General features: G+C 32.4%; 12 protein-coding genes across 22 annotated transcripts in view; 6 read left to right on the top strand and 6 right to left on the bottom strand.

Annotated features, from left to right (window-relative positions):
• The window catches only part of LOC130452868 (vascular endothelial growth factor receptor 1-like), a 47,356-nt gene extending 7,908 nt beyond the window's left edge, over positions 1 to 39,448 (bottom strand). The window contains exons 1-21 of one of the 2 annotated variants that reach the window (XM_056792350.1): positions 39,301 to 39,448; positions 31,519 to 31,649; positions 27,773 to 27,971; positions 25,582 to 25,721; positions 21,647 to 21,812; positions 18,379 to 18,527; positions 16,650 to 16,797; positions 15,667 to 15,793; positions 15,380 to 15,588; positions 14,314 to 14,459; positions 13,438 to 13,579; positions 11,129 to 11,305; positions 10,918 to 11,070; positions 9,955 to 10,079; positions 9,570 to 9,732; positions 9,406 to 9,512; positions 7,399 to 7,549; positions 6,501 to 6,725; positions 4,977 to 5,145; positions 2,914 to 3,050; positions 527 to 687 (exon numbers count right to left, since the gene is read on the bottom strand). In XM_056792350.1, coding sequence (XP_056648328.1) covers positions 527 to 687; positions 2,914 to 3,050; positions 4,977 to 5,145; positions 6,501 to 6,725; positions 7,399 to 7,549; positions 9,406 to 9,512; positions 9,570 to 9,732; positions 9,955 to 10,079; positions 10,918 to 11,070; positions 11,129 to 11,305; positions 13,438 to 13,579; positions 14,314 to 14,459; positions 15,380 to 15,588; positions 15,667 to 15,793; positions 16,650 to 16,797; positions 18,379 to 18,527; positions 21,647 to 21,812; positions 25,582 to 25,721; positions 27,773 to 27,971; positions 31,519 to 31,649; positions 39,301 to 39,367 — 3,192 coding nt within the window. In that variant the 5' untranslated portion in view covers positions 39,368 to 39,448. Of the gene's footprint in view, positions 1 to 526; positions 688 to 2,913; positions 3,051 to 4,976; positions 5,146 to 6,500; positions 6,726 to 7,398; positions 7,550 to 9,405; positions 9,513 to 9,569; positions 9,733 to 9,954; positions 10,080 to 10,917; positions 11,071 to 11,128; positions 11,306 to 13,437; positions 13,580 to 14,313; positions 14,460 to 15,379; positions 15,589 to 15,666; positions 15,794 to 16,649; positions 16,798 to 18,378; positions 18,528 to 20,925; positions 21,068 to 21,646; positions 21,813 to 25,581; positions 25,722 to 27,772; positions 27,972 to 31,518; positions 31,650 to 39,300 lie in introns of both variants that reach the window. The other variant, XM_056792351.1, reaches the window with a different exon arrangement.
• A 4,487-nt stretch (positions 39,449 to 43,935) lies between these two features.
• LOC130453105 (adenylate kinase 8) lies at positions 43,936 to 52,874 on the top strand. The gene is made up of 6 exons (XM_056792704.1): positions 43,936 to 44,272; positions 45,137 to 45,318; positions 45,770 to 45,959; positions 48,133 to 48,418; positions 51,048 to 51,302; positions 52,706 to 52,874. Exons 1-6 carry the CDS (start codon positions 43,936 to 43,938, stop codon positions 52,872 to 52,874), a joined length of 1,419 nt encoding a protein of 472 aa, XP_056648682.1.
• Positions 52,875 to 54,412: 1,538 nt separating this feature from the next.
• LOC130452867 (cystathionine beta-synthase-like) lies at positions 54,413 to 76,088 on the top strand. 2 transcript variants are annotated; one of them, XM_056792348.1, is made up of 10 exons: positions 54,413 to 54,571; positions 59,194 to 59,303; positions 60,398 to 60,565; positions 61,476 to 61,657; positions 67,008 to 67,094; positions 69,203 to 69,488; positions 69,544 to 69,727; positions 69,788 to 69,922; positions 71,513 to 71,700; positions 75,805 to 76,088. In XM_056792348.1, exons 1-10 carry the CDS (start codon positions 54,450 to 54,452, stop codon positions 75,885 to 75,887), a joined length of 1,545 nt encoding a protein of 514 aa, XP_056648326.1. In that variant the 5' UTR covers positions 54,413 to 54,449; the 3' UTR covers positions 75,888 to 76,088. The 2 variants fall into 2 exon arrangements, with proteins under 2 accessions (XP_056648326.1, XP_056648327.1); XM_056792349.1 differs by lacking the exon at positions 75,805 to 76,088 and adding an exon at positions 72,644 to 74,348 and having other exon boundaries at positions 54,421 to 54,571.
• A 580-nt stretch (positions 76,089 to 76,668) lies between these two features.
• On the bottom strand, positions 76,669 to 86,821 carry LOC130453216 (odorant receptor 49b-like). The gene is made up of 7 exons (XM_056792843.1): positions 86,696 to 86,821; positions 84,316 to 84,516; positions 83,425 to 83,655; positions 81,385 to 81,484; positions 81,216 to 81,320; positions 78,658 to 78,813; positions 76,669 to 76,757 (listed from the first exon to the last, which is right to left on the bottom strand). Exons 2-7 carry the CDS (start codon positions 84,405 to 84,407, stop codon positions 76,698 to 76,700), a joined length of 744 nt encoding a protein of 247 aa, XP_056648821.1. The 5' UTR covers positions 84,408 to 84,516; positions 86,696 to 86,821; the 3' UTR covers positions 76,669 to 76,697.
• A 5,627-nt stretch (positions 86,822 to 92,448) lies between these two features.
• Positions 92,449 to 94,850, top strand: LOC130453104 (uncharacterized). The gene is made up of 2 exons (XM_056792702.1): positions 92,449 to 92,842; positions 94,648 to 94,850. The coding sequence occupies exons 1-2, from the start codon at positions 92,449 to 92,451 to the stop codon at positions 94,848 to 94,850; spliced, it is 597 nt and encodes a 198-aa protein (XP_056648680.1).
• Positions 94,851 to 96,222: 1,372 nt separating this feature from the next.
• On the bottom strand, positions 96,223 to 129,274 carry LOC130453242 (putative fatty acyl-CoA reductase CG5065). 3 transcript variants are annotated; one of them, XM_056792870.1, is made up of 9 exons: positions 128,875 to 129,274; positions 112,061 to 112,270; positions 110,040 to 110,288; positions 109,795 to 109,949; positions 106,961 to 107,070; positions 103,537 to 103,729; positions 101,715 to 101,957; positions 99,398 to 99,655; positions 96,223 to 97,827 (listed from the first exon to the last, which is right to left on the bottom strand). In XM_056792870.1, exons 2-9 carry the CDS (start codon positions 112,256 to 112,258, stop codon positions 97,737 to 97,739), a joined length of 1,497 nt encoding a protein of 498 aa, XP_056648848.1. In that variant the 5' UTR covers positions 112,259 to 112,270; positions 128,875 to 129,274; the 3' UTR covers positions 96,223 to 97,736. The 3 variants fall into 3 exon arrangements, with proteins under 3 accessions (XP_056648848.1, XP_056648847.1, XP_056648846.1); XM_056792869.1 differs by lacking the exon at positions 128,875 to 129,274 and adding an exon at positions 121,034 to 121,224; XM_056792868.1 differs by lacking the exon at positions 128,875 to 129,274 and adding an exon at positions 113,252 to 113,375.
• A 23,223-nt stretch (positions 129,275 to 152,497) lies between these two features.
• LOC130440430 (4-hydroxyphenylpyruvate dioxygenase) lies at positions 152,498 to 168,300 on the top strand. Its single transcript, XM_056773547.1, has 11 exons — positions 152,498 to 152,744; positions 154,764 to 154,790; positions 156,095 to 156,157; positions 158,073 to 158,177; positions 159,156 to 159,281; positions 160,494 to 160,583; positions 160,655 to 160,755; positions 162,902 to 163,094; positions 166,034 to 166,153; positions 166,810 to 167,049; positions 167,997 to 168,300. Exons 1-11 carry the CDS (start codon positions 152,742 to 152,744, stop codon positions 168,069 to 168,071), a joined length of 1,143 nt encoding a protein of 380 aa, XP_056629525.1. The 5' UTR covers positions 152,498 to 152,741; the 3' UTR covers positions 168,072 to 168,300.
• A 714-nt stretch (positions 168,301 to 169,014) lies between these two features.
• Positions 169,015 to 179,447, bottom strand: LOC130453474 (probable cytochrome P450 6a14). Of its 5 annotated transcripts, none has more exons than XM_056773545.1 (8): positions 179,325 to 179,447; positions 175,604 to 175,851; positions 174,946 to 175,089; positions 173,219 to 173,404; positions 171,622 to 171,948; positions 169,744 to 169,977; positions 169,431 to 169,682; positions 169,015 to 169,286 (listed from the first exon to the last, which is right to left on the bottom strand). In XM_056773545.1, the coding sequence occupies exons 2-8, from the start codon at positions 175,827 to 175,829 to the stop codon at positions 169,123 to 169,125; spliced, it is 1,533 nt and encodes a 510-aa protein (XP_056629523.1). In that variant the 5' UTR covers positions 175,830 to 175,851; positions 179,325 to 179,447; the 3' UTR covers positions 169,015 to 169,122. The 5 variants fall into 5 exon arrangements, with proteins under 5 accessions (XP_056629523.1, XP_056649231.1, XP_056629522.1 ...); XM_056793253.1 differs by having other exon boundaries at positions 178,077 to 179,444; XM_056773544.1 differs by lacking the exon at positions 179,325 to 179,447 and adding an exon at positions 178,073 to 178,232.
• Positions 179,448 to 180,445: 998 nt separating this feature from the next.
• LOC130453473 (alpha-N-acetylglucosaminidase) lies at positions 180,446 to 213,617 on the top strand. Of its 2 annotated transcripts, none has more exons than XM_056793251.1 (17): positions 180,446 to 180,605; positions 181,247 to 181,407; positions 184,075 to 184,250; positions 186,723 to 186,941; positions 189,629 to 189,790; positions 192,850 to 192,979; positions 195,607 to 195,752; positions 197,255 to 197,339; positions 200,110 to 200,259; positions 200,570 to 200,785; positions 202,568 to 202,654; positions 204,242 to 204,432; positions 205,779 to 205,899; positions 206,447 to 206,540; positions 207,384 to 207,554; positions 211,491 to 211,587; positions 213,300 to 213,617. In XM_056793251.1, exons 1-17 carry the CDS (start codon positions 180,530 to 180,532, stop codon positions 213,349 to 213,351), a joined length of 2,334 nt encoding a protein of 777 aa, XP_056649229.1. In that variant the 5' UTR covers positions 180,446 to 180,529; the 3' UTR covers positions 213,352 to 213,617. The 2 variants fall into 2 exon arrangements, with proteins under 2 accessions (XP_056649229.1, XP_056649230.1); XM_056793252.1 differs by lacking the exon at positions 197,255 to 197,339 and adding an exon at positions 197,132 to 197,216 and having other exon boundaries at positions 180,476 to 180,605.
• Positions 213,618 to 225,130: 11,513 nt separating this feature from the next.
• Positions 225,131 to 264,986, top strand: LOC130440447 (uncharacterized). The gene is made up of 13 exons (XM_056773590.1): positions 225,131 to 225,292; positions 250,747 to 250,900; positions 251,140 to 251,402; positions 251,577 to 251,672; positions 253,469 to 253,651; positions 254,501 to 254,711; positions 256,403 to 256,660; positions 257,560 to 257,716; positions 258,658 to 258,822; positions 260,919 to 261,088; positions 261,154 to 261,321; positions 261,387 to 261,596; positions 263,213 to 264,986. The coding sequence occupies exons 2-13, from the start codon at positions 250,834 to 250,836 to the stop codon at positions 263,290 to 263,292; spliced, it is 2,028 nt and encodes a 675-aa protein (XP_056629568.1). The 5' UTR covers positions 225,131 to 225,292; positions 250,747 to 250,833; the 3' UTR covers positions 263,293 to 264,986.
• Positions 264,987 to 265,684: 698 nt separating this feature from the next.
• Positions 265,685 to 278,696, bottom strand: LOC130453346 (transcriptional regulator ATRX-like). Of its 2 annotated transcripts, none has more exons than XM_056793027.1 (14): positions 278,302 to 278,696; positions 278,171 to 278,245; positions 278,054 to 278,110; positions 277,960 to 277,998; positions 275,160 to 276,077; positions 274,446 to 274,544; positions 273,789 to 273,884; positions 273,672 to 273,728; positions 273,070 to 273,317; positions 272,678 to 272,826; positions 272,278 to 272,600; positions 271,058 to 271,390; positions 268,381 to 268,868; positions 265,685 to 268,056 (listed from the first exon to the last, which is right to left on the bottom strand). In XM_056793027.1, exons 1-14 carry the CDS (start codon positions 278,309 to 278,311, stop codon positions 267,763 to 267,765), a joined length of 3,186 nt encoding a protein of 1,061 aa, XP_056649005.1. In that variant the 5' UTR covers positions 278,312 to 278,696; the 3' UTR covers positions 265,685 to 267,762. The 2 variants fall into 2 exon arrangements, with proteins under 2 accessions (XP_056649005.1, XP_056649006.1); XM_056793028.1 differs by having other exon boundaries at positions 277,960 to 277,995; positions 278,302 to 278,664.
• A 764-nt stretch (positions 278,697 to 279,460) lies between these two features.
• On the bottom strand, positions 279,461 to 288,091 carry LOC130453100 (odorant receptor Or1-like). The gene is made up of 7 exons (XM_056792697.1): positions 287,935 to 288,091; positions 285,836 to 286,132; positions 284,847 to 285,015; positions 283,398 to 283,497; positions 281,777 to 281,881; positions 280,639 to 280,794; positions 279,461 to 279,517 (listed from the first exon to the last, which is right to left on the bottom strand). Exons 1-7 carry the CDS (start codon positions 288,089 to 288,091, stop codon positions 279,461 to 279,463), a joined length of 1,041 nt encoding a protein of 346 aa, XP_056648675.1.
• Between the last annotated feature and the right edge of the window lie 267 nt (positions 288,092 to 288,358).

The raw sequence follows: 288,358 nt of genomic DNA, 5'->3' as shown, positions 1-288,358 counted from the left end.
CATTAAATGAATTTATACTTGATTGGAAATAAATAATTAGGCAAAAAATATTTAAATATAATGTAATTGTTGATAAAAAACATAAATTATTTATTTAGCAATGATTTACAAACTTTATAAGAGATTATTTTGATCCGGACTAGTTGATTTCAAACGGGTTTCTAGCCGCCATAAATAGCGTAAAACTCATGGGAAACGAGTTATTTGCAAAAAATGTTTTGAGTAGAGTTTTAGGATGTCAAATGAACAATTTTAAACGACTTTATAGTATCTCCGAAATTTATGCCTAAATTTACCTAAAATGAATGGACTTTACACCTGTTTGCACTATGGCTAGTTGTACCTATTTTTTATATTATTTTTGTAATGGTAAATACGGTTGACTTTTAATTACTTATAATTTCTACTTAATAATTTACTTTATACTATAGCTTATCAAAAATTTCAGTTCAAACATCATGATTTGAATAAATTAAACATCTTGGAATATCCATATTGGCTGCATATACCTTATATACATAAATACCTTTCGTGAAGCCAAATATTCCATGCCACTGGCAACTTGGAAGGCATAGGCTATAAGGTCCTTTGTACTAATCGGGTTGACATTTCCTTTATAGTCACCTCTATAATTTGAGCGCCATTCGGGCTGTGTACTATTATTACTTAGTGTCAAGCTTTCATCACCTGTTAGAACAAATAAAATACTAATTACGACAATTATGAATACATCAATGAATCGTTTAAAAGTGAAGATGTTTAAGCAGACGGTTCGCAGATGTTATTATTTAGTTCAAACAATTTTTGAGACACTAATTTTATTCCTACGAATTCTTCTATGTATCCTTCTGCTACGTTGAAAGCACGTATATTTTCAGAGCCAGCTTTCCACCAATATGATTCCCGAAGCCCATGTTAAAGATTTTTTAATTTCAGGTATTTTGCAACAAGTTTCTAGGCAGCGCTGATGGGATGACTTCCAACATGTTGGATTTCAGTTTGCAACAAATAATCATCTGCTAATCATATATTTAGGCCGTAGATGTGCATATTTACGATCTTCTCCTACATCGTCTAAACAAAAACGGATTAAATCCTCTCTACGTCATGCGCCAAAGATTCCAAGCATTAAAATCACTTTCAACAGTAAATCTTGTTCACCTGAATCTTCTCATAAAAATGTGGTTCCTGTTCTGTCCTTAGTACCCTGGAGTTTGGTTTATAGCATACACAGCCTGACGCTCCAAAAAAGTTTTTAGATATTTTGTGTTTTCAGCAAGTATTTAGCATTGAAAGCCGACTCCATGACCCGGAAGATTTCTTTTACTTAGCTTTTTAAACGAAATAACCTAAATGAAAAACTGGCCATTCCATAAAAAGTTTATAATGTACTGGAACATGTTCTAAATGTAATTATCATCTTTTTTTGCGTTGTATCGTTCATTATACGTCCAGAAATTGATCTTTTCATGCTTGCATGACGTTCTGGATTCGGTTTCGCCTCAGACGAGAATTTGACACGCGCGCAGGAAAAAATCCTCTTTACCAAACTCATAATTGAATATTTCTCATTAAATTTCATTTATTGAATCAGTCTATTATTAAGTTTCCATGTTGTCAAATCATTTAAAAAAAAATTCCGTATCAGAAATTGAAATCGAAAAGAAGAGAAAACATTATGAAATGGTGATGCTTGCGATTGAGGATGTCTCTGTAGATTGTAGTGTTTTGGAAGACCTGCTTTGATAGCAGATCTCGAATGCTTCCATTTCTCCAAAAAAGGAGGCCTGATCCATAATAATAATCATAGAAAACGTTCAGGGTGGTCACGAAGAACCCAAACCCTCTGAAGATAAAAGTATTGTTTGACGACTCAGAGATAGCAGCTCATATCAATGAATTTAAGGATCCGCTTTGTATCTTCAGGCTAACCAATAATCGTTGACCATATTTTTTAATATTGAAACTACTTTGTAAAAAACTATTTATCATGCGAGAAAATAATTCATTAAACTTGGTTTCAATAATTCGACTACGGTACTCGACGAATGCCAAACTATCAAGTAATTATGTGATTTGATACGATAATAAACTTCAAATGACTAAGGGACACTTGAAATCGCTTAACTACGACGTTGGTTTCTGTTAGGAGTGGTTAACGTACAATAAAACTCAACAAATCCAATAATAAATTGAAGATAAGTAAATTTATGATTATGCAGTCATTAATAAAAGTCAAAATTTAAGTGAGTTGAATAAGATCCCAATAGCTCCCAACAAAAGAGGTTTTATCTCTGTCTGTGCCGCCCAATTTTGAATAAGAAATTTTTATGCCAGAACCGGATCTGCTTTTGAGAGGAAATTGAGAGAAACTGGCCTTTTTGGAAGAGTAGCTGTAAAAAAACCTGTTTTAAGACGTCAGAGTAGAGGTTGTAAGAGTGAAAGAAAATAAAAATTGGAAGTATAAAGAGTGATAACTCAAAGTTTGAGGTTACTGAGTCTAAGAGAATAGTGTGCGCAAGTCAAAGAAAGAACGGATGTTATATCAATGTGAAATACCGACTGCAAAAAAGGCAAAGACTTGGTGATGGTTTGGGTATGTTTGCAACTGGAGAACTGGTAATAATTGGAGGGATTTCGAACCCAGAGGGCTAAAAAAATAAAAAAATGTAGAACGCCTTCGTCAGTCGCCTAATAAATGAAATAAATAATGGATTTGCTAGGGATTTTCCCAATTTTCACTCATCAAATAATGAATTACTGGACACGCTGTTTGTAATTGTAAAACAATTCATTATACACGAACCGGTCAGATTTAGTTCCAAATATTTGTAGCAACAAGAAATTACAAAATTTTCTTGTTTATTTATATTTATAATAGTAAAAATGAAGTACAAAAATTATATGATTTACCTTGCGTTAATGCCGTCATATCAGTGTTTTCTGAATGAGGATCAGCTCTATAATCAACCATGGCATTAGGGCATGGAACAGTAGACGAATCCGAAAAGGACAAAGTTGCATACTTCATTGAAGAATAGTTTGTGTTACTAAAACAAAATATAAGTTTCTTTAATTTTCCATTTCTCCGACCTTCTCATAGCTTGGACGAAAAATCTGAACGAAAAACAACATCAACAAGAAAACTCGATGAATTCAAAGGATTGAGATATGGCAATGCTGTAGTTTGTCAATCAAATTACTTCGACTTTTAGTGATGAAACACTTATCTCGAGCCATCGGGTTTCACTGGTTTTCCGAAATCAATCGTGATGGCACTTCGCTACAGGATGAATTTCGTATGCCAAAAAACATCAATGCTGAACGTAAACTAATATTGAAATGTCGTCATGTGACATACTATAAGATTTAGGCATATTTAGGCATCAGTTCAACTCGCATACATCCAATATTGCATGAACATTTGGCTATTAAAAGGATTGCTCTCGTTGGATACGCTTAATTTGACAAACGCTCAAACAAACTCGTGTCGATTGGTGCAAAGAAATGATGAAATGAATCAATAGCAGTGCTAAAAAGACGTCTATAACATCGTAATAGGCGACGAATTATATATCTAAGCATATGAAGCTCAAACTGAAAAATGATCGACTGTATGCATGCAAATCCAACAAAAGTTGTTCGCGCATAAACCATTTCGAAGTAAATGGTCACCGGTTTTTTCTAAATAACTGGACATGTACTATAGAGCAATGAGCCTCTCCAAAATACCTGAAGATTATTGCTACAAAGAATTAACTCAAACCATGCGACAGAAGCGGCTTTCTTGGATTTAAGTCAAGCCTCTGACAAGGCTTCGTATGCCAGACACAGAGAATTTCGAACAAGAGAGAATGAAAGATTTTGGAATAAAATCTGTTGTCCTTTAATGCAGTTAATATTATTATTCTTGCATCTCACGAAATGCCAGTAGCAGCGTCTAACATTCTTCAGATGTTCAGCCAAGATTACACATGTTGAAATTTAGAATGAACGATTTGAAACTTGCCCGAGTAAGCTTCGCGTTGGCAAAGGACTCATTTCTTCGAAAGAAACTAACTAGCTGATATGAGAAACGATTTAATGGGCCATATTATTGGCCCATATCACGTCAAGAAGCAGTTGATAAACCAGTACGTGTTCAAACTAGTCACTACCTGTTTGAATAGATGAAATTATAAGACGTAGATGTAGTTTGAGGAATTGACTGCCAATTCCATAGATTTGACTCGACACCACCTGATGAGGAAGGTGAAGGATGCCTTAGGTAGTGGAGGCATTTCTTGACAACAAAACTCTTTTATAAGTTATGTGACACTGAACATTGCTAGTTGTGTCTTTTGTATACGCCATAATAGTTTAGTATCTAGGAATTGTGGTATGTTTTATAAACCTACCAGATCTTCCGCTTTTGGACCTTATGAAAGCAGTAACAATATGTTTAAGATGGACTGCAAAAAGAACCCAAATGAATTGGTGAGTGAAGGATGCAAGGTACGGATCGTATAGATACCAAGAGCTGATTCATTGTAATGTTCTAGAGTTGTAGCTAAGAAGTGTACTCTCAAGATAGTCCCTACTGGGATGAATAGAAACACTTGGCTTGAGAGACAACAATCAACAACTATGCTTAAGCAGATACGATATACGATTAGTGCCTGATCTTTGAAATCGACACAGAAATCGCAGGCCAAGTCATCGGTGTTAGCTCTAATATACACATTTCTGAGTCTAATTTTCTGTCTAGTGACGTTTAGTGGTTTCATCCAAGATGTCTGGTAGTTTTTCCAATGAAATGCGCGTTTGGTAATTATGAGGGAGGCACGACAGATCTATAAAGATGCCTATATGCGTAAAATTCATTGAATTTGAACATTGAACAGAAAATCATGCAATTTAATATACAAATATGATCGATTTCTATTAGAAATACTTCAGAATACAGCGAAATTGATATTATAGTTTAATATGCTTACCTTTTACTACTCGATATAGAAGAAGTTCTGTCTAGAAGTTCTTGGCCAATATGGTAGTTAACTTCACCAGTTTGGGGATCGATTTGATTTATAAAGTCGTAACGATGTTTCAGTAAATAGTTTTGTAAATTTCCGAATCGACAGTATTCGACAATCACCAGTAATTCTCCTGAAAATAGGAACAGATTTATTTCTAGATGTCTCTGCGCTAGATATCTAGAAATATTCACTTTAGTTCATATAAAATCGTCAATAAAACGTCAATTGTCTCGTAATATCGAGTGAAAAATAAAATGGAATGGAGTCTAGGTAGTAGAACATACCTAGAGACTTTTCCTGGTACTCAACGTTTTGAGATTTACAACTTTATGAAATTTATAGAATGCTACTTCATACGTTGCTAATAAAATTTTAATTATAAGTGAATTATCTGAGAACTAACCAATGGAATCATTTTTTTTTTATGTGAAAAAACATTTGAAGATAACGTAACGATTGAAGGAGATGTTTGATTTCATTCATTATACAGGAACTCTTAAGGTTGCAAAAATTAATATGCGAAATTAACATCAGAAATTATTAATGATGACAATAAAAATTGTTATTTTTCTGTATTTAACAGACATTTATAGCTCAACATACATCTAAATTTAACGGAGAAGTCAGAGATGTGTAAATTCAATTGACCTTGTTGAGAGCACTTCAAACAAAAAGGTTCAGCAAGCATGCTGTTGATAGTACCAGGCTTGGTAAAATCACTGTAGAATAACTACAAGAAAGATTTAGTCTTCTCGCTAACCAAAGATAAAGCTGAAGCATGTAATCAATCGACTGTCTGTGAACACAAAATATCTACTTTTTTCAGCATTCATATTCGGATTCGATCTTCTTTCTAATCGTCAGGTAAAGCTAGAGAAACAAACTTTGCAACAACCCTTTTCAGTCCCAAATTGTAATTTGAAATTCTTTAAAGAGAGTTAGCACTACCCACTGGCTGGTGATCAATTATCAATAGATGTTCTGTGAATACAAGGTCTGCAGTTTTTCATTTCATGGGCTTATCATCAATCGAGAGGTAATGATATTTGACAAAAAATACGCGATATTTGGATGTTTTTTGCGAAGGAAGGCATATTTGGACTCATCTTCTTTCTAATCGTCAGGAAAAGCTAGAGAAACAAACTTCGTAACAACTCTTTTCAGTCCCAAATTGTAATTGGAAATTCTTTAAGGAGAGTTAGCACTCCCCCTTGCTGGTGATCAATTATCAATCGATGGTCTCCAATTTTTCATTTCATGGGTTTATCATCAACGATCCCACTACTATTTTTACAAAGTTGAAATCGAAATTTCACAGCTGCACGTTGTAGACTTAAAGGGAACAAGAAAAAAGAAGCAACAAATCAGGTCGATATTACAGGCAGCATTGATTTGGTGATCATATTTTGGTTATTATCACTACAAAAGCATCCATTTATGAAATATAGAGCTACAAAAGATAAAACAAAAGAGTAAATCACTTACTTTTTGCGACATTTTTTGTACAAGCTCCCAGTAGATTGACAACATTCAGATGCTTTCCAAGGTGAACCATAATTTTCAATTCGGAAGCTAGTGCCTTGATATAACTGTTGTCTGCATTTTTCTTCACCATTTTCACTGCAACTGTTGTTATTGGTTCGCCATCGATGATATGCTTAGCTTCTCCTTTCAAAACTATCCCAAATGCTCCTGAACCTAACTGCTTACCTATAAGATAGATAAATGCTTACCTAGATATTTTTAGAATATTTCACTACTTATAAATTAAAGGAGGCTTCTCCACAACTGATATGATTTTCTAAATATTCCACAGTTTATTTATATATTGACTACATATTCATATTTTTTGAAGAAAACCGAAGGGATTTTAACCTGAGAGCGGTTGCGTTGTTAAAAAAAATCGAACTTTTCATAATTATCCTAAATATTCCTTCAAAAAATTTTGCAATATTGCTCTGCCGCAGTAAGACCAGTACTGAAAGGCTGAAAAAAATACTAGGCGTACGAGCGGCTGTGGGATTGATCCATGCTACGACGATCGTACACTAAACAGGTAAGGTAAGGCAATAATTTCGATGTTGGACCTCGGAATTGTCTGTAATTGACTTATTAACCTGACAGGGTGTTGATAAAGTATAAAATAAAGCAGTTTCCACGCTGCGATCTGAAACTCTTGACGGTTGACTATTCGTCTTGTCGATTAGACGAGACTCCTCATTCAAACTTTCTGTTTTTGATTTTACAAATAAAAACAACTTATTAGTTGAAAAAAGTGTATTAAAACTCGAAAAAAACTTTCAAAACTAGTAACCACCTTTCAATTAAATTTTAAGAAACCTTAATAGTAATTTGCAAGTTATTAATAAAATAATATACTTACCTAATTTTAATCGTTCTATGGGAAACTCCCATTTTTTATCATAGGGCAAAAGTTCTGCTTGGTCGTCGATTCCTAATTCGGGATTGATATTTTCAACAGCTCCTTTTTCAAAATTGGCCAAACCTAATAGCTGCATTTCCCTCTTGAGTCTCTATGGAAAATAACACCAAAATAATTATAATCTCATCGTTCATATTCTAGTTGAAATCCAGAATTTAACAATCACTCCAATTTCGAGATAGGTGGCGCCTAATTTGAAATAGTTATTTAACTTCCCATTTATGTGCTGCCATGTCGTGAAATTAGTGAGAACTATATTGATAAAAACACGATAATATTTGACAAGTAGTGCCTATAAAATGATGCATTAAATTATTTTCTGAACAAAAACGTTCCTAAACTTTTTGTTAGGAACTGGGAATAGCCTTGCGAAAACTATTTGACTCTTCATTGAGCTTCACGACACAAATGTGGAACCACCATATTACTAGATGGTCCTAATCAACATGTAATCATCGATTAAGGATACTACCTGCTGGGAACCAGAGATTCTATTGAGCAAATAGAGCAGTTATTCTATTGAATGTCAATAAAACTAATCAACTGTTTGCATTGTAAATTCTTGTAGTCTAGTTTTTTTTGTGAATAAACTTATCAGTTGCACCAAGCTGTGTGTTCACATCTGTCATACTTTTCATCAGTTTCAAGTCTGTAGTTTGAGATCCAGTCCAGAAGTTTTAGATCATAAAATCAAAACTAGATTTGGTCGCATAGTTGAAAAACCGGACAAACTAAACTTATCGGAAGAGATATATTATATAGATCATCAATTGTGTATTTTTTCAATATAATAGCTGTGTAGCCACCTATGTATGAGACAACTAACAATTCATAAGTTACAACTAGTTGGCTTAACAGGCATGGGGGGTTGAGGCCAGTGTTTGTATCATAAGAGATGAAGAGCCTAATCTGGTAGTTTTGTGAACATGTAGAATAAATACACGTGGTGTAATAGATCAAAATCGCTCGGATTCTGATATCATACATTGTGTTTATGGAAACTGTAATTATTTGGAAGTGAAGTATTCGACAAGAGTTATGTCTTCAAATACATTTAAAGATTTGTTACAAAAGTAAACAATGGACTATTGTCGTTGTTTGAAACGTAACCTGCTGAATTTGACCCTAAAATGAAGACCTGTGATCAATATGAGTTGAAGTTGCACACCATAAATACCGAATTGAGTCCTACATACAACCTGACTCAATTGTCGTCTGCAATGAAGATTTAGAGAATAAAAACTTCAAATAAAGTTGTATTGGTTCTTGTTGCGGCCCTATAATGGTAATTCCCTAGTGAATTGTATTTTGGTCACAGTCTTCTAGTGAAACTAAAATGAAAATCTCTTTAACGTGGATAAGTTTCAATACTAGATTCAAGCAACGGCTTCCAGTGGAGCTCCAGTAGGTAGTAAGCTCAAAAAACTCGTGCTAATATATTTTCGATTCCTTCTTAAATAACCTTTCAAAATCTATGGCTAATTTTTTTCTGTCTGGATTACACTGTGGGTGCCGCCTTTTAACTATGAGTTAAGGTGAAAGGGATGCAGGTTTAACAGCGCTTTAAAGGCTGTATGTTGACAATTCTCGCGTAATACTTAACCAGATCAATGTTAGATTGTCTCCAACTGTTGTCTGTCCAGTTTTTGACTACCATACAAGAAATGCGTGTGATTATGGGTTTAGTATACCATGCTAGGATTAAGTTATCAAAAATTGATAAAACCGCATTGGTTTTTGGGGGTAACTTTGTTTAAATGATTGTACGTAAGTGTTTTATCCAGGATGCTTCCGCGTTAGTTTTTAATTGTATTTGAAGTCATTTACATCCTGAATGAGCTTTTACCTTCACTATCCTAATTGTATTTGAATAAATCAATAGTTTTAATGCATAAAAAATAGTTTTTGTTATATTCTTAGTCGATAACTGAAGAAAATTTTTCTCACCCTTTCTTTTTTCACTCTCACGCACAAGTATATCATTAAGAAAAGAAGAGCTATCAAAAGTAACGCAATGATATAGAGATACCAAGTTTGCATACGTCCGGGAGCATCTGAAATATAATGAATATTATTCCATTTTTTTATTAATATTGATATATCGTTCATACTTCTAAATCGTAGTTTAACTTCTTTGGAATCGTGATCGTTTTTATAGACAGCTTCACATCTATATACTCCAGCATCTTCGGGAGCTGTTTCGTTAAAAACAAGAACTTGTCTGCCTTCTTCAAGACGCATCCTAGATTTAGCTGGCTCGAAAATGATACCATCCTAAAATAAATCAGAGACGTTTCAATCAAAATAAAACAGAAATTTTATTACAATGATGTTTAGGTTCTATATCATCCGTATGGAAACTATAGTTAACACCTAACCACTTCTAAATAACTTCAAATAGAATAATTGAATGTTGTCAAATCATATAAAATATCATGAATACTTCGATTTTTATGGTGTATTATATAGGACTAGTTGTCATAGGTAAATAATTACCTTATACCATGTAATTTTGGGCTTTGGTAATCCATCAACTAGGCATAGTATTGTAACTGGCTTAGGAAAATCCTCAACAATTTCGTCATCCATATTTGTTTTAACAATTTTAGGTTTCACAGGATCTAAAAGAAAACAAATTAATCAATTGATGTACAGTAATGAACCTCAAAGTTTTGTTTGTTTCTTTCTCTGATTCATGTCTTAAAATAAAGTTGATAGTGACTTCCGGTGACTTGTCGAAAGCTTTCGAGTAAGTCATATGATCCATTTTGATAATCATATTTTAAACGACATATTTAGATAAGATTATAGTAGCAGAGGACCCGTAGGGCACAAATTATACCTAACTTATCAAAATGACTGGCAACACTGTACAGCCGCCAAGGTCTCCAATTTTAAATACCTTGGATGCTACATCACCAAGCAAATGTAGCAGGATAAGGAAATTAGATACAGTATTAAATCGCCCAAGAAAATGAGATCACTGTTTTTAAACTGTAAATTGAAACTGGGACAACGAATACTAAACTACAAAATATTATATTTGGTATATCCTATAGAAGCATTTTCAATGTGGTTACATGCAGGATTGCTAAGAATATCTGTGCATGAAGATAAAACAGTCTTAAGTAGGGCAAATATCATGTACTTTGATGAAATCTTTACTGGATTCTACAACTTATAATGAAGGGTACAATAGAGGGTCACAGGTGTAGAGGACAAAAACAAAGCTCTTGCATAACATCAAACAAAAGTTTGAATACCCGACTTAAGGTCTTGGATCTTGTTTACTTTGTTTTTTTTTTCATTCACTCGTAGACCAAGATCACAATCTTGTTCCTTGAACCACTGAATACCAACAGAATAAGAAAATAGCTGTTTCTAATCTCGATTATTGAAACTTATGTCTTGGAAATATCACATTGAATATTAAGCTCACTTTAATTAACAAAATATTACCTTTTATCTGAAGATTAACGGATCTAGTCTCTTCCATTCCACTAGGAGTAAATGCTCGACAAACATACGTTCCAGAATCATCTCGATTACTATTAATAATTGTTAATATTGTACTCTTGGAATAAATCGTTCTGGCTACATCCAATTTAATTCCTGAAACAACATGAAAATCAATTACTGAGAAGTGAGTTACCGTGTTAAGTATGATTACTCTTATTTGATTGGACTTGATTTGAGCCAAGTAACCAAGTGACTTGACTGTAATTTGATGCAGCAACTGAACACTTGATCGAAACATTTTCACCTAAGGCATAAGAAGCTGTCCCTAGATTGGGATCAACAATTGCTGTATCTGCAAATCCAGTTATGGCGAACCCACCAGGAACGTCTGAAAAATAATATTAAAATTAAAAACATAGTCAATACGATACACACAGGTTTCGTATTGAGCTTTAGTAGGATAAGAAGATATTTGAGATTTTAACGTTGACAACGACGTTTCTTTTGATAATTTCGTCAACAAAGTTCACCTGTTCCCCAAGGTGGCGTTTTGCAATTTTAACGTTGACAATGACATCCCTTTTGATAATTTCGTCAACGAAGTGGAATGATCAACAGACATCAATTAGCCATATTTTTAACCATTGTTGTACCCTGTAGATATTTGCTTGAAGGGTGTAGGAGGTTTAGTAGCGGGCCCAAAACGCTATCTTGGGGAACACCTGCGTTGATTGAATGTATCATTGAATATGTGTTTTGATACTTAACTATTGAATACCAATCTTCAAGGTAGAATACGGAAATAGTTCATGGGAATAGAAGGCATTTTCTGATTTTATTAAGTAGTACGACCTTATCAAATTCCTCACTTACATCGAGGAATATGCTGGAGCAGTACTTTCCATCTTCCAGAAACTACATGATCTCATTTATTATTCTTTAAACTTGTTCTGTAGTAGTAGCTTTCTCCTCTTGGTATCCAAATTTATGTTACTTGGTTTTTATTAAGAATTAGTAACTATTTCAGTTTCCAATGGTATCTCTAAAAGTTTATTCAGTATTGGAAGTAAACTGATTGGTCTTAGTAACTTCTTCAGTCGAATTTCCAGGTTAAGGTACGAATATTATTTGAGATAATTTTCATTGAATTGAAAAAATAACTAATTCTAAATATTGCTCCATTATTGTTATTAAAATGTCAACAAGTTCTAAATTGGTTATTGATGATTATAGATTATCAAAATATTGACGTGTGCAACCCTATAATTTTGCTGCTTGAATTAATAAAGGACTTAATGGTTTAAGGGTCAAAGCAATTGATATTTTTGCGGAAATGAATCAATAATAAAAAATTTACAAGCGAAAACAGCGTCACTTAACGAAAATCAATGAAAAAAATGTTCACCCCTCGTTAAGGGCTGCAACCACGGGGTTTGCTGCTTGAGGCATAGGAAGTCTACTATTTAGTGCTTAGTAATAAATTATTGCGAGAGAAAATTCTAGATCGCAAGATAAACTAGTGCCCCGCTAACTTAACGTTTAAGCTCGCGAGGCAAGGGGTTAATTGGTTAGGGGTTAGGGTGATATATGCACATTGTGGTGCTTTGGTCTCATCTCATTTTTTCTAATCAATAAAGTTTCATTTTAGTTTTAAAATAGCGTTCATATAAAACTTACTCTTCTTCACCAGCTTCGGCGAGAAAACAATTAATGTCAGATTCCAAAAATTTTTACGGGAAATCTTGAATATTTCGAAATATCAATGTACATTCAAGCAAACTTTCGAATATGTGGAGGAAAACTTTGAATTATTTCACATTCGACTTGTCAACAAATGAAAAATGAAAACTTAGTTTGTTTATCAGTGTACCACCTAATTATATCTACTATAATTTTCCTAGGATAATTTTCAAACAACTTCTTTATTTGAAATGAAAAATAGGGGAAAATTCTCTATCTGATCATTTCGAGAATAATTTTTTGTCGTATCCTTGAATTCTCAATCTATAGATTAGATTTAATCTACGCTTATCTACACCAAAAGTTCTTGAACTTTTTTTACCCCGTAAACCACTTTCAAAATATTTATAACTAATTTTAGCTCTTCTAAAAAACACAAGAGTACCTTGATAAAGGAAGTGCTTTTCTATCAGGACAACGGACTTTCCAATATCTCGTTGATTTCTAAAATAAACGAATTGCCTTTCTTATTATCACCAATATTGTCACCAGATCTAGCCCCTATTGACTTTCTCTGTTTGATTACAGTCGAAAGATTTTGCATTTGATGACAAAGTTATCGCATAGTTAGATGAAAATTTTGAGGGGAAAAACTATAAAAAATTTTGTGAAAATTTAGAGAAAAATTACACTGGAAAAGTGTATAGACTTGATATGTCCAAGATATTTCAGACAATCTTAATATATTAAAGTTCATGTTGTGGCTATACAGTATATGTAGATTAAGATATGATTTATATTATTTTTTGTTTGTTTTTTTTTTCTCTATTAACTACTCACCCGAAACATGATAAGCAGCGACATCTATTTCAGAGCCCACGGCATTGCTCACGATACATTTCACGAGACCTGCCTCAGTTGTGTTAATTTTTATTTCAGAAGTTATTCGAAAACCTTCACGTTCTATTATTTCACCATCCATCTGAAATAAAAGTAGATTCCCAATTATCAATCTTAGATAAGAACGTAAATTTGTGTTTTTACGAAATCGTGGAATAGTGCAACGAAGTTTTGATGGATACAAAGAGCCCATGACCTAAAGCTAAACATCACTGTATCTAAAGTGAAAAAAATCTTGTAGCTGCGTAAATTTCAGGAATTTTCAGGACATTTCCTTTGACCACTACTTTTGATCGGTTATCATAAGATAATTGACACTTCAAAACATTCCAGTCCTGGAAACCCGTGATAATGCTGTCAATGTTGTACTATATTGTCCGTGGACTAAACACCTCAGTAAAAATGTGTAATAGAATAAAAGACAGGCTCTGAAATGTGATAAATATCTAAATATTTCAGGACAAAAATGTTGTGAACTAGAGCCTTCATTACACGAATTTTGGCCAGCCTTTTGGCGTTTTCACCAACTGTGGACCTCCGGGTCACGTTTAGTTATATTGTGACTGTTGGTATGTCTGTTGTAACTCTTATTAACCAGGAAAGGAGTTGGCAACCCCTGATAGTGGTAGTTGGTACCGATATGAGATTTTTTCTATAACATAATTCCATTGGAAAATTGCACTTTTTGCCGCTTATGACGAAATTGAAGAAATAAATTTATACGTTGCGCAGAATTAGGCTTCAGGTATAAACCACGACTTCGTACAAACCGAGTTTTAATATTTTTATTGCAAAATTAATCAATTGAATACTTACAGTTACGTATTTACATTCTGGTCTCAGACAAGGTTTATATTCCCAACGGAATTGGGGAGTAGGATTCCCAGCAGCAATACATTGTACTATACCCTCTTCACCTACTAGATGGAATGGATCTGTCCTTATTATTACTGAAGGTTTATCTAAAGAAATATTTCACACTTAAAAGTAGTCATACGAACATGGATGATGCTAAATGTTCGAAAACGTCATTTACAGTAATTAGTCCAGAAATTTTAGCTGATGGAATTAATAGTTCAACCGAAGAAGTATCCATATTTTGTATGAGACATTACATATGAAGAGCACAAGAGAAAAGTATAAAGGTCTGAAAATAAAACTAGACGGATATGAATACAACAAGAACTCGAGCAAATACGATTTTAGTTTTCCAGTTTAAGATTAGGAAACCGTAAATATCGATCTTAACCCTCAATTAGCGTCCTTGGCTCCCTTCATCTTTAAACTTTCAACACCATCACTCATCAAGTTTTTCCCATACAAACGATTCATTCTTCGATGGATGTTTGCAGAACCCATCCTGTAGAAAACGAATCACACTTCGCAATTCACACTTGGCTGGAGCATCAATAATGGCGACCGTGTTTACGTAGCTGTAACACTACGCCGACTGACGCCTGAATGTCCACAATGGTGGGGTATGTAGTGTGTTTGCACAGAGGTTGAAAAAAAATGGTCCTCGTATTAGGAGCAATAAAAATACGGGGGATAGAGAAGAGATAACGAATCCTACAATCAGTTTTTTGACATAGAACGTGGCAAAAATTCGGCAATACAACGCAGGAAGTTATATGATTGGCCAAACGTTTAAACAACTCCAAAAGGAACTTGATAACAGAAAACTGGTTCTTATTAATCGAGTTAACAGACCAAAAAAATAAGTTGCACTTGAAACAATGATAGAAAAAATCCTATCGAAACAAACGTTGCAAGGTGGGTTAACCACTCTAGTTTTCTCAAAACATTAGCTGGTCTCAAAACACAGGTTCCTAGGGAAAAACTATGAACTACTTATGATGTGATTCCAAATTTCAATTCTTACCAGTCACATTCACAAAAAACGTGAGAGTTTCCTCTGTATATCCGTTCCTTCCAACTAAAGTGTAATTCCCGAAATCTTTAATGTCGATATTATTGATTTTCAAAGTTATATTTTCTTGCTTATTGATGCTACCATATATTGGTTGGGCGTATATAACCTCATATTTTTTTCCTTTTCCTAATGGAATGGTGTGATTCATGTTATCGAGCCTGAAAATATAATGGTTCAATTTAGAGTCTTATGAATCATGATAATTATGAAGACTCGAACAGTTTTATCAAACTTACCAAGTGAAATTAGGTTGGGGGTGACCCCAAACATCAGCTTTTATTTCTACGTAGGAATCTCCAGCTATCGCTTCCTGATAGTAATCGTTATCTATGTTTCTCATTATGATTTCATGCTCACCTCGATCTTGAAAATTATTCAGAATGTTAACAAAGTAGAATCTTTACAAAAATAATGGATTTTTTCGCTTATTTCGCCGCGTTCTTTATAATACTTTGTAAATATCAAAAACGAAGATCCACAATAAAATAAAGAGAAAATTGTACATTAAGAAACTGATAATTAGATTGAAACAGGCACATTTACCAAATCCAAATGATATGCTAACAAAAGAAGTAGAAGATATTTCCTGAAATTAACTATAAATAATTAAACATGTCAATTGCGCTTTACCAGCATATGAATTCCATCACGCCGCATCGCCTGTTTTTAAAGTACCAATCAAACTTCACCGTTAGCTATATGTTTATGTATCGAACATATCGAAGAGCTCATTGGGTGATCAATTTTCATCAATAATGATCTAATTGAGCTATGAGTTCCTGAACGGATAGCAATTTTCATGTTTTCTTGCATATCAAAAGAGTTTTATCATTTCGGTGACGGTTTTTGTAGTGACGAAGAGCTGAAGACGTCTGTGACATGGTGGTGAAGATGTTGAAAACTAGCTCAAACTCACTTTCAGTATGTGGTTTTCAACAGAAAAAAGAAGATGTGACTCGAGAAAAAAATAAGAAAGGGAAAGCTTCGTAAGATATAAAAATCTTCACAAAGACTAAAAAGAATTGAAACTTTGAATACAAAAGAACTTGGAATTCTCGAATTTCTTTTTCATCATGATAGTGTTTGTATTATTATTCATACTAATTATATTATGACCTTCGTTAGTAAAATATTCCTTAGAACAGATACTTCAATATTGAAACATACCAAGAAATTAAGAAGCTTATTCTTATACCGATGTGATCGTGGAACAACTTACCAAAAATATTAACTGTGATGTTTTCGGAATGCACGTGACCTTGATGATCCGAGACAGTGCAAGTATAAACTCCCATGTCATCCAATGTGACGTTACGAACTATTAATATCGAATCATTTGGTGAGTCTCTATGAATCATTCTATTTGGCTATGAAAATAAAAACCAATATAAAAGGGAATTCATCCAATTGTAGTTTCACGAGACTATGGACATTCAATTTCAACAATTAATGAGGTAATGTTGTATTGTTCTTATTATTTATTAAACTGGAACAAACGATTCTAGTTTTGAAAGAACAAAAGCATTAACAAGTAGAGATACGGTTTTGAAAGCCTACAGTTTCTTAGTACGAAATTGAAGTTCCTAAAGACTCCACCAAAAATAATTAGTTTAGTGGTTCTTAGTAAGAAATTGTGGTTCCTAAAGGCTCCACCAAGAATAATAGTCTAGATTTTCTGAGTAAGAAATTGAGGTTCCTAAAGGCTCCACCAAAGATAATAATCTAGAGTTTCTTAGTACGAAATTAAAGTTCCTAAAGGCTCCACCAAGGATAATAGTCTAGAGTTTTTAATAAGAAAATGAGGTCTTAGTAAGAAATTGAGGTTCCTAAGGGCTCCACCAAGAATAATAGTCTAGAGTTTCTTAGTAAGAAATTGAGGTTCCTAAAGGCTCCACAAAGGATAGTAGTCTATAGTTTCTTAGTAAGAAATTGAGGTTCCTAAGGGCTCCACAAAGGATAGTAGTCTATAGTTTCTTAGTAAGGAATTGAGGTTCCTAAAGGCTCCACCAAGGATAATAGTCTAGAGTTTTTTTTATAAGAAATTGAGGTTCTTATAGGCTCCATCAAAAATAATAGCCTAGAGTTTTTTTATAAGAAATTAAGATTCTCAAAGGCTCCTCTCAGGATAATAGCCTAGAGATTTTTTATAAGAAATTTAATTCTTTATTATTCAAAACCAAGATCCTTGAATGTTACAGACGTTATAAGCACATTATTAGAAATGCGATAATTGAAATTGAGAGGGTTAAGTTTTCTTGTGAATCGAACCAATACTAAATTTCATCTATATCAGATTGAAATAAGTGCCAGTCATCAATGAAACAGCTTCTGATCATCGGCGAAAAGGAGAACTTTAGAATTTAATTTATCCGTGAGGTATGACATAAAAAAGTTGGTGAATGAGTCAGTTGAACCAATATTGGATAGCTTGATCAGAAGAAAGCCATGATCCAAGCGATTAAAATCTGTATGGATGACATCTCCCAAGATAAAAACCTGTTCATTACATAGGGATAGTTTCACATGGTGGGAATGAACTTCGTGAAGCAAAGTGCAGGGAAATCAGATTCCTCAGGACTTTGGAGTTATAAAAGCCTCATCTAAGTTTTTGGGAAACTAATGTCTTATTTTTGCTGATCTCTGATAAATCATTTTCTTAATTCTTCTTCTATATATTACAGACGAAGATTGGAACGAAGTTTTTCAAAAATAAAAGATTCATTCTTTTCCGCAAACAAATAACTTCTACATATTTTCTATTTTATACCTCCGAAGCTGAGAGAAACTGAGAAACTAGAATTGATAAAAATATATTTTTGAAAACAGTCATCAAATGTAGTAAGCAACAACTAAATTCTTCGGAAACTAGTTTAATTTTTGGTTTGGAATTACAAATTATCATTCTTATCTGAAAAACTTTTTATTTTATATTTAAGCTAATTACTTACATCAAATGGTCCAGTGGGTGTTGTCCAAGAAAACTGAACACTACTTTTAGTATATCGTAGACTACAATTTAACTTTATATCACCACCCACAACTGTATGACCTTTACTTTCATCAGCAATATTGGGAGTTGGAAGATAGGACGTTGCAGCTAAAAAATTAAGTAATAGTTTGGAAACATTGGGTATTTGGATGAAATAAGCGAAATTTTAGAAAAAAAAATATGTGAGAATTTGATCTCCAGTATAGTGTACTCATAATTATTGACCAAAATATTCTACTTTGGAGCAAATTGATTTTTTTGGTATTTATTTGCTACTTTATGCTCAGACATTTTTTTTCTAAAATTATAAAAAAGTATGTCGATAGAAGTGAATCTATCTAAAAAAATACTCATTACATGTTTTGGAATTCAAAATTATGACTTAATTATCACAATTTGCGTAAATATAATAAACAATAAATAGTTCATCATAACAAGTATTTTTTTAATCACCATTTACACTTATTCTATATGGATATGAAACAAAAAACAGACATAAGCGTGTTAGTAGAAGAGATAATTCAAAACATGCTGCTACTATTCTAGGTAAGTTTGGAGTACTGAAAGAGTTTAGAAAGTACCCACGATTCCTGGAAAAATCCTTGTGCTTTTATTAACATGTTATTAAGAAAAACATTATTAAAAAAAATTTTCTAATTCCTGCTATATTAAAAAAGAACGATAGTTTATGAGTTTCCATGGGTTCCAAGGGCTGATATAGATGAAAATCCAACGGAAAATCATCAATTTTCTGGGATTTTTCGACTTTTATTGTGAAATTTAATGTAAACTATAGTTTTTTATATATGACTGTAATAAGAAACCCTCAGCAAAACATACTTTTGTTTTTTTTCTCAGAAAAATGCCAATCGGAACTCAAGGACTTTTCCAAGAATCTTATGTTAACTAGTGAAGATATTTGATTTATGGCTTGCTCAAAGTGTTTTCTGTATGATAATAACTGCATATCGTAGCTTTCATTTCTCAAATAACTTAGAAAATCCTTTCTGACATTTTTTCCTATTAGTACAAATACTTTGCGCTTGATTGTCAAATGCTTAATCATGATGTATTAGTATTTCGATCCACCTTGTATTAAATTCAATGTATATTAACGATATAAAATAATTTTCATGAATTTTTACTACTCTTGAAACGCTTTCCTCGTGAGAGTGGAAGATTCTTCGGTACATCTACGGCCCAATCCAACCCCAAGGAAAATGACGCATCCTTATAAACGTTAAGATTCACTCCATATATGGAGAGTTCAATCTGGTAGCAGAGATCAAGAGTGCAAGTCTTTGATGACTTGGTGGTCACGTCGAATGGATGTCGGAGAGATGAGGTGTTGAACTTTCATACCCTCAGAACTCGGAAGACCACAAACTACCAGAAAATGGCAGGGAAGATTAAATAAACAAACTAATAAAGTGCAATGGACGAAATGTCTCATTGGGAACGCAAGGAAGTGAATAAACTGTAAACAAAGGGCAACCTCGTCACGCAGATTCTCATGGCACATGATTCATTCGGTACCTTCACCAAATGAATACAAAAGACAAAAAATGATCTATGCGTCACGTATGATCCGGTCTATGTCCTGTATAACTGTAAGAGATGGGATCAAGAAATAAACGTCATAGAAAAGAGATTGTAGAATAGATGGTGAGCTCCGAAGAAAACTGGCAAAACACCTCAAAATACATGACGGTGAGGTTAGGTTAGGTTAGGTTAATATAGGCTAGGTTAGGTTAGGGTATTGAATTTGTCGTAAAGCATATCGCAACCCTAAATTATTGTAATGAAGAAGTCAAGCTGATTCCAAATATGCAATGAACTATAGGGTGTTCCATTTGAAAAAATGTAACTGGCGCAGCATTTTGGAATACAAAATTGTAGATTATAATTCTTATAATCATCCAAAATTTCGATTTGCTATCGCAAAGGATAAAAGAGGCATTGAGTTTTATTACAATAATCAATCCTTTTGTATTTTGATATAGATTACATTTGCAGAGATCGAATATTTTCTGTAGATCTTCATTCATATTCAAATTTAGTACAAAATCGCACGTTTGATAAACTCTGCACTCTTTGTTATTACGAGCTATTAGATAAAACAAAATTTGTTAAAGAGATATCAACTGGAATTAAATAAATTGTGTCGTTTCTTAATGTTTTTGAAAATATTGTTTAAAAAAAAATGCGAAGTTATATCATCTCCTATTATCAACTATTTTGATGAAATTTTCACATATTTACAATATTTTTGTAAAATATAGTACGTATTGGTTCCAAAATTGCTCATTATTTTGAAAATTGTCTACCGAATTTCTAAGAATGAGTTTAATCATGAGTATACATTTATGAATGGAAAAATGAAAAATTAGTAAGATTGTGAAAATAAAAAGCAAAATCAATATCAACACATAAATACGCATAGTTTTATGAAAATACAGAAAAATTAAGCCCAACAGCAACACCACTACTTCTTGTGCTCACTTACGATCAGTAAAATCATCGATTTCTAGATAATACAAATATTCTAATGAGAGATTTTTTCGAGAATAAACGCACTTAAATCCTCCGCCTGAACCGAAGTCTAAGACAGGAAATGTGAATCCTATTTTATCACTGAATGTTGCTTCCTGAAAGTACAAAGTCAAATTTTCATAAGTAATACAATCCACAAGGTTTTATAATTTTGAACTTTGGAATACAAATATTTTCTGTAAAAGTGTTTGTACCTCTCCTTTGGATTAAGAACAAATAGATTAATAAAAAATAAAAAATTCGTTGGACAGAGGATTCGAATCTCCGAACTCCGCGTTAGAAATTAAGCACTTCGACAACCTTACCAACTATACCGACACGGCTCGACACAAGTTTCGACGAGATGTAGGTATATAAGCAGCAAGATAGTGCGCGCGTTTCAGTATTTGTCGTAAAAATCGATCGGATATTTGAAGTTCGTAGTGTAGATTGGTTCGGCTCCTCAACTAAAACTAGCTCCACTGTCTCCATATTTTCGTTAGTTGTTACAGACCTCAAACTGGTCGATTCACACGCTTATCAAATAAAAAACATAAAAATTTAAATTCTTGATTTCCAAATTATAATTTCCTATGAATACAGGAAAAATTATTGTTTTAAATATTAAAAGAAAAACCGTAAAACTCTGTTTATTATGCCTGTTTTTTGACTCACTTAAAAAAATTCGTACATACTTTCAATAGTTAAAAATACCATCACTTGTTTTGTCAAATTCCCCTTGAAGTAATCACAGCGAAATAAAGTTTCCTTTTCGTTGTTTGTATCGTTCGTGAAAATGCCGTAAAAAGGATGATATCTATAAATAGTGTTATCTCCTTCTCCAAGGACATTTAATGGTACCTTGGAAGTAATTTTAAATTGAGATATATCAATTATAATTATTATTAAAAGGTCTACAAACGACCATTTTTATGGCGTTGTCAATTTTATGTTTAAAGTCACGCGAAAGTGTAAAAATACTCAAACCACGTAATTTTTATAATTGAAGAAACACTGCTCAACAATTGATAGGAGTCTATGTAATCTTATATCTCAGTCAAAATAATACAAATATTGATATGTAAAATAAAAAATAAACAAGGCCGTACGAAGACCAGCCTCACAATGGACCACTAAATGAGGTGAAGACTCCAGATATGTTGAAGAAAATCAACAAAGCGGTACTTGATGATCGTTGTCTAATAGTTTAGTTAGCATTTCAAAAAGTGCGTTACATCGCATATTAACTGAAATTATGGTGCTGATTGCTTAACAAAGGACACGTGTCAGAATTGGTATAAAAAATTCAGTTCCGAAGATTTTTCCCTCAAATATGAGCAACTTTCTGGTCGGCCTACTGAAGTTGGAAATTATTCTTTCCAACTAGTGATGACAAATGGGTTCTGTATAGTAACATAGTTTGAAAATGATCATGGAGCAAATACAATGAACCAGCACAAACCACATCTAAAGCTGAAAAATAACAAAAAAAGTTCATGATGGCAGTTTGGTGGGATTCCAAAGGTGTTGGGTTTTCCGAGATGCTTCGTAGGAACCAAAAAATCAACTCATATGTTTACTGTCATCAAAAACACGCCCAAAATTGTTGAATCAAAAAGATTTAGTGTTCCATAATGATAATGCAAGGCCTCATACATCTTTGGCAACTCGTGGGAAACTATTGAAGCTTGGCATACGGCCCTGATTTGACAGCAATAGACTATCATTTATTTCGAAGTTTGCAGAGCTTTTTAAATGGTCAAACTTCCACAAAAGACGACACATTTTAATCACACCTGGTTCAGTTTTTTGCAAAAGGTCATCGAGCAAAAAGAAAAATATATAATTAATATTAAAAAAGTGTTGTCTGCGAAGACATTTGAGAAAATTTCTTAGCGAAACACAAATAAAACCATCAAGATTTTAAAATTATGGAAGACAGGTACGAAAGTTGATGTACCTAAATATACACGACCGGTAAAAAGTTTTTCCCACCCCATAATCCACTCATTAAATTTCGGAATAATACACCAACAATGTCTTACAATTAGAAAATTGACTTTATAAGAACGCGTGATAATATTTTATAGGTAAGTACCTGAAAATTCAAAAGTACCGGCTAATTTGTACTTTATTCTCTAACTGTGAATTATATCACATGTATTTATGATTGTTGTTTAGGTTAGGTAGTTAGTATTCAAACTTGTAGGTTTTCAAATCAAGAATCTATCGGTTGCAACTCGTGCATTAATTGTAGTCTGAGCGAAAGTAACCGTACGTGAAAGATATGCGTACATCAGGAGCTTTAGCGATAGAAAACGATCAAGGGTAACCTCGTCACGAAGATTCTCACGGGACATGATTCATTCGGTACCTTTACCAAATGATTACAAAAGACAAAAAATGATCTATGCGTCACGTATGATCCGGTCCATGTCTTGTATGACTGTAAAAGATGGGATCAAGAAATAAACGTAATAGAAAAGAGATCGTAGAGATAGAGGTGAGCTCCGAAGAAAACTGGCAAAACACCTCAAAATACATGACGGTGAGGTTAGGTTAGGTTAGGTTAGGTTAGGTTAGGTTAGGTTAGGTTAGGTTAGGTTAGGTTAGGTTAGGTTAGGTTAGGTTAGGTTAGGTTAGGTTAGGTTAGGTTAGGTTAATATAGGCTAGGTTAGGTTAGGGTATTGAATTTGTCGTAAAGCATATCGCAACCCTAAATTATTGTAATGAAGATGTCAAGCTGATTCTAAATATGCAATGAACTATAAGGTGTTCCATTTGAAAAAAATGTAACTGGCGCAGCATTTTGGAATACAAAATTGTAGATTATAATCCTTATAATCATCCAAAATTTCGATTTGCTATCGCAAAGGATAAAAGAGGCTATGAGTTTTATTACATTAATCAATCATTTTGTATTTTGGTATGGATTACATTTGCAGAGATCGAATATTTTCTTTAGATCTTTATTCATATTCAAATTTAGTACAAAATCGCACGTTTGATAAACTCTGCACTCTTTGTTATTACGAGCTATTAGATAAAACGAAACTTTTTAAAAGTTTTTAAAGAGATATCAACTGGAATTAAATAAATTGTGTTGTTTCTTAATATTTTTAAAAATATTTTTTTTAGAAAAAATATATCATCTCCTATTATCAACTATTTTGATGAAATTTTCACAAATTTTTGTAGAATCTAGTGACATATTGGCTCCAAAATTGCTTATTATTTTGATAATTGTCCACCGAATTTCTAGGAATGAGTTTAATCATGAGTAAACATTTATGAATGGAAAAATGAAAAAATTAGTGAGATTGTGCAAATAAAAAGCAAAATCAACATCAATACATAAATACACAAAGTTTTATGAAAATACAGAAAATGATTCATTCCTTTAGGACCAAGACATCTTTTTGTGAAATTCGTATTCAAACTTGTAGGTTTTCAAATCAAGAACCTATCGGTTGAAACTCATGCATTAATTGTAGTCTAAGCAAAAGTAACCGTACGTGAAAAAATATGCGTCCACAAGGCACCACCTTGGCGATAGAAAACGATCAAGACCCCCTCTAAAAACCGAAACCGTTTAATATTATTGTATTGATCAGTAAACGTGATCTACGTCTTACGAGCCCGAAGATCACATCAATTAATTTAAGATGTGTCTTTAAGTACTTTTACAGTTAAAAATATGTTGAGAGATCTGGCCTTTTTGGAATGAAGAAGAAACCTCTTTTAGTAGACGTCAAAGTAAAATTATGAGGTTGCAGTGGTCTAAAGACCCATAAAGATTTTTAGGAGGTAACGAGTCAATTTAAGAGATTTCTAGCTCTAAGAGTGTATACGCGCAGGTCGAAAGAGAAAATTAATTTTAGATCTATCTGTAGCCCTGACTGTAAAACACGGCGAAGACTGATTGATGGATTGAGAATGTTTTGGAGAAACAGACCATGTGAAAATTGGGTTTTTAAGAAATTTAGTACGTTCTGGCCAGTATCTGATCGACCAAAATTCATCTTTCAGAATAAAAACGATCACAAGCAATCTTTGAAACTGCGCAAAGAGTATTTGAAAGAATTTAAATCGATGCATATACAAAAAGTAATGATTTGGCGGTCACAGTGGCCAAATCAAAGTTGTTGTGGGACAAGTTGGACATGAAAGTCAGAAAACAGTGTTTTTTTCCACTTCACATCTTTGTAATATTCTGCAAAACAATTATTTGTCGAAATTTTAACAAAAAGTCCTAAAATTTGTTCAACAAAATAATGAAATCAAAACGAGTTTACCTCGATGAATCAAATATCAAAATATTTAACTGTTACAGACTGTAATTTTTTTATTATTATATTCTTGTATTGTTGCGTATTACACAAACTATAGGGAGGGCAAAAACTTTTGACCGTTTGTCATATTACAACTGGAGTGTTTCACAGGAATGTTCTGATGATGTTAATAGTAGAAAATATTGAAAAAAAGAAGCTTCCATCTTGAAATAATGAGATTATAATTTGAAAACATATTTTAAAAATATTTATATCAGTTTTTGGATATACTTAGTAATAAATATTAGTATTGACAACACCAAAGTCATTGTAGACCTCTATTCTTAATATGAACTTACTTCTCCGTATTCCGAATCAACTGTGACAAGTTTGACTTTAACGTCAGGTGAAGTTGGTCGACATGGGATAACAGCGGTATCACCTTTTCTCACGTAAACGTAATTGAAATTATTATTGTCAACTGCCAAATGATCATGATCTGAAACAAAACATTAACGTTCTTATCTGACAATAAGTAAAAACACTTCTTTAACCGGTTTAGTATATTACTCACGAGTGTATAAAGAAGGTTATAACTGAATACAACGTTTACATCACCAACATTCACGATAAACATTTCACCTTCAGTCTCTGAATACGATAACTTGGTTATCGAAACGCTTAGTAAAGTTTACTGTCACGAGTGGTAGTGAGTACCATAAATCACCGAATGAATAATAACTCATTTATTACTCACTACTGTGATATATGTGTATTATTAAGGTTTTAACATTACGTAAGTACGTGGACGAAGCCCTAATCACAACAAATTACGGATTTTAATGTATCTGGTGAAGTGATTAGGAGGCAATAACATCTAAAGACATAATCGGCTCGTACTTTTTTGAAAATGCGTGAGTCAGTATCTGTTTAAGCTGCAGAATATGTGGTTGTTTAAACAATAATTGAATTATTTTAATAGTTACAATAGTCGAACACGGGTACAAGAAGATGGTGCAACTTGTCATGAATTCAATTTTTAATGAAATGTTTCCTAACAGTTTGTTCTGTATAAAGATTTTCCGTGCAGCTGATTTCTTTTCATGGGTGAAACACGAAGAGCGAAAATAAGCGAGAATCAAAAAAACAAGAAGAAAAATGAAAAATACCTATATTATCCTAAGGAAAGACCTGAGGAAACACGACATACGAATAAAACCGGGAGAAAAAACTATAAAAAGAAACAGACGATTATCGAAATAGGGACAGGAGAAATCAGAAGAAAAATAACAAGTCAAGGTTGATTCTTTGGTCTTAATAGCTGCCTGTATATTAATGTCTATTCATTAATCGCTTAGGTCGGCTTTCGGATGTTGAGATGAATGAGTGGGATTCAATTCCGGAATTTTCAACTCGTTAACCATTATCAGTTTCCCTTTCGAATGAACTGAGTTCTTGGCCGAAATTTTCATGATAATCTAGTAGAAACATAAATTTTTATCCAAAATTATGAATTTACCAAATAAATGAATAAGTTCCTACACTGATGTGAATATGTCAAATATGATATTATTAATGGTGAACTGATTCAGAACGTGCTGTCATACCAGTGTCATTTGAGTTGTTTTAAGATACTTGAAACATTTATCTTGGTCATAAAATGGTATTGAACATCATTTTGAACTAGATGAATTCCATGAAGGTCATCCAAAAACGGTTCTTGTTCCAAGAAATATCGATGCTGTGCGAAAAATGAACTTGGAAATGCTGAAAAAATTTTCTCCATGGGCTTCTAAAGATGTCTAGAAGATCGTGACAGGCCAGGAATCATGGATCTATCCATATCAACCCAGGTCTTTCAAGACGACCCAAATCCAACAAGAGTTGTTAGTTTACTATTTGAAGCAAATAGTCGCCTATTTTTTAGAGCAACGTATAACGATAAATTCTGAAAACGAATCATCATCACAACGAGCTCTTAGACATCAATTCAAACAAAGACGTTTTGGAATAGTCAAAATATTGAATTGATGGGTCATTCCAATTAGGTGCCACACTGCTACACAGTGTGGCCTCAACGGACACCTGAAGACGTTAGACTTAGCAGATAATGCAGCCTACAGTTCTGTTGCACTGAGAACGAAACCTCTATCAAAAATTTCTTATGTATGTTTTGTTACTTTTTCTAATGTAATAAAAAACTGTCGTTTGTCTCATTGAACTTTTTTGAAAAATAACAACTATTGGATTTTACAATTTGAGTTTGAAGTATGCCGCCAGAAGCTGAAATAAAACTGTTATTTCATCTATGTTTAATAATGCTCATGAACCAAGAGATGGCGCTGAAATGAGAACTCCAGTTGGCTATCTAGAATACTAGTCAAAGCTACTCATTCAATAGCTGTAGAATGTGGTATTTTACATTAGGATTCATCTGATTTATCCAGGCGAATTACCATGCAATAAACAGTTGAATTAATTGCAATCACCTGCAGGTGTCTGGAATACCATTTCACAGTAGAACCAAAATAACGTGCTATTTCAACTTACCGTCAACGAATAAATATATTCTATCATTTGTATTGTTAATGTCACTGATATCTTCAGCGTCGTTGAAATGACAATTGTAAAAACCTACGAATGAATAAGACATATTCGTTATATACAACCGGAGTCCGTATTTGAACTGTTTATTGTTTGGAACTTCGTCCTCCGTTGTGAACGATGTCCATGATTTGACATCTCCATCCTGTAACAAAGAAATAACGTATAAGAAGCGAAGTTATTCGGTGTAGATATACGCTGAACAGTTGCACACTTAGATTTGGAATTTATTTCACTCAATGAAAAATCTCGGATTGATGAAGCTATTTGTGACTGCTTTAAATATATTCCAAAAGCATTCCCCCGCATTACCTTAGAAAAAAATCAAGGGGGAATTTCTGTGGGATCGCAAATCTGAATTTTGATGGAAGATACAAATTTTGAAAAAAGTATTGAATCAGAAAGTAAAACTAGCTTGTATGAGATTCAAAAAAGTTGTGTGCGTTTTTCTGGATAATAATCGAGATTAGGATGGATGGCGAAGACGCCCAATAGATCTGTAGCAAATCAAAATAAAGTAAATCTGAGAGATTCCTTGTAGGAATTTAATGAATGAGACCTGATGAAGAATAATTTATTTTCATTCTAATGCGCTTCTAGCGTAGATCTCGTCAGATGATAATGAGGTTAATTTTGTTTCAACTTGATAAGAATATTATGATGTTTCAAGGAAATGAGGGAAAACTTCTAGTTGAGTAGTGTGAAGAATTGTTTTAAGGAAACGAAAAAGAAATTATAGCACAGACAGGCATTCCCAAAACAAGTGATATACAAGAGCATTTAGATAAGACAAGTAAGTAAACGTGGGTGCTTCTAATTCTCAGCGTGGTGCCAAAACAGCATTGAGTAGAATATTGTGAGTAATTTTTAGAGGATTGCCGCTATGACCAAGAAAGTGTATTCCAATCAAATAGTAATGAGTGGTGAAACCATGTACTATGATCTGACATACAAAAGAGATTCCATGGAGTATCATCGGGAAGGAGAGTCCGGAAAGCACCAAAAAGTGATAGCTACAATATTTTAGGACTATGAAGGTATCCTTTTCTATGAAGGTATCCTTTTAATTGTATTTAAGAAATCAACTACATCAATGAACATGGTATATTACTCTAACTTATTAAGGCAGTTGCATCAATAATTTATCCTGAAAAGGCGCGGCAAAATCAGCTGAGGTTTGCGCTTGCTTCGTGACAATGCTCCTGTCCACAATGTACCGATTTCCGAGGCTAATGTACACAAATGTAGTTTACTTTCTATGCTGAATTGAGAACTACATACTTTCATTATGATTGAAAATTAACAGCCTTTTCTAGCAAATTGCGGGCCTTTGATGAAGTTGAAACAAGCCACACTTGATAACTTAACACGACGTCGTAAATGTCTTGGTTTGTGTCTACAATTAATTAAAAAAGCAGACAGAAATATTGGAATATCGTGAAGGAATAGAATTTTATATATTATGAATCACTTTGTGTTTGATTAGGTTAGGTTATATTAGGTTAGGTTAGGTTAGGTTAGATTAAGTTAGGTTAGGTTAAGTTGGTATAAATCACTTTGGATTTGAAAACCTCAGATTATTGATCGTAGCTTTACATTGATTTGCGGGGTTGGAAGTTAATTAACGGAAAGGCATTTCTGGGCCCTCGTTTTTTTTTCATTAGATGATGAAATTTGAGATTATGTCCAGTGTAAATCAATAATGACGAATATAAATCGCTAATGTATTAAGGATTTTTTCGCGTCCCATTAGGACCTGCGAGAGGTTCACCTCTTCCCGGAAAGAGCTGTAAGATCCACAGTAAAAGGAGCCTTTCTTCAAATAATTTAAATCTGATGTTTCGTATGACAAATCACCCTATAAATTAATATAGAAGAGGAGTTAACACTCACAAGTTTCTTAAGACTCACCCTGTATGAACTTACAAAAATAAGGAAGGAATACCGGAGTGGAGCTGGACTTGAGATGTGGATCTGGCAGAAGAAAAATGAAAAATAAAAGGGAAGGAAATGAAACAAAAGAAACTGCTGTGGGGAAACGAATCGAATAACACAACTTTAACAAGCTTTATACATAACAAGGTACAAAAACATCAAGATTAAGTCAAATTAGATCGACGAAAATGGATTATTTTCTTCGTATAATTCCATTTTTATTATAATGTTGAAAGATTTCTATTTTTTTGTATACGTTTAAAGCATTAAGTCTAATTACAGTGACTAATGGGGAATTGATCTTTAATAAAACTTGTAATAAAATTGGATGTATTCTGTTAATTTGTTCATTAAGCTACATGTTGAAGCACTAAAAAAAGTATGAAATTTTTTTAATGGATTATATAACCACAGTTTTCCGTAGACATGGAATCACACTTTGATAATTAAATGTACACACATTGTTCATAAGAACAGAATAATAACCACAAAATTGTGAACTGCGACTTGTTTTATACGATTGGAAATAAAACAATTTCCTCCAACCTTGATTAAATGAGAAATAGAAACGAGGTCACATTCAACAGAGATAAATTACAGGATAAAACAGGTTGAAGTCGATATTATAATTAGGACGAAACTCCCCAAACAATATCACTATATGCAAATTTCATTAAAATTTTCTCTTAGTTTCACTTGTACATTTTCACGATTGTAAATTACTTTCTGGCCTCGCTTTTTACCTACTTCAAGATATAATAAGACAGGTTTGAAATTACAAACTAAACTGAAACGAATAAAATAAACTGAAAGCTGGGTACTAATGAACAGAGCAAAAAATGGAAAACAATCTGCTGCTCAATAAGGAAAACGTAGAACTTTCAATTCTAATACACCTGCATTTGTTTGCCAGTAATATTTCAAAAAATGAGGGAAACCAATTGAAGAAGACGAATCATTCTCCATCAAGACTTTGCGAGTTCACAAATCATTTCAAACGTTTCTGAACAGTTGAAACATCGAATTGATATGTTTTATCCAGCTTAAGACCCAATGAATTTTTCTTATACTCACAGATTGGCAATAAATTACTAGGTCAACGGTTTTCTACACTTGAAGAGGCGATTGATTTGTTTAAATCACATGATATGGAGGTTCCTCAATTAAATCGGAAGGATTTGAAAAAATGCTTCGAAAGTGTATCGATTTTAATGGCGATTATAATGATAAATGGTAGTCCACAGCAATTTGGTGCAAAATGATAAAGATTGCAGAGAGTTTATTCTTAGAAAGAGAAAATAGAAGGATCTCAGCCCTATCCTTCGGATGGATAGGGCTAAAGCTGAAACTTCAGTTTTCGAACTGTGAAATCTATCTCAAAATAATATTACTTCCAATTGCTCCTTCATCCACCGTATACTTCAGATTTGGCCTACAGTGACTATTATCTATTCGCTGATCTCAAAATATTCTGGCCGGTGAGAAATTCAGCTTAAATGAAGAAGCAATTGATGAAACTGAAGCTTATTTTGAGAAAAAGACAAATTCTTTAACAAGCACGGCATCGGGAATTTGGAAAATAATTGAAGGAGATTGAATTGAATCGACTTTTTGTAAAAAAAATGTTTTTCTTGGACAATTTTCATCTGTTTTTAACTCCTATCAAAATAGACCTTAAATAAGGACGATTTATTCAGAAAAACATATGAAAAAGTATAAGGAGTAGGAAGTTCAAAACATTTATTTACATATCTCACCTTTTCTATCGAAGGAATTGTCCAATTAAGTGGTCTGTTTCCTTGGCAAAAAATTGTGTAATTCGTATTTGGTTCGATAATATCTTCAACTCCTTCACTAAGAATATGCGGTTTTGAGTAGAAGTTATTGGCTGCAATGAAAAAAAAAATATTAAAAAAATGTTATTCAGGGTGTCCAAAAAAAAAATGTTTTAAAAAATTTGTAATGGAAAAAAACTATTTGTTCCCTTATTATATACATGGATTGGATCGAAGTCTCTGCCAACTAGATTATGAGGGTTTTCGTAGTGGGATTGTGGAACTGACTTTGATATCGTAACCGATATCACCTTTAAATGTGAATTTATACAATTTTATCTTACTTATTTATAAACCTTCACCATATATAAGTTAATTTTAAACTTTTTGGAATCTATATACAACACAATATCAAGCCTACAATCAACCTCTCACAAAAACGATATCAAATTATATCTTGGCGGGTGTTCATTAGCGAGACATATATAACATGAGGGACATAAATTAAGAATCTGCCAAAGTTTGTACAACTTAGAAATGCGGCTATTTTTAGAAACAACATATATTGCCCAAAATTATCAATGCATTAAAAAGAAAACTGATTTAAGAACCTTAGTTCAATCTACTCATATTTTTTAGATTTAGAAAAAAAAAGAACTTCTATGGAAGAAATTCAGCACCATCGATAACTAATTAACCTTCCATAATCTATGAAATTCAATTCACTCATAACGACCTAACCCATAAAATTTAATGTCATTACATATACATCAATAACGAGATAGCCTTTTGAAACTTAATGTCATTTATTAAATGACCAATCGATGTCATCATTAACAACAACCTAGTCCAATTCTAACCTATAAATATTTAATATCAAGTATAATCTAACCAATAAAAATCAACATCGATTTCTATGATAACCATAATCAATAATCTTGATATTACTATCAAGTGTCGATGTTTGAAATCGAAGAATTTAATGTTTTTTTTTAAACAAACAACAAAATTTGAAATGCTGCAATTCTTAACTTATTAATATATCAGACGATGACTACATACGTTTTTGATTGTTTGAAGATATATTAGATTTAGTACACTTTGGTATTTGATTTATGGTAAATGAGGTGTGTGAAATATATCAAAATGAATAATTTCTACTGTTTCCCTCTGGAAGAATTTCGAAATTGAATATTTCGTAAATATATTCTGCCGTTCTTCAAAGAAGAACACAACTACTTCCCTTGCTAATGCCTCGACGAATATTGCATTACATCTTCTCTGAAAGCGTGATGTCAATCGACAAGGTCTCTAATGAGACGTAATAATGTCGAAACTAGTCAGTGGCTACAAAACTTTCCTTGCAACTGCGAGCCATTAGGGATGTTCATATAGACATAAAGGTCGTTTGACATCACGCTTTTCAGTGGAGATGTAATGCAATATTCTTCGAGTTCTTAGCGAAGGAAGTAGTTGTGTTCTCCTCTTTGATAGTAGCAATAAAACCATAAAACATATGTCAAACTACATTTGGAACTGACATGTTTCTATGGACAAAAAAAACGAAGCAATAGAAAGAGAGATTTCACCCAATCATTGACATACAACTTGTGAATATTCTGCAGAAACAGGCATTCAACTTGACAGTATTTTCTTTTTTGATACCACAAATGAACTTTTCTATTGAAGAATTTTCTACCGTTTACAACGACATGGTTCTGCATAATCTAAAAGTTTCTTCGTTGTTTGGTGAAAAATATTTCACACTTCTCGCGTGGTTTAAGTCATACCTCACCAACTGAAGTCAGCTTGTAAAGGTTGAGTCATCGATGTCTTGCAAGCCAATGTCCCGACTCTAATGGCCAAAAAAATTGGTTTGCGTAAATTTTTTCTAGAAGAAATTGAAATTTTCTATCGAATACACTTCAGGCAAACCATTTCATACCATAAGAACGAAACATATATCGATTTTCCTGGCCTTGCAAATCCACGCAAAACTCACATTTGCAAAGTCCTATAAACAAATCTAACAATTTTTATAAAAAAATTACATACACTTTTAAGATTTATAGCTCCTGGACTATAATTTCATAGAATTTATTTCCTATTAGTCACAAATGGACATTGTTAATTGAAGATATATATTTTTAAACAAATGTTTAATTTGTAGTTATATATGATTAGTTTATTATTATAAAAGGATGTACCATTGCAACGTATCAGTTCGTGTGGGAGACATCCTGTTATAATCTATTCAAAATTATATGAGAGCGAAGTGTTTTTAGATAATAGTTTCATTTAACAACAGATTTGAGAACACTACATGCTCTGTGAAATATTTACAGTCCAAATTGTGAAATGGATCAAATATTTCTCTTTTCCATCTACTCATTCTGAATTTTGTGCATCAAGTCCCGGAACACCCTGTAAATAGGAATTGAACATATACCCTTAAGATATTTCTATTTATTTATTTATTATAAAAAATCACTCAATTATTTCCTTTTACACTAATATAAATCTTGCCATGTGATTCAGTTGTTGAAAGAGTCAGTTCTATGAAAATGTCTCCATAATAATTTTCTTTTATATTCGTGAGTGGCCATTTTTCTTGTACTTACGTTGTCACATTATGGAACTCTTCATCTGGTAGATAGATCCACCGATAGTTTGTGGAAAGTTTTGGTTTGACCAGCGGCGCAGCAAGCTGTTGGTACCTTGAAAGCGGACTTATGCAAAATCCAGCTAAGGAGAAAATTACAGCCTAGTAGAGATTTCATAATAGATACTTAACAATGTAACCATCCATAAAACGCATCATTACTGTTGACGGAACCTGGACTTCATAATAGATGTCAAAACTGCCCACCAATCTATCCCATGGTGCTCTAATAATCGAAAAAACTGACTCAAATTTGATCACAAGATAATGATCATGTTTCCTTCGATTACTGTGAAGTGTGAAGTTTGGCAATCACGCCATGTACCACAACTTTGTCAACAAAACAATAATCCTTGCATTCCTGGCCGATATCTGGCCAACATTTCAAGTAACCTTCTTGTCCTCTTAAATTTATCAGATACTGTTTTTAGGATAAACCAATATGATTGTTTTATTCTACCTACTCATTGTTCAACTACGCTGTTTCCAGAGATTCGGCTCGTGCGACGTAGTTTAATCTTTCGTTGTATATATTTTTGGGTATTTTGTTTTGTTGATGTTTATATAGTAAGCTAAGTTATCGAACTTCGTTTAATATGCTACCCCGGAATAGTAGCATCCATAAATCCATTTCGGAGGCGTAAAAGATCAAAAGGAAATGAGACTTATCCGTTTCGAGGCGTCTACGTGGAAGAATGATCGGATTATTGGAAAGACATTCTACCATGAAAATAATCTGTCAAATTCCAGCATGATTGTGACTTTTTTGTACCAACTCAAAACAACAAAACAAAGGTATCGTTCAGACAACTTAATAGTCAGATTTGGCTCCTCGCTTGAGGAACTAATTGCGATCTTAGTAGAGGCTTATAACAAGTGTATGAAAAATTAGATTAAGAAGATTCGATTGAAATATCTAAAGATATTGGAATGTTATCATAGTTTTATTTTCTCCCAATTTAAGTGATATGAAGTATAATATATTTCTGTACAGCTACATTACTGTGAATTTCAACTTTCTCTCATAAATGACTCAGAGTTTGCAGGTTTGGATAAGCACGAAACCATTAATTTACTGTTATCCAAAATTATTATGTTAGTTTTACAGACCACTATCATTTTCCTTTATATTATCATGGTTTTACTATTAATTATTATTAATTATAACGTTTTAAAAATGATTAACATAATACGTGTATTGAAATCTGAAATTAATCAGATATCTCTTCCGTTTGATTGTTGAGCATATTTTGTCATCTTTTGAAGCATATTTCATGTAATAATTTGAATATCAATTCGCTCTTAAGTGATTATGAATGATCATACCCCAGTGAATGTCTTTTTTGTAGTATAAACATCTTATTGTTTAAAATTACCATCATTCACTCTTGACAATAACCGAGGCGATTTTGGTATTCTCCTACATTTTATATGACCTCAGGGCTTATTTTGTTAATTTCTTCTGTAAATTTGATAATTTATTCGCTTTCTCATTCTCTTTATTTGGAGAACGAGAGGAGACTTCGAGTTCAAATTTGAAAATATACGCAGGTTTACTGAAAGAATCTTTCATGCTGTATATTTCGTATGAGGAATTGGTAATTAACTGTTTCGGTAAAAAATAGCATCTCCAAGACTTTTGAATGGAAATTGATGTAATATATTCAGATTAAATCACTTTGAATCACTCCAGTCAACTCGGCAGATATTGGAAGAATATTTTTGAATTATGTTAATATATTGTCGGATGAAAAGCAACATTCTGTACATAAAGAAATTTCTCGATTTTTCTTAGAATAATATACAAATATCCCATTTGCAAGTATATCTGCAGCTTTATTATAAGTAAATGTATTCTATTTTTGCAGATTTTGAGCATATTGTGTCATCTTTTAAGGCATATTTTATCTAATTATTTGCATATAAATTCGTTCTTAAATGATTATGGATGATCACATTCCAGCGAATGTTTTTTTGTGGTATAAACATTTTATTATGACCTTAGGGGTTGTTTTGTTATTTCTTCTGTAAATTTAATAATGTGTGCGCTTTCTCATTGTAATATCAATCTACGGGACGTTTTTCTGACCACAGTTTCAGATATAAAACAGATAAAATTGTCGTTTATTCCAGTCAGTCAATTTATTTTTGGTATTAATTGAGTACTGTATACAAATATGAGTTTTTATCGCATTGTTTCCAGAATATTATCTGAATAGCCACAGAAAGGAAATGTGTATCGCAAAAATACGAAAGATAGATAAAAATTTTTACGATTAAGCAATACTGAATTTGTACGGTATATAATATTGAAACAACATTTCTAGTCGATTTTTTAATAAAAAATTCCGATCGAGAGTCGGATATATCCCAAATATACTTCTAGTTAAGAGTTTTAAGTAACATCTTTGAAAAATTAAGAGAAGTCAAGAATTTTTCCAATAATTCCAACTTTTTCTTTGACTAATCTATCTAAGATCTCAGATAACGTGGAAAGGAGTGCACTTGGGAAATTCGATGCTTGATTTTCATCTCCACCTTCATATAGAGGTCTTAAGGCAATTGGGAAAAGTGCCATTTTGAAATGAAGCTTCAACAATATAAGTAGAAAGTCTAGATCCTATTTGTGGAAAATCACAAATCAAAGTGAGGCATTGACTGTTCAAAATATGACAATGAACGAAAAAAAATCAATTACGACATTCGCTACTTCAAGAAAACCCAAATAATTCTAGGAACTACTTGAAAGTCTGCAAACTGAGTAGTAAAATCTAGATTTAACGATTGAATGTACTAAATCTTAATTACTTGTTATTAACTCTGCGTGGTTGATACGAAGACTGTATAATAATCGAAAAATTTCAATTTTGCGTTCAGATTCCTTACTGGAAAGGATTTAGACACTTTCCAAATATCTCCAGTCGAGATGATTTAAAAATAATTTTCCTCAAGTTTGTGCAAAATCTTTTAATGTTAAAAATATACTTTCTCATAAAATTGGTACACTGTGTATATGTAAATCTATTATTCATTTTATGACTTATCACCTTCGTCAATTACCGTAGCTAAATTCCACGACTCAACTGAATAATAACCATTCGTATTGTTTATTAGTATTCGGTAATATTATATATTTGTTTTTTTCGAGCGGGATTTCTTCTTATTTTGTATGATTAATGCGAACGTTTTACATACAAATGAAACGATTTCAAGGTAAACACGACTTTCGTTTCTTCATAGTAACTGCCCAGAGCGTTTGGTGACTAAAAGAATACAAAATGTGTTATGATTCAATCCACGGGCGTGTTTTCGTTATTTGTGAATATTCACTGTCTTGGAGTGGAGTAAAATCACAGTTCATCTATGAGTTTTAGTCATTCGGAGGTATAATCAAAGAAAACTTGTAAAGGATATTCTAGGGAAAAAAATCGAATTCCATCACTTTTTTCAATAGGAACGAACTTTGGAAATACCCCTTAAATTTCACTGAGCCCAGATGAGAAAAATGGAATTTTTCTTATTATAAACCGCTGTATTATTTTACAATATAAATTTCTAATTTTTGGTACACTTGTACTAAAATTAGATGAAAAACGATTTCATTAACATACAGGACAAGATTTTAAGCAAAAATTGTTCCTAGCATTTTTTTTAATTAATAGTTTTTCAGTTATGCCCGTTCGAAAATTTTTCTTGGAAAAAACTACGTTTTTTATCAATTTTTCATGAATAACTCAAAAACTTTTGATTTCATCAATAAATGTGTGGGAAGCAAAAATTAAGCTTATACAAAAACAAAAATATTGGTGCTTTTTAATTAGTTGTTGGCCTGATACAAACAGTGTTATAATTTATTGAATACGTTAGTCGAGCGAAAACTACACAGAGTTGCTGGAACAATCATTCCAATGCTAAAGAAGCATTGGAATGATTATTTTTTCTTATTTAGTCACACGACTCAATGTTTGATGTTATACCTTGGAAGAAATTACATACAAATATAAAAATTTGTTCCAAATTATGTTTTAAATTTGATATTTTCACTGAAAATTTAGCGCGACGTTCGGAAACTGTGATCTGAATCTCTTCAGGGGCAATGTTGATCATTTTATATCTAATTCAATTTGGGATTGGTACGTGAATAGTATTCATAATCACTTTATTGGCTGTTTTCTGATATGAGGACCTAAATTTGATTTTCAAAAATTATCATAAGACTTGGTATAGACCAAAACTGATTTTACAAATTTCATACTCGGTGAGAGACGTTGTATCGGTACAAATATCACGACACTTTCTTCTTATTCTTTCAATACATATCCATGGATGTTTTCTTCATCTTGCGGTGTGTATTAAGAATTGTACATCGTGTAGTCCTGTCCACTGCCTGATGTTTCGCAGCTAAAATATTTTCTTACATCCGATCGTTAGGTATCTTTCCTTCAATTTCACCTTCGATCAGTAGGTACAAAAATTGATATTTGTTGTTGTAATAATGTGCCCTAGGTATACCGGATTTTCTCTTTTTAATTATTTCAAATAATTCAGGTTGTTTGCCGATGCGTCTCAGAATTTCTTCGTTTTTCAATCCAGCCTTCCAAGGCACCTTGAGGATTCTGCGGTGCAGCCACATCTCAAAAGCCTTCAACTTGTTAACGCAGTCGTCTTCATTGTCGTAGAGAACCACCGATCAAACGTAGCACGAAATTTAGTCGTAGGCTGAGATCAAAATTAAGACAAGCACTCCTCGAAATATCAAAAATGCCTGTTGAATTTTTTGATATAAATTCAATTATTACTATTTTCCGGAATTTTGAACTGTTTTTTTCACAAAATATGAAATTTAGGTTGAGCAAAAATATAAAGAGAATTATCATAAATAACGTAGAATATTCACTTTCAATAATGTGTTAAAAAAATTCAAAATATTCTCCTAGTTAATATATGAAATGTATTTTTCATTCTACACTATGAAAACATTGATACCTCAATGGAATATTAAATATATTTGTCACACGTATTTGTTACAATCAGCATCAAAGTTGAAAACTAATTCTATTAGAAACTATCATTTAAAACCAGCTTCAAATATTGAAACTCACCGAATGATGTGATGACTAAATCACTTGTAACTATCACTAAAAACACAATTTTATTATTAGAATTCATTATTACAGCACAGAGTTTTCAAACAAACATTTTACTTTAGTTAAATATCATTCGCGCGACGAATTCAACAATACTGGTTATGACACACGCTAGGAGGCGTGATACAGTCAATGTTTTAGAAAGTGAAGATAAAGGCTCTTCCTGTAAAGTATAGGCAACCAGTTATACAGAATGAGTTTTATGTATGGAACGCCTCAATTATCTCGGAATACAATTTTTATAAGTTTTTGTGTACAAAAGTCTTGTGAAGCATGAGGTATTATGGTAGAATTTACATTGTTGTTGGATGTTTCTTTTTTACGGAAAAATAATGAATTTTGCTATTTTAAATGGATCACCTTGTATATTTTTTATGTTTCGGAATCTTTATTACTTTATATCTAATGTTCCTTATTTATATCCTAACCGAAATCGGTTTCACGGTCACCTGGTTTTTTGGCTCTAGAAAATCGAAAAATGGATGGATTTTAATGATCTTGGTCTCAAAATGTTCCATTTTACGGCGGATTTATAAAAAAAATAGTAGAAATAGCTGGAATGAAAATTTCTCATAGTTTTACTGTTTTAAATCGTGAAAAAAACGGTTTTGCAAAATAATCCTTTACAAAAAATTATGGTAATTATACACTTTATAATTTATAATTACCCAAAAGGTAATTATACACTTTCGCGGTCACCTGGTTTTTTGGTTAGGCTAGGTTAGGTTAGGTTAGGTTGGCTCTAGAAAATCGAAAAATGGATGGATTTTAATGATCTTGGTCTCAAAATGTTCCATTTTACAAAATGGATATTTTGAAAAAAAAAGTTTTTCTACTATTTAAGGTTTAAAACTATTAAAAACTGTAAATTCAGCCACTACCCCCGTGTTTTTCATAAATTCGTCGTAAAATGGAACATTTTGGGACCAAAATTATAAAATTTATCTATTTTTCGATTTTTAATGGTCCAAAAACTATTAAAATTGAAGAATATAGTACGAAACTATTCACGAAAATTGATTGTTTTTCATCGATTTAATTTTAAGCTATAAAAACTAAAAAAATCATTCTTTTTTGGATTTTTTTCAATTGTTTATTAATTTATGTAGAATACAAAATAATATAAGAACTTTATCTGATAATGAGATAATTTTTTGTAAAGGATTATTTTGCAAAACCGTTTATTTTACGATTTAAAACAGTAAAACTATGAGAAATTTTCATTCCAGCTATTTCTACTAATTACCCCGAAATCCCATAACAAGATCTACTGATAATGAATGGGTAAAAAAAGTTTAACGAAACTGGTTTGGTGAAAAATTTATTCAAATCAGGGCGAAGGAGAACTGCATCAACTGAAAACATCTGAGTACTGGACAAATATCCAGGGAACATAATATTTCGCCATCATGATTTGGATAAAAATTTTAGTGCACCAGTTTCGTTAAACTTCAAAATTCTCACTTCAAAATGGGTTTATACAGTTAAAAATATATTGAATCGCGAAGAGCAGGAAAACTATGAAGAATTAGGAAAAATTGCCATGACAAAAAATATAGAATGCAAAATTCTTCACAAAAAAGACTAACTTAACTTCAAAATTATCACTTCAAAATGGGTTTATACAGTTAAAAATATTTTGAGTCGTGAATAACTCGAATACTACGAGGAGTTCGAACAAAAGTGCTGGAGCAAAAAATGTACTGTACAAAATTCTCTGCAAAAAAGTATCCAAGCAAATTATAATTTTCGCTTTTCGATAATTATTTTTAAAAAATTTATTTTACATAAAATTACAATATTTTTATGTAGTTGAATGAATATGATTAATCTCAAGAGCGATCTAACTATAAACATTGTTAAGTTGTTTACAATAAGTCTTATTTATAATAAAATAAATGCTGATAAAGTATTTACGATATTTGATACAATTGCGTTTTTATAAAATGTCCTTCAAGAATTTTCTACATCTAACTAGCACAATGTTTTTCAACCCTCCGTCGGTCACAAACTTATTCTATTAAAAAGCTGTCGCAATGTATCAAATCCATAATTCATTTCGCTCATACTTTTTTTTGTTTGTTTAAGTTGTGATCACAAAAAAAAATTATTTCTGTTAATCCCCGGAGACGTGATGTGTTTTTTACATTCATTTTTATAATTTATTTTTTTAGTATGTTTTGGAATATTTATGTTGGTAACTTAGACAGAAATATAACCTAAGTAGGTAGGTACTCATATGACTCGACTTTTCACTCCAGTCTTCTTTTTTTTTGCAATCTTGAGTGACACGGTATTGTGTAAAATATATTTTACTTCTGCCCCACTTTCCTCAATATCAGATTTACCATCTCTTTCTTCCGCTGGCTGATCGCCCGCATCTGTGTCTGGTTTATCCTCGAAGTCTTCCATTTGGTTAAGGAGATCTTCATATTCATCATCTTGTAAAATACACTTTTGAAGATATTCTACATCATTTGGATTATTGAGATTGTATAATTACTTTAAATATATTATATTGAAAATTGAAATATTTAAAATATAAAATAACACTAAGATGAAAGTAAAACAAAAACAATTTAAAATGAGAGAAATCTAAAATATAATGTGCGCCACCAAGGCATGTTTGTACTGAAAAGGTGATGAAAAAGTTTGAGAACCTCTGTCCTAGAGTGTCCTGTACATATGAAATAAGTTCCGTTTAGTTATATCTTCGGATCACCAACACCCAGTAAACAATGAGTTAGTTCGTAGAATTGTTTTCATGAAAGGTATTTTCATATTTTGTAAACATTGATAATAATATAGAGATGAATGGTATTGTAGATAAAAATATTTTATCAGTATTTTGTGGAGAAACAAACACTTCCTCTAAAAGAAACGATGTGATTAAACAGTTTTAAAAGCTGAAAAAATAATTCAACCGATAATTATGAAGTTAAGTTCCATTTTTCATATGAAATGGGATAAAAGAGTATTTCGTTCATATATCAATTGTGGAACTGAATCTTGTTCGTTCTAATGCAAATTTCACTTTATGAATCGAATAGAAATCACACGGTACTATATCCAGTAAATGTGGCGGATAATACTCATAGAAGCTGCTAAAAATTTTTGACAGACAATGTGTCTTGGAGAATAATCTAAGACTTGTCTTTCCGCAGTTTGGATCATGTTTTTAGCAGAAATATAAATTTGATCATCAGAAACGTCTACAATATACCCCAAATGCCAAAAAATACTCTTGTCTTGATTTGCTCATACGTATTTTTCTGTGTCTTTAGAAGATACGTTCTTCAATATTATATATTAATATATAACTACTTTTTCGCACACAGTTCTTACATGCTGAAGCTGAAATACAGTGAAAAAATTAGCAGTAACAGTTGTCTATAACTTTCTATAATTTCAGCAATTCAAAATTACTTTTTGACGTCTTATTCGCCATTTTCAGCATCTGCAAATCTCTAAAATACACATTTACGTTATAAAATTCCATTTTGTCGGGAATTTATGCTACGGCTTCACAGATTTGTTCACAGTAGTAGAAATTACTGTGTTTGTAACAAGTTTTTCGATACTTTGGAAGGCAAAGTCTTAACTATGAACAAAAAATTTACAATGAATCATAATATGAAATGTTTGGAAAGTTATCGGAATATAGTTTACTGTAGTTAAGATAACAAATGACTTCATTTTTCATATCAAATCTTCAAAAAGTAATTTTTTGTCATTATTTTTGCAGAGGGGCTGGTTTTAAGGGTTACACAAAGGGTTGTAAACATCAAATATACAATAAAATACGTTAGAAAGAATCTTACCAGTGAAATAATAAGAACTTGAATTTTGAATAGAGCCTTGCAGGGAACGATGGTTCTTCTTATGTTTGCGAAATCATCTGCTCTATCAATTCAATATGAGGGTGTACTGGTATTCAGCTAATTCGAATTGTTGCCGATGAAAATTATAAAGCAGTTCCTTAATTTTAAGATTGAAGGTATTGGAAAATGAAGACAAGGATGTTTCAGATATATAATTAATTGCGTTCTAAAACTCTAAGACTAAAGATTATAGCATTGAAGGTATTGTAAATTATGATTTTTTGTAAATCTGATAACATAACATCAGTAAAAAATAGGGTCAAAGAAATTAATACATTCCAACTTGAAGTAAATGATTTAATTACAGTGAATTTCTGTCCAGCTCTAGCAAATTGATTTTATTAATTTGGGATTCGTATGAGGAAAAATGAGAAGGAAATTCGTTACATGATACGATTAGATACAAGTATTTGGAAACAGATTGGAAAGCCCATATGACATAGGGAGTGTTTTTATTTCCATTCAATTTCGATAGTTGACATATAGGAAAAATCGATTTTTCAAAAATTAAATTGTATTTTTAATGAAGCGAATATAAGATCCTTACAGTTTGACTTCAGTCGTAAATAGAATAGGAGGAGTTAACTGTATGATTTAAGAGATAGATAAGAAAACACACTATCAATAACGTGTTTTATATTATATAGAAGTCTGTAGAGTAGTTAAATGTCATTGTCAAAAGACGTTAAACAAAAAATTTCAACGAAAAATGTCGTCGCAAGAACGTGAAAAACTTCCTATGAGATTTCCATTATGGCATGTACCGTATTTGGAAAAACACCGAATATTCAATCTGTTCCACGAAATTGCTAGAGAACTCGTGATCAATAAACCAAGCGATCACCTACTTTTCACCAAACAGATAATATTAAACGCTGCAAAAAGTAGAGAGATACCAAGAATTCTTTTCCTTCCATCACCAAAAATTAACTTACTGGAATTGGCCACAGAAGTGAGTAAACTCACCAAACAAGTTGTAATATCCCGCGAAAAACTCATTGGGTGCTTAAACAAAGATTTCGATGAAGTTAGACCAGAAGTTTTAGGTTAGTTCAGAATTATTAGATTTGTTGATTTAGAAAAAATGTTTCCAGTGGTATCGTAGATAATTCACACTCAGAAATTATATGTTGAAGTGAAAAATATTGAAATTTTTATTTCGACAATATTAAGTTGCCTTATACAGAGAGTTACCGCAATATTAATCTATAAGATAGAAAAACAGTATTAGTAGTTGCAATGACCTCAATTTACCGCTGTTTAAAATTAAAAATCTATCAAATTTTTTATTTTCCTAAAAATTTTTCAAAAACCAGCCCCTTGGTATGTCTTTAATTCAGTATATTTGCTTTGGACTAAATTAATCGAGACATTATTCATTAGAATCAATCGAATTATTGTATTACTAGATCAATATTGTTTAATGATAAAAAATACTAATTCAATTCACAATTTAAGAAAAATAGATTGAACATTGTCTTCGCAAATTGTATGCAATATCTTGCCATTGCATCATGGCTGTCACCAACAAAAAAGTGAATTAAATAATACCTAACCTAAAATTTGATTCAATTCAAACGTAATTAGATTTTTCCCTAGAATTGCAGCTTACACGCTATAAAAAAAGCACTTTCAGTCGATATTAAATTTTAAGCAACTACCGCCATCTCAAGGTCAAACCAGGTACTTCTGGGATCATTTTCGGATACAATATTCAATGTTTTCATATCTTACCATAACGTTATAATAAATTGGGTTAGAATTTTGTAACTATTGAGTATAAAGGAAGATGTGGAGTTAGACCCAACGTGGATTTATTTGTTATTATCTTATTTAAAAACAGTATTTAAGTTAATATCAACAGTTCCGTAGATATTTGGACATAATTATGATATTTTATTATATTTTAGCCAAAGGTTTGGCATATTTGGTTCGCCAGGAAAATTGCTATTCAAAAGGATGGATCATGGTTGATTGCTTGAGAAATGAAGCAGACGCTAAGCACTTATTGCAATTGGGTATTATCCCAACGCATACATTCCATCTTATAGCTCCGTTCCATCCCAACATAAACGATATACTATACTGCAAGGTATTTTGATTTCAAATTTAGCAATTTCTTGGGCAAACTTGTTAGAAATCGATGTTAACAACTTTATATTTGATGTATAAATGGTTCAATATCTAACAACAGAATTGATGATCATCAAAACGAATTATTCTCAAATTGATAGCTTTGGACAGTCAATAATAGAGGATGATGGTTTCTGCTTCTATGGTACATTTATTTAGCACATTCAGTAATTTTTTTCAGATTGGAATCAATGATAATAAGGTTGATTTCAACTATTTATTACCGTTAGAAAAAACAGTTTGATTATTCTTTGATTAGATCGTTAGATTGAAAACAATGAAACGTCACTATAGATGGCGGAATGTTATTCCTTTCTTCTAAACCTTGGACACAATTGTTAAACTGGAAAAGTCTTTAAAGATGAAAACGAATATCGACTGTATGTCTTCAAACGTATTTAATTTTTGAGGTACCACCACATTGGCCTGAACAAAGACGATTACTAGTTGCTCTTAGGAATATTTTCAAAAATTCATTACGAGAAGTTCATCTCAAACATAGACACATTGCTGAAATAATTGCAGAAATAATTGATACGGCTAAAATAAGAAAACTTTTACGACCAATTAAACCTAGAGTTCTCCTTCTGGGTCCTAGAGGTAAGTCAGATTTAACAGACACATTTAAAGTACGAATATATGTTTCACATTTCTTATTGGTATCGAAATATTCCATCAGTTATCTATTAGCGTGATCTAGTGGTCATTCTCTGAATACAACAATGAGGTTCTCAATATTATTGGTCAATTCTGTAGCGCGCTCTATTGACTAATTTCCCATTCACACTGTAGAATATCGATAAAAATTGAAATACCAATCAAATATTAGATGGCAGCACAAAAAAATCCTGTGATTGTATATAATATTCTGTAAGATTATACAATATTGAAAGATTTTGGACTTTGTAGTTAAATACAGTGCAACTTCGATATATTAAATCGGTAAAATTTTAGTTATATCAACTAATTAGTTAAATTCAAGTTTGTTATGTTGAGGTAATGCTATTCTAAAGAGGTAAAAAAATAGTTTCATTCACCTCAACATCACGTACTGTCTTTGTTAGATAAAACAACTTCTAGTAATAAATGATAACACAGTTTTATCAAATAACTATGTATATTCTAATCAAAAACCGTTAGATAAGTGACTTAATCTCGGCTTTTGTACGATCATAACATTAACTTGTGAATCAACTGACAAAATTCTTCCTTCAATACATTCTGAAGCTTTGAATAAGATCTCTTGGATCTCCGCGTGGATCATCTGCTAGGTTAAGTTCATTGTAGTTGTAAGTCTCCCTGCTATCTATAGAATCATTAATATCAACGAAGTTTCCCAGTTAATGAAAATAGCTTTCCAATTTCCAGCTATGAAAGTAATTTCAGTAAGTCCATAGCGCACTTACCTGTACAATTTAAACCAAATCCGTGTGCTGAATGTGAAGCTGCCGTATAAATTTTGGAAGAAAAAGTGGACCTGGAGTATCCTCTTTGGTTGAAGTTGCTGGTTGGCTCTTGACTCATTTATGTGAGCTGCCGATTTAGGAAATGTAGTTGATGATTTTCTTGTCATCATCAAAATAACTTGACTAGCATTTTGTATTTCAATTTGAAGCATTAAGTTTAATATTAACAAAGTTTCTTATGTTGTAATAGAACTAATCGTTGCCCCTGCATTTCGTTCCTGCTATGATCTCAACCTTGGTTGTGCTCTTTCAAGTTACTGGTTGGTTCTTGATTCATTTCTTCAAGTTTTAGTCAATGCCCCAAACTCTGTACATTACCAGATTTTGTTTTATTGATTTACCAATTTCTGTACAATCTGCGGAATCATTGTATGCTTTAAATTGTTTTAAAAGTAAACTGAAATCATTTTTCTTGGTAAATACTCTAATATACATTAATCATTGATGAATTTCACATAAAACTTCAATCGACTGCAATGATAATGAATCTCTTAACAAAGTTTTGACAACGATTTCCCTATTTTCACTTTCAGAATCTACTAGATCATAATCCTCATAATGATTAATGATTTTTATCACCTATAGTTAATTTCAAATTATATACTACAAAAACCAGCAACAAATATAACCAAACAAGCCTTAAATTATGATAGAATACGTAAAAGAACTTAGACCACTACGAACATGGAGAGTAACGAACCGCCACAGATAAATTTATCATGGAAAGACGCTACAGAAATAGGCAAACACAAATGAACCCACCAAACGACCCATGAAGATTGGGGCCTCATTGTGTATCTTAGAGCCACTGAAACTCCAATAGGTTCTACTGCGAGCTATATTATATATGATATGGTGGCAAAGTTTCTTATGTTGTATTATGACTAATCGCTGCCCCTTCATTACTGGTATTCGTTACTATTATCAGATTGAGCTTCTTGATAATATGATCTAGATTTTTTCCGTGTGCACAAAGGGGCAACCGTCTTCATTGTATTATTTCAACCTTCGTTAAACTATAATCCACAATACTCTAATATTAAGTTGCCTGATTTATAGCTTCAGATTATTTCTTATTCACATATGATTTCACGCCAATTTTACTTTATCTTCCTCTTTTATTTTCACTGCTACTAAACTCCACATTTTTCATTCTTTTCATGTCATTTTGAATTAGTATTCGCAACTTTTCTGTTTTTAAGTTTTCTATTTATGGTGTACGGTTTGGATTGATAGAACTTCGTTCTTTTCAATATTTCAATATTAATCAAAATTATTTTTATTTCTTCCTTTTTTAAATATTATAGGTTCGGGTAGAAAAACTCAAGCTGTCCTATTATCTCATAATCTTAACATCGTATTCATAGATTTTGAATATTTGTTATGTCAGGCATGGATATCGCCTACGGAATTAGGCAAAAAGCTCAGAGAATGTCAAAATGAAGTTTGTTTTCATTCCGATTTACTAGCACAAGTAGTTAATCAACGAATTCTTCAAGATGATTGCCTCACGAACGGTTATGTTCTAGTCGGATTTCCATACACCGACACAGACTTCAAATATTTTGATTCACTGGATACTCCACCCAACAGGTAAACGAATAATCGTTTATAATGTTTTTTTTTCACGGCCTGTGTTTCAAGAATAATTGTTTCCCGTTTTATTCTAATACATAATCGGGGGAGATTGCAATCTGTACTACATTTTCAACATGCAACCATCTGCAGTAACCTCCACTTCCAAAAATATAATTCCGGTCAACAAATAACGAAAATGTCTTCACAAAAAGAGATAAGAGACGCCTCACTGCGAACTGAATAGTAAACAATTTGTCCAGGTCACAGAGAGAGGCCAAATAATTGAAAAGATACTCAGATTTTAACTGTTTCTAACCGATTTTATGATTTTTCGAAAAATTTTTTAAAAATTAAACCTGACAGGTTAATTTGAATATGCAAAACAATCTATAATATGTCTGCATCAAACATTCTTAAAGGTATTCTTGTAGAACTGAACCTTTCCTTGATGAACAAGGTTAGAGTTATAAAATAGTTGATGAACTGTACAAACGAATATAGAACAATGGGGTATGATAATAGGTATGAAACAAAAAAATTTGGTGAGTGAAGCATTATTTCTAAGTCAGAAGTATGTAGATTATCACTAGAATATTGAGTGAATCTTGGTTTGAAGGAAAACTGGTACCAGCACTACATGCAAACAGTGTGATTGTATTTGATTACGCCTCGTATCATCTAAGACGAATTTGTGACATTCCTACTAAATATTTTTCCAAAGAAATCATACAGGAGTATCTATTTGGAGACCATTGGAGGCTCAAAAAACAAAAATAGTTACCAAAGAATGTACTGGAGACGAAATGATCAACAACAATTGTCATTTCTTTTGAGATTACCTTCTCTAGTGTGTTTTGAATCCAATCTAATTGATGTAAAATCACCAATTGTTGACACTATAAGAAGACATTATAAGAATAGAAATCATTCGACTCCGCGTTTTACAAAAATGTTCAAAAAAATAAAACTTCTAGGTAGTTATCATGAATTGTGAGTTCTTTGTGAACAATTTGCACATATTAGACTTACAAAAATATTTTTTTATATTTTCACGAACGATTTTTCTCGTAAATATCTTTTTGCACCCAATATTGACACATTTGATTTCGAAAATTCCATATGTTGACATTTGAAGTTGACACCAATTTAAATATTGACTTTTTGTTAATCAAGGTCTAAATGAACAAAAGATATACAGCACATGTTGAAATATATTTCAGAAAAGAGATCTACAGAATTTTGGCAACCAGGCAAACGCATTCCGTTTCACATTTGGGATCCACTTCTCTGATTCACATGATCGGCCGCAATTTCTAAATCTTTTAGCTTTTCTTTCTTCTTCACTTCTTTATCTGTAGTTCTTTCTCTCTGTTCTGGAGTTGTTGGGACCTATCTTCTACCTTCTTCACACGTTCCCAAGACTTCTCAATCTTGGTAGCTTCTGCTTCAATCTTTTTCTTCTCTTTTCTATCGTGATAATCTCGAGAACTATCCGATGCTACAACGCTTGGTACCTTCTCCTGCAGTCGTTTCTGCAATTTTTACCAAAGTAAACAGTTCTTGGAAGGACTTGTACTTTGAGCATGTGAATGACCATTCTCAGGAGTTTCAGAACTTCGTCGTGCACCACCTCGCTCGGGTTCAATGAATCAAAACTTTCAAAACTCATACAAAGAGGAATCTTCAATGGATCACAAAATATTTCATATCTTCCTTCACCAATTATTTATTATAATTATTATAAAAGTGATACTCCGTTGATGTCAATTTCAAGAACCGAATGTCAAGATTGGGATCAGAACTCAAGGTTCCACTTCGTTGATTTGAAACGTTTGAGCGTCTTGATGCACTACGAAATTATTCAAATCCAAATGTCACCTTAGCAATCAAATCAACCGTTTCTCCTAATATTCAAACAGGTGGCAACAATTTTGTGAAACCTAATGATGATTCCAAACCTAACCATGATTTTCTATTGAAATTTAGGGACTAACTCTTGTGGCACTCTTTCTTATGGTATTCATAGATCAGAGGATGTGAAATGGCGATTTTCACTCACAATATTTCACTTAAAAAGTTGACTTAGATGCAGGACAAGGTTTTAATATCAGCCAGATGATTTATATCTGATGTGATAACTATTGGAGGGGGCCTAATACTTTATTTTTATATTTTGAAATTGAGGTGTCAACATTTGGATGAGTGTCAATAATTGGTGTTTTTATCCTAGCATGGAACTGATAATGAAAGAATTTTTGAACCAATATATCAAAAAGCTATCAGCTCTTTCAATGTCTTAAGCGCCACTGAATTTTTGAGGCCGTGAAATTCACAAACCAGATTATGTGATGATTTTCTGGAATGGTATCCAGAATGATTGTAAAAGAAATTGAATAAATTTGAACAGTTTAGAAATATTTGGAACTTAAGTAGTAACAAAAAATGTATAATAAAATATAAGCTATCAAATTACAGTTGTAGAGAAGTGAATTTACAATATAAAGATCGCTTTAATTTGAAATTTAAACGTTTGTCCTATTTCTAAGACATATATTGAGTTACAACAACGATACGGGAACGAAATCTGGCGCATATGATGGTTGGTAGACGGATACTTTTCTGTCTCAATTATTATAATTTTTAGGGTCATATTTATCGAATGTGATTTGAATGTATGTAGAGAAAGGATCCGTTATAGAAGACTTAACACAATCACTGGTTCTCTTGTGAATATAAAAGAAAATCCAACCGCTGAAAAAGAGAAGGAATTAGTCCTTCATCCAAAAGATGATATACACATGATTAATGCAGAATTGAATTATTATTGTCAAAACTACGGATCTTTGAGAAAATATTGTGGTCCTACAGCAAAAATTGTTAATGGGGATTTGAGTATACGGTAAGCAAATATCTTCAGCTCTTGAGGAGATGGATAAGTTTAGTTCCTTGAACTGACTTCAGCGTTTTTTCTAATTCTCAATGCTGGTCGAATAAAAATGGATTGTCTCATGTTCAAAATTTCTCAAGAAGGCAATATAAATATCATCCAGTTTTTCAAATTTTTCACTGTCATAGAATAACGTCTGTCGATAATCACCGGATATTTGTCCACTTAAAAGTTTTTTTTGTCAAATCTTAATACATCTGTTATTGGGTGTGGTTTTTTAACTTTTTCACTACTAGTACTACTTTTTAGATAAATCTAATTCCATTAGAATGCGTTTATGGGACTATTTTAATCAGTTGAAGCAGTCAGGTGATGAAAATCTTGCCCCCCGACTTTAGGGATTATCCGCATGGGCAAAACATTCGTCTGGACTTACTATAATGGAGCAAAGCCGGGAAAGTTTAACTGGCATGTCTATAGAATCGAGTGAAAATTACTTGTGAAGAAAATTAACCTATGATCTTCACTAACTTTCTTTTATCTATCACCTAAGCATTTATGAATTTGATATCCGTGTTCACAATTTTTTGGCCAATTCTATTAAGTGGATGAAATACCATCAAAATTCTAATAGCGTCCACTGAATAAAACACAAAATGAAAACCCTAAATAATTACGATTATGAGACGTGAGGATTAGTTTCTTTTTACATTCCATTGCAAAATTTTTTCTCTTCTTTGGTCTACCTCTGTTTCTAGCTCTTGCTGTCCTGGCTTCTAGTATTCTTCTTCAATCCTTTCTTTACTTATTTTCTTCACATGTCCGAACCATCTTCGTTAACTTATCTCTGAGTATTGTTGTGCAGGTTTTGTATTTAATATATGTCTGTAAGCATCGTTTTTGATATGATCTAATATAGTCTAGTTCTCAATTTTTATCTAATTTCCATTTCCTGTTTGTTTCACAATATCTTGCTCGATTCAGAGCCATCAATAGCCTTCCATAACTATCCATTCTTATTTTCTTGAGTGTTTACTAGAAAAAACGTTTCTTCACATTAAATTGTTGCCATCTTTTGCTTTCATTAAGACGAGGAATTTGAGGTGTTCCATTTCCTATTTTGGTGTCGAGTATCTTTAATTCTGTGCTTATTGTCATAGTCTTGGTTTCATGTATGTTTATACTTCTAATTTTTTCATTTCTTTTCTTAGCTCTTTTTCTTTGTGACTGACAATTTTTTATATCTCAGGTTCCCATTCCTCAAGACATTATATGTTTCCTTATCACTTTCGTCTTCAGTATCTTCTTTTCCATTGCCTGTTTCGTAGCCTAAAAAGTTGGAATCGTATTTTTATATCCTTTCCCAAAATTTCGATGCTTTTTGCTTTAGAAATATTAACAATTTATGTTTCCAGAGCTGTAAATGAAACTATAACTGCAATAATATTGAGAGCATCGACAGCATTCCCACCAAGAAAAGGTATGTCTGCTGAAGATACCAAGTCGATGACATCTTCGGATGATTCGTGTGGGTGTCCTGTAGTATCTTCAAAAATCGTAGATTGTTTCATTAAACAACTATAATATTTTGTAAATACAATTGAATAAAATATTTCAAGACAATGTCTCAAAATGGTAGTTTCTAACCGTATCCAACTATTTGGGTAGTAAAAAGAAAGAAAATCATTTATTTATTTTTATTTATACAAACCCACAGCTTAAGAACCAATTAATGGATGAAAAAACATTCATAGAAATTTATACAATCGGAGAAAAAGAAGAAGATTCAATTCAGAAGCAATATTACCAGAAGTTACGAAGATTTGGCGACCGGAACGACGTCCAGTTGACGAACTGCACCTGAAAAGAACACGCATAACATGGTCAAGGATGTACTAGATCACGAACAGCAGTGAAGAAGTACAACAAAAAAGGAAGAAGAGATACAAGCCCATTTAAATAACTACTGGTCCATATATTAGGTGAATGTTTCTGAAAGCTTTATTAGCTTACACTGCCAATCAGTGTGCAGCTCGCATCCACTTAATCCCAATTCCACTCATGTCTCCCGCGAGCACGTATTCTGCTGATGCTGAAGGTTGAGAATGGCCTATCTTCTTCTCCAACTTCGTCGTAGTTCGTCAGGTCGTTTTTTCCTCACCACATCATCCAGCCATCTTCTGGACAGACTTGACGTCGACACTACTTTTATCTGCGTTAAGTGAGGACGCCCGAATCTCTTACGGTCTTATGCATTAATATAAGGAGCTTGTAAGACTGGTAATTCGCATCGTGTGATACTTCCCGTTACTCCAGAAGGTTATATTATGGTGAAGGTTGTCGTTGTATTCCATTTCGCTTAAAAGCAAAATCTAAGGTGTGATGCCTTGATCAAGCTTGCATTTCAGCTCATGAATATTTCAAATCTTGGGCTTCCAAAGAAGACTTGCTTTGTGATTCTGTCTATTGCGGTACCATAGTACTTGTATTTCTACAGTTGTACAGGTAACCATTCCAAGACAGTATCTGAGTAGGTATTAATCTTGCGTTATGTCTACTCTAATTTTCTATTCTACATCATATGATATGCATCAATATTAGATTTATTGACCAAAATTTCAAAGACTTTATTCTGGACCAAGAAGATAATCGATAAAACTCTATACTTTATATCGTATTCTGAATATTCTGATTTGAAACTTTTGAAGTGGTACCAGATATAAAAACAAATTTATTGGATGTTTTATCTTTATCATGAATACGGATGTCGTTTTAAAAATTTTTGACTGAACAAACCTCAAACATTTTTCTGTTTTCTCTCTATTCTAGAGATGGTGTCACCTTTTTTTTATTTTGTAATATATTCACGTAGTATATCTACATTTTTATCCAAAAAGTTTTGCAAATTTGTTGATGCTAATGATATAAATAAAAAACAATTCGTAAAAGGCTCAACTGTTATTAATAACGATTATTTCCATTGAAATTTTGATTTAATCATGATAGTAGGACAGTAAATTTGAAAATAATTATTTGTTTTCCACTCTGTAATCGAATAAATAAAACTGGTACTCGCGTGACGTCCAACTGCTGATTATAAAGCTTGTGAGGTCAAACCGACTGATTTTTCAGTAGTTTTAAGACAACTTCTTATACGAGATGAGCAAATACGTTTATAGATCACCATTGAACAACGCTTGTTGCGTTCCAAATAAAGAACAAAAATGCCCATGGAATTCGAAAATCGATAGAAGTACAACCGTTCATACTACTAAAGTTTGGTAAGAGGTTTTTTTCGAGTAAAATTTTTATAATATTCAAATCCACATCGAATATATTGAGTAGTAAATCCGAAATTATCATTACGTTTTGTTTTCTTACATATGCTATTAAGATAAGAATGTTTATAATGAATTTATTGCATTCGAATGGGTACAAATGTTGATTGTTGTACAGGAGTGATTCAATTATTAGTAAATAGTTGTTCAAAATGATTGAAAATATGAATTACTGCAGCTAAATTATTAGATCTTGGATCTATTGGAAGCAAATGATTATTTTATTTTTACTTTCAATCAATCCAGAGACCTACATTATGTTTCTTTCATTGTAATCTCACAAGATTTTTCTATAGAACCCATTATTGTGTAGTGTGTTATTTCTTTCAACAAGATGGTTGATCCTACTTTATCGAATCACATCCATCACCCATTGATATTGACGATGAATTTCTGTTTTCTAATTTTTTCAAAGAAATTCGTACAATCGCTCGTATAGAAAATATTTGACTGGTTTCACTGTTGAATAATCAATAAGAAGGTTCACATGGTTCACGTGATACAAATGTCCATATCCATATAAGTTCAGTTTGCCGACGTTTCGAGCTTTATTTTAGTGGAACAGCTTCTTTCCTGTTCTTGACTTGATGATTTTAGAAACAGAAAAAGCACTAAGGCACATTCAGGTATATTCAAACAGTAGAGAAAATTTGACAGGTGACATGGTAAAGAATCACCGATGGCGTCAATCCAATATTCTGACTTTGAGGTCTTCCTTTATTATATCTCATAATCTCATAAAGTCAGAAAACTTAAAAAAGTATGCCTATTAGGACCATAAAATGGGAATTATTCCCTTCAACTCTTTCCTATTTTTTACTTTCGTTTTCCAGTCTTTAATTCCTCTTTTTATTAGGTTTTTCATTATTTCTCCTCGTTCTATATCCACCATTTTTTATTGCTCCAAAATTTGGCATTCTCTATATGTGACCCAGCTAATTTTTTTAGAAAAAATGGAATTTTTTCCGAAATAAAAAAAATTATGGGACTCGAATCAATAAAAATAACAATATTTGATCAAAATAACTAAAACAAAAATCTAAATTCAAAAATTTTCCCATTTGAATTAGTCTAGTAAATAAAAAAAAAATGGAAGATATTGAAATTGATATTTTGCTTTAAAAACCAACGTTATTTTAATACGAACATCATAAAATCCTTTCCTAGCAAAATCCGGATTATAGATATTTCCGTATTTTTAATCATACAAACATTTCAATGCAATCATGATCTATCGTGCGAGAAATAAAATGCATAAAATATGATAAAATCGAGTTTAATACTGCACAAAAACACATTTATAAAATAATATCTAATAATAAAAATATTGAATATTATATGTATAGTGTCGCCATCTAGTGTGAAATACACAAATTAAAAATTACAATACGAACGAATCAATCCGGATTTTACATATTTCGCGTTTTAAAAGCCCGGATTCTAGATATTTCGCGTTTTAGAAATCCGGATTTGAGATATTCCTCGTTTTAGAAATCCGGTTTTTAGATATTCCGCGTTCTGGAAGTCCGGATTTTAGATATTCCGAGTTTTAGTCCCGATTTACGATGAGTAGCTGTTATTTGGATATATTCACTTAAAGCCTCAAGTAAGCTTCTCTCCTTCATCTGTTGTAAACAAATCATTGTACTCTTTTATCAGTTCGACGTTACATTAACTCCGTGTAGTGGCACGCGTTGTTTTAAATTACAAAAAATTCTAGTATTTTCTTTATCATAAAGAGGCTTTTTAGAAAGCGTCGCAGAAAATTTGATTCTAAACGTCCACTCTATTGTTTGCATTCTAAGACCGAATTATCGAGAAATCCATGTTGTCTAAATAGTCCTTATTTATTAATGAGAAAGTAAGTAAATAATTGGATGTCCTAGTCACACGACATTTTCTAAATGACGGCAATCACATTAAAGGCATTCCTCAATCGTTTGCGTATATTTTCACAAACTTTTTGGAGAAGTGGTCGAGGAATACTTCAATATATTTTCTTAAATCTATCAAATTTCGTGGATTATCCTCTCGTATCTTACCATTTTCCTTAGTTCTCCTTATTTTTCTCTTCTTAGCCATGAATCTTCCTCCTTTTTATCGTCTAGTATCCATCTAATTTTTCTTTTCCATATATCTAGTTTCATAGCTCACTGTTGGTCTAATCATTGTTTTGTATAGATGTAGCTTCGCCTTTTTGGAGATTTTTTGATACCTATTATCGCATTTAGCGCTTCCAGCTGTTTTCATCCTTTCGTCATCCTCGCTTCCAGATTTTCTCCCTCTTCACCGTCGTCCTTGATAACCACCCCAAGATATACATACTTCACATTGCTTCTTTCCTTTGTGGTATAGTTTTCGATTTATCTTTGTTGACTCGTAGATTCACTGTATCTGCCGTTTCTATGAAATCTCTGCAGATTTCCTCAAACACGTTTTTCGATGCTGAAAGGATTACTACATGCGATGTCCTTGATTTTAGTGTTCTTGTTCTGTTATGCTTAAACTTCATATAAAAAGTGAGAGCTAGGCGGTTTTGTCAGAATTTTAATAATTGTTTATTGACTTTTTTGATTATTTCTCATTGAATTTGGATCTGATTTAAAATTATGATGATTATTTCGGACTTTAAAATAAAATCATAAAATAAAGGTCTCGTTTGTCAGCAAAACATATTTTTAATGCATCTTTAATTGTAGGTAATAACATCAGCTTTTCCAATAAATTTTTCTTGGATACATACCAAAACATCCATTTTGATAATTAATTCATTAAATGTGGCTAGTAAATTTTATAATGCGTTTCAAAATTTGAAATTATTTGATTATTTCTTTCTTACTTACAATAATAGATAAAAAGTTGTAAAGAAAATACAATAAAATAAGAAACTTGGCACTTACAGATATATGAGGCTATTTTTTGTCATTATTAGATGGTAGGTCTTCGTACTACATACTAAAATATGGAGCCAAGTTTTTTACCACGGTAGAGCGTAAACTTACACGAACGCACGAATCCTACTGTCTGCGCCAATTATAAACTGCCACTTTTATTTGGAAAAAAATTGACTGATATTAATCATCTTAATTTTTGAAGTTGAAAAATTCATTGAAAATAAATAACCAAATTTGGATCAATGTTGATCAATATGTATCCTTTGATGTATATCAGAACAAATGCTTCTAAATTGTTGCTGGTCTTTATTAACTTTGAAGAAGATTCTTTACAGGTAACCTGTATGAGTGGAATCGTTAATTAATATTGGAAAATGAAAGATATCACATGAAAAACAGTACATGTTATAATCCACTATCTCTTCAAATGCACATTTAAATCACGAGTTTCATTTACGTTTTACTGAGTCTTCATCATCCACACCTACAATTTCCGCATCTTCTTCATATACATAAATCATTGTCAATGCTTTCAAGTTTTATTTATTATAGATACATTTATAAACATTTATCATAGAAACATATTCAGGAAATGATGAAACATTTTCATCGTAACATTTTTTTCCATTTTCTTCACTTTCGTAAATTTTGAAATTAGGTCTAATTGAGAAATCTTTAATATCCTCGTATTTATAGGACGCCTTTTTATCAATTTTAACAATGAACGTTTTTGCTGCTTTTGTTGTTTGAATTAAACCTCTTCGAAGAGTTTCAGATAAAGTACAGGTATCTGAAGTCTGTCGCTGGTACAGTTAATTCCCAGATTAAATTTTACTTCGGAGCAGTTCCAAACTTTGAATCCAAACGAAGATAGAATGAACAAAAACCCACCACCCTACAGGTGGTGCGTAGCGCTAACAAGTTTGTCAACCTTTAGGTAGCAAATATAAATTAATTTCCTAAATGGCGGCAACAACGTTTTCTTTCATCAAATTAGCTCGTTAAGCGAAACGTTTTTCTAAAGTCAAAAATCATGCTACAAACAGGATGAATTCATAAGCAAAAAATCGTGATTTTTGGTTCCGGGCCAACACGTGCTTGGTTTAAACTTTCCTTGTATTTGGTGCTAGTTTTGCTGATTGAATATTTTGAACTCTTTATGGATGCCGCTTAAGCAAAATCAGTCCAATTTTATACGTCTATTTGTTACTGTTGATAAAACCACTAAAGACATGAAAGAGGAAGGATTTTCAAAGTGATGAGACACTCAGGGTGATTATTACTCATCTTGGTTAAATTAGGTAAGGAGAGGAATCGAAATAGCTAGAGAATTTGAAGAGAAGGAATTTGCTTTTTCTTTAGATGAACGCACGTTTTTACATGTTTGTGATTGCTATGGCTAAATATACAAATTGCAATATGAATTGGTTGACCACTAACCGTATTAACCAGATCCTCATTGATTTTTCTCCGTATTTCGAAATGATTTTTGCAGAAAATGAGTATGTTATCTCATATGTAAACAAAGGGAAAGACGACAATTATTATTTAAAAGGGTTAAAAAGACTAGAGTTCAGATGTACCTGTTGAAAAATGAATGGTAAAAATGTGCGTTTTTGTTATGTGGGAAACTTTTCAATCAACTTAATTTCACGTTTCCTTCATTCACAGGAATGAGCCGAGGCCGAAGATTCTTCCAAACGTATTGGCTGCAATTGGCAACACACCTATGATACGATTAAACAGAATTCCTCGACAAGAAGGCTTAGAATGTGATGTTTGTGAGTATATTTGCATTAAATACCATTCTCGAATAATTTTCAATTATTGTTTCGGTCCACATTCTATAATCTGTGATTAAATGAACTGATGACAGATTAAAAATTTTGAGAGGTTATCAAAATTGCAACAGTGGTGATCGTTTCTGATGCTCACATACGCTGTAAATAGGGTCGGTTTGTGCTCCTATAGAAATTAAACCGCACCGTATCATCTCCATAAGCACTACGATCTACAAAGCAGCAAAAGAACAGAACAGATCCCCATTGTTCCAATTCAGATAAACCTGTGCAAAACGCAGACGTGCTTGCCGATGATCTGGAGTAAATTTTTGGTTTTAGGGGTGAGGTTATTTTCCAGTGTCCCTTGAAAGTTCTCTCCATGGTACAAGAGAACATGCAATGCAATGCAAGGCACGATATTTCTTGATCAGAAGCATGCGCATATGAAGTTCAACTGATTGTTTCTGATTTGCTGATATTACGGCTTCTACCAAGGATTTGTCAGTTATCTTATATTTTATTTTCCTAACGAGTTTGTCGAATGTTTCTTCATCCATTCTCAAATATAATTTTGTAGTTTTTCTGTCTTCTGTCTTTTCTTTCTTCAGCTAAATCTAGCCTGTTTTCTCTTTTCTGTCCTTCAGACTCCAAAAGCAAGACAGTAGCTGATCACTTTTCAATGTTTTCTCAGACTAGCTCAGTTATTTCAATTTTTCAGCCGCCTACAAAATCTCAAGTTAAATTTGAGGTTAGGAAATTGCTCACTTTTTCTGATGGAACATTGATTAGTGGTAACCATGATCCAAAGGCAAGAGAATTGAAATGAAATGAAATGAAACGAAAATATAATTAATAAAAAGTCACACTTTGGATAATTTGATTAATTTGTCCGTGATGTTGCACGAAAATTTTATCATCCAGCTATACAGGAAGTAGATGCAAAAAACGACGAGCGGACAATTCAATATATTCTAAAATAAGACATATAATATCTCAAAAATTGTGATACAAACAGAAAATCTGCTAAAACAGCTTACGAAATATATGAAGAATTGATTGATTTACATTTGATTGAAGACTTTTGTGTATTCTAGATGTTAAATGTGATTATTTGAATCCCGGTGGATCCGTAAAAGATCGGATGGCTCATAGAATTTTGGAAGATGCCGAAAAAGAAGGGATTTTGAAGCCTGGTTGTACCATTGTAGAACCATCATCAGGTAACACAGGCATTGGTTTGGCTCTGGCGGCAACTATCAAAGGTAAATTCGATTGATTCAATTCACTTATTGTTTGTATATTGTTTTTGTAATACATAAGTTTAGGGGTTGAAGCAAATGAGTTGGAGTAACACCAATGAGATTTCAGTAATTTTCATGTGAAATTATATACCAAGGCTCCAGTAGAACATTTATTCAATAAAATTGAAACTGAAAAAACTTTTTATGATAAGAATCATCAAGCTCCTCTAAATTCCGATTCATCTCCTCTTTTTTTTGAAAATCATTGACCACTAAGCCATTTTTTTTAATCTAGGAACAGAAAATGTGTTTAAATTTGACTGAAAGGTAGCAATTCAAACTTTAATTGATCAATTTTGGTCATTGTAATGACGGATGTGTGAGCTGGTGAAACAACACTTTTCCTTGAAGATTCCTACCCAAACATTAATTTCTTGGGGGCACTACGTGCTGTGTCTGTACTTACTTACCCAACTGGACGTCGACGCTAATTCTTTGAATGAGATTAATTTCACTGTTCCAATTTGCAAAATAAACAAACTTTGATGCCAAGTTTATGCTGAAAACTTAAGAATGTTACTGTATAAGGCCTAAAGAAACGATGCGGTAGATAATGGAACTAAAATAAAGGTGCTCAATTTGAATAAATAATCAAGGAATGTTCTGTATCTTTCATGATACATGACAAACTAAGATCAAGACGATAAATCCAGAAGAATTTTTATATTGATACAATTATGTGGTTTTACAGACAGATTTGTTGAAAATTGGGAATTGAAAGAACAGAACTGATTTTTTTTATGGAAACAATAAAATTATGATCCCCATAAAGCAAATTTTTCGATCAATTTCTATTGTCCTCTACTTACTAATAGTCTGTTGATTGATGTGATCTCATCTATTGATTGAAGTGAATTATGTTTGTTCTCAGGATACCGTTGTATTATTGTTATGTCCGAAAAAATTTCCAAGGAAAAGGAATACGTCATACGCGCTTTAGGTGCTGAAGTTGTGAGGTGTGCAGTTACAGAAAACTCTTTTTCACCAAACGGGATGTTTGGGACTGTTCACCGACTAGCCGAAGAGATTCCAAACAGCGTCATCTTCGACCAAGTATGTATAATCTTCTTAAGTTCTCGATAAAAAAACTTCCTTTTTTGATATTTGTTACTTCTTAGATATTTTGAGGAAAAACTTCAAATATGCATCAGATTTGAAACAGGCATTTGAGTTTTTGAAAATTGTCATGTGTCATACGTAATGTGACAAGTAGATAGTTGCACCAACTATGATATTAATCAGTGAAAACTATAGTTTCACGGGTACATGGTTGCACACCATCTAACGACTCCAATCATAATTTAATGTGAAACTTTAAAAGATGATGGAGTTGCTTCATTTATTTTTGAAATATGGTTCCTAATATCGAGAATTTCTATTATGATCTCAAGTTACTGCAAAAGCATTGGAAAATAAATATCAAAATTGACGTGTTCATACATTTTTCTAGTCAAATTTTCATTTATTTATCAAGGAATTTATTTCGTGAAGCTGATTCACGCCGTGTAACGTTTCATTATTTAATATACTAATAAGTAGAAATTGAAAAAAAAATATTTCCTTTTCTAATTTTCTTCGTCAGATATCAGATACTTTTGCTCAAATAGATATTTATATTTGAAACAAAGTACATTTTTTCATTGATATAAAAAATATCAGACGATGTTCAATGGCGTAACTTGCATAATATTACAACGTTCCAATATTCCGAACCTGCGTTGAAAAGCTTCTGTTATTGTGCGTCTTTTCAGTATATGTCATACATTTGAAACATTCACAACAATAACTTTGTTTGACTCAAATATGTCGAACTTTGTGTGTTTGAAAAAGTGTTTTTGCGGGGAGTTCTTCTTCATTATTTTAATATGAAGAAAAATGCTGCCGAAAGTCATCTTATTTTGATAGAGGTTTATGGTAAACATGATCTAGCTGAGCGAAGGTGCCAAAAGTGTTTTGCACGATTCAAAAGTGCTGATTTTGGCTTGGAAGACGATGTACGTCCTGGGCAGCCACAAAGTTTGACGATGAAGAACTGGAAGCATTACTCGATGAATATTGTTGTCTAACACAAGAAGAGCTCGCAGAATCCTTAAGTGTCACTCAAGGAGCTATTTCAAAACGTTTGAAAGCAGCTTGATATATTCAAAAGCAAGGAAATTGGGTTCCACATGAACTCAAGTCGAGAGACGTCAAAAGGCGGTTTTGCATGTCCGAAATGCTGCTGGAACGCTACAGAAACAAGTCATTTTGCATTGTTACTGTTTTTGATTGTTACTGGCGACCAGACACGAGGCAATAATTTTCCATCATGACAAAGCTCGACCCCACGTTGCTATTCCAGTTAAGAACTATTTGAAAAACAGTGAATGGGAAGTTTCACCATAATCGCCTTATAGCTCAGACCTTGCCCCTTCTGTCTACCATTTGTTCCGGTCGATGCAGAACGCCCTCATTGGAATACGGTTCACATCAGAGCAAGATTTCAAATCTAGGCTTTATTCATTCTTTGCAGACAAGCCGGCGCAGCTCTTTTGGTATGGGACCCACAAATTGCCAGAAAGATGGGAAAAGGTCATAGCTTCAGATGGGCAATACTATTGTATATGTTTTTTTTTAATTCTTCTTTCTTCTTTTGATGACTATCCATTAATGGATGTTCGCGACCACATTTTTCATAGCTTTTCTATCTCTAGCGGTATGGATCAATGTCTGAATATCTTGTATACCCGTCCAACGCCTCACGTTCCGCAACCATGACATCCTCTTCCGTTCCGATCATCCCTTGCCCTCGACTATCAGCTGAAGGAATTGATATTTATGGCCTCGCATTATATGGCCAAGGTATACAATCTTTCGTTTCTTCACGATGTTAAAGAGTTCACGGTCTTTATTGATACGCCTGAGAATATCCTCATTCCTCACTTTGGAAGTCCATGGTATCTTCAGTATTCTACGATATACCCACATTTCGAATGCCTCTAATTTGTTGATGTTTTTTACCTTAAGGGTCCAACCCTCCATCCCGTAAAGAAGCACTGACCAAACGTAGCACCGCACAAGTATCAGTCTAAGATCAAGATCAAAGTCGGTACATGTAAATACATTTTTGAATTTTATGAATGTACTTCGAGCTTGTTCTATTCGGCATTTTATTTCACCGTCCGACGACCATTCTTCATAGAGCCATGTTCCTAGATGTTTAAATTTTTCTACCCGTTCTATAGGTTTTCCATTATATGTTACTCTAGATTTTATAAACTTATTCACTTCCCTAGTGATAATAATGAGTTTAGTTTTTTCGATGTTGATGTTTAATACCATGTTTTGGCTATGTCCACCTACTATATTAATTATTTGTTGTAGGTCATCTATATTATTTATAATCAGCACTGTGTCATCGGCGTAACGTATGTTGTTGACCCAGACTCTTTTGACTTTGATCCCAATGCCTCTATCGTCAAGTGACTCTCGAAAGATTGCTTCAGAGTATATATTAAACAGGAGCGGCGACAATATACAACCTTGACGTACTCCTCTGCGAATCCGAACTTGCTCAGTTAGACCATGATTTACTTTGACTTGCGCTTTTTGGTGCCCATACGGATTTTCGATACAACTAATGTCTTTTTCAAATCCAATTTTTTGAGAAGCTGCATAAGTTTGTGATGTTGAACTTTATCATGAAGCATAGACAAACATTTTTTCTTTGGTCATAGCAGTTCTGTATAAGGACCTGTGTTGCGACTATTGTCTCTCTTGTACCTAACCCCTGTCTAAATCCAAATTGAGAGTCGTTTATATTATTATCACATTTTCTATATAATCTCCGATGTATTATTCTTATGAATAGGGAGTGACTCATAGGCTAATTAGCATATGATCTTCACACTTTCTTGCGTTCGATTTTTTGGGATAGGAATAAAAACTGAAGATAGCCACTGTTCAGGGTAATGACCAGTATCATATATCTTGTTGAACAGCTTGTGAAGCACTCTAATGCCCCTTTCGTCCAGTAGTTTCAGTATTTCTGATGGTATTTCATCTGGACCAGCTGCTTTATTGTTTTTAACGACTAGTACAGCCTTTTCTACCTCTTCTTTGGTAATAGAAGGTCCAGTTAGACATTCTTCTACATAGAGTTCTCTGGTCTAGTCTGGTCTATTGTAGTCAAAAAGTTTTTCTACATAGTCTTCCCATATCCTGTATTTCTCATGATCTTCCATAACTATCTGGTTATCCTGGTTGGTTATTATATCTAGATTTCGTTTTTTAAATATATCAGCGGCTTCCTTTAATCTTTTAACGAGGTTGAAATCATTGTGTATTCGTTGCAGTCGTTCTATTTCGTTGCACTCGTTTTTAAGCCATTCATTTTTTGCCACTCTTATTTTTGATCTTATGAGTCTCTGTGAGTCTCTGTACTTATTTATGTCCTTTTTTAGTTTTCTACGCTCATCCATTAAGAGCAAAATTTCATCGGTCATCCATTTTTGTTTTTTATTTCTAGATTTGAATCCTAGAGCACTTTGTGAGGTATTTCTTAAAACCCTTGCTATTTCTACCCATGATTTTGACGGGTAGTCCTCTTCGACCGTGGAATCTAACTTCTGTATTTAAGAGTTTAATCGGTTGGTTAATACGGATTTAATGGTTGGACATGCAGTTTATCCAGTGCTATGTACGTCTTGGTGCTTCCTTTTTAGCCTTTTTATGACGGCCGATAGTAGTACATGGTCTGTGGGTATATCAGCTACAGGATATGTGCATGCCGTTTTTACTGAAGAAGCAAATCTGGAGTTTATAAGGATGTAATCTATCTGGTTACGGGTGACGTTCCCTGGTCTTATTCCAAAACCAAAGAGCCCAACGATGTTTTCGTATTTGCCCTTTCCTAGATGGCATGGCATTTAGGTCGACTATATTAAGTTCATGTTTTTTAGTTAATTTTAGAAGACCCTTCACATCACTGTGAAACTCTTCTATATCTTGGTCATTTGAGTCGGCTGTTGGTGTATACAGCTGAATTATATTTAGGTCGACAGGTTTAGCTCTAAGTTTTATTAAATCAGTACGATAGGAGTGACGGACGAAGTCTACGACAGATTTTATCAGGTTTTTGGATATTATCATTCCTACCCCTTTTCTGTGATTTCTGTCCTGGTTTCCTGAATAATAGAAGACACTATTGTCGACGGGACATATTCCAGAGTTATTTCCTACACGAGATTTGCCAATTTCCCAGCTTCGAAAAGGCTTTGGGTGTTCCAAGTTCCAATTTTTAAAGTTGTACGTAAGTTTAGTCTTTCTTCTGAAACATTCAAGTCGGTCCCCCCCGGAGATCCGATCGGGGGACTATTTAAAACTCCGGAAAATTTTGATTCGAATGGATTCATGTGGTTCTCTTGGGAAAAATACACTAGGTGGTTTCCCGTTGCCTTCCTAGTTTTGCTTCAGCCGCTCCTAACCTGGAGAACAGACGTTGTTTGCAGCCGCCCACTCTGGGTCAGACGCTGCGTGGGAATCTTCTTAGCTTCACTTTCATCACTTAGAGACCTTACGGGCATGGGTGGCCCTACCGGTAGCTACGCTACCGCCGGCATCACTCCCTGGATATGAGGTTACTGAGCCCTCTCGCCAACGACAAGGTTTTGATTACCCTAGAGAGAGTTTTCTTAAATACACATTCAAATTTTGAAGAAGCACCGCACAAATTAAATTATAGACCAATATAGGTAATGCTAATAATAGGTTATGTTCATTTGATCTCGTGAGACTCAAAATATAATGAGAATATCCGTACTTCATGCACTTTCTCATTGCTGTAATAATCTTTATAAATAAAGAGAAAGAGCCTAACCATTATACAGGATGATTCATCAATTGGATAAAGTTCAATGTCTCCTTTGTCTTTGGAGATAACAATTTGAAAATTTTAAGGGTTTCAGTTATCATTAGTCTTCAAATTTCAAAATTATTCACAATCATACAGGGTGTGCCATATCAAAGTTACATTTTTTTTAAATTAAATACCCTCTGTTTCATTGCATACTTGGACTACTAAAAATTCCGTGGGATAGTTGACTACGTATCGACTAATTCGGAGGAAACCAATTGAATTCTGAATAGTCGCATTGAGATCCTCGACATCTTGAACTGTTGCGCTACATCTGGAAAAACATGTTGGATAAGCTCCTCTTTTGAATCTGTGATGTGAAAGGAATATGTCCGTAATGTGATGAATCCGGTCGTGGTGTCTACTGCGATATATATAGATTATACAAAATTCTTTAATAGATCTCCATAATCAGATTATAATTACAGAAATATACGATTATTCCAAGTTTCCTCAAATGATACAAATCGTTATAAAAATAAAATAATGAATATGAGATGTTTTTTCCAGTTTTCTAATCCTGGCAACCCATTAACACATTACGATACTACAGCTGAAGAAATTTATGATCAATGTGATGGACAAGTGGATATGATAGTAAGTAAAACTGAGCTGAATTATTTTGATTCTTAATATTATTTTGATCTTTGTTTTCTTATCTAGATTTCATCACCATTATGATGAAATTGACAACTTGTTAATGGTTAGTTCATACGGTTATTATACGTTTTTGAAGATATTAAGTATAAAAATTAAGTTCAATTGAATCTTGCTTTTCTTTGTCTAGTTTTTTTGACCAAGTTATTACAGACAAACAGTAATCCTTTGACTAACTTTTATCCCTGACGACGCTCTTCACTGTTTATCACTTTTACTTTCGAAGTTGACAGGCATAAAGTTCAAATGTAAAGGTATAAAATGGATCTGCAGGAGCTTTCGAATGTAAAGCGAATCGTCAGTATATGCAGGTGTTGAGGGACCTGGACCTCGCGAGTGGGTCGATGACGTTAAAATATTGCTGTGATATCAGAAACCCCTCGTTTTTGAGTTATAGGCCTTCAAAGTTCCGAAATTTGAACCTAATTTTAAGTACATTCAAGTAACATAGAGCATAACCATAAGCAATGGTTAACAATTAACTTTTATAGGTACAACGTAACAAACTAAAGATAGCAGAAATGATTTTTTAATTGATTTTTTATCAAAAAATTAGTCTTGGTTTGCCTCGATGAAATTTTTAAATCGTTGTACATGTTAAGGAAACAGTCCGAAGATTCTGCCTTATAGTATCTCAATGGAAATTCATTTATTCGACAATTTCGTTTCTTATGTTTATCGGTGTTAAAAATACCAAGCTTTCAAAGTATCCCTAAAAAAATGTAGTTAAATAAGTATGTAGTACAAATTTATTTATTCACTCGTTCCCAAAAAATATTGATTGTGTTTTAATAAATCTTGTATTTTCAATAAATAATTATAATTTATGATAATTTTTCCCAGAATCTTCCTTGATTGCGAACTAACATATCTTCTAAACCTTTAATTTCATCGAGTTAACCTAAGAGTACCTTTTAGTTAGAATATAGATTGAGAAATATATTTTTGTGAAGTAATGGATTTTTAACTATTGAGCATGATCCACACATGGCCTTCGGATAGTAGTGCACAATTATTTACCCGGTCAAACACAACTACATGGATATACGTACTTATTTGAAAATTCATAATGTTTGAATGAATAATTTAGAAAATATACTTAAATATCAATTCTGATTTCGCAACTTTGAAGGCCTATGAGTTAGAAACGAGGAGTCGTATAAGAAAATGCTTCTAATGTCATGTCAATTTTTTGCATTGTCTCGGAACACCCTGTATATTATATATAGGCTTATATGCTGACAATTTACGTTCATACCCTTGTAATTTCTCTCTACTTCTTTCTATTCTTTGCTTTTTCATTCCAGATGTTTCTCTCTCCAAGGTCTTCTTCAATTGCTTCCCTCCACCGTTTTTTTTTTGGTCTAACTCTTCTCCTCTTGCTCTCTGGTATCTTCCATGCAACTAGTTTTATGAGTCTGTCTTTGTACATTCGTTCTAAGTGATCGTTTTGCCTTTATTAACGCGCTGATTGACGCCTCATTGAAAAGTGTTTTAATTTCAAGATTTGATCTTTTCTCCAATCATAACTTTGTCAGCTTTCCTTCAAAAATGCTTCTTAATATGTTTCTCTCCTAGATTTCCAATTTCTGTTTAGTTTTATTCGTCATTATCCAAGTTTCGTGGGCGTTTGTCAGCGTGGGTCTCAACATTTTGTTATAAATTCCAACTTTTCTGGATATGGATATCTATTTCCTGAGTAAAACTCTTGCCTTAATTCCAATTTTGTATCGCATTTGTCAAAATAATGATGGGTCTTCTCTATAATTTGAGGTTATGTAAAAAATATGAATGCGAAAGCAAATCTTTCTACTACCTTCAGTTTTGTTATTCAAGTTTTTCCCATAGAACTTGTTTGTTGTACCACCGTTTTTCACCCTTCAAAACTTTCCCTTTTCATATACCAACCACAGATCGCACGTAAATCATTTTCCTCCTAATTTTTGCTATATTCTCTGCCTTTCACAAGTAGTTTCAACCGATAACTATTTTCTTTTATTTCTCGTTGGTATATAACAACAAATATCTTTCCCATTTTGTTTATTAAGGTCATGGGAGCTGGCACTGGTGGTACGGTAACTGGCGTTGGTAGAAAATTCAAAGAAATATCCCCACACACCCATATTGTTTGTGCCGATCCTTACGGATCTTCTTTCGCTTTACCAGAAGCAATCAACAAAACCGACGTCACTTTTTGGGAGATAGAAGGAATGGGTTATGAGTTTATTCCATCTACTTTAGACCGAAAAGTGGTCGATGTTTGGATCAAAGTAGGGGATAAAGATGCTCTTCCCATGGCAAGAAGATTAATCAAAGAAGAGGGATTATTAATTGGTACGTTAAAAATATTCCCCAAGATCGAACTTAATGGAATCAAAAATTATTCCAGGTGCTAGTAGTGGAGCTATGATGTGGGCTGCTGTACAAGCAGCAAAAGCTAAGAACTTGGGTCTTGGTAAAAAAGTAGTGGTCATCTTACCAGACAGTATTAGAAACTACTTAACTAAATTTGTATGTGACCAATGGATGGAGGAAAGAAACTTAAAACCATGCGTCAACATTAACAAACATCCGTAAGTTGTTTGGAACATCAATCATGGAAATATAGCAGTTTCAATTATTTTCTATCATAGGTGGTGGAATGCTCATGTAACTGATCTGGATTTTACTTCAGTACAAACTATTCCCGCGGATGCTTCATATAAAACTGCTTTAAACACTATGGAAAAATTAGGAGTTCATCAGTTACCAGCAACTAATGAAGAACAGTGAGTAATATCATACAATAATAGTGTGAATTATAGCTGAAACTACTTAGTTTGTGATTAAATGATAAAAAAATTTATGTACAGAGTGTCTCGTCAGACAACACAACACATAGGGGAGCCCAAACTATGACGATTGGGGGGCAACTTACTTTCATACCAAATTTAATTCCTTCCGAAAAATATATTTTCTTTGTAACCCTTCAACTCAAAAATACTGTCATAAACTATCAAAACATTGAGTACTAGTATTGGATTGGATCATTAGGAGTGACCCAACCTCAACAATCTTTCAATTGATTCAAAAAAATTAAAGAAGGTCTTAAGGAGTTCTGCTTCATAATGGCGATTCAAATGCTTCGATTGCTGTCGATCAGTCCGTGCATCTCGAAGAAAACTTGGAATGGGTTCTTTGTAAATTAAAATATTAAGACCACGGTTAGCACTGTACGGTGATTTTAAAATCTTGAGCATGTTGGTCGGACAACAAACTGGATTTTACGTTGAAGAAAAGAAACATAGGTGCTTCATCTTAAAGTACTTCTACCACCCTTACACATGAAGCTGGGATTGATGAAGCAATTTGGAAAGTCACTTCCAAGAGATAGAAATTGCTTCAAATACTTGATAGTTTGCAGGCCTCTCGGCGGTAAAAGTGTTTCCATTGGACCACATATTGGACGGCTTATGGCTGATCCATAGCTTTTCAAAACCAATCAAAGAGAAGAGTGGATTGCCTTCAAAGAGGTCATAGAGAAACAAATTCCCTAACTATAAACAAATCATCAAAAGATTGTTAAAAACATTCTAAGATTTAAGTTATCTAATGAGTTTCAATGTTCACTTTCATCACAACCACCTCGACTACTTTCCAGAAAATTTGGGAGATGTGAGTGAAGAGAAAACTGAACGATTTCATCAAGAGATTGAGGATGTTCGAGTTCATTTTTCTCAATAAATCCAATACTGAAAAAGTTGTTGTTCAATATTACTTGGTACGAACCGTGTAACTATGAGAGACCAGAGCAGGCAGAAACATGAACAGAATGTCAGATGACCGTTCGGCAAAGATTGTATAGGAAGAAAAACCTAATACAACCCGACCACTTACAAGATGGTATGAAAGATAGTCTTCATCATCCCAGCTGCAGATAAGCAACCATTTATCAAATACAGGATTAAGTCGTAACGTACGATGAAAAAGAAGAAGAAGAAGAAGAAGAAATACTAAAAGTGGTTATTGAACGAACCAATATTAAGATGACGTCATGTCGTCCGACGAAGTCGCGAGGTTCTTCGAGTCTTACTGTATGGAGTCTCCGAGTCTCTACATTTCATTTGTACACCTTATATATATATATATATATATATATATATATATATATATATATATATATATATATATATATATATATATTCATAATTTTGAAAAATTGGAATAAGATTTCATTACGATTATTAATTTCATGAAGGAGATAGTCATAAATGAAGGGGCGTAAAATACGAAAGTGGAAAATCCACATTAGTTCTGAAAGCTCACTGCTTATAGTTCTGGAACATTCTAAAGTTTAAATTTTCGAAATTTATTTTTAGCGGTGTCGTTGGTGTGATTACTATGCAAATTATTGTTAATAAACTAACATCTGGCAAAATTAAATTGACAGATCCAATAGTGGATGCACTTGACAGGCTTTATCCTCGTGTGAACAAAACAGCTAATGTTGGACTCGTTTCAAGAATTTTGGAAAAGGAGTCTTACGTTATCGTCGTAGAAGTACATGGTAAGTTCGATAAAAGTCATAAAACGATGGATTATTTTACTGAAAAATTACTACAATTTTATTTTCCAAACAACCTACATGGAATATTATATCATTTATTTCAGTTATAATAATTAGGATAGTGAATTTTGAATATATTTAACGACCAGAAATAACATACGGCGAAATCAGTTCTGAATTACCATTACCAAAAATGTTTTTTGAATACTCAGTAAATTGACTTCATAAGAGCTTTATCCCAGTAGTACATTGTTCCAAACTGAGTTGAGATTCATATTTCTCTGGTCAGCTCTCAAACTTGATATGGTATACCCCCTTTTTTGATTTCGATTAAAACCAATTTTCGACTTTAATCACAATAATTAGTTTGTGAAAAACCTTCGTTGCTTTTATTATAATGTGAAATTGAATTATGGCTACTATATCAAGAAATGATTAAGAGACAAACCCTAATTTTCAAAGTGTGAACAGAAATAAAAATGTCAAATTTGAAATTGGCCATATTCAATAATGAAAAAGCTATCAAACTATCCAATAAATTCATTCATACACGTTTCGCAAATGAAAAAATTCTTCACAAATTTTGAAACCACAAGACACATAATAAAACTTCAACTTCTGTTAAAATGTCCCATCTCGTGATCGTGGTTGTCATGAACATTAGACAACTCATGACCGAAGATTATGAAGCTCGGGGTTTTAATTATGGAATGAAAAACAAAAAGAAAATACATATTCACAATGCATTTCAGTAAAAAATATTTTACACTTCAAACACACAACAAAACACTTAAAAAACAATAAAAAATATCACATTTTGTATCTATAAGAGACCAATTTACGAATTCAAATTTTGTTATTTTATTTGACTAACCTTACCTAACCTAATCTAACCTGACCTACTTAAACCTAACCTGACCTAACCTAATCTTTTTTTGCCCAGAGGTAGGGTGGAAGCTTATGCCTTCCTCACAACGGACGGGTGCAAATGCTGTGAGTTTGTGTGGGACTCTCACCCACTAAACCACCCTCCTCAATCTTCGGGAGTGTCGTACGCCGGGAGGACAACAAATTGTCATTGCATCAGCGTACAACACTTAATCCTTTGGATTTTTGAGCTGTTTCTTAGCTTCACTCCTCTCCACCAGTCCGTCAAGACGGCACAAGAAGAGAGAAAGTTACTGAGCCACTCCACCAACTTCTAGGTCTTACAGCTCCCAGGAGTGGGAACCTAAGCTAATCTAACCTAACCTAATCTAATCAAAACTAACCTAATATCACCTAACCCAACCTAACGTTACCTAACCTAATCAAACCTAACCTAACCTAACGTAACCTAATCTAACCTAAACTAATGGTTTTAGAAATTGTAGATTCTAATTTTTGGATTTTTCAACTTTATGATGAATCCGTCACGTGTGTACGTACCTTATCGTTTACCACCACTTGCTGAGTTGGCATATCCTACTCGCAAGGGATTAAACACCGACACAATTTATAGCGCATCCCTAGTTGGGTCAATAGAGTTACAAACACCGAGGTTCTTAAAGAGACGTGAGCACAAACCTTTGATGTACGTTTTTCTTCATGGTAAAAAAAGTTAAGATGCAAAATGAAGGTGACAGAACTGATTTATACTTAGAAGAAAAACTCCAGTTTGAAATATGAAACAGTATGAACAGATTATCATCAGAAGAATGCGAATAGAGCGAATTGTCTAAAACCGCCATACTCAAAGTGGGTTCCGCGGAACCCTAGGGTTCCTCAAGAATTTAGAACTCAGTCGCCACCCAGCACAATAAAGTAATTTCATTCTAACTAGAAACAGTGCATTTTACGAGGAGAGTTTAACATCACGCCGCTCTTCAATAAAACTTTATGGCAAACCTATTGCAAGTTCTTTATTTACACCGATCCCTGTACAAAATACGAGAGTCAGAAGATTAAAAAAATATATCTCTACAGTAGCCCAAATATTTATTCAGGACGGCAAGAGCCTAGATAAAAAGAATAGACTTAATACTTAAGTTTAAGGTGATTTATTTATGCTTTATGTCTCACCGATGAGATCCGCAAGCCGCTTTAGCCTTTGTCTTGATGAAAACCGACCGCCGATATCTACTTGTGAGCGCGCAGTCACTTTGATAAAAGCCGCCGCTGAGATTAGACGCTATAGCGACTTTCGGCTATATAACTTCAAAACAAGTCGAGATTGTTTACACCGCATTTTTTGTATTTCTATTTTTATTTCGGCTTTTTATTTATTAAAGGCGCCGACTCGAGTATTTTTAAGAATGTTCGAGATCGTGCTAGGACCCAATGCTTGCCAAAATGGCTCTGAATATTCTTCTTCCATTTCCAACAACATATTTGTGCGAAACAGGATTCTCAACCTATGCAGCCACGAACACAAAATACCGGAATAGACTGGACGCCGAACCTGATATGAGACTTCAACTGTCTTCTATCAAACCTGATATCAACCAATTAATGAAAAATAAAAAACAGTTTCATACCTCCCATTAGTTATTTTTTTTTCTTTTTTAATATCTTCTATTTCTATTATTATACATGTTATGTAAGTAAGTAATAAGTATATGTTACATTCTACGTTTATTATGCTTATTAATAAAGAATATACTTTTAGAGACTATTGTTTTATTGTAGGGTTCCGTCAAGTATTTCGCTTTCCAAAAGGGTTCCGTCACTAAAAAAGTTTGAGAACCGCTGGTCTAAAATTATCAGAGAATCTATTTGGATCATCTTCCACAAGAGGTTATAATTTGTGGGTTATAAATATCTGAAATCGATTTATCCGTTTTTCATTGAACCATAGTACGATTTTTTAGTGTTTACACACTTAAGGAATAAAGACATGGAATTCTGGAAGCATTATCATCCAAAGAAAACATCCACGCTCATTTAAACTGCTTTCACTATAAATGTTGATCTCGATCGAGGTTACTAGCGCTTCAATGACATAAACTAAATGAATGATAAACATTTGGAAACAAGGAACTGTTGATGATATTCATACTACTAACACAATCACACTGACTGAAGTGCTTTTCGATAACCAAGTTATCGTCTTCAATTATACTGTTATGTTACCACGCTAGCGTTTTATTGTACCTGAGGTGGAGCGCCAGGCGAAGCCCCCCACTGAATAAATCTTAGATCTGGGGGTCACAATATATAATAGACACCTGAGCAAACTAGATTTGGTAAAGAAGGTAGATCTATTGATACGATAGAAGAAAAAATAATGAAATATCTTATTCAGTGAGGAAAACATTGAAAAGTTGAAGCATTTTCATGACAAGAAGCATTATATTGATTTTGCTATCAAGAAGTATGTGAATATTGTAAATAGAACCGTCGAATTGAATGTTTAAGGAAAAAATGCTGATGGTAGCTAATCACCACATGTATTTATTAGATGCGGTACGACATGCAATGATGATGTTCTACAATCTGTACATATTACTGGATAATCTAGATATTTTGGAATGCTTTTAACAGTTTTACTTGTAGGTTTTCATATTTTTTAGTGACTTATTGACCTCGATCATACCTTATATTGATTCAGTTGAAACTTCGTATTCTTGCCTAAAATAATGGGCTTTTCAGTGAAACTCCTTTAGAATGTGAATGGGACTTGATGGGAATGATACCATCTAGTTTAATTTACCCCTCACAGATTCCATTTGATCCAAACATAGACAAGTGCATTAGTATTTTGAGCTACAGACTCGCCAAATAAATCAATTTTTTCTGACCTCATTCATCAATAAAACATGGATTTTGATGTGAAGTTATCAGATAAGCAGAACAAAAAACAAAGTCGATGTATCATTTTTTTTATGTCTTCAAGTATATATAACTGCATTCTTATTGTTTTTCTATTGGAAAATGAGAAAACGATTATGAATGGACCGCCGTGGAACCTGATATATCTTTATTAAAAATTTATATACTTCTAACATTTTTCTGAAACTAAATGTAAAAAACAATTTTTGTCTGTTTTTACCATGAAGATGCACATATTCGAATGCAACTTGTTTATAATAGCTCAGCATTTGATTTAATATAATTTTTTTTTAGAAACTGGTACTTTTAAAATGAATAAATTTGTGGGAGTTGTAACAGCTCTGGATTTTACAAGATTTTTACAGAAAAACGAATAATTTGATTTGATGGTGTTGACGTTTATGATCAAATAGGACATGTGGTTTTAGTGGTTTTACAATAATAGACTCTGAACTCTTAGAAGTAATGCTGATGCTTTCAGTCTCGTAGTCTTATATGTAATCTTTTATCTAAAGTTACTTGTATTGAATAAAAATATAAATAAAAGTATTGTTTGGTTCGTTCTTCTACTAGTAATATTGGTACTTTTTCTATTTTCAACCAGCTGTCAGAATTTGTTTTAGAATCAGTCGATTTGTTTTCGATGGGCAAGTGATTGTGCATTTTTTGCATTCTAAAATATTGAGCCTCCAGCTGATTACGAACGTAGAGTAGGTAGGTAAAGGTCATAGTCGGCGTTCCTTAGTGCAGCGATCTTTCTGAAATTTTTTGATAAACTTGAACGCAACAATGGAAATTAATATCTAGAAAATCCGTAATTTAAGCACAAAATAATTACAAGTGTTCTAAATTATGTAAATTGCTTTGAAACTTATATGCAGATAGCTAAAATACTCAGTTTTAGCTTCATTAGTTTCATTGAAACAGATCTAAAATGTACCTTAACACCATCAACAAGTAAACATTCTCAAAAAACTCTCACTACTTGAAAATCTAGATTGCGTAATATCCAATTGACAAGAATACGGATTGTCATTATTCCATAGATTATGTGATAGTTTTAAATAAAATTATTTTGCTTCTCAGTGTTTATTATTGAAACCTACATTTTCTAATAAATTAATCATATTCTGATGATTCCATGTTTTTCATAAAGGTGAATAATAGTGATCCTTGAAAAGTATTCTTCAATCTTCTCCCTTGAAACTATTCAAAACTGTATAATAAGAAAACGATGATTTCAGAATCTGAAAAAAAAAAGGTTTCCAAAATCTTTATTAGTATCCTCACAGACTGTGAATATTTATCCAGTATATCGGGATATCAAAACTTTTTTTTTGATAATATTATATACAAGGTGTCCTACGAGAACTATTCGAACCACGATAATGAGATTGCGCAGTTCCAAACACCAATTTATTATGGCCAGACTGTTTGGCTGAACTAAAAAAAGTTAAACGTAAGCCCATATTATTTTTTAACGCGGAATTGAGAATTGTGTGATCAATAAGACACTTTTTTTCAATTGAAACTCTATTATTTGAAGTCCACACATTATTTTGAGTCACTTTTTTTGATAGGAAAAAACTTATAAAAGGTTTATCGGGATTTTCAGCATACCAAAATTCCTTTTCCTTTGGAATATTTTCGAGTCCAAAATCGTGATTGCATTTTTCATTATCTTCGAAACTTTATTCTGAAAAATTTAAAACGTTGCGATTTTTGTTCATATTGATATTAAAGCTGTCCCGATAATGAGTTTTATTTCTTCATTCATTCATTAATTTTGATTTCTTGAGATAATTGTTGTACTTTTTTTTAAAGAACATTTTCTATGAACGTTCGTCAATAAAAAAAGATTAAGAAACAGTGATAACAGAAACTAAGAACAGCTCAACCAAAAATGTGAAGAAATTGGAAATTTCTGATATGGGTCCCTTCACCAAATTCATAAGTTCGCATCTTTGTGCTTTGTGATCCATAAATTTATTGTTGTAAAGGTTATTTATTCCTTGGATTATAGATTTTCATACCATCTTGACATTACTTTCAAATATTCTCCCAATTGTTTATGTTAATTTTATCACATATCAAAATTTTCATTTCCTTAAATTGCTTGGGATTTCCATCTTATTAGAAGATGAATAATTTTCCGTAACTTTTACAGAGACAACCTATAAAATCTAAAGTTAGCAATCAATTTTTCAACAAAAATATACTCTATAAAATTGATTCTGAGGAAAATTATCATAAATTGTGATTATTGCAATTACTTACAGGAGGCATTAGAACATTCTATTAATAATTGTGAGATCAGGATCAACTGCATCTAATGCATTTTTCTCTAAAGCTGGTTTTTATAAAACATACTAGAAATTAGTTTAATAAGTTCACGTGGACAAACCTGTTGCCCGTAAGCTGGGATCAACCTTAACAAAGTTCTACAGTCGGTTATAATTTTGCCTGGAAAGCGTTCAGTATAGAACCTTCTGCCTTCTGACGAGTTACCAGGAACAAATCATACATCAAATGCATGCTTATTCAATAAAGGTGAATTTTACCATACTGAAACCTTAAATACGATCTGATTGATGCAGGAACGTGAAAATATTGACAGTAAATTGACATTAACAAATCAAATCTCTTGCAATTTCTAATTGAATACCACGTAGAATAATAATTAATATCTTACAAGTTTTTCCTTATAGCAATTTGATCTTGTAGTACAAATGTTTATTTATTTATTCATCAATTCTTCAAGAAATGTTTGATTGTGTTTTAAAACTTTTCAATAAATAATTACAATTTATGATAATTTTCTTCAGAATGTCTCTTTATGGCAAATGATTTCCTTGGCATCTAGAATGATCTTAAAATTTTATCGAGTCAAACAAATAGTACCTACACTACATGGAAATACCTAACCATCTATTAAAAAGTCATAACGTATAATTTAGAGAATTTGATCAAATATAAGTTCTGATTTTGCAGCTTCAAAGGCTTGTAACTCAGAAACGAGGGGTCGTATTAGAAAATGTTTTTAACGTCATCTACTCACTCCCAAATTTTTTCACGGGACACTCTGTATATTTAAATGTAGTCATTTTATGTGATAAAAAAAGAAATTAGAATGTTTTGTTGACTTACTTTTACATAAGTATCCACTGATAAAGTGAACATATTCATTACTCTGAGTATTATGAATTCCTGGGTTGTAGACAAAAAGAAACAAACATCTTTCTTCAGATGATTTGGAGCGTCTTGCCAGGGTAGCGAGTACACGCAGAATGGTATTTTCTGGCTCTGGAAGATTTTCAAGACTAACATTAATTGAGATAAAACTTTTTTGACTCTAAATTTACCAATATTTTCAATATAAAAGTAATGAAGACTAATGTGTAGATCTACTTTCAATTTAATAAGCAGTAAATTTTTCAATTTCAACATAAGAAGTGTAAATTACAAAATTTTTCAATGCAGTCAGCATCAAACTGCTAACAAGTTCATACTCAAACATTGACATGAGTGAAGCTTTTTCTTCTATAATAATTTGAAATTAGACAACATTGCACGAAAGTAACACAAACAGAGATACAGCCTCTTGTTTTCTATTAATGTGTCATCTGGAATTACTTAAATTTTGTCTTTTATCAATGTGACTCTAAAGAATCATGAATTCACTTATCTTCAGTTTATTATTGTATTCGTTAAGATTTATTGTAAATTGACAGCTCCTAATGGGAACCAACAACATATTTAAGCGATTCCAAGTGTCCCTTATTCTACCCTCCATCAAAGTATAGTCTGGAATTACTTAAATTTTGTCTTCCATTAATGTGACTCTCGAGAATCATAAATTTACTTATCTCCAGTTTATTATTGTATTCGCTATGAAATTCAGGAATAAAAACATATTTAGGGAATGTATGAGTTTCCAAAACTGAATATAAATATATTCAACAAAATTTTATCATAATGATACTGTTTACGCTTTTAAATATGGCAACACTGATGTGAATATGTCAAATCTGAGTCAGAACGTGTTATTAATACTTATTTTATTATTTTATTTCAAATTCAGAATGCCATTACACTTGAACATGTTTGTCATGTATTCTACGCTGTATTCAGAAAATTATAACAAATTTTCAATAAACGTCATGAAAAACCAATGCCCTTTACAATGTAAAAGCAATAGAGTGGTCTGTAATTGGGTATTTAATAGATTTAAAACATGTTTCAATTAGTTATCGCGGTTGTGACGAAGAATATAAGTAAATGCTGAAATGTGGTCACCGCGTGTCGCCTGTGAACGGAGGTAATTGGTTGTTTATGACGATTTGTGTTTTTGTAAGGGTTTCAAAGACTAGTCTGATTAAAATGATCACCGAAATAGGATTTATCGAAGCAAGACATTTTACCTAAGGTTGATACATTCATGGTCGCTACGTTATATGCTGATAATAAATTATTTATTTTGGCTAAAATATGTAGAGTAACACCGGATACGTGAGTGAACAACTTTTACAAACCATTTTGGTAGATGTTTGTGTGGTTTCACCATAATTGCCTTATCACTTGTAATCTCTGAGGATAGATGAAGATTAAGAAACTTCTAAAATATTTGTGTGGCAATCATTTTTTGCAACTTTTGTAATGTTGATACCCATTGATGTTTCTACATCTTTTGAACAACCCGCTGAAGTTGAGGCACTAAGAAGTTCTTTGATAATGTCGGTTTTTTGTCGTTTTAATGCGAATTGAAAACGAAATGCCCTTTTTCGATCTTTCTGGCAATCAAATTTGGTTGAAACAGCAATTTTTTTTAGAACTGTTTCAAGCAACAGTAAAAAATAACAATAAGTTAACATTTTTCAGATATATACTGAGTTGCCAGGTTTGAAACTTGCAAGTATTTTTTTGAAAGAATCCCAACAACCCTGTTTTTAAACTGTATTTACTTCTAACCTCACTTAAGACTGTTTACTCACATTCTTCGTCACACTCAGCCATGTGACAAAAAATGCGTTTTGGCACGTCATTTAGATGTTTAAATTTATTTATTTCTTTTATGAACTATTATACCGTTTAAAAAAAATTAAAAAATACTGTGTCATTAAAAACGATATACTACATAGTTGAGGTATAAAAAAAAGTATGTAAGGCCAAAGCATTCGAATAGTAGTAGGAAATTCTAGAAATTCATATATTTCGTTAATATTCATTGAATTTGATATAGATTTAATTCAAATACTCTATATCATATTTTATTCTCCCGTTTTTTTAATGAATCACGATATGTTCTACCAACATACTTGTTTTTGCATCTCAAGGTTTTTCTATATCTCAAATTATTAGTTCGTGAGATTTTGGTGATTCCCAAGAAGCAGCTATGAACTTGCTGAAATTCTGAAACTGGTTTGGACCTAAGGAATTCAACTATAGGGATGTGCCAGCGGAAGCAACACTCAAATTATCCAAAGATTTAAAAATAAAATGCTAAAGAGCATCGTGGTACTTTAGAAATAGTGATCTTCATCAGGACTTGAAGATCTTCAGATACACTAAAGCAGGTTTCTAAATTCGCAAAGAGTTTTTAGCCTTTTTAGTTGATTATCTAAGTGCTTAGTGTCAAAGCAAAGGAGAAAAGTGCCGAATTTTAAATATTGGTGTTAAATATAGACAATAATATAAATATATCTCACTTTAGATTCCATTTGAGTTGAAAACCAGCAAGGTAAAAGAAGCTGTAGAGTTATACCAAAATTGAACATCGTGAAGAAAAAAAATTCGAACGAATGTTTGTCTACCTAAAAAATATCATTTCTCTGAATTCTCTGACTAGTTATTATAATCAATCAAAAAAAGTCATACCACTGATAAAAGGAACAAAGTCATACAGACTGAAATGGTAGTGGCACCGAATTGAAAGAGGTACATCTCTGTAACAACGTCCTCGGCTCGTTTTGCGAAACTAAAAATAATTCATTCATAATATATATAAAAATTTCCACTAAAAAATAAAAATACAGCGTGGGGTATGCGGTCCTTAAGAAAGCCTCACAGGATGTTAACTCACACGGCCCTGCAAGTCACTCAACGAATCCCCCTCTGTCTACACAGAAACTTCGACTATTTCCAAATAACTTTGGACCCTCAAAACAACCACGATATGGATTCCTGTCCATACACACTCCAGAAAGGTTTAATTTTTCTTTAATGAAGACGTGGATATTCTAGTCGTTTCAGTACATGCAGTTATGTCGATTGACCGTACCGTACCGTTTTGCTTGAAAGTCGCTTCATCCGACCTCAAAATGGAAGTGATACGGATCAATCCTGACTGATACCACTCGCTAAACAAAAGAAAAATGAAGTGCGTTGAAGAGAATCGGACGGTAAACTCGATAGTGCATAAATTTCAGCACTCCTCGTAAATAACGATTTGATATTTGAAGTTTTTTCGCACTGCAGATTGGTTCAGGTGGTCAAGTAACGCCGGCAACACTGTTTCCAAATTTTTGTTAGTTTTTACAGATACCAGTCGTGTAGAACCCAGCGTGTTGACAACAGAGCCCGTTTTTAAGAATTTCCGGTACGGTTTAAGCAGTGTAAGACGATTTGGTAGCGAGGAGTTCGAAATTGTATGGACATCTTTGAACTCACAGGAGGGAAGCAGCAAAATTATTGTAATTATCTTACCTAGTATACACGGTAGGGAACAAGCTGATCACCAAGAGTCAAACAAGCTCTTCTATAGTATCAGAACCTTTCATATGTTTCCTGAAAAACAATCAGCTTAAGATCCTTTCAGTAAACTGAACTTTCAATGAACTACCACTTGAAGAATATCGAATAAACTTTTATTGTGTCCGTAAGGAACAAAAGGAAATAGCCGATTACTTTCTGTTTAAGTGTGGGCTGCCCAAAAACTATGATCCTCACATTCATACTTCCAAGGCCATAACACACTGCCCAAGGTCGTTGTTACCTGACTGGTAGACATTACATACAATAGATCAAAAGTCAAAATGGTAGCGAGGTAAATCTCATCCTAGGTCATATTAGGAAATTTTAGAAATGGTAAATTGAAGTGAGCAGTCAGTTCTGAACGTTAGTAACAGCTGTTGTAAAAAATTAACATTGACGGCTATAAAACTTATATTATAAAGATAATATTGTGGTAAAAGAAACGTATATACGAGGGCTGCTACTTAAATTTGAAAATATTGCAATACTGATATGAATCCGTCAAATGCATGTGATATTTCTAAGGATATATTTGGGGATTCTCATGTATTCAAATATTCATTTTTTCATAATTTTTAATCAAGTGATATGAAAATTCAATGGTATAAGCCATGGGAAATTATTCAATGTCAATATGTATCATTTTAAAAATCAGAATTTGAAGAAAAGTTTTCGATAATATATGAATACAGAATTCAAAAAATGATTTTGTCAAATGAAATTATTCATTAAATGTTGTGATTTATTATTTGTTTAATGATATTTCATTTTTTTTTAATATGTCATTTATTCAAGACTATTTTTATTAGGGCATTAGGAAGATGAAGCTCTGGACACTTTTTGACAAATGTGACATTGCCATTATAAATTTTGATATTTTTAATAAACATGTTGTTTGCTGAATGTGTCCGAAATCAATCACTGTAGATGAATCAATCTTCGCCACGACAAAACAAAACGTCTTCGATAAGTCAACAGAGTTTGTCACTCAATGATTTCTTCTTATTTTTATTGACCGAAAATCATCTGCTGCATTGCATAATCAATAAATGAAGCTGTCACTACAAAATGAGTTAATTACAAAATATGAATATGGTCTAAATTTATTATCAGAGCAATGCAAATTTGATACATATTGATTGGGTTATGTCAGATATTACATACTCGACGATACTTTGATGATGGAAAATAAATCTTTTCAACATTTTGAGATCTGTAGCTGTTTCCATATTGTGGCAAATAAGGTCGCATTGAGCTCCAACAAACGTTGTAAAAGCGGCTACTATTATTTCCAAAAATATATTATTCAGAGTAGAGTAGACTACCAATGAAGCATGGTGGATATAAACCAATTCATATGTTGGAGAAGCTGCGAAATCCAATTTGAATGGATACCTAAAAATAAATGGAAATCAATCGTTAGTATTAGAACAAAAAATTTAACTAGAAGAGACAAATATTGTTGATGTTGACGAAGTTTTCACTTAAATCAAAAGAAAATAGTGATATATGATAGTATTGTTCAACATAATATATACAAGGTGTATAAGAAAAATAAACTCTAGAAGTATGTAGAAAATTTCTGGAAGATTGGAAATGCGCAAGACTTTGAAGAAGCTTAGAAGTGAAACCCCTGATGTAACATGCCTAATCCAACTCATAGACCAGGGGGTCATTGAGTGCCTGAAAAGCCGAAAATACATCAATACATCAATTTTAGAGAGGAGAGAAAAAGACAGAAGCTTGTTTCAAGCGATTAAATCAATAAATGTAAAAGATGTCATCAATACAACTGCAAGATGAAACATTGAAAGAAATAAGTGAAGAGAATGAAAATAAACACTCAAACATTGTTGAGGGATCTGCAAACTTCACAACCGGATGTTGAGCCCAGTGACGTAAGTGAGTGGATCAGTACAGTTGACGTTGACTGCACAACGGAAAAAGAATTAGCTGACAGCCAAATATTGACTCTCACAAATATTAGATTTAAAATCAAAAACTGCAACGTTTAATTGATGTTAGTGCATCTCATGTAAAATGAAAATTACCCACCACAATCTTAATGGAAATCTCGATTCTATATCTTCGCTTTTATGTAGCATTGGTGTTAACACCGAAGCTGATACGGCTGTTGTACACATCATTACCAATCCAGTTTTTGCAATTTTATATGATTTAAATGATCTTTTGACAACTTCAATCGATTCTTCATCAGTAGGTTGGAAAATTTCGTTATTAACATCTTCGAATAATCTAGAAAATACAATTGAAAATTGAAGATGATTGTATCGGGGTTATCCCTAATATAAAATAGTACTTGATTAGATCTGTTATGAAATTGTTTGCTGATATATACTACGAAACCGGTCCTGTTCTTATATATGGTATATAGATGGCGGATGCACCGGGATTTTATTTGTTTTTTGTGACACAATTTATAGGAACAATTTCTAAGAAGGTCGATTTTTTGTCTACGACATTCTAGATATCTCAAAAATCCAAAGGTTCTAGAAAGTGATTTTACATTCACTCGGCTACGCTGCGCTCCGCCTCGCAACTGCAAATCTTGCTCGTAAAAAATATGCACTTTCAATCCTCATAATATAATATACTATTTTAGACGATGCAATCTGAAAGTTGTTCCGTCTCTATTCATTTAAACATTGAAAGCTGCGTTTTGAGTGTTCCATGTAGTTAAAGTGACTTCAAAACACTTTCGGGACGCTCTGGAGTAGACAACTTTCTAAAATGTAACTCTAGTTACTTCAATGTTGACAGTTGACAATTTCACTTCGATGGTCTTACATAACTCAAATTTTTAATTTTCAAAATTCATTTGTTTTATCCGAAGTTTTGTCTAAATTAATGGATAACAATGAATGACGCCATCTGAAAGTTGTTCGTTCTGTCTTCATTTACATACCGAAAGCCGCGTTTTGAGTGTTTCTATAGTGAAAGTGAAGTGACACTTCAAAAACACTTTCGCGACGCTCTGAAGTAAACAAATTTTACTTCCTTAAATGTAACTCTAGCCACTCTAGCCAATTTTGACAGTTGACAGTTTCAGTTTGATGGTTTTACATAACCTTAAATTTTGAATTTTCTGAATTTATTTGTTTTATCCGAAGTATTGTCTTAATTAATGGATAACAAGGAATTTTGATGAAAAAGAAAACCTCAGCGATGAAGATTAATTCGAATCCACGTCACCTGATCTCACCAAAAAAAGCAATGTGGCCTTTTTTAATTCGTTGCCAGATAAATCTCGTGTAAGGTACAAAAAACAGTTTGAGCTCTTTATAAAGTGGTGTCACCAGAAAGAGAGGAAAAACCCAACGGAAAACGTAGTGTTCGCTTATTTTTCAGAAAAATCTAAAATTTGGAAAAGTTCTACTTTATAGTCTACATTTTCGATGATGAAAAGTACTCTGGCATTAATAAATTTATATTGACATTTCAAATATCATTAAGTACATTATATTGTTCAATAAATAACATGTTCATAATTCTCTATTATTTATTTTCTTTCCTCAGTGTAATCGAAAAGTTTTGGATCTTATGCGACGTATAAAAAATGTTATGTAGGTCAATACTACTTTGTTGTAGTAGCACTTTCAGTCTTTGGCATACAAATAACTATTGTCATAATACTGTTTGCCAATAAGCAATGTGAAATCATTTTATATAGCGGATTCCAGCGCTCCTACAGTTCGAAAATGTGGGCCCGAGATTTGGACACCAAACCCATTGGGGTAGAAAGCCCTGACCCCTCATTATTTTATGGTTGGCTTTGCCGTTGACCCGTCGCTGGCGTCCTGTAAGAAGACTAGTTAAGCTTGACTTTTGAAGATATTTCCTTTAGCTTCCTTTTGATTGTTTGAAAAACTGAGATATTAGCTTCAATACTATTCAACTTCATCATTTTTCTACTGAGAAAATCCTTCTGGATTGTTAGTTTTATATTCGATTTTTCTGCATATGAATTGTGAAATTATTTACATCGTTTTTGAAACTGGAACCCAAATTTGCATTCGTTAAAATGACAACGTGTTTTGCAAAACGCTTGCAAGAGTCTATTGATTTTGATGGAGAATATTTTGAAAAACAATAGCCAGTTATTGACACATTTTTTTATTTGTCTTTCTCAAAACTTCAGTACCAGCCCCCTGAAAAACCCATTTTACTTGTTTTGCATCAATCTCATAAGTGGTGACCATCTTCATGCCCAATAAAAAACCAAAAACGACAATCATTCACAAAACTTTCTATTAAATTTGTGTTGAGAATAATTTTTTTTTATTTTTGAAATTGCTCCACTTCTATAGTTCTTTGACCTAGATATTTTGATCATGGAAATCCCAATTGTCGAACCTCTTTTATAAAGTATGTAATTGAATTTTATAGATGCAGTAATTTGAAAACATCTACGTACCTTGCAAGTGATTTTCGATATTTGAAACAGTAATAAAACTTGAAAGTACACAACCAAATTATAGCTACAGTATAACCAGAAGTAACTATTGCAACTACGTCAAGTTTTGTTACAAAAAGTTGAACTGTGTTGGATATATTACCAAGAAATAACACCAAGAAGTTTACTATTATACAGTAAATAAATTGACTCATTATCAGTTTACCGTTTTCATCTATGCAATACAACCCCTGAAACAAAGTCGATGTTTAACATTCAATGGACAAAATGTATATAACACACGCTTATAACATATTCTTTAGCCGAATACACCAATTTTAATGAACTTGGAGTTGAAGTGAGGTCTTTATAATCTGATCACTGTAAGCTCAGCCCATTTGAACAAATCTGGGCTCAATTGAGAGATATTTTATGATTCTTATTCTGTATTTTAGGAAATTTTAATTATATATTTATCTGTTCCTTCATTAGAGATACAAAAATTTTATTATCCATTGAATGGTAATATCAGAGGTACTTTCTTAGCACTATTACATAAAGAAATTATTGATTTTCGTTCCACTTCAATCCATATACTTTACAATAAAGGCTGAACTAATATATCTCAACTTTTTTTTATAAATATATTTATATTCTTGGACATCCTGTGTTTACAGATGATCCAATTATACAACTCCTCTTAAAAAGTTTAGAATGTGAGATGGATTCAATTGCCTTCGTCTTCTATTTCATACACATCCAGGTGTAGTCCTCTGGAGTTCCTTGGTGTTTAACGCTTCGACAGAATATGGATGTGCAACATAATCTGCACGCTCTAGTATCTGCTAAGTCTAGCATCTTTAGGTATTTGTTGACGATAGAACTCCTGTGAGTATACGTGGATTTTTCTTACTTAGATTGATACATTCAGCAGATCTACTCTGGTTATAAGTTCCCAGAAGAGCCTTTGCTTGTCTCAGTCCCCCTAGGTTGTCTCAATAATTGGTTTTGCTCATATCTACTTTCTTTTATATTCTTCAGTATATAATAATGTTTATTTGTAAAGCTCAGTTGTTTCAGGACTTAAATGAAGATGATCCCGTATGAGGCAAGAAGAATTTTGTGAATTGATGATGAACAGAATGAACGCAGATTTGTATTTTTTTCTGTTGAAGCAAAGTTTTATTTAAGCGGATTGGTTAATCAACAGAACTGTAGATATTGGAGCAGAGAAAATCCTCATTGAATGTATGAGGCTCACACTCAATATCCTAAATAAGTAAACGTTGAGGCTGGTATCATTAACAATAAAATTATTGGCCCTCAATTTTTTGAGGGTATAGTTAATAGTGAGCTTTATCTTCTTAGAGCTTAAATTACAAAGACTTTCTTGATGTTAATCATCCAAATGAAATGGAGCTCGCATTTTGCACGTACAGTTAGAAATTATTTGAACAATGTTTTTCCCAATAAGTGGATTGGAAGACGTGGAACGATCGAATGTTAGTTCATTGAAAAAAACATTTTAAATATTATGAGACATTATTATCTTCATTGTACGTTTTGTGATAGACATTATCAAAATTTTACATATTAAAAATTGATTTTCTCAGTTATGATTACACCAAATTCAAAAGAACTTTATACTGCAAAACAGAAGATACATCCCTTTTTAATAAATTACCACATTTTATATTTAAAGTTTTCGAGGAGGTGCTTGTAATTCAGATGGAATGCTGGAGGGATGTAACATATTCATACTGTAAATTCTCTTATAGTACATAACAACACTTAAACTGAATTTATTCAATATATTTGGACCGCATTGTACATTATCCAGGTATAATTCCAAATATAATTCTTGACGTTTCCAAAGAATTCAATAGTTAACAGATTTCGAAGAAGACGTAGTTAAAAATTCTCTTTTTGAAATCCAATAAGTGGAAATGAGAATATAATTAGAATGTAACTGAAGTTTGTACCTCAATTATTTTTTAATTTTAGCAATCGGTTATTGAATGTTAATGAATAGATAGATATTCAATTAAAGAACGAAATTAACGAATACGATGTAATAAAAATGGCAATTATCAATAATTATGTATCAATATTTGAAGAACTATATAACGTATTTTTAACTAGGAACAACAAATGATGCTGAAACTCATTATCCTTTAGTCCTTTATCTTAAAAACGATTCCACGTATAAAAAAAATTCTGAGACAAAAGTTGTGAGGGATTCAATTTTCTATAACATTAGTAAACTTCACCTTTACCTTTTACCTTTACAAAACTTTACTTTTTTTACAATAATCGAGTACGATATGTAGCTTTTGGAATAATTTTTATAACTCCATCAATTTCCTAGAACATCTTATAAACTGAATCTCGTGGTATTATTCCAATATCAAAATAGTTATTTACGTTATGAGTCCGGGAACTGATTTAGTAGGATACGAGATAGATATTTACTGTTTATACTGTTTTCGATTGTAAATAAAAAGCAAAATTATATTGAGATATCAATATTTGTCAATTTTATTGCTTATGCAACCAATTGAAGAGAAGCTTAAGCAAAACCTATAAGAATATGAATAGAGATAAAACATCATTCAATAAGTTGCCTGAATAACTAAATAAAACGCTTTTTTTACCAAAACTCGATTTTATTCATCAATACAATTCTCCTTCAAGAGCAATATAATCATTTCAACGCTTCTCGATATCGTGCTCATAGAAGGATTTGTCTTTTGCCTCAAAACAAGATTCATCAAATACTTCCCAATCTCAAAATTCTGATAATCAATTTAAACAGATTTCACTAACCGTATAAGGATCAAAAACAACGTTTATACAAAGTGATTGCAAAGAATCTTCAATAGAGTGAAAATATTTTTGAGTAATACTAAGGATGAAATATCAAATTTGGGAGAAGAGTGTTGAATATATGAATTAATAACCCTCAAGTTACTTATTATCATTTTTTTTCTGAATTTATTTGATTATAGAAATACTATTCGAAATAATGTTTTATATATATAAAAAAAGAATTTTTTAATAATCATAAGTAACAGAAAAAATTAATATTCTGTATGACAATCTAATTGGTGTTGTTTATGGGGGTAATACCTCGAAGAGAATTGAAGGAATAATTTTTTATATCTCATATGACAAATAGCCTATTGAATTTTGTGGCATTAAACTAAGAATATTGACTTTCAACAATTTATACAACCAGTTAATTTTGGAAAACAGAAGGTTTATAATAAAAATGATACGTACTGAAATCCTGAGTAACTTGATATCACTCAAATACCAATCGAGGAAATTAAATGTTAAAATTTTCTCTTCCATTTTCCAATGTGAATATACTCTGAATATTAGAATAGATTCGAATCTTTATATAGAATATTTTAATTGCTTCATGCCAGGGATGTATTCTAAGGAGTTAGATTAAAATTGAAAAAAAATTTTGTAAGATAAAACTTCCAAGCGATTTAGGAAATTGGTCAGCATCAAAACATAAAAGAAAATGAAGAATAAGAGAATTGGTAAAATTATAATTGCGATAATCGTACTGAAGATGATAAGTTCTTAAATTCCTTCGTGTTAATTTCTTAATTTTTTCTCTACCAAGCTCATTGCCCACTTCAACATAATGAGAATGATCACAGTATATGATATATTTTGTTACTTTTGATATAATATTAATAAATAATCTTCAAACTACAGAAAATAGCTGTTAGATATTTACTTGGACTGAACTGCAGGAACTTCTTTGAAAGGTTGAAAATTCTTCCCTATTTATCTTTGAATCCGTTCATCCAATTCGTAAGCAAGCTTCTTCAATTTCAGAAGTCTCTATCCACTTAGGAACGCGAAGCATGACCTTCACCAAATCCACGTTCAGTATTAGTTAAGGGCTCAATATTTTACAATGCAAAAAAATGCACTATCATTTGTCAATTGAAATCAAATCGATATCATCTTCATTTCGCAATTTGAGTAAACGACTTCTATACTAATAATAATATTATTCCGGGCATGCTGCGTACTGATTTGATTTTGCTATGGATTTATTATTACCTATAATTTTGTTATACATTGAGTAGTAAACCAGCGAAACATAAGATGATGTTTCATCATCAAAAGTCGAAGAATTTAATACATAAAAATGTTTAATTACATTCTTTGATCAATCTGTAATCAATGTCAAGCTTTATGATGGCAATTTCAGAAACCCACAACGTCTCCATCCTTGGATTTATTGCAATATATAAATATATAATGTATTTAAAAATTTACGAGGAGATGCCAAGCTTATCAATTAATTTTCGTTTATCACGAGTTTCAGCGTTAGGACACGAAAAAAATTTAAATCTTGAGATTCCATAGCTTTTCCAAATTCTTACGGGGACATGCTTGATAAATTAGTTTTATTAGCGGTTTCAGCTCTACAATATTGGTCATAGGGCATGGCGATTATCACAATAACTGTCTCTAATTCAACTCTTTGTAGGTATTTTCAACAATAATATCCAACATGTCATCAGGAAAGAAATATCTCCATATATAAATCAAATTTATTGCTCTATTGTAGCCAGGCAAATATTATCTGATTGGACTCTAATATTTTGGAGTGGTACATGTTTTTCTTATTCAGTAATGTCTTTTTGAAAAATATCCAAATCTTCTCTGGTTTCTTTATCATCTTCATTTTCTTCTGGCTCGTCGTTAGAAATAACAAGTTCATCGTTTTGATCAGATTATAAACACACTTTCATTAACCACAGGAAACTGAATATTTGAAAAATCATTTAGTATGCGGAAATTCCTGAAAAGCTTACTAAAGTTAGTAATCTTAAACAAAAAGCCGAACTATAATAATCAGCATACAATACCATACAATTTTTAAAATAATGAAAATGTCAGACACAAAGTTTCTAATCGTCAATGGTAAGGGGCCAAAGTGTTAAAAAAGGTCTAGCAAGATATGTAATCATACTAATCAAGGTCAAATCCTACGTAGAAATTTCAATTATATGCATAAAACAAAAGCAGACATTACCAGCAACAGAGTGAAACTAAATATATCGATGAACCAGCAGTACCACAGATTCCATTACAAGAATAATCACCAGCTGTTTCTAAGTCAGAGTTAGTCACCAAACACTTTTGCAGAAGACAAACCTGGTTCAACCAGCGATACCATTAAGATCACCAAGATAAGAACTTGATCTTTAATAAAACTGTTTTTAGTTTACAAAGAAATGAAGATATGAAGTATTGACCCTTATCAGTTCTCACATACAATTCTACTGCCAAATTCCAATACGTTGGATCCTTCAAGAAACAACTTTCTTATCGAAGAGCTCAATACTATCATGTATTTCCATATCTTGAGAATGAATAATTGCCCGACATTCCATACAATCATGATAATAAGCGAAATAATTGAGAAATAAGTGAATCGCAGCAAAATTACTATAATTTTCTGCATTCTGATTAATTATTCATTGATTTTATTGATATAATAATCTCTCTAAGTCTTTAATAATTAAAAAAAAACAATGCAGATATGAATATAATTGTTAAATCAACTTATTACCTATCAAGTTAGTGCCAACTATCATCTTCTCAAAATCTTAAGAATAAAACTGTCATTTATGACACAAATAATGTCACAACAAACGATATAATTAATAACCACACGTTCGGATAACATTCAGACAAACTTTTCAAAATTATCAAGTGTCTTTTCAAAATATTTTGTAATGGTATTAACCAATGAAGATAAAATTGAAATAAAAAAGTGTATAGTTGAAGAACTAACAACTATTGTGGCTAAACTTGTGGGTCGTTGCAATTCACCGTACGATTCCGCTCCACCAACCTTATGTACTCCTCGGTCCTTAACAGTATGTTGCGTGCAAAAATCTCCTTCGCAAGCTTATAAGCAGTCCACACCAGTATCTGCCCAACCAACTTCGACCAGGCGTTCACAGATTCCACCAGACCGTTCCGAGGATCCAGATAATGGTTTTACCATATGTTGTGAGGTACCGCGATGTCCACCAGATGATACAAATAATGAAGAAACTAATAGTCAATATATTATGGTTAATACCTCGAAATCCAGAGAATTACGAAGTAGTATTCTATATGTAGGTACGTCATTTTATATTTTATTTTGATCAATATCATAAGTATTTAATTTAGGATGAATTCAATAATTATTTTGGAAAAGTTTATTATGTAGGAGAGCCAAGAAACAAATATTTGTTAGAGACAATCCCAATATATTAAAGAATCATTACAATCTTTAATCCTTTAAGGATTAGTATTGGAATACCATGGTTCTATCAACATATTATTGATCAATTGGATAGGGATAGTATTCATTCGACTTCCAAGGAATGAAAACAGTCATTTGCTGCTAAAAAGTCAATCGACAACAGCAGGAATGTATACACAACAACCAGTGTCGTATCTACCTTAGTTTCTAAATTCAAATGAACAGATTCAGCAATATCAAGATTAAACTTAGACAAGATTTGTCATGATTGCTTTCCAATATAAACGCCGTAGTTCCTCAAGGTAGTGTCTTGGAACCGCCGCTTCACCTTATCTTCACGTTAGATTCACCAACTGACAATGATTGTCATGTTATTAGCTATATTTATAGATGTCTCCGCCATACTAGAGATCCCACAATTGCAACAAATTTATCACAGATCAATCTCAACAAAACAGAAAAATCACGCATTAATTGAAACGCATCGACATCAGTCCAGATAACCTCCACCAACCGCAGAGGTAAATATCTTGGCATGCACCTGGACAAGCTATTAACTTGAAGGAAACATATTCACAGTTGGGTTTAAAACTAAGGGATTTCTACTGGCTGATAGGTAGGAGAACCCAATTATCTTTGAAAAACAACAAGTACTGATCTACAAAGCCATCTTCATGGATCTATAGAGTCCCGTTGTGGGGATCAGCAGCCACCTTCAATATTAAAATTCTGAAACGATTCCAATCATAAATACCTTATTGTTTGTGCCAAACTTCATCATAAATCGTGATCTCCATGTGCCAACGGTTAAAGCCGAAATAAAAAACTTATCCATGAGTTTTAAAAATTGGTTAAAACTCCACCTAAACAGAATGGTACTTGATGGTGAACAGCTTAGACTCTGAAAGCATATTCCATAGCCAAACCCATACGCTAGAACAGGTGGAGAATTGAAAACTAATTAAGGTTTGCTTAGGAAAAAAAATTCTTCTGCATTAAAGAAAAAAGAATTTGGAAATTTTTTACGATAGAGCGGAAACTACATGATGAAATTTAATACGAAAATGATGCTATAATATGATTGGTACATCTACTTTCTAAATAAAACTCAAACATTCCTTAGAAAACATGATGCGGTTCGATTTCCTTAAAAATCATTTCGTATGATGAGTAAGTTGCTGATTGTGAAGAAACCACATACATATTTGTAAATATAATCATTTGGTGGTGTGGATATTATTTGTGGAGACCCTGATGGCCTACTCCAAAGTACCCGGTGCATGGTCAGCGATCTTGGAGCTCTTTTAGATGTAGAAAACGAATTATTGAACTTCTGGTTATCAATCCTGATAATAGACAATCTGTAGTTGACTAAGTGCAATTTAAATGTTATACACACTTTCAATTTTATTGATAATTTGAAAATTGGGTGTGTGAAATGTCTATTAGTAGCAAAATTTGTTTCAAAAATCAATAATGCAGAAAATGTATACAAAAAACAGACGAGGTGTCAATTTGTTCACTAGATTATTAGTTTTTATTCAAATTATAGATTCATAGCTTGACAATAAAAAAATCTTAATACATACTATAAACTAACAACGATTACATGAACTAGAAGAAGAAAAGCAGTGACCTTTTTCTTCCATTTTTATGAGTATCTTTCTTTTATTTCCAGGTTGTGAATGTGAGAGAAGGAATGGCCTACAAGATGAGTGCCCTCGTTCTGAATGCCAAGGGAGTCCAGTTTGTCTACTTCCTTCACCACAATGTGGTCCTGGTACTCATGCTCGAGAAAAGCAGTTGGAGAAACGGATTTCTACTACGAAAATTGAATCACTTGATATTCATAACTGTTTTCTATGTGTAAAATGTAACTGACGATAACCCATGCTTTTTTATGTAATATATTGTACTAACAAATTTGTCTTGCTTGAAAATATACAAAATATTTCTTCCTAAGCACACGAAAATTTAAGTTTTGAATAAGTATCCAAAAGCAGATTTGATTATTTAATCAGTTGTTAGGAATAATTATCTTTTAGTATAAAAATTTATACCCCAAATATTCATGAGGAGTAACTTGTGTTTAATTTGTATCCAGTACAATTCTTCCACTTACAATGAGCTTAGTGAGGCTAGGGCACGTTATAAACACTTAAACTGAGGCTACTAGGGTTTGAATGCTCCAAATATAGATCCGGTTCTCCCTTTTCAGTTAATTGTTTTGCCAAACACTCGATTGAACCATCTCCTAACCACTTATTATCAGAAAGAATTAAAGTCCTGAAAGGCGGCAATCTACAGTAACAAACCTGAAGAAATTGATGGAGTAGCTGAATTGCACGGGTTCACTTGATTATGAAGAATATGAACGATTGAAAACTTCCGTGACCTGAGAAAGAGATGTTTTGCCGGAAATCACTAAAAATCCACACCCAACAAATTGTAAGGATTATTTTCAGCAAACAAGATCTGAGCATTCTTAACAAGAATAAAATACGTCATCTCACCACATTTACTTTCAATAGGAATTTTTCGACTCTGATCTATTTGGAAATGAAGCTACGTTTAACAAAAATGGAAGAATTCTCAACTTCGTACAGGTCAAAGTGTGTGCTTTTGTATGATGGCGCACCATAAAATAATTTGATTAATGGTGACCTGAATGAACTATTTATTGGATTATAGATCGGAAGGAATAGTCCAGTACAAAGGCTATCAGATTTCAATAAAATTAACTAATTTTTATGAAGTCACCTTGAGAATAAAGTGTATAAAATACCACCAACCACAAGGGTTGATCTGATGAAGAGAGCACGGAATGAATCTCGGAATGTTTCTATGAAATGCCAACTCACAATTAATTTCTGAATGATTAGATAATTTGGTACGTTGGTAGTACTTTCCAATACTCACATAAATTACAGGATGATTTATTTGAAAAAACTGAGAAAATAATTAGTATTTTGATTCATCCTGTATTAGTGAAAATCAAAGAATATTAACATGTCAAATCTCTGTAATAAAATCTAGTATGTTTTAATAAAAAACTCTGAAATAGTACCGCATTCTGAAACCCCCTATAAGACTGTTAATATTTCTATAACGGGTATAATCGCTCGTATTTTTTATTTATTTATTTTATTTATATATATTTTTATTTTGATATCTTAAAGGATAAAGGAGATATTAAACTTTATTACACCAATTAATCACCCTGTATTGTTTGTAAAATAAAACACCAAGTATCTTGTATTAACTCACTTTTTATTTCACACCTGATAGAACATCGTTTAGTCACATATGATAAATATAAAATTTTCAACAACGATCGTTATATATTCAAATATTATATAAAGAGTGATAAAATTTCATCTTATAGTCATAAAATCATCAAACTCTTGTAGAAACAAAAAAATTCCAAAAATATACGATGTTAAATTATGGATCGACTGACTTTTTTTATTTTCCGTACTTTTCTTAATAAGAAATATTAAAATATTACTCGAAAAAGATTTTTTTCACTTCTTAAGTATTAAAAGTACAATATCTCGAAAAAAGTTTTCCAAATTCTATATATTACATCACTCATTAAGTCATGTGATTGACACATAGATGGCGCCGCCATTGCCAAATTAATTTGACGTTTATGGAGTACCAACTTCAAAAAACTATGTGTGAAGTTTCGTGAACAAATTGACAGCCATTTTTGTTATTTTCAAAACAATGTCATGTGTCATCAACTGTTTCTTATCGAAAAAAGCATACTATACAAGCTCAGCAATAGCTTTCAAAGTGTTCAAACTATATATTATTGGTTTGTTAAATTTAAACGTGGTCTCGTACAAACACCGATGATGATGAACGTTCTGGTCGTCCAATTAAGGTGGTTACTCCAGAAAACATCAAAAAAGTCCACGAATTGGTTATATCTATTCGTAAATTGAAATTGCGAGTGATAGTTGAGGCCGTAAGGAAATTAGAAGGCAGTGTATTTATAATTATGCATGAATATTTATCTATGAGAAAACTTTTTTGAAAATGGATGCCGCGTTTACTCACAGTCGATCAAAAACAACGTGTTGATGATTCAGAGCAGTGTTTGGCCTTGTTTACATGTTATAAATCAGATTTTTTCACTACACATCATCTGTACTGCAGCTGGTGAATCACGTCCCATGCATCCAAAGTCAGCTGGAAAAGTTATGGCTTCAGTATTTTGAGATGTGTATGGAATATCGTTCATCAACTATTTCCAATCAATAGCGAATACCACATAGAGTTGTTGGATAGTTTTAATTCGAAAATCGAGGCCTCATGTGTAGAAGAAATATCCACTGTTTCACTAAGACAATTCATCTATTAACAAGTCGATGGTAACGATGATTGAATTGAACGAATTACATTTCTACCTTATAATCCAGACCTGTCTCCCATTCACTACTGGCTATTAGTTGATCTCAAAGAAGCGCTTAAATGAAGAAGCAATTGCTGAAACTGAAACCTATTTTGAAGCAAAAGACAAATGCTACAAACAGGGCATCGAAAGTTAATAAAATCGATTTTTGTAAAAAAAAATATTTTTTTCTTAATTAGTCACACGATTTATTGAGTGATATTTTATCTACAGCTGTCGATATAATTGAGTTGGTAGAAATAATAGAAAATAATTTTTGATGAGTTTATCAATAAATTAGAGGATTAATTTCTATATAAATATAATTTGTTATATGAAATACAACCCACTTTATACCTACAATTATTCTAGATACGTTGAAATATTGTTTTATAGAAAATATAGTAAAAAGCTAGTCCAATGAATATGAACTTCACCAATTTGTCCAAGCAATACATTCTGAAACAAATACAAAAGTTTACTAATTAGTATGAATCGAATCAAAGCTCATTTAGATACATCATTTTGTCATATGTTAAGGGTGGACAGGTTAAATTTGTAAATTGGAAACTATCAGACGTAGAGAAGTGAAAAAACTGCCCTTATAAGACTATGATATAACCAGATTTTCAAGATGATAGCCAAGGAATGTTACCACAACCTTAACTTTTGAAGTGATTGTTGTTGATAATCCAATAAGTAGATGACAATTCTAAGTAGTAATAACCCGAGAACATTGATAATTTTTCGAAAAAACAGATTTCGAAAGCTTAAGAAAGTTATTATATTGAGCATTTATCAATGTTTGGGGGTTATAACGATAGAACATTTATCGTTTATTATAAAAAAAAATTCTTCATTTAAATGAGCAATTTAGGAAAGAACAATTGAAAAAGTTAAGTGAAGATCCAGACGTGTCAAACTAATCCCTTGAACAGACGATTTTGTCCAGTTTTCAATGGTATTTCTTCATATCAGTGGACAATTTCGAATATTCAGTTACAACGTATTCTTAAGAATAATCTGTTTATTTTAATATATGGACTCTTTAATATCAATCAATCAATCAATCAAAGAAACAGCTTCTTTCATCACTTGATTGATATATTGATAAATAGCTTTTGAAAATTGTAAATCTAAATTTGGAAATAATGCTGCACGAAGCACCTTAAACAAAAAGGCACTATAAATAAACAAATATCCAATAGATTTTTTTTCAGCTGTATATCTAGTAAATAAATGATTATCACAGACTCAAATGACATCAAGTTTTCTCATGCTGCTCACAGATGTCGTTAGATTACAAAACGAATGAATTTATTACGTGATTGCGATTCGTTTTTTGTTTAATTGCCTCAAATTGAGCAATTTTGAAATAGAAAATTATGTAAACACTTAAATTCATGTAGAAGTAAGTGAATCTACGCCCTATTGGAGTTACTCTATAATTTTATTACAAACAAAAAGCAATAGTAAATAAAAATTACGAAAATTATGAATTCTTCTATAAATACAACTTCATCGTTTAATAACTTTTAAACGGTGAATTTTATCGAAAAAAGCTCTCAGATCTTTTTTTAGAGCGTTAAATTTTCTACCAGAAATAGCTGTTCAAGTATTTAGTAACAATGAAATTAACTGCAAAAAGTACAAGATTCTCATGTTATTTAAATGGTTAGGATCTGATATTTCTTTTAGGTTATAACCTACAAATATGAGCCCGTATGAATTCGAAGGATATGAGATTCTACAGCAAAATAAAATAATATAAGGAATATTACACAATACTAAAGATATAACTAATTAGAGATAAGATATATGAAGCAGAATTGGATAAATTTTTCAGATATTCAGAATATTGAAAATAAAACGCCCGTGAAAAATTATGGAGGTAGACAAAAAAAACATCCATTGAAAATATAAAAGAAATAATGGAGAAAGAAAGAGTAGAAGATCAATCAAAAGATAGAAAACCATATAGAAAAAATATATGTGGTAAACAAATGAAGTACAACGGATTTTTACTCACATTTTCATATTTCGTCTGGCAGCTGGTAACATATCATCAGTTTCTTTAAAGTAATGCCTCCTCAAATATAATATGCAGTGCTTCAAGTACTTTCTCACATCTTTTTCTTTGTCTTCAAGCTGATAGTGATCTTTTTCGGTTGTGTTTAATACTTCCCTAATTTTTTCTATTTGTGTCGTTTCAAAGTCCCATTTTCTTATCGTATAAAATTCATACATTTTCATTCCATTCAATATCCTGTTTTGGATCGACCAAAATCTACAAATACGAAAAATTATAGAGAAAAAGGTGGAATTTCAACAGGGATTCTTCTTCAGTAACATTCATATTCATATTTTGATATTGAATTCTTTCAAATTGAAGAGCTACATATGTTTTCAAATATCTACAACAATTGATATATTGAGATAAGATGCTAAATAAAATATTCTAATTTCTTCTCCATCTCATCATAAATTTAGATTGTACGTTAGAAAATGATACTCTCTTCCTAAATTCATTAAACTGATCTGTTATCTCTGTGACTGTGAGTCGCCGATCACTTTTCTGATCAATACAACAACAAGAAATCAATGACGTCTAATAGAAATACATTACATCCAAAAACTTCGTAACGCGCACAAAAGCTTGGACCTAAAAACCATAAAACTCTCTACCACTCTTCTTACGTCCAATTTTTATTTTCTCCAGCCCACTTTAATCTCTTAGTTTTATTTTGATGTCTTGAAAGGGGTTTATTCACTGCCACCCCTCCAAAAATTCCAGCTTCTCTTAATTTCCATTCCTCTATACAAACCCTCAAAGGCGAATCCCTAGATTAATTGCTCTGAGCTGCTATCTGGACGACTGTAAGTCGTCGATCACTTTTCTGACCAATACAACAACAAAAAATCAAAGACATTAAATCCAAAAACTTTGTAAAGTCTAGTTAAGAACAGTTAATAGATAACAAAAACATCGTCCTTTGGTGAATGTGGATGAAATATAAATTCATTCATCATATATCAAACGTGGAAGTGAAAATTGAGATGAAAAGTGATGATTCGAAGAAGTTATAACAAAAAGAAATCATATGAAAATCAAACTTGCTGGTGGTGAGCCTCAATTTCCAAATCTGGTACTAAAACAGCGAAATTTGTTGGAGAACGAATTAATACCCAATCATCCTCTGAAATGTGTGAAATACCACAATAAGCAAATTGACAATGCTCCAACATCGAAATTAATGAAGGAATTGCCGAATAAATGGTTACAGGCAGGAATTCCAAAGCCGAAACTGTGAGATATGGTGAATTATAGATATGAAATTTCGAGATAACATCCATTTCACCCAGATCTTAATCCAATTGAGCTGATTTATGTCAGTTCAAAATCCTATAAAGCATCTAAAAAATATGAATAATGCTTGATTTTTTGCTTTTGTACCAAATTACAGAACTATCAAGAAGTGAGCGATGAAAATATAATCATTTTAAGAGATGATAATTCTAAATAGAACATTTCTAATAATAAATAATCAGATACCGAAGATATCCAGCCTTCCATGTGCGATAAAAGATCTTTTAAAATCATATTCATCTACTGTCAAAATTATATTTCAATTCAATTATTTTTAGTATATGTAGACGATATAGAAATCGTAGCAGAAACAGTAAAGAAAATTAAAGAAAAAGTAGATATGGATAAAGATAAAGTAAATCAAAAATGAGAGCATGGGAAACATTCAATAATAAAAGAACAAAGAATAGATAGAGTGACTAACTTCGAATATCTGGGAATCTGGGAAAACAGGAACAGATAGAAAAGATACAGAATAGAATAGTAGCAACAATTATAAGGATAGATAGGAAATGAGGTGATTTTAGAGAAGCTCAAACAGGAAATGATAGTTAAAAGATGTTTAAACTGAAGCTTAATAAGAAGAATGAAAGGAGCAAGAAGATAAAAGAAAAAAACGAAATGAAGACCCAGAAAAACTCGATGACTACAACAAGTACCTCAGGAAAGAGCAAGACAAGAGAAAATAATACAATACATGAATGAAGTAGCAAAGAATCTGAAAGAATGGAAAAAATGGATGAAAAGGTAATGAAAATTGGAAGTCCGATACCCTGAAGCTCGAAAAGAGGTAAATATTTCTGGAAAACAAGAAGATAATTCAGTTTTTCGAAACAGTATCCAATAATAATTAATATTTCCATGCGATCCAAGCTAAAATTTTGAAGTATTAGTATGGAATTCAATTGAAAAATCCATTTTTCATTGACAAATTTTGTAAAAATCCTTTTCGTATGTCGCAATATCGAAAAATACTTACTGAGGTTTTTGACCTGCAATCAGAAGGATTAAATCTAGAATTAGAGCTGGTAATAGTTGAAATAGGATAGTGTTAATTTTATTATAAAGTCTACTTTTCGTTATAGTCCCTTCTGGATACCATAACATGAGATTGAATGGACAGTCATTATGTATAACGTCTTTGGCTGTGTCAAATATCTCCTCCCAACTAATTTGTAGATCCTTTTGCGGTATACAAAGGTTGTATATGTAATTTGGATTGCTAAAAATATTTAAACGTTAAATAAATGATAAAATCACAATTAGAAAGTAATTAAATCATCCTAGGATGAATAAATACTCAAAAGTTCAAACTTTAAAAACAAATTTTAATATTTAAACATGGAAATTGAAATGTTTGTTTAGATTTTGAAGGATATAACTTGAAGATACAATGTCTTCCCTGATAGTTAAAGCGACTCTTATAAGAAATGCAAAAGTTGTGAGCTGAAAACTTCACATTAAATGTAGGCCTTCCCTTCTATATCATCGTATTTTCAAATTTTCAACAAGCCTATACTTGTTCTGTAGTAATTAATCGAATTTAGATTCAAAAATCTTTTTTGTGATTTTAAAAACAAAGCAGAAAACTTGAAAAACATCAACTTTCTTTTGCCTTATCACTTGCTATCTATGAGTCGTCTTGTTCTACATCTTACGTCAGGATTTAATCCTGTGTTTGCATCAATAGTTGATGAAGACTAGCTTTCATACCATCTGGAAGGTAGTCGTCCTAGTAGTCGAGATGTATTTGGTTTTTCTTCCTTTGCAATCTTTGCCAATCTGCCATCTAACAGTCTATCCACGTGGTTTTTCCATTCCCTTCGCAGATTATTTCTCCTCCATCTCACTACATGTGGATGGATGTTGCATGTCTTTGTCAGATATATGTCTTCCCATGGTCCAAAAGAAGAACTTGATGTAGTCAGAAATGACAGAAAAAAATTAAGGGGCAACGATTCTTCAGAGCAAAATAAACCATGAAAATCTGAATTTTTACTGCATAGTACACCTCTTTTTGCTCAAAAATTTCCGTTAGAATTAGTTAAGGTTATGAATTTGATGATCAGAATTCCAGCCTCCTTTTTAATAATTAAGTATATTTGCTCTCCAAAGCTAAGATGTTGGAACGCTTTGCTTGGTGCTTGATTGAAATATATTCTTAGATGGAAAATGCATCAATCAACCAGAAAATGAATATCACATCATAAATCTATAGCAAGGAAATTTGATTCTTTTTGCAGAAGATATTCAGAAGGTTAAATTGATTCATTTCCAATTATTGAAGCAATATCCAGTGCAACTGTTGACACAAATTACTTCAGCATATATGTGAAGATATCAAACATGAATTTGCTGATACATTTGAGATAGTTGGAATTTGAACTGGATCACTAGAATTCCAATTGATCGATGTAAAAAGTAAATCTTTATAGAGTAATAGAGTAGAACATTTGTAGCTGGGAAAAACAAGTTAGAATAATTAGAGGTCCAAAAATGTATGTACGTAACGCTTCAGAAGTCGACACCTCTGAAAGAAATACCGCGAGACTTCAGGGATGCTTAAGTGAGGTGAAGAAGTTGACATTTGAAGTACTGACTATCTTTCAATCGACATATTCGTGCAAACAAGCATGAATACAATCAATAATAGATAAGAAGCCAAGCAACAAATGAAAATTCAGAGTCTGAAGTCAAATAAATCTAGTATTTAATCACGTGGACGGCTAAAGTTGAAAAAAAAGCATTTAAATGTATCAATTTTCAATGAACATAGTTATTAAGATAGAACTAAAACTTACTTTGTTGTTAGATGATACCAAGAAAACACCATAATCGCACTGACAGTACAATCGATTGGAGAGAAATTAGCATAACAAGAAGTGTCCATATAAACGGTTCTGATAACTCCTTTTCCTGCCCCTACGAACAAACCAGACGGGCCCTGCAGGTTATTAGTCCAACCGGGTACAGGATCTTTGAATGCAGGTATAACTAAAAATAAATTTACAATTGGGTGTTACTTTCTAAAATGACTTGATTTTTCTATTTATATCGTGTATAATTGTCGATAGCAATATTATACAGAGTGAGTTTTATGTATCGAAGTTAATAAAAAACGTTAATAATTTATATCCTAACCGAAATCCTATAACAAGATTTACTGTCAGTAAATTAGTAAAAATTTTTAACCAAGCTGGTTAATTGGAATATTTATTCAAAACAGGGCGAACTGTAAACGAATATTCAGATGTTTTTGTCCTGTTAGAAGACGATCCACACTTGAGTACTAGACAAATATCCAAGGAACTTGATATTTCTCAAACATCCGCAATGAAAATTTCACTTGATAATTAATTCCATCCACTTGAAATTCGATCAGTTATGTCTGATTTGTCAAATATACATGGAAAATAAGAAATAATAAGATAGAAGGTATATTCACAATGTATGTTTGATTTTTGTCTCTATTAGTACTGCAATGGCAGTTTCGAAAATGCTTGGCAGCTTCTATGAGGCAAGCAGAAGGAATATACGTCTATTTCACATCGCTGGTGCAGACGTGTAATTTAAAACGCTTCTTTCTGATGTGAACCTCAATTTAAAATTCCACCGCGTGTTGAATCAAGTGAAAAATCATCGGGAAAGTTTACAGACAAAATTTTATGAGAAATTCAGTCAAGAGAAGAGTGAACGATGTAGATTCTTGATGAATTGGTTCGCGTCATAGAAATTTCTCACTTTGGATACCCAAAATTCTTAATGAACAATGCGAAAAGCGCTTCAGTTTTAAAATGTAGACCATGATGATTTCCCCGGATAGTCACGGGGAATAAAACTCATGACACCCCTGAAACTTGTCTCCTCGCCGGATGTTAATCATAAGCAAATTTTGATAGCTCAAAAAGCCTATGTGCATTGTTTTATTAGACAGAAAAAGCTGATTGATTTATTACCAATGTGCCAAATAATCATTTGTCTACTGCGAAACCAATAAGAAAATGTCAATTTTTATATTTCTTTTGAAAAATTAATTAATCTTTGAACAGAAGAGACCTAAAATCAAGAACATTTGGAAGAATAAACATATATAAGAGGTCTAAGAACTTTTAAATGAAATTATTGATACTGTTAAAAATTGAGATTTTTGTTGATATTCACTAATTGCTATGCATTAATTTCAATCTGCTTTTCAACACTGTGAATAAAGAAAAGGAAATGCGTCAGGTCATGCTTTATGATCGTGATTTTCTCATAATAGACACTTACATTTGGCATTAATAATGTTCCACATGTAAACATAACCTTCTATTAGAAGAGCTTTTAACATAAAAACATTAAGTATGTCAAGTTAACTATAAATTTCGCTAACATTCTTTTAAAATAATTAGTATTGAAAATGAGGAGACAATCAAACATTTATTCAGAGATAATTACGATTACGTAAGATAACGTGTTTTCACACCGGAACAAGTGAATTCTTTTTTTTTTTAATTATATTACAGTAAAACAGTCTAACTGATTATATTGTGTCAAGCAAATTTCGTTCATTGAGTCATAGACCAACCGATCCTTTTCCATATAATCCAATAAGGTCAACTATTTGAAAAGAACTTCAATTCAGGTAGGTACTTCTGGGGGAACACCCTCGTATTTTATGAAGAAAATTAATTAAACATAAAAACTCTTGAAAAATAACTAAACAGTTAACATTTGAAGAAACTAATGTTACATCATAAATGAATTTTTTTGTGTTTTGAAATAGATTCAAAAATATTACGTTTTTTTGGAGTTGAACCAACTTCTTTGAATAAACTATCAATCTTTACGTATGTATCAAAGAAAAATTACAGAGAATTCTCATTTTTTAATATAATGTATGATTTCTGTCAGCGAACTTTCAAAAGAAAATACCAAAGAATAAGAGGAAAAAATTACCAATAACAGAAACGTAAAACTATTAGTGAATAATTCTTAAATGAATATGTTGAATATTTATTCAACTATTTAGGTTATGTTTCCAACCGTGGACGTTTATATAACCGAAGGATAGTTGAATAAACTTCATAAATTCACAGCTGATAAGCCAAGGTACTTCAGGTGATGAAGTATTCACTCTTTGTTCAGTGAATTGTCATCGTCGTCACTTCATGGTGATAGATCCAAATTGTATATCGGAACATTGAGTCAGCAAGCATCAATAAAACTTTGTAAATATAGATCAAATGGGCATCTTCTCGCCTATATCAATAATAAATTCGTAAGGATCGTCCGGTTCATCGGCCTCACTTATCGAATTGCTAGTAGCTTCCTCAGAGATCAACCAATCAAGTTCGCTATCAATGGACAAACCTTGAAATCAACTTTGGTGTTCTTCAGGTATTTATCCTAACCTACTCTCTTTATCCAGTACAGCAACAATCTATTCGACTAATATGCAAGCTCAATCTATAGTTTAGCCAAAACTGGTGTCGTTGTTCAAATCAGCGACAATAAACATTCTGTATCCAGCTAAGTCTTTGAATATTGTTCTCATATTTAGATCTCGACTACCAAGCATACCATGAGAATTTTCGACTCAATACAGAGCTTTCGACTTATCGGCAATCCAGAATTAATCTTGGTTTTCCAGCATAATTCTAGAGCAGTTGTTGGAAGACCTGTACGAGAGGATGACTCAACTCATTAATACCAGATAACCAGTCAATTTATATCAATCTTTTTCCTTTGGAGAAGTGTGAACTTATGAAATCAGCTACCAAGTCACGTCTTTCCCAAATACAATGACCTACAACAGCTCAAGATCAATAACCACAGACATTTCCAAACTTGTCCAGTGTAATTAAGTTTAATCCCCTTGTGTTAGCTTTCTACATAAAAAAGCTGTTCATTCACACAAATTTAGTTTGAAGGGGTTTATATGTTTGTGATCTGATGCACCTAGAGGTGCACGCTCGGTCACGTTGTATAGATCAGGATCTTTTGTTAAAAAACAGGTCTAAAAGTCTACCTCAAAGTGATATCAAAAGTATGATTTCAAATAGATTTACTCAATTTTCAATATCTCAGTTTGTAGTGAGAGCTCACAATCGATAGAATACTGTCAGGATGTTTGTATTCAAAATATCAAAATGCTTGTTTATCAACAGGCATGAAGATCAGTAATGGATTGGTTTAACCCTTTTTTTCTGAAATGAGATTTCCTTTTGTAATATACCCACTTACTTATAGCTGGTCTGCAAATTATAAGAGGAATTTTCCCAACTTTTTCATAAACTATAGCTTCTGAGAGTCCTTTTGAGAATGTATAAGTATTTGGAATATTTCCCAAAAGCCTGAAAAACAGGAAAAATATTAACTTTTTTATCGAAACACAAGTATATAAATGAGTACTCGTTTAGTCATTGATTTGTCTTTACATCACTCGAGATATCAATTTTTTACATCCTACTACTGAAATAAGAATCTTGATAACAGGGGCCTGTTTCACGAAAGTCACAAGTTACATATTCACTGGTGTAGATTTACAATTTTACCCTACACTTGTAACTTTTTGAGTTACAGGTGTTTCACGAACACAAAGCTACAAGTCTTGTAGTTACTAGTACAATTTAACAGATTCACCAGTCGATTTTCACATATTCACTATTCACTATTACACTTGTAACTTTTTTTCACACTTGTAACTTTAGAAGTTATAACTGTAACTCTGTGAAAAATAAGTTACAGTTGTGACTTTTCTCTACCCTTGTTAAAAACATTCCTGAAACGCCTGTACTTGTATAATTGTAGTTACAAGTGTAAAAAGTAACTGCAGTGAATATGTAACCTGTTACTTCGTGAAACAGGCCCCAGGTAGTACAATTAATGTGATATATAAAGTTTTTTCACATACGACGACTTATACAGAGAAAAAATCTTGTATTCCATTTTGCACACTGTTTATTTAGCTCGTATTTTACACGTATGCAGATAGATTGAACTCCAAAATGGAAAGTCTTACCGTGTCCAGGTATTCGGATACAGTATGCTGAATATGATCAGGTGTTTGTCTATGAAAATCTGAACACCTTTTCTATAAAACTGAACTGTTTGTATGTTACCCTAGCACTTATTAATTTTTTTTACGTCTTTCTGGTTCAACAATCAGCCCTTGTTGGAGGGGAAAAATTATCCTTGATAATTCTTCATTATTAAGACTGTCTTGTTTATTCACTGAATTGTTTGTTATTTTTGTTTCTCGGTATTGAATATCAAACTTTGTTCTTAACTCTTTTTTCAATAGAACTGAATCCATCTTACAATTAACTGGTATGAGTATTCTTTTTTACTCATATTTTTCCTAATTACCTAAAAAACTCTCTAGACCGATCTTGGGCGAAATCTATACTTCAATTCGTTAAAACTCATTTCAAAATTATGACGTTCTTGTTGAGTTTTCTACCATTATATCTTTTGGGTGTCGTCAGTGAAATTTTCCACAGGTCCCTATTGATTTGTGATAATAAGCAGCAGAAAAATTATGTTTCAGTTTTGATAGTTCTACAATATTCTAATGACTTCATTCTTATATATTCCGTTTCTTAGTCTGTTTTTATTCATTCTATTAAACCGTACTTTGATATGAGATTGTCGAAAACCTTTCCACAAATGTTTCTGCTTTCTTGTGACTCACTGATATCATGTGCGCAAATTTTCTTAGCTCACACAGTATCGTAATACAGTGACGATTTATTACATTACTCAATAAGTCGTGTGGGGTGGCACACAGATGGCGCTGCCATTGCCAAATCCATTGGATACTTATGAAGTATCAACTTCTGTGTGCAAAATTGCATGACTTTTCGAAGAGAGAGTAAAAAGTGATAGTCATTTAAGTAGCTACTTTTGTTATTTTAGATTCAAAATTGGATTGCTCCTTGATGTGTTGCCCTGACTCTGCTCCATTGAAAAGAGCCATTTTTTTAAGTTAAAATGTGATAATGGATGAAACATGGATCTTTCAGTTCACTTCAGAATCAAAACGATCAGCATCTGAATGGATTTCAGTCAGTGAATCACGTCTGAAGCATCCAAAGTTGCAACAATTAACAGGGAATGTTTTGGCTTTAGTATTTTGGGATGCGCTTGGAATATTGTTCATATTCTATTTCCAAAAGCTAGAGGAAATCATTGGTGAATACCACATAGAGTTTGTAGATTGTTTGAGTGCAAAATTCAAGGATAAACGGCCTAATACGTCCACTTTTTACCAAGACAATGCACCAATACACAAGTCGATAGTAACGATGGTTAAATTGAACAAACGACACTTCGAATTGCATTCTCATCCTTCGTATAGTCCAAATGTCCAAATCTGGCGCCTTGTGACTATTGGCTATAAGTTGATACTCGCTGGTAATAAATTAATTTCAAATGAAGAAGCAATTGCTAAAACTGAAGCCTATTTTGAGACAAAAGACAAATTCTTGAAGGTTGATGGATAAAATCGATATTTGGCAAAAAAATGTGTTTCTTTAGTTAATCATATGACTTATTGAGTGATATATCACTGTTTTTTTTTTCGACAAATTAACTTATCGTGTCTATATACACTATGTCGAATGGATTAACTGCAATATCCGTATGTGATCTTTCTTTATATCCTGCCTTAGCTTTGTTCACTTGAAACTCGTGATAATTTTTCACATATTCCTTCACTCCCTATCTGCTCTTATTTACTCCGATAATATATATATATATATATATATATATATATATATATATATATATATATATATATATATATATATATACTAATAACATTCCTAATAAACAATTACATTATTTTGAGGCAATTTTATGTTAAATTCGGACGATGAAATTTGTAATAAATATCGTTAGATTACGAAATTATGAATATTTATGGTTATTCACATATTGTGAATATTGAAGGAACTGAATCTAAAGTCATTTCTGTCAATGACTATATTTGATTATCAGCTCGTATCAAAAATATTTTAAGAATGGAAATAACGTATAATATACCGCTTGATATTATTAAGTTGTATACTATTCACCTTTTGGTTAAATCTTCATTTAGAATATCATCATTCAACCAATTAATACTGCTCAATACTTCATGTGGATCAGCTGGTGGAGGATATTCTTTCTCGTAAGTGATTCCATCAGTGTTATTTGGAAACGCGTATGCCGTGGAAACATGGACAAACAACTACGAGGAAAATAACAATTAAAAACAATTTCTTCCATACGATGATCAGAACATCTCTAATTATTTCACCAATAATGTTATTTTTATCACCTTCAGTTTTTTACATTCTTCAGCTAGTTCTAGCACGAATTTCGTTCCTCTTGTATTGACGGTCACGGCATATTTTAAGCTGTCGTCAAATCTGACTGTAGCAGCACTGTGAATGATAAAATCGGTTTCTTCAACTATATTTTGTCTATCAACTTCACTAACCCCTAGCATCGGTAGTGAAACATCTCCTCTGATCGGTATACATTTCTCAATTGCTTCTGGTTTTTTATTCAATAATTGATGGAATAACTGAAATTGAAAGTAACGGTTCGTTATTGAATCGAGCAGAAAATTATAACATTCAGCGAATTTTTTGTTAATTCGTTTCTTAATTTGAATGAATTGAAAATTTAGATCTATTAAACGATAAAAAACATGTTTTATGTAATAACTTTTTACACTAAAATAACTCCAGCTCAAAATAATTCCAGTCGCAGTTGGAATAGTTGAAATACGGGGACTATTCAAATAGTAGGTACGTTTCCTTTTTACTGAACTCATGTAGAATATAGTAACTTTACAGAGATTTTGAAATCAAAGTATCAACCAAACGAAATTAACAAAAAGTCAATAATAGCTACGAATAGTATAGAAATGGTGTGAAGACTTTAAAGGTTTTGAAGCTTATCAACATGCAATATTTATAGACAGCCAATGAATAAAGTGGAAGTGGTTATTTATGATGGTCTAGGTAGTATTTAACGCGGATCATGGTGGTATGAAATGATAGCTGCATCGACGTTATTCATTAGATTGAAGCCCTTTTGTCGCGTTCCAAAAACAACAACTTGACCATGAACATTAAAAAGAACAATTGTAGGCTATGACGACAGAATTCTTAAGTGTAGACAGGAAAATTTTCACCACAGCAACTTGAATAGTCAATTCCGATGTATTTTGGCCGTCTGAAACCAAATTCGAGTTACCACAGTCTCGAAATTGGGATGGGAAGAGCGTAGATATTGACATATACCAAAAATCGCTGCTTTTGCACATATTTCCTTGTTTTGCGAGAAAATTATGCGTCCGAGCGAAAAATTGAACCCAAACGAGTGGAAAATTGGATTTTCTTCAATTTTTCTATTAAAAATTTTATCGTACGTTACATAGTTAAGCCGCTAGAGGGTATGCAGAAAATTTTCAAACTTATTTCTTGCATTTTCTGCAAAACTTTGCTTTTCCGGGGAAAATAGTGAATAGCAAAGCTGTAGTATTCAAAATTCCCGACAACTTTTGTTAAAAACTTTTTTCCAAATAACGCATATTTTCTATACATCCCAGCGAAAAACTCAACCCAAAAGAGTTGTAGTTAATTGAATTTTCTCCAGCTTTTCCGCCCCTGGAACAATCGTAAAAGCTCAAAAAGAACTCGAATTAGTTGAGCAGCCGCCGTATATTCCAGAGTTGGTTTCTGTTGGTGAATACTGGCTGTATATAGAACTTTAACAACATCAATGAAAAAAACGTGTCAACTTTAATGAAGACTACACTACAATATATGAAAATTAATGATTTTTCAATATGAGTGAATAGGAAATGTACTAAATGCACATCAGACCCTTGCAGTATAAGTTTTGAATGGTAGTGGTCGTAGTGGTCTTAAAAATACGAAAAAATATTTAGATAATACATTTTATTCCGGATTCAGAAGATTGTGAAAAGCAGTAAAATCATTAATAGTGGAGCGTTTTTTTTCACACCTATACTCTATCAATGCTAATATTTCGAAAGAAATTTTCAAATAATTATTTATCACCAACAAATATTGTTGGAATTGATAGAATCAGCATCAATTATGTTTGAGTTCTACTAGTTCCGATAATCAAACGGAAACTTGATATCTTAGTAACTAACATATCAAGAGTTTTCAAATTTGAGAAAACACGTCAAATTTTTCTTAGAAAGTATTGATCTTTGGCTTCAAAATGGAGGTTAATTGAAAAAATAGATATTTGAGTTCTATTATGAATAAGAAAAATAATTATACCAAGAAACATTCCTCATTAACCTTGGATACTTACGGGATTGTTGAATAGATCCTTGATGCGTTCAGTAGGACTCTTTCCTTTTTTGCTCCTTATTAGAATATAGATTTTCTTGACTTCAGTTAATCTTAATAATTTTTCTATGAGAGATTTCCCAACTAATCCCGTAGCACCAGTTAGAAAAATTACACTACCATTGAAAATTTGAGCAATTCTATCTATCTCTTCAGTCATATTTTCTGTGTTCTGAAAATGAAGGAAGTAAAATTTGGATCAACCAAATGAATAATAAAGAAAAGTTATTTCTTTTTAATAAAAACAATATATTGTTATTTTCAATGACACAGAAGAATGTAACTTCCTCTTCACTGGACTAAAAGCGCATCCGAATTAATATTTCTCAGAACTTATTGAATCGAATTGACACTTCTTAGACAATATTGAAGCGGTTTGAGCGTTGATTTATAACTGTAGATGGAACTTCTATTCACCTATACTATCGAAATGGAAAATCAGTCATGACAGTGAATTGTAAAGGACGAAATTGCTCAGGAAAAGGCAAAGTCTCATTGGACAAAAAGGTAATGGCGACCGGTTTTTAGGATAGTCATTAGATTCTACTTACTTTGAAATGAAAGCGCAATCGAATTGACACTTCTTAGACCGTATTGAAGCGGTTTAAGCGTCGATTTTCAACTGTTGATGAAGCTTCTATTCACCACTGTATACTATTGAAATGGAAAACCAGTCAAGAAATTGCTCAGAAAATGGCAAAATCTCATCACACAAAACAAGAAAATGTTGACCGTTTTTCAAGATAGTTATCAGATTGTGTTTATCGATTATCTTTTGATAAATTTAAGGGTCAAATTGTGAAAAAGCGAACAGATTTGAAGAAAATTAATGTGCTTTTCATCTTTATCTTCGAATTGGTTAACATCTCTAAGCACTAAGAAAATTGGTATAAGCAAAGGCCTATTTTGTGGAGAGAGACATCATTTATAATTAGGTAACATCGGAAACTTTCCAAAGAATCCTCATTCAAATCCTGTGAAGTGTTTTTCTAGACAAGGGTTGAAATTACGTCAAAAAGTCATCACATAGTTCAATTTTCAGAAATTATGTCCAAACGAATTAGTGATACATTGGACTAGATGACTGAAAATTAGGTCATAGGTATTGTAAATGAGTTATCAACAGTCCGCCCTCTACCATCTAATTACTTACTTTTTTATGCACTAATCCAAAATTATTAGACACTTCAATTCAAATGAACGCAACTAAGATCATTATTACGAAACGAACGAATAACAACATTATAATTCGAAACGTAAAAAGGTGTCATTTCAATTTTTACTTGATTTAGGTCAACAAAGGGTAATCGTATTCAATTTTTATAGAGGAGTCGTTGATTCTCATTCCATTATTTGTATGGAAATGATTTCCGTTGTGGTTGATACTAATACGTTAAGACAGAATATTTTTCGTCATTGTTTTTTATTTTAACATTTTCACTTTTTTGTTATCAAGCTCGGAATATATTTTACTGCACGAAGGTTAATTCCCTATCTAACAAAGAAACAAAACCAATTGTTTCCATGATTACTATTCCATAATTCCATACTATACAATCGAGACTACACATGGATCTAAAGAACCAAAGTACAAACGCTCCTTATCCTATAAAAGACATTTTTTCAAGTCTGGGAACAAAAAATAATCTGAGAGAGTAAATCTCTATATACTATACTTTAAATAGAACAATTGGAGCTTGAGTAATCAACAAAAAGATACAGAATAGAGCAGTTGCAGATTAGATGAAATAGCTGAAGAAAATATGAGAGAAAACGAAGAAATTATAAGAACTTGAAAAGGAGCCGATAGAAACAAGAATATTTGTAAAGGCACGGAGAGATAAAAAGGAAGAAAAGCACAAAGTCTAATAAGAAAAGCAACAGAAGTAAAAAGGTATAAGAAAAGAAAGAAACGTAAATTTGGCTATAACAATAAGCAGATGAAGAAGGAAATGGATAAAATACTTTGACTCCCGAAAGAGCATAAAAGGTTTAAGTGAATAAAAAGAAGAATATAGCCAATTCCACAGAAGTGTTAAGGTCCTACACAAATTTATTTGTCTCTATTTCATCAAGTCTCTCTTCTATTTTGGTTCTGTATATTCCTGGAACACTTTTTTTTGATAACTTTATACTTTTTACTTTTTTGATATTGTCCAGTTAATCCCAGGTATTGGTTCCTTTGCTAGCAGATAAGAGGTTCAGCTACGATTTGAAATATACCAATCCAAGGTGTAAAGACGTCAAATTTGTACTTTTTTATCAAGTTCCGCCTTTTTGGTCGTAAATACGATAATATAATTATAAGCAAAATGGTTTTCAACAATAGCATCAATTAACAAGTTTTTAATAGTCATCAAAAAAGCCGCTTCAGATTTATTGATGTATATAATGATCTTCGTGGCCAAATCACTTAACATTTGCTGTTTAATTATATTCATTATTTGTAATTGAAGGTCATAAAATAATGGTAAATAAAGTTCAACTTCCAAAATACATTATTCGCATTAATTATCGATAAATCTCGGCTGTAACTGATGTTATTTTATTTTAACAATTTGAATTTAGGAGAATTGTTACAAGTATGATATACTATGACCTGTGTAGGCCATAGGGGTACTATGAGTTGAACGAAATATCGAATCAAAACTAAAAAGAAGTCCCAAGGATAAAGCAGACAGAAATAGGGGATGACGAACGATTTGGAAACACTATTCTCCAACTGGATCCAAAATGGTCTAGATTCAGAGAGTAGTGGACGAGACGAGCTACTATATAATGATAATGATGATAACGATGATGATAAATCATTAGTCTAGATGTAGATGGTGATAATAATTATCACCAGTAGCAGTGCTGAAGCTCGTTATATTGTATTCATTCTTACTTGAAAGACTATGAAAAGTATAGAAGACTTTCCACACAAGACAAAATTAGTAAGTTTCACTAGTTTACGTATTCTCAGTACACCCGATGAGAAATCAAAGTTCATTTACACTTAAGAGCGTTGAGATCAAATAATATATAAAATAATCAATTTGGTTTTAAACAATGGCGGTTTGTAGGGTAGTATTGAAATCAATTTCAGTTCAATTTCCACTTTTGATTGAAATTTTTTGTCTTATATTTATTTTTAATAACTATTTGGATTTATTGAGAGTCAAGTTAACGAAGAGGTATTTTAAGTATATTTCTAAAACAGGAACATAGAGATTGATCTAAAAATGCTCTGATCAATCTTCTTCATCGTACGTTGTGACTTAGTCTTATGTTGGCATCAATGGTTGATGAAGACTAGCTTTCATACCATCTTGTAGGTGATGGGGATTTATTCGGTTTCTCTTCCTTTACAATTTTTGCCAATCTGTCATCTGATATACTGATATTCTATGCTCTGATCTGTATTCTGCCTATGACTGCGCTAGGTAGCTCAGTGCTTTCATAGCCGGTCCCAAGCCCGGATAAAAGAGGCCTTCGACCTGCTTGGGCAAAAATTGAACCTAGAACCAATGGCATACCCTCAAAGTTAACCAAATCCAATGATAACAACCTATAGGGAACAAGGACTAAACGCAAATGGAAGCCGATTTTACTCCGAGTGAGATGTTGGAATGTAACAACATTCAGTAACAAGGATCAAGAAATTATTCTTGAAATGAAAAGACTTGAATCCGGAGACCAAAGGAAACAGTAAATATGGGGAGTAAATACTAATATATAGCGGCAAGGATAAAAATGAGAGAGCAGCATCAAGAGCAGGCCTACTGCTATATCGTACACTGAAATGAAAGACATGTAACCGAAAACTTAAGTTGACGATACAACCAAAGATGTACCTAATTCAACCATTAAGCAAATTTAGTGCAAACATAATTTAGAACAAACTGCGTAAAAAAATAAAATGGATATTATGGAATCATGTTGTGTACAGAATCAAACACTCTGAAAACCTAGGAAGCATTCTTCAAGCAGAAATCTATGCAATCAGTTCAACCTAAAGAAGAATTATCGCAAACAGGAGGTCATCATCCTGTTTGATAGTCAAGAAGTCATCAGAGACCTAAGCTCCAATATCATAAAATGCAAACTCGTTTAGGATGGCATAAGCAAGAAAAATAAAGATCTCAGGACACACCGGAGTGGAGCTGATAAGTTTGTTATAGCGGGGACAGACAAGCCCTTCATGGGACCTGAATCCTTCTGTAGTATCAGCTACAAAACAATGCAGGGAGCACTAGAAAAAAAGGTGGATGGGAATAAAACTAATTATTGGGATAACAGACAGATTATATCTTCTGAATGTATCTACATAAGTAAGAACAATCTACGAATAATAATAGAAGTTCCATCGGGGTACTGTCACCTGATTGGCTGCTAGATTTAGCAGATAATGAAGATTCTGTTGCACAAATGACAAAACCTCTATTCATATTCTCTTGAATACACTATGGAACTTGAGAGCACTACACCTACACATAATATAGTTATAAGCTCAAGATGGATAAGAAATATAATTCATGCTAGTGATGAACACGTTTTCGTAACAAATATATTGCGTTTAGGTACAAAAATATTCCAAAATCATGTTAATTGCCACCAAGATAAGACCATGGCATTATTTGAAATGATCAGCTCCTACCAAACATTCCATAGTCACAACACAGGTCAGTTTACAGAACTACTATGACCAAAGAAAAAATGTTTGTCTATGCTTCATAGACTACGAAAAAGCTTTTGATAAAGTTCAACATCACAAACTCATGCAGCTCCTCAAAAAATTGGATTTGAACGAAAAAGACATTCGTTGTATCGAAAATCTGTGTTGGCACCAAAAAGCGCAAGTCAAAGTAAATCATGGTCTAACTGAGCAAGTTCGGATTCGCAGAGGAGTACGTCAAGGTTGTATATTGTCGCCGCTCCTGTTTAATATATACTCTGAAGCAATCTCTCGAGAGTCACTTGACGATAGAGACATTGGGATCAAAGTCAAAGGAGTCTGGGTCAACAACATACGTTACGCCGATGACACAGTGCTGATTACAGATAATATATATGACCTACAATAACTAATTAATATAGTAGGCGGACATAGCCAAAACATGGGATTAAACATTAACATCGAAAAAACTAAACTCATTATTATCACTAGGGAAGCGAATACGTTTAGAAAATCTAGAGTAACATATAATGGAAAACCTATAGAAGCGGGTAGAAAAATTTAAATATCTAGGAACATGGCTCTATGAAGAATGGTCGTCGGACGGTGAAATAAAATGCCGAATAGAACAAGCTCGAAGTACATTCATAAAATTTAAAAATGTATTTACATGTACCGATTTTGATCTTGATCTTAGACTGAGACTTGTGCGGTGCTACGTTTGGTCAGTGCTTCTTTACGGGATGGAGGGTTGGACCCTTAAGGTAAAAAACATCAACAAATTAGAGACATTCGAAATGTGGCTATATCGTAGAATCCTGCAGATACCATGGACTGCCAAAGTGAGTGATGAGGATATTCTCAGGAGTATCAATAAAGACTCTTTAACATCGTGAAGAAACGAAAGATTGCATACCTTGGCCATATAATACGAGGACATAAATATCAATTCCTTCAGCTGATAGTCGAGGGCAAGACTGAAGGTAAGAGAGGATTGGGACGGAAGAGGATGTCATGATTGCGGAACGTGAGGCAGTGGACGGTTATACAAGACATTCAGATATTGATCCATACCGCTAGAGATAGAGAAGCCATGAAAAATGTGGTCGCGAACATCTATTAATGGATATATGTACATTAAAAGAAGAAAGAAGGTAAAGGTAAAGGATAACTTGAGTCCAGTTTAGTCTATGTTATTATTTTTGTCGTATCTGAGCAATAACAGCATGTCCATATTTTTTTATGTCACGAGATATCTTAAGAGATGTGTGATTGGTGAGAATTTTGTTTGAAACGTCTATTAGGCTGTGTCGCCCAAATTGAAAAGAAAAATTTATTCCGCATGGATAATTCTTAAATATTCTGATATCTTATAACTGTTACATTCCATACAGCAAATCAACGGATGCGAGAGATCCAACATCAAGAACGTTGGTCTGTGAATGTGAGGAAGATATTTAACTTGTTAACAACATGATTATAATCCGACACATTATTTCATATTCGCATAATATTTAAAATGCATTTTCCAATATACCTTACAATAAAATCGTACAACATTTTGAGGTTATCTTGTTAATTTATTCCTTTATTCTAACTTTCAAACAATATTGTCCAGTCTATTAAAATTTACTTTGAAAATAATCCGGTATTTTTGTATTTGGTATACTAAATATCAGGAACAAATCTTTGAAGATACTAAAATATTAGTACAAAATCCAAATAAATAATTGATGTAAATCTAGTAGGCTGCTATCATTTACGATTATAAATAACCTCATAAGAAGTAATCTAGATGAGTCAAATTGGGGGATCTAGCCGGCCATTTGATCGTTGCACGTCTTCGAATCCACCTATTGAGGAAAACCTCATTTAAATGCGGTGGAGTTCATTCTTATTGGCTATTAATAGATCTATAATAATCTCATTTGGATGATTAACACCAGGAGAAAGTATTTGCAATGTAGGCACCAACAATTTAATCAAAAAACCTTACCATTAACAGTGCCTTCAAAAAAATAAGTTTATTGCTAATGATACTAGCCTAAAATGTTCACTTTTTTAGGATATTAAGTGTGGGCCTCATACAGCCAGTGAGGATTTTCTTCAATATCTACAGTTTGTTTGTTAACCGTTTTAATGAAACGTCGCTTCATCAATTCTAAAAATTTTTATCTTCTAACAGGATCATCTTCGTTTAACTTCTGAATCAACTGAACTTTGGAAAGGTGGTATTTTCCTTTATATGTAAATCTCTCAAAATAGATGATTGGCTTACTGATTTAAAAGTTAGGAGAGCAGAAAAAATTAATAAAATAACCTCTGAGGTCATATAAAATGTACGAGAATTTCATATTCGCCTCGGTAATTGTCGAGAAGTGAATGGTGGTCATTTTGAACATTGTAAAGTACATTAGAAAATACATTCTACGTAAAATTTTGTGATAGAGATATTATTAAAATTTTAATTCTTAAAAATTAATTTCCTTGGTTATAATTGCACCAAATTCAAAAAAACTTCATATTACTAAATATAGGACTAAAATCCCTTTCCAACTAGGCTCCACACGAACCTCTTTGTTTTTAAAGATTTTAAAAGGGGGTGCTCCACTTTCTGGTTGAATCATTCTAATAATCCTTTTTAATAATTTTATTTTCAATATCAAATTAATATTGATTCCTCCTGCGTATGAACCATGACAAAAATTCAACTCTAGTATATTTTAATGTTTACTTAATTTTAAAACAAACCTACAATCATCAAGCTACAATTATTCTTTTAATTTTCTAATATCTATTTAGGCCAGGGCATTTACGAAATGACGTGACAAAATTAATAGTAGAAAAAAACAACGTCGTCGTGTTCTAGGGGTTAAATGAAAGTTATGTGCATATATTGCGTTATTTTTTGGAACAATAAATACAACAAAAAATCGGTACAAATTTTGTTTTTTGCGTTTTGCGCTGAACCTATGCAAGACTCGGTTTTGTTACTATGGACAATATTGTAGAAAATTGAAAAATCTACAAAATGAGCTTATATAAATTAAATTCCGATAATTTGATGCTTAGATAATTTAACCGAAAGGAGAACATAATTTCTTAAATTGTTCAAAATTTGTTTAATTTTCTTATTTACTGAAAACTGAGATATCGATGTACTTAACCAATGCTCTATAATGGGCCCTGTGGCCCATGGCCCAAAAATATTTTTATAAACTACATACAACAAAAGGAATACTTTCAAATGTTTTGTATGAAACCTAAAAATGCGTTCAAGTAAAGCAGTAAATACGAAATATTTCCTCATAAAATTAAGTATTTTCACCTAGAATATAAAGTATTTCATGCTAGTATGAATAACTGTTTATTTAGTCAATAAATAAGTCTTACAAGAAACTGCAAAATTCATAGAAGGGAAAATTGTGGGAAGATTATTAATTTTATCAAAAAACTAATGTGACAGCTAATTTTAGCTTAACGAGTTAGCCTAGTTATAAAAAAAGACCAAAATCGGCCCCATAGTTCCTGAGATAATTAATATTTGATTTGAAGTCTGTCGGAGCATTTTTGAGCGCGCCGTTTTTGCTTGGTTTTCAGAGAATAAAAAACATTTATATTTAAAATCAAACAAATTATTAACAACTAAAAAATTAAAAATTTTCTCCTTTCGGTTAAATTATCTAAGCAACAAATTATCGAAATTCAATTCATAAAAGCTTATTTTATATATATTGCCCATAGTAACAAAGCCAAGTCTTGCATAGGTTCCGCGCAAAACGCAAAAAACGAAATGTTTATCAATTTTTTGGTGTTTTTATTGTTCAAAAAAATAATGCATAGAAAAAAAATGTTGAATTATGCACATAACTTTTATTCAACCCCTAGAACACGATGGCATTATTTTTTTTTCTACTATTAATTTTGTCACTAAAAGCCTTTTTTTCGTAAGTGCCCTGGCCTAATTATATATTTTATACTCAATTTACTGTCTTATTAATTATTAATTAATTCGTTTTATATTAGTTTTCTTTTATAAAAATTGAGGTACACCAACTAGTTATCTTATTTGCTTTTCTTTAACAAAGTTAATCAAAACTTTCTAAACTTTTTTAAATATAACAACATAGTTTGTTCAGTTCCTGTACAATTCTCTAATTTTTCTGAATATTATAGATACGCATCGATCAAATTATCACACTGAATCTCAAATAAGAAAAAATCTTTTGGGATATAATCAAAAAACTTATTTTACGAAAATAATAATGAACGACTTACATATTATATGTGTACACTATTGAAATCCAAGAATGTAGTTACTATCTAGCACATTAATATAGTTCTGTTTGTATACTATCAGAGATTGTAAAACATTTTAAAGTGTTTGATCGAATACTTATTATGAAACATTATTTAAGCGTGATAGAAATGGAGGATGCAAATACAAGGCCACGTGGTTATTTGCTCATAGTCTGCTTGTTTTTCTGTAGAAATCCATGGAAGCTTTCAAGTATGACAAAAATATTGAGCTTTTCCCACTCATTTATAAATTACTAAATATGCAAAAAACTAGTGTCCAAAAAATACGAGGTCTGCAAATTAAGTTTCAGGAACTTAACATCAAAAAATATTAAATTAATAAAATTTCGGATAAAATTCACAACTACGAAGAAGTAGATTAGTTAAGCACGCTTAAAATTTTTCTTGTCGCTGGGGCAATGTTAGGACTATATAGTCAGTGTTTTATCGTTGAAATATCTTTTTATTTTTGGCGCAATTAATGAGGAATAAGCAGTTACGTTTGTCGTGACATCAAGCTTGCCTTAGCGAATTCAAAGGGCATCGGAAAAATCCCTGTTTTCCACCGCTCCAGAATAATTTCATATACATGTCTAGTCACAGTTTCATGACATTATATCTATAGAAAAACTGTTTAATAGAAACATTTCCTTTAGTATTAAACTCTGATGGTAACATTGTTGGTTAATAGGAACATTGAAAAAGGGTCTCTGCAATAACTTTTTAGTTTTTACGTTAAGAAGTTTCACGGTAAAAGAAATTACTTACGACAATACTCTGGTGGTTGATAATTAGAGGAGTAGGTGTTTGGAATTACAAGAAAAAAATAATTTTTGAATAAAAGAAAAAGACAAGGGAATCGAGTGACTGTTAATTTCTCAATAAACTTCTTCAATTTCTTATTTCTTAGACCTTTCAATTAATGCATGTAAATGTTCTTGATTTTAGGTCTCTTCTGTTTTAAAATCAGATTTTTTTTTGATAATTTTCAACAGAAAGATAAATTTTGACTTTTCTTCAAGTCTTCATCAAAATATTTTAACAAAGACTTGAAGAAAAGTCGAAACGTCAAAATTTATCTTTGACAACAAAATTAACGTTTTGACTTAGAAATAGTTCTTTCTTCTTAGAAATATTGATAAAGACTTTTTTATCAATCTTTCAAACATTATTTAAAAAAAACTTATTTTAAAACAGAAGAGACCTAAAATCAAGACTTTTTTTATCGATCTTTCAAAAATTATTAAAAAAAACTTATTTCAAAACAGAAGATACCTAAAATCAAGAACATTTAGAAGCATTAATTTTTTAATATATTGAGTGAAAAACAGTTAAGATGTAAAATGTAATACGATTCATAATAAATGATGGAAATGCAATATTGAAAAACACCCTTTCTCAAATGTCTCATTTCTTAGACCTTTTGATACATCAATGCTTCTAAATTTTCTTGATTTTAAGTCTCTTCTGTTTCAAAATAAGTTTTTTTTAAAGATTGATGAAAAATTGACGTTTTGACTAAACTTCGGTTTTCATTAAAATATTGATAAAGACTTTTTTTATGAATCTTTCAGAAATTATCGAAAAAAAACTTATTTTATAACAGAAGAGACCTGAAATCAAGAACATTAAGAGGCATGAATTGTTTAATATATTGAGTGAAAAACACCCTTTCTCAAATCTCTTATTTCTTAGACCTTTTATATTCGTTATGTTCCTAGATCATCTTGATTCTAAGTCTCTCCTGTTTAAAATTGGGTTTTTTCATAATTATTGAAAGACAGATGAAAATTTGACATATGCTACTTCCAGTCTTCATCTACCTATCTTTTCTTGTCACTCACTTTTTTGGAGCTAATTTAGCACCCATGATTCGCTAACCTTATCTAATCTAACCTAACCGAACATAACCTAATCAATTACATGACATATAAAATGAATATATTGAAAAACAAGTAGAAACTGAGGAAGATAAGAGACCAGAAGATATATAGATATTGACTAGACGAAAAAGGAGAATAAATACAAAATGTCATAGCAAAAGGAGAGAAAGACGTCATAAGTAGAAAGTGCAAGTCGAATTCATCAATGAAAATATTAGAGTCAAATAAGACAGGGACAACATTGAAATGATGGTTGATAGATCAGACTGCTGATAAGGAAAAGAGTATAACTAGAAACTGGAATGAAAACGAAAATAGAAATCGGAATAGAAATAAAAAGGAAAAACCACTTAGATGGGATATAACAAAAAAATTAGAAGTATAAAGTAGAAAATGAAATAAATAAGGAGACGAGTGAAGAAAAAATTGATAAGAGACAAAAAACATCATAGAAACATGAAACACAAAATTTTCAACAGGTCAAGAGGAAAAACTAACAAAAGAAATGGAAACACCAAATTTGGAGTATCTGAGCTAACAGAAAGAAAGTAGAGAATACACTCTTTCAAAGCAAGAAGATTAATAAAATATGGAGAGAAGTTGAAAGAAATATTTGGAAAAAGTGAGCAGTTACAAATAAAACATATATCAAAGAATAGTGGAAGAAGGAATTAATACATCTATAAAAAAAAGTTACAAAAATTTGAACAAATTTTAGGAATATAATAATAAATTATGAAGAAAAAATATGTGAACAAAAAGAAAAATCAGCGCTCAATATCAGAGAATGAATTAGAGGAGACGCAATTTTAATAAATAATGAATGGATAAAATATTTAACAACTAAATATCAAGAACAAAGAACTTTGGTGAAAGGATTAGTCAAAAAATGAAGAATATAAACTGTCTTGGTGAGAATTCGAGAAGATGACTAATGCCTGCAAGAAAAATCAAAAGCTATTGTTTGAACGCCTTGGAACCTCGAAAGAGTAATAAAAACAAACTTAAAAGCATAAAATATCTAAAAAGGGACATGGTAAAAAATAAAAATATTTTAGACTTGGAAGGAAACGAAGCGAAAGTGAAAACGAAGGTATTAAAGAACAAGAAAAAGTAGCAAAGTGATAGTCACAAGGAATAGAACAAACAAAGATTCAGAGCAAACAATTAGATAAACTGGAGAAATCGTAGAGATACATCCGTGATATGTAGATCTGGAAAAATCATTCGACAGATGCAATAGATATGACATATGGACAACCCTAGAATACAGAGGAACGAAAAGAAAACTGATAAATTCATCAATAGCTGTATATAAACAAAAAAAAATTGTATAAAAGAATTAATAGAAAAACGTAATTCACAAATCAAGAATAGAAAAATGACACAAAGTACAAAATGACATAAGAAATGAAAGTCTACAGAATTACGATAAAATTAGTGATTATTCACGCGGTGCAAACTATGAGACACACAAATTTGGGTGAAGAACAACTAAGGATGTATGAAAAGATTAGGAAAATTGATGGACAGTTTGAAGCTGGATATGAGGACTTATTATCTATGAATATATTAGAAACTGAGGCTATATTGGTCACAATTGAATTAAACAGATTACGATGCTAGATATATTGAAAAAACTGGAAACGTCTAGGAAAAGTATAGAGAGACAGGATATTGTCGGAAAAACCAAAACATGGGTGTGAAGATTATATATGAAAGGATTTGGAAAATTGAAGGACAGTTTGAAACTAGATATGATCTGTGAATATATTAGAAACTAAGGCTTTATTGGTTACAATTGAATTAAACAGATTATGATACTAGAATTGGAAACGTCTAGGAAAAGTAAAAAGAGACAAGATATTGTGGAAAAACCAAAACATAAATGCGAAGATTAGATTTTTCAAGATTTCTAGGATATATGCATGGTAGAAAGAAATGGAAAACGTAGTCGATGCTAAATAAAAACAAGTTGTGGCTTTATATACAAATATGTTATTTATGAGCTTCCTTTACCAAAATATTACCTGACGTAAATAACAATGATATACACATTTAAGTATGCATTATTCTCGTAATATTGAATATAATCTGTTCCTACAATACAAAAACTTTCCGTCTTTTATTTCTGAAGGTTAAGTTTTATTACACAAAATAAATCATTTAAAAAAAACTCATATAGTCAATCGAATTGGATAATAATTCTCAGTATACGACTAAAGGACTGAAAAAAAATTAATTACTATTTCAAAATGCATAGTTATATTAATTATCCCAAACTTTTAAAACAATCACAATATTTTTTTCGTTATTTCATACTCATATCAAGAAATGATTCCCGTTTATAGTTAAATTCAGACCATATTTCAAATACATTTGGTAACAGAAGTTTCTAATAAACCATGATTTTCTTGAATTTCCAAACTTGCTTTTGTAGGTAGTTTTTATCGCATTGATTTTTACACCAGTTCAAATTGAGGAGATTGAAGTGGAAGACTCGTCTTGGAATAGATAACTTTCTGGATCAAATCCGTCACTTACTAGAGCCACTTTGAGTCTTTTGACTAATTCGATCTTCTCACTGGACGTTTCCAACTCATGATTCTCCAGTTCGGCAATCAGTTCCATCACTTTCAGATCATTTAGACTCTTGGCAATGTTTATGTCACTATCTATTAACATTACCTCAAACCTGACACCAATTTGACGTTTTTCGTATAAATTTGCATTGTCTCTTAAGTTCTTGATTCATTTAAACACTATACACTACACTAATTTATAATAATTCACTTATAAAAATCACTTAAATAATTTCTGGGATTACTTTTACTAATTTCTTCTTTTCACAACGACTAATTATTCAAAACTAACCAACTGCATCTCATAAACTTCATTCATATACCACAAATAGAATTGTACAAAGTTCTATAACAAAAATAAACACAAGAAATAATTAAATAGACTTTCCTAAAAACTGAGAGAAATACTGTAATAAACCGCCTTCTATAATAAAAATCTTATCAAAGGTGCTTCCTCCAATTATGAGAAATAGATTAAAGGCGCCTCGTGAATTTACCGAATGTTAAAATTGTAGCCGGACAAGGCCGGCATAAGAAGTAGTTAGTGGTTTTGTGTGATGCAAAATATAGTTTACGCTAAAAATTACCTAAATGATTTTTGTGTACTAGCGCTTGACATCTTGTATTCACTCAAATATAGTTGTATAAGTTTTCGTGAATAGATTTTGAATTGTGTGGTCACAAAATTTACGACTACCCCCAACCCCTTGTCACACAATGTCACACTCCGTCGACCCCCACCACCCTTTAACATGTGACGTAATTTATGGATGACCCCTTGGTTTGCACAGGAAAATCAAAATATCTTGAGAACTAATAGTTTTAGGTATAGGGAATGTTTGAAAAAAAAAGTTTGTTGATAATACTTTTCAATACTCACATAAAATACATTTGAAAAAACCGAGAAAATAATGTATTAGAATTTTGATCCACCCTATACGGTGTTTCGTTCAAAATAATGTAACTTTGAAATACAGCTTACATCTTAAAAATTGATTTTCTCAGTTATTATTGCACCAAATTGAAAAAACTTTATATTGCTGAACAAAAGACTAAGATCCCTTTCGAACAAGGTACCACGCGACCCCCTTTCTCATTTAAAATTTTCGAGGGGGTGTTTCTAATTCAGAGGTACTGTAAATTGTCAATTTGAGAATACAAATCAACCTGTTCAAGTTACAGTATCTTTGTAAGTTTCAATTTAACAAAATTCCATATTTTCATTATCTTTTTCCCTGCTCCACTTTTGATATTATTATTGGTATGAAAAAAAAATGGTTTATTCTTACTAAATATGTTAATTTGATCTACTTTTATATTAATAAAAGTCTATTACATACCAATTAATGAAAACTATCGCTCATTTCTCTTCTAGGTATTGTTATATAAGTAGCGTTCTAATGTAACCTTGGGTAAATTCACTTTCGACATTTAATATAATACTTTGATCTATTTTGTGTACAAAAATTTTGTCCGTCATTTCAACACGCTAATTAGTTTGAATAATTTCAGTTGATTTTGTGATTTGAGACTCACGGTCATTCAACACAACAAAATTGGATTATACTATTTTCAATTTTCCGTTTTTTTATTAATATTAAACGTTTTTTTTTTTTATTTTTGAAAAATAACGTTTGACAAAAAATTGTTTGAATCTAATTATTATCTAACAATTTATCATATGTATAATTGCAATTGTAATCAAACTTCATTACGTCACAATTAGAAATGTCTCTATTTACGAGGGTTGTTTGAAAATATCACGAGCTCAAACTGAAAATGTCAACAATTATCAAAATAAATTGGGAATGAGTCTTATTTGAAATTAAGCCATTTTACACTTCTAGTTTCTGTTTGACATTTGTATAACTAAAACAGTCTTTGTGAGAATTTTACGAAAAAATTAGACTAAATTGAGTATCGAGCAGTTTTCAGTTGAAAAATAAACCAGTGGTTCTCGCTCGTTAAGCCGAAAATTGATACTATCTTATAACTCTTACTTTTAATTTGATATAATGCTAAATATTCTCTAATTGAATCAATTAATTGCTCATTTTGCTCATGGATACAATGTACTGGTATATTTATGAAGCGAGTCACTTTTTATATTCACAAGTTTGTGACCGACAACAAATTTTATTTCCATCCACAAATACTCCACTAACCAAATATCACAGGATTTGGTATTTAGTTCTAAAATTTGCTAGACGGGAAATGATTCGATTCCAATCCTTGTTTTGCAGAAATGAGAAGACAATATTCTAAAAAAATCTCTTATAAATAGTTCCAGAGATGGATTCAACATACTGATATGTCTATGAGGCATGTCACTTCTTATATTCACAAGTTTGTGACAGACAACAAATTTTATTTCCATCCACAAATACTCCACTAACCAAATATCACAGGATTTGGTATTTAGTTCTAAAATTTGCTAGACGGGAAATGATTCGATTCCAATCCTTGTTTTGCAGAAAAGAGAAGACAATATTCTAAAAAAATCTCTTATAAATAGTTCCAGAGATGGATTCAACATACTGATATGTCTATGAGGCATGTCACTTCTTATATTCACAAGTTTGTGACAGACAACAAATTTTATTTCCATCCACAAATACTCCACTAACCAAATATCACAAGATTTGGTTTTTAGTTCCGAAATTTGCTAAACGAAAAATGATTTGTTCCCAATCCACAGTTTATAGAAGCTACTAGACAATATTCTGATAAACATCTCTTATAAAAGATTCCAAAGATGGATTCAACGTACTGGCATGTCTATGAAGCGAGTCACTTTTTATATTCACAAGTTTGTGACAGATACAAAATTTCATTTCTTTCCACAAATACTCCACTGACCAAATATCACAAGATTTGGTTTTTAGTTTCTAAATTTGCTAAACGAGAAATGATTTGTTCCCAATCCACAGTTTATAGAAGCTACTAGACAATATTCTGATAAACATCTCTTATAAAAGATTCCAAAGATGGATTCAACGTACTGGTATGTCTATGAAGCGAGTCACTTTTTATATTCACAAGTTTGTGACAGATAACAAATTTTATTTCTTTCCGCAAATACTCCACTAACCAAATATCAAAATATTTGGTTCTTAGTTCCGAAATTTGCTAAACGAGAAATGATTTGTTCCCAATTCACAGTTTACAGAAGCTACTAGACAATATCCTAAAAAAATCTCTTATAAATGGTTAAAGAATTGATTCAATGTATGCTATAATGAATACATTTATAGCTAAAAGTAGTACTCTGAATGGAGAGTCATTAATTCAAGTTACATCCCTCTGTTTGTGAAAATAATTCGTCAAAAACGATTCAAAATGAAGCTTATCTTACCTTATTGATCTAAGATATCAGTTGAAATCACTGCTTCACGATATATATTCCTATCACTCAAACAAACCACATAAACTATTCTGCATAGTACCCACTCATATTTAACTATTCTAGTTTACCTTGTAAAATTAAAAGACAATTGATGACCATGGGCTGCATTTTGATTAAAACATCTAAATTTTTTAGCTAATATCTAACAGACAATCACTGATTAAAATAACATTACCGCACTTTGTTATCAACTATTGATACACCCACATCCTTTGATTTACAAGGTTACACATAATAATGTTGACCAGAGGATAATGACCTGTTACAGATTTCTTTCATAGACGAGTTAGATTCTTAAGATAAAATCAACTTGCATTAACTAATTAATTTGTAAAAAATAAATTGCCAGCGAGAAATTTCCTTCAATATGTATCCGTGCTGTTGTTGTCTATTTTTTAAATAGAGAAAGTGAAAAATTACTGTTTGATAAAACCCAGTGGTTTCCATTTTATTTCATAGTCGTAGCAACTTAAATATTGAATTGGTATCGTTTAAAAATATAAAAACAACTACAGAATCTGATAATACCACAATAAACTGTGATTTTACACGTATTTCACAAGTATGTTCAGTAAAATTCGTTATTTTCGTAAAAGCTTTCAATTTTTTATGAGATAGTGCCCATAAGGAAGAAAAACCGTTTACAAGATAAGTGGTTTTAAATGAGAAACATCATCTACTTGTTCGACTTGATTGAAGAGAATCTCACTTGAACATAATCTAGTTTGAATTTGTAGATGCTTCAATTCTGTTTAAATTAAAAAAAAGTCGAAATTATACTCAATATAACTGATTTATTTACTGTCTCTCACCTCTAAAAAGCAAACTAATTCTATGTGGAGATCTCAATATTGATTATTCCAGTCTGAGTGCTGGTCAATAATGTCTTCATTCGATTTTGGACTCTTTTGGTCTTGTCATGCATATAATAGCACCAACAAGAATAACTAAGACCAGTTCTAGTATTATAAACTATGTCTTGTTATCGTATGATCCAGAATCTATCGACTGTACTGTCTTTAATTCAATTCTTTCCGATCATGTGGTAGTAATAACAAAATTTTTGTCAAAATCCAATAGTAAAAATGCTTCCCGCAAATTATGCCGTATCTTTTCGGAAAAAAGTTTTCAAAACTTCAAGCACAGTTATCAAACAACTGATTGGAACATGCTCTCTGGTGATGTGAACGTCGATTTTCTAGATTCATAAAACTAGTCTGGCATCAAATTTTTTCCTCTCAAGTGTATCAAAAATGAGCAAAATTAACCCTGGTGCAGTAGAGGTTCACGTATATCTGCAATTAGCATGCGATCTTTATCTCAGGTAGTGTCTTCGTCAAAAATTACGTGAAACTGTACTGAAAAATTTATCACAATACAATAAAAGCTGTCAAAAATATGACACGCCAACTCTGGTAACATGCTCCATTGTGAATGATGTAACAAATAAGAATTCTTCATCAACTATAATTGCTACTACACTTGATAACCTCGATAATTACTTTGTGAATGTAACCAAAAATTCATAAAATTCTATAACTCCTCATATCTCCCTGTTGCTAATGCTAACTTACACAGTTTCTTCTTTATGTCCATAGTTTTAGCAGAGTTTCGCAATACAATTAATGACATTAAGGTTTGCATGGTTTGAGTCATAGCTTTTTAACAGAAGTCAGCTTGTAAAGATTGATACAACGATGTCTTCTTGCAAACTTATAGAATGTGGAGTGCTTCAAGGCTCAGTACTAGACTACCTAGACATCAGTGGTAAAATATTTTTTTTGCAGACGATTCTAGTTTCTTTTACATCTTATAATAAAAAGATTTTAAGAATTAACTGTGAGGGTAGTTGATTAATTTGATAATTAAACTCCAGAATTTCAATTCATACTATAATTTTTACAAAAATATTCACTATTTTTGAATAAATAATAGAGATGCCCATTTTCATAGCATATATAAGGGAAAATTATCTCGTGTAAATCCACCTCTGGTAATAATTTACTCAAGATTTCTAGAAAGAAGATCGATTTTGGTGGAAGGTGATCAAATTTCAAGGTATTATCAGGTATTTCCGGATCTTGTTTACCATGTAATATACCAAATGCGATGTTTTTGTTATTGAGACCTAATTTTCTTGAATTATAATCTAGTTCTGAACGACCTTGTTTATTAAGCAGCGCTACGTTTCTTAAATTAGCTTGTTGTCTCATATCTAAAGGTTTTTCTGAGTTATATCGCTTTTTATCCAACGTAGAAACTTGTTTTGAAACGTTATTGTAAGCGACTGGTTTTTTATATTTACTCTCACTTTTATCTCGTTGAATTTTATTTTCGACCCGTTTATCAGCACGTCCAACGAAGTCATTTTTTTCCGATTTTTCAATTTTTTTTCGATTCTCGTCTTCATATTTTGTTCTACCTCTGCGCTTAGTTTTTCCACTTTTAACATCGTTGTCAAAACTATCAGTTCCATCCGAATCATCACCTTAATAAACAAAATTAAACTCAAATCAGTACAATTTGTTGAAGAAATCGAATCTGAGAGGATGATACCAGAAGTACTTGGCCTGACCTAGAGATGGCGGTAGTTTCAAGTTTAAAGAAGCCACGTTGAATAGTCTTTGTTTGGCAGCCATCAATAGTGAACTCTGGATAAAACTCTTTCGTTAACAATAGTAAAATATTGAGATTAAACGAGGTCGTACGACCTGAAAAGACTAGCATTGCAGTGGTCTACCAAATGAGGTAACGACTCCAGAATTGTTAAAGAAAATCCACTGGATGATCGTCCACTGAAAGTATGAGATTAGCAGACATAGCAGGCATTTCAAAAAGTGCGGTATACCATAAATTAACTGGAAATTTAGTCATGAGAAGGCTGTCCACAGATACGTGCTGCGTTTGCTCACAATAGAACCAAAGCAGCGACGTGAAGATGTTTCCATCGAGTGTTTTGCAATTTTTCACAGAAATAAAACCATTTTATAACCAAGGATGAAGCTTGGGCTCATTGCTACACACCCAAAGAAAAAAATCAAAATAATGGACTAAAAAGATGGAGATCCGGCTCCAAAGAAGTTAAAAGACTCTTCCATCTGCAAGCAAGATCAGGGCGCCGGTTTTTTGGGATGCACGTGGGATAAAAAAGACCATAATTAATTAATGGATGTTTAAATTACTGTATCATGCATACTATTCGCCAGATTTAGCTCCCTCGGATTATTTTCTGTTTCAAGACTTGAAAACATAGCTGGTTGTTTTGAGGAGCTTGACAATAATTATTATAAGGAGAGTATCGAACTTATTGAACATCGGTGGAAAATTTTTGTGTTTTCTCTTGTTGGGCCAGGTACTTCTTGAACCTTCCTCATCTAATAGTTGCACTATAGAACCTATGAGAAGTTGTTCTTCCGACAAGATAATTCAGTATTTCCAAGGATATTCATTCGAACCTTTTTATTTTGTTTTGAAAAAAATCGTACCTTTTACATTCATGTTTAATTAAAAAATACCTAATACATATGAAATATCTTATATTCGATTCACCTTTTCTGAGTTTCTTAGACTTCTTGTCGGTCCTCGATTTTTTAGCTCCCTGATCTCGTGTCTTAATTTCGTGTTCGGAATCGCTCCACCTCTCCCTCATAGCTTTGGAATAAACTTGTTTGTTGACTCTACTCGTCCTTCTAGATCTCTGAAACAAACATTTTCAAATTTTATGCTAGTGAGCACAACTTCTAATTCAGCTTATCGAATATTCTTTCAAATCGTAATCACAACTATCTTAATTCATTCTAGTTATATGCCCCAACCATCAGAGTCTTTCCTCTAAGCATATTTCTTGTCCCAGCTTGCCCATACAGTTCTTTGATCTCTTGATTCCACTCTCTATGTATTCATGATCCATACAGCACCGTTAATTGTACAAGTATCTTCCTAGTGCGCAACTAGATAGCACTAGCACAATTTTTTGATCGTAATAATCCTTTTAGAGCTTCAACCGTTTTGTTCCTTCTCGCCAAGTACTTCACGTCATTCCCAGATATTCTCCTAGACTTCATCAAATCTATACTCCCTGTTTTGATCTGTCATCAATTCCAATTAGTTGAAGTTAATCAAATTCCTTCCACTATCCTGTTAAACAGCACTGTTGATAGAGTATACTCAACTTCTATTCTTGATGGTTTCCACTACCAAGACTGGTTCTTTCTTCTCCAAACTCGTCTTTCTCGTTTCCCTTTGTTCCATCATTTAGCAGTTCATTGAAATATCCCTTTCACCTAATTCTCAATTTTATTCAGTTATTTAATTTACATTTCAATTCATTCTTTAGGTCTATGCCTTATTAGGTTTCTTCCTTCTTAAGCTTAATGGAAAAGACTTAAAAATATCTTATAGGTCCATACAATCGAGCCTATAATGCAGAGCTCAAGATGCCTTGTGACCCAGACTGTTTACTGATTCGTCGAAACCAAGTTTGAAAGTTATCCTGTTGGTAAATGTGAATGACTTACCATCAATTCCAGTTGCATTCTCTGTTGACATGAAAGGGAAAAATCGGCCGAATCCTCTCAATAAAATTCAGGATTCACAAAATATTGGTGCTACTTCTGTGAGAAAATTTCACCCCTGGTCAGAAAAATGTCAACCACGATCTTTTAAAAGGAAAACTATGATGAAGACTATGACTAAATTCCTCGGTGAATTCATCGTCATAGCGAAGATAAATTCACGATACTTTTTTCTAATTACTGTATTTACATACTTTTCCTTCAAAGTCCATATGGACGCGCATATCAGAATCAACAGTTTTTGTAAATTTTCTACCATATGAGGCTTGTTCGCGTTGGTCTGTCAATAAATTTTCTCCCATATCATATTTAAACCACTTTTTTGACGTATTTTTTTGATCGTGAGATAAATAGAACAAATCCATGAGACCTAAAAAAAGTCTTACTGAAGGCTATCGTATTCATTCTTAACTACATATTGGGAGTTGTGAGTGTTTTCTGGCCACTGAAGAATACATAACGTATTTGGAAACAAAGACCACAAGCAGCTGCAGAACGGAACCAGACATAGGAGAACGAATATTGAAAGGAAAACAATCATTGAAGCACTGAACTTCATACTATGATCTAGTAAAATCTCCAAGACTCTGCAAAGCAAGGCAAGGAACTCACTGAAAAAGGCCGAAAATGACCTGGATAGAAGGAGTCAGCGAAGCAATGTCGATGAGAGATACCAGACCCGGGGACTAGGAGGAACGTAAGACATAGAACATAGAACAAATTAATTAGTTAAGAATTGCAAGGATCAATATATTTTTTGGTCAAACAAGTCTAACCATTGATGGATTTTGTGAGTTGTCAGTTAATATTGAGCAGTTGGAACGATATTCTGAAGGAAAGCTCCACGAAACATAATTAAATATAATTTTTAATTTGCATATTGAATTCTTCTTCATGAGATGATTTAGTTACTATTATAATAAACTCTGGTCATAACATACAATTGAAAAGAATATTCTTAGCACGCTAAAGTAGAAAAATGTCTTTTATGATGAACTTCCAATCATGCATAGCTAAAATAATGAAGGGTCTTTGATTCTGTGGTTCAAGGTTCGAATGTAAGCTTCGGCATTGATTGGTAATCGTTCTCAATTGAAACTAAGTCGAGAAATATGAGCTGAAGTCGTCCAAGACTGATTGAAGAGATCATTTTTGAACAAAAGTCTCACATATGATAGTCTCAACAGTTATTACTTAACGTGGTCCAATGTTCATTTCATCGCGAGCTGATGGTGTTTGACATAAATAGAGAATCAATGGAAACATTTCAATGCTACAAACTCCATACATATTCACGGAGAACTGAGCTTGGCGCCGCATCATGTTTCTGGTTCGAGTGGTATATACTAACCTTCAGAAGTATGTATGATATAATTTCATCAATGAGAACTCGTATGCAACTACATTAAGGAATAGAGAAAGAGAGAAATGATTTATTGTCAAAAAATTGTTACAATTTGTAGATAAAAGCTTATAGAAACTGGAAAACAAACATAAAAATAACTAAATAAAAATAGAACAAATAAAATAAAGATATGATATCGATTTGATTTCAATTGGAAAATGATTATGCATTTTATTGAATTTTAAAATATTGAGCCCTACTTCTAAACGTGGAGAAGTGTGCTTACGAATGAGATAAACGGATTCAAAGATAAAAAAGACGCAAGAGTAAATATCTAACAGCTCTCTTTTTTAGTTTGAGAATTCGCTCAATTTGTGTCGCACCAAACTACCCTAGAATGTAAAGGCAAGAGGGTAAGAGGAAAATATTTGAAGACCGCGTAGATAAGATAAGGCTAACTTTGTCATACGCAAGTTTCATACAGGACGAGCTATTAAGGGCTATTAATTGCTGGAAGTGACTCTATTTTTCGAAAAAATAACTATTTTGCCAGAAACATATCTGGAATTTTACCTAAAATCATTTGGGATGGGCTTCTTCTATTGAATATGTTTATACCGCAAAGATGTTTGTCAGATTTTCTTTTTTGATGTTTCTGGAAACATCTTTCGGTGCAAAAATATATTTGTTGGCATACGGGACAAACTAATTCATTTACAGGTTTGAAGCATTCGATACATATGCCGTACCTTTTTGGATCATCCAAGCCAGGAGGAAAAAGATTGTACTGAAAAAAAAACACATTTAGTTATTATAGACTTAGTTGATCATACTAGAAGAAATTGGAATATTTATATATTCAAAGCAACAAAACTTATAACCAATTACAATAATTCAAAGTATAAAATAACTACCCTGAAAAAAAAAACAATTATATATTTGTTATATTATTACTTACCGTCTTTTTGGCATTCTCCTTATTCCTAAAATCCATATTTTCGATGGATTTCAAAAATTCTTCTGCAGAAGGTACGCCAGTACTTTGGTACTGCACATCATTTTTGGAACGCTGTTTTTGGAATTGTTTTTTAGATTTAACGGGAGGAAACTTACAATTTTCAAGCAAGAAATCGATCACATCACGAATTAATCCAATATCAAATCTAAATTCATGAATTTTTCCATGGTTGAAAAGAATCTTGAGATTCTTTAGAAAGGTTTCAGGAAAAACATACAATGCTATAGGTTTAATTGATTCTTTGTGCAACAAATCAGCTTCTGCACAGTCGTACAAAACTTCGGTGAAGAGCAAAGCAAGTCTTTCTAAAATTTTGCGCCTGGTCTGCACTCCTACGAATTCCTCCAATTTGTGCATCAATTGAATGTTTTTTTTAATCAGTTTAATCTGATTGTTCGATTTCACATCTTGTTTCTAAAATGCTCAAATTGATGGATAGTTACTCAAATTATAATACACTGAACCAATGGAGAAATCCACAAGCTACTTTGATATGATTCCAGGGATAGAAATAAAAACAAGCGACAGAAAAGTCAGAAAAAAACAACAAAGAACATTCTGCAAACCAGTTCCCAACACTGAGACAGTATATGCAGAACTAGCATCGAAATTAATTGAGAAGAAACTAAAAAGAAGTAGTTGTTTTCTCTATCAAAGAACGGCAGAGGAATCTTTCATTTTGAAGTCTCAAGAAGCCATACAAAATGTAATGGATCGATAAAAGAGAAAAAAAGAACAGAAGAAATTATTAGAGGTACAGAAACAGCAAATATGAAAAGGGAAATATAAAAGAGAAATAAAGCAAACATGAAACAATTTTATAAAGAGATAAAACATCGAACCACTACCCCAAACGCAAAAGGAATAAGAGATAAATATGTTATAATACAAAATGATCCTGAATTAATAGGGAATGTATGGAAAGAGTACTATGAAAATAAAATATATGAAGATGGAAAAAATATAATAGATGAAAATTCAGAAATACAAAACAAGAAGAAGAAGTTTAATCTCCAACTAAAAATGAAAAAGAAGAAGAAATAAGAACACTGAGTAATGGGAAAACCAATGGAGAAGATGAAATAGAGGCTAGACTGATAAAATATGGAGAAGAACAAATTTGGAGTGGAATATTGGTAGAATTATACCAATATACAAAAAAAGGCAGTGAAGGGGAATTGGAAAATTGCCTCATGAAAAATAAATTATGAAAAATGTGGAAAAGTAGCCGAAAGAACCTTGGAACGTTCAAATATCACAATTAAAATAGGAATGATACCCTCCGACGAAATTGATAGGAAAAAAACTGGAAAAAAAATATATAAAGTAAAAGCAGTTTTCTCACACACAGCCTGTGGCTTTCCAGCCTCATGAGGTTTTAATTGTGAATGATTCTAGCAGAAAAGTTTCGAGAGAACGTAAAAACCAGAAGAGCGTTCTGCTATTGCAGAATCACTCAAAAAAATTCTTTCAAAACTTAAATGTAGTTATAATCAAAAATCGTATCGGACATTCTTGTTAGTGGTTTCCTCATGAGGCACTGCCGCTTTAGAAAGCAGTTGACGAGGAGAGATCCAACAGAAATTGATAAATGAGGATTTTATTAACAAGAACCTTGTATGAGAGAGACCGGCAAAGTCTACAGAAACTTTGTAAATAGAAGGTAAATTTTAAATTTTAGAAGCTGCTCTAACAGCAACATGGGATCGCGACGAGGAAGTTAAAACTCGGATGGCAATTGCAAAAACAGCTTTTACAAAGTTTAATACGTTCCTAATCCGCCGAGAAGTGTTACTAAACTCTAGATTGAAGGTGATAAATTGTTATATTTGGCCAATCCTTTTATATGTTGTGGAGACGTGGTTCCTGAAAGTGAGAACAGAATAGAAGCAATGGAAAAGTGGATGTTGCGTAGACTTCTGCGGATCCCATGGACCGTATCCTGTTTGGGACACATCCTGCGAGGACCAAGATATTCGAATCTCAAGCTCATACTGACGGGAAAGATCGACTGAAAGAGAGGGCCTTCAGATAAATGATTAGAAGTTTTGAACAAGAGAACACCTATACGCTGTAAAGTGTATGGTACTTGAAGAAGAAGATGTAGCTCCTTACATCCATACCTGCTTTTCAGTTTTCCTGGACTTTTGTTTTATCGTCACATTCTTCTTTATAAAATCAGCAACGTTTTCGTATTCTCCCACAGGATTCAATGGACTGACGTTTTCGTGCATCACATTTTCAAGTACTTTTTTCATAGTTTCCAGTGGAAGGATATTAATAAATCTATTGGTGAAGAAAAAAGTCAAGACATTTCCTTCATTATTGTTGACTCTATAACAGATAAATGAATTATTTAGTTTGAGTAAGTTTCAAGAAAATTACTGGCTGAATAAAGACTAAAACTGAAGGAATATCTCTCAATGTTTATCGTATAAAATTGTTACAAACAAATTCGTAAAACGGTTCCCTATACCGGCCCTGTTCAGCTATTATGAAAGTTTGAGAATTCGCGCGTCGCTTTCGGGCGGAGCCTTTCACATTTTTTATAAATGGAAAGAAAATGGAGTAGCTCGAATTTATAACTATTTTTTTTTTGTTTCAGGCGGTTTATTCACAGCATTTCTTCTAAATAATTTCTAGAAAAGTCCTGACACTGCCCTCCTTAAACACCTTACGCCAACAAAAAACTTGTGTACGTAATAAATCTCACACAAATTACTCATAGTTGTAATACTTCACTGTGAGTTGTAGTCGAATAATTTAGAACCAAATATTTTGTGCAGCTGAATAAAAACGTTACCGAAAGTTCTGATTCCAGCGTGACGGCATATTCGAGGCGTTTCAAATGCTTCAGATAGATAATTAGCCGTTAATGGATCACCAATCTCTTGTTAATTCAGGTGTCAATTCTATAATGACTACACTTTATATATAAATCATAATGTTTTACTCTATATATGAATTGATCTTTACCTATAAGGATCTATGATATCCAGATTAATCAAAATACGAACTAGATTCACATTTCCTGATATCATTGCCAATCTTAGTGCGTCTTGTCCCAAATAAGTTGCTTTCACATCAATCCCAGACTTGACAAGTGCTTTCGCTAGAGTTTCTAAATAATAACAATTGTCTGAATGGAAATCAGTTCTGAGACATAATGTGTGTAATGGATTTTTCTCGTCGTCTTCAAATTCTTCAACAACAAATGCTTGAAACAGAAATAGGAAAAAAACATTTCAATATATTAAATATACATACCTCAGTTAAATATTGGAACAAATGTTTTATTTTGCAGACAACTTCAACGAAATAAAAGAAATATGTCAACTGTTTTTCGATATTTTAAGTGACTGACCTCGTATCAAGTAAGCTCCATCTTTCACTGAAAAATTACTAAAAAAAAACATCTAGAAGCACAAAAATTAATCGCGACAATTAACCCGCTTTTAATAGATGAAAATTTAATTGCTTGCTCAATATCCATTAAATTCTGTCAGAAAAATCAAGTTTTAATATGTTCAATATTTCGTTGTCCACCCAGTGTTTAACTCTGTTTTATCATTACGTTCCATCTTTTATTTAAATTAGTTTCTCCTCTCAATAAATACAAAAACTAAAATCCCACTGTCGATTCTAAAACGTCCTCTATCTATAGCGCTATTAGAAAATTCCTGAATTTTATTAATTCATTTGTTTTGTTTCTTTATTTTATAGAAGTTTTTAGAAATCTTCTGGGGTATATAAAGAGTTGTGTAGCGAAATTTAGTTCAGTTCATAATAAATAGTCGTAGTTAACAGACCAAAATGGAAGTAATCAAAGAATTTAAATGAATAATTTAACTTAGTGAAGTTATGGTGATAATTGAATTATTATATTGTTGATTTTTTGCCTTTTACTCAATAAACTTTCATCATCTTCCATCACGAGTTGTCTAATCTTCATGACAACCACGATCAAGAGATTGTAGCAAAATTTGAGATTTTATGGCGAATATTGAGTGGGCGCACGCTCGAAAAATTACTTAAAACGTGTTCTTACTTGTTAATTTATTTTTTATTCCTTCCCAATGATTGGCTTCAGCTTTTATATTGGGATTACAACCATATTTTGTCAGTATTTCAAATATTTCTATATTTTCTACAACACATTTAGCACTGGCCATAATATGAAGGGCATTTAATTTCTCGTTATCTGTAAGTACGTTAACATCGGCTCCGTATTCTAGAAATTTTTCAACCATTCTAGCGTTTTCTGTATAAAGTGTCATCAGAAATACTGGAATCGGACATTTCCCTGAATATGGTTTTGCTCCGTTTTCTAACAAAATTTCTATTGTTTCTTCGATAATCTTGAACAGAAATTGACTTTTAAAATTGTTTATTTCCAAAATATTACATCGGCTCATCAAGCTAAACGGGCAAGTGGAAGTGGAAAATACCTGGGACACAACCAAGATGCTGAACTTCTCTAGAGCTAAAGCCACGAAAGCCCTAATAGTGTACAAAAGCTTTGAATAGAGGACCTGGGGTTAAAACTCAAAAACCCTACTGAGGACATACATTGGAATTGTGAGACAAATCATCACATATAAGACAGTAGATTAGGGTACAAGAACTAGTTTTAATACCACGAGCAACAATCTCTTGTAAGAAAAAAAAAGATTATTCTAGATACTGGAAGATCTAATGCTCAATGAGCGACGATCTCTATTTTTTATGCCCGATGGAGCTCCAGCGCACTTTGATTGAAGGTGTGATAATTGGTTGCGAAAATTTTCACCTAACAAACCCCAAATATTTTCTATTTTTCTATCTATCCTAATCACTAGTGCTTTGAGGATTTTCCTCTTAGATATTTGACATAGCTTGTCATGTCATATTTTTTCCATGTTATGTCACAGTCCCACACTTTTCAATTGCTACAATTTAAACTGGACGACCCTCCACTTATTTTAGAATGAATTTCAATTACAAAAATAACGAGTATATAGTTCCCAACATCATTTCACATACAATCGTGCTAAATTTCAAATGTTTCAGATCACTGATTCAGTTGAAGTAAATGAGAATTTCAATCTCTGTCTCCATAAGAAACATATCTTGTGCTATACTTCCCGCTACCATATTTATTTTTAAGGGTTGGAAGATTGGAAGCGTACTGATAGGACATGGATATATTCCAGGTGCATGTCGGAAGCAATGATATTTTTTCCTTTACTTCTTCATTTTTGTAGTCGTGATGCCTAGCTTTTATAAATTAAGATATTGAATGAAGCCTCCATAATCAATGTTTCCATTGCATCTGAAGCTGGAAAATAGATCAACGTTTTCAAGAACTGATTTTATATCAAAACAGATCTAAAATCAAAACGGTTCATCATATAAGGGTTGCTACTTAAGTTGTGAGATATGGCAACATTGATTTGAATATGTCAAATCTGACACTGCCATCTTAAAGTTTGACATTTCATTATTTTCCACCAATGCGAGATCTTACACATCAGTTTGAACAGAAACGTTTTTAAACAGTCAAAACATCGATATGATGTGTCTCATCCTCTTTAAAGACACCCAATAATAAATTGCGAGGTCAACGTTTTTCTACAATAATTTAATAGGAAATATTTTGAAAAATAATGAAGCTATTACCATTTATAAATATTTGAAGCATTTCTTTTGTTTATTGTTTTGTTTTTGTTTATTTTTATTTGAATTCTCTCTAAAAAGGTCTAAGCGGGAGAAGCTGGATAAATTCTTCACCTTTAAAGCACTTGATTGTCCAGAGCTATCGAACCTAAGTATAGAATAATCACTAACTGCCTTAATGGGTTCAAGTTTGTAGCATGGAAAATTTGTGGAGAAAATATAGTCTGAATGATTTACCACGTCTTCTTCAGAATTGGACTTGTTTTTCGTCTTTTTCTTGGCTGTAATAATATATGATCAATATTCATATAATTAAAAAATCAATGAACGGTCATAATTTATAAACAGGGAGTCTTAATTTACTCATAAAACGAACTGATCCTCTTCTTGTATTCATTACATCTAATACAGATTTGCTGGGGTACCAAATTTTTCCTTCTCTTTCATCATCTTCGGATACAACAGTTCCCGGTATGAATGCTTTCTCGTAATTGTCGACTTGATATTTTTCACTTAAATAAAGGATAACAGATAGACTTAAAGGAGTTAGGCATTCATCGTTCAATTGATTAGTATTTGCTCCGAATTGAGCTAGAATTTTTATAGTATCCAACCTAAAAGAGAGAATCAATTCAAACCCAAATCGTTTCTTACTTAGTTTCCAAAACTTATTATAAACTGCTCCAAACACAATCTCTCCTAATTTACTACCTTTCTTTCTTAATAACTTGATTGTCAAGAGAAGTTGAAGATTGTTTTACATCATCTCTTCCTATATTGAACTATGTATTATCAATTTGAACAAAGGTATAGACCGTGAAGCCGGTCTATTATGATATTCGATACTAAAGTTTGGCAAATTTCCTATTTAAATTATTGTTTTTCATATTACAGCTTATTTTTTGTATTGTTATAGCGTAGAAAACAAAGTCAAATCCCCAGTTTCTGTTTGAGAGAAATAGGTTTCATTCCATTATGACCTCTGACGGGGAGGTCTTTAATTTGTTCAAATTTAATTGCGAGTCGAATATCATTCCAAAATATGTGATTTGTACTATTTTTATCATTTAAATGTTTGTTTAATTTGTAATTGGAGTGAATCTTATGATTAGATATTTATAAAAAACCTTCAAAAATTCATCGATCAGTATGATGATATGATAGAAATTTAGTTAATAAAGTTATTGACGTTCCACTGTTAACCTCACCGAATAACCCTCTAAAAGAAAGTTCGTTTTGAGCATGGGAAAATCTGCTCAGCCTACGTGGAGAACAGCAGCCACAGAAAGTTTAGAAATCCTCGACCAGGTATTTGTAAGCTCCCGTGAACCACAACAATTTAGTGAGGAAAGGTAAGCTGAAATCTGTATTTTCAGGTCAAGATCATGAACTTTATATATCTTCTTCTTCTTTATCGTACGTGTTTGCATCAATAGTTGCCTAGCTGCAGCTGGGATGATGAAGATTAGCTTTCATTCCATCTTATCTTGGTGGTCGGGATGTATTCGGTCTTTTTTGCAACCTTTGCTAGCCTGTCATCTGGTATTTTGTCCTCGTAGTGTCTCCATTTCCTTCGCCGATTCCTCGCTCATCTCACTACATCCTGGATGTCACATATCTTCTTAATTCATCATTTCTTTTGTGGTTAATTTAAATCTATTAAATTGTTGATAGCGATGGAGTTGATTTGATATTCACCTATTACGAACAGTGGCAAAAAATATACCAGTATTCCCTAAAGCATCAGAGACGTTGACGCTGAAGTGACGTGTTTTCAAATGATTTATCACAGAATGATTATCTCCAATATAGCATTGATAGAAGAATTGAGTACAAGCAGTTTCTATGTCACCTAAAATTAATAATAGATACAATCATTTATATTTCATTGATTTTTCAATGCCCGCGATCAATATTTTGATATACAGAGTGTTTCTACATTCATGCGACAAAATTCAGGCGGTGATTGCTCGTATGAAAGATGGGTCTTTCCTATTAGAAAGTTTCCTCATCCTACCCCTTTCTTAGAAATCACCCTTAGAAAGTGGTGACCAAAATTGGATGTAGACTATTGTTTCATGGTAACCCCATAGGCGGAAATCACAAGGATTCAACTCTGGAAATCGAGGAAGCCAAAGCTGGGGCCCTTCTCAACCAATTCAGCCGTTGGGAGATGCTGCATCTAAAGTTGCCTAGCAGTCCAACTGAAGTGTACAGGATCATCATCGTGCATTTTCGAGAGAACTGGTATGAGAAATTCCATTGAATGACGGAGGCAGAAAATGTGGCCCAATTAAGTAACTCTTTCATAACCCAACCTAACTTAATCTAACCTAACCTTACCTATGTAGAGTTACTCTAGCAGCATGAAAGTATCGGGGTCTCTAGGCCTAGTTTTGACTGTGAACACAGCCTTGCGTCAATGCAACTCACTAGCGATAACAGTTTTCAATTTTTCGTTGGAAGGTGCCCTGGTAACATCCAAACTCATCCCGGAGGTACTATTCGCAATAGACTCATAGAGGGCTCGAAATCAATGAACAGAAACCATGTATATGAGAACTTCGAGAAGAACCCTGACCTCCTAAGTCACGTTCCAAGTCTGAGAATATCTCCAATATAAATATTTTGGGGCCTAGTGAACTGAAGTTAATAACGTGACAAAGGAGATCAATGCAAGAGTTGTTGCGAGTAATAGATGCGTCTGGACAGTCCGAAGAGCGCTTATATTTAGAGGGATCTTCTCAATAATGTCAAAGCTCACAATTTACAAGATAATCTGTCCGGTAGTCACATACGGATGCGAGACATGGACTATGACGACGACAAATGAGCGGATTTTGAACTGCTGGAAACGAAAGATTTTTGACTTTGTTTGGAAGAATGGTGCGTGGAGGATCCGAAGGAATGCTGAGCTGAAACAGATGTATGGAACGCGTCTGAGGTGGAACATGCCTTCTGATAGATACTCGTAAAAGACTACGCTGTTTGGAGGATGTTGTAATTGACCTAATTCAGCTAGGAGTTCAACGTTGGAGATACCTTACTCAAGACAGAAAATATAGGCAGTATATTGTTGAAAAGACTCCGGTTCTCATGAATTTTGTGGCATGAATTCAGAATCACTCTGTATATCGTATTTTTCACACTATTACATCGTACCTGGTGGACCAAATCCTTGTCTTAATCCCGACAACAAATCAGAAACGTTAAAGTTCACCATATACTCGGTTCTTCTGAGAAGAAAGCTATGCTTCAATATTTTCATCAAGATGGGTTCGTTATTCCATGCCAACACGTTAGATGGAGTTACTTTACTGAATTTGAACGTTTCGCGAATTTTAAGATGATGTAAAAGTGTATTTCTCTTTTCTCTCAACTGATTAGCGATAATGGAGTAAAAAGCGTATTGATTGGAGATACAATCCAGTTTATTTTCCAAATTGACTATAAGAAAATTAATAAATAAATAAAAGTAAGTGCCAAAACTGAGAATGAAAAAATTGGTCTGAAGTTTCTTGTTTATCTTTACGATTTCTTCGGATAAAAATTCCAACATCGCTTTCAGATCTTTTCGTAGCCTCACTCAATGTCACTGCTGATGATCCAGGTTGAAGAGCTTATCGAATTTTTTTAATCCTGGCTTCATGCCGTTAATAGTGCCTTATGGAATCAAATCATTAACGCTGATTTTGTAATAAACATTTCCTGGTCCTTTTTGGTGACACGCAGACAAGATAATTTAGCGGAGCGTAATTTGGACGAGTCAATGAATGTGGATGACCCTTTATCAAAATCAATAAAGGCTTTTTCGGGTGCCCATCACCTACAGTGTTTAACTTGCACCCGTTTTCCAATGAGGTCAAAGTCCGTATCTGCTACAGAAAATGAATGCCCAGAAATGAGAAATTTGTGTTCGATCCTAACAAAGTGATTCATGATTCACCAAACAATGAAGCTAAATCCATTTAGAAATGTTTGTTCATATGTTAGTGGAATAGCAACTCTCAAATTTCAGTGTATCGGTTGTAGTGTGCTTAGCATAGAAACTTAATTTCAGAAGAAAACCAAAAGAATGAGCTCATAGCCTACCTATATCCTCGATCCCCATTTCGTCCATACATGTACAACTATCTGAATCACTCAATACTTCACCTAAATCCACGTTTACGTTCGGATCAATATCATCTCGCTTTTCTGAAAAGGTCGACATGATACTGACATCACCTAAATTCCAAGTTATTGTTGAGATATTGGAATATATCCCATCCATCTGCTGACTATCGGTAGCTACGAAAAAGGAACAAATTGAAAATATATCTGCAACTTTCATAGTTCATAAATCATAGTTCATAAATCACATTTCATGAATCATAGTTTTTGTATCATATTTCGTAAATCGTAGTTCGAAAATCATAGTTCATAAATCAAAGTTCGTAACACATAATTCGTAAACCATAGTTCGTAAATCATAGTTCATAGTTCACAAATCATAGTCCATGAATTGTAGTTTGTAAATCATAATTCCTAATTCCCAATTCCCAATTCCCAATTCCCAATTCCCAATTCCCAATTCCCAATTCCCAATTCCCAATTCCCAATTCCCAATTCCCAATTCCCAATTCCCAATTCCCAATTCCCAATTCCCAATTCCCAATTCCCAATTCCCAATTCCCAATTCCCAATTCCCAATTCCCAATTCCCAATTCCCAATTCCCAATTCCCAATTCCCAATTCCCAATTCCCAATTCCCAATTCCCAATTCCCAATTCCCAATTCCCAATTCCCAATTCCCAATTCCCAATTCCCAATTCCCAATTCCCAATTCCCAATTCCCAATTCCCAATTCCCAATTCCCAATTCCCAATTCCCAATTCCCAATTCCTAATTCATGATTAATTCGTGATTCGTGATTCGTGATTCGTGATTCGTGATTCGTGATTCGTGATTCGTGATTCGTGATTCGTGATTCGTGATTCGTGATTCGTGATTCGTGATTCGTGATTCGTGATTCGTGATTCGTGATTCGTGATTCGTGATTCGTGATTCGTGATTCGTGATTCGTGATTCGTGATTCGTGATTCGTGATTCGTGATTCGTGATTCATGATTCATGATTCATGATTCATGATTCATGATTCATGATTCATGATTCATGATTCATGATTCGTGATTCGTGATTCGTGATTCGTGATTCGTGATTCGTGATTCGTGATTCGTGATTCGTGATTCGTGATTCGTGATTCGTGATTCGTGATTCGTGATTCGTGATTGGTGATTCGTGATTGGTGATTCGTGATTCGTGATTCGTGATTCGTGATTCGTGATTCGTGATTCGTGATTCGTGATTCGTGATTCGTGATTCGTGATTCGTGATTCGTGATTCGTGATTCGTGATTCGTGATTCGTGATTCGTGATTCGTGATTCGTGATTCGTGATTCGTGATTCGTGATTCGTGATTCGTGATTCGTGATTCGTGATTCGTGATTCGTGATTCGTGATTCGTGATTCGTGATTCGTGATTCGTGATTCGTGATTCGTGATTCGTGATTCGTGATTCGTGATTCGTGATTCGTGATTCGTGATTCGTGATTCGTGATTCGTGATTCGTGATTCGTGATTCGTGATTCGTGATTCATGATTCATGATTCATGATTCATGATTCATGATTCATGATTCATGATTCATGATTCTTGTTTCGTAGTTCGTAGTTCGTAGTTCGTAGTTCGTAGTTCGTAGTTCGTAGTTCGTAGTTCGTAGTTCGTAGTTCGTAGTTCGTAGTTCGTAGTTCGTAGTTCGTAGTTCGTAGTTCGTAGTTCGTAGTTCGTAGTTCGTAGTTCGTAGTTCGTAGTTCGTAGTTCGTAGTTCGTAGTTCGTAGTTCGTAGTTCGTAGTTCGTAGTTCGTAGTTCGTAGTTCGTAGTTCGTAGTTCGTAGTTCGTAGTTCGTAGTTCGTAGTTCGTAGTTCGTAGTTCGTAGTTCGTAAATCATAGTTCATAGTGAAAATAAATTTTCTGTTGACCAATACCATGGATGTATATCTGAGTGTTTCTAATTAAAACATGAAAAATTCTCACTGGCTTCCGATTTAATAGAGTCACTGACATTGTTCTCGGCCGTAGAGTCGTTTTTGTCATCAACTAAACAACATTTATTACAAAAATCGAGCATTCTCTGAATCTGATCTCTGTTTCTCCCAATTTTCACAATTTGCTTCTCAATCGTTGCTAAACGTTTATCGAATTCATCCAATTTATTTTGAATCATCTCAAGTTCCTTCTTCTCGTCTTCAGGTTTCAACCTATTACCAAAAACATCGCAATGAATAAGGTCTTCAACTATTTCGTGAACAACATGAATTTTCCCCGATAAAAATCAAGATCAGAATTGAAATAACTTGAATTGCATTTGTCAAGTACTCCTCAATGTTTGCAAACAGAAATCTGTGCCTCCACATCAGAATAAGATTCATGGAATGTTATGTGTGATCAGTACTACTGTACTGAGTGGAAACATGGACCTTGCAGGCTCAAATGATCAAAAAACATTTTAGATGTGGTTCTATAGACGCACCTTGAAGATACCTTGGACTGGCAGAATCGCCAACGACCTCTGGGAGATCATATTGCTGATAAAAGTTTATTTCACATTCTCATCGTAATATATGCAAATGAATTTTTCATTGGATGAGTCTTGTATAATTTTTAAACAGCTTGTGTTTGAAAATTAACAATTCCACATACACAAACTTTTTAAATATTTATGAATAAATTTTCTAGTAGCAGCTCCATATTATATTAACATATCTGACTTAGTCGCTTCTAGTGTAGACATACATACTATATTTCGCTCATCGAAAAAGACAAAGTGCAATGAATAAAGAATATGATGAAACTTACTCCACTAGAATGTTTGAGTCAGATTCCTCGATCAATACTTCTATGATAGACGATTTTCTTGCATAATATTCATCATACATGGACTTGTTGAAGAATACACTATTTCTATTTTTGATATTTGTATTGTACAATTCGTCCGATTTCTCCAAAACTTTATCATCGGCCCCTAAACACATAAGTAATTCTTTAGCCACATCATCTAGCTCTGTAGGAGACACATTCACTAAATTCCTGGAATAAATAACACTAATAAAAATATCTGTTTCTATGGTTTGAAGCATTTTTAGAAAGTCAACAGTCCATAGATGATAAACCATGCAACAGAAAGCCTTCTGCAAGAACTGATGAAAATCTTAGAGCTCGTCCATTCTGAGGATATAGTTGAATTTTAGTTAATTGGATTATGGACTGAAAAAAAATGGACTGTTTGGGAGTATCTCCAGGAAGACTCCAATAATCAATGATAGCCAATTCAAAGAACGAATTTATCAGATTTGTTTTGAGGGATTCGTCTACAAAAAGTTTGTGCCTCAAGACCGAAGTGTAAATTAATGCTCATGCCGCAATGATCTTAAAAGGGGTTATACGCGTCCGACCCAAAGAGAAGACAACTTGATTACACAGCAATTTTAATAATTTTTGCAAACGAGTTTTTGGCAATTCCTCAACCTTCCTATTAATCTGACTTTTCCTCGTACTCAAATTTAGAACTCATCTGAAGAGATGTCATTTTGGGACATCAGAAAACATTTTAACTGATTTCTAACACTTGTGGAATAAATCTATCATCTCCAATTTGAATGATTTTGAGGGAGAGCTATTCACTTGCAGATGTAGTCCCATAGAACTAATTTGGAAAATCGATTTAATGTCTTAATTTCCAGACATCTTTCATCCATCAATCATTCTTCAAAAAGACACATTTAACCCTAAATTCTCATCTGTATCTCTTCTGGTCCCATGATCCGATCGTATCCTATTTTCTTTTTCCTCTCTTTAGTATTTTTATCTTATTTGAACCTTCCTTCTAATGTTTTTTGAAGTCTTAATCATCATCCAGTATCTGGATTCATAACATTCATACTAACCTGAATTTCATCAATTTAAGATGGCCACTGTTAGTATTTGCCAAACAGGTAATGAGTGAATGGAAAGCTTCCCCAGTTCTAATCAAAGAAAAACCATCCCATATTCCAACATCTTGTCTTCCATCACAATAAGTTAAAACGCCAGGTCCAAATCTTTTGTTGTCTTTGAAAAGTCCTTGAAAATGCGTACCATGTTCTGAGTAGAATATCTGAAACGATTATAAATAGTTTAAAGAAGACAACAGAAATAAATATTTTTTATTCTCCTCATGCCGACACTGCCTGGATTTAGTAGCCTTCGGCATCAGATATTTGTTGTTTATATAACTTTTTATAGCAAGCGGTTTATTCACATTGTTTCTCTTGAAATATTCCTAGAAAGGTCTATTTGTTTATTTGTTTTGTTTCGTTATTTTCTAGAACTATTAGAACTCTTTTGGGATATAAAAAGAGTTTCTGTAGCGCCGTTTAGTTAGTTTATAATAAATAGTCGTAGAGAACAAAACGAATTACTAAAGTAATCGAAGAATTTAAATAAATTATTCAAGTTAGTTAAGTGTTAGTGAGAAATGAATTATTATAAGTTAGTTAAGTGTATGTATAGGGTTTTTCAATTCCCTTCACGAATAGAAATCGGATAAATAAATAAGAAAAATATTATAATATGATTATGGAAGATGATTTGATGGAGAAGTTGTCCACTGAAAATTCTCCGTTTTATTGTTTTGTTTTAATATGTAAAGGTTTCCTTTTTAGTCTTCTGTGTACTGATAAAGGTCCGTAAACTTGGTTGACTTCTTATTATTGATGTATTTCATCTTCTAGTGTCCGTATTTTTGAGTAATCGTGGAATTTTTTATTACTCACTTAACATGGGGCGTAGCGTAGTATTTTTAACTGATTTATTTAGGAGTTTGGAGGCTTTGAATAGCCTCACAGCTAGATACCATAGTTCCAGATTAGCTTGATCGTTAATTTGTACAAAAAAGTCACCATAAATATAAAAAGTATCCTCACCTGACAATAACCTTCTAATTTATTAGCATAGAACAGCCCGTCGTAATAGACATAATGTCCATCATCAATGAAATAAGTTCCACTACCATGGATATTATCGTACAGAGTGAAACCTTCGTAGCATTGAGTTCCTCGGCCCGTCCATCTGTATCGTTTAGCATAAGATTTTTCTGTTTTCTTCTCGCATATACGTTCAGATTTGTCAATTTCTTCTGGGCTCATGCATAATGAAGACATTTTGATGATGACATTGATTTGACGTTAAAATTTAGTGTGACAGTACATGAAAATCACAGAAAAGGATACCCGTATTTATATAGGATGTACTAGGATAGAAGTCAGGAGTGGTAACCATCATCTCCCGCTCGTAGGTAATCTTCTTATGATTCTGGGATTCTGGTACCAAGATGAACAACTTTTTAATTGCTGAAAATGCTCAGCGTAGAAGATTTAATTCCATTTTTGATTTGTTGTTAGTGATAGACCTTCTTTAATGAAAAATTTTATAACAGCGCAAGACTGAAATCAACTTGAAATTTAGTGTAAATCTTATTAAGACTTAACACTGATGGAAACTATGATCGGGTTAACTAATTAATTATTTGAATGTTTGGAACCTAATCCAGCATAAAAATTGAAGTTTATCAAGATTACTTGAGGATGAGTGGGTGAATCGTTAATAACCAATGAAAAACAATTCAAACTTCATAATATATTATAAAACTTAATATATATGATGGGAGAAGTGATAAATATTAAATTTTTTTGTAGATCATTTATTAACTTTGTATTTGCCACCAAAAATTAAATGCGATGTTTGAAAACTGTGATCAGAATCTGGTTCTTGGTAAGGATCCATAATCAACTGATAAATGATCTACCTGACATCATCATGATGAGCAGATTCGCATTGAAGCTAAAAGTTTTCCCAGAGATGTCACTGTTAACATTAATATCAATTCCATGGATAATACATACTGTTTGAAATCATAGAAAATGTACCTCGTACTTTGAGCAAGTTATGAAACATATAACTAAAACTAAACTTATTAATCAATAAAAAACTAACGTGGTTTTTTCCACTTTCTAAGACTTTCTGCACTTAAAAGAACAGTGCCATATTATGTCCAGTAGAATTGCCATGTAACATATAACAAGCTAATTAAGTTTTGAGATATGGCAGCACTGATGTTAATACGTCAAATCTGACATTGTCATTATAAAGTTTAACATTTTCAATGGTGTCTGAACGAAAATGGAATCAAATCACAAACAGGAGTATGCCGATTAACTTCGACTTTTGGGGATCTAGCATCATCTCGAGCTGCTGTGTTTTGGTACAGGATTAGTTTCGTAAAGTCCTTAAAAGATAGACTGTGTCACATACGAGAATTTGGTTGGAAAAGAGAATGATTCGCGTTAGCTACCGCATAATTTGAGAATCACTCAAAAAAAGCTCGTGTCTATTAGTGCTACAAAATTTTTTACAATTGACTGTAAGGGTTATTCAAAACGGCCCAAATCCAACAAAAGCATTTAGAAGTAAATGATCGTTTGTTTTTTTCATTAGAGCATCGTAGAACGGTCGAATGGTACAACAGCACTTGTTTGCCATAAGTGTTCCACAAAATCAGGGAAAATAAATCATTTTCTACCACGACAATACGATATCTACACATCAGTTCAAACAAAAACGTTTTTGAGCAGACAAAATAGTCCTTTATTGGTACCAAGATGAAAATTAAATTGCGAGGTCAACGTTTTTCTACAACGTTTGATGCGTTCAAATCACAAATTACCTTTATCGTAATGGAATGCTCAAGCAATTGGTTCTATCGTATGTATTGATCCTCATGGAGAGCCATATCCAATTATAATTATTTGTTTTTTTTGTGTATCTCGTAATTTATCTCGTAAGCTTCAATTATTTGTTTTCTCCGTATAATTCATTAAGTAATTATCATAATAACAGCCATATGATCAATGATCAATAATCTAAATTGGAACACGCTTTATATTTGAGAGAATAAAATGTTATCATGTTTTCCAAATTAGAGACACTCCGTATGAAAAACTCGTTAAACTACGGCAACAGTTATCAAATTATTAACGTTGATTGGTCTTGAATATTATGTCGGATGATAATTTAATCAATTTATAAGTTATCAAGAATAGTTTTATTTATTCCACTTGAATTAATTTCGGAACCTCAAAGTGTAATCATGGTAAGTGAAATTTCAGAATTATTTCTCATTATCAAATCTTTCCATTGGAATTGGATAGGGCATCATACATTTTCTTCTACGTTTCTTCCATTTAATTAATATTACGCTGAAGCTGACATAGCATTTACAGTTCGTCTTAATTTTCTAATAAAAGACCAAAATACATCGAGGAAGCCTATTTCACATTTTTAGAAATTGATTTGTTCATACCTTTATAACAAAACTTCACGAGAAACATACTGCGAACCTAAAACCTCTAAGAAAGAAAGTAATAATAATGAGAACATAGTTAAAAATCTGCAGGACTTTAATAAAAATTAGCGTGAAAAAAGCATAAGAATCCCAAATAATCCAGATATCTATGAAATAGCAATGAAAAGATCGTGTCGATCATTAAAGCCTAGAGATTCGAATGGTTTGGCGTCATTCAAAGATTGGAGATGCCTGAGAGAATCGTTTGAAGCCAAAATATACAATATTAGAAGAAGAGGCAGATCCTGTTCAAGCTCGCGAAGGCTCACATCGAGCTGTAGGTTTCAAAAATCGTGTTTGGTGTGGATGTTGATACTCCTCGTACAAGTGATCTGTACTAGACTATAATATTTGATTTCCTATTATCACTCACTATGTTATATCAAACTGAAGATTTGTCTAAAGTTTTCTCTAGATTTTCGTTAATTTAAACGCTAGTATTTGATCACCGCGCGTTGTTCAACATATCCAGGGATATAACTGTCTCTCGAATCCACGCATTTAGTGTAGGCAAATTTCAACAACTTCCTATTGATTTATTGATGGATGGATAGCGACTTCATCGTACTTCTATTACCGCTGAAACACCAACAGGTCCTTTTGCTACACTAGACTCTATATGACGATGATGATGAAGGGGCGGACAAAGCCGATCAGTACACGTATTTCATTTTGTGAAATCATATTGATTCATAACTCTTGTTGCTCTATTAGTGTTGAAAATAATGAAGTAGAAGAGGTCTAATTACAGTAAGAAACTTAGTAAACAAGCAAATGTATGTGTGTATACAAGTCTGGTGCAATATAAGTCGATATTTCACATTTATTTCCTTGTAAATCTCGTAGCTAAAATATTTAATAATTTTCAGCAATTTCGTCTATACCGTACTAACAAGAAGTTGAATTAACCATTGCCAAGTGATTTTTTATCCTATTTGTTTTATTAAATCCTCCGATTTGGCAACCATAAACGTCAGCTAAGTCAATATTATTTCTGAATCGAAAAGGTCAACGGGGTATCAAGTTAAACAAACGAACAAACATGACGATTCCGTTTCGGATACTCATTACAAAATATCTTATTTGAAATATTTTGAATGCAAAACAGATCGTAATATTGTAACAAATTATTTTCATCATCGTCTTAATCGTGAGATATTGAGTAAGAATTAACTTCTTTATCAGAAACATCACGTTTCATATAAACATACATAGTCTTTTAGAATAAACATTTATTTTAAATAATACGAAAAGATGTATATCAATAAATTCAAAATATAATATTGGAACATGAAAATTTCTATTTCGATAACTAACTCTAAGAATCTAACAGTATAAACTCCAATAAAACGATATTGTCCAGGAGTCAGTGACGGGTTTTCATCACCAAGTCCCTCCTTATCGAAAATTCGTGAAATGTATTGGGGATGGGACTTTCTCCTATTTAAAAATTTGTCACATCATAGTTCACCTCGTTTTTTAAAAGAAAAATAAGGATCAAAGAGATAGAACAAGGAGGAATAAGAAAAGAAGGAAGACTAAAAGTTAGAGATGGAGGACCTAAGAGACAAAGAGGAATTTAGAACTGGAAATCGAAAGCAAAAAATAGGATAGAGTGAAAGGGAATAATTTCCTTGTTATGGGCCTAAAAAGTCTGCGTAAAGCAGAATCATTAGAATAGTAAACATTGATATTACTGTTTTTCATGATTCATTAGTAAAAAATTATTGCAGCTGTACGAAATGATGATTATTCAATTTTTTTCAGACCAGTTACACAAACAAAGGATTTAAGGTGAGAATATGAATCAATTTTACTTTTTATTATTGTTCTGAGAAAATCTTAGAAAGCTCAAATCAAACAGTTTTTTAAATCCTTCATAAGTTTTTTATGATGTCTGTGGATATTTATCTTGAACGTTTGTAGGTTGTAGCGCTCGGAGAAGACGCGTTTTGGTAGCTGATTCTTCTCCAAAGACAAGACAGTCTAGCGGTCTATACTCTTAGCTATCTAAGGTCACTTCTGGATCGTCTCTAAATCGAATTGCTCTTTTCTGTATTTAGTCGAACATCTTCAAGGTATGCTCGGGAGCCGAGCTCAAAATATGCGAGCGACATTCCCAAGATGCACGAATTATGATGATGGTGATTTTTTATGTCCGGACCGGACCAAATCGTGAGCTGCCTTTCCAGGCTTGTTTGTGAAAACAGTAGCTTGAGTATTTGCTGCTTTGAACTACTGCTGCTTACGTATTCTGGGGGTAAGCTGAGTTTATTAAGGCGGTAGATTTGAACGACGACACCGGTGTGCGTTCAGGTTTTCAATTTTGTCGAGTAGATCGTTGATGTACAGAAGAAAGACAGTAGATGACAAGTTGAATGCCTGGAGAACACCAGCATTGAACTCATTGATCTGGATGGATCAATGTTTGTCAAAGCTACTAATCTAGTCGATAAGTGAGGACGACAAACCGTACGATCTTCAGTCCATATATTCAAGATTTGCTGGTTAACCAATTTTTCCATAACCTTGGAAATGACTTGGACTAATTCACTAGGACGATAGTTGTTAGAAACCGTTTTTTTCTTCCTTGGTATGAGTTGAGCCCTAGTAATTTTCCAATATGCACAGAAGTGGCGTTTTCTTATATGATAGAGAAAAAAGTCTGCAAAGCACATTTGTTAGTTCAGCTGCGCAATTCTTCAATACGATCGTTGCTATTCCATCGGGGTCAATTGTTTGATTGATTTTCACACTTGGTAGTTCTGGTATCAATGTATCAACTCCAGGCAGGCTGAGTGGTAGTTTTCCCCGCGAATCAAGGGTGGCATTCGTAGCAAATATGCGACCTAACAAATTCGTCTTCTCTTTTGCGGCTCCTACGATTGACAATCTTCTACAGTCAATATTTCAACTTGAGAGTAATTAAGTTTTCCACTATTTCATTATATCATTCCTTGCAAGTCTTTTTTGTCAATCTAGAATATAGAGAGTGAATAAAATTTATTTATCTCAAGCTTTGTTCAAAACAACGAAGTTTTTGTCCAATTAAATAGATTGAAAATTTCAATGCACTTATAAATACGTTTTTCTTGCAGCCAACTAATGGAAAATTCCTTAATTTTCATCACATAACTTTCTACGTGGGAAATGCCAAACAGGTATAGGAAATATTCATAACTAGATAATTTTGAAAACAATCGCTATTAATAACACTTAAATTCATCATTGGCGTTTTGATGTTACTTAACTATTTAAAAATAGAATGAAATTTTCTCAAATTTTTTAAGTATCTAGGCAAGAAATTCAGAGAACGTTGCTGTAGAAAAAGTATCAGTAACAATTAAACTAAAAACTACCTGTTTTCGTTCCAATGCCACTGAATAAATATTTTTCTACTACATATGTACTTTAGGCACACTTTCGAGTGCGTAAAACTTTACGGACTTCGTGAAGAAACATACTTTAAAAGTAGTATTGTGTGAAAAAACGTATTATTAAGGTCGCCGTAGTGTAGTGGGAGATCCCAGGTTCAAATCAAGCTCATAACATCTTTTATTTTTCCACTTATCTGGTAATGATAATTTTATTTTATTTATTTATTTATTTATGTATACGGTGGAGTTGATAACAGCATAAACTCTTTTGTTCTTTTGATGTTAAAAATATCAATAAATATATAATATATTTCATAAGGAAAATTATCATTAAACTTTTTGATGAAATTTTTTCTAATATGGAAAAGTTTTGTATGTAATTCGTGTGTAAAGGCGTTTTTGCCTCAGGTGATTATCAACAATATTCACATTCGTCAAAAAAAAGTTAATTTACACACTTACATAAATAAATAGCTTTTTTTCAAGTTGAACTAGTTAGAAAACAGTTTTCGTCAACTAAAACTCGACCAGCTTCTACCAACTGAAACAAAGAAAAAAATTATGAACAGATCCAATAGAAAAATAGTTTCACCAAATATATCAAGAAAATCCAATTTCTGATCAAATTAGATCCAAAAATGGATTAATACAAGTTGAAATACCCTTTTTGAAAACCGAATAAAGTGGAATGAAACTAAGAAAAGATCTTCTCCATTCAGAGAATAATATTGAAAGTGAACTAGTTCCTACGTTTTCTATTCGATTACAAACTAGCTCAATCATTGCTAATAATAATCGAAAATTGATTAAACTAAACTTTCGTGCATATGAATCGGCCTTTCGACCTTAACTATATTTTTTCTAAATTATTCATCAGATCAGAAAGAGAAATATCTTGTTTAGAATATAATTTAATATGCTTTGATGTGAGTATGATTTAATCATTAATACTTCTATCTTCTATCGTTTCTATGGGAAGCAATCGATAAGCAAATTACACTACATCACAAAAAAACCGCTTAAGTTATCTCTTCAATCGAAGATGGTCTTGGTCAGCGAGCTATTGGTAGATAATTGGATATATCCCGTGCAGCGGTTCCAAGATTCTGTCAGCGTTAAGAGGAGACGTCCTGGAATAGGCAGAAGGCAATTTACAACCACTAGCGATGACCGCTTTATTTTGTCAGGAGCATTAAAAAATCGTGTGCTAATACCAACTCGGTGAGGTACTAGAAGTGACTATTAATCAGTGGACAGCGAGACGAAGACTTAATGAAAATAACCTAATCTCTAAAACACCTACGATTGGTACAAAAAGTTCAAGCACGTCTGCGTTTTGCACAGGATTATCTTAACGTTTGAACAATGGGGATCTGTTCTATTCACAGAGGAGACCAGAATATGCCTCCATAGTAGCAACAGAAGGAAAAAAGTGTATCGAAGACCAAGAGAGCAATTTGCTGACTTTGAAGAGCGGAGTGCTTATGAAGATGGAAATTTCAAAAGAAGAGGTTAACGGCTGATAGATGTATCGAGGAGATTCATGTGGTACAAACTTTCAATTCTGGAGACTATACATTTAAATGAAAAACGTATCATTTTGGTCTCGCTCAAATTGAGAGGCTATTTCACTAATCAGATCTAAATCAAACGGATTAATCGATAACGATTAACAACTTATCTATTATTTATGTTTCAGGCAGCATCGTATTATATTACTCGCTTAGGATTTGAACCCCTGTGTTATAAAGGACTTGAAACAGGTACTAGAGACTATGTACATCATGTGGTTCGACAAAATGATGTGAGTTTATCAAATTTTGATCAATATACTTCGAGGTTATCATTTTCATCTATAAGCTTCATAGAGTTATTAACAAAATTTTTAGGTTATAATGAAATAACCATTTATTGGAAGAAATGATCATTTTTTTAAAAAATTACCGTTCATTGAAAAGAATTGGGGATTGGGGATTGGGGATTCCCGGTAAAATAAGCTCCATGCAGTGTTCTGATACAGTGTTGCCAACTTAGCCCATTTGGGGCTATATTTAGCACTTTTTACCGTAGGTGCACTCGTTTAATGAGATACATTTTAGTTATATCATCTTAACGAACTTTTGCAATTTGTGTTATAGGTATTGATTCATTCATATTCTTGTGGTAGATTTGGCAACACATTGCATCAATTCAATTCAATTGTGATTCAAATCAAAAACTATGTATTACAATAAACTATTGTCTTAGCCTTGTTGCAGAAAGCGCTTTTTTCGTCATCGTTTAATTTGCTCTCCATCTATCCCGATTTAGCACTTTTTGATTTTAACAACATTCCGCATTACTAAAACTGAGGTGGCAACACTGCTCCGATCGAACAGATAGCGCAGATAGTGAGAATTTGTTTGAAACGTCGAACAGCGAACGCCAAACGGCAAATGGAAAGTTAAGTTTATGAATGGGCCTTATCTCACTTATTTTCAATATTACCAAAAGGCACTTGATGATTAGAATGCAGCACTCTCTAAGTCTGTGGAGTGGTATATTAGGTTAGGTTATGTTTGTACCTTTGATAGTATACATGGTTTTATCTCTTGCCTCATTCTGCCCATCGTTAACATCGTCATCGATAAAGAAATCTGTATTCTACATTGTACGGACTATCATCCTTTTTCCTCAAGAAAAATTCCAATTTAAGCTCTACCATCTAAGCACTACCTCATTATCTCTAATATTTTCAATTCTTTTAGAAAAGTGCTAATTTGCTTATCCTTCATTTTTGTAGATACGTATAATGTTTGTTTCTCCTTATAATCCTGGAGAAAAGCACTTGAATTCTCATATAATGAAACACGGAGATGGGGTCAAGGATATAGCTTTTGAAGTTGAAAACTTGGAGGGAATCGTTGAAGTAAGTAATAACTCAATTAGATTTTATGTACAAAATATTCATTACCATACTAATGAAGAGAAGAAAAAAAATTCAATATTTTAAATCAACAAACGCTTTCTGTGAAAGGAATTCCTCACATAGGTCAAAATGCAGAGAAAAATATGAAATTCAGAAATAACAACAACAATAAAAAACTTGTTATCATAGATTATTCACCTCACACAATGAAAATGTTAACAGACAATAACCTCCTTATAGTATGGAAAAGGAGGAGGAGTAGGAGCTTGGTTAAAGTGCAGATCGAGCAGATCGAGCTCTAGGTGATTCAGAGTTTACGAGAAACTTGGACAGCTTAGAGCATAGAAGAAAGTTCGTCGAACTGACTTTGTTTTACCTTCACTACTGCAACAAATGCTTTTCCAAGCTGTCCAACGTAATAGCACATAGAATTTTCATTCCAGAAATGCAAATTGTGAAATCAGCTACCAAGGAACGTCTTTTCCAAGCACTACAACCTACAAACGTCAAGATCAATATCCACAAGCATCTTCAAATGGCAGACAGCACTAGCACTACTCGAGTGTTGATGGGTTCACCAATTTTTGTTTGCTTTCAGCAAAAATATTGCAAAATACAAGACACTTCTAACGTTGACATAAGTTTTTTGGCTGATGAAACAGTTTTTACGTATTTCGAAGCAGGTGCGCCCCATTTCGTTACAATATTTCAACGGTTTTCTCATTTCAGGAGTACAGTGGATCCAGGTTTCATATACAGTTATGAATCGATGCCAAAACTCGACTAATTTAGCTTAAATAGCATCAAACATATATAATTATTTGATCGATAGAAGATAAATGTATTCTCTTGATACACCAATAGCCATTTCTATGTTTCTAGCTTTGAAATTCGTCGTCCAGTACCATTTGAAGAACTGTCTAACTTTTCTTCCATTGACATAGAGGTATTCCTCTCAAAAACACAATAATGACAACTCGATACACAATTTGTACCTTCTAAGAAAAATTTTCACAAAGACTATTAATGATTGCCAGAATTCGAGTGTCGAAAATGATTGTGATTTAGTAGGAATCTCTCAACGCATACACAAAGTATTGTCATCTTCTAGTTGATGTCAGAAGTGAAAAAGCACAGTCTGACCCGGCATCTGAAAGAAATATTCCATGGCGTCTTAGCGTTCTGTTTATATATTTTCTATTTTTGTTATAGAGGGCAAAACAGAAAGGAGCAACCGTTTTGAAAGACATCTGGAAAGAAACTGATTTCAATGGAACTGTACGCTTTGCAGTACTTCAAACAGTAAGTAAGCTCTATTAGTACAAGGAGTCGGATCAATATAAATAATATAACGAATTTCTTTTTATGTACAGTACGGTGATACCACACACACTTTGGTTGACAGACGTTTATACACTGGATCATTTTTGCCCGGATACGTACCGTGCAAAGAAGACGCCTTGGGAAAAATTCTGTAAGCATATTTCCTTCTATTTAAGTATTGATAAAAACTATAATAAGACATGATCATTTCTCGTAGTGTTGATTTCTCATCTTGTGATTCGTATAGTTCAACAAATGACTTTTATTATAATAGTGGTAGTAAAAATATAAAAACGAATATTCATATCAAATGTAGAAAAACGTTGACCATTGATCTGCGGGTATGAGAAGGAATCATTAGGTGCTAAACAAGGACTATACGGTGGATGACACATCAATTTGATGTTTTCATTGTTCAAAACCGTTTTTGTTTGAACTGATGTGCGAGAGCTCGCATTGTCTTGGTGGAGAACGATTCGTCTTCTACGATGGATTTCGCTGGTTTTTTACGAACACTTTTGATAAACAAGTGCTGAAAAATATGTCGAGTTATTCTGAAAAATTGATCATTTGCTTCTAAGAGCTTCGTGCTCAAAGAATTTTTGTTGAATTCGGCTTGTTTCAATGCCCAAGTATGCCTTAATCTCATAGTATGTCACATCAAGATTTTGCAAACTCAGATCGATGTTCTCTGACACAACAACATTCATGGAATTCATCCCGTAACGAAGTTCGATGATTCGAAATTGTGCTTTATCAGAATCGAAGAAGCTAGTTGATCGGCGCATTTAATCCACATTGAAACTCATAGAAAATCATCGCTTGAAGATCCTCGCGATTCACTACCATTTTTTGATCAAAATGAATGTTTCTAGTATCTGTAAACAACTCAAACGCTTAGATTACTCAAATAAGATAATAGTATTCATACTTACCTTCAAAATATTCATATTATACAGGGTATTTTCTAAGTAATCTATAAGCTGTTGAATTGTATTGTAATAAATGATGGTGATGCTACTAGAAGTTATAGTACTGAAAAATAAGCTTCTAAGTAGTCTTTAAAATAATGTTGTTAATGTAAACGTATCCAAATAATCGTTTCTCATGTACAGATACGTTTTCTAAAGTATACAAGAAAATAGAACTTTTGCTAAATCAAAAAATATCAGTGGACAACTCAGAAATAAGAAAACTCTGCAACTAGAAAACCATATTTTTTAAATTATCAACCACCATCCAGAAACGAGTACCAGAAAAATTGCTGATGGAGTTGATATTAGTAAAAAAATATTCTAAAAGATAATTTATTGTATCCATATTGCGTTTGACGTATTATATCAAGAAATGTCATAATGACCACAAATAGTCAGATTCAAATCCACAAGTAACAGTTGTAGAACGGTGCTAACATTCCTTTGGTATGGCATCATAGAAGACAATGGTTAACCGTTGACCACACATCTTTATTTTCTAAACAATGAACTTCCAATTCTTTTGGAAAGTGTACCTCCTATTATTAGAAGATATGAAGGTGTTCTTCCCCATTTAACAGTGAATGTAGACGAGTTTATATATAACGTCTTCAGTCCGGGACGAGGATCTCCACGATCGTTGCCCCTTGGTCACTTGGAAGCAATCATCTGGATTTTTGTGTGTGGGGATATCTAGAATCGCTTATTTACACAACTCCGATATTAAAATAGTATCATATAAGACTGTTAAGTTATTTGTAACAATCCTGGAAAATGGAAAATGTGCTATATTTCAACTACAAGACTTATGACACGTATTCATAAGAACTTTTTGTCATTGAATAGAAGGAAGCACCCACTACAACATTTTAGATAACCTAGGAAATACCGTGTGTATGTAGCCCACAGATAGCTCGGGACAATTGTCTCGAGGAAATAATTTAAATACCTCAACAACATGGTTTCTTTAATATTTTTCACAGCATTTTTTGACATGTACTTAAAGAAAATGGCCGTATTCTTCCTCTTTTCAATGCCTGGATTTTCTCTTATTTCTTTGAGGATTCCAAAACCGCAGCTGGTAAAAATATTCGAAGAATCACTAAATCATTAATCAAAAAAATTATTTAGAACCAATTAGTACTTTATTAGTCACTTTATTATTAGTACTAATAGATTTTCATCCTCGCTCTTGAACGAATTAAGAATCCTCATGCCAGAGGCTGTAAGAACGTTGTCTTCTGGACAAATTCATCCACTCGGTATTCTTGATACATAGATAACTTTAATGATATGAAATTGTTAGTTCCGTATTATTCGCAGTCCATCGACGAAACTAAATTTTATCGACCACGTAGTTGGTAATCAAGATAAAGACGAAATGGAATCCATAGCCAAATGGTACGAAGATGTTCTTCAGTTTCACAGATTTTGGTCCGTAGATGACAGTCAAGTTTTCACGGAGTATTCTGCTCTAAGATCTATTGTTATGGCCAACTGGGAGGAGAATATCAAGGTACATTTAACAATAAAATAATTTTAAATCAGTATATGTTTAAATTCAAATTCCGTGATTTTAGAAAAATTATATGTGTTCACTTTAGATTCATAATTATCTAGAGTATAAGTTTTAGCATGGCTACAACCACTACTTTGTGACTTTTGGTCGGCAATTCTTGAGCCACCACCAAAAAACGTCTGGGAATGGATTAAAAACTTAACACTGATATTTATTATGACAGTTACGAATTATTTGAGAAAAAAAAGTCTAGGGGAGAATTCACAGAGTTTTTTCAATACTGCAAATTATCAGAAATATGTGGAAATGAGCTGAGTCAACTAACTGTCTTTCTTGAAGGACATTGGTGATAATTTACAATATGGAAGGAATCAATTCAATTTTAGAGTTATTATGTATTATGTGAAAAAACCTGAAACCAAATTTTATTCTTGAGTTGAGAATTTACAGTACGAAAATATTATCTCCCTCCAGCACCCCTTTTGAATTATAAGCATCTCTTCGAGAATTTTTAATCAGGAATTGGGTCGTATGGAATCTTATTGGAAAGAAATTATAATCCTCTGATCACAAATATCTAGTTTTTTTAATTTGTTGCAATCATAACTGAGAAAATTATTTTACAAGATGTAAAATTTGAAAAAAGTTTGGTGAAAATGGACTAAGAAATATTGAAAAACAAGGGGGAAAGATTCAAGTCACTGATGGAAAAAGTTGTTCAGAAGTTAAATGAAAATAATCCTGATAGCAGATAAGAATGTTTTTGGTGATGGACAGAATAAACGCAGATAATTTGTAGTTTATAAGCAAAATGATTCAGCGGCGTTTCATTTAAACGGAACGGAAGAGAAAATCCTCACTGGATGTATGAAGCTCACCCTCAATATCCTAAAAAGTGAACGTTTGGGCTGGTATCATTAACATTAAAATTATTGGCCCTCATTTCTTTGAAGGCACATTGAATGGTGAGATTTTTTATTAACATCTTAGTGCTTACATTGCAAAGACTTTCCCATGATGTTAATCATTTTGCACTTATATGTCTCGATCACTTCTTAAGTTAAAAATTAACAAAATAATCCCTGTGGTCATACAAAATGTTGTATGAGAATATCAAAATCGTCTCGATAATTCTCAAGAAGTGAATGGTGGTTATTTCAATTTGATTATAAAGAACATTGAAATGTACCGGGTGTCCCATTAAGAATGGCTCTCGGCCATATCTCGGAAACCGTTTATAGTACAGCTTCGGGAAGAAAAAATTTATGACAAAATTAATTTATTTTTCTAAATCTATCTATCCCTGAAAAATGTTAAATGGAAACATGTAGTTTTAATTGAGGAATATAAAAGTAGACTAAATTAGCAACAGAATAGCGAAAACCGCATGTCGATATCTTTTTCATATTACGAGATATCCTAAGAAATGTCCAAATTTTAAGCATTTTCCTTTAAACATAAATTACTCCGGGTTGACTGAACGGATTTTAACATTTTTTGACTCCTTAAAATTGTCTTTCCTTGTTCTATTAATAATAGTTCCAATTATTATGTCAATATTACTTATGCTGTCACCGGGAAAATGCATTATGGAAGTTGAAATGGAAATTTATAAAAACAAGTAGTGGGCCATGAAAAAAAAACAAAACAAAAAGATATGTCTTGTGTCAAATTAATAAACCTTGTAATTTGTTCATTTTCGTGTTATTGCGATTTGTGTGCATTAAATTCGATATAAAATTTACTTGAAAGTTATATCAAGATGATTCTTACAAACGAAGAAGCATTTGATATGATATGCATTTACTTTCAATGTATGAGAAATGCAACTGTTGCAGCTGGGGTATATATATGCCATACGCAATTAACGGGGAACGCTACATAAATTTTATGAGGGATGAATTACCACTTCTTCAAAAGATATATCACTAGTAACTCGTAGGTCTGTGTTATTTCAGCACGATGGGTGTCCGGCGCATTTCTCCAGACAAGTTAGAGAATTTTTAGATAATGCTTACTCTGATAGGTGGATAGGACGTGGAGGCCTATTTTTTTGGCCAGCCAGGTCACCAGACTTAATCGTCTTAGATTTCTATCTCTGGGGCCGGATTAAAGATCTTGTTTGTGCAATTAGACCCACTACTGGAGATAACATGATCGAGAGAATACGAAACGCGATTCAGAGTATTTCGAGAGCAGAAATTGAGACTGCTGTTCAATTTACTCTTCAAAGAATAAAAGCTTGTATCGAAAATGATGGGAGACAATTTGAACATTAGGTCGTCTCTAGCGAGGTACCTTAAGTTATATTTCCCGGTGACAACATAAGTAATATTGACCTAAATAATTGGAACTATTATTAATAGAACAAGGAAAGACAATTTTTAGAAGTCAAAAAATGTTAAAATCCGTTTTTTGTCAAGCCGGACAATTTATGTTTTATTTATTATTTATAAAGGAAAATACTTAAAATTTACACATTTCTTAGGACATCTCGTAATATGAAAAAGATATCGACAAGCGGTTTTAGCTATTCTGTTGCTAATTTTATATTCCTTAATTAAAACTTCATGTTTCCATTTGACATTTTTCAATACTTGTAAAATCAACTATTTGCTGAAATTCTTGAAAAATACGATAATCATAGTTTAAATGCATCTTAATTAGGCAAAATTTTTAAATTATTCATTTTATGATTTTTGGTATTTAATTACGCCCTCTGGCGGTGGACCTACAACTCTGTAAATAATTTCCAGGTTTCTCTTGAGGGCACTTTTGTTATAATTTTTTTCCTCCCGCAGCTGTACTATGAACGGTTCCCGAGATTTGGCCGAGAGCCATTCTTAATGGGACACCTGGTACATCGACTCCATCCATATCTTTGTACCTTAATGATATTATAGATCTCATATGAAAAATATTTGTTTTTTTAATAGATGCCATTAAATGAGCCTGCGCCTGGAAAGAAGAAGAGCCAAATAGAAGAATTTGTAGAATATTATGGAGGTGCGGGAGTTCAGCACATAGCTTTGAATACGAAGGACATTATCAGCAGCGTAAGTTCAAGAAGCTTGAAAACAATCGGAACTTTATCCAAAAGAGTCTCAAATTTGTATTTTCAACGAAACGATCACATTCATTGAATCCTTTTAAGGCAATTGTTTGGGAAAGGTTCACTTTTCGACTTGGAATATTTTAGAAAATCTGAAATCTGAAAAGATGAAGAGGGTTATTGACCACATAAGCACTTGAAATTTCAATGGATATATTCCATCACCCATAAACATGATAAACAAGCAAATCCATCGATATAATTGTCATTCGTGTTATTATCAATATTTTCATGTATATAACACACAGGAAGTAATTCTTGGTTTCAACATTTTTTGACATGGCAGTTTTCTTGGAATTCATCATATTTTTTGAGTTATTCGCGTTTTCCCAAAATTTCGAAAATTCGTGCCCGTAATTTTGTTTAAACAATATCCCAAAACCTTCAGGAAACTAGAAAATCAAAACCGCCCAATTCAATTTAAGGCTTTAGCTTTGTTAACAGGACAGAAAAACTCCATATACATTTTAAATCATTTTCAAAAAAAACTAAATGGAAATAGTGTATTCAATTCAATTAAATCATTAATTCAAAATGATTTAGTATAGATACTTATTTTATTATTAATTTAATATTTTCATTACAACCTTTACATTCCAGGTATCTAATTTGAAAGCTCGAGGAGTGGAATTCATGGAAATACCAGACAGTTACTATGATATGTTGAGAGAAAGGTTGAAATCTAGTAGAACCAAAATATTGGAAGACCTCAACGTTCTACAGAAACTAAAAATACTCATCGATTACGATGAAAATGGGTATCTGTTACAGATATTCACTAAGAACGTTGAAGACAGACCAACTGTTTTTCTAGAAGTCATCCAAAGAAGAAATCACAATGTAAGTACATGGTTTCTTCTCCTTTTTCTTGTTTTTGACTTCTGAATATAGATGGTTAAATTGCAAAATCTCGTAAGTCAACTTTCATCATCATTTATGGGTTTTTGACGTGAAAATTTTTTAAATATATTATTCCTTTAAACTGCAAAATCTCGTAAGTTTAATTCTTGTTGTGACATCTTTTAAAAGCTACTAAAATTGATATGAAAAATATATAAAGTAAGAAACCTTTTTATAAAATTTCAACAAATCGACCTACGAGCTTTTGCAATTTAACCAACGATATTCTCATTCCATGGGGCAGTTTTCCATTTCATTTTCTTCGGAAACTCTGGCTTCCTTCGATTTATTTTTATTTGCTTCCTTTCCTTCACTCTTTTTCTGATTTTCATTTAGTGTTCTCATTTTGGCGTTTATTTTCTATATTGTTTCTGTCAAGCTCAGAGCTTCAATTGACGTTTTCAAGCTTTTAATCTCCTCCTCTTTCTCCCTGTTATCTTCTTCTAGTCATCTTATTTCGGCGTTATTGCTTTTCCTCAATCTTTCGACCAACGATCCTCTGTTTTGGTTTCCCTATCTTTGCTTAAATACCTAAAAGTACCTGATTACCTGAGTCCGGGTATATTAGATTATAAATAACATAAAAACAAATAAAAATTAATGTATTGAAATAATTATTCATAGACATAGACCAGTTGAATCAAATAACAGGAATATTCGAATGTTTAGAGCTTTGGTGATAGCTCAAGTAGAGAAATAAATCTGGAAATTTGTAATTTGATGTCAAACAAAAACTCATAAATATAGAAAAAGTTCAAATTCCACCGTCTTGATATGGCCAATTTCTATTTTTCGAACAAAATATAAAACTAATTAGTGGATACTTATGTGAAATTTATTATGAATGAAATTTGTTTCTCATTTATTAAACTCATATTGATTTTTAGGGATTTGGTGCTGGAAACTTCAAGTCTCTATTCGAAGCCATTGAAATTGAACAAAAAAAACGAGGCAACTTGTAGATGATAGATATAATTTAGTTATAGACATTAATATATTAAAAATAGGATTTTTTTTGTATAATATGTATTTGAAGAGTTAGAATTAGTTTACTTTTTTTAGAGCTAGATATATTAATTATTCATAAGACTTAGGACACAGTTGTACTGATTTTGATATAAACTGAAATGGAAATCAGTCGTAAAAAAATATTCATGAATATTGTTTTAATAAATTTTAGTGAAACAACAATTATCTCTTTTCATATTGGAAATCTGAAGACAAACTATCATTAGCTCAGTTGGTGCATTTGAACGATGTAGTAGCTACCTTCTTATTCTCATAAAAAACGGTTTTTTATTTGCTTAAGAAAGTCCTGAAAATGACGAACCAGGTAGAAAAAGGTCTAGAAATGAAGCCAGCTGCGCAAAAAATAAACGAACGATTAATGAACCAAACTCCTGGACAAAATTGATTCACTACTTTAATTAATCCAAATATTCACTATATAAACACAAAATAAACTCTGTTCTAATCAGCAGTTTTCAAGAAAATGTTAATCCAGTACATCTCGTCGAAACTTGGATCAAACCGTGACGGTGTAGTTGGTGAGGTTGTCGAAGTTCTTGATTTCCAACATGTAAGTCGGAGGTTCGAATTCTCTGTCGGACGGAATTTTTGTTGAATAACCCATTCGCTTCCACCCCAAAAGAAATTTACAAACAAACAGCTCACAAATAAATTAAAATAGCAAAAGCAAACTTTCATATGATCAGACACCGTTTTTAGTTGTCTAATCCATTCAAATCTTGTGTCAACAAGTTCTTTGCCTTCAATTTCACTTTCCACAAGAAATTTAGAAGTTCCTGCTAATGGAAAGCTGTATAAGCTCAGCTTAGGATTTTTTTGTCCAGGAAGAGCACTGAGGAACACCAAGGGGGAGTAATTTGATTCACAACAAAAGAATGTACTTCAGATTTTAATATGATTTTTTCTTGCAAAAAAATAGTCTAATAATACATTAATAAAAAGATAATATGAATTAGATCAACAAGTTTTTCTTCATCTTTTACGTTATATTTTTTCCATGTTCAACCAAATTCCACCTTCTGCTTTAGGAATGAAACTATTTATGTCTGTTTCCAATGGAGTTTTCGTCTTTTTATCAATCCTTATTTCAAAATTCCTTAGAACATTGATCAAACCAACTTTAGTTTGTACAATTCCAAAACGCATACCTAAAAAGAACAAAAACGGGTTAATACTCATAGAATAAAAAAAATTGTATTCAGTAAGATGAGTTTTCACAAAATCATCATCCAAATTCCAGTTTTTGATAAATAATAAAAGTATAGAATGAAATTATACAAAGGTGTACTAACCTATGCACATTCTTGGTCCTTCTCCAAATGGTATAAAAGCATATTGATTTCTGTTTCGTTTATTCTCGTCAGAAAATCTCTCAGGATCGAAAACTTTCGGATTTGGGTAGTAATCTTCATCGTAATGTATCCCTTTTATGGGAATCCAAACTCTTGTACCTTTAGACATTTTTAAATTCGTTTCCGGAACTACATATTCTTCTACGCACTTTCTAGTAATGAAGGGAACAGCTGGATACATTCTAAGTGTTTCTAAAATAATTTTTTTCTGAGAATAGCATTGATATATCAACTCCGATAATTTTTTTCTTACCGTCAATAACTTGTGACAAATACTTCATTTCACTCAAACAATCATAAGTAACTTCACCACCGTACTTGTTTAGAATAAAATTGATTTCATCTCGTACTTTCCGCTGAATATCTGGGTTCCTAGCAAGTTCATAAAGGGCATAAGTCATGGTTGTGGAGCTAGTTTCGAACCCAGCGACGAAAAATACAAAACTTTGAGCAACCATCTCATCCAAGGTTAAAGTGGAACCATCTCCTAAGTATTAAAAATTATTATTGATATTGAATATTTTTAGAGCAACTTCTGCAAGTTTATTCTGCATCATGAACGATAGGATCATTAGTTTCATCTCATCTAGTAACAGGAATGAACCCTTTCTTGTCTTTTTTTACACCCCTATTGTTCATATCTTATCTGGTGATAAGTTGTCTTTGCTGCTGTTTCTATTGGTGGTAGCGACGTAATAATCAATTTACTTTCATATGCTGATGCTGTGAAGCATGTAAATCTATAATTAATCAATGATGTGATTCAATGGCTTCTCACATCACTGTAACTGTATAATTCGATGATGAAACGTTCTCCAGCTTTAGCAATTACTTCTGGAGCAGCATTCGCATTTTCAATAACTTCGATAACCTCGTTTAAATCAGTGTTCTAGGTGTACTCCAATAAATTTCATTACTTTTTATGAAATTATGCTGATGAGGCATCAAAACCACTAAAGGCATGTAAGAACCTTCTTCACTGACAACTACTACAAAATCAAATGCTGATGAAACGCTTATTGTGGTATGGTGGTGGTATGGTTTACATTTTCGATGGGTTGTTTAACCATGAAGTGTTCAGCTCCAAATTTTTCTTCAATATTCCAACAAGGCTGTTCTCAAACAAAACGATGTAATAAGATCCACCATCGATGATTCACTTCGTATTTTCATTTCAAACTAAATATTACGCGTTATGACATGTAATTTTCTCTACAATTAGTGAGCGCTTTCCAGCGCTATTTTTCCCATACGGCGGATCAAGCGGTGAAGATACGAAGTGATAAATTCAAAAGTCGGAAAGATATCGTCAAATTCTATAGAAATGCTAATTTTCAAACTTTCCGAGTCAAAATACCCAACGAATATACTATTATGTCGAAGTTTGATTTAATATTCTGAAATAATTTCTTACAGTGTCAATACGAGATCTGGCTATCAAATAACGAAAACTAAAAAGGGGTTTTATTATAGGAATTACTCTACATTCGAATGTTCCCCTCGCCACAAATATTTCCATTGATTGAAGCGGTGCTGGAAGTCTTCTTTGGTGAGAGTCTTTTTGATCTTTTTCGCTTTTTCTTTTACCACTTCCATCGACTCAAATCGTGTCCCTTTCAAAGTAGATCTTTTTCTAACCTTTCTAACCTTTCAAGGAAATCTGAACAGACCCGTTGACGTAAGAGCTTTTGGTCAGGAGCTAGATTTTTTGGCACAAACTTTTGCCATATGTAATTCCTCCTCTAAATTTTCTTTATCGGCGTCTACAGACTCGGCAATCATCCGGATGCTCGACCATCGGAAAGCATAATTTGGTTAATTTTGGTCACTATTTCCGGAGTTGAAACAGTCATAGGGTGACTTGGGCGCTGGTCATCTTCAGTGCTTTCTCGGCCCTCACTAAATCGCTTACACCACTCAAAAACAATCGCACGAGATAGAGAATAGTCCCATAGGCCTCTTGCAATAATTTATAGCATTGAGTGAGAAAAAAAACACATTCATTTCAAACTACTACTGCGCAAATACTATAATAGTGACGGAAACGTGTTTTGGGATGTGTCTAGGGCGCCCACTAGGCACGCAGTCGCGTTATTTAATAACCAGACCTCTTATATTAATAGATAAATACCTGATCTTTCTCCATCTTTTGCTTGATTCTTTATTTCAATTAATAATTGTAAAAAGTCGTTACGATGCACATGGTTCTCTTCTCTATATTTAACGGAATCAGCAACCACTGTAGTGAAAAAATTTGACACCTCTGCATCAAGTAAGCGTATATCTAGAAGATTTGCTACATTTGGAAAGTTATTAGCAAATATGAATTTTAAGTTTTCAAAGCGGGTTCTATCGAACACTTTTTTCCCTATTTGTCTGAACGGACTATCAGGATCTTTAAAACTGTTACATTCCAAACCAAAAGCGCATGATCCGATGATATCAGTCGAAAAGTTTCCTGAAAATTGAATATAAATCATCAACTTGATTGTTTTTATGAAAGGAAAAGAGATTTCAAAATTGAAATATGAAAGCAGAGATTGTTAAAATGAAAGGTGATATTTAGGTCGATTTGAAGTTTTCCTCCTGGTGATAACAGATAACAAGTGACATCTTGTTTAAAAGGTATTTAGAAAACCTATTCAATGATACTAATTTTTATTTATTCACGAGGTTTTGATGGTTCAATTAATAAACACTAAAATTTGAGTATCGCTTTTGATTAATAAATATTAAGTAAATAGTTATGTGCTACATTCTTCAACAATTCGTTGTTTTCAAATGCCAATACGATCAGAAACTGTAGCGTAAACTTTAAATTTAAGATATCCCCATAAAAAAAACTCTCAAGGTGTTAGGACCCGATGATTTTATTGGACCGCGTTCCATCAATAATTAATATAGTTGCCACGTACCATTTTGTTTATGTAGCTACTCAAAAAATCTCGTTGAACAATAATAAAACTAAAAATTTAGAAGACTATTGCTTGTAAAAAAAACGTCAGTTATAAAACTTTTTTGACAATTACTGTACTTTTGAATTTTTATCAATTTAAGGCGAAGATTAAATTTCAGTCTTTATTCACAATTGAAAATAGTATGAATAGGTATTCTAAATACCTTTCAAGGGAAATGTCACTTGCCATGAGGTCCCATTTAATATTATTGGTTTCAGTTACCTGGTGAAGACCAGGTCGTGAATTGCGGTATTTCGAATTTTTTTGCATATCCAATTGACACTCTATTTGAATTGGTTGAGCAGTGCATTTCATATAATCTATAAACATTTTTGCTATCAGTAATTTATCATAAGCTTCCTCTATATCATATTATTTCGTTCATAAAGTTATTCATCTACAGTTGTTACATCGTTTGCCAACTCCTGACTCAAAAATGGACAGTAACAACTTCAATTTCCAGTCTTTCATAACTTTACATTTCAGCTGTCTAGCAGCTTCAATAACTTCTTCTTTGGTTATCATTTCGTCGTTTTCATGATGGTCCTCTTCACTTATATTATTAATTTCTTTATTTTTTTCATTATTATCTTCTGTTCAATGATCTTTAGCTAATTACTCTATATAGTGGGAGATGCCACAATGTAAATAATAGAGAATTCATTATCCCAATTATTCAAAGTTTTTTATCAATTAATTGATTTATACAGTTTAAAATACATTGTATGATGCAATAATTACACAACCGAAATAAAATAGATCATCACTTACCCAAGATATCTTTAATATCAACAGGTTCGTGAAGAGTTATCTTCTCTATCAAATATCTGTTGAGTTGATCGCCGCAAACAGTGATAGTTTTGAACATTGTTCTCATTTTTCCTGAGGTGAATGTGGGTGTGAATTTGGTTCTCAAATTCCTCCATTTTGTTCCACCAATTGCGAATAGATGAGCAGCTGAAATATCATAACTAAAACATGTGGCGAGAATGACAAATTTCACTCTATCAAACATGAAAGTACTGAACTATGCAGGTTGTTGTTCGCACATTTGGAACTCGGCTCCAAGAAGATGCTGGACTCAATACAGAACAGATCAGTTTGAGTTATTAGCTATCCAGAATTGACCAGAAACTAGGACAGCTTAGAACATAAAAGGAAGTTCGCTATTTTACCGATACTACCATGGCGAATCATCTTCCGAGCTGCCCAACATGATCCCACCTTGAGCAGTATTTGCAATACCTACTCGACAGACAGACTAGGCTCATAAACACCGAGTTTGCCTGTAAACGTCCATTTTAAAACATTGTAAATGCGTTTCTGTACAAAGTTTTTGTGAGGTAGATCCTGCGATTAATGCGGGATCTTTGTTGAAGCTTAGAAAAGTATTTTTGTTATGAAACACGTGAATATGAATCAGGTAGCCCAAAACATTTTTATAGTCGCACATCTGCAACAATTTTGTACAATTCCAACACGGAAAATATTAAAACCAATAGTCGTTGAAAGGTACATTCAGAACACAACTTTTTGCTGCAACTTCTTCAGCAGGAGAAATTAATATCAAACTATTAGTTCAATATAAATCTAAGAGAATAATTCAATATTGTAGTCTAATTAATGTAGAAGATCATCCCATTTCAAATTGCAACATATATTTATGATTGGTTAGGTAAGTCCCAGATTCGTCCATCTTCAATATATTGCTTGCATATTTAGAGCTCAGGCCCCAAGCGTACCTAGAAGATACTGGACTCAATATAGAAGAGAGCAGTTCGACTTATAAGCTATTCACAGTTGACTAGAAACTAGGACTGCTTCGAACATAGAAGAAAGTTCGCTGTTTCACCGATACTACCATGGCACGTCTTCCGAGCTGTACAACATGATCCCACCTAGAGCAGTAATTGCAAGATCTACTCGATAGACAAACAAGGCTCGTAAACACCGAGTTCGCCCTGTAGACGTTCAGACTAATTTTTTTGGAGAAGTTCAAGTCTGTGGAAGCAGCTACCAAGACACTACAACTTGCAGTAATTCAAGAAGGCATGCGCCACTCGAACTACTCTAGTAATTGCTTTTTACATAAAGAAAACCATTCAACAAGGAGAGAAATGCATCCAGAACAAAGATGAGTTCAAGAAAAGAGCAGGAACGTACAGATATCAAATTCCTAAGCTACGCAACACATTCACAAGCTTGAAGTCAATTATTTGTTGAACATGGTGATGATTTTAATGCATCTAAATGTTCTTGATTTTAGGTCTCCTCTGTTTCGAAATAAGTTTTTGAAAGAAAGATAAATTTTGACGTTTCGACTTTTCTTTAAGTCTTTATCAAAATAAGAAATAAGAAATTGAAGAAATTTATGATGATTTTTAGAGATAACTACTAACAGGAAAATCACATATGCATATATCATGTCATGGTAGGTATATGACGATGATGTTGTTAACGTTGTTGAATGAATGACAATAAATTAGAAATTTACTCACATATTGGTTCATTTTTCTCATTTACATACAATCCTCTATCGACAAAATGACTGAAATCCTTTGTGATGATATGTTTCAAAATATTCAAATCTATCGGCATGTAGATTGGTTCAGTCATGTTATAAAATCCCAGCTGCTTCCATCCTAATGATAAAATCAAGTTTAGAATTAACAAACGTCAAAAATATAGAAAGCACTTCATTTTTTAAAACGTGATAATTATTTAAACGATATCAAGGTTTTTAGAACATTTCTATTCAACATAATCAGCATGGAAAATCCATACTCAAATATCAGAGTATGTTTCTAAAAGCTGCCCTGGACGGTAAAATTTATCTTCACATTGCCAAGTTTTTTCAAAATAAACAAATTCATTTGGAGTAGCTATGAGATTTTGCCTTCTAGCTTGGTAGAAGGCAGGTATGCTACACACTGTGGTTTTCTTCTTGTATCTTTATTTAGTTAATTTTATGTTGGTTTTTTAGTTTTTACAAGCTTTTATCTACAAATTGTAACATTTTTTTGAGAATAAAGCATGTTTTTTGTGGAGCAACCTACTAGAACAATTCCCAAATATAATCAAAAGCATATTTTTATTTAATTAAAATTCGGATTAAATCGAGAGGGTACTTATATGGTCTAATGTGAACGGACTCACCGTTCTGTTTGGCTTTTTTGTAAAGTTCCGCTACCTCATCTCCAATAGAAATAATTCTCCTATGAGGAGGACGAAGATTTCCCCATATTAGCTTTGGCTCTAGATGAGTTACACCCCGGTCTTTCCAGTATTGAAACGACCATTTACAATAAATTATCACTGCTGTTATGACACCAATAATTATCGCTGTCAAATCAAATAGAATATCTCCGGTTATAATCGACATATTTTTTTGTTTTTTCTTTTACCTGTAATCAAACGATTTATATTTTATATTTGATTTGATAAAAAAACCATATGAAAATACATTTTTTGAATCTTCTTCTCTTTTAATACGTCAGTTAAATATATAAAATTCCCCGTCATATTTTAAATAATTACTGTTAAAAGAATCAATCTACTATTTAAAATAAAATATCAGGTAATAAAATTTGACGTAATCTGCTTGGTTATTGACATATGCTGAAGCATCTGGATAAAGTACATTCAATATTATTATTCGCAGCCAAATATTTTTCTTGTAATACAAAAAAGTCGATTGAAATTGAGGCTTAAGAAATGTATATATGTTACCGGTCAAACCGAGACAAACTATGTTTTGCCTAAGCTAAACCAGTTTTTCCAATCCGCGCTAGGATTAACTAGTAAAGCCTAGTCCAAACTAATTTGTCCTGAGCTTGATAATATAATCCAGTTCAGACTAGGCCAAACTAATTGGTTAATAAGCTAGTACGACCTAGTCTAAACATTATAGTATATCTAGATAAATTAAATAGATAAACTGAATTAATTGGTTATGTTAAGGTTAGGTGTTCGCTCAATTAGTTTCGACACTGTTAAATTGGTTTAGACCGAACCAATTGTCGAAGGATTTTTGTGGTTCCTCCACAACATATTTGCACGCATCAACTACTCTTCAGGTGTAGAAAATATATATTTTTGATCTACGGGAATATTAATTTGATGTAAACCAGCAACACTCTCGAGATGATGCTTCATCACCAGTTAATCAGCACACTCACTGCTGTTGATTTATGTCGTAGTGGTTGAGGACAACACATTTAAAATCTTCTTCAAAAGAGATTTAGTGCACTACCACAATTCCTTACTTTAGTTATTGATATCGAGAAGGGTTCGTAATGGTCAAAATTCTTTGAAATTTAGGAGGAATCTCTGGTTTTCGTATGGACTCTTCTTCTACCACTAAGCTATAAAATCTAGCCACCCGCTGTATGTGAAAACTAAGTGGTTTTAGCACTGTGCGAAAAAATTCAAAACTAGTTGCTTGTAAAGGGAATCACCAAGTGGTGAACGTAGCGTCAATACAACTATGGTAAGTGTAGTTAATGCTACCGGTGTTTTTGATCAACTGCAATGTACATAATAAAGTTATCCTACTGTAAAAATTTTCTTTAACTACTTGGCTATACCACATACCGTTCACAGCCTTTAGATATGCCATTTTTTAGTCTTCTACACGGAATAAAATAAATCAATGAGGCAAAGAAGCCATTGTGGGAATTGTAGAAAGTGCTTTCGGTTTTTGGCTAGTAAATAGACTTGTATTCACTGATGACTAATTTGCATTAGCTGTTTTGCAACATACAACATCTTTGACAATTTCTGGCAGTAATGAAGATGAAAATAAACGATTTAGGGAGTTATTGAAGAAATATTACTGCGAGCGAAGAGAAATCAAACTCTAGATGGTTCTTTGTCTTATCGTAGAGCGCCAATAGCTCAGAAAGCAGCGGAAATAACAAGCTGCCAAACCAAACTTTGACAAAATACCAAAACAGAAGATATGGTTCATGGTTTTGTGTGAAGAAACCAAGAAATATGATACAATGAATGAAATGTTGCACTAGAATTCATATTCGGTGCTGTAGTTAGCGCTGTAGTTAAAAGGTTCTGCTAGGAGAGCTAGCGGTTCGAATATAAAAACCGATTTTCTATATTAGAAGATGACAAGATTTTTTTGAAATTATTTTTTACTGTTATAAATGGTATTTAAAATTTAATGAATAATTTTATTATGAAGATTCACTCAAAATTGGCCCAACTTTCTCTATTAGATGACAAAAACGATACTGAAAAGCTAAACAACAAGATTTATACGTCATAAAGTGATGCTTCATTATTTTAAATTAAACAAATAATGTATAATTTCATACATGGTGACAATAAATACCTAAATAAACTGTACCATCATGTTATATCTAATTTCTCTAATTTAGTTTTTTCGTTAAAAGAAATATTATCAACAAATATTTTATAGTTAAAAAGAATATTTACTCACAAATTTTATATTTTTGGAACAAATTTTTCCTGAGTTTACGCAAATAATTTGAGGTTATGTTGTTTATTTGTGATACAATCGGCAACCGCACTGTAGAAAGATGTATTTATCTCATATTATATTAAAACGTTTCTTTCAATGTTGTTTTCATAAAAAGAATAGATACGTACTTACCATAAAAACTTTATCAATTATAAAAGTACTTCAAAATTGCGACTAATCACTAATACTTCATATATATTTATTTGTTTACTTTGAACTTAGCAGATTACTGCACATAATTATATGTTATATTGACCTCGAAATCTCAAGGAAATCGTATGTTATAATGATAGATAATACGCAAGGTACGATTATTTAAATATATTCTAAAGAAAATGGTGGCAAACCGGTTTTAAAATCTATTGCAGGAGGGGGACATAAGGAGACAGAAATTTGTTCATCGTTAATATCATGTTATTTTCAATACAATAAATCGCTATAAAAAGTTATTCACACGTGAGTAAAATATTGATAGCACTAGAAAACTTTGATAGTTGTATCGTTTAAACCTCACAGCACCGATAACCTTGAAAATATTGTTCGGGATGAGCCGGGGCAAGGCGAGGTTAGGTTAGGTTAGGTTAAGCTAGACTAGGTAAAGTTAGGTTAGGATAGGTAAGCTTGGGCTAGGTTAGGCTAGGTATTTCGTATTCAGAAAGAACAAATGCATTTTTAACGAAATCTCTGCTATCTATGTATCCCATAGAAATTGATGATTTATGGAATAGTTAGAAAAAGTAATAACCAAACACGCTTTCTTATTAAATCTTTACCTTGATCTTCAATAATTAATTAGATAATTTTTTTAATTAATAGCTTTGGAAATAAATCAAATTGTTTTCTACGATATTTTCAGCATGGTCGGGAGAAATTTCAACAATACCTTACGAAAATCCGCTACTGATTCAATTTCATCGCATTGTTTTTGGTCTTTTTTTGTAATTACTAATCAATTGTATACTTTATTCAAAATATTGTTAAAATCATTACTTCTATTTAATTAGAAAAAGCCTTTTCCAAAAGAGTTTTTCCGGAACACGCCTCCCTTAATCCGCATTTGACTAGATGATTCCGTGTGGGGTTTGGGGTATGCTCAGTAAAAATTTTCATTGGCCTTTTCGGTCATGCGATTCTTATCACTTGGATTACACAGTTTGGTCGTATCTTAAAGAAAAAGTTTTGTTCCTGAGATAAATTCACCTCAAGAATTGAAAAGCAGAATCAAAGTCACTTTAATGACCATATAGGGGACTCTCAGCTGATTAGAAGATTGGTTGGAAAATTTCTTACTTGGCAAACTCCAAATGTTTTTTAGTTTTCCTATCCTAGAGACGGGATCACTTCTTTTGAAACACCCTGTATTTAAAATAATTCACTTACGTCCTCTAGTGGTGAGCATGAAAACTTTAGAATGATTAACACGTAAGATTAATTTTCTTCTGTATATGTGATTGGGAAATAACTTTAAAAAAACTTTTTTGTTCAGAAATTTCTTAAGCTATTGATTACAATAATTTGTTTGTCATCATCATCTTATTCAAATTTATGATTATAAAGGTAATTATCTACAATAGTAGATAAAAGAAAAGAAAATAAAATTGACTACCAACAGAACAGAGTCGGATCAACAGTATTTTTAATTTTACAGTATAATGTGATTTGAGTAAAAAAAATAGCAAAAGAAGGAAATGGAAAAAGAAGAAGCAATAATAATTTTTCTACCTATATAAGCTCAAACTATGAACAACAGAACTTTGGAATGTAGTGAAAAAATCCGGAAGTGTTTATCAGTATCAAAAGCTTGGAAAACGACTCGTAGTAATGTAATTAGTTTTTATGTTCAAGTTACAAATGATGTTCTTTGTGTTAGATGATGTTAGAAAACATAAATTGGTCGTTAAGGCCTTCTCATATCCGCCCCTCTGGCTGCTAGCAACAGCATACGAAGACTTTCCTAAAATCTACCTTAACATCCTAGACAATTCTCCTATGTCTTAAATAAAACTCTACCACAAACACTTCCTCGATCGTCGGTGCTGCGGGTTTCCCCAATTTCCTTGTAACCTGGTGAATGAATAATTCTTTCACAGCTATATCCACTCGCCCCCATTTAGATAAAAAATGCACTGGAATGGTTCTTACTTAAACTCTCTTTTCGACATCTTCTGGCTATTGGTCCACCGCTTTTCCTGCATCCAGCAAGGATAAAACAATCACAATCATTCACCATAACCCCAACCTTGCAGAGGAGCAACTCCTATATCAGGGCCAACTCCAATAAATCTTGCCGTCACAACCTACAAAAACAATTAATTTAAAACTTCAGTTTTGCTCATTCATGGTTTCAGCATGTGACAAAATTTGTAAGATGAAATGGAAAACAGTTTCTAGATATTATCAACGCTATCTAATTTTTATAAAAGTATTTTAGGCTCAATACAATCCTGATAAAGTTGTTTCTCTTATCAACATAATAAACGAATGATAAATGAGAGGAAGTCATAGTTCAATTGGAAGTTTTATGATCCGATATCACAAAACTGATTGAATTAAGTGGTTAGGTTGAAAGAACTGAATTTGACATAATGAAGAATCCTCATTTTTATTCAGTGCTCATTTACTTGGTGCTTATAAATTCAGTGTTATTTGTAAAATCTTATAGTGAGTACTTTTTACAAATACCTGATAAGTAGTTTTAATCACTTGTTTTACAAAGTATCCATCAAATATTTCGTTTTCTTATATCAATTTTCTAATCGTCTTCAATAATCATCTTCTTCTACAACTGCATCTTCTTCTTATTCTCCCAAACTAAGTTTGATACGTATCCTGTTTAATTTTGAATGCTAGAAGATTGAAATGATTCGAGAGTTTCAATTTATGAATGATTTTGTAACTGTGTTTGTTTGTTTGTATATTTAAGTGTATCGAGCAGAAAGAAACGTTCTACAAGCCTACTGGTTGGTTGGAGGCTTAGGCTGGGCTCCTCTGGGTCTGTTTAGAGTAGGATCATATGTATGAGTGTTGTCTGCTAATGTTTTTGAATGTTAGAGATTATGATAAACAATTCTGATTCACGTTTTCTAATTATGTCATGAGGTATCTCTAAACGCAACGTCTTTCTTCAAACTCCCTTCTCAAACCAATGTTATTGAATATTTATCTGGTTTTGAATGTTGTTTGAGTGCTGAATATTTCAACTCAATTTAAATAACTTTTCTAAAAAATGTAGTAACTAACGAAAATTTTTGATAATTTATACATGTTCCTGTTTTATATGAGCTTTTCATGAAATTTTTCAGAGTTTCAAGAAACTTTGGGTCATATTAAACCCAACACTGACGCAGATGTTCAAACTGAAGCAGCAAAAGACTTGGTTCGTAGGGTAATTGGATCCAGGTCAACGGATTTTCTAATATTAGTTGACCCACAGCTTAAGTCAGAAAATAAAGATCTCTTCAAGGTAATAGTATTTATACAAGACTTTCCAACAAAAACTTTAGCAATAAGTATTTTTAAAATGTAAAAAAACGTCAAAATTCATACACAAAACTCCAAATCCTACAGCTACGCATTAACCATGAATTTTTCAAAATATATTTCTGGTCGAGTGACACATTTATGGAAGGGTATCGATTTTTTCTTCTCTTCACTTTACTTCATTCTTTGTTTGTGAGTGAAGATCAGCAGCACTGCATGGATGGTGTATATGATGCCCCACATCTGCTGCACATAATCGTAGAAACTCGCAGCCTTGATTCGTAATATTTTTCAAGATTTCCGTTGACTCCTAATTGTTTCATTCCTAGGTTTGATATCCAAATCTTCCCTTATTATTTCGTGTCGTAGTCGATATTTTCTGGTAACACCTTCAACTCTGAGTAAATATTCCATTCCTGATTCTGCAGTTTCACTTTTGAGTTTTTAAATACCCAGAAGTCACTACCATGTAAACATTCATTTTTTTAGTGAAAATTATCTTTGTAAGAGTTTGTACACATTTCTTCAAATTTTGTAGATTTTCTGATGTGATATTGCTTCACTTCTTTCCAGCTTTTGAACTGCTTTTTAAATTCTTCTGCTTGTACCAATTATTCCTTTCCTTCATCTTTTTCTACATCTTCAATAATTAATTCGTGAAAATATTGTACGAGGCGGGTGTAAGGGGGGTTGTTCAAAATATTTTTCCAAATTTTCAACAATATTGTCACGAACATTGAATGTTTGCAGTTGAAGTTTTTCATTGTGCTCACAAAAATTTCATTCTGGATTTCCTTTTGTTTTAAGTATCTTTTGTATTATAATTTTCTGTTTGGTTATATTTTAAAAAATATACATTCAGTTTTTCTTATTATAACATAAGTTCCTTTTTATCCAAATCTGTTTTACCTACTCGTTTCTTCTTTAGTAATGTCCATCTGTATTCCAGTTTTTTTCCCAATTTTATTTTTCTTGTCCGCAATTCTACAGCTGCCAAGTTGGGAGTTCCAGCCACAAAGAATCCAACCACCAGACTACAAACTCACTCAGATCTCTGAGAATCTAGTTGAGGGTTGCAACCATCCTCGTTTCATCAAAATCTCCCAATAATATTAATCTCTTTTCAGCATCTTCTAGTTCTTGACTCAATTTTTTTCGTTTTACTTCAGATTCTGCTCATTTATTTGGACCATACATTAATGCTATCGATCATTTCGTTCTTGACACAATTTTTTTTCGTTCTACTTTAGATCCTGCTCATTTATTTGGACAATACGTTGATTAAATTAATTTTTTTGTGTCTGTAATCCCAAATAGATCCAAAATTTTTTCTCAAAATTCTTGTATAAGATCCTTAATTTCCTCATCTCCGTCTCGATCCAATTGACTCGTTAAATTTTGGTAGTTCATTGTCTGCGTTTCTTCTTCTTCCTGCTGTGTATAGGCATCATTGCCTGTTTTTCTTCACGTCATTGCCTCTGCTCAGTCACCTGGGAGGTTGTCACTCCATCTTTTCCTAGGTCTTCCAAGGCTTCTTTGTCCTGTTGGTGATTTGTCCCTTGATATTTTCACAATTAGTTCTTCCGTATTGTCTGCGTTTGTTTCTAGGATTTTCCTTTTACTGTCTTCTTCTTTTCTCGTTTATCTGTCTTGCTGGGAATCTTAGGTTAGGTTATGTTCAGTCATACATCTCATTATTTATAATCAGTTTATTAACTTTCATTTGAAACATGATTCACGATCTTTTTCTTCAAAGATCTTCAGTAATTTTCTTTCTTAGATCATTTTCATTTTTCACATGATCTTAGTGAATACATATATTTGTACCACTAAATTTTTGGCTTTTTTATGTATCCTCATTTTGTTGCTGATTTTAATTTAATAAATTTAATAAATAATATTGGACTGATTCATCCATTTGTTGACTTTCGAATTCTCATATCATCATCAATAATCTCCTCTATACGAGAATCATCCCAGAGTACCTGGTAATCTCGTTCGATACTCTTCTTATAATAAGAATAGTTAAGCTCCTCAGAATAGCCATTAACTACCGACTCCGTTGTTGGAATATCTGTGAACACCAAGCCATTTTTTCAAGTTTGGGAATAGGAAATAATCCGAGGTGGCAATTCAAGCTTCAATCCATTAGTTTTGTCCATTGAATGTGTGATCTGGTGCATTGTCTTGATTAAAAAACACTTTCTTCTTAGCTAAATGCTAAATGTTTTTGCTTGATCTCTTCGCTAAAACGTTGTAACAAGCTTCCGGGATATTCGTCGTTCATAATTTTTCCTTCTTCAAAATAGTCTGACCTTGTCTGCAGTTGCTTCGGGTATGTAGTAATGGTTCTGAAACGCTATATTTCTATGAAACAGTGCCAAACACTCTATGGCTGGCAATTGGGGCACCCATCTTGCTCATAGCTTTCTTGTGTCCCAATTTTCAGTTAATATACGATGTACCACACATTCTAAATTGCGTATTATGTCTGCCATCTCGCATCTTTCAGTCGACGATCATTCAGTACTGCTTTGTGGATTTTCCTCAAAAAATTAAATTAAACTGTTTTCTGGTGACCATCTACAATTATAAACCTAATATGAGTGTTTTAAAGTTTACACATTGATATCCAATTATTGTTTTGTAGGTGTGGAAAGAGAATAAAATAGTAAAAATAGTTGGTACGACTGGTGTTGCTGTTGCGACGGGATTTAATTATTATTTAAAGTATTTTTGTAATGGTCACATTTCCTGGGAGGCATCACAGTTGGATTTGCCGGAAGACTTACCCGAAGCTAATGTTACCATTACCTTAAACGATAGGTAACAATCGATTTTGTCTTATTTGTGTTTGTGTATTTGAACGGAAATCCTCGATAAGTCGAGAAATCGAGTACTCGAACGTTTCCTGTTCATATCGTAGTTTCACTGATATTTCGCAATACTTGTTTTTATTTTCATCTTGAAATCAGTCATAAACAAAAATATTGATCAAAGAGCAAAAGCCGCAAGGTACAAACAGCAATTAAATGAAAACGGGAGATATAGAGAAGCTGAAAGGATGATAAAAATCAATTTTGATACCAATATTAAAGAAAAAAAATTAGATCAATGAAAATTACATTCAAACTACTGACTAAAAAAATAAAAGATTAATTGAAGAAAAGACGATAGTGGTAACAAGATTTTAAAAAAAACATCAGTACTATACAGGGTGATTGTGGATATTAAAAAGTGTCCTTTTTTATTAACCATCAGGGTGATTGACAAAATTGTTCATTGATTGTGATAATGATCAGATCACAATAATTGGATGAACTTCCAGGTTTTCTTAGTGAAAAAAATGTGTTTGACTATGAATAATAAAAATGTCAGATAATAATACATTGTATCAACTGTATTAAAAATAATAACACTAAAAATGTAGATGTAGCGCAAGAAGATTACTTTATTGACGTTGTTACTATGAACACTGGACTAATATCTCGAGAATTTAATGTTACTTATTCAAAAAGGATCAGAATCTTACAAAAAAATCATTTGTACTCATATTATATTCAAATGGTTCAACGACTACATCCTGGAGATGAAATCCATAGGTTGGAATTTTGTAGATGGATTAATAATCATCAACCAACGCTGTATACTATTTAGAGATGTTCAATTTACAAAATTCGGAATAATAATCACCTAATTCACATGTATGAGTTCAAGAAAATTTTCATGCTATTCAATAATGTCGTTCGTAGTTGAGGTTTTCGAGTAGGCTTTCACTTGTTTGATAATCCAGATAATCCAGATCTATTCGGAATTCCTGCAAAATATTTTCCCGAATCTGCTTGCCAACGCATATGAGGGATGTATTTTCAGGATGGATGAGCCCCCCCACATTTTTCTGGCAGTGAGAAATATATAAATAATGTTTATGATACAAGCAACAAGTTTACAATGAGAATATTATCAGCGAACAATTAGACTTTTGTTTTGATTTTTAAATGAAAAGGAAAAAATTAAATATGCTCGTATCAGCCAAAATCTCACGAAACAGGTGAATCATCATAAAAATAACAGAAATTATACAATAACCATCAAATAAAGCTGTATAACCAAGAAAGTTGATAACAGTAATTAGCATAATTGAACGAAGACATGGAGAATTTCATTTGAAGCGGTAAAAGGAACTAAAGATGCCAGAAAAGCAATCCAGAATGAGGTAATCCGTGAAGAAGCAGATATGAAATCCCTTGAAGAGAAATAAGAAGAAAAAAAATGGAAAAAATAGCGGATTCAATTGAATTTTATGAAAAAGATGAAATAATGGAGTCAAAATTACGGAACGTTAATCAAAATAAAAACAAAGAGAAGAAAACTAATGGGTAGGAACTTAAAGCAAAAGAAATTAGTCAATGGAAGTACCCAAAAAGGTAAGATAGAGATCGATATGTGATTAATTCAACCGATACCACATTCATAAATAAATTCTTCTTCAGCCGACGTCAATTGGAACATTAATATTCTGGAAAACCATGTCTTAAGTCTTAATCAGCAAAACTATTTTGTCGAAATGCTATTGAAAAAAAAAAATAACTGAAGGAATTGGAAAAAAGAAGATGTCACAAAATTCTGCAAACAATCTGGTAACTTCGACCTAACCATTCAAGTATTCCGGATTGAATGATTGACAAAAAGGCTCAAATAGTTGAACTGCTAGATGAAAAGGATCTGAATTAATGAAAAAAAATGGAACAGAGAAAAAAAACGTGTTATTATAGAGAAATATTTGTCCAATGCTGGGTAGTTCTATGGTTCTAAGACAGTTGTGATTCCAGATTATCAATTCACATCGAAAATTCATGAATTTCTAATCCAAGCAATCTTATAGTTTTGGAAATCTCATCAAAATTAAATTTCTTGAAGAAATTGGTGTCAAATGCTTCATAAAATTAAATTATTTTTGAATATAAACACTTGGTTATTAACTAGTTGTCGACGGGACATTGTATTATTCGAAAATATTTTCAATTGTTTTTTCTTTTTCCCAAAACCAGTAGCTGCAGATAAAAAAAATAAACATCATCACTAATCGCACGAATACTCATTTAACGAATGAGAATCATCTTTCAACATCTTCTTGGCCATCTTGAAAGCACTTAAACTACTCGGTTATCAACTAGTTGTCGACGGATTTGCTTTTCAATCAATCCATTTTATATAGGTCGTGGTCCCTGAGACTAACAAAAAAAGTTTATCTATACAATTTACAGAATTCCTTTCATCCCTTATGTTGAATTACAGGTTTAGATATTACCAAAATACATGTACTACCAGTTACAGTTTTGTTTGGTGGGATTGGACTCAATGGGAAAATCACATCGATTGGATGGCATTGAATTCCTTCAATTTAGTTTTAGCTTTCAATGGGCAAGAAGCTATTTGGGAAAGAGTATATAAAAAGCTTAATTTCACGCAGGGAGATATCGATGAACATTTTACGGGTCCAGCATTTTTATCTTGGTAAGAAGAACTTCTAGTGTCTTTTAACTATGAGAAAATCTTCTTATATCATTTCTTTTTAGATATTTCACTGAAAATTCATGTAGAAGATGAAAATTTTGGTTCAATTAATAATATAACACTGACATATAGCACTGATGCATCAGAATGTTTTATGTCACATACGAGGGTATGAAAAGTTTCAGACTTAACAAAGAAACCCTACATTTTTTACATAACCGTTAACATTTTCCAATGTAGTCTATAAATCAGAGATGCTCTGGGTTAACTTTAATCATAGTATCATTTACTATTTTTCATTAGTCTCCGAAAATTACTACCAAGGTGTCATTCTATTCGTGTTATTACCTAGAAAGTTTAAGGAAAGGTCCGAAAAGAAGCTGAAAAAAAATTACAATCAATGAAAAAAAAAGTGTTTGGTTTTTTTTATCTCGAAAAATTTTTTAAAATTTGAAAATTTGAAAAAAATTATCAGTAAATTTTCTAAAAAAAGGTTTCGACTACCGAAACTGTAGCTCAATTATCAATTTTCACAGAACCCTGGAAATGGAGCTGAAAACGGGTTTCAATCGCGTTGCGTCTCTCTGACACAAAAAAAAATATTTAAACATATTGAACACGAATATTGAGGATTAAAAAAATTCATGTAGTGTTGGGATACATCAATAAACAATAATAAGTTTTTTTATATATGAACCAAACTATCATTCCAAATAATAATTGCACTCCTGCTGTCAAAAAAAGACGTTTCCTATAAATAAAAATTCTAGGTCGAGAAATAACGAGAGCCACTGAGGGCCATATCTAATGAAGACTTTCCATTTCTTTAAATATGGTCTTTTTTAAAATTTTTCCTTTATCTGGTGAAGCAATGATGCTCAAACCACGTCAATAAGGAAGAAAATATTTTTTCGAATGCGTTTTGAGTCTAAAGTGACCAAACGCAGCATCTAATGAGCGGGTGGCAAAATACATCTATCAAATACATTTTTTTTTTATAAGCAGAAATCTCTTTAGTCTGTTAGGTTGTCGAAAAATTTGATACGATTGAACGTGTGAATCATAAAGTTATAAATAATGATGCAAAGTCTCTGTATACAATGTCTAACTTCTCTTTAATTTGCTTAGGTATATAGCCTATATAACAAATATTTAATGACACATTTAATTCACATTGAATATCGATTGAAAAAATCTTCACGCAAAGTCTCTTATATGATTGTCAAAAAGAGAACATTTGAATGTATTCGCAAATATACAGGGTGCTTCTAAATTCATGAGTGGCATACTTAAACATATTATGACAATTACAACAAATTTTTGAATCATTATATCTCAAAAATGGTAGCTCGTAGGTGAAAAAGTGTTCATAAATTTTTTGTACAAAATTTCATGATCTACAATTATTGTTTGACGTATTTTTATGATAAAACTCACTGTTTTACTGAAAATCGTGAAAAAACTATTTTTTTGACATTGACCTTGAATAAAATTTTGTTCACGCGCGGGAATGATATGGAACTTCGTTTATTTCTAATTACATTTTAAACATTTAAGCGATGTTACAGATTTTTAGCTTGGTGGAAATGAAGTTTCACTCTTATTTTTTTGTATTTGGTATAAATTGACCGTGACTCTTCTTGTCTTGTTAATATTTTGTGCTGATACTTTGTATAGTTTATACATTCCAGAGAGAAAACAACCGAAAAAAAAGTCCGAAATTAGATGCTCTCACAATTGTAAATATATCAAGCTCAACAAACAAATTTGAAAACATTATAGGCCCCATTTAAGATCACTTGAACAATTTTTTCTTTTTTAATTTCTCTTGCAAGCTATACGAAACAGCCTCAGCTCGTTTTTGGATGAGATTATAAACGAGTTAAAACAAGCTGGAAGAGGACACCGAATGGGAAACAAAGATATAAAAATAGTTTGATATGCTGAAGATGCAGTAATCATCTCTGAAGAAAACCAAATCTTTTACAGTATCCAGAGAACCAAGAAGATGTAAACTCGTGATAAACGATCAGATTGTAGTACAAGTGATGTCATCCAAATATCCAGGAGTGAATTTAACAAGTAATAGAAATCTAAAGAATGAAGTGGAAGCTCAAACAACAAAGGCGTCATTAATATCAGGGTACCTGAGAGATTTGGCAGGAAAAATATATGACTACCATGAGGAAAGCTAGAATATACAAGACCTGTATGAGACCAGTAGTGACATAAGCGGTAGAAACCAGAGCAGAAAACATCATAACTAAATGACAAGATGATATGAAAGCTGGTCCTCATCATCTCAGCTGCAGCTAGGCAACCATTACTGCAAGTACAGGACTAAGTCCTAACGTACGAAGAAGAAAAAGAAGAATAAGTTATGCTATCCACACTGCATCTATTAATTATAATGGAGCAGGTTCACGAAATCTTCAACTTTCTCTTTTTCTTATATATGATGATACATTATTACCCCGATTGGTTGAAAAGCGGAAATTAAAAAAATTGGAATGGTCTTTAATACAAATGAACATGTACATAAGTTTAACCAGACGATTTGGGCACTCCTAAAACGATATAGAATTTTAGAATTTTAAACCTTTTCTGTACAAGAATTTTACCAATATTAAAAGTAATTCCATTAAACTCGCTATTGGGATCCGAATAAAGATAAAATATGATTATAGGTTACGGATGGGTAACATGCGAGGATGGGGTGGACCTTTATCTACTCATTGGCACGAGAGATCAATATGGATACAGAAAAAGATTTTAGAAAGGATGCGTAGTTTGGGTATAATTCCAGTACTACCAGCATTTGCTGGCCACTTACCGAGAGCTATTAAAAGGTAATTATTAGATCTGTTTCCTGAAAACCGGATTGGGTTTTCCAAACTTGGGATCTTCTGTTTTTGTAAGTGATAAATTTGAATGAGAATTTATATCACACTCTGTTACTTCTCAAACTTCTTTTTATATGTCGAATAGTATATATACAAATGACAAAAGGCTTTCCATTTCAACAAAAGTTCTGATGGTTAGGGAAATTACCCCATAACGTATAAGTTGGTTGGTAGCACTGATTCATATTTGACAGATGACATTGGAAATATAATTTTAATGTAAAATTTTGCTAAAGTTAGAAAAAAGCTCATGTTGCAAGCGGAATATCACGTTGATTGACACATAATAATTTCAATATACAGTGCTTTTCAGATAAAAGTATCCACCTTTAATAACTTTTGTAATACTGGTATTTAGAAAAAATCCAAAAACACGTCAATTTATGTTGGAAGGGGCAAGCATTATGGCTTATTTAAACTTACTGGAAAAGCCACCACCCCACCCCTAGCAGCATCCCCTTTATTTTTTTAAATTACTTTACATATTTTTTTATGTAAAATTTGGATACTCCTCTTTGAGCTGATTTCAAAAATGTATAATACTTGTAGGTTAAAGTGGTTAGTTTATGAGATAAACAATTTTTCTTTTAAGAGCACAAATTTTACTTATTATTTACTTTCACCTTATTTGCCTGTACTAAAATGGGTTGTACAACAGTTCAAACTCTTTAATCTTTTTAACTGTGCTATTTATTATGAAGTTACAATAAGTGTTCAAAATGAGTACCATTCACTTCCATACAATGGTATAATCTATTTTGAAATGCCTCTCTGACATTGCTTAATACGGCTGGATTTAATTGTCGACATTCATTTTCTATCCTCTCTCGTAAATCATCCAGAGATTCTGGTTGGGTAGCATAAACTTTTGTTTTTAAATACCCCCATAAAAAGAAGTCTAGGGGTGTTAAATCCGGTGACCTAGGTGGCCACTCCATCATCTGCCCCCTTCTACCTATCCAACGAACGGGGAATGATTCGTTTAAAAATTGTCGGACAGGCATAGCATAGTGTGGGGGAGCTCCGTCTTGTTGAAATACCAGTAAATCTTCGGAAAGGTTATCATCATTTTCTATTATTGTTGTAATACGTGGGTCAACCCCTTCCCTGAGTAACTCAAGATATGATTCATCATTTAAATTTCCGTTGATGAAGAAAGGTCCGACAATGTGGTCACCTAGGATACCACACCAAACGTTTAACTTTTGGGGATGTTGTGTATGGAATTCACGCATAATATGTGGATCACTTTCAGCCCAATATCTACAATTATGCCTACTTACTAAGCCATTTAATGACCATGAGCATTCATCAGAAAAGCAAATATTGTTTAACAATTGTGGATTGTTATTGATAATTTGCGTCATTGATTCGCAAAACTCTAGACGACGATCAAAATCATCTTCATTCAACTCGTGCACCAACTTAACTTTGTATGGGTGGTACTTGAATTTATGTAGAACTCGGAAAACTGTAGAAGATGAAACACCGATCGCTCTACTTATTGTTGACAACGATTGGGGTTGTTGAGCCTCTAAGCTGACTTGCCCTAAAATTGCCACTTGGATTGCTTCGTTATTTACGAGTTCCTCTCGCTTATGCACTTTATTGCAAACAGACCCTGTTGTGGTAAATTTCTCCATCAGTTGAATTACATACTTATGAGTTGCATATCTTTCGTCATGTAATTCGTTAAATATTCTAGCAGCAGCTCTTGCACAATTATTATTTTGGTAGTATAAACCTACAATTTCAATTCTTTCTTGCAAAGAGTAAACCATTTCAGAGAAACAAAATAAATAATGTATCAAATTACACTATCAATAGTGACTACAAATTCTAGTTGACAATGTCAAACTTTGATAAAAAGTAGAGTTTTTTGTTGTTTGGATTTTTTAAGTAGAATAAATAGCACAGTTAAAAAGATTAAAGAGTTTGAACTGTTGTACAACCCATTTTAGTACAGGCAAATAAGGTGAAAGTAAATAATAAGTAAAATTTGGGCTCTTAAAAGAAAAATTGTTTATTTCATAAACTAACCACTTTAACCTACAAGTATTATACATTTTTGAAATCAGCTCAAAGAGGAGTATCCAAATTGTATCCAAATTTTACATAAAAAATATGACAAGTAATTTAAAAAAATTAAGGGGATGCTGCTAGGGGTGAGGGGGTGGCTTTTCCAGTAAGTTTAAATAAGCCAAAATGCTTGCCCCTTCCAACATAAATTGACGTGTTTTTGGATTTTTTCTAAATACCAGTATTACAAAAGTTATTAAAGGTGGATACTTTTATCTGAAAAGCACTGTATTAAATTATCCATTCATTTTAAGGTTAAGTCTTTTCCAGAAGTTTTTTTTCACTCCATATTTGTATGTTTTGTCCAAATTTCATGACTACATGTCGAAAAACTCATTAAAATTCATTGTAAAAATAATTTCAGTCAGCTGTCAAAATTAATCTGTTATTCAGGGCCACCAAACCAATAAAGAAAAAATTACCAAAAATTTTTTTACACAAAAATGTGTGAGAGAACAACTTTGTTCTAATACCGAAGCATACGAGAGCAACTTATAAAGTACTAACAGCGTTTGATATCCATTTTACTATTTTTGTGCTCAGTAATCCTGAATTTCTAAGATGAGTGAATTGATCCTGGTTTTAGGTATTTTCTTCAAATTTTTTTCTATTTCTTCCGACCCTCGTTTGTGGTATTTCTTCACGTCCATTCTCAGTAGTTTCGATGATCTTTCTTATGTCTTTTTATGTCCGAACCATCTTAGTTAATATTTTTCTTCTGTGCTGTTCTTTAGGTTATGTATTCAATATTTGTCTGCATGTTTCGTATGTGATCTAATCGGATCTTCTTATCAATCCACTATTTGTAACTTTTGATTTTTACTTAATTCATTGATAGTCTTTCTATATCCATTCCTACATGAAACGCGCATTTTCTAACCAAGGTACTTTTGGTCTCGTGTGAACTAGGCTTATTTTTTTTTCAGATTATATCCCGATGTCAATGTGACTAAAATGAATGTATGGAATCACTTCAATGAATCTTATTGTTGTCCATATTTTCTTGAACCAACGGAAAATCTTTTTAACGTTATTGGAAAAATGTTTCTTGAAGAGGTAATTTATAAAACATTACGAATAAACAGAAACGTACTAAAAATTAACATAGCATGAGATATCATGATATACAAACAAAAACTAAATAACTTTAATTGAACATTTGAAATTTTGGGTGACAACGATATCTTCATAATTGTATTTTTTTCTAACTCAACCTAATAAGGTTTAAAACTTAAAACTATGGTTATATTATCATCTTTCTTTAAGTTCTGTGATATGGATTACACAGAAGTTTAACGTGGACTCTCAATCTCTGTTTCTGCACTAAAAACACTAAATTAACTCGAAGGACTTTGATGTAATTGAGCTGCAATTTCTGGAATAGTTGGTTATATTCATTTTCTTATATTTCTATATAAATTCTTCTTTTTAACATGCATTTTCAGTTGAGGGATGACTCCTACGAGGATGGTAAGTAGTCCAACAAAGAAAACACAGAAACTTTTTGAAAAAATATATTTATTTTCAACGTAACCTCCTTTTAGCTCAATAAACTTTTCCGAGCGATGTTCAATAAGCTCAAGAAGCTCTACAAAATAGCCACTGCCGACATCAAATCTCGTTGCTGAGAATGATCACAAGTCTGGAAATAATCCAAAGGGGCTAAACCTGGCGAATAGAGTGCAATTCAAACAACACTTCCTTCTTGGTTGAGAGCGGCTGTATTTACTTAATTTCTTAGCTCAAATACTGCAATAAACTTGCATTATACTCGCCGTTGATATTTGAAAATTATCCTACTGGCATCACAAAAAACCGACGCCCTGACCTTGTCTGCAGATGGAAGGATCTCCAACTTTTTAGTCCATTGTTTTAATTGTTACTTTGTTTTGAATATGAAGTAATGGTTCTGAAACGCTTCATTTCTGTGAAAAAGTGTCAAATACTCGAAGGAAACATCTTCATGATTTTGAAATTCCTACTATTCCTACTGCTTTGTTGATCGTCATCACCTCCAGTAGAACTTAGTTCCACTTCTATATCGGTTAATCTAAGGCTTCACTATTGATGGCTGCCAAAGGAATATTAAGTCTTCAAACTTAAAACATATACTGTGTAGATTGTGTACTTTCTAAAAAATTGATATTTTTCAAGCAATTACCGCCATCTCTAGGTCAGACCTGGTATTTCTGGGACCGTTGTCTTAAGGTAATAACGGAGTATTAAACTGTATATATTTGTGGAATACGGTTATTATCCTTAATAACTAGAATATGATACATCCTTTTGTTTGCAGTTGATCATTGTCATTTCAAAGCAAAAATTTGGATTGCTTGTATATCATAATTTCTTATGTTATGCATTATTTCTGTAAAAAACTTTATTTTAATAGATATGATGCATAATTTATAACATCTTCTTCAGCTTTAAGAAAACACTTTATGTTAATAAACCCACGAACTCTCTCTAATCATTTTCTACTTTAGAGTATATCTCGAGAACTAATAATAGTTATACTTCCATAAAAAAATGAAAAGTCCTTGTTGAACCTAATTGAGCAGTCCAAAAATATGCCAAAAAATCAGCTGATGCCATTTAAAAATTGCTGCTGTGGAGTGATCAAACGCTTTTACCATTTCTATATGGTTTCTGAAGTTATTGACTGTATTTTCGACCTTCTAATTCCCAGTTGTATTGCGGAATGTTTTCTAAAAGAGTTGCTATTTAAAAAAGTGCGAAATTTCCTCCTGGAAACAGGGCTTTTGACTAAAAGTTTCTTTTGCAAGTTGAAATATTCGATAAATTTGAACACAACAATGGAAATCAAATTCTAAACAAAAATTAATATGCTAAACTTTGTGAATTGCTTGAGAGTTTACAGCTTGCAAACTGAGTAGAAAACTGCAAAAATATCAATTCTACAGAAACATCTTTGTAGTCTTTTTGTAAAAAATCGACAGATTAACTATTGATGTAGTGGTAGCACTTAACAGTGTGTTCAGTATTTTTAGTATTTGCAAAAACGATGATTTGTTTGTCTATTGGCAACATTAAGAAAACCTCTGTAGTAATTTCATTCCAGCACATTTCGAAATTATAAATATTTGACTAGATGTTGAAGTCGTTTTAATTTAGGTGAAAGATTTTATTGAAGTAATCTTAAGAAAAATGTGTCAGACACTAGAAACTAATTAATCACCAAACTAATCGGTATACAAAATGTATTTGAGAATATCTGCTTTAGTCCAAGAAGGCTCTCCAGAAGTTTTATTTGGCAATTGCATAGGATGTGTCTTGTATCCTCTTTTCCATAATCCTTTGGCAATCTTGAATAGTGTCCTTAAGGATGGTAAAGTTTACCAAGGTATCTGCACCCATACGACTGGGGCCATACCCCCTTCTAATCCTCAAACTATTTCTTAATACGCAACAAGAATTCAAAGCGCAGATTTGAGCTGAGGATCTCATATCCACAGTACATCAACCACCTTCTCGCTAACCAGTATATTCTATTTAAACAATAGACTCATAATTTTTATTCTTTCGCTTAATCTAACATCAGTTAATGAATATAATTTGTAGAATTTTTACTGGGTAAATCTTCAATTTCTCTTCTATTTGATTTAGTGCTGAAAATATCATGTCAGAGTTCGATTAAAATGAAGATTTGTATTCTTTTATAGCAAACGAAAGAATTCGGAACCGATCACGTGTATAATTGTGACAGTTTCAATGAAAATGATCCTTACACAACTGACCTTACTTATTTATCAAATGTTGGACAAAGTATATTTGCTGCTATGACTGCTGTAGATCCCGAAGCTGTTTGGTATGTATCAATATGCTTTTGAACCCAAAAATATTATTTGAAAAATCTTTTGATACCATTTATCATAGTTTATAATAAGTAATAGCAAAAATAAGTATTATCTTTTCAATAATTTCCGCAAAATCCATTAGACAGCAGAATGGTTAAGGGTTGAATTTGGTATTGATTGATGTATATCCAGGTTCAAACCTACTACTTGAATCAATTTTTAAGGCGATGAAAAACTAAAAAATTGAATCGCTGTGATTGAAGGAACTTGACTTGAACTTTGGCAATTTGTGTGAATATTTTTGCTCGTATTTATACAATAAGTCGAATGTTTTTTTTTTCCTGAATACATGCGTTCCCGTGCTCCGTTAGTAGGTTTTACTATGATGATAAATTATTATTTAGATCCATTAATTGTTTAGGTGTGATACAAAGAAACCGTTGCATTCTTGTAAACGTTGACATGGAAACTAGATGTATTACTGATGATACAAAGTTTTATACAATCAGTTTGCCTCTTACTCAAGCAACTAAGAATGGAGAGAAGACGCATGATTTTAAGCCATTGGGTTATCAAAGGAAGTATGAAATGAAAAATCAATAATATGATAATTTCATGACTCTTTATCAATTTTTCTAAAAAGAATTCGTTCTAATCAATAATTGGTTTAACAATCAATTCATGAGGAATATTAATGAATAAATGGTTTTCCAGCTCTGGAACACAAAACATATAATGACCTATGTTTTTTAAAGACCGAATTTTTTTGAGCCAACCCATCAATCGACAGTTTGACCTTGAGACTTGTTAACAGTCATAGCAAATGCCAAGAGAATTGGAAATTGTAAGCGTTAGAGTATAGATTAGGTTAGATTGATACTAACCAACCAATAGTGGAGGCGAATTCAATGGTGGAAATTCAACTTTTTGAGACACTCAACAGAAACCGGCCGGTTCTCCTTTATATTTGAGAATCTGGATTTTCCAGAACCTCACTTGTATGCACACACAAAAATTCATTCAAGCTGATCCGTTTAGTTGCAGTATAGATTAATAACCTAAATACCAACTACAGCTTCATCTGCCGGGCTGATTTGTGAATCTAAACCATCCAGGATATCAACCAAACGGATTTAAATCAGTCAGCCGTTTTAAGAGAAATTTTTTTGGTAGTTGTGAAAAAAATATGATCTCTTACTCATTTTCCTGATTTCTATTATATCTCATTACTAACTTTTCTTAAATTGTCCAAGCGAACTTTTTTTTTATTACTTAATAGCCTCATTTCTCTATTAGCTCACACACTCTATCTCTATCTATTATTTCAAAATAATCAATATTTGTTTTAAATTGTTTATATTTATGTTATATCATATTTATTTTGTCGCAGGATAATGCAAGGATGGCTTTTTGTTCATTCATTCTTCTTTTGGACTCGTTCAAGAGTGGAAGCACTCTTGACTTCAGTTCCGAAAGTAAGTTGAATATTCTAAAGTCTCTTTTGCTTTTTTAGGTTAATGCAGGGGTGGTTGTTTTATAACAATCAATATTGGTCTGATTTGGAAAGAGCTAAAGCTTTAATAACCAGTGTACCTTTGGTATGTTGAACTTTATCTGAATGGTGGTGGGAATTATCAATCGACCACATAAACTCATGGACAAAATTAACTCACAACTCATATTGATAACTTAATGTATGCAAGTAGGACGTGGACCTTGTTTGATAATAACAGTTGTTATTTGAGTTTACTATAGTATCACATAATCTTGTTTTGATAGTAATTCGTTTAAACCTCGTTTTAGACGCCTACCATCGATGACCAGGATAAAGGCTAAAACGTTGCACTAATCAAATGGATGATGATGCTCTCAGAAACAGAAAAGTCAACAACAATCTGCTAAAAAAACTCCAGATGGACGTGAGCGTGGTGAACGCAACGTGAAAGCTTCACTATCTCCACATCTTTTGGTGGTTGCTCTAGAATGTTTTGAGGAGCAATTTGGTTCGATGCTCGTACGGAATTGATCCCTATACGTACGAGGTCCAATATTACTTAGACAACATTATGCTCCGTTTGTTGGGTCCAATTTTCCATCCACGCAGGTTAAAGCTCGTCCCACGTGGCTAGACTGGTTATTGGCTACTTACATGATGTCAATAATCATTTATTAGAGTGATCACCTAAGAATCCTGATATGAATATATGAGACTATTTCAAAAAGAGAACTGGAAGTCATAGTTTCTCATTGTCTAATTAAAATCAACTCATAAAGGTCACTATTGAAGAATGGGAGTATATACCCCAAGATTTTGTTGAATATTTGATGCCGTGATGCAGTAATGCAGTATTAGGGTCGATCCATATAAATTTATTCTCTTTTATTGATTTTTTCTTCAATTTCCAGCATAAACACTTTTTTTTGTTAAAAATGAGGTTATGTTAAGGTTATATTCGACTAATTCAAAGATGTTAGTTATCAATTCAATCTAACTTAGTTTTATTTTGTGTTTATATTGTGAATATTCAGATTAATGAAATTCGTTAATTTTGTCCAGGAGTGTATATCTCAAAAAATGTTTTCTTGAAAAGTTAGTTGGAACTTATTGTCAAGACAAAACTTTTCTATGAGGTGTTGATAATTGAATTGGAAATGTCATATTTTCTTCATCGGGAAACGTTTGATATAAAACGCTGAATTAAATCACTGTGTAAATTAAGTTGCGTTTTTATTGCGAAAAATGGGAACGTACTTTCAGAACCTCCGATAGATACTGGAAAAAAGAATAAACAAAAGCCGTTTCATATATTTTAAGATGCTATAATACTGGGAAGGGCTGGAAGCTTTAATGGAAATGGGCATAAAAGGAATAGAACATGATGTCCTCCGACCACACCAATGTCCAATAGAATATTCATAGGTGCATTGCCTTCCAATTTATGCTCAATCAAAAATGGTTCATGTGCAGTAAAAAAAGATCATCCATATTTAAATTAAGGTTTCTGGACGTGGTATTATAAAACAACCAATTTAAACATTTACCAGTAATATAAATAAGTGTCTTTTTATTATGGAAAGCAATACAAACAAGAGTATCTCATAAATAATATCCATTTCTATTAGTCACTTCATTTGTTACATACTCTCGCAAAAATACGGCCTTAATATTTGAAGTATAGCCTATCGTATTCTATAGTTCAAATCCAACGTTCAACAAGCTCTTTGAAACCTTGGCAAAACCATTTTTTGAGCTTAAAAGTGAAAAATTGCTACCAATGGACCAAAACATTCATTTGATTTTAATTTTTTTGATTTGATTTCACTCACTCACTAAAAAGTCTTTTATTTCTATCCAAAACTTGAATATCTAAATAGTAATTGACCATTATGATATCATTGTTATCTAGTAATTCGTTTGCTTAATCAACCTCGTGAGTATCTTCATTTTCTCTGGTTCTCAAGAGTCCTTCCAAGTCTTCTTGTTCACAATATCATTTAGTAAATCAATTTCAACTAAACCGATTACCTTCCATGTACCAAACAAAGCCTTATATCGGTTTCTGTCGATTCCTCTTTGACTTCATTCCACGAAAGTTTCTCAGTATGTGATTTAGTATTGTATTGTTGTGAAAGAACCCGAATACCTTAGTATTGATAACTCAATATAATGGAATGACTATGAGGTACAAAACCTTCATAATTTCAGTACAACCACACTGAAGCGACCTCTCGTTGTCTATGTTGGATCTTTTTGGATAAATCCATTTTTCATTATATCAACAATGTGTATTTAATATCTCTCGATAGAACAACAAACTGTTTACATACTCCTCGAAGTGTCGTTTGAATCTCGGCTAATTCCTGTTTGACTTGTATAGATCTTACCTAGTGATTTTATATGGTGATGTATGATATCTTTAGGAGGTTCAAAAGAGGTCTAATGCTGGTACTACGTCGTCAATAAACAAAGATATAATGATTGAAATAATGGTGATTGATTCAACTCAACGAATCCTCTCTCTATCCATTCTCCAAAATGAGCATCAACATTCTACCGCATAATCTTCGAGCATTTCCAGATAACATTGACCCTTCAAAAAATTAAAGACCCACGAGACCTCACACAAAGACGAGACAGGTTTAACTCTTCTTCAATGAAGACGTGAGGAATCTGGTTTAACAATCATTCAGCTTGAAGATTATTTCATCTGAACACAAAATGGAATACTAGAACTGGGGATAATCCTAACTGCTCACAAATTCCAATCTAATATCGAAATCATCCTGGTGAAGTACGAGAAGGATATAGAGTCAATAATTTTATTCATTTAACTAATCTATTTTTCCAATGGTGTTCATTTTTTTTAGGGAAGAATGTTAATACTTGATCTTCAATCTGAAGAATTTCCCCAGTATGGCAGATTAGAACAGTATTTTGGACAACCATATATTTGGTGTATGCTCCACGATTTTGGAGGGACTTTAGGCATGTTTGGATCTGCTAATATCATAAATGAGGCAAGTATGTTTTTTATTTGAGCACAAAATTCCAAAAATGAGATTTGAGGCCGCAATAACAAAAAGTGGCAGAGTGCCCTACAATTTGGTAATTGGGTCCTTCAAAATGGTGTCAAAATACTTGTTCACAATTTAGGTAGAAGAAAAATAATTATTCCATTATTAATTGTTAGTTTGAAAGATAAATTTGACCTACAAGTCTTTCTTTCCGGGTCAATCAGACTTTCCGCGTCACGGCGAGTGAAAATCTATGTAGATAAAAATATTTTTTAAAATTCTTTCTCTCCAACTAATCTGATTATTATTTTAGAGAGTTTTCGAGGCTAGGAACCATGTAAATAGTACAATGGTAGGAATAGGCTTAACACCAGAAGGTATTAACCAAAATTATGTAATCTATGATTTGATGTCAGAAAATGCTTGGAGAAAAGCACCTACTAATTTGACCGAATGGTTTAGGCAATTCTCTATTAGAAGATATGGTAAAGTTAATGAAGAAATATCTGGCGCATGGCTTATTTTGAAGGTATCATTCATTCTTAGCGAATTATGTAATATTTAGATAGTTTCCTCAAGTATCTTCAGATATTTCATCAATTTTTTCAGTATTTCTTTGCACCAATCGACACGAGTTTTTTTTTATTATGCGGTATCCAGCGCCTGCCTTAGTATGTCACATCAAGATCTTGCAATATCAATTTACACACACCATCGATGTTTTATGCCACACAACATCCGATTTTGGCCAACCTTCACGAAATTTATCCTGTGCGACTACGATAACCAGAAAACGGAGCAACTTGATCGACTCACTGCTATTGGTTTAATCAACTTCGAAATTTGATTTAAAATAAAAGTTTCAAGCATCTGTAAACAACTTAAATACCATTCGTATAATAACACGTTCTAAGTACGTTCATTAATAAAAATTCCAAACTCAATCAGTAACCCTAGTAAAATCAACTAAAAATGTGATTAACTCTTCTTTGTGATGCGTTTTATACAAGGAGAAAAGATTTACTTTGAATGGTATTAATATTGGACATTTAGTCATTAACAGTATACGACTTTCATTTCTGGGCATGATTGTTTTCCACAAAAAACGAGTCCAGTGCTGATTACTTTTTACTGAAAATACCAGAGATTAATTGAGAGTCAATCGTGCATTTTACTTCTGTACGAAATTGTCAAGTTTACTTTGAAATCTATCTAAACAAGCTTGATCTGTCACTTCCTCTAAACATTTTGCTACATGCCGTGTGCTTACTGCTTCTCCATGATAAACACTGTTTAACACATGAAAATCGGTTCACTACAGACACCTCTACGCGAGACATTTTCTTAATAGCGTCTTGCTACTTAATGAATTTGAAATTTCCAAGTATTTTAATTATCTTCAGCGCACCAACTCTATGTCAACTATGGCCATCTGTCCTGTATCCACAAAATTTCCACTCAAGATGCAGTTTGTAACAAAGATAAACGCGGAAATTTATAGTGAACAGACGTAGAACAAAGATCGCACGAGATGGTAAACAAGGGACACGACAACCCTTAGGAAGACCTCCAAAAAGGTAGATGGATTCATTGACATCAACATGATGACAAGTTGGAAACTACAGGCCTAAAGCCTACAATACGCTGAAGAAGAAGAACACGTAGAGGGATTAACTAACAACGCCAACAAGTTCTTCGAGCATTCACATCAGATTTATTTCTAGAATTCCAGTATGAACCTGATGTTGAATATTAGGCTCATTTCAAAGCTATTTTTGGACTTGCCACAACTGAATATTGAATTATGAAACGTAAAAAGACGAGTAAAATCTACCTGCCTGTAAGGGAGTTCGATTTAAACAGGCTACCAGACGTGAACTTATCCCTTTTTGTACCCCATTCGTTTTTTTTATGGAAAACGAAATTTCAAAGCGAATACCATAAAAAAGTAAGCAATTCTTTGTGTATTGGGTCTTTTTCACGATCTCTGACAGAAATAGAAATATTTGAGCTTTGTTGCTATTATTATTTGGTAATTTAAGGACTACTGATTGTGGTGGAATGTTTGGTAAAAGCTGTTCATTAAAACACTTTTCAAATAATCCATATCTGCATCATGATAATCAACTGTACAGTTTTCAATTTTTTAGCAGATACTAATAAAGGATCAGGCACGAAACCTTTCTTTTCAGTGTGTACTATTATAATGCATTTTCCTTTAGAACATCGTGATTGTCAAACCATGATTCATCTAGATTTCTCATTCTCTTCTTTATAGATATCTAAAAACGTGTTTTTGTTATTTTTCAAGGATACTGTATATAATTTTCATGGATTAGAACGAATGAGAGGAAAATACGCAATCACTTGGACTCCAACTTTAAAATTAGATGTATGGGTAAGCAAAAAAATTTTCATTCTGCGTATCGGTCAAAAATTGTTATGATTTTTAATTATTCGAGTAGATAAGATATGTAAAAATGAGCCGAAAAATAACTTCTACTACTTCTTTTTCCACTAGTATGTCTACTACCCCTTCGAGTTGAGATGATATGCGACAAATTTGGTACTCAGCCTCTTTAGTGAGATCTTGTTTGCAGTTCCAGGACTTGATCCAAAATATTCGGGAGTGAGTAGTTGGCGTGAAAATATTGCTATGACAAAAAATTTTCTCATGCAACCCCTCGTTGTATATTATACATTCGAATATTATGAATTCTCAATGGATGATTACTTAGTTCTTAGACTTCGGAAGAGTTTAGAGTTGCAAGGTTTCCACGTCGATCATTCATGATAGTTTTTTTTTGTTTTACTTACAGTTATACAGTATGCAGTTCAATTAAAAATATTTGATTTTGTTTTAGGACCTTATCTAAGTATTTTCAATAAATAATTACAATTTATGATAATTTTTTTAGAATGTCTCTTTATGGCGAACGGTTTCCATGGCATGTACGACGATCTAAAAATCTATATATCTCCTAAACCATAAGTTTTATCGAGCTTGACAAAAAGTATCCTCGAATGTATAAATTAGAAAATATACTAAAATATAAATTCTGAACAGCTTTAAACGCCTATAACTAAAATTTTACTAATGTCGCAGAAATATTTTCACGTCATCTACATCAAGTTCGAGAATACTCTATATGTAGTGACGGATAGATATTTATATTACAAAACAACAAAAGACCCCAAAAAGCTGATACAAGTCAATTACGACAAAAGCCAAGCAGTTCTCTTCGAGAAAAGAAAGAGATACCAACCCGACAGGAAAAGAAAAATTAGCAACGAAAAAGTCCAGTGGACAAAAAAGGTCAATTATATATGCCTGGGTGCAAAACGAACTGGAAAAAATTGAGGTCCCAACAAAATATAACGCTAAGACAAGTACTAAACGTCCACTGGATAACAAGTAACAAGGAAATATACGGAGAAACGGATCCGCAAAATGTACTGGACATCATGAACTAAAAGGGCAGGCAAGCTATTCAAGGAATTGGCAACGCATCCCAATGAGAAATTGAGGGAACTCATCAGGTACATCAATCAAAGAAGACTACAAGAAACTCGGAAAGCCCAGAGGATAATTGGAAAAGGTTCACCCGAGGCAAAGAAACACACACACTCATTAAGACGTCCAGAACAAGAAGCCAAGAGTGTATAGCCAACAGGTTAATCTATTAACAAAAAGATAAGACATCCCAGAATCTCCCATAGAACTCAGGGGAGAGGACGGAGTCTACGCGAGAAACAAGGGGTTGGTGGAATGTCTTTCTTCGGATTTATCCTGAGGTCGATGCATAAAGACGCCCACGTGTGTGTGTATGTGTGTGTGCAGCATTTTCAAACAGAAAAATTTACTTTGCTTATTAAATAATTCATCTGATTCTTCTTCACATAAATGCATTTATATTAATTAGTCAATTTTGTGATTCTTTTTGAAAGCCCCTGTTCACCTCGTGATTCAAAAATTTATTTTCAGACATGGTATAATTATACAAAATTATTTGAGGCATGGGATATTTTTGTCAAAAATGCCGACGACTTAAAAGATAGTCCGGCTTATCAACACGATCTAGTAGATTTAACCAGACAAGTTCTTCAAGTTTACGGTGATATTTTCTATGAAGACATAATTCATCATTTCAACTCTAATAATATTGGAAAGTTTCAGTAAGTTCGTTTCAATGTAATATATTTATTTTGTTACTAAATTCCAAATAATAGAAATCAAATTTTTTGTGCAACTGCTTTTCAAAATGACACATTTTTGATGACAGCCAACAGTGTCAACGGTGATTAGAACGTGGAAACTTGTTGATGATTAAAATTATTCTACATTCGAAGGCCCTCCTTCAATATACTCCCCTCCACTCACCACATACCTTTCCATACGTTTTTTCTATTGATAGAAGCATTGCTGGAAGTCTTCTTTGTCAACGGCCTTTAGAAGTTCTGCCGTTTTTTGTTTTACCACTTCCATCGACTCAAATTGGGTCCCTCACAAAGCAGATATTTTTCTCATCTTTCTAATCTTTCAAGGAAATCTTAGCAGACTCGTTGACGGAAAAGCTTTTGGTCAGGATTCAGATTTTTGGGACCAACTTTTGTCATGGTAATTCCTCGTGTAAAATTTTTCTAAGCGTTTCTTTATCGGTGAATGTTATAATAACAGTGAATATACTTACCCATAATACAGAAAGACCGACTGACTGATTTATTAATCATTTTGATATCTTTTACCAATAAGTTCTTCATGCCCACAAGCTCCAAATAATTCGTTACAACCTCAACCATCAAGTATTTTTCATCAGGTGTCTTTTCCGTTTTCAATATACCATGAACTACTAACATAAACACGATTTTTAACAAAGGAGCTTAAGTTGATCATTGAAAATTTGCTGCACAAAGTTGATGAGACCATATTTTTGATTTTTTTGTAAGGATACTAAAAAACAAGGCTGAAATTGAAGGTTTCTTTCTCATTTTTCAATTTACACCAGACCAGAAAAATGATATATAGAAGATCATATTGCTGAGCTGATTTTTAGAGTGTAAATTTCAAATTTGCTCTTCTTGCAGACTCACTTATCAAGCAATCACGAACCGAAGACATAAATTGGACAAAAACGCAATTTGTTATTATTTGAATATTGAAATGCAGTTTAATATCATATCGTGTTTGCCTACTTTATTATCAAAATAAGGCAGTCATACAAAACATATTGTGTGACATTTGTGTTGAAAGTGATTTATCTCAGAAATTATTCAATTCGCACCGCTTATTTCGCACATAAATTTCTCACTCACAAAATAGAACGTCACTTTTAGTTTTGGAATAAAAATTTTACATTTAAAAAATAATGATTGCACCAAATTTAAAATACTCAAATTACTGAACAGAAGACTAAAATCTCTTTCGAACAAAGTGCCACACAACCCTCTTTCTTATACAAAATTTTTGAGGGGGTGTTTATAATTCAGAGATGGTGCTTTGTATTTCATTTTCTGTGTTTCAGAGAGAAAGCTAAAATATTTCTGAGTATATTTGACGATCTGGAACTTATTCTGTCTACAAATAAAGCGTTCTTATTAGGACCATGGATTGAATCGGCCAAAAAATGTGCCAATACTACAGAGGTAATAAAAATTAATCAACTTCACCTTATCTAAAAAGATAGATCAATATAGGGCTTCTTTACATTGACTCTACTTCATACTAACTTTTAATCGAGGGTGTTTTTTTTCCAATATCCGATGAGCTGTAAAGAAAAAACTAGTATACCAAAAAGATTTCATGACCAAAACCTTTGCGTTACCATAACAGCTTGTCCCCAATGTTTAAAAGTGAGCTTTGTTGATGTCTTTAAGCTCACGTGGAATGAGGAAATTTTTTATGGTGAGAAGGGTCCATTGGAATTAGCTCTGATATAGGAGTTACTCCTCTGCAAGGCCGACAGTAAAATGTTCAGTATGAAGCAAATATTGTCGGAGAATATCAAGGAGGTTTTAGGACGATCAACCAAATATTCTCACTATAATTGACTCAAAAGTATAGTTATCAGTAAAGTTTACGATTCAAGACACAGAAAAAATTACATACAGCACTTGAAAGAGTAGAAATCGCGAAAATTTGAGGTATTCACTCTTGATATAATTTTTTTAACAAAATTTTCTTGTTTTCTAGGAAAGCGATCTTTTTGAATATAATGCAAGAAACCAAATTACTCTATGGGGACCAGAAGGAGAAATCATTAACTATGCTAACAAACAGTGGTCAGGTAATTGCGATTCACAAAAAAAGTTCACCTCTGTTAAACATGCATAGATCATCATCATTTCGCGTTTTACACAAAAATTTGAGGCAGAACTCTAGCAAAAGTTAGTTAGAACAAGAATTCAAGTCTCAAGATGCCGGTCAGAGGCTTGAAATTATAAACCAGAAGTTCATTTTCATCTTAACACATCAACAAGCAAAATAGCTGCTACTGGAATGCAGTCAATCCAGAACACAAATATCAGGAACCCTTACATTTACCTAAAGTGACTATATGAACTGCGATGTCAATACGAGGAATTATAGTCGCCTATTTTTTTAAAGATGAAAGGGAACGCACTGCTATAGTGAATTCAAATGTTATAACCAAAGAACATGGTTTACGCACTTCCTGCCACAAGTTCATGAAATTTTTTCTGGCAAATTCATCTATCAACGTAACATGAGTTGACCAAACATATTTATGAAAATTATGCAAGAGAGAAATATGAACAATTTCAATACATAATGATAATATGATGCCGTTCCTGTACTGTACTACACCTGATCTAACGGCTTCTTCAGCGATGTGGTTAGCCCCTTCCATGGTCCACTAATTTGGACCAATAATGTAGTTGCGCCACGTTTCGCCCAGGATGTTCACGTGCTATTCACGCACTGGTCATTGTTTTAGTTCATCATTTTTCTCAGATAAATCTCTAGTTGTTTTTTTTGTTTGTTGTACTGACATTCTCCTCGCAAAGTTATAATGTCCCCTAGAAGGGCATCGCTTATATATAGTGCATCAAATTATGACTATCCCAAAACGCTCTTTATTCAATAAATAATCGGATTATGTATTTGTTAGGCATTGTTGCAAGTTTTTTCAAACCACGTTGGAACATATTCATTACAAGTATGAATAGCAGTCTCGTTAACGATGTACCTTTCAACGAACAAGATGTGAAATATGAAATGTTTAAAAATGCCGAAGAGCCATTCACATTTGACCGCACTGTATATCCCGTGGAACCAATAGGTAAGCATAAAACTTCCTCTTATAATAAGTATACACACCGTTCTAATCGAAATAATTAAAATTATTTTTCCACGTTGATGTAAAAAAACTCAACTGAACTCTATTCAATGGGAAAACATTTTTCATATTGGCACTTCAAGCCAATCAATATTCCCCAGCACATAGACGCCGATCAGAGAAGATCAGAGGAGATCAGAGAAGATCAGAGAAGATCAGAGAAGATCAGAGAAGATCAGAGAAGATCAAACAAGATCAGAGAAGATCAGAGAAGATCAGAGAAGATCGGAGAAGATCAGAGAAGATCAGAGAAGATCGGAGAAGATCAGAGAAGATCAGAGAAGATCAGAGAAGATCAGAGAAGATCAAAGAAGATCAGAGAAGATCAAAGAAGATCAGAGAATATCAGAGAGGATCAGAAAAGATCAAAGAAGATCAGAGAAGATCAAAGAAGATCAGAGAAGATCAGAGAAGATCAGAGAAGATCAAACAAGATCAGAGAGGATCAGAGAAGATCAGAGAGGATCAGAGAAGATCGAGAGAAAAGAGGGCCTTCTAAGAAGGATCCTTGAGAACGATTATAGTTCCGAGAAGAGAAGGCATTCCAAGAATGAGAGTATCCGAGATAGTTATACGTCAGTCCATCTGGAAGTGAAGAAAACCTTCATTTATTCAATAGAAACTTTCTATGTTTTATGTCTTCTCTATAAGCATACATGAAATATCATCATATATCATCTAATTCACTAAAAAGTGATGTTCGCTGATTTCTTTCAAAGTCTCATCGTTCCCATAGAAAATTATTTAATTCGATTGCGACTGTTTTGTTTGTCAGTAGTCCTTTTTGTAATAGTAGGTTTAGAATCTCTGATCCATCATTTACATATTTTCAGTTGGTTTTCGAAAGTTCAATTTCAGCTAGTGCCCTTAAACTCTATCCACAAAACCACCTCCATCTTCGTCACCTCAATCTTCTTCACTTTCAATTCTAATATTTAGTGGTTCAATCTACATGTAATCAAAATTCTCGCTGATATCTCGGTATTCTTTTAGAATCAAACCTCTTTCGAAAAAAGTACATTTGATTGAAAAATAGATATTCTAAGCGCCTAACTGATAACACCTGGCGGAAATAACAAATAATAATTACACAAAAAAACACAAAATTTTTGAACGTAATCTCATTTTAGCTCCATATCCATTAACTACCGGCATCACCTTTTCATTGTTTGAAAATGTTCGACCACCGAGCCATTTTTTTAAATCTGGGAACAGAAAATAATCCGAGGGGACTTATCTGGCCAATGGGATGCATGAGGTAACAATTCAAACTTTAATCAATCAATTTTTGGCCATTGCAATAAAGAATGTGTAAGCTGGTGCATCGTCTTGATAAAACAACACTATCTTCTGAGCCAAATGCGGCCGTTTTTGCTTCATTTTTTCGCTCAAACTTTGCAATCAATTCGCATAACACTCGCCGTTGATAGTTTCTATTTTTTCAAGATAGTTAATGAAAGTTATCTCAGGCGCATCCCAAAAAACCGACGCCATGAACTTGCCTGCTGGTGGAACAGTCTTTGTTTTCTTTGGAGCCGGTCCTCCTTTTTTTATTGTTCTTTTGTTTTGGTGTGAAGTAGTGAAACCACATTCCAAAAACATTTCCAAAAACTCGAAGAATACATCTTCACGACGCTGTTTTTGTACAATTATGACTAACGCGGTACCCATCAGCTTTCTCAAGCAATATTTAGGTTAGGTCAGGTACTTAAGGAACCATCCTCGTATATCCAACGTTATTCCTTTAAGAAATGCTATACACTGTATAATAATATCTCAGTGTATCCTCAATCTGAATACCATGATTTATTATTTTAGCACACCTCTGATTTTGCGAATTTAGGTAGGGCTATACAGGAATGGTCTCGGATCATTTGTTGATTAAAATGCTTTGTTGACCCCAATTTGCCCTTCAATTATCTCTTTATTCTCTTGAGATTGATTAGAAAGTTACTCGAAATATTGCATGTGAAAGGTTTTATTTTTATAGACCATGTAAAAATAAATTAATCTCTAAGGGTGTATTATTTTTCATAACAGCTCTCAGTTAATTATACACAGATCAATACAAAGATACAAATACAAATTTCTGGTTTCCTACTTATTTTAGCTTGTTCTAATTTTTTCTTGCCTATTCTTGGTCCGTTGTAGTTTCCATTTCTACTAGTCGTACTTTATTGCTCAATTTTCTTATCCGTTATATTCTGTTAATCTCCAATAAACTTTTTATATAATCTTCTAATTCTTCTTTTCATTATAGGCAATATTCTATTTGCTTTCTGTTATATTCATGTTAGTTCTAAAAAATGTACTCTGAAGAAAATCCAGATATTCCCAAAAACATATCAGACCTATCGGTATCAGCTAGGTCTGATTTGTTACCAGCACAATCCAGATCGAGATATGAACATCAACTTTTCATTGAATGCCAGGATCTAAGAAAAGTTAAAATTAGTATCGAAAAATCTAATAAATCTTCCACATTATGGAGTCGGATCTCAATATTGAAGAGGGTATTTAGCTATAAAAGAAATTACCAAAGTATCCAAAACCTAATGGTTTTTTGAAGCGCCAAGCTGTGCGCTAGATACCAAAAAAGTTCAGGGTGCTAAAGGCACAACAAGTAACCACATTTTCAAGTTGTTTCCTCGAAGCTCAGACGAAAAATATCTGCTGGTAAAAGCGATTTTAATGTTTGGGATCTTTGGTGCATGTTGTAGAGATGATTTAATACGTTTGAGTTTAAAAGATAATGAACGCTTTCTTGTTGTATTTTTGTGAGATGGAAGAAATCATCTTTCAAGAAATCCTCCACACTTCACAACTTATTGGATGCCATACCATCAACGCTGTCCTGAACCTCGCAAAATATCTAAAACTGGAAAATCCTGAATAATATCCTAGGCATTGGCTAAGGCGTTCTTCGACAACGAAGTCACGTGCGAATGTTTTCAAAGTATTAATTATTTTTAATACGTATTTATTTTTATCTGAAAACGAGGATTACTACTTAAGTTTTGAGATATGACAGTATTGATGAAAATAAGTCAAATCTAACATTGCCATTATAAACTTTGACATTTTTAACGGTGAATGTATTCAGAATGTGTCATCTTGGCCAAAAAAGGAATCAAATCGCGACAATTTTCATACAATGATGACTATGACTTTTGACGCGGATTGAACCGGATGAAATTTGTTATTGAAGCATCATCGCGAGCCAGAAAAATTTCGTAAATGTCGTCCAAAATCGACTGTGTGTGCCAAAAAAACATCGATGCTATGCGTAAACTGATAAGAACCTCATGTAACATACAGTGAGATTGAGGCATACTTAGGCATTAATTCCACTCGTATATATACAAGATTTGTTCATATTCATAGTGCAAAATTCAATTGCGATGCTTCAAAAGACGAAATCCGAAACTAAACAACAATCATCTACAGGGGTCTTTCAAGAAAAACCGAATCCAACAAAAGTTGTTCGCGCATGAAGTACTGTGAAGCAAATGGCCACCCGTTTTTGCAGATTAACTGGATATGTCAACATGGTCATATCTGAATAGTACACCAAAAGTGTATCAAGGAAACCAACCGTAGATAGCGGATCGTAAACATCGAATTGATGGGGCATATGCCATACAATCCTTGTTTGATACCCAATGATTTCTTCTTTTTCTCGCAGATCAAAAATAAATTGCGAGATCAACAGTTTTTTTTAATACGAAAGGAAAAAACATAATTCAATTTTATTGTGATTAATTAATTAATAAATTAACATGATTGTCATTTAATTTAATTAACATTAAATTAAAAATTCCTTCTAGCCTTCACGAAAATTATTCATTCTGTATAAATTTTTGCAAAACTTTGTTCCAGGTAATCCTGCCAGAGCTGCGAAAAAAATTCACGAGAGATGGATAAATCGATATGAGAAGAAGAAACATTCTGCTGTCAACTATGATAGTAGATCCAGGTATCCATCAGTTGTTCTGGTTTAGTTAAAATTCAATAAACTTTCGAAAAGTTCTTTGTGCCTAATTACCGAAGGCTTTTGATGATTTATCATAAAAATTATCCTAAGAGTCTGGTAAAGCTTTTTTATTGATTAAGACACATCGATTGCGTACAAAATTCGTGAGAACTGGTTTGATGTAACTCGAATCGCAATATTTGTCGGAATTAATATAAAAACACTCGGTAAACCAAACACTTATCTATTCCTTTCCTTTTCCTACAAGACTTCCCCATGTGTTTGATCCTTGTACAAGTATGTCCTGAACACACAACGACGACTTGTACGACGTTTTTTCCTATTCCATAACCAGTGGTATTCCTGAGCAATCCTGATGCCGGTAGCTCATAGATAAAATATCAAATGACTATGTCCAACTCCTAGAAGTATCACGCGTCTGTTTGAATGCAGCACTTGAGGTTTCGCAAAAGGTCAATCTAAGTGTGAGTTAGCTTGTTTCATGTCAAGTGTTGAGATAGGGACTAGCTTCTCAGCGATGTAATAGCTAAACTTTTGGATCTTGATCCACTGGTAGCTTTGCTACATTAACTGTATTTGGAGAGTCAAATTGTCTATTCATATTAAAACGTGTATTTTCTCTTTTTAAATATTGGAATTTAGGGAAAATAACTAACAATATTCTTCAAGTTATATTGGACAAACGACGATGGTCTCCGAAGTACCTCCAAGTATTTATTTACCAACGTGATTTCTTTTTAGCTCTATACACTTTTCCCATCGATGTTTAATAAGTTTGATATCAATTTCGAAATAAAAATTTTCCTCAAAATCATCTCTTCATTGTTGTCGAATCTTTGATGACGAGCCATTTCCTCAAGAAAACAATCCGATGGAGCTAAATCGAGCGAGAAGGATGCATGAGGTAGCAATTCAAGCTTTACGTCATTAATTTTGGCAATTGGAATAACGGATGTGTGCGCTGGTGAAACAACACTTTCTTCTTTGACCAATGCGGCCGTTTTTACTTGATTTCTTTGCTCAAACGTTGCATAATATTCGCCGTTGATAATTTTTTCTTTTTGAAAAAGCTTATCAATGAAAGTTATCTCAGGCGCATCCCAAAAAACTGATGCCCTGACCTTGCCTGCAGATGGAATAGTCTTCGCCTTCTTTGGAGCCGGTTGTTCCTCTTAAATCCATTGTTTTGATTGTTATTTTGTTTCGGGTGTGAAGTGATGAACCTAAGTTTCCTCCATGGTTATAAAACGGCTTGATTTCTGTGAACCATTGCCAAACACTCAATGGAAACATCAAACGCTGGTTTTGTTCCATTCTGAGTAAATAGGTATCCATCTTGAACATAGCTTATTTATGTCCTAATTTTTTATTGTTATGCCTCTGTACCAAACTTTGTGAAATATCTACTTTGTCTGCTAGCTCGCGCATTTTCAGTCAACCATCATCCAGTACCATTTCTGGCATCTTCAAACTTGAAACATGTGCTGTATAGATTGTGTACTTTCTAATACAGTGGTACTACCTCTATCTCTAAGTCCGGCTAGGTACTTCTGGGACCATCCTCCAGAAGGTACTTAGGAGAGATTTGCAATCCTTTCATCATTATCTGAAGCTAGTGGTAGTTAGTTTGGAATCTCAATTGGAAAAATGTATTTGAAATAATTCCTCATATATTTCTTTTTATCGTTTTCCAGATATATTTCTAAATTAGTTAAGGCCGCAAAACGCAAATTAAAACTTGAATGACACAAAAAATTGCTCAACAGATAGGAATTTTACTACTATTTGTAATTACGTTTCGAAAATCAACAATGATTCACGATGATTAGTCAAGATTCAACCAAAAAGTTGTCTAAATTTATCAAAAAAATCATAAAAAATATGTAATACTTTGGGGTTTTAATTGTAAGATAGTATTTTGAAAAAAATTCAATGTCACTGAGCTATTATGAGTAGTTATATCATATTTTAGAATTGGTCGATGAAACAAATAAATATAATAGTTTCCACAATATACGTTTTTAAATTCAGTAGAAAACACTTTTCCTGAATCGTCATGTGATTTATTTTTTGATGAGACTACAATATATTAGCAGAAAAACTAATAACATCCGCTTTTTGAATTAAGTCATTGTTTTTGAAGTTAAGCATTGATTCTGTGTAATTGGTACATCTAGAACGTGGCACAAAATTGGAAAATTATATTTTCATTGCACCTCGTAGAACGTACGCAGCTTTTGAACCAATTTTAAAGCAGAAAATGAGAGATCCGTGCATTAGTAAAGCTGCACACGAAAGCTCTGAACTGCGTGCTATTATGTCCGAGGCAACTTTCTCATTACTGTCCTTAACCGAAAAACAATGAAAAAAGTTTTATCGATGTCGTTTGAATTATTAACTGGGAACTTTCGAAAGTTGATGTTTTGCCTGAATTTAAAAAAAACACAATATTCTATTCTTCAGCGTTCCACTCATAAATTTAAATTTTTCGAGTTTTGGTGGAAAATGAATTGCATCACTAGCTTAACCAACGCTCATGGAAAATATTACGTTGGTCAGCAACTAAAACTGAGTCTGTCTTCTATGCTCTAAGCTCTCCAAGTTCCTGGTCAACTCTGGATCGTCTATAAATCCAATTGCTCTCTTCTGTATTCAGTCGGGCATCTTCAGGGTATGCTGCCTTAGCTAATTCTACCTCGTGACTACACCTGGATAAACCCAACAAACGAAATTTCAGTGATAGTTAATGTCCAGATGTAGGTAAATAATTAGAACTATTCAAAAGTGAAAAACTTATATTCTGATTCAGCAAACCCACAAGCTCCTGCTCAAATTTTTCCGAATCGGGGAATCCGCAGATCGATAGAATGGCCAGCAAGATCTTCTGTTCTGACCCTACCAGACTTATTTCTGTTATATGTATTAGTGAACGAGATTTATTGCTAATGAAATGATAACAAAACTAAATAAATAGAAATAGAAAAGAGATTTTTTGGCTATTTCAGAATTGTGTCAAAGCTAACACTAGCTGCTATTACAACTTCAATTGATAGAACTGATAACGCTGCTAGATTCATCGCTCTTCTCAATTAGGTCTCAATCAATTTTAACTTTGAGAAGCTTCTTTCAGACGAAGCTGTACTGACGAGAACTGTAAGCATGAATTAAATTGTTATATAAACATTAGGATATATTTCTTCCTGTGGTGATTTAATGTTCATTTCAATAATGTTTCACTGAATCTTTCAAATATTTGTTGTAAAATGATTGACGCGGACATAAACATAATTCTTGACGAGTTTATTGATACCAACTTAAACGTAACCGTTTCAATACTCCTATGTAAACGAGTCAAGAATTATTTTAAGCATTTGTTTTGTTTCAATACAATTCACTTGTAATGGGCGTACGAATACCAAAATAATGGCACTCGTAAATTATATCTAGAGCATTAAATCTTTAAGACAGTTGTCAAATTTGACATGATATTTCAATTCAATATGTCGACTCTTCTTCATTCTTCCAGCTTTAATGGCTTTAATTGTACTTTGATTGTCTATATTGAGCGTTGCCTTCACTTCTTTTTCAGTGGATTCTGTGATACATTTACCGGTCTGATGAGATGCAATAACATCTAAACCGGCGATGCAAAACATCGATGGACGCTAAGTTATTATATTACTTTTTCTATGTCTACTGGTATGTCTTAAATCTTTTTCTCGAAGTTTATTGTATTTGTAAGTCATTTAATATTAAAATACACCAAAGTAGATATTAATAGAGGGTGATCACAAAAATCTTTGTCAGTGACAAGTCTCAAGAAGCTTTACACAAAATTTCAACTTGCTGTTTCACACCATATTGAACACCCACATATAGCCTTGATTTAGGCTCGTCAGACTATTTTTTCGTTCGTAAAGCTGAAGGCTGGGTTAAGAGGTGAAAGATAACAGCGACAATCAAATTAAATAGGCTCAGATCTTAAAATTTTGTCATTTTCGATAAGGGTCGATGATTTTAAATTCAGACTCCATTGTAGATTGTGCGACTACTGATTGTCTTCTCGATGTCCAGGCAATCAGTCCTCCAAATAGCATAATCACATATCCTGAAGTACTTTTTCTTCTTATTTCTTTGGTTTTGTCTTGGTCTCAACATCTCCTATAAAGTCAGCCTCACAAAAGACTTCTAGACTTACATGATAAGTAGAATAGACTTCCTATACCTTCTCTATAAATCAACTTCATGTCTTCTTCGCTTTCTTGTTCTTCATTGTGTTCAATTATGTAGATATTAGTAGTTGCGCATTAAATTAGTCAAGCCTGAGATGTTGAGCAACATTGAAAGACATTTCTATACCAAATTAGCATGCTATTAAGACGAAGCTGAAATTGTTAGTGATACCAAGTTATGGTCTTCAAAGACTGAAGATAAACTAAGTATCTGAAGACGATAACTTGGTTATCGAAACGCAGTTAAATATTGTAATTGTGAGTTTTGGTGTAGTGGTGAATATGAACAGTGTGATCAAACTAGAGGACCCAAAAAATTTGTGATATACAGGGGGTTACATTTAAAATAAGAAAACTGTACGTAATTACTTTAAGCTTGTTATTATCTATCTATCTGGCTATTAAAAAAATTATTTGGAATTCTTATAGTTACTAAATACGAAAATGATCATCCTGTATTTTACGTGGAATGATTAACAGCATTAAGAAGTTCTTTTTTTATAAAACACAGCAGTGTAGACTTGATTCATAAAAATATTGCATGTAAGATATAATTTTATAACGCTTTAATGTTTTGTATGAGTTCCACATTGAATAAAATCGATTTATAGTCAGGATTTTACCATATAAGGACATGTAAGAATCTATACATGAATGTCTTCGGTTCGTAAAGAAGAGATTAATGTGTCTCCGGTACTACCATTGTTCAAGAAAGAATGTCAATATGAATTTGAGCTCATTGGTACTAAAGATACCAGAGCGATTCAATAAAACTGTAATATTAACTATTTTCTTCATTTCATAGCTGTCGTTTAAGTTATATCAAAATCTGAACGAAATACAGAAAATGCACATTCTGATCCATTTATGCCTATAAATTGAAAAAATGGTGGATTCAATTTTGAATTATGATTTGAGTTTAAGGAGAAATTTTCCCCAACACGTGTATTAATTAAAATTTGAAGGGTTTTTATTTTAGGTGGTGTTATCTAGGGTATATTAGAATAAAACACTTCGGCGGGTTCGTTAAAAAGTTTATAACACACGCAAAAATAAACGTTAACAATGTAATTGAAAAAAAGAACTTGACAAAATGAAATAACGGTTTGTGTTCACAAGTTTTGATCTGATGAATAATTCAAAGTCAAAAGTTTACAGTGCATTTCTATGCACGCAAAATTATTCTTGATTTTAGGTCTCTTCTGTTTTAAAATTAGTTTTATTTCAATAATTTTTGTAAGATTCAAATTGAAAATCACTGCCCAGCCATTCTGTTATGATTTGAGGATCCGATGCTTTAGATTTGTTCTATGCTTTAAATTTGTCTATGTAGAAAAAGAAAAGGAAGAAGGTTGAGTGATGAGTGATGATCAGTTATGCCAACATGGGAATTTTTCCCCTAAATTTAAATAATGGGATTTTTTCTTGGTCAAAAGTTTGAGGGTATTTTTTTTGCTTAAGCAAGCTAGACAGTAGAGCTTGCAGAACAATAAAATTAAGTTTTGTTCGTTTCATCAACTCAAACTTTAAACAAAAGGACATCACAAAAAAAGCTTAGAGTATCTTACTGTGAATTAAGGGAATTTTTAAATATGCTTGGGGAAGAAATTTCAACCAGTTGGCATTACTGGTCATAATTCTAATATGGATACATTAGAATTCTAATTTGACGTTTAATACGATATTATATCTTAGTGATAATTAATGAAGATATAGAACTGACGTTATTAATCATACAATACATAAAATTCTCAAGATTTAGCCCTGATTTGGCCCTTTATTGAATCCAAACTTGAAGAAATAATGTATATAACTGCAAATATAAAATCATCTCATACACAAATATCAAATATCGAATTTGGAACTCAATGTTAGACAGCTTAACATTTTTATCAATGTCACTCTGCAATTAAATCTTAGCAGATGTTTCAGTAAACTAATTGCCGTTTTCTATCATAAAACTTTTCCTCTCTAGAGCTAAACAATTCGATTTTTACATTTTCTATCATCAAAAAACATAGCGAATGCTCCAATATTTATATTCTTGTGAATTAATCAGTGGGTGACGTGGTTTTTTACCTATTTATGCGTTCAACGAAAGACGATCCCATTAGAGGTTGCTATAGAAACTACGACGGAGCTTTTAGCTAACACGCAAGTTGATAATTACTGTGATATACATTCCGACGCGCCCTGTTGTCAGGAAGAATAAACAATAACACATAACCGAAGTTGGTACGCAAATATTATTTTAAATAATGGATCATCCGACAGGAAAATCAATTTAAAAATACTCTTGAATTGTGTCAATGAGATTCAACAAATTATATGGAAAGGGTTGCGGCATCACCAAATGATTATATTACATCACGAGCGTGGAAAATGACATTTAACACAAGAGTGAGAATTCATATTTTCAAAATAATAATTTATTCCATATTATCCACTCACTATAATTGTAATTTTGTTCACAACTAACTTGTTTAATTGGGCTCTAACCAAGGGTTCAGTTGTCAGCATCCATAATACTATAAATAGAAAAATGTAGTACATAAAATTACCACGATATACCTTGACACTTCACATTAAACCTAGGAAGTTTTCAAGTCATTCTACAAATTAGGGTCAAGTTAATGTTTTTCTAAATTATTTTTTATACGATTTCCATTCGTTAATCAATTGACACTGTCTTTATTTCAACACTATACACTACACTAACTTATAATAATTACTTTCACCTAATTAATTTAAGGAATTGTCGGTTATCGTCTTTTGGTAAACTTTAGACGTTAATGGTACGCAGGATCCAGCCCTGGTTTCCTTTTTGATCCTCCATTGTAACTGGTGTAATTTCTCCATGGCTGTATATATATATATATATATATATATATATATATATATATATATATATATATATAGCTCTGTGTTACTTTCGGATGGATGAAGGAATACTTCTTCATATCCCACTCAATTAGATCTGTTACTAAAGTCCAATTGGAAATAATGAAGATTCATTAAGTCTCCGTTTTATTCGATATCAGCTATTTACCTTGTGTGTAAACATTTTTGTACCTAATTTCATGATAAATGGTAAATGATGCGTGGGTTTTTTAGAAGAAAAGGAAGTTGCCTATTTCTAGTAAGCGAGTGGAATATCTACATTAGTATGATTAAATAATTATCATAATCAGTATTTAGTTCGTTCACAAAGTTGAATGTTTCATTAGGCGATATAAAATTAATAGTTATAGACGAATGAATTTCATTTTTATTTCATTCTATTTGAATAAATTTTTAATAAAATACAAGTCAATTTTTGTATGTAAAAAATATCGTTAGTCGACGATTTTGGGAGGTTTTCTCATATTATAACTATGCTGGAATCTCTGGAACCATTGGTGATATACATACTGAATACACTACATCAACATTCACAACTACACTGTCTGACGCGCGTTTAGATTCCAAGTTATCGTCTTCAGAGACTGAAGGTACAACTTTTTTCCTTAGAAATCGCATATCTATACTATTTCTTTATCTATCTTTTTCTATATGACTGTCCATGTCTCAGATCCATGTGTCAATATGAATATAACTAATTTTCCATATATTCATATTCCATACTTTTTGACTCAAAACTGTGTCTTAATTGCATTGAATAATCTTTCCGCTAATCCAGTCTTGTTTCAGTTTTCCATCATGTATTTAAACCCGTTGTACTATTCTATAGTTGATTCTTCTAATTCTATTTTCTGTGTCTTCTTTGTTAATTTTATCGTTCATTATCTGTGCACTGTCGATGTATAAGGGTGTGTGAAAAAAAAATATTTTCATACAGCTTTGCATGTGAAGTAGGCGTTAACTGAGAATGATGATAATTCTTGAAATTAGGCAATTATCGAATGTCCTAAGCATAAACATCTCTGTTAGAAGATCACTTTGTAATAATGGGAGTAGCCAGAGAAACAATTCCCGATATCTTTCGACGTGTTGAGACGTGCATTTAGTTTGATAGTAAGTCAGAATCTGACATAAAAACTGTCTTGGTCAGATATGATAACTGTTCATTATGGGAATGACGTCGTGAAAGCTTTGACTCTCGAATATTCCGTTTATTGAGAAAACTAAAAAATATTAGTGAAATTTAAAATATAATAAAATATAAATTTGTGTAGTTATAGTGTTAAGTTCAAATGATTAAATTAAATTGGGCTTATCCTGTATTAAATTTTTATTTGGTTCCTTGGACCACTATATCTTCATGGTTTTTAATTTCATTTCGAACATTTACTTTAGTTTAACTTTTAGTTTTGTTCTTCTCTTCTTAATGTAGTGAATATTTTTTAATTGACTAAAATATTTCAATTTTTGATACGTTAAATTTTGTAATTCGTTGTTCGCCATCGGCAGGTGACAATTAAAAACCATGAAAATTTTTCAAGTTTTTTCAAGTTTCTACAAAAACCATTAATTTGAGATATATGAATTTATCAACGAAGTCCCCTTAATTTGAAGCGTAGAATCCAATGGTAAAGAGAAACATAAATGTTACCATTTGAAAAAATTGAGTTTTCGAAGTTTTTAGATAGCGAAACTCAACACCATTTTCTAAAAACCCTATATAAATTTTTGCCAAGTTTTTCACGGATTTTCAGAGCTGTGAATGTTATTTGTCCAAATCTAAAAATTGGGAGATTGATAAAAAATTGAGGTTTCGACTTCGAAATACGAAGAAAAATTATTAAAAAAACTAATTTTAAAACAGACGAGACCCAAAATCAAGAACATTTAGAAGGATTAATGTATCAAAAATTCTAAGAAGTGACAAATTAAATAAATTTATTCAAATTTCTTCAACTTCTTTTTTCTTAGACCTATTGATATGTTAATGTGTCTGAATGTTCTTGATTTAGATCTCATCTGTTTTAAAATTAGTTTTTTTTGATAATTTTTTAAAAGAAAGATAGAAATTGTCCTTTCGAATTTTTTTTCTATCTTCTTTTCACAAAATATTTTGATGATGATTCAAAGAAAAGTCGAAACGTCAATTTTTATCCTTCTTTTAAAAAATTATCAAAAATAACTAATTTTGAAACAGAAGAAACCAAAAATCAAGAATATTTTAAAACATAAAAATATCAAAAGGTCTAAGAAATAAGAAGTTGAAGAAATTTGAATAAATTTATTTAATTTCTTAATCCTTCTGATATATTAATACTTCTAAATGTTCTTGATTTTGGGTCTCATCTGTTTTAAAATTAGTATTTTCAATAATTTTTCTTTATATTTCGAAGTCGAAACGTCAATTTTTTATCAATCTTTTTTTAAAATAAAAGAAAACCTAAAATCAAGAACATTTAGAAGGATTAATATATTAAAAGGTCTAAGAAATAAGAAATTGAATAAATTTATTCAAATTTCTTCAACTTCTTTTTTCTTAGGCCTTTTGATATGTTTATGTTTCTAAATGTTCTTAATTTAGGTCTCATCTGTTTTAAAATTAGTATTTTCAATAATTTTTCTTTATATTTCGAAATTGAAACTTCAATTTTTTATCAATCTTTCAAAAATTATTAAAAAAACTAATTTTAAAATAGAAGACACCTAAAATCAAGAGCATTTAGAAGGATTAATATATCAAAAAGTCTAAGAAGTGACAAATTAAATAAATTTATATTTTTTAAATATCTTTTAACATGGACGTAAATTCGTTGAAGAATTTATTATTTTTCTAAGTGAAGGAATCGGTTTTTGTAACAAAAAACGCGGTCATCACAATAATAAATATCTATTATTGTCAGTAGTCCCATGAGGAATCGAAGAATTGAGGTGAGAGGTACGAAAACTCACCTGGCCAGGTTTCGGTTCAGAGATTAAAGAAGCGTGACACGTATGACGGTATGCGTTGTGGTATATTTTTCTTTGACCGACCATATTGTATACCCCCGTGGGGTTTTATAAAAAAAGCTGTTTGCACCATTACACCGTTTCGTAACTATGAAGATATTGAATGTTAAGGACTTACATCTTAATTTTCTACGAATGCGGTGTTTTTGTGTGTTCAAAACAGTTTCACAAAAGTTGTTTTAAATGGTAAATTCAGTCAAAAACTGTTATAGGTACAGGTAAGTATGCGAAATCGTAAAAGCGCAATGGTTTCCACTAAATCAGTACACCTTAATTTACAGGGTTATGTTAGGTTAAATTTCTTTTATTATTTTCAAACTTTCAAAATTTTATTTGAAAATTTGTAGACACAAGCTTGTAAAAACTGTTTTTTATTATTTTTCTGTCATGTTCGGTGAAATTTTATCTTGTTAACCTACAAATGTAGTCTCCCATCGTGGTTTCAGTGAACTGGTCTTGGTAACGTCTCTTAAATTCCACTATGTCTTGATTTAAGCTCCCATATAATTTTCAAATGATATAAAAGTTCATGACATGTCAGTGATTAACTCTTGGTACTTCTCAGCTCTAGGGTTTCCAAGAAAACTATTGACTTGAAAATGATCCAGGGTTTTTCTCTTTTTCGTTGAGTAGCTTTACAAAAATACCATAATTTTTTCGTTTGAGAACCAACAAAGAACCAACAAAGATTCCAGCCCATAGGCCAAAATAACAAATTAGACATAATATAGAGTCCAGATTAAAGTGCTGAGGAGCATAGTTAACTCCTTTTGGTACTATAGAAACAGAGACAGATTTAATCCAATTCCAAGCGATACTAGTTAACTCGACTTCACTTTTTGGAAGATTTAAGTCTCTTATTAAGTCATTGAGATCTTGGAAATTGATGAGACGTGGTATTTTTGGTTCAGATTCAAAAACGAATTTATGAACTTCGTGATTACTTGAGGTATTTATTGCTTTTCCAACAATAGCAGAGCAGATACTAGATTTTGTTGATGTTGATGGTAGGTCAGGATAAGTTGTATTTATTGAATTTTTACCTCTGAGTGGATTAACAATCCAAAAATAACAATCAGTTTAATGTTCACTTGGTTCCCTCCAAATTCTCGGTACTACAAACTTTTTAGTTCTTTTCTCACCTGACGTAACGTAATATAAACCTAGTTCATGTTATTATAAGATAGTGATTAGAATAAAAAAGCGAAATTAACTTACTGTGAATATTGTATCTGATACATGTGAAGGATACAGTTTTTGCCTTGATTTTTGAGTGGTAGATCAAAGTAAGCTTGATATGCCTCGCAAATATCTTAATTTGTCCTTTCTCTCTCTCTCTCTCTCTCTCTCTCTCTCTCTCTCTCTATAAGTTCAAGAAATTGGTGGAAAATGTAATAAAACGAGTCTGCATTTCGTTTACAACTTCTTGTAATCATTTTGCACAAAGTGATACAGTGCAAAATGATATGAAAGACGTTTTTTCTCTATAATATTCAAACACCAACTGTCGTACACAACAAGCATTAAAATAAATACTGTTCACACGACTTTTTACTTCTTTTTCTACACCAATAGCGAGCAAAAATCGACTTTGATTGGGCGCGAAAATCAAATTTTCAAAAGCAAATATTTCAAAAGTTTTTAAAAAGCAAATATTTTCGAATAATAACCAAATTTCTCTTTATGTATATGCTTATTTATGCAGAATTTATTAATTATAACCCATGCGGGAAAGAAAAATTTCCTTACATTGACTAGTGTTGGAAAAGAAAGAAGTGATATACAGTGCGTCTACTTAAGTTGGAACCATATGGAAAACTTTCTTATTAGTAGTTTTATGAAAAAAACTTATTCTTGACAGAAAGTTTTACATAGTTTAAAAGTTGGAATGCAATTTTTAAAGCAGTATGCGAGGTTTATCAAAAAATTTGATTTTGTGCAAGAGTGAAGTATCATTATTTTTTACAATTCAAAAAAATGTTATAAAATAAAATTGTTTTGAATTAAAAGTTATATTAAAATATGAAATTGTAACCATTTATTGTGAAAATTCATGTGATTATTCACTAATCATTCCTTATTAATTATTGAACAATCTTTCAATTTACATACGTGTACATAATAATTATTTATTGTAGAAATTGAGAAACTCATACAAAGAATATTTAGCAAACAGAAACAAAATTAAATTTTAATTCAATGTCTTACAGCTTCTTACAGTTCTTTTATCAAACTCTTGTATCATATTTGGAGTAATTTTTTGGCAAATAATCCTATTAAAATAGTCTACATCATCAAATGGTCCTCGCTGATAAACCTGCCGTTTTGAGTAAAAATTAAGGAGGGTCAAATGAGCAGACCTAGGAGGCCAAAACATATCTGAATACCTGTGAATCACCTTCCCATTAAACATATTTTCATATGTACTATGGATGTAAGCACCGTCTTGTTGGAACCAAATTGTCATAAGTTCTTGTAACTTAAGGTCGTCCAAAAAACAATTTACTTGATTTTCTTATAATTGTTAGTATCGGCATTTAGAGAATGTCGAAAATAAAACGTGTAACTAATTTATTTTTGTACACGCCACACCATGTTTTAAAAGAATATTTGATCCTTCGTTCGTTTTGGGCATTTATTCTTAAATTTATTTTCTATACGTCCATTAGCCATAAATTTATTTAAAGTTTTTGCCTATGCCTAAAGTTTCTAAACAGATACCTATTATTAAAAATATTTGCGGCCTCTCTAATATTTTGTAATTGTCTCCAACAATTAACACAAGTTCTATTTTTTCTTCACGATTTAGTGAATTTGCTTTCTGTATTAAATGACTGTAATTGCATATTTGAATATAACTTTTAATTCAAAACAACTTCACTTTATAACATTTTTCTGAATTGTAAAAAATAAAGACACTTCACTCTTGCACAAAATCAAATTTTTTAACAAACCTCGTATACTGCTTTGAAAAATTGATATCTGATGGTTGCATTTTAGCTTTTGAACCATGTAGAACTAATAAGAAAGTTTTCCATACGGTTTCAACTCAATGTATAAAAGCGTTTGTACACGTCCGTTTTTTTCACCGGACAACGCACCGTATTTTTTGCCGTAATTGTGGGGTGTATGATTTATAACGGATGTGTATACATGCATTGGAACATATTATTCGCCGGACAGGTGTTTAGAAGATGTACACACATCCATTATAAATAATACACCACCGCGAATCCGGTAAAAAACACGGTGTGTTTGCCGGTGAAAAAAACGTACGGGTATAAGCGCTCTAAGCCCTATTATCCCCAACGCTAACGAGTAACGAGCCAAAACATAACGGTGCAAATGGCGTGAAAATCCGCTAGCCGATGTTTCCTTCACATTCACACACTAGTTGCTGTTAAAACTTTATGGAGCTTGGTGGTCGAATTTAATACACCAGTACGATTAAATCGAAGTTATTCGTGGAGTTTGTGATTTGTGTGACATAATTTTCATCATCATCAGTGGATTATTTAGTTTGAATTAGTTTTCGTTAAACCTAAAAAGTAAGTACAATATTTTTGTATTGAATTTTCAAAAGTATAAATCGCAGTACAAGTTTTGTAATATAATAATAAATATATTCTACAACTCTTTTTGTATACCATCTAAAAAATAAGAGCAGTACCTATTAGTGAAAAGTTGGGGGTTGAAAGTTTTATATATTCAAACATCTGTTAACATAAAATACATTTTAAAACTGACAAAACTTAGTAACTAGCGAAATATTAAACGATGTATTATTTAAATAAATTTTTGATATTTAAGCGTTTTTTTTGTTGAATTATATTTAATAAGGAATGAGGGCAATCTGCCCACGTAATTTGTGGTAATAATAGTTTTCGTTTGAAGCTTAGTTTCTACTATTTACGTTCATGACACATCGTTCTTTATAGAAAATTATTCACGTCACATCCTCTTCTCTACATTATTACTATTTCTAGAATAGAGAAAAATATAGGGCTGGGATAATAGTCCGGTCAAATTAGACCAAAAAATAAGAGTGAAGCTACATAAATTCCCAACAAGCTGAAAATCAGTAAAATTGTTTAATATACAATAAAAAATAAAATTTGAATGTTCTCCATCATTTCCGTGTATGGAAAAAATTTTATTCGAGGTCAAAAGGGAAAAAAAGAGTTTTTCTTGATTGTCAGCAAAACGGTAAGTTTTATCATAAAAATACCTTGGACTAAAATTGTAGATCATAAAATTATTTATTTATTTTATTTTACGAGCCACTGTTTCTGAGATATAACGATTCAAAAAGTTGTAAAAGTTATTATATTTTGAGATCTACTGTCAATATCATCGAACTATAGGAACATCTTCAACAATTGATAATTTATTTGATGAACTTATGACAGTTTCCAGCATTCAACAGAAATTTCTTACTAATACTCACAAGTTTCGGTTCATTTCAATGTTGTAAGAAAAGTTTACTTCTGAAAGTATATTAGTGAAACCATTAAATACGACAACTTTCACAACTTTTTGAATCATTATATTTCAGAAACAATAGCTTGTAGAAAAAAAGTATTCCTACGTTTTTTGCAGATAATTTTATGATCTACAATTTTTGTCTGAGGTATTTTTATCATAAAACTTACCGTCTCACTAAAAATTGTGAAAAACTCATTTTTTGACCTCCGACCTTGAATAAATTTTTTTCCATATACGGAAAAGATGGGGAAGATTCAAATTCTATTCAAATGTATTTTAAACAATTTTACTGTTTTTCAGCTTAATGGAAATTTATGTAATTTTGAATGTCTAAATTTATTGTTTAAATGGAATTTTTAATAGTTTCAGTAGTTAAAAATAGTAAAAATAGTAAAATCTCTTATTGTATTGTTGAACCTAGGAAACTTATCTTAAATAAGTCAAGTAAATAGTTACTAATTTTGTCAGTTTTTTAGTTATCAGTCGAAAAGTGAAAAATTAATTTCAAACTCTCATTAAAGTCCAGTCATTTTAGGCCAAATTAGGTGGATATCTCGGACATTTCCAATTATGAATATTTGTTTTTATTCATCTATCTCAAAATTTGAGTATCATTCATTCAAAAATTAAATTAATTGAATATTAACTACCGTATAATAGTCCAGTCATTATTGACCTAGGAAAATCGACATACCCAGTATATTATCACGTGAAAACTTGGAATCTTAAAACTATTATCAAAATTCGCATATAAATGAATGTTGGCAAGTTTTAAAGTCAGGTGTCGAAGGTCACAAAAATCGATTTTTTTACATTTTTGCAAATATCTCATTATCTATGTATTTTACGCTATTTGTATTCGTTATCAATATTGTAGAGAAATCAATACAACTTTTGTATTAAACGTTTTTATATACCATGGACTTTTTTTGAGATAGAGAGACTAGATCGCGCGGTTAAAGAATTATCTGAGCTCAATTGGTAGTCCTGATCCAGAACTCGTGATATTTAGCTTATAATTTATTGGTAATTTTATAATTATTATTTCTCATTAATTGTCTGTTTTTGTTATATAAAAATCATATTTTCAATCGATTTTTTACAAATAACTCAAAAACTTTAGATTTTACCAAAAAAACTGTAAGGTGAGTTACAACTTTTAAAAATATACAAGAAATATCTGCAAAAAATGTAAAAAAATCGATTCTTATGACATTTGACCCCTGACTCTAAAACTTACGACCATCCAATTATAAGTGAATTTTGAGGATAGTTTTAGACGAGTAAAATGTACCTGCCTGTAAAGGCGTTTGGTTTAAACAGGGTACCAGACATAAACTGAGCTCTTTTTGTACCCTGGAAAACGAAATTTCAACGAAAAAACCATAAAGGAAAATACATTTTTTGCAAATAAAACAGAGTAAAAAAAACATTTCAATTCCAAAATATCTTTATAAATAATAATCGTAGTCAGAATCATTTGTACTAGAGTCAAATCTTCATGATAATCAGCTGCACAGTTTTTGCAGTTTTCCTTTATAACATAGCCCGTTCGAAAAGCAATTTTCACTATTGTCAACCTAACCGAAATTTACTACATCGTGAATGTCAAATCATGTTTCATCTTATGCCCGGTAGAATTTTTCAAAAACAAGAAAACTTTTTACAGGCCGTTTCGAAAAAAACACCCTATTTTCCAAAATTATACAAGATGTTTAGACAACCAAACAATACGTTGAGTAATAAAACACCGTATACCAAAACGAATCGATTGTTCTTGGATCCAAATTCGGATGAAAGAAGACATGGTTTTGGTACAAAATTTGTTCAAAAAGTACCAAATAAATGGATAGTTTGCGACGCCTAAAACGTTGAGATTGTTATCAAGAAGTTTAAAGCAAAACATTCCAATCGCTTTTTTCTTATGATAAAATCTAAAACTAACAAAAAGTTGTTCGAATTACTGGTTATTATGTATCTAAGTCTGTCAAATCGTTCCTAATGGAAGCAACGAACATCATCGCAATATAGTTGACAGAACTTTTTAATATGTAATTAATTTTCTAGAAAGTAAAATGAAGTATCCACAATATGTTTCGAAACTTAGCAGTTATTTTAAAAAAGAAAAAATTGATTAAAAAGAAAATCGATAAAATAATTGTTACCGATTCCAACGAATCGAATGAATCATTGAATATTCAGTCACGTATCTTTCAAGTGTGTCACCATTTAAATTTTAAATGATGATTTTGTGGTACTGCTTGTTCATTTTAAACACCAGATATTCAACCACAAAAAATATAATTCTTCATGGAAGCGGTACGATACTTTAAAATTTATATCGGATTCTTTCATTTATTCTAAAAAAGGTCTTTTTAAAAGCATATTCGGAAGCTTTTCTAATGCTAGATTCTACGTTATATATTTCCAAAATATGACGAATTTAGTATTTATATCTAAAATGGAGATCCAAAGTCTTATTGCCCGATTTTCCTCATTTTTTCTTAAAATCTGTGGAAAAAGCCCATGAACAATACCTCAGAAGTACGGCTCTCGTAAGAAAGAAACTTCACATCAAAAAATACGCTTATCAAAAAGGCAAGTCTACCAAAAGTTGGAGCCTAGTTGGAGACATAGAAAAGGCTCTTAACAGCAGAGATATTGCTTCAACAGCCTTCATCGCTATTTGTTAGACAGTATGAAGAATTTGCTCCATTCATTTCAGCTAAGAAACTCTGACCAAAGATGTTACAGAAATTCCACTGCAAACAGACTATTTTATGTCTCCTATGCCTCCTTCAATAGATACTTTTCAAGACTAAGCTCAGATTTGAACAAGATTATTCAAGAACAAGATTGCGATGTACATTCAATACAGTATAAGTCAGGAAACTGTTTCAAATGTCAAGACAATAAAACTGAAAATGTTAAAGAAGGCATAGAATTCATAGTAGAAGATTTGATAGAAAAATTTATTGAAACCCTGATAGATAATATTAAAACACAATATGTATAAAAATTATAGTTTATAGATAAATTGAAGACAAGGAAAATATTCATTCAAGTAAAATCGAAGAAGGGAACTACGTTCTAGTGAAAATTTGAAGTTCTAAAAACGAATAAATTCACCTTGAAACAGCGTTAAGTGAAGGTGATGTTGATGATACCGGAAAAACTTCTAAATTGATCGAAAACTATGTATCTTATGAGCAATACGAAAGCTACAATGGATTTATATAATTCGGCGATATCGCAACAAATCTGTTTTTATAAACAACGCACGCGCCTTTGATGAACTTTTTATTATAGAAAACTGTTAGTTTACAGTATTACTTCTAAACAATTTCTAGGAAAGTCTATTTATTCATTTTTTTGTTTCTTTTTGTTCTAGAACTTTGTAGAATTCCATTTTTGGTGTATAAATAATTTTTTAAGATCGTATTACGATTTTATTGCATAAATCGCGGTTCTGGGGTAGTTTTATGGAGGTGAAACACTGAAAGAAATGAAAACACAATATAAAAATCATAAAGAGTTTATAAATAAATTGAAAACAAGTAAAATATTCATCCAAGTGAAATCGAAGACGAGAGCTACGTTCTAGTGAAAATTTGCAGTTCTAAAAACGAATTTATCTAAAACGATGTATCCGAACAATTTGAGAGCTACAATGGATTTTTAAACTTCGGCGATTTCGCGCAGCGCCTTTAATCTGTTTTTTATAACGGACGCGCCTTTGATGAACTTTTCATTATAAAAACTGTTAATTCACAATAATACTACTAAACAATCTCTACATATATATATATATATATATATATATATATATATATATATATATATATATATATATATATACAACAAATTACAATTTTAATCACGTAAACATAATTTTATGTTCGAAACTAAGTGTTTTTTTTTTCATTTATTTCACTCACATACTAATATTCCTGCAAATGTATGCAGAATTTATATATGGAGATGTAATTCATACCGAAGTTAAAATATTGTGTCACCAACACTGTGCCGATGTTTACATTTAGGTCATGCATGTTAACGATATTAAACAGTTTCTTGTTTTTTTTTCTTTGTATGAATCAAGTTTATTAATTATTACAGCCCCAAACTGAGATAATCAACTATGCGAGAAAATGTGATGAATATAAACAATGATGATGACCTTTTACGATAAGAAATATTGCAGACGGTTGTGATGTTATATTTATTTTTTGAGATCATATGAATAAACTATCGAATTACTTTTAGAATATCTTCTTCAAATATATAGATACATTGTTGAGGGATTCTAGTCCAGTTCTCAGGGTGTTTTATTGATACAGTGAAAGTTAACATCAAAATTTTGGCCGCAAAGCGATATATTTTTGTTTAAATTTTCAAAATTCTGAATTTCACAAATAACTCGAAATCTATGCCAAATTTCGAGAAAAGTGAAGGGATCAAATGTAGTTTAAAAAATTTTCTACAAAAAAAGGTTCCTTGTAATCTTTTCCTAAGAGCTGTCATTTATTTGTAAAATGCGCCCAAAATTCGGGGACGCAGTAAAAAGTTTTCGCACCCAAGCCTGAGGGAAATTACATTTCCGGCTGAAGAAGAAACTGCTGTATTTCCTCGAAAACTCAACATTTCGGGACGAAAGGAAATGCATTTTTCTCGTTAAAGTCTCTACTTTTAAACCTGTCTGCCATACTCAGCAGCGAACCCATGCGTGAGGTCATCCATTAGATGATTACCTTTAAAATGAGACCAATTGTACCTTTGAACTCACTCTGTGATAGGAAAAAGTTACTTTTACTAATGTTAGATTTTTTCATAGTTGACAAGTTTGGTTACTATTTTATAAGCTGTTGAATACCAGCCATTTTCGCAAAATATTTAGAAAAATAAAGCTTACATTTTGTAGCTGAGTTTTCTAGCTTCAATTTCCTCCCTAAATAAGTTCGTCTCGCCAAGAGCTCCAAAACGACTTTTTTTCTTAAATCTTTTTGCGATTTTCGAGGGATTAGTTTTAACGCATCACCCTCTATATAGGTATCTTTCTACTAGGAAAGTTTCTTCAATACATCAGCCGAAGATTCTACGGGTGCAGAGGACGCTGTCGGAGCAAAACAGACACACGGCGAAATACATCTTATTAGTGCACGAGTAAAGTTTTAACGTTAATTATGGAATGAAAATTGTGAAAAAATTAGTGAAAATGTTTTGATCGGGATATATATATATATATATATATATATATATATATATATAACTATGAGAATGAAGGAGACTTTCTTGACGAGTCTGATTTAATCTAATCTCAGAGAAGTTTCGTTTCGAAGGTTTGACAATACAGAAGAGTGGAAGAGTGTGTAGCTGAAAATGGAGTGGATGCAGTCTTGCTTTATATAATGCGCCTCGTAATATCTCTGACCTCGATTTGTATAGATATACGTGTTTTTTAAAAACTGTTGTTAAGAGAAATGTGTTCAATCTAGGGTGTCTTCCTCCAACCTCAGATGCAGCCAAATTGCATTGCTTAAGAGTGTATTTCCTTGTTCAAGAATTGCTCTCAAATATCAGCTTCGATCAGTAAAGTGGGGACGCCCAAGTTTCTAGACATTTTGTCACCGAAAGCAATGAAGCAACCACCAGCGCCCTTTTTTGTAACTGCCAAAAAGGTTGTAGTAAATTGTGTATTTGCAAGAAGGCTGGACTGCTATGTAGAAGCCTGTGTGGGTCTTGTTTACAAAATTCATACACGAATCTGATTCCTGCTGACTTGGGGGAAGAAGAATTTTTTGACGGAGAGACCAGTCCTGTAGGAGAAGACAGTGAAGACACCCCGACGAGCACAGAATTCCTCTTGGAAGAAATGCTCGAGAGTGATGATGAAATCGACTATTGATGCAATTGATTTCTTATCCCAGGGCTGCAGTCTATCTTGCCAATTTTAGCTTTACGTTAAATTAATGTACTTTTTGTGTTAGTTTTATCAGCATAAGGATCATTTTATTTCGTAATAAGCAATAAAAGATGTCTCATAACTTTCAGCTATTCTATTTATTCCGATAAACACTCAACGATAAACTAGTTTACTATCACCTTGACCGCTTTTCCACCCACTGTTCATAAATAATGCCGTAAATCGTAAATTATTTCGCATACATGCACATATACCAAATTACACATTAATTTCATTCAACATAAAACTTTCCTTCACAACTTTATATAATTTCTGTCATTTATTTATAAATAGAATCCTACCTAATTCAGTTTCGAGATACGTGACATTTGATCTTTGTCAGAATTTATTTTTAGATATTATATATATGTACATACATTTAATAATATCTCTTTGATGGATTCGTTACTTCAATTATTAATATTGTGAAAAAAAACATATTTAGAGGGGCGTAAAGAATCTTATTCAGCGTGATTTCCCAGATATAGCCAAACAGAAACCGAATGCAAAAACCAAATACAACTCAATCATCTATATCTGTTATCTTTTCCTCTATCATCAAAACGTATTACGATTTTTGTGGTATAAATCGCGGTTATGGGGTAGTTTTATGGAGAAACTGTAAATAATTTTTTCATTGGAAAGTTTCTTTGACTTATATAGTGAACATAATGATCATTTGTGCGAGCTAAAAGGTTTCTTATGTAAGCAACTGAATTTCAAAAGCGCGTGACAAGAAACTTGTGGATTTTGTAAATTATTCAACTATCCCTTGTATTTATTAACAGTGGTAGCAAAAGAGGAAGTTAAGGGTAAGAGCACGTTCAAGTAAATTACTTTCATATGGGAAACGGCCTAACAGTAATGATTTTTCTAAGTAGGTCATTAATACGAAAACGTACAGGGCTGGTTTTAAATTTGAGAGATTTTATACTTGTAAAATTAACAAATAAACAATTTCTAAACATGATAACGTGATTTGAACCAATCCGCTTCTTTAGGTATAGATAAAATTATTGAATATCAAACAACACCTTCAGTCTCTGAAGACCAAAACTTGATTAGGTTTCACAAATAATGATTTACTAATAATAAATATTGAAATTAAAATTATTTATTTCGCTATTGAATCTGTTAAATGTTCCCTAAAAATACATTTATTTGTATTTCATAACATATTCTATGAAACTATAAATCATATCAACACCATGAGTTGAAATCCTCAACTTTTTCTACTATTTTCACCATGGACTTGTCCTGAATAGCAGGGAATGTGAATTTGTCATTATAAACAATAATTTTCAAAAAATAATTATATTATGATCAAATTCTGTTATTTACTATATTATTAACTCCCGCTGATGATAAGCAACAACATCGAAACTGTTCTTTAAAGTACGAACCATTGGAAATATTTTGAAATATAATGTTGTTTAATCTACTATAACATAACGATGTATAAATTCATTTAGATCGCGATTAATCGTAATTTTAAAATCTGATAACCATTCATCTCATGACACAATATATTTTCAGATTTATATCAACTCAACTTTTTCTCTTCTTTTATCTCGATAGTTAATTAGCAAAGATATTAAAGTTAACTTGGGTGACATCTATTGATTTCCTTTCAACCTTCAATAGAAAACATTTTTCTTCGTGAGTATTAAGACTAATCTATGTATTCGCTTCTTGTAAAATTTTGACAGATCACGTCAGAAATTAATAGTGAAAGTTTCGTCAACGGCTTCCTCCTCATAGATTCGGTTCTAAAAAGTTTTGCATCGATTCATCAAATCTATATATACCATCTGACCTATTTTTTTGGGTTGGTTTCACATATTAATCTCTTCTAATTCATTTTGGATCGATCTCCAGAGACACGTCTCTCTGCACATAATATACAAAAATAAACATGGTAACACCATGTATATTTTTGTTATAGATTTTTTGAGAGGAAAACCTTCTGTATAAGAGTTGGTTGATTTGTCGCAATTTTTAATAGTCCTACTCACAATGACACACTTTTTATCAATTTTGTTTTCTTCTTATTATATTTTTCTGATATCTGGCTGTTATCATAATTAACGTCCTTTATTTTTGAGTAATTTTTTCTTATATCCAGAGAAAAAGCATAGAGCTATGTACATAATGGTAATTTGTAAGATTCTTTACATTTATTTTTGTATCTCTAAACCTTGACTTGTTTATTTTTCTCATTTTATGTTCAAATTTCTTCTCTTTGAGCCTTTTGGAGATCTTATTAGTATCTTCACGTTCCTTTCAAGTTTTCTAAAACTCACAACGTCATTGATGAACGAGATCAAAAGAGCCTGATTCCAAGAAGCCTGCCAATAGCTTAGTTGCTATTTTTTTGTTGTCACTACACCGCTAATTGGTTCGCAGGAAGTCTAGTTATGAATAATAAATGAGTTTGTCAATAACGAAAATCAATGCCCACCATTTTTGGACTGATAACTTCGAGGTACTAATCACAATTCATTCGATTGTATTCGGTACATAAACATGTCACGAATGTTCATAAAAACTAGACTAGAATTTAAATTATTTATCTAGTTATGATTATTCGAAAACCAGTTGCTCATAATTGTAGCTATAACCCAAATCGAGCATCACATTTATTTTATATTGCTTCATTTGATCTTATTCAACAGCGATCTTCGATAAATTCAATATTTCCATTAAAACTCTTTTTGGATTCATTATAAACAAGATATAATATTTTATATTTGTCCAAATTTTTCAAATTTTTACCTTCGTTTCTTTTTCACTTATATATCGTCATCTTTATTCTTATAACTAAGTATCCAACGTAAAATTCGTGATGATACAGAAACTTTTCATCTAATCTACCGACTTTTATTCTAAACAATACAATTTGGAACCTTATATATATATATATATATATATATATATATATATATATATATATATCTGGAACCCTATGAAATATATATATATATATATATATATATATATATATCTGGAACCCTATGAAAACGCCCTTTCGAGTGCCTGAGTATGATTTTCTATTTTCTTCAGTTCTGCTTTTAAATAGTTTCTTCCTGAGAAACAGAATGCTTCTGGTCTGTCCCACTAAGTAACCATGTTATCCAGACATCATCGGAACAGCTTATTATTTGTAAATTAATCGCCTTATAGCTGCTTGTCTATCAAAGAGGATTGTGATATATTTGAATTATACGCACCAACTTGTTAGATGCTAAACTAGACACTTACTGATTTCTTAGCTCTCGATTCATATACTCCAATCACCGTTTTAATTGCGATTCTAGAGATCATACCATATTATGGTATGATTTCTGATTATGGAAAATCGTTCCATTTCCTATTGTCACCTAACAACAAGAATTTTTTCTTGAAATTACCTATTTTTTAAAATCATTTGTTGATAATGTTGTAACGAAGGTCTTCCATTTCTTAAATTTGTAATCCTTCATTTTCTTAATCCACCTTTGACTATTCTGATCATAGACTCATTGAGATATCTTTCTACCACAAGGCGTAATGGAGCTAGATCTGGAATTACTCTATTGCTGTTGGAAAAGTCTTAATGGCATCTGCAAAGCAGTTTCTTCCACAAAAGTTTGATATCTTAGCTATTAGATACTTAATTCCCCTTCACGGAATAATTTCCTTTCTCCTCTGGTATATTTATTGTTAAAATTTCTTGTCCATCGTAACTTTGCTATTAGGACTACGTCATATGCGTATTCTACAGGTTGTATGCCTTCTTGGGTACTTTTCTTAGTAGTGCATCTACAAATAAGCTTCACAGCAGACTTTGACCCAGAGGGCTGTTCCTTGTTGCCTCTAGTTTTTAGGTATATATTGACCATCCTCTACGTCCTTAATATGGACGTCCAGTACCGTTTCCATCTTTTTTATTGCCAACGATGTAAATCTTAATGATTTCGGGTTTGTTAAATCACTTCCACGTCTTTTTTTGGATATGAAGATGCTCTGGTCCAGCTTAGTTATATGCAACCAACATCTTTGATTCCTGATTCATTTAATAATTTAAGATATAAACGTTATGTTATATATTCACAGAATGTAAGGGTAGAGAAGCTTGTTAAAAGCTTTCAACCTTTTTTGGTAACTTTACCTTCCATTTGTTTATTGACCTAGCTAAATATAAAAGCCCTGTGCAAATAAAAAATAGATCAAATTACGGAGAATGGAACTCAAATATTGACGCAATAAGGTCCAATTAAGAAATAGCTGAATGTTATATCATGAAATCCAGTAGCGTACCAAACATCCTGGAATGGTAGAAAAAATATTCAAAAACCCTAAATGCAACTAAAGAAAACGAAAGTTGTGGATTATATAGAGATGTAACCTCCATTTTGACACAATTATTATATATTATTACAAGTGTAGTTTTTCTTGAAGGTAGCTTATAATTTAATAAGAAAGAATAATTCTAAATATGTTAGTAATTATTGCATCAAATTGACATATTAACTGACATGTTAGGTGTCCTTTCGAGTTGAACTGGAAGAGACCGAGCTGATTATTTGTCAGTGAAGCGTCAAATTTTTATTCGTCTTCCATAAATTATAAAAAAAATAATTTTAAAACAGAGAGAGATCTCAAATCAAGACGATTTAGAAACATACATAAAAAGTCTAAGTAATTGAAGTAATACGTTATTAGAAATTATCAAATAACACATTTTTAAGCGAAATGGAAAATCAAAATCTTCTTTTTGACAGATATATGATCTCCAGACTTTGATCGAACAATTACAAATAATTTTAAAAAATTTTCATTTACCATTTTCGTCCGACAGCTGGTAGTCACATAATATGTTAACTTTATATCAATACGATGAAAATAAGACTGCTCATCAACAAATCAACATATTTAGCATGTCGAACAAACCACGAAACCTAAAAAATATTTGGTAAAGGAAAAGCTATTAATGACAAGCTTTTCCAATTGTGGAATTTCTACGTACTTAAACAAGTTTCTGTACTGAGGCTCGTAGAGTATAAACTCTTAAATAATATTCAGCAATATTACTCACTTCATTTTGAGTAAAATTTTTGCAAACGTCGTTTGATGAATGGTTCTTGTAAAACAATGAATTGCCTTTCTTAATCATTTGATTTAAATGTAAATATTGTATTACGTCATCAAGGAATCGTCACTAAGTAACCGTAAATCTGTATATTTAAGTGCTGACATCATCGTTAAGAAAATAAAAAAACTTAAGATAGTCGGCAACAAAATCAAAACCAGTTTCATGTATAACACCATGGACATAACAAAGAAAGGAAACTTAGTTTCTCTTTTTCCCACATCTCCATTGTTAAAAACTTGAATATATTGTATCAAATCATTCCACGGGTTTACCATTCAGTGGCGTCGCTAAATAAATTAGTTATAAATAGTGTTTCAAAAAAAAACGTGATCCCTTTGTAATATATATAGTATACAAACTGTTTTTATGTCTGACTCACATAGAGGGCGTTAGTTACACGTTTCGTATCAACAACATCATTTAATTTTACACAAAAAGGTACTCTGGATAAATCTCGATACTGTGTACAGTTTTCGTAATATTTTGATTTGAAAATTATTTGTCTTCTAAGGTTAAAAAATTGACTTAGGCTTTCTGTAATCAATTTTGTTCAAAGTTTCCAAAAATTTATTTTATCGAAGAAAAACGGGGGTGAAATATCGAAATTACTGGTTGCTTCCTTGAAATGAGTAAACAACTACTTTCCTGGCTAATACCGCGATTTATATTGAATTACATCCCCTATCAAGAAAGTGATGTTCATCGACCTTTTTGTAGATATTAACATCCCTAATGGTTCGCAATGGCAAAACGAGGGTTGTATTTAAGCATTCCTCAGGGAATGCCATCTGGCGCTATCTTAACTTATTGAAAATAGAGACAACATCGTGAAATGGAACTAAATTGTCAGCTCATTTATTTGTGGTGAATTTCATGGTGTTGTTTATATTTCAGCCTCATTGTCTCAAAGTATTTCTTCTATATTGAAAGAAATAAATGTATTCTGTGACATTGAAAAGGGCATCTGTTACTGAAATCTTCGACGAGGTTCTTTTCATCGAAGGGTGTGAATTTGGCCAAATTATTTACCTGAGTCGCCAGGTTTTAAATCCACTGGCCAATTCGTCCAAAAAGTGTCACAGATTAAGTTAGTTTTTTACATATAAAGTCGCTTGCTTCGTTTAATACTTTGTAAATAATCATTTGAATATGAACAGAATAGATTTTTTGAGTCGCAGTGTATATGATACGATCCTATGTGTGGTATAAAAGTTATTCGAGGTCAAATGTCAAAATTTGAGTTTTTTGGATTTTTGTCGAAAACGGTGAGTTTTATACACAAAAAAATATTTCAAATCAAAGTTGTAAGTATTTACAGAAATTGATTCCACACCTCGAACAATAATTATAGAAGGAATTCGCTTTCTTCTTTCAGTTTATTGAGGTCAAAAAAAAATAATTGCATTGATACTACCGATACTTAACTTGTAAAAAATAAGAAACAAATACAACTATTATATCAGAAGATTTGGGCTAGAAATTGATAGATAAATACTCTGGAACCGATTAAAACTTGCTGTATTCTCCAGTGTATACCAATTACCAAGGTCAATCTAGCTCAAATGTACAGTTGAGTACAATAGAAGAAGATTCCTGTGAATTTAATGAAGAGACCAATGACCCAGCCACATGAGAACAATTTATGGGGATCAAGCCAAGAGGAAAAGAAGGAAGAAGAAGAAATTTAAGAAGATATCACTGTTGTTGAAGTAGAGTTTCAAGAGTATGAATCTGATTAAAATATCTAAAGAAATCAAAACCCATTAATCAATAATAAGGTAATATCTAAAAATTGAGGACTATTGTTTCCTTAAATTATGCTGACATTCTCATGAGTTAGTAGAGTAGGTCTACAGGGGGAAACCAAGGTATAAAAACGCAACTCACAGGTGGTGTGGAAATGGGTGCGAGTCATGTATAATGTGACTCTTAGAATAGCAATATCTCAGGAATGGTAACTCTTCGAAAAATAAACACGGAAATCTTTTTTGTAGAGAATTTTAAGATCTACAACTTTGATTCAAGGTATTTTTTTGATAAAACCGTTTTCGACAATATCGAGTTCGAAAAACCTCAAATTTTGACATATCATTTCATGTATAATGTGACTGATAGAATCGCGATATCTCAGGAATGGTAACTCTTAGAAAAATAATCACGGAAATCATTTTTGTAGAGAATTTTAAGATCTATAACTTTGATTTGATCCAAAAACCAAATTTTGATTTTTGACCCCGAATAACTTTTGTAGCCCACATAGGATCGATGGGGATTTATTTGTAATGGTAAACCCTAGCTCTCCAGCTATATTAGACTTTCCGGGAATTTTTGTTTTTCTGAATGTGTATATTGTATATTGAGTCACCAGCGAGTTCTGACCGTTTTTAAACTTGAACAGACGTATCAGTATCATCAACTCCGCGAAAATATCTGTAATATCTCTCTAATTTAATTGCTTTTATTGCTATTTATCAACTTTATTTCCTCATAAAAACACAAGTGATATCTATAAATGTAGAATTGGGTTTTATATTTGTTATAATTTACGATAAATACATGACAAAATTGTTATGTATATAAGCATATACTCAATTAGCTATTTTCTAAAATTACCAAAATAGTGATGATTCACAGTGACCCTGTTATTTGAAATGTATCGGAACATTCTTCACACATATCATTATTGTACACTTAGTAGGTCAACAGCAGTACTGTAAACCAGAATCGAACTGGTCACCTGAAAATTACATCCATGGTTGGAATTGTTTCCATGAATAACAATATTTATTTTAATTAATAAGAATCCAGGAGTTGTCAATCTAAAAAATTCTCTCATACCGTGCATGTAATTGATTTAGGAATTGAAAACGAGAGGTTTGCGTGGATTTGCAAAGCGTTAAAATGTTTAAAAAAATCGATAATGGTTTGCCTAAAGTGTATTTGATAAAAAATTTCATTCTATATCAGAAAAAATTTACGCAAACCAATTTTTTCGCCGGGAGAGTCATTAGCATGATTTTTTTTTATTTTGTTCGTTTTAATGTTTACTTTAAGATTATCTTAGTATGAGAACTGGAAATACTCAGCAAACCAGCTTTTAATCAATTGACTCACATGACTCATATAAGGTCTTGCTATTAAATAACGAGACTGGTTACAAAAAAGGGTTTTAAATTATTCTACTCTATTCGAAAGCTCCCCTTCAATATACTCCCTTTCCCATCGCCACACACCTTTGCATACGTTTTTTCCATTGATTTGAGCAGTGCTGAAAGTCTTCTTTGGTGAGTGCCTAGGAGCTCTGCCGTTTTTTGCTTTACCGCTTCCATCGACTCCAAAGCAGATCATTTTCTAAACATTCAAGGAAATCTGAGCAGATCCGTTGACATAAGAGCTTTTGGTCAGGAGTCAGATTTTTGTCATGTGTCACAATTTAGTTGATTTTGATCACTGTTTCCGGAGTTGGCCGACCTGGGCCCTCACTACCACTCAAAAACACGCGCGCGAAATACACAAAATAAAAAAAATCGAAAATATCTGTGATATTTCTCTAATTTAGTTGCTTTTATTGCTATTTATCAACTTTATTTCCTCATGAAAACACAAGTGATATCGTGCTACACAATGAGGAAGAAATTTCCTCATTATTGATTGTGTTATTTATTGAAATTCTGATTAACAAACTATAGTATTTTGGCATCCGAGCTGTTCCCTTAAAATGGTTTGAATCTTACCTCAAATGTAGAAATAAATTATTACAAGCTAATGGTAAAGTATCAAGTAAATTGCCAGTTGGCAGTGGTGTACCTCAGGGTTCAGTTTTGGGTACAGTTATGATCTCTGTTTAAACACTGATAAAACTTAAGTTTTATCCTATAAATGAGCTCTACAACTTATAAAAACTATCCTCAAATTCGCTGGAGTTTCTTGGTCCATATATTGATGGTAGTCTTCAATGGTCTGGTCTCTACATGTAGAGATACCTATTTTGCCATTAAATCTTTGTTCAAAGAGATCAATTCTTCTCGAAGTTTTCCTTTTATAATCTATCTGTTTGGTTCGCAAACACTTTTAAAACTCAACTGAGAAACATATTCATAATAGCCTACTAGAAGAAAAAGTTTGGACATTTATTTAGCAATACCCACCTCTGATCTGGTAGAAAATTCCATTACCTAAAAATTATTCAATCAGCTACCTTTTGACATAGAAATTTCTGCTTGAAAGACCTTATTATATTCTATGGTGGAATTCTACAATTTACCCTAGACTCAAAAGAGTTGCATAAGTATTATAATTATTATTATTAAGCCCAAATTGTTATTTAATATCATCTAATATCTGTCTTTCTTATCGTTACTTGACGCGGCCTCAATGGAATTGCGGTTTTAGACAACAATACACGTTCTAGAGTTCTAAACCATTAAACTAGTTTTGTTGAAATAAAAAATATTATACGTATTCTAAATAGAACACGTATATAATTCTAAAAACACACTCGACAATATAAAACACAAGTAGAATGTTTATTTAAGTACACTTAATCAAAGAATCCATTGAAATAATTTTCATCTTGAACGTATCAAAGGATGTTGCAAGTTTTTCAAGTGTTTCGAGAAATACTTTTATGTCTGATTGAATCTTCTATCCCGTTTATTTTTATAACAGCCATAGATAATTGTTTTCAAAAGAAAAAATAGTATTTTTGTCATGAATTATTTTTATAAATTATTTTGAAAGTAGCTACCTAACCGGTCAAATAATCAAATTTTCCGACGTGTATGTGACAAAAGGATATTTTCATGTTAACAATGCTTGTAGTGGGTGAATTTACAAACACTTACGTTATCAATTTATTTAAACACTTCACCAACTCATAATAATAAACTTATCACTAACACTTTACCATATTATTTAAATTCTTTGGTTGATTTTCCATTTCGTCCTGTTCACTATGACTATTTATTATAAACCAATCTAACTGCGCTCAACGAACTCATTTATATATCCAAACGAAGTTCACAAATATTCTAGAAAATTAAGAAACAAAACAAATAAACCTTACCAGAAATTAGTTCGAGAGAAAAAATGTAAAAATTGCTTGCTAGGATAAAAAAACTAAATGTTCATCAATAATGTTCCCATTCTGATAAAACCAGCTGTCAAGTATTTAGAGCTGCATCAAAAACAAGAGAAAACAGATTTTAAACTAAAAAATATGCATTGCTCATCTATAAAACTATATTCATAATAATGTAGTCTACGGGTCTACAGAAATCCTTCAAATTTGAAGATACTTCAAACATTTCAATCCAAAACACTCCGTATGTTGAGTGCAGCTCCCTGGTACGTTACTAACCAAACAATTCATAACGATCTGGAGATCCCACTGATCAAAGATGTGATAAAGAACCAAAAAAGTAGAAGAAATTCTGCAACCACCAAAACATATGAAAAAGAGTGTTGTAGATCTAAATCAATGAAGACAAAGCATCCTGAACGAAATTTTGTGCTTTGGCCAAATATGGCAACTGCTCATTACTCAAATAAAGTTGAAGACAATCGAACGTGTTTGACAAAATTTCGCCAGATTCAGTATTTGATAATTTACTCATTACTCTGCTTATAGAGTAGATTGTGAAAGTGCTGTAAATTAATAAAATATGCAAAAAGGTATAATGATAATTCACTTTTGAATAAAAGATTATTTATAATTATATTACAATGATAACATTCATTATTCCAAAAACTAGTTTTATTGCAGCTGCCCTCATAATTAACATTCATGGCAACGCAATTACCATTACTATCATATGTATTGTCGGCTAAAAATAATTTTATCGTAATTGTATACATTGAATTTTAGAATCTAATATTCATTCCATTTTGAATCTAAAATTATAATAATACTTGGTTTTATGGAAGGAATGAAAGAAGATGATATATATTTAAATTACCTACAAGCCAGAGATATAGATCATTAACATATTAAATAAAATCTTAAATATACGAGGTCTGGCTATTAAACAACGAAATTAGTTACGATAAAAGTAGTGCTGGAAGTCTTCTTTGGTGAGTCTTTAGAAGCTCTGTGGTTTTTTTCTTTATCGCTTTCAGATCTTTCAGAGCAGATTTTATCTTCGGAAACAAAAAAAGTAGCACGGTGCCAAATCTGGTGAGTACTGCGGGTGTTGAAGCACTGGAATACGCTTACTGCTTCACAGATAGCACGTTTTGGGAAATTGCTTTGTCCTAGTGCAAAGTCGGGCCATTTTTCCCGAACACGTTCTCGTAGTGTTACCAAAACTGACAAATAGTAAGTCTGGTTGACAGTAGGAACCTCTGGAACCCATTCAGTTATCACGATACCGTATAGGTCGAGAAAAACGATTAATATTGCCTTGAAGTTTGATTTGCTCTCTCTAGGGCGCCCTCTAGGCGCAGTCTTGTTATTTAATAGCCAGACCTCGTATCTCTTATACTGCTGATTCAAAGTAACTTTGATAGGCGAACGAAAAACAGACACCTCACTATAAGTAATAGGGACAGTCCCGGATATCCACCTTTCATCTAGGATTTTTCTAGAAGCAATATTTGTCCCGCATTCAGGTTTTTGTCCTAAATCTTCCCGAAAATTGGTTATTTTCAATATTAATTTCGAATACATTTCAACTAGAATTATTTTTACAAAATTTGAATCAATCAATCAAAATAAACGGCTCGCTTTGAACCGTTTGAAGCAAACAGTGAATTCTGCGAATTTCTAGGCGCGCAGTCTCGCTATTTAATAGCCAGATCTCGAATATAAAACGAATCATTTTAATGTTCTGATCGAAATTAGCGACTCCAAAGATTGCCTTTCCTTAAACTACAACTTTGGCGCAATCAGACAAACATTGAGCTCAGAAATTCTAATTTAAATCAAAAAGATGTTCAGTAAATACTGATCCCACCATCGCAGTTCTTCGACCGAAAACTTTTACCTTTCTACTCGTATTTATTCTCTGTTCATCATTTGAATCAAGAGTTCCAAAAAGCCATAATGTGAAGATAAATATTTTCGGATTTTCTATCTAAAGTATCAATTAAAATTTTTGATCTTTTTGTAATTTTCTCGTTCAGATTATCTTTATATCCGCTTTTTTTAAACTATTTCTTAACTTATGAAGAAACTGTTTTAAATTTTCAATTTGCTTGTTAATTTATCTCAAATCTATGTAATATACAGGACGTTTATAAATTCATGGAAAAAAATTGGTGACTGCTCTTTTAAATTTAGGTCTTGTATATAACAAAATATCATCAACCCACCACTTTCCGAAGTATCACCTTTGAAAGGTAGTTTTTATTTTTTTTTGTATGGCAATCCATAACATTCTTAGTGCACTAGATACAAGAGAGGCCATCTTTAGCTTACAGGTTCTCATCCACAGATGCTTTCTCGATTTCTCCAAGGTTTCGTTAACGTCAAACACAAAAAAACTTATCTGGGTCCTTAGCATTGACTCAAAATCAACGGAAAAGCAATCGACAACATTAGAAGTACCGAAGTAGTGAACTGGATCAATGGAGTGACCACCTAGGTCAGCTGATATGAACCCCTCGATTTTTTTATAGGGACATTCAAACAGTCGGGTCAATCGACCAGAATAATTTAGAAGATTTATTGGAACTAATTAAACACGAGACATTAGAAACGTACAAAATTCCCTCAGACCATTTTCTGTTCCTAAATATAAAAAAACGACTTGGTGGAAAGCGGTTGTAGAAGAAGTCGTAGCAAAGACAAACGCGTTTTTCTCATGGTTTGAAAATATTAAGAACCCGTCGGATTAAGTAATAAAAGGATAGAAAAACTTTTTTATTGAAAATTCACTCTTCTGTCAAATTGCTCTTGAATATTTCTCTATCATCGTTCTAACTATCATTATATCCGTAGAAATTTCGTGTGGTTTACATTGGAATGAGTGAATACTGAATTCATCACGTAAATAAATAAGCTTATATAGTCCAACATTAAGTAGACACATGTTATATACAAAGACGTCTTAATTAATTAATATAATGGAAATAAGTATGAAGAGAAAATCGTTCATCGTTTAACGGTGTGTAAATTACTGTCATAAAGCTACTCTAATCATTGAAAGAGATAATTGAACACATAAAGCTATAAAAGAGAAATTATATCTGTCAGTTACGTTCAGTGTATAATAAAATAAACCGAACTATTCATAAATATCTAAACACTCTTATATCTTACTGCTTTTTCGTTATATCTCTATTTTTAGTATAAAAAATTTAATTTGCGACCAATCCCTTCGCCCACAATTATGTTCATATGACTTTTTGTCGTAAATTGTGAGTTGTAAGCTAAAAAATGCAAAAATTTACATTTTTCGCTCTATAACTTTTTTTGATTTAAAAAAAATCTTCAGAACAATCTTGTAGATTGTCTTTTGAGGTTTAATTTTACCTAGCATCCCAAGAGTAATGGGGAGATTCAATACTAACAGCATTGTGTCAAAAACGAAGCATCTGCTTTAATTTTACGAGGGGGTACCCAAAAATAACGGGAATTATTTTTTAAATGCTATAAATTTACAAATATTCTCAAAACAACGTTATCCCCTTCAAAATACTCTCTATTACAAAAAATACATTTGTCCCAGCGGTGCTTCCACTGTTCGAAAGATTGTTTGAACTCATCTTTAAAGATGGCTGCAAGTTCCTCACTTGTTCTTTTCTTGATGTCTTCAATGCTTTCAAATCGCCGTTCTTTCATGCCCCTTTTCATGTGTGAAAACAAGAAAAAGTCGCACGGTGCCAGGTCAGGCGAGTAAGGTGCGTGGGGCAGCGGAACCATGTTATTTTTTACCAAAAACTGGCTAACAGTGATGACTGAGTGTGCAGGTGCGTTGTCTTGGTTGAAGAACCAGTCACCTGTTTGCTGAACCGAGCTCCAAGATATTCCACTGATTTCAGACAGTTGATCAATTGTCTGTGCGCACAAGCACTCGAATTGAAGCACTCGAACTGAACTGGTGACGAGTTACGCTAGGCAGGCCCTAGCGTCAGAAATCAGTACTACAAAAGCTCCACCCATGGCAGTGCTATTCCGGTTACTTTTGGGTACCACCTCGTATATACTTTTTCAGACTTTTTGCAGCATTCCTATATTATTGAATCTTGTTTTTACTTCTCTATTGTTGTTGTACATTTACGATAAATCTAAGCAGATAAAAATAATCCAAATTACCGGTTGCTCGCTTTTTCACAGCTCAAAAACTCCATAACTTGAGTTCAAGTTATAGAGGTATTGATATCGATTTAGCCTTGCATGTAATCATAAATATATTCACATTTTTAGCTCTATTTTCATTATTTAAGTCCTTCTTCTCTCTTCTATCCATTCCTTCTTTGACCCTACTTTTTATCTCTTTCTTCCTTCGCCTGCTTTCAATAACCTTTTCGTTGTTAATTCGGAAGACGTATTTCAACCATCTGATTCGTTGTGCTGGGTACTTGATGATTGGTCGTGATCTTCTTTTCTTTTTGAATCCTTGCCTTGTTTTCGTTCAAGATTTCTCTAATTTCAGCGTTCGTAAGAATTCTGTAACGTCTGCCACCTAAATTTTTTGACCCATAAACTCTATCATTTTTCATCCAAAGGTGTCAAGTTTTTCTTCGCCAGCTTCTGTTAGATTCATTGGTTCTTCTCCATTGATTACTGTTGGCCTTTTTGGCGTAGATTTTTATCTTAGTACGTCTGCTGATTTTTTTTATGTAGCATTAGAAATCCTTCAAGAATGTTTGCCTTTCTTTAAACTTCTCGTTATAATCACCAGATCATCTGCTGTATCCAATTTTTGAGTGTAATTTACACATCATTCTGCTCTATTGACCTGCAATTTTGAGTTATCTTTGTCTAAGTGTGTCTAAAGCTTCCTGAAAGCCATAAATAGAATGTGAATCAATCATATGTTGATTGATTTTTTTATAATTTGATTTAGAATATGACTAGGATCTGTCAGCAAAAACCATTTTACTAAATTTCTACATTTGAGTTAAATATAAAGCACAACAATGAGTCTAATATTTAAAAAATATTCTTGATATATCCACTGGTAAATTCCACGTCAAATTAATGTTGATGAATGACACCTACACTCCATTTACACACTAAGATTTTATAATTAAAAATTATCTATAAATAAACGATGTTAACTATTTCGATCTGTGCCCTCGATGTCTCAGTCCAATAGATTTGAATATTTTAATGGCATTGCGTTAGGTCACATGAGTATTTCAATGATTACAAGAATTCATAGTTCGATGCTTGATCTTCACCTTCATGCAAAGGTATTAAGGAAATTTGAAAAAGTGCCATTGCAGGTCTAATTGCCCGTATATATCTCATTTATCAACCCAACGACGAAAATAAATTTCATTAAACAAAAAAAATCGATAAACACATTGTCATCAAAACGGAAATACACCTACTAGAACGAAATACGATTTTGTAGAATATTAGTGGGTAAAAAACGTTTTTATAAATATTTCAAATTTGTTGAAGGTTGGGTTATTGAAACTTGTGTAGCTTTAAATAGAAATTATGTAATATTTGGTATGAAGTTTCAAGGCTAAAAAAGTTTATTGAACACATAAATTCATTAAACTATATTACGTACATAAAAAATATTTACCATGATGAAATTTGTACAGATTTATTTGTTGTGTTAATAACTTAAAAGACAGGTTTATAATCTGCTTTATAATAGGAAGATAATATAAAATTTAATCTTAAACTGATAATTCCGCATAAAATTTATGACCTCATCACAACAAAAAACAGATTCAAAACAACATCTATCAATCAAAAGCTAAATCTGAGCAAGATGTAAAGTCATGGGATTCTGACGAAATATGAATATCTTGAGGCTAAAATTACAAATACAATAAAGAAGAAGACCTCTTTCTTGCGGTAACGTATCAGAAAAAAAACGTATCCGCTGGGTTCGAGTTGGATTGTTGTTCAACGTAGCGTAGCGCTATATCAAAGACAACCTCGAGGTTCGAGTGGGATACCCTCCACTCACTATCATTGTCAGCTTCACCTTCAATCTCATCCGACACCTTTTCTGGTTCTTTAAGAACCATCTCAACAATTTGCTGATTGTTATCTCTCTCTCTCTCTCTCTCTCTCTCTCTCTCTCTCTCTCTCTCTCTCTCTCTCTCTCTTCCACATCATTTTCATTAGCGTCATCACAGCCAGAAATATTTTGTAATAGCTCCTGCACCTGTACAAAATTTTTTCTGTTTACTTGTTAATTTGGGGTTTCCTCAAAAGTTAGGCTTGTTCAAAGGAATTTTTCATTTGTAGAATCCCTATGATCTTGCAGCACAATAAATTACGTCTTTGATATTTACTATCATCTTGAGCTTTTGAAGTAATATTTCAGCTTCATCTACAAGTATTAGTCTCAATAACTTTTTCTTGTACGAGAGCTTAAGATGCTGCAGTACATGTTGATCGATGGAAAAAAAGTAAAGCACGAATAGGCAAGCCATTTTCTTTAAAAAATCGAGTGACTTCGGGAACTAATTTGGTATCAAATCATTCATTGAACAGCTCTGAGATCATCTATGCGTTTCTTGAGGTTTTGTAGATGACAGGTAAAGCATTTACATTTAGATTCTTGAACGCTCTTGGTTGCTGATTCTCCGATGAAGTTTATTATTTCCTGCAGAATTTCGACAGGCTAAAACCGTTAATCTTTCCTTGCTTATTTTGAAACCTGGTGCACTTTGTTCTTCTTTAGCAGCCAAACTTTTTTTGACAATGCTTTGAAAGTTAAGGCCAGTCTCATTGGCATTTTATTTTTGCTGCGATGAATAGTTTCCTACAGTAAAAGGTCAGCAAATATATTCCTTTGAAGCAGCTTCATTAGACGATAGGCGTTCCCAATGGCTAATCAACGTATGCCATGACGCTTCTTGAAACGATCAAACCTGTACTAGCTCCAAATTCACCTCCATTCATTAATTGATTCAATTGTAGAACTTTGTTTCCCTGTCAGTGATTGTGGAATTTCCCATTCCAAACTCAACAGCCAATTTTGAGACACTTTCACCACCGTTTAAGCGTTTTAACACGAGTTTGTCTTTTCATATAACCGAAGTATGTTAATTCATAATGGAATACAATGTAATCAACTTCATCATTTTACCACCCAGTATACAACTTTTTAATTCTTTTCGTGCGACAGTGGATTCGAACCTTTCATCTCCGTGTTGGAAATTAAACACTTCAACAAACTTATAAACTACTCCATTATGGCTCGATACAAGTGGTATCAATTTAAAAAAAAACGTGGGGTATAAGTACAGTCAAACGAGCCATAGAAAAACTATGCTTATCTAATTATTATACAGGAAACCATCCTTTTTCTAACAAAATATGCAAAAAGTGAAAAATACTTTTTTTTTCTAAAATAAGCTTAAAATAATAATGAAGGAAAAAGCTTATTTTAAAAATTATTTTCAATTTCCTAATTGTGCTCTAAAAACGTATTTTTTTAAACTATATTTATTCATTTGAAAATTGAATTTTGTCAAAATGTGCCATAATTTTTATGATAATTCAACTAATTGGATTAAAATATTTTAATTTTTTTCTTATTTATCAATATGATTTTCTTTTCTTAATTTATTTGAGTACTATACACTACACTTAACTAACTTTTAATAACTTACATATCACGTAACTAACTTAAATAATTTATTTAAATTCTTCGATTACTATAATTCGTTCTGTTCACTACGACTATTTATTATGAACTGAACTAAACTGCGCTACAAAACTCGTTATATATGAATAAAGACTCAAAAGAATTCTCCAAACTTCTAGAACATAAAGAAACAAATAAATAAATAGAACTTCATAAAAATTTATCAAAAGAAACAAATAAACCGATTGATATAAAAAAAATTGGGATCGAACGAATTTCGCAATGTATAAAAAAATAAGCGCCTTCGCCGAAATTTACAATTCCATTGTAGCCAAGAAAGGCCGGCTTCGCAAATTTCTTTACGCGACCCTCAAAATTACATAAATAAACGTCTTTACACATATCTTTAGAAGTTTTAAGGCGATTCAACAAATATAATAGAAATTTCAATCATTTTTAAGTAATTTCAAATTATTTTAAAGTAATTATGAGACTTTCTACTATATTACACAAATTTTCAGCCAATTTCTTGAGTCTAACAAATTCTTTCGTTGCTAATTACAAGTAATGAATCATTTTAGGAACATTTAATGTACTGAGAGAACGATTAGCTTCGAAAAATAACTTCTTTTGTATTTTTACCATATTTTTTCTAACGTTTTGTATAATTTATAATTATTTGAATTGTTGCAGATGGAATGAATATGAGTGATTAGAAACTGAAGTATAAAAAAAATTTAAGAAACTTATGCCGCTTAGAATAGTACTCAAAACGACAAGATGAAAATCAAATATGTTAACGTTAACTTAATCTCTTTGAAATGTATCCTGTTCCTAATATTTGGAGGTAAGTACCAGTCATAATAAGATCCACCAAATTTATTTTCAATTATTTAACTAGAAGAAAAAGAATTTTAGAAAATAATTTTTATATAGGAAAAAAATCTTTTACCCCTTCAATCGTAAGTCACTGGCAAATAAAATCAGTTAACAGTATTAGCTGCAAAAGAAAAGAAAAAACAAGAACTCTACCTGAAAATAAAGCTTCTTAAGCTGTAAATCATTAATTAAAATTATAATTTTCAGCTATAGGAAGCCTCTTTCCTTTTCTACCTCTCCACATGAATTTCTTGGGTCTTTCCAAAGACGAAGCAGTTGTTATATCAATAATTTCACCGTTAATAGCTTTAATAGGACCTTTAGTGGTGGCCCCTTTGGCAGATAGGCTTGCAGGTACTTCAGGAAATTCGCCAAGAAGTAAAAATGGAGGTTATCTTAGGGTCATGATAGCTATATCATTGGCGTTGACAACTATATTGTACTGGTTATTATTAGTTGTAGAACCTATTGTAAGTATTTTGTTTTCACTTCAATTAGTCAGTGTTAAACAAAAATCGTTCCTCTAGTATGTGACATAAACAAAAGCTCCTTATCCCCAGATTATCACTTCATATTATCATTACTTCTAAATAAAACAAATATTGTTGGTTACACCAAACTAGTTTCATTTTTTTTGTTTTTAGAGAAAAGGCGCAAACGTTTCCTTCATATGTGACGAACAAGGTGCTTTCGTTTTACAAGATCGTTGTAGAACGAACTGTTATAACTGGGATGAAGATGTAAGTGAAAATTCAAATTCAAAAACCAATCACATTTTTTTATAGGAGGATATATTGAAAAATTCTTAGCCTACTATAGAATCAAACAAAATTTCAATGTCAAAATAATTTATTACTCAACATATTCTCCTCTTAATTGGATACATTTATTACAGCGAACCTGCAACGTCTCTAGACCTTTCAAAAAAAAATGTTTCTTATTGTTCTGCAAACCAGACCTCCACAGCTTTTATTACCTCCTCGGTGGAAGAAAATTTACGACCTTTTTAACTTTTTTTCAGTTGAGGAAAGAGATGATGGTCGAACGGAGCCAAATCTGATTAATAAGGGGGGTATTCTAGTAATTCAAATTCTAAATCACTAATTTTTTGCATGGCAACATGAGATTTGTGAGCAGGGGCGTTGTCCTGCAAAAACAAAACACCTTTGGATAGCTTTTCGCGTATTTTCTCTTTAATTTTGTCGAATAGTAATTTCCAGTTATTGTTGTTCTACCCTTATCCAAAAAATCAATCATGATAACTCCACACGAAACTTCTTAGGTCTTGGAGAACCAGAGTGTTGCCATTCCAATGATTCTTGCTTTGTTTCTGGATCGTAGAAATGTTCCCAAGTCTCATCCATAGTAACAATTCGGTTTAAGAAATCTACATCGTTTTCAAAAAAAGCACAGATCGAACCCTTGCACGCTTTTGGTCAACATTCAAACATTTGAAGATCCATTTCACAGCAATAAGGGGCGTTTTCCAACAGTTTAGAAACCGTATACATCAAACAGTTTTTACTGACCAACATGTCCTTATCTTTGACCCCTATGTATTTTTTCATACTCTAAGCACTTTTTTTGAAAATTCTATTCCATTTATAATTTTTTTGTAAGATGTGAGGCTGTGCTTTTAATCGAGAAAGACCCCTTGATAAGCCTCTGAAATCGGCGGAAAATTCACATTTCTTCCAAAGATATTAATGTTTGAAAATAAATCATAGTTCTATGTGTGTAATTCAATAATCAGATCATTTCAATACTATAAAAATAATTCGATATCAATAATAGTCATCTATCTTTAAACAAAAATAATGGTTCAAGTAATGAATTGCTGAATGGTTAACTTTGATTTTTTTGTTTTAAGTAAAGATTTTGTGAAAAAAAAAACGTCTATCTATGGGTTTTAATGTAAAAAAACAACACGAGAGAAACTTCAGGGGAATCCCAAAACCGGAGTGCGTTAATTAGGCAACCATAGAAACGTTAACTCGTTAAAATGCAGTTACGAGGGAGGTTCAGCATATTGTTTCGATTAGATGATGCGATTGTCGAAGATTTTTGACCTATACCAACACCAACTTTCTATGCCTGGCTGGCTCACTCAAAATTACTTAAAATTGCAGCAACAAAGCTACTAGATAACCTATTAGAATCTTTTTTGTTTCCCCAAATATTTTTCAGTTTTCTAGCTATCCCAGGGATCATCTTTTTTTGAAACACCTTCTAAATACGCTTGCAGGGTTAAAATCTGATTATGATGGTCTTCACAAGTGAAAAAGGAAAAGTTTTATCTTTTGCTTTGATGAGGATAGATTGTTAAATTTTTTTGTTTATAAACAATTTTGTACCTAGGTCAGTTAAAGATAAATTATGAGATTCTCTTCAGAATAAATCACTAACGTAAACATCAATTTAATATTAACATTGTAGTAGCCAAAATGAAAATAATGACCTACACCCAACGATAACAAGACAATTGAAATAAATGGATTTATGAATAATTTTTTTTTGTTTTTTTGTTGTTTTCTAGAAAGGTTCTCTACTAGTTACTAATTGTATCTATACATGCCGCGCTACGTCCGCATACAAAGTTATTAAACTTCCCTTTTTTGATCAATTTTTAAATGAGAACCATGAAGCTGCAGGAAACGACAGTGACAGTTACTACGATGGCGAGACTATTTCCGATTTACCTGAACTAGAAGCAGAAGGGGTAAGTGTATTACATAAATTATTCAAACTAAAAATGTGTTCAATGGATATTAATTAGGTAATGTTTGGAATTGTATAGGCCAAAATCCAAGTGTGGCTCTTTTTACTAGTCGATCCTACCCTCGACGTGGTTTTAAGTCAATCAGAAATCGAAGCACAATCAGAATGGTGATGGCGTACTGATCAAGAAAAAAAATGGCATCCAAATAATCATTTCCTTCGAAACTAATTAATATTCCATACAAATTGATTGGATCAGACACTGAATTAGTTAAAATTTTTCCTCTAATGGAAGTATAAGCTCGAATCCTTTCTTTTTAGCTCATCCCCATCAGTTTTAGACCAGAACTGGATAGTAGCTACTCCCGTAACCCGTAAACTAATCTCTGATCTTTGCATTGTTATACATAAACGTTAATTCGTCTTCAATGTGGTACAAGATATATCTATCAACAGTTAAACCTCTTTTTTCGTGAGCACGGTCGTTCCTACAAATGTACTAAGGTTCGGTTCCCAAGAAGCAGCAATCTGCAAATCGCTCTCTTGGTCTTCAGTTAATACCATGGAGGCATATTCTGTATTCATGTAAGAACTGATCTCCATTGTTCCAAACTCTAATTCAGATGATCTCGTGCCGAACGGAGGCGTACTTGCCGACGAGCTGGAGTGAGTTTTGGACCAATCGCAGGTGTTTTAGATGGCAGGTTATTTTCCTGTAGTCTTCGATAATCCTTGTTGAGGATCAAAAATTTCCAGTGGGTAGATTTCTATCCACGAAACTTTATATGCTACAATGGAAAATATTTTTTATATGTAACTGGACTTCTGTTGAAATTTTTTTATTTTTCAGCCGACCACACTGCCACCTGTTACTAACAACGGTACTAATATATACTTCGAACCCCACCAGCACTTGTGCTACCAAAATGAATCTGGTTACGAACTTTGCGAAGTATATACGGAATTTTCGAAACCAATCAATTTCAATATTGGACTTAAGCCTGCAGTTCCATTCATTAGTCCATATAATAAACAGAATCGAACTTGCAAATATCCTACAGGTAAGTATTCGTTCAGATACACTATTAAATCTATAATATAGGAAACTTTAAGTTCATAAACCAAATTCTCCACTTCACTGTAACATTTTGGCAAATTATTCCAAAGCGCCGATTATTAGAGGACGTCAACCTAACCTATGAAAATTGTGATACACAAAATTACAAGCATAGAGTCGATATTAAGCACAGAGAAAGCGAGCTTATTCAATTCAGCTCGTACTGCTGATAAAAAGAGAAAGAACATCGGCATACCACTCTCTCCCATCTTCTAATTAGATCATTACGTAGAGTAGTAGAGAAGTAGAAAGTTGTAAATCTACACTCTTCCTCTCCCTTTCAATAGTACGTTCCCTCTATCTTAAATATTAACAGAGTAGATGAAATTGAATTTATCCAAGTGCCTTCCAGCTTGAAAAAAGACTAAAGTCCCTCAGTTAACAATATTCAACTTCCGCAGTACCAACTTAACTCAAATTGATCCTAGAAAACAAACTTATCGTTTACAAATGTGTCATGAAATCTGTTTGGTATCTGCGAGCCATTTTAGTACATCAATAATCAAAAGTTACTTCTTACAGAACCATAAGTGTTTATCTTGCCCATTGGTACATTTGAAACTATCAAAAAGGCTTTAAAATACCTTACAAACACTGCAATAGATTAGAATTGCACATCAATCCCCTACTCCATCAATTCCTAGAACCCTAACCGGACAGAAAACTCAAAAAGGAACTGGTCTTCTGACCTAAAAAAAGGTTGTGGAGATACTATCACTGGAAGTGGCCTCATCACGTCAAGTCAACCAAGTTTTGATTTCTAATAAAACAAAAATTAATTAAAAAAAAAGATATCAGAATACTACGAATGATACCTGATGCTGCTTAGTATGTGTCCAAGTTAACCCTGTATGAAGACCAAAGAATTAAACACCACTGAAGACTAGAATCAACCAGTAAACAGTGACTCCATCAATTATTAGAATAAAACACTCCAAAGGAACTGGCCAGCTGATCTGAGAAACGATGAAAGGGTCACATAATTGGAGAAGGCTTCACCACGCCATGACCTTCTTGTTTTGAATGCTAATCCTTCTCTAAATTAAGAGGCAAGGTAACCAAAAAAAGCCTTACCTCAGACATTTATGCGTATTGCATCTATTTTTAGTATAAACAGATACAACTTATACGTTTGTCTTCATTTATGTTTGGTGTTAATGACGTCTGATATCAATTTTGATGGTATATCTCAATGACAATGAAAATGTCAATTGACAGTTGAACTTCCAATCTCATTCAAGAGTCTGTGACAAACTATTTTTTCTTGTATCTACTTAATTTTTGAGCTAGACAAATATTTATAATTGAATATGGTTTTATTGTAATTCAAAACATTTCCCATACGGTGCCTCATCACCACAAGTCGATTTAATCAGCACACTGTTGTTGGTTTAAAATTTGAAAGTCATAGAAAATTATCGCATAAAAATTTATCAGATTTAATTCCATCTTTCGATCAAGATGAATGTTTCAAATATCTTTAAACAATAGATCGTATGACAACACATTCTAACAACTTTATGATCGCAATGACAGATTTGATATATTCATATCAGTGTTGCCATATCTTAAAACTCGAGTAGCAACACTCGTATACTAAATAAATGCATTAATCATTATTTTTTATTATTGTAGTCGAGTCGTTCCGATGCCGAATTCGTCCAGATGTAAAACAAAATTTGAAAAATCAGAATCCTGGTTGTGATCCACTCATCATATGCGAAATACATAATCCGTACAATAACGAAAATAGTTTATTGGAACGATCTCAATGTGGAAAAGGCAGTTTTTGGGTATATCTCTTCATCAAATCTATCGCAGATATATTCTTAGCTGCGACAGTAGTTTTGATTAGTACAGCTGTAGTTATTGCCACCAGAGAAACATCGACTGGTGAGTATCAATAGATAATATATTTCAAACAGTTGTTTATATCTCAAAAACGAAACTGAAACATTTCAAGCTACCTCAATAAACTCGGCTAACCCCAAAATTCGTACGCAGCAACAGATCATCACCATCAATACCAATCGTGAAAATATTCTTTGGTAGCGTTGGTTGCAATCTGATTGAGATTATATAGTCCTAAACAGCTTCTAATACTCTACAAGTCCCAGATTCGTCCAACTTTGATATATTGCTCACACATTTGAAGCTCTACTACTAAGCATATTCTGAGGATGCTCGAATCAACACAGAAGAGAGCAATTCGTTTTATAGGCGATCTAGAGTTGACGAGAGACTTACGCAGCTTAAAGCATGGACGAAAGGTCGCTGATCTGAATATTCTGATTTACCAATACCACCACGACAGATGCTCTTCCGAGTTATCTAACACCCTACCTAGAGCAGTATTTGCAAGCTCATGAACGCCAACAGCTTCTAATACACTACAAGTCCCAGATTCGCCAATCTTTGACATATTGCTCCCACATTTGAAGCTCTGCTACCAAGCATACCCTGAGGATGGCCGATTCAATACAGAAGAGAGCAATTTGTCTTATAGGCGATTGAGAGTTGACGAGAGAATTAAGTAGCTTATTTTATAGATATATTCGAACGGAACTTTTTGACTAAAAATGTTGTAACAAAATATCTTTTAAGCATTTTTTTACATGCAGGAAGGCCTCTATTTTCACGAATAGTGACACAATTTCGGAATCCATGTCGTAACAAGATTTGGCTGGTATCTGTTATGTAATGATGAAATGTTTTTGAATAATTTAATTAGACACTTGTTATTTGTACTTTTCATTACCTGGACATCAAAGAATTTATTTTTTATTTTTAAGGCAGAGGAGATATTGGAAAACAATTCGCAGCTGGAGCTCTTGGATTTGCTGTATTTGCTCCAATCATCGGAGGTTGCGCTGACGGACATTATTTGGAATCAATCATCTGTTTCACTGTTCTAACTGCAGTTGCTATTTTAATACTACTTGTGGATAAGTAAGTGACTTGATTATCATCTAACTAATACTCTGTAGATGGTTAGGTTAGGTTAGGTACAACTATTGTCGAGAATGTTTCAGTTTAATATGCAAAAATATATTTTATTAAGAGCCTAGAATTAAGGATTTTTCAGTGCGCAAAAATTCTTATGGGAAGTCTTGCGAGAGTGGAAAAAACTATTAGACTTCCAAACACCTCCAGATCTAGAGTGAAATGGTTATTATCCACAATATATACATTTACCAAAATTCAGTTTGTAAAATAGTTAATGGAAGACCTAGATACCCGCAGAACCAAGGAAGTTATGGAACGTTCAAATGGAGATGTAAAAAATTTGATTCTATTAATTGGTATATTGAGTGCTATTTCGTTCAATTCCAAAAAAATTCATCTTTCATCCATATAAATCCTTGTTTGGTAAGAATCCGAAACTCGAATTATCATCCATTTACTTATCTAAAAATATAATTTCCAAATAAGAGAATGAAGATTTGCAAAAACTGTTTGAAGAGATTAATAACAGAAAATATGATAAATATGATAAATATTTTCAAAAATTGACATTCATAACATTGAACAAGAAGAAACAACATCAGCAAATCATGAAATAATTATGTTGGAACAACAATATTAGTTGAAGTCCCAAAAGTTGACGAGAGACCTTTGGACAGTAAAAACCTGATTGGAGAAGTTTTAATAAAAAAAAAACAAATTATATCAAGGTGGAACTGCTTTTGGTATAATCAAAGATTGGAATATTCGAAATTCTGTACAAGAGTAGTAATTGCCAAAACGAGCGCCAGCGATTTTGCAAATTACGCATAATGATTTAACTCCTTCGAGTAAAAACTCTCCAGGAACACAAAAATGAACAGGATTTTTGATCTAAATACAACTAACATTATGCAAATATAGCAACATAAATTTCTTTGTTGTAGCTCAATACCTTTGGGACCCCCAGAATGGTGGTGGCATACCCGATGCGGTCTTTTAGCCCTTCCAATGTCTTCTGTGAGAAAATATGGTTTGGAAGTAGCTTCTTTGGGTATAGTATTATTTCTATTGGGAATATTTTGGAATGCTATTGACACATTTGTACCGTGGTAAGTTGTTTAATTATTAAAAATTCTATATCAGACTGTCCTCTCGTATCAGTTGATTATTGAGTTAAACACTTTCTATATAATGGATTAATTTATGCCAGGGACAGCAAAATGTATATATAATGGCCCGCGCGGGCGTTAAGACGCAAAAAATAAAAATTTCTATATTAATTTTTTACATTTACATAGAATTTGGAATCCTGGAAGGTTCCGCTGATAGGGTGTGAATAACTAGGCGACATCTAAAATTTTCAGGTGGAAGCTCGACTTCGTACAACTTAGGATTACAGGTTGTACTGCTAGAGGGCGGCCAAAGTGGTTCAATAGAAAATCTTTATTATTGGTTTTTCTTTGGTCACAACATGTTTAACCTATTTGCGAGTTTCAAATTTTGGAGTATGTTACTAATTTGGATCACTTTCCACATTTCAAAATAATGTCAAGAAAGTACACAATAAAACTCCAGGTGGTCAGATTATATTGTCAGTTGAAGAAAGAAAAATCGAAACACATATTTGAGTAACATCAACATAAGGTTTTCTCTTGGATTTCTTAGATTTGGGAAAACTTATGAAGAATTATCTAAATCGAAAGGGCGTAAATGTAAAGGAGATTTAGAGATAATCTGCTTGGTACTGAATGGGTGAGATTGTTTTTGAAAAGACATCCACCACTGACACAACGATTTTCCGCCAATATAAAGTCCATACTTTGACAATTTAGAAAGAGACTTGAAGAGGGTTCCAACTGAAAATCTTTGAAATTACGACGAATCCAACCTATCCGACGACCCAGGCAATGAAAAAGTCATCACGAAAAGAGGTTGCAAATATCCTAAACTCGTTCAAACAATCTAAAAGTGTCATGCTGAAAATAAAATGGAAGCAAATCATTACGAATTATAAACTGAGTTAGAGCAGACACCACGATTCCAAAATAAGTTTTTCCACAACTGCTTAAATCATTGATAGATGCCTTATTAAGACCAGGAAGGAATAATTTAATAGTAGTAGATTTGAAAGAACAATTGAATGTCAGTGCCTCAGTTATTGACCTACTCAAAGAAAGAAGATTCGCCTGTCCAGGGCTAAAACAATCAGGAAAAAAAAGTCAATGTAATAGCTGGACATTCAAAAACAACCAGTTGCGGGTCCTAGTGGTGTTACGGCTTCATCCAGTGACTCCGAAAGCTCTGTTAATATTTCGAGGGGGGAGATCAAGACTTCGGAGAACTTGAATGTGAAAACGAAGACACACTAGAAAATACAGAACTGGATGCAACGAAAAACTCAAAATCGGAAAGTTTTTGTTTGATTTTATTTGAGTAAAAGATTTATCCTAGAAAGATCGGTGGATAGTAGATTGTTTCAGTGGTAATGGCCCACGCCAGACGACGTTATTTGGTACGCAGAAGAGATTTTGCAGGTCATAGAGGAACCTATTCCATCCAAAAGAGGTTTCTTCCTTAGCTAGTACTAACTACAATTTGGAAAGTCTCAATTATTTTACTAAAGAATTTTACTTCATATCATTTTCTTAACAAAGAATATTTTATTTTTCCAAAGAATGTTCTTTTATTTTGCAATTAAAATCATTATAAAACATTTTGTTCCTTTAATTATTGCTATGTTTATCTGCCCAAAAGCCTTATAAATAACACAAACCTTTTTGGCTATCATAATCATGGCCGAAGTCACCTATATCTCTGCGTGGGCAATTTTAAAGAAAGGGGATTTAGAAATCCTTCAGCTTTTTGCAAATTTCAAAATTGAAAGTACTAATATAGACTTACAATATAAAACTAAGAACAAACATTTGGTTCAAAAGTTATAACGATGTAAAGGTTAAAAAATGGACCAAAGTGACACAAATTTACGGTGGTTTTAAAGAAAAGCTGATAATTTTGAAAATGCTTCGCCAGTTTCATCAACGCACAACTTTAAAGTGCGCATGAATCTGGTGACAGAGAACGTGTTCAAGATCTCTATTCCAAACTTACCCAACTAATTTTTTTCCTAAAATAAGATTGGTACGTCGGGTATAAAAATATGAAAAAAAAATAATAACTATTATAAAATGTTTACCTATGTTTTTAGGATCGTGGTAACACAACAATACGGAGAACCTCTGATAATTGGACTTAGTATTCTTGTCGGAGCACTTCCAGCAGTAATTTTTCTGATATTTGCAGAGCTTATTGTTGATTTTTGTGGACACAATAATATTCTCATTTTTTGCTTCGTCAATTATATTTGTCATCATTTGGGTAAGTTACAATCGCGTTTTTTCACTCCTAATAATGTAATTAAATATTTTTATATAAAATTTCAGGTCTTATGTTCATCACAAATGCCTGGTACATACTTCTTTGCGAATGGTTGGAAATTTTCACTCTGCATATTATGTACATAACTGTAGTTCTCTATTTAAGACATCTTGTACCTAGAAAATACATCGCCTGTGGACAAGCACTGCCAATTATTGCTCATTTTTGTTTAGGTAAATATAAATAAATATTCAGTTGATATAATATTGAAACTAATGCATCTTTATTCATTTTCTAGGACGTGGTTTTGGAGCACTCTTAGGAAGTCTAGCTTTCAGTGATTATAACACCGAATACAATTTCCAAAATGTACATAAATACTTTTGCATCGCAGCCGGAGTAATAGCCATTTTATACTTCACTGTATATCATTTCTACATGAAACCTAAATGTGCTCCACCTATTCATGTTCCCCCAGCTCCAGCTCCTCCGCCATCTTTAGTACACAGTAAGTACGGAAAGGCTTAAATCAAAAATTAATCACTAAACAATTTTTATCACTGTAGTGACGGGCTAAATTCTTAAATTATCCCCTAAGAAAGTTTTTCTAACTGTACATCTTTAAAGCAACCAAAATCTACTATGGCAGTTGACCCTCGACGATGTGTCAAATGATCCTTAGAACTAAACCATGTGGAACTCTTCAAATCTGCTATTTTAACTAAAAACCTTAACCTATATTATCAGCTATTTACTAGTGTTATGAAGAGTAAAATGAACTACGAGCTAAATATTTTATCAATAACTTTAACGGTATAATACGAGTTCAATTTTTTTCTCAACCTCCGATCGCTCCGTGCAGGCAGAAGAAAGCTGACGAGCGTTGTGGGCGATTGTGTTGTGCGTGAATGGTGTCGAAAGTTTGAAGATGGCCGTAATGATGTGTATGATGAAGGGAGCCATGGACTCAAATCTGTCGTTTCAACAAGTTGATACAATGTTTTGTACTCTACTTGAATTTCTTGGCGGCAACTTTCTTTGAAGAGGGCATTGAAAAGCCTGTTCACAGATATGACAGATGTCTAAATCTCTTCAAATATTGAATAAATCGTGTATTGACAAAGGTAAAGCTGAAGCCAATTAATTAGAAAGAACTAAAAGTTGTACCCTGTAAAGTACCCCACGGCGGTCATATTTGAATAGGCATCAGCTGATTTTTACATGATTCGTTAGATTGTCTATTTAAAAATGTTCCGCCGTGGGGTAAACAAATGTTTTGGTCGTAAGTTTTTGAGGTTTGTGTATTTAATCGATTTTAGACCAATTTTGTTGGGAAATTGTTATTTAAAGAATTTATATGAAAGGATGTGCGAAGTTTCCTCCCTAAAAGTGGATTTGTTGGTTTTTGTCCACTATGCAGTGTTGTGGCCAGTATAGGTAAGCGGTAAACATATTGGAAACTTGTGGAAAATTAGTAAGATTCTGACTTGCAAAGGGGTTAACTCCTCCTAAAATTTAAGTTTGTCTTTGTACCTTTTAGCTATTAGTGGGTTATCACTTTCCAACCTTATTTGAAAGTGATAATGGAAATCAACCCCAAAATAACAATAATATTTCAAGCAGAAACGTCCTAAATTTCATAAATTGCTTGAAATCTAAATTGCAGACTAGTTTAAAAAAATGCAAAAATACTCGGTTTCAGCTATATTAATTTCACCGAAATAGATGTAAAATGTATTCATAGAGTCCTTTTAACATCATGAAATAATAAAACAATACAAAACAACCCTCTGTACCGGAAAAACAAGAAAAACAACACGGGTACATACGAGAAAACTAATTGTTTTCCCCACGGCCGCAATTTTGACTTAGATCAACTGTTTTCTTAGAATGCCCAATATGTAAGATTGATATATGACAGTAGAAACATGGCGGAGAGTACCATATGAAAATAAAATTTTCCATAATTTGAATATTTTATATGGATCCTTATTATCTCTAGAGCCGAAGGATTCTTGGAATATTTTTTTTACTAAATGTCAACTTAAAAAAATTATTTGTTTGGCAATTATTGAATTATTTTTTACTTTAAATAGTAGCGTGTAATTTCTATTTTATTTATAGGTATGAATGGTAATGGAAACTATACTCCTCTTAGAGTTTACCACAACAGTAAATCGAAGAAAGGCCACTTTAGATATTAAGTTAACATACAAATTAATCAACTAAAAATATATATATTTATATAATATATAAATATATTTACATATTTTTCTAAATTTTTCGAATATATCCGAATCTCTTGAGCTTATTGTACTTCATACAAACTCGTGACAACTATTGTTGTGTTATTTATATGGCACGTTATTTGTTTCACTGAATTTTCATGATGTTTCAGTTCTTGTATGTACTCACTGATTATTAGGAAGCAACGAAGAGGCGGTAATCAGTAAACGTCTACTTCTCGTCATCAATGACGACCAAAAAAAAACGTCCTTTATCAAGTGATTGGACAAAAATCATTGTAATACATCACTCAATTGTCGTGTGACTAAGAAAACACATTTTTTGCCAAAAATAGATTTTGTTTTGTACGTTCTTAATTTATTTACACACTATACACTACACTTAACTTATAATAATTTACTTATAAATATCACTTGAATAATTTTCTACGATTACTTTTACGAATTCGTACTTTTCACTACGAATATTCAGTCAAAACTAAACTAACTGCATGTACACAAATTAGTTATAAACCTAAATAAATTTCTACAACTTTCTAAAACGAAAAGAAACAAAAAAAATCTATAGACTTTTTTGGAAATTATTCAAAAGAAATACTGTAAATAAAAAGTTCGAAAAGGAAACATCAAAGGCGCTTCCGCCATTTATAAAAAATTGTGAGACGCTGACCGAAAAGGGCCGCGCGAATTCGCCATAGTAGCTGCACATGGCCGGGCCATTTTGCGAACTTATGAAACCAAAAATCTTCGAAAGTTGTTATATTTTGAGAAATATATAACGTTTTAAGGATTGAATTGAAAAAACAACCTAAATATTTCCATATTGGGGAGATTTTCAAGTAAAAATGTTGCGAATAAATGAAATTAAATTTGAAGATGGAAACCAAAAAATTTTTTTGAAAATAAATTATGGGAACAAACCTACATTTTTCGAGGAAAAAATGGAATAGAGCCTAAAAATGGTTTGTTTTTCTAAAAAAAATGTTATAAAACCAAAAATATTCGGAAATTATGATATTTTGTCCGAGAAATATATATCATATTAAGGAATAATATGAAAAAAAATTGGATTTTTGCGTGTTCAAGATATTTTTTTAATGAAAACATGCCCCAAAACTCAGGGTATTTTTTCAAGAAAAATGATTGTATCACACATACGCCTTTTTTTCAACAAGGAGCAATCTAATTTTGAATTCATTGTTTTGAAAATACCAAAGGTTGTTTCACATGGCTGTCACTTTTTGGTGACTAATCGAATTTAAACTTTTACATTTGAAAGTTGGTACTTCATAATAAACGTCATATGGATTTGACAATGACAGCTGTGTGTCAATCACATGACTTATTAGAGTGATGTAATAAGATACATGGTATCGAAATTCTTGACAATGCGACCATTTTACGAAATTATTATTTTAATCCAATTTTTCGTTTCAATATGTCTACATAATATGTGATACTGCCATTATATTTTTAGAAAAATATAGAAATTATTTAGATAAGAATTTATATATATACATATATCTATAGCTTTTCAACTTAAAAATAACTTTTATAATATTGATACTGCTTTCTATTTTCTGTTGTAAATTGTTTTTATAGTTTTTATATTTATTTTTTTTTACAATAAATATTTAAAAAGCAAGTTATACACCACAGTTAATGTGTTTTATTTTCACCTTCACTTCGATTACTCCATCCAATGCGTATTGGCAGGTTGCACCAAAGATGTTTTCTTCTAGTGAAGCGGTACTTCCTTCAAGAAAGTCACCAATCCAAATGGATTCCAAGACATTCGACTTCTTCCCTTTGTGGTATTTTATATGCGTTAATTATAACGTGGGGACTATCACAAGTAAGTTGGAATTTCTTGGTGTCCAAAGACGATAACTTGGTTATCAAAACGCGTGAAATTTTTTGATTGTACTTTGATAGGTCCTTGTAGTTCTGTTATTGTTAGTTCCGCTGCTTTTACTCGGCTACGAGTAACGTTTGGTTGAGCATATTAAAGTTGCGTTTGTTCTAGGAAATTTATATCCTGATCATAATTTATAATATGCAGAATAGACACATTCGACATATGTCCTTTCGGGGACATTGAGAGGTCGAAGGCATTTGATACACCGTGGTTTAGGATAACAGTATGACTTAGTATGGTCAAAGCATTGACATCGGATGTACTGTGGAGTTTTTCGCTGTTGTCTTGGTTTTTAAAATTTGATTCTTTGATGTAGGAAATTTTCTATGTTGTAGATTCTCTTGCTGTTGTTATAAGGTTTGAGGTCCATAAAATAACATCAGAAATGGGTTGTAATCCAGATAATAGCGATAATAGTAAATAAAAATCGAGTCTGTAGCAAAATCTATTTACAGTATACAAATAAAACGTGAATTCTTTTTATAAAATAAAAAAAATATTCCTAACTTTTTAAAAGTAACTCAACGATACAATAACACTGTCCTACCACTTATTAATGATATTTTTTTCACATTAAAACAATATCGAAATATCAGATTACAAACATATTCTGTTTCCTTACACTTTTCACTTTTTAAACGATAATTAAAGTATTTTATATTTTTGAAGAAAAAGCACCTAACAGTTTTATTTAGCACTAGGCGAATTTTCCATTCTTGTCACCTCGAATATGACAGATTGTGATTGTTATTTACCAAAGAGTGAGTATAGTCAAAACACGTTTCGTTTATTTTGTTCCTTTTTCAAAAAGTTAAAACATTTCTTTGGTTTTATTCTACTCAGTCCAATCTACTACCCATTTGGCCCCTATATTATGTTACAAGGTTATTTGCAATTCAACCCATCAAGGCCAAATGTTGCTAAATGTACAGTTTTTCAGATGCGGCTTTTGTTTAAATGAATCTGTTCAAATTGTATATTCTGATTAACTACCAGAAGACTAAATATTATATTGAACCCCCGAACCTGTTATTTTACAAATGAAGATTACAATGATTGTAACTAGGCTTCCTGGTCACCAAATAGAGGCTGGAGCGGAATTTGTATTAGCAGATAGACATATAATTGGTCCTACTGAAGAAGATATAACCAACCATATCAATACTAAAGGAAAACCATATATTACAGAAGCGGATCAAACAGCACCAAAGCCACCATCGGAAGAGGAAATTAAAAAAGTATTTTCAGGTTTAACTACTGTAGAACTGTTAGCGGTCTTCAACCTACGTCTAAATCCTTTTCCGAACCAGACTACAATTAATATTATAATATGTCTACTGTAGAGTTGCTTGACTATTTTTCGATGAAGATGTTTTCCAACATTCGCGTACAAAGATACGAGATTATGCAAAACTAGGCTGATCCAAACAGGAACTGAATGGCTTTATTGTAATTCTTGTTCTTAGTGTGTATAACATTCTCCCTGGAAAACGTAGTCATCCAAAATGACATGCACAGTGATATGATTTCAAATTTTCAAACATTGTGAAAAAAATGGTAAGTTTTGTGGTCACGAACCCATAAGGTTCAAAATTGACGAGTTTTAGAAGTAGGACTAGACGAACGCGTCCTTTATTTTGTTATAATCTCATTAAAGTTTAAAAGTATTACAATCATGAAATCGACTTCATTGATGGCCCAATGACTATATGCATATTAGTCGGTCAATTAATAACAAAAATTTAGTATGCTGACAGTCAGAGTGTTAAATTGGATGCAAAACGTGCGACTCTGAATATTCAAATAAGAGAAAAAAATTAAGTAGGCCAAAGTAAAACCAGCGAGATATCTTTTGGCCTCATCTGTTCCTAATTATAACACAGGGTCTGATTTCTACTTTAGAAAAAAAACTCGGGTCTACAATGTCAGAGTTCACGGAGATATAGACCAGAAAATGTGACGCACCGAGGAAGTAACTAGATAGTCACTATCCCTTTATGGAAAATTTGATAGTGTACGCAAATAACAGAGGAGGGCAAAACAAAAATTTGACTTTCATTAGTTTATGACAACAACTAAGTAAGGAAAAAGTCTCCGAAAACCCCGGTTTTTGGTTTCCGAGCATACTCATTTGTCATTGGGCAGAGATTTTCCAGCGATGGAAACATACAAGCGGAAGAATATAAAAATAGCGTATAGAAAAGATCAGAACGTTATTTCAATACAAAACAAAATTTGGAAACGATACCCAATACTATTTCAAGATTTATTGGGGAATTTGGGTGTTTTTTGTTTCAATAAGACATAGGAAAAGTTATCGTAGCCAATTGGGTAGCAAATTCCTCCTGTCTTGATTCATTTTGACACACGATGCGCCAAACACACAGTATATACAAAAGAAAATTATAAATCACAAACTATCATTTTTTTGTTGGTGATTAAAGTGGTTACAAGAAGGAATAATAATTAGTATTATTGTACATTTCGCCTAGAAAAATTTGATTTAATTTTTATTTTTCAACACTTCCGTCAGTATCACCATTAACATGTCCATATTTATTCTTAACTAACTTGTCGATTTCGTTCGAACGTTCGAGCATTATTTTAGCTTTTTTGACCGATTTAACTTCTTCATCATCTGCTATTACTTCGATCGGTTGATCATCTGCTGTTTCTTTATTAGTGTTATTGGTCATTTTTCGTACCTCTTCATCCGGGTCTCCATTAGCCAAACCATTGATACGATTCGAAGTATCATCAGTAATACTGTCAATGTCACCGAGAGGATCTTTTTCTACTACAGGCTGAAAAGTAGAATCATAATTTCATAATTTTGTCGTATTTAATGACAAAATAAATAAATTACATAAAGAAAATTGTTCATGAAGGGGAGGCGCCTGAGAAAATCGGCCGCTGGTACCCCTGAAGAAAATCAAGGTCTAACGGTTCCTTGAGGAGGCCGTTTTGTAATTGAACGCATAAGCGAATTAAGCATCTGTGTATTATAGAGAGAAGAATAGAGACGTTTATGGAAAAATGCGTTCTAGATATTTTTAGACATCGGTCAAGAAATATGAAACAGACTGTATCAGATTTGTTTCAAACTCATATTCAGATCAGACGCTTACCACGATCTCATCATCCGCAGGATCATCAGGAATTGTTATACACTCGGCAGGAACATTCTGCAATGCGGAAAAAGATTTCACTCTTAAGAATCCTTTAGGTTGTAAGTCAGTTGTGCTGGATAATTTGTTGACGGATTTACTTGGAGTTATTCTGGTTACGCCGCTAGATCCCGCTTTAGATATAGTAGTAACGCTAGAAGTACTTCCTGAAGTTCTCTTCAAGATAGAAACCTCTGGGAGTCTTAACGTTGATTGAGAAACTATTGAAGCTCCTTTGGAAGCGGTGGTAGTATATATCGCTTTAGGAGTTGAAGAAACGGTTGCGGTTTTACTAGTAGAAGTAACGGTTGCGGGTATAGGATCCGAAGGTATAAATATGACGTCATCGTCGTCTTTACTTGAAGAAACGTTATGGAGTAGAGGAGGCGGTGTATTGGAAGTTGTGGAAGCCGGCGGGTTTTTAGGAGGAAAACGGATGTTCTTGATACCTGAAAAAATATATTTTTATTAAACTATTTTATATATATATATATATATATATATATATATACTATTTTATATTTAATTTCATTAAAATAATAATTGATCTATAATCTGGCCGGTCGGTAGTGAGAGTAATAAAAACGCGTGATCGGCTCATGGGATGCTAGTGGTACCTTTTATAACGATTCGTATTGGCTGAATCAATGTCTGAGAAAGTTGAGTTCACACAGCTGCACGTTACATGAATTTATTATTATTATATTCTAAAAATTTTATATTAATAATTATTTTAAGCTTTTGTTTTATTATGTTATTTATTTACTTTGATAAAAATTAAAAATTAAACTACATTTCTAACATGCGCTTTTACAGTAAGAATTATGTGACTGTATAATAGCGCACGTTCTAGGAACTGTGTTTTGAAAGAAAAAAACGAAATAATTAATTGGAGAAGAAGATTTCTAAGGGATATTAAAAAATTCGAGGAGGAAGGAAGAAAAATATATATCTTGACGAGACTTTGGTAAATGCCGGTCACACGGTGAACAAAGTGTGGACTGATACTACAGTCTTAAGTGCACGAGATGCATTTATCCGTGGCCTTTCAACGGGCTTAAAAAACCCGACGGGCAAAGGACAAAGATTAATAATCTTACATATTGGCTCCGAAAATGGTTTTGTAGAGAATGGTCTGGATATGTTTCAATCCAAGAAAACGGGCGACTATCATGAGGAGATGAACTCAGATAAGTTCGAGGGTTGGTTTAAGGGAATTTTAAATAAACTTGAGGACGGATCAGTCATTGTAATGGACAATGCATCCTACCATTCCAGAAAATTAGACCAGTGTCCCACAAGTTCCACAAGAAAAGGGGACATACAACAGCGGATAAGGGAACGAAATATTAATTTTGAAAACAATATGGTGCGGACAGAACTATTGGCATTGGATAAAGAGAATCGGCCATTAGTCCAAAGATATGTCGTTGATGAGATGGCCAAAGAGAAAAATAAAATTGTTTTACGATTGCCATTTTACCATTACCTTACCTAATTGAGCTCATATGGACACAAATCAAGGGTGAGGTGGCAAGGAAAAACACAACATTTAAAATTAGTGATGTCCAAACTTTATTTACTAAAGCTTTAAATAATGTTACCCAAACCAATTGGAGTAAGGCAATCAAACATGTCCGCTTTTTTCGAAATAAAATGTGGGACATTGATAATTTAATGGAAAAACAAGTGGAACCTCTAATAATAAATTTAAGAGCTGATTCGTCCTCGTCGGAATCTGATTCCGATTTAGATTAAAATAAAAATTCATCCGCCCTTATATCCCTCTCAACCACCTTTTTTGAAAACAAAGAATTTATTCAGGAAATGACCTTGTGTTGTTTATAAAGATTATTATTATTATTTATATTGTTTTGTATGAGTTTATTTTATAACCTTGGATAAGTATTTGAATAAAACATATAGCACGACATTTCTTTCTTAGATATTACTTTACAGTAATAGGTACCCTTACATTTTTATTTAATATACAATAAATTTGAAAAACCGTCTAGCTATTTAAGGTTAGGGAAAACAAAATTACGATTAAAATAATAATTATATATATTTATAGATACCTTTAAAAAAATCAAGGCAACGTGTGAAATATGTAGGTATAACATTTAGTAGTTAACTAAGTGAACGAAGATTTTAATGTATGAATGCTATGCAATTGATAAATAAAAGTATTATTTATATGATATATTAAAATAAAGTATTTGAAATTCAAATAAAAATGTTAGTTTGAAAAAAGCATTTGAAATTCAATTCAAATTTGCCACTAAATACCTTTTAGAGTTGTGTATGGTGTGATTCAGGCTTACAATTTCTCTCTCACGCACTATGCACGTGATTACTCTCTGTAATGAGCGGCCAGATTATAGTTATTATAATATTACATATCTATTTGTTCACCACAATCATTCGAACTAATTACATATTTATTTTACTTATACAATTGTTAATTAATAAAAATTGTTATCGTTATCAATTAATAACTGGGACGAAGACACAACAAAATATTCGATTTGACACAGATTCAAGGAGATATCAATATTAAAGTGACTTATAGTAATGTTTGATTACTTCATTTCCCATATCATGGGGTTTTGAAATGAGCTGCAATAAATTTACATACCTGCTATAAATTCCGTTCTCAAATTCTTCCTAATTTGTATAAGGGAATTGATAGAGCTACTCAATATTTCTTGTAATTTATTGTGTACGACAGCGAGCGATTCGACACTTGTTGCATTTGCTTGCGCTCTGTTGAGTTGAGTTAACGTATAAGAAAGGTTGGAGTTGACACGAGCAGAGGACCGTACAGTTTTTTCGAACCATTCATGTTTTGTAGTCGTTGCTGGACGAATGGGTCGCAGTACAGGCTGTCTGGTAGACAACACTGGAGTTGGTGTTTGCACGCGAGCGTTAACTGGAGAAGCACGAATAAAATTGGATTGGGGACGTATAGCTATAAAAAAATAAATTTATATTGCATACAATCATCAATAAAGTTTAGAAGCAGTGACAAATAAATGCGCCAAATGCACAGCAATGACTTTTAAAAAAAAAGTTAATATTTGACGGGAGAAAATTAGGGTGATTTTTCGATATTATGTCAAAATAATGTGAAAAAATAAATATTTCAAATCAAATAAATCACAATGTATATGGGTCATAAAAAGGTAAGTTTTCACAAAATTTCCTGACAAAAAAACGAAAAACTAGGCTTTATGAATTTTTCACATAAATTTTGAGGTTATGTATAAAAAGTGAGAGTACAAAAGTTGTAGATCTTCTTATTTTCTACAACTTTACCATTTGACTTTTTTCATAAGACTTGGCAATTTTACCGGAAATCGAGATATACCGTTTTTTACCCTTAAAAACCCACCCTCTTTCCCTTCTCGACCTCAGATCGCCCGTAAATCATTTTTCCTTTCATTTTTACTATATATTTTACTCCTTTTCCAATAGATTTCATCCTACTATTATTTTCATTTACTTTAGTTTAAAGAATTATCTACCATGGTCTATGGTAGATAATTGGTTTATATTGACATAGTTTCGACCCTAGTTTATATTGACATAGTTTTGGTTTCAAAAATGATCGATCCTAGTCCATATTGACATTGTTTTGGTTTCAACAATGATCAATCCTGGTCTATATTGACATAGTTTCAACCCTGATCCATATTGACATAGTTTTCGACCCTGTTCTATATTGACATAGTTTTGGTTTCAATAATTATCGACCCTGGACTATGTTGATATAGTTTTAAATATTTTCTTCATATAGAAAGTTTAGTTTCCTCAATTATATCACGAAAAACACATTTTTGATAAAATGAGACCTACCAGAAGTATTGACGACCTGTACTTTAGATCTGTTAACTTGCTGCGGCGTGACAACCCTGAGTTGCGGCGATTTTGACACTGACGAAGTTGTTGCTGTTAAAACTGACGTCTTGTTTGATGGTATCAAAGTTGGAAGAGGAGTTGGCGAATCTCTATCCAACACCGGAGTATAATCGGGATCTTCTTCTGTTGTTCGTTTCCTTTTTTTAGATTGTGTCGAACTAGAAGGAATTGGTTCTACTTGTTTTTTCTTTTGGGGTAAACAGCAATGGCAGTGATCCGTATTCATGTAAGCTTCGGGGTTTGGCGCAGTACTAACCATTCTAAAATAAAAATTATCAATAAAATCGTAATAGGACAGAATAGAAATATTTATTAACGGACGACAACTTCATTTTACCTCATTTCTCTTTGCACATATTCCATAAATTCGGCGCAGTGAATTCTAAGATGTATCAACTGTGAAGGATTGCACTTGAAACATAACCAATCATCGCTTTTTTGAATTTCTGTTAATTTTTTTCTGTCAAAATTGATACGTATACATTTCTGAAAAAAAAATCAAAATTATTGTGTGGCGACCACTCCACGTGGCCTCGCATTTAAAAATACTTAATACAGGTACACATTAATTCACAATATTTTTTACTTTAAGATCGTTTTTCTCAATAAAACAATTATCCTTCAACCCCGAGAATTCAAAGTTATCTTTTTAATGTCTTTTGGTTGTTCCACACTGTATGAATTGAGATATCACTGATTGGTAGATGAAAATTGAGAGTCGGATCTTACCTTACAAAATACCATTTCACAAGCAGAGCAGCACAAAACTTGTCCGCCTTGTCCACACCATCTACAATACAATTCGCTTCCGTCTTCGTCCTTTTCGAATTCTCCACTGGTGTAAAAGTGAAAACATTTTTTACAGATAAGGACTTTCAATAACGGATGAACGAATCTGTTGCCTTGGCCATCCAAGGCGCTGCCCAAGTGTATATTACATGCCGTACAATGGATTTTTGTCAACTGTACTGGATTTTCTACAAGAACAAACATATAATTTTGGCACTATCAAAATAGCAGAACACACATTGAGTTAAACCCTGTTTTTAAACTAGTTGTTGAAAGTTCTACTTCCATGGTTTGAGAAAAAAACAGTTTTGGATAGTTTATATACAACTTTCATTATAATATCGTCGGGTTTTAAGAAATCGATTTTTGCAAAAAAAAAGTCATCTTTTATTTTCTCCGGATTTCCCGGAAAATTTTTGATCCAATGTTAATTCTGAATACACCAGTTGAAATTAGAGTAAATAGCGCACATTTTGAAAAAAAAAAGATTGGTCCCGATAGGTCAATTTAGGACATAATGGGACAAAATGTTGAAAACTTACTTTCGCCGTACGTTTTGGCTTTCAATTCGAGTTCTTCTGCAGTCAAATCGAAATCAACTGAAAATAAATAAAAAAATTATCAAAAGAAAATTAGCGATTTTTAATATTTATTGTTACCTTCAGCGCCTGTCATTTCGTCGACAAACGTAGAAAAAATCGGATCGTAAAGTTGCAATGGACTTTTATTAAGTTCATGTTCGGGTGCAGGAGCGTCTGTAAACAAACAATGTAAAATCAGTACAAATCAATCGCTCATTTCAACAAAAAGACTTTTATATTGTTCAGTGGTAAAAGAACGTATTTTGTTATCTAAGAAGAAGCATACATACAACCTAACCTAATCGCGTTTCAAAATTTTTTTCAAGTTTAAAGTCTCAAAATTTCGAAAATCCGTTAATTCATCCATAATTTTGTTAATAGTTGCTAGACTTATTCAGTATCCAAAAACCTCCTAGAATCCAGAAGAACAAAACCGCCCAATCAGAGAAATTTGATAACAATGATAATCGTTTGAAAAAGATAAAAAAAGGCGGAAAAAAGAAGTTAGTTACGGGATAAAAATAAAAATTCGAAAAAAAACCCAAAAGTGTATAAAGGGATTGAAGAATTCTAAACTCCCCCAGACCCTCGACCCTTTTCGTACCTTACTGTTGCAGTAAAAAACAATATCAAATTGTTACAAAAGTAAATAGTAGATACTGACTAAAGAAACAAGAAAATGTGTATGAATAACGAAAATTGAAGCACTCTGAGAATATTGGTGATCTTACTTACCATTATTTGTAATAACCGGTACTTCATCAACTTCCATAGATAGTTCCGGCATCAAAAGAGAAGGATCAAAATCTTCATCCATATCAACATCTTCTTCACCTAATTAAATTGAAATAAATGAAAGCTGGGGGCAACGGCAACTAGTAATTAAATTACAAGAAAGTATCCAAGTAACAGTAACTTAGTTCCTCTTTCAGAAAAAAGTAGTTTGAAGATAAGTCAAATTATTGTCAAAAATGTCTTTTACAAAGCAACAAAATTTTATTACACTTGAGAAACTTTTTTCCTATCTCCATATTCATATCAACAAGTACTTTTGGGGTTTGGTTTTTTGCTTATATCTCAAAAACTATCTGAGATATTATGAATCTGGAAAAAGATTAAAAAAGTTCCAACTTCGAGAACTGTAGGAATAATATTTATTATTAACGACCCCTTCGAACGATTTAACAAAAAATATTATTTAAACGTAAATATAAGAATTTTTACGTGAAAAAGTTTCAGCTCAATAAGATAGAAATTAAAATATAAACAATTAAAAATGTTGAATTCCTTTTTGGATTACAAATTCATTGCAAAAGGTCGACCTTTGGAATATTAGTCATAACGATTATTTCAGAGTTGACAAAAATTTTAATTTGATTCATATGACGTTGGTGATGGAAGACCTCCACTGTTTCTACTTTATTTTATTAGTATAATAAAAAAACAAACCTTGTTTTTCTTCTTCGGATTTTGACAAATTGTGATCTTTATTTGAATCAGAATTCGTTTTGAATTCATCTTTGCTTGTATTTTTCTTGTTCTCCTTTTTATCGGCATCATTTTTCATATTGTTTTCTTCACTTCCAAGTGATTTTCCAGAAGAATCGTCAGGAATTTCCGTACTATCCATGTCTTCCGCATTTTTTATCTCAATCACTTCATCTTTCTCTGTGTCATCTTTATTATCAAGATCAATTTTTTCATCTGTTTCAACTTCGATGAGTTCTTTCGATTCTTCATCATCAACTACTTCTGTTGTACCACTATCCCCTAATTTAGCTGCATTTTTTTCCTCCTCGATTTTTTCTTTGTTGTCTTCTGACTGTTCATTTGCTATTTTGTTTTTTTCTTTTTCAAATTCATCTTCATCTTCTATTCCACTAGTTTCAGCTACTTCTGTATCTCTCGGTGAGTCTATTTTTTCTTCATCTATTGTTTTACCACCTTCTTCTGTTTCTATGTTAATTGTGTTACTGCACTTGTCATCTTTATTAATCTCATTTTCATCACTAGCATCATTCGTGACGGTAGGTTCCACCTCTGTAGCATCATCATTTTTTATATTGTTTCTAACTTCAGATTGATCCTTAGTTATATTAATTTCAGTCTTATCTTCTTTTGTCACACTTGATCCTTTTTGTATGCAATTCTCATTCATCCCAGATTCAGACAATTGGTCTTCGCTAGTTTCTGTCGATCTAACAAAATCAACTTTTTCACCTTCACAGTCACTATCTAATAAGTCTCTATTCACGGGACTCAATGGTTCTCCACCATAATCACTATGTGCTGGACTCAATAGTAGTTCTTCTTCTTCTTCTTCTTCTTCGCATTCATCGTCACTTTCACTTTCCAATATTTTGGATTCTAAAAAGAACAAAAAAAGTAAGAAACTATACAATATACAGGATGATAACAAGACGAGACGAAAGAGGAATGGATCATCTAAGGACACAGAAAAATTTATGATACATAATTCGAAAACAGATTAGTTCAATATGTTACAGAGGAAGTTACAATATACTGGCAAACAACTCAACGTTCAGCAAATGAAGAAAGGACAATACAAGTGACACTAATTTGGGACAAAACAGGACAGTAATTCAAGTGCCTAAGTTGAAAAAAAAACAATTTTAGCAAGAAAACATGAGGATCATAGCGAAATGCTGAAATATATGGAAGAAGGAACCTGAAAATTGAAGAATAGATCAGCTTTTTTTTATCATGACTATTTTGTTCACTAAGCAATTTCAAATTCTAAACAACTGATTTAGTTCCATATTCAAACTACAAATATCTTAAGTAAATGAAACTAATCTGGAACGACAAAAAGAAGAAATAAAAATAAACAAAGGAGTTATACAAGGTGACTAGATCTCTCCAACCCTGTTTAATGTGATTTTAGAGAAATGAGAGTAATGAGAAAAGCAAAATTAAATAATAAAAATATTATAACGAATCAAATGCAGGCTGCAGCATACGCAGAAGATGTAACAATATTGACTAATATAAGAGGCAATCAACAAATTAAAAATGGAAGCAAGAAAAAATCAGTCTAGAATTAAACCAAGAAACGCCAAAAACATGAAAATAGAGAACGAAAGAGGAATGGACTTTTCAAGGACACAAAAAAATGTATTTGAAACTGTATCCTCATTCAATTATCTAGAAATAAGATGTCTAAAGAAAGAATAAGAGAAAGAACACAAAAAGGATATCAAAATTTTGGAAATAGTGAAAATTTACTTAAAAGCAAGAATATTAGTAAAAAGAACAAAATAAAAATATATAAAACATGAATATCTTAGACCTTTTTTTATGTTTCTAAATCTCTCTTGGACAGTTTTATTTTGAGTTCACAACCCACAACACCATTCGAAATTAGTTTTTTTTTATAATTTTTGAAAGACAGATACGACTTTTGACGTTGCGACTACTTTCAGTATCTTCAAAAATTATAAAAATAAACTAATTCAAATATACCTAAAATGAAGACGATTTCGAAACAAAACATTAACAAGACCAGAGATTGCATAAGCCATGAAAACAACTCTCTCATAAATAGAAAGGAGCAAGATCTGAAGATAATCGATAGAAAAATACAAAGAACTATACTCAGACCAAATATTACAAGAGATAAAGAGAAGAACTGGGAGGAGAAAGTATGATAAGGTATATAAAAGCCCAAAGACTAATTTGAGCAGGGCACGCAGAAAAGGAAACCTACAGAAACGGCGAGGAAGATAACATAATGAATATGTCTATGGCTAAGAGACAGACACAGGTCAAGAAATACCTGGAGAAAACAAAATGAAGAAGGTACCAAAATCCTAGAAATAATAGACTGGAAAGTAAAATGGAGAAATAGAAAAGAATGGAGAAAGCTTACAAAAAAAGCCAGGACCAATAAAAAATTAAAAAAAGAACAAGGGGAGTAATCCACCCAATAAAGGTATTTGTAGGCACACAAAACAGTAACTTGAATCCAAGATATTCAAAGACATAATGATATATGATATACCTATGTATAAATTCACAAAGTGGATGTTCTCAGACCACTCCTGCAATATTGCTGAAGTATTATATTAATTATGTATGGTTATTCATCAAAATAATTTTAGTTTTATCATTTTAATGTTACATTAACATTGAAGTCATCAAACCGTGTATTATTAATTTCAGTTAGATACGTATATTAAAGTTTAGTTTAAATATATACACAATAATTAATTTAAAGTTATATACGAACCCCTTTTGTCTTCTTTGATACCTTCAGATTCTTTGGCTTCTAAAATGTGAAACATAAGTTACAAGCATTTAAAATCTAAACCAAATAATAATACCTGAACTTTCAGAATTGTCCTCGTAAACTTTGTTTGGAGGAAAATTAGATTCCTTGTCTAGAATTACAAATAAAAATTTTAAGGTTATGCACTCAAAGTATTAATTGTAAATAATACCGTTTGTGTTAAGATCTACGTCCATGGTGTTATTTAGGCGTTTTTCTCTATTTTCTTCATAATTACTTATAGTTTCTAAAAATATCAGATACAACACAAGAATTTTTCTATCGTTAAATATAATTTCTTACCAATTTCCATTTTCAAAAGTAAACTCTAACATATCCATTGGACGGTTTACACATTAAATATGACACCCCGGTGTCATCTGACGTAAAAATATTAAAGTATCTAATAAATAGTCCGTTTACTTTCAAATATTCAATTTCAAACACTTAAACTTTTTAGTTTTAATAAAATTATTTTTTAATGTCACTATATTCACAATACAGGTTCGTATCACGCCAACATGGAATCGAGATGATGTGGTAACAAAATAGAAATGGCGGGACAACTACAGAACGAGTCGAAGTTTCTCAGGGAAAACAGTTTTGTCCCAACATGTATAAAAACTATATTGTTGACGTAAGTCGATGATTAATTCGTGTATAGCGAACTGTATTTGTCTATCACCGCATTGCGACGAAATCTATTAGTTAGAATTATCATCGACAGTTAGCGCTACAGTCGTATTGCAAGATGGCGTTAATCTACAACCAATCACAATATGTTTGTAATTGGGGTTTTAAATTACATGATTTTCATTACACGTAGTGGTGAAACTGAAGACACAGATTAGATATGTGATCAGTTATGTTATGAGTTATTTAAATTTGTATGAAAAAATCGAATTATAGCTGCTTACACAATTCCTATTTGTATCAGTATTATTTCAAACTTCCCGCTTTTTGACCTAGAATTTGAAACTTAGTCTATATACAGTGAAAATTGCCGGTTTAGTGTTTATCAGTTGGCGCTACTGTCGAGTAGAATCCTGTTGTATAATTGAATGTTAATACAAGGAAAATTTATTTTTAAATCATATTAACATATGGCAACCGTGCATTTAAAATTTCGAACATGCCGCAGTAAGCGTTGTTTGGAATAAAAATAGGACAAAAGTTTACGAAAATTAAAATTGTTTCGTAAGGAGGGAATTCGACTGTAATACTAATCTGAAATAAATCTGGTTAATCTACAAAAAATAATGACATCTGACACTAGCACCGACTGCGCATGAACTATTTGGAGTAGCGCATGCGTAGCAAATTAAGCCAGCAAAAATTATATACTTGAAATAAAAAAAAAGATACTTATTATTTTTTGATATTTATTTATTGGTTAATTAATAATTTACTACAAACTATTTAAGCAAAATGCGATAGTTACAAATAATATTTTGTTTTAACCTTAAATGTCGGTCATCTTATTTAGAAAGGTGAAATAAGAAATAGACGATTTCATTATCTACAAAAAATAAAATTTAATTTGAATAATTATTAAATCAAAATCTCTCATGTAAAAACGTATTTATGGTATTGTTAATTGTATAATTATTCGATCGTTTCAAGTGGGATTTAGTATGGCTTATACTATTCGTTATAACTGAAATATATTATGGTTTTTAATACAGGGAGATTCGTTATAGCTAAACTAATGTATAGTTTATAATACAAGGTTTATTGGAGAATGTGCATATAGGTATGGAATATCTGACAACAAAATATGAAATAATACAGGGAGATTATATGCAAAAAGTGCATATATTTATTCGTTATAACTGAAATAATGTATGGCTTATACTACAGGGAGATTCAATGCGAAATGTGCGTATAGGTGTGGAATATCTGATACAAATATTGTTATAACTGAAGTATAATACAGGGATTAATAATTACAGGATGGTTAATGAATTTTATTAGCAAATATCTTAAAAGTAGTGATTTGGTTGAAAATGGATTTTGATTGCCTTGTTTCAACGTTATATATTGGACCACATTCAAGGTTAGGTATAAAATTCGGGTTTGCTTTAACATAATACAAGGTGGTTCAAAGAATAGAATGTGAGGTAAGGTAAGAAAGTATATAGGTACAAAATACAATGGGCCCGAATGTTAGTATATAATTCGGTGAAGCCGAGGCAGTTGCCATGTTCTTCAGCTTGTAAAACTTGTGACCCAGATAATTGTAAAAATTTTCCCTGTCAAATGTCAGGTCAAGTGACGATGAATCTGAGAGTAAAAATCAGATTCCGATATAAACATTTTTTTCGAAAAATTCGAAATTTTCTCAAAATTTTCAATTGTTTGCCTAAAAGAAGAGAAATATTTATTTCTACGGAAGTAATTTTATGGATAATTCAATGAAAATTGATAATTTTAGCGTCTATAGGAAGTATTTATAAAAAAACGACTTGATAGATTTACGAATATTTTCTGAGAAAACTATAACTTTCGCAAAAAAAGTAAGGGGCCTTTTTTATTGAAAAAAAGTCACCCTGCAATGTGGTATTTTTTATTTCCTTCTAACTTTATCACTATTTGTAAAGTAAAAAAGTGAGTCTTATTCGATCTAAGTTAACAACTTACTGTAATGAACGTATCAATAGACAAAGTTACATAACCACCTGCACTAATTTTAAGATTCTTTTGCGATATAGTCAAGAAATATAACAAATTCTTTTTAAACTTTTCATCTGTATTTATCCACTCACAGTGATAAGCAGAGCTGGTTAATTTTTGATGCTAAAAAGTGTAAAATATGTAATGTAATAATGTAAAATGTAAAATATGTAATCATACTAATATCGTATGGGATTAAATGAAATCTGCCCTAAAAATCGCTCAGTTTGAGTATAAACCCCTCAAGGACTACTCTAGATCCATTAATTAGTGAACACTTTTCAAAAACCTTTAAAATGAATGAGGTCAAACTAGCTTTTAAGGCAGGTATTGAATATCTCTGGGTGACGTTCGTATTTATGAAATATTGATAGTTCCTCGTATAACTGTCTTCTGCAATTGACATTGGATGACCTATAACAGCAAACATCAACGGCAACGGCAAATGGAAAGTCAAATTTATGCATCAACCTTAAGAAATAACTATCAACAAAACGTTCAACAATTTATTTGAAGATATGGTTGTGAAATTGAATATAATTTTATGGGATTGAAAACAGTATTTTCACAATAAAATGGAGGTTGGGTTTATTAAGCAGACTCAAGGATTTTCCCAACAGTTAGTGTTGACATGATTGTGAGTCACAAAATCGAAAAAAGCTCTTTGATAATATCTCTTGGTAGCTCTTTTTTGGGTCAGATAGTGTAGTCAAAAACAATTTATATGGAAACTTTGTTACAGTAGATGGACAAATTGGCACAAAACTCATGTGAACACGGCATTTTTTCGGAATATTTTACAATGTTCATCACCTGATGTTGACGGATGGTTTATTCTAAATTTTCATCCAAAATTCAAAGTACGACTACTGAGAGACAGAAATGACTTCATCGGAACGAAAGTTCAGTTTTAGAACGTTAACTAAGAGTCAATTAATACATTTTTAACATTTGAGGTTTATTTTACATGGAATTCTTCAAAATAAAAATATTTGCATGATTCCCACTAGGGTGAAAACTCAAATTTTCATTCCAGTTTTAGTACGCGCGGGTGTTTTGTTTTAATGTCAGGTTCGCCATCCGATTGCTCTTCGTGTAAACTTACCTTAAGAAAAACTGCGCTACCCAGATAACATGGTAGGAATATATCTGATAATAAGAGTAATAGATAAATGATCATGTAACCCAAATAGAAATCCAATTGACTGAGCTTAAAGAAAAAATAAAAAAAAATTAAATATATCAGGATATATTCATAAAATACACTACCGTTCATAAGTTTTCTACCACCCTATAGTTTGCGTGATACAAAACAAACAAAAACAATGAGATCAATTTTGATATCAATATTTACAAAATTATAATTAAATAAATAAGAATTTAGTGATAATAATTTATTTCCATTCGTTTTTTGATATTGCATAATTGTTTTCTAACTTTCCTGTGCAATATTTGTCACACAACTCAATGGGATTGAGAACTGGCGACTGTCAATCATTACTTAAACTTCATTCTTCCTTTCCAATGCCTTCAAATACTCTTTGCACAAATTCGAGCAATGCTTGGGATCGTTGTTATGCCGGAAGATCAATTTTCTGTCGATCAGGCGCTAACCAGAACGCATTATATTTTTCTTTAATATTTACCGTCTCTTCCTCCTTCCTCCTTCCTCCAAAACAACCGTTCTTCATTTGACCTGCGCATAAACACTTCATAAAACTCTCTCCCACTCTTCATAAGTCCAATTCTAATGTTCTTTAACCAATTTTCAGCCTCTCAATTTTATTTTGACGTTTTAGAAGAAGTTTCTTCACTTCAACCTTTTCAAAAAGCCAGCTTCTCTCAATCACCTTTACATTGTGAAAGTACTACGTTCATTGATCACTGGAATACGTTCATTTTTAGCGGTTGTTGTTTTTTGAGGCCCTCCTGAACGTCAAATCTTCAAAATCTCCTGGTAAACGCATATTTATTCACTTTGTAGTCCACGCTACGCCGAGGTATTCCTGTTTTGTAATATTTTAGAGAAATATGAATTAAGTTTTTTTATTATATCATAAGCTCCTTTTTATTCAAATCTATTCTATCTACTCGTTCCTTCTTTAGTAATTTTCACCTAATTTTCCCGTTCCCTTCCTTATTTTTTTTTGTTCAACGACAGCTAAAGAATCCAAGCGGTGTATCACAAACAACCAATTCAATTCCATTTGCAATACCTGGGAATTTAGTTGAGGTCTGCAACGATCCTGGATTTCCATATACAAGTCTCAGTCTTATCTTTAGAGTTCAAATCTGAGTTGTTTTTAATTTATAACTGCTTTTATTCGTTGTGCTCTTTTGAAAATTCAGTTAATTCGAGTTTCTTATTTTTCCAATAATTTTATCTGTTACTGAAACTTTTTTTATTGTTCACAGTAATAAACATTAATTTGGAGGATCGTGTCCGTGGGTAGTTTTAGCTTGTCCAATTTTTATTATTAATTGAATTCATAAGATGTTTCTAGCTTTTCCAACTTTTTCATTTACTCTTAACGTAGTTTGTTAAAAAGTTGGTGGTGTCCAATTTAATATCAATTATTCACCCCATCTAAATACCAGTTATTTATATTTATATTTTAACTAAGGCTGAATACCACTTCCTGAGGAAGAATCTCTAGCCGCGGAAGTAGTTACAACACGTTATGAAGAGCCCCCACAAGCTAAAATTTATCCTGCATTTTGCTTACCAATGATAATTCATACAATGTTGTGCAGAGGACGAGGACGCTTAACATAAATTGTCCAAATGTAACCACAGAAAATCTAGATTGAATTTCATTCACAAACCTAGAAAACCAAATAAATAATAAACAAAAAAAATATGGATGAAATATGATACAAGTTTTATTTCAGTTCGTAATATTCAGGATTTTATTTTGAAAAAAAAAACACAAAAAATTTGAAAAAACTGATGAAATCTTTATTGGAATCGATAAAACGATCAGTATAATTTAATGTTTGAAGAAAATTTCATGCAAATGTTGGCCGCGGCTCCGCTTTAGATAGCCCATGCGCAAGGTCCAATTTTGGCACACTCTCTTCAACATATCGGCCGATATATCACGAATACATGCATCAATATTAGCTTCCAGTATGTTAATCGTTGCTGGTCTATCCCTGTAGACATTAGCCTTAACATGGCTCCACAAGAAATAGTACAAAGGCGTTAAATCAGACAATCTAGGCGGCCAAACGTGAGATGAACTGTTGACCGAAGGTGGTTCTCAATTTGGTCATTGTTTCACGTGCCGTGTGGCATGTGGCACCGTATTGTTGGAACCACATGCCAGGCATGTACAATTATTTTATTTTGGGCCAAAAAATCGTCAATCATCACACGGTAGCGCTCGCTATTCACAGTAACAACCTGGCCATCGTCGCTTTTGAAGAAGTACGGCCCGATAATGTTACCGGCCCATAATCCATACCAAACAGTGACTTTTTCAGTATGCATTAGTAGCTCCTGCAATGGTTTGTGAATAAACATCATCTCGAGCTGGTTTTCCGAATCCAATCGTGATCGCACTTCGATACAGGATGAATTTCGTAGAGGTCGCACAAAATATGCATATACATGGAGCACTTCGAAGCAAAGGGTCGCTTATTTTTTCAAAATGGGTGTACATATCTACACAAATCCATTAAAACTTAGAACGGTCAATTCTATACTGCATTTGTTGCCATAAGTGTTATCAACCTCAATAAAAACGTTTTTGAACAGCCAAAAGATCGAATTATTGGGTCATCCTCCGTACAGTCCTTGCTTGGAACCCAATGATGTCTTTTAATTCCCGCAGATCAAAAATAAATGGCAAGGTTAACTTTTTTCTACACCTGAAGAAGCAGTTGATGCGTTCAAACTACATGCTTTAGACGTACCTCAATCGAAATTGGCTCAAACGTATTTTGAAAAACAATAAAGGTCCCATCCAATTATAAATATTTTTTTTCATTTGTCTATCTTGAAACATAAGTAGCAACCCTCTTATTGAATTAAACCTTGCACAAAATATTGAATAACTTCATAGCTTTTAAATTGGAAACGATGATACACTGGGTATCTTTATAAAAAATTTCAAAATGCGCCTACGCTTTTATTTTTGACTCTTCTATCGTTTCGAAAAATCGTTACTTACTGCAATATATATCGATGTTGTTTGATACATCGTACCAGATCTATACTCATCATTTCAGATTCTCTTTTATAATCGATCGCTGCTTTATTTTGAATTTCTGTATCTGCACCGAGGTTCAGCAATGAATCATTCAGTATCTCAAGCTGTGCACACATTGCTGTGAGTAATCCTAGAAGAATAGGTAATATAAACAGGGTGTTCTCGCATAAGGACTGATACAAAGCAGGGCGTCCAAAATATGACGAATTTGGGACAATTTACTCCTATACCAAGTTGCCATCTGAGCCAATAATTTCGGAAAAAATTGATTTTTCTGCAACTCCATAACTCAAAAATATTAAATTTGGCACATTGTTTAAGATTGTTAAGGGCTTTAAGTGATTGTACGTAAAAGGCGATCACACCATTTCAGGAGGCTTATTAGGGGTGAACTAACTTTAAAATTTCTTATCTATCAGCTGATTTTAAAAATTTGATTTTCATAAAATGTATAATTTGATTCTTAAATTTTGTAAAATATTACAAAAAAGTCAAGAACCGGCTATGAGTTTATATATCAACCTTAACAAGCCTCAATTGAGTTTTTCTAGTAATTAATAGTTAATCAAAAAATTTGTACTGTAGATCCTTCAATCTAATTATTTTTAAAGAAAATTCTTCATATTTCAATTTCCAAAAATGTTGAGACTGATCGTTTCTGCCCAAGCTTTTTTTGTCTGGAGCTCTCCCTTTTTTTCTTTTTTTTTTCAAACCTCGTTTTTTCTTTTTTCATCCCGAAGCAGGGCAGTCATAAATAAATAACCACAACCCCAGCAAGCAGAGGATCAACTTTCTCTGGAAAAATCTTTGTTTGGATTCCAATATTTTGATCTTTTATCTTTTACGAAGTGGAATCACATAGTGTGAGTACAATACAAGAAAATCATGTGAAAATGTTCACATTTCACCCAATAAACAACTCAATGGGTCTCCCTTGAATGAAGACTTACCTAAAAATAAAACATCTACAGCGAGATAGCAAAGCGCGCTGGTTATTATACCAATTATTTCTCCAATAAATATCATTTCAAAATAAGGTGATTTATCAGCTTTGAATGGTAAATATGCTGGTAAAGGTAAAAATGGCCCGTCTTCAACTGTAAAAGGATGTAAAACGAAAAAGCATCCCGTTATTGCGACAAGACTTGCTAAAAGTTTCGTTATAAATTTAGAAATTTTTATATATTCGATCAAAATTTTATTCTGTCGTTTATTCCTCGGTTTGAATTCATCTCTATTTAGAGTATCTGAAAATAAAAAATAAAAAACTGTGAACGACCATAAACGTCCCTTGTCTACTGGTTTTATAATTATGTATAGTTTTTATTGTATACGATGAGATTTAGTACTTAAGGCAGTTTGTACACTGACCACTCTTAATTTGAACCAATCTCATAGCTAAGTGATTCCAACTGTCCCTTATTTACCATTAAGTACTTCAATTCCATTGACTTATCGTCTCGAATTACTTAATTTTTGTAATCAATGTAACTGTGAACGACCACAAACATTCCTTGTCTACTGGTTTTATAATTATTTATAGTTTTTATTGTATTTTACTAGACTATTGAACCCAAGTATTGTCTCCAATAACTTACTTTTAATTTTATATTGATGTGACTTTAATATAAAATATCCATTTTATAATTATTGTATACGATAAGATTTAGTACTTAAAGCTGCTTGTACATGGATATACTGGGTTCTTAATAGTGTAATGTTCGTCGAGAACGCTAATCATATTATTGGAACCACTTCATTTATTCAATTTTTTTGCTTAATAAATAGTTTTGTACAAAGGTATGAAGTAATTTATTTAACTTACTAGTAATTGTCATCCTATAAGGCTATACGTTTACCTGTACCGCGTAGCTAGGTGAAGTCGATCCTCGCCGACGGTCTCACACTTAAAGGAGTTTCGCGAGGCTTAAATTCGACGCCATCAAACTTAAACTCTCCACTTATCTCTAAATTCCAACTCCCAGAGACACTTGGAATCAATTAACTATGAGGGTAGTTCCCATTAGGAGTGGTCAGTGTACAACGCACTTGAGTACTAAATCTTATCATATACAATAAAAACTATAAATTCTGGTATAAAAGGGACATTTATGGTCCTTCACAGTCGCATTAATATAAGACAAAAAGTAGGTAGTCCATCTTAGTAGAAAGTGACGAGATTACAGCAGAAGACTCGTCTTTGAATAAATAAGTTTCTGGATCAAATCCGTGACTTACCAGTGCTACTTTGAGTCACTGTTCTTACCGGACGTTTCTAGCTGGCGATTCTCCAGTTCTGCTTATAGTTTCGTCAATTTCAGGTAACTTAGTCTGTTGGCTGTGTTTATGTGGCTACTTATTTACTGACATCAATGTAATGTTTTTCGTATTTATGTGTACTCTCTATATTCGTGGGATTGATTAATAAACACTGTCTTTTAAGTTCTTAATCTATTTAAATAAATCACAATCACTTAACTAACTTTAATAATTACAAAAATTATAATTTTAATGAGAGGAATGTACTTGATGGATTCATTGATTATCAATATTTGATTTAAGTTCTGGAAGCACGTTTCGTGATATTCAATCTTTCAATCTACTCATTTTTTTTGGTAATTAGTTTGTAACGGCACTTAAACCTTTCTCCATAAGATATGACGAGGAAATTTTCCAAAAAAAACTGAAATTACACTTTTTCATTAAATTCATGCTGTCCTTTTGTTATTGGAGGTTGACGTCATTAAATGTTTTGATCAAATCTGTCAAATAATCGATGTCTGCTTCAAAATCGATCAGGCTTTCTCTTAAACTTTCCAGAAACTCTAAAACTGAATTAAAAAAACAGATGGCAGCTCGATCTGTTGCCACTGAAATCACGTATGTGAATGGAATCGATTTTTCCTTAAGAAAATTCAAATATTTGTAACGATATAGAAACCAAAAGAAATATGGTGGTATTTGAAACAAATATTCGGGCTTATTTATAGAGACTTACAGATTCCTAACCTCGACTTCCACCTGAATTTTGACATAAAAAAATATTTACCTATCAAAGCCATAAGCTGCTTCCTATGTTTAAATACAGACCAAGATTTTATGACGGAAAATGTGCTGGAACCCATTAAATAAGTAGCTGATACCGTTTCTTGAAGATTTTTATTAATACTTATCACGAAATTAGCTAGCTGAGCTATGACAATCATTGCCAAAAGAAGCCCTAAAAATAGTTGACTGAAAATACATGAAAAAATATATGAAAAATTACATTCCATTCAATACATAAATCTAAATCACTTTTTACACCTAGTTGTTTATAATTCTCGTCAGGAAAAGGCCACGAGATAGAGAATTGTCCCCATAGGCCTCTTGCCACAATTTATAGTATACAGTCGGAATTTTTTTCAATTTAAAGAGAAATTTGAGATTGAAAAACAACGCACTACTTTTTTAACCCACCTCTCTAGGGCGCC

This window comes from Diorhabda sublineata, chromosome 2 (assembly GCF_026230105.1).
Source record: "Diorhabda sublineata isolate icDioSubl1.1 chromosome 2, icDioSubl1.1, whole genome shotgun sequence".
Classification (NCBI taxonomy): domain Eukaryota; kingdom Metazoa; phylum Arthropoda; class Insecta; order Coleoptera; family Chrysomelidae; genus Diorhabda; species Diorhabda sublineata.
Note: the sequence above shows the minus strand (reverse complement) of the source record. Positions and strands in the feature narration are given on the sequence as shown.

Coding starts and splice junctions, on each gene's coding strand:
- LOC130453105 (XM_056792704.1), top strand. CDS start 43,936: ATGTCGTCGCAAGAACGTGAAAAACTTCCTATGAGATTTCCATTATGG. Junction 45,960..48,132: donor TCTCCTTCTGGGTCCTAGAG/GTAAGTCAGATT, acceptor TAAATATTATAG/GTTCGGGTAGAAAAACTCAA. Junction 51,303..52,705: donor AATGGGGATTTGAGTATACG/GTAAGCAAATAT, acceptor TTATGTTTCCAG/AGCTGTAAATGAAACTATAA.
- LOC130440430 (XM_056773547.1), top strand. Junction 156,158..158,072: donor ACGTGGGAAATGCCAAACAG/GTATAGGAAATA, acceptor TTTATGTTTCAG/GCAGCATCGTATTATATTAC. Junction 166,154..166,809: donor CGAAGGACATTATCAGCAGC/GTAAGTTCAAGA, acceptor TTTACATTCCAG/GTATCTAATTTGAAAGCTCG.
- LOC130453346 (XM_056793027.1), bottom strand. Junction 273,885..274,445: donor ACCGGTTATTACAAATAATG/GTAAGTAAGATC, acceptor GTTTGTTTACAG/ACGCTCCTGCACCCGAACAT. Junction 271,391..272,277: donor ACAGGTCGTCAATACTTCTG/GTAGGTCTCATT, acceptor ATTTTTTTATAG/CTATACGTCCCCAATCCAAT.
- LOC130453104 (XM_056792702.1), top strand. CDS start 92,449: ATGGTATTAACCAATGAAGATAAAATTGAAATAAAAAAGTGTATAGTT. Junction 92,843..94,647: donor AAGTAGTATTCTATATGTAG/GTACGTCATTTT, acceptor TTTTATTTCCAG/GTTGTGAATGTGAGAGAAGG.
- LOC130453473 (XM_056793251.1), top strand. CDS start 180,530: ATGAAGAATCCTCATTTTTATTCAGTGCTCATTTACTTGGTGCTTATA. Junction 205,900..206,446: donor AATGTGCCAATACTACAGAG/GTAATAAAAATT, acceptor CTTGTTTTCTAG/GAAAGCGATCTTTTTGAATA. Junction 211,588..213,299: donor AACTATGATAGTAGATCCAG/GTATCCATCAGT, acceptor ATCGTTTTCCAG/ATATATTTCTAAATTAGTTA.
- LOC130453474 (XM_056773545.1), bottom strand. CDS start 175,829: ATGTCGATTATAACCGGAGATATTCTATTTGATTTGACAGCGATAATT. Junction 169,978..171,621: donor AAAAGATGGAGAAAGATCAG/GTATTTATCTAT, acceptor TTTAATACTTAG/GAGATGGTTCCACTTTAACC. Junction 169,683..169,743: donor TTTGTCACAAGTTATTGACG/GTAAGAAAAAAA, acceptor AAATTATTTTAG/AAACACTTAGAATGTATCCA.
- LOC130453216 (XM_056792843.1), bottom strand. CDS start 84,407: ATGATGTGTACAACAGCCGTATCAGCTTCGGTGTTAACACCAATGCTA. Junction 81,321..81,384: donor CTTTGTTCCTTTTATCAGTG/GTATGACTTTTT, acceptor GATATTTTTTAG/GTAGACAAACATTCGTTCGA. Junction 76,758..78,657: donor CAGTGGATACTTATGTAAAA/GTAAGTCAACAA, acceptor TTTTTTTTTCAG/ATTCTGAAATCATCGTTTTC.
- LOC130453242 (XM_056792870.1), bottom strand. CDS start 112,258: ATGACTGAAGAGATAGATAGAATTGCTCAAATTTTCAATGGTAGTGTA. Junction 110,289..112,060: donor AGGATCTATTCAACAATCCC/GTAAGTATCCAA, acceptor TTTCAATTTCAG/TTATTCCATCAATTATTGAA. Junction 97,828..99,397: donor GCCAGACGAAATATGAAAAT/GTGAGTAAAAAT, acceptor TATTTGTTTCAG/AATGTATTGCTTGGACAAAT.
- LOC130452867 (XM_056792348.1), top strand. CDS start 54,450: ATGAGCAAATACGTTTATAGATCACCATTGAACAACGCTTGTTGCGTT. Junction 54,572..59,193: donor GTTCATACTACTAAAGTTTG/GTAAGAGGTTTT, acceptor CTTCATTCACAG/GAATGAGCCGAGGCCGAAGA. Junction 69,923..71,512: donor CCAGCAACTAATGAAGAACA/GTGAGTAATATC, acceptor ATTTATTTTTAG/CGGTGTCGTTGGTGTGATTA.
- LOC130440447 (XM_056773590.1), top strand. CDS start 250,834: ATGAAAATCAAATATGTTAACGTTAACTTAATCTCTTTGAAATGTATC. Junction 253,652..254,500: donor CTGAACTAGAAGCAGAAGGG/GTAAGTGTATTA, acceptor TTTATTTTTCAG/CCGACCACACTGCCACCTGT. Junction 261,597..263,212: donor TCCGCCATCTTTAGTACACA/GTAAGTACGGAA, acceptor TTTTATTTATAG/GTATGAATGGTAATGGAAAC.
- LOC130453100 (XM_056792697.1), bottom strand. CDS start 288,091: ATGATTGTCATAGCTCAGCTAGCTAATTTCGTGATAAGTATTAATAAA. Junction 281,882..283,397: donor CATTGTATGAATTATCATTG/GTAAGCAAAATG, acceptor TTTTTCTTTAAG/CTCAGTCAATTGGATTTCTA. Junction 279,518..280,638: donor CTATTGATACGTTCATTACA/GTAAGTTGTTAA, acceptor TATTTTTTGTAG/ATAATGAAATCGTCTATTTC.